Source organism: Homo sapiens, chromosome 6 (assembly GCF_000001405.40).
Source record: "Homo sapiens chromosome 6, GRCh38.p14 Primary Assembly".
Lineage (NCBI taxonomy): Eukaryota > Metazoa > Chordata > Mammalia > Primates > Hominidae > Homo > Homo sapiens.
This window is the reverse complement of record NC_000006.12, coordinates 149,195,791-149,445,465: the sequence shown is the minus strand read 5'-3', so window position 1 is coordinate 149,445,465 and position 249,675 is coordinate 149,195,791. Positions and strand designations below refer to the sequence as shown.

General features: G+C 40.1%; 2 protein-coding genes, 1 long non-coding RNA gene and 2 pseudogenes across 15 annotated transcripts, besides 19 other annotated features; 2 read left to right on the top strand and 3 right to left on the bottom strand.

The window, feature by feature from the left end:
• Positions 3,912 to 4,826: an enhancer, noted in NCBI's record as "H3K4me1 hESC enhancer chr6:149761776-149762690 (GRCh37/hg19 assembly coordinates)". NCBI's record gives its function as "activates a minimal SCP1, AML or CMV promoter by ChIP-STARR-seq in naive H9 embryonic stem cells {active_cell/tissue: H9 hESC(naive)}" and the evidence as "EXISTENCE:reporter gene assay evidence [ECO:0000049][PMID:30033119]".
• Positions 13,205 to 13,491: a silencer, noted in NCBI's record as "fragment chr6:149753111-149753397 (GRCh37/hg19 assembly coordinates)". NCBI's record gives its function as "represses an EF-1alpha promoter that drives an FKBP-Casp9 reporter gene in an ReSE screen in phorbol 12-myristate 13-acetate-treated (for megakaryocytic differentiation) K562 erythroleukemia cells {active_cell/tissue: K562(+PMA)}" and the evidence as "EXISTENCE:reporter gene assay evidence [ECO:0000049][PMID:32094911]".
• Positions 19,678 to 20,177: an enhancer, noted in NCBI's record as "H3K4me1 hESC enhancer chr6:149746425-149746924 (GRCh37/hg19 assembly coordinates)". NCBI's record gives its function as "activates a minimal SCP1, AML or CMV promoter by ChIP-STARR-seq in primed H9 embryonic stem cells {active_cell/tissue: H9 hESC(primed)}" and the evidence as "EXISTENCE:reporter gene assay evidence [ECO:0000049][PMID:30033119]".
• On the bottom strand, positions 33,859 to 227,540 carry TAB2 (TGF-beta activated kinase 1 (MAP3K7) binding protein 2). Of its 13 annotated transcripts, none has more exons than NM_015093.6 (9): positions 127,077 to 127,166; positions 109,815 to 109,907; positions 102,633 to 102,781; positions 75,367 to 75,557; positions 65,948 to 67,448; positions 47,702 to 47,862; positions 47,404 to 47,497; positions 46,282 to 46,362; positions 33,859 to 35,889 (listed from the first exon to the last, which is right to left on the bottom strand). In NM_015093.6, exons 4-9 carry the CDS (start codon positions 75,466 to 75,468, stop codon positions 35,747 to 35,749), a joined length of 2,082 nt encoding a protein of 693 aa, NP_055908.1. In that variant the 5' UTR covers positions 75,469 to 75,557; positions 102,633 to 102,781; positions 109,815 to 109,907; positions 127,077 to 127,166; the 3' UTR covers positions 33,859 to 35,746. The 13 variants fall into 13 exon arrangements, 12 of the variants coding, with proteins under 12 accessions (NP_055908.1, XP_011533935.1, NP_001356435.1 ...); XM_011535633.3 differs by lacking the exons at positions 109,815 to 109,907; positions 127,077 to 127,166 and adding exons at positions 124,076 to 124,991; positions 126,684 to 126,779; NM_001369506.1 differs by lacking the exons at positions 109,815 to 109,907; positions 127,077 to 127,166 and adding an exon at positions 127,451 to 127,754.
• Positions 44,188 to 45,204, bottom strand: SUMO4 (small ubiquitin like modifier 4). Its single transcript, NM_001002255.2, has one exon. The coding sequence runs from the start codon at positions 45,072 to 45,074 to the stop codon at positions 44,787 to 44,789; it is 288 nt and encodes a 95-aa protein (NP_001002255.1). The 5' UTR covers positions 45,075 to 45,204; the 3' UTR covers positions 44,188 to 44,786.
• Positions 65,696 to 66,895: an enhancer, noted in NCBI's record as "BRD4-independent group 4 enhancer chr6:149699707-149700906 (GRCh37/hg19 assembly coordinates)". NCBI's record gives its function as "activates an origin of replication core promoter dependent on BRD2, P300/CBP, MED14 and CDK7 cofactors, and independent of BRD4, by STARR-seq in HCT116 cells {active_cell/tissue: HCT116}" and the evidence as "EXISTENCE:reporter gene assay evidence [ECO:0000049][PMID:35650434]".
• Positions 108,604 to 108,753: an enhancer, noted in NCBI's record as "active region_25254". NCBI's record gives its function as "activates an Ori minimal core promoter by ATAC-STARR-seq in GM12878 lymphoblastoid cells {active_cell/tissue: GM12878}" and the evidence as "EXISTENCE:reporter gene assay evidence [ECO:0000049][PMID:35858748]".
• Positions 121,207 to 121,407: a silencer, noted in NCBI's record as "peak6211 fragment used in MPRA reporter construct". NCBI's record gives its function as "represses an SCP1 promoter by STARR-seq MPRAs in K562 erythroleukemia cells {active_cell/tissue: K562}" and the evidence as "EXISTENCE:reporter gene assay evidence [ECO:0000049][PMID:32103011]".
• Positions 126,422 to 126,531: an enhancer, noted in NCBI's record as "active region_25253". NCBI's record gives its function as "activates an Ori minimal core promoter by ATAC-STARR-seq in GM12878 lymphoblastoid cells {active_cell/tissue: GM12878}" and the evidence as "EXISTENCE:reporter gene assay evidence [ECO:0000049][PMID:35858748]".
• Positions 126,692 to 126,871: an enhancer, noted in NCBI's record as "active region_25252". NCBI's record gives its function as "activates an Ori minimal core promoter by ATAC-STARR-seq in GM12878 lymphoblastoid cells {active_cell/tissue: GM12878}" and the evidence as "EXISTENCE:reporter gene assay evidence [ECO:0000049][PMID:35858748]".
• Positions 126,962 to 127,861: a silencer, noted in NCBI's record as "silent region_17660". NCBI's record gives its function as "represses an Ori minimal core promoter by ATAC-STARR-seq in GM12878 lymphoblastoid cells {active_cell/tissue: GM12878}" and the evidence as "EXISTENCE:reporter gene assay evidence [ECO:0000049][PMID:35858748]".
• Positions 127,952 to 128,491: a silencer, noted in NCBI's record as "silent region_17659". NCBI's record gives its function as "represses an Ori minimal core promoter by ATAC-STARR-seq in GM12878 lymphoblastoid cells {active_cell/tissue: GM12878}" and the evidence as "EXISTENCE:reporter gene assay evidence [ECO:0000049][PMID:35858748]".
• Positions 128,542 to 128,611: a silencer, noted in NCBI's record as "silent region_17658". NCBI's record gives its function as "represses an Ori minimal core promoter by ATAC-STARR-seq in GM12878 lymphoblastoid cells {active_cell/tissue: GM12878}" and the evidence as "EXISTENCE:reporter gene assay evidence [ECO:0000049][PMID:35858748]".
• FABP12P1 (fatty acid binding protein 12 pseudogene 1) lies at positions 141,038 to 141,359 on the top strand (annotated as a pseudogene).
• Positions 153,771 to 154,114, bottom strand: RN7SL234P (RNA, 7SL, cytoplasmic 234, pseudogene; annotated as a pseudogene).
• Positions 173,438 to 173,487: a silencer, noted in NCBI's record as "silent region_17657". NCBI's record gives its function as "represses an Ori minimal core promoter by ATAC-STARR-seq in GM12878 lymphoblastoid cells {active_cell/tissue: GM12878}" and the evidence as "EXISTENCE:reporter gene assay evidence [ECO:0000049][PMID:35858748]".
• Positions 174,018 to 174,117: an enhancer, noted in NCBI's record as "active region_25251". NCBI's record gives its function as "activates an Ori minimal core promoter by ATAC-STARR-seq in GM12878 lymphoblastoid cells {active_cell/tissue: GM12878}" and the evidence as "EXISTENCE:reporter gene assay evidence [ECO:0000049][PMID:35858748]".
• Positions 178,647 to 178,847: a silencer, noted in NCBI's record as "peak6210 fragment used in MPRA reporter construct". NCBI's record gives its function as "represses an SCP1 promoter by STARR-seq MPRAs in K562 erythroleukemia cells {active_cell/tissue: K562}" and the evidence as "EXISTENCE:reporter gene assay evidence [ECO:0000049][PMID:32103011]".
• TAB2-AS1 (TAB2 antisense RNA 1) lies at positions 187,915 to 202,183 on the top strand. The gene is made up of 3 exons (NR_149096.1): positions 187,915 to 188,082; positions 201,465 to 201,840; positions 201,982 to 202,183. It is a non-coding gene; the product is annotated as a TAB2 antisense RNA 1 (long non-coding RNA).
• Positions 190,767 to 190,967: a silencer, noted in NCBI's record as "peak6209 fragment used in MPRA reporter construct". NCBI's record gives its function as "represses an SCP1 promoter by STARR-seq MPRAs in K562 erythroleukemia cells {active_cell/tissue: K562}" and the evidence as "EXISTENCE:reporter gene assay evidence [ECO:0000049][PMID:32103011]".
• Positions 195,407 to 195,607: a silencer, noted in NCBI's record as "peak6208 fragment used in MPRA reporter construct". NCBI's record gives its function as "represses an SCP1 promoter by STARR-seq MPRAs in K562 erythroleukemia cells {active_cell/tissue: K562}" and the evidence as "EXISTENCE:reporter gene assay evidence [ECO:0000049][PMID:32103011]".
• Positions 198,380 to 198,429: an enhancer, noted in NCBI's record as "active region_25250". NCBI's record gives its function as "activates an Ori minimal core promoter by ATAC-STARR-seq in GM12878 lymphoblastoid cells {active_cell/tissue: GM12878}" and the evidence as "EXISTENCE:reporter gene assay evidence [ECO:0000049][PMID:35858748]".
• Positions 227,600 to 227,689: an enhancer, noted in NCBI's record as "active region_25249". NCBI's record gives its function as "activates an Ori minimal core promoter by ATAC-STARR-seq in GM12878 lymphoblastoid cells {active_cell/tissue: GM12878}" and the evidence as "EXISTENCE:reporter gene assay evidence [ECO:0000049][PMID:35858748]".
• Positions 232,255 to 232,374: an enhancer, noted in NCBI's record as "active region_25248". NCBI's record gives its function as "activates an Ori minimal core promoter by ATAC-STARR-seq in GM12878 lymphoblastoid cells {active_cell/tissue: GM12878}" and the evidence as "EXISTENCE:reporter gene assay evidence [ECO:0000049][PMID:35858748]".

Here is a 249,675-nt window from a genome sequence, read left to right as displayed (position 1 = left end):
TTTGAGAAAGCGGCAGCTGTGTTAGGAAAACGCTTGTGTCTGCCCATCCATAGACAACACGGTCTCCTGTGGGAGGAAGGTGGAAGGGCCGCTGCCACAGAGCCAGAGGTATCATCAGGTTAGTCTCGCCAATGCTGGGACTGTGGCCAGAGGAGCCCTGCTGTGGCATACCACCAAAAACCCCTGTCGGGGAGGAAGAGGCTCTGCAGAGTCAGAAGGTGACCTTGTTCCTTTGACTCACTTCTGAACAGATGCCCTCTAAGCTCAAGAAGCTCCTGGAATCACAGCAGCTCAGCCTAGCAGCTGGTGGCTGGGCTGAAAATGGGGGCTGGGGCCTGACCCAGCTGGGTAATTAATTTGTCCTGAGTTCCTGGGGACAGCTCTCTGTCCTCACGGAGGGATGACACACCTATCCCAATGCCCAGAAACAGGAAAGGTGCTGGGTAAATAAACAGAAAGGCAAACAGGCCCAGCGCTCAGAAGCCAGCTGAACACTGTGCTTATTAACTGGCTGGCTGACATGGACTGACTGACAGTGATGGGCTGGCTGGCTGACATTGATTCATTGACACTGTCTGACCAACTGACTGACAGTGACTGGCTGACTGACACTGATTGACAGACTGACACTGACAGACTAATGGATGAACACTGATTGACCAACTAGCTGACAGACACAATGATTGGCCAACTCACATTGGCTGACGGACACTGGCTGATGGACACTGGCTGACTGAAACACTGGGTGGCTGACACTGGGTGACACACTGGCTGACTGACACTGCCTGACTGACACTGGCTGAGACTGGCTGACTGACACACTGGCTGACACATGGGCTGGCTGACACTGGCTGGCTGACACACTGGCTGACATTGGCTGACAGTGGCTGACACACTGGCTGACTGACACTGGCTGACTGACACACTGGCTGACTAACACTGGCTGACACTGGCTGGCTGACACACTGGCTGACATTGGCTGACAGTGGCTGACACACTGGCTGACTGACACTGGGTGACTGACACTGGCTGACACTGGCTGACTGACACACTGGCTGACTAACACTGGCTGACACTGGCTGGCTGACACACTGGCTGACATTGGCTGACAGTGGCTGACACACTGGCTGACTGACACTGGGTGACTGACACTGGCTGACACTGGCTGACTGACACACTGGCTGACTAACACTGGCTGACACTGGCTGGCTGACACACTGGCTGACATTGGCTGACAGTGGCTGACACACTGGCTGACTGACACTGGGTGGCTGACACTGGCTGACTGACACACTGGCTGACTAACACTGGCTGACTGACACACTGGCTGACTGACACACTGGCTGAGTGGCACTAGCTGATGAGGCTGAAGTGTGGCCAGGACCTGTGGCTGGCTGTTGAGAGTGATTACTCAAATAGAATTAGCAAATCACAATGGTTTTGACTGTATCTGCAGTCAGTCTTACTCCTGAATATAACATATAACATATGTGTGATGACGCCAAGCCAGATTAAGCCTCCAAAGTTAGGTTCACAGAGGGCATTCCTGAATGAGGCAGTTACAGAAACATTTCCCCCAGAAAGAAGCCTGGGAAGCACAGGAAGCGGTAGAGGTTCCTCCCCTGACAGGGGTGATTTCCCTGTCTGGCTCCTTGCTGTCTCTCGGAGGCTGTCTCCAGCTCTCAGTTCTTCAGAGCTCCGACTTCACAGCAATCACCCCCCTGCAGTCCTCTGGGCTCTGTGTTTTGCTCCATCACGACCCCTTTCCTCTCCCACTCTTCTCCATCTGTTACCTCCATGCCCCTCAAATCTCCCCATCCTTCAGAGCCCTCCCCTTGAACCTTCCTCCAGGGCATCTGCCCAGGCCATTCCAGTGCCAGGAGCCCTCGTTATTCTCAGATTGCTTCAAAGCTGTCCTTTCAGGGCAGAACTGGTCCACTCTGCTCCACGGCACCCTGCCAACAGTTTTGCTTTGAACGGTTACTTGTTGTGCATTATTGAACTCTTCCCTTACATGTAGGCTGGACTTCCCAGCTGGGCCACACACACTTGGAGGGTTGGGATTCTGTCTCAACCTTGTTCCTGCATCAGCCCTGAGGCCAGTCAGTCAGGACAAGCTCAGAAACAACGCAGGGCTGAATCCCGGTGGGCAAGCCATTGAGTTGGTTATTGGTTTGTGATGGATGCCCATTGTAGGTTGGCTGGGGCTTACATGCAGAGACCTGGGTGGACGCAGTTTCTGTCTCCAGCCTCACAGTGAGTTACCTCCAGGAAAGAGAATGTTCAGAAATGTGCACTGGACCCTGAAGCTTCTGCCCAGATATCATTGCTGCTTCCGGTTCATTGGCCCAAACAAGTCACATGGCAACACCTAGGGACAAGAAAGCATGATCCCACTGTCTGCACATGGTCGACATATTTGGAGAATAGCACTCATGACAATTTGCCTGTGGAGGCCTAGAGAGAAATACTTGCTGATTGAAAATCCTGAAGGAAAGAATGAGTTAAATGAAGCATGGGACATCCACTTAATGGAATACCATAGGGCATTAAAATGATACTGCAGAACGATGCTCATGAGCTAGAAAGTGTTGAGCATGTATAGTGAAGCAAAGAAGTAGGTTATAAAAAAGAATGTCCCGGCCGGGCACAGTGGCTCATGCCTGTAATCCCAGCACTTTGGGAGGCCGAGGCGGGCAGATCATCTGAGGTTGGGAGTTTGAGACCAGCCTGACCAACATGGAGAAACCCTGTCTCTACTAAAAATACAAACATTAGCTGGGCGTGGTGGCTCATGCCTGTAATCCCAGCTACTCAGAAGGCTGAGGCAGGAGAATCGCTTGAACCTGGGAGGCAGAGTTTGCAGTGAGCCGAGATCGTACCACTGCACTCCAGCCTGGGCAACAAGAGGGAAACTCCATTTCAAAAAGAAAAGAAAAGAAAAGAAAAGAAAAGAAAAGAAAAGAAAAGAAAAGAAAAGAAAAGAATGTGCTATATAATCTTTTTTTTATTAAAAATGCTTATTATAGGAAAATACCCAGGGAATTCACTAAAAGATCATCAGAATATATCTCGATAGTGGGATTATGGTTACAGGTGATCCTCTCCCCATTTTGGTTTCTATTTTTCTAAATCTCTGTATTTAATAACTTTGGGTAACATGAAAAAAAAAATTTGCCAAACAATGCTGTATTTAAAAGTATAACATACACATTCATTATTCAGAAAATTCAGTCATCTTTATAAAAAATTATTGTACAGAATGTAGCCATTGTAAAATTCAGGGATCTTGCAGTGACATCTGATAATACCAATGGGGGTCCCTTCAGGCCGTTTTCCACACATACATGCATGTGTGCATTTTTCATGGAAAGAAAATCCTCGTGGGCCAGATCCCTGGCTAGCCCCGGGGCTGTCAGACCTGAACCCATGTGCATAGTCCAGGTGAGCAGCTCACCTGGATGCGCTGCTAGAAAATCCCGTGCGGGCCCTGGCTCCTGGGCCGGGGAGTGAAGGATCTTGGGAGGCTCCTCTGGGAAGCTGCCCACCTGCAGGCTGCAGTGGCTGTTGGGGGAAGACCTGTCAGTCTGCAGCACCCAAGGCCACGAACACTGTCCTGGGTCTGGCATTAGGGACTGTGCTCTCGCCAGTGCAAGGAGGCAGCCCTCACTGTGGGTGCTTAGCTCTGGGGGCCTCATGGTCTGGTCTCTTGGGAGAGAAGGAGGAAGATTTTCCTGTTCTCTGTTTGAGCTCTTTGAGTTGATTCGGCTCCAGGGAATTTTTTTGGCCCAGTCGTTTTCAAAATAGCTCTTCATGATCTGTTTGTGGCAAAGGCAGTAGATTTATGGCGTTGCTGACCTTTGATTTGTTGTCAAAGCTCTGCCTGGGGTCGTGGGGAGGTTTTCCTTTGCTTATTTACCCAGAGTGATTTAGGAACCTCAGTGGCAAGAGGTTTCCCATTTCTTCCACTGTAAGACCTGACCGCATGGCCTCTGCCATCAGGGTTCATACCCTGGGAGAGGCTCAGCCTCATACTTCATACAGAATGGCAGCTATCCTTTGGATGCCCTGGGCCATGTCATTCGTATTCCTTGGCCCACAATCCTTGTTGAGAATCCCCCGAGAGAGTCCCCAGAGCTGCGTGTCTCACTCTGCCCTGCCACCCGCTGCCTGGCCTCTTCCCACCTCCTTTTGGGCTCCTGGCCCTTCACAGCTGAGGGGCTGAGGAAGAGCGGATGAATTATTATAATTCTGATGAGTCAGCCTCCTTCCAGAGTCTGTGAGTGCAGCTGGGGCCTGCAGCACCTGTGGGCAGCTGGGCTGGTGTGCAAGGAAGGAGGGCTCGTGGGGTAGGTTAGCGACACTGAGCAATCCTGGGCCTTGTTCTTTGGGCCTGTAGGTGAGGGCTGTGTACTTTTGTGTGTGGCTTTGTCTGTTCACGGCGGGATAGAGTCTGGAGGAAACTCAGAGGTCCTGAGTGGACGCCTGTCCCGGAGGCTGAGTCACTTGCTGAAGGCACAGGGGGAGCTGGTGGCCCTGGGGCCTTTGTGTCAGTTTAGGGATTTCTACAAAAATATCCTGGTTCATTCATTCATTTATCCAGCACGATATGTGAGGCCCCTGCTATGTGCCCTCTGTTCTAGGACCTGGGGAAAGTCCTGCTGTCACAGAGCTCACCTTCTGGTTCAAAACAAAGCTCGGGTTCATTGTGCACATTCCTTCTACCCTGTTTCTGAATCACCCCGGGATGCTCACAACAGCCTTTGGGATGTGCGCCATTAATTCCATCTCATAGAAGAGAAAACTGAGGTGCTGGAAGCAACTTGCCAAAGGTCGGTTTTGTATTATCTTTATGGTTACTTAGGCTAAAAAGAATTCGGTGTAAAGAGTAGTATGAATGCATTTATAAATAACTCTAGGGGCTGGGTGTGGTGGCTCACGTCGGTAATCTCAACACTTTGGGAGGTAGAGGCGGACAGATCACCTGAGGTCAGGAGTTCGAGACCAGCCTGACCAACATGGAGAAACCCTGTCTCTACTAAAAATGCAAAATTAGCCGGGTGTGGTGGCACATGCCTGTAATCCCAGCTACTTGGGAGGCTGAGGCAGGAGAATCTGTTGAATCTGGGAGGCGGAGGTTGCAGTGAGCCAAGATTGTGCCGTTGCACTTCCCCCTGGGCAACAGGAGCAAAACTCCGTCTCAAAAAAAAAAAAAAAAAAATCTCTAATCTGCATGAAAGATTGGTTGGTTAGCATTTGAAGGCCCCTAATAGGGGTTTCTCTCTCCAGAGGAGGGACCTTAGGAGCCTAATAATTGTTACAGAAATAGATGCTAGAATCTTGTTAATGAGCAGAAACGACATGAGAAATAATTTTTCATTGTTGAAAAGGGGGATGTTCAAAATATGTGCTTAGCTGGCGCAGGCCTCAGACCTACACACAAACCTGTGAAGGTCTGCCAGTAGTGCTTTGGTCTCTTTCTTTTGCTGGCAGAATGAACTGAGGCTGGGCTAGATGGGGGAAAAGCAAGGGGTTGGTGGACTGGGATTCCAGGCTGCTTTTCAGCTTCTGAGCTGCCTCTTCCCACTGACCTCAGCAAAACAAGATATAATTAACCCCAAATCCCACCCCCACCCAGCTTGAATCAGGAAGAGATAGAAATCTTGAACAGACCAGTAAAAAGCAGTGACATTGAATGAGTAATAAAAAATCTCCCAACATTAAAAAGCCCAGGACCCAGTGAAATCACAGCCGAATCCTACTAGACATTCCAAGAAGAATTGCTACCAATCCTACAGAAACAATTCCAAAAGATCAAGGAGGAAACCCTCCCTAACTCATTCGATGAAGCCAATATCACCCTGATAACAAAGCCAGGAAAGAACATAACAAACAAACAAACAAAACTACAGACACTATCTTTGATGAACACAGATACAAGAATCCTCAACAAAGTTCTAGAAAAGTGAATCCAACAGCACATCAAAAAGATAATTTACCATGATCAAGTGGGTTCCATCCCAGGGCCCTGGGATAGTTCAACATATGCAAGTCAATAAGTGTGATTCACCACATAAACAGAATGAAAAACAAAACCATATGATGATTATCTCAACAGATGCAGAAAAAGTATTCCATAAAATTCAGCATCACTTTATGATAAAAACCCTCAACAAACTGGGCACAGAAGGAACATAGCTCAAAATAATAAATGCCACATACAACAAACCCACAGCCAACATCATTCTGAATGGGGAAAAGTTGAAAACATTCCCCCAAAGAACTGGAACAAGACCTGGATGCCCACGTTCACTACTTCTATTCAACACAGTACTGAAAGTCCTAGCCAGAGAAATCTGGCAAGAGAAAGAAATAAAGGGCCTCCAGATTGTAAAAGAGGAAGTCAAACTATCTCTGTTTGCCATGATATGACCTTATACCTAGAAAACCCCAAAGACTCATCCAAAAGACACCTAGATTTGATAAACGAATTCAGTAGAGTCTCAGGTTATAAAACCAATGCACACAAATGAGTGGCACTGCTATACACCAGCAATGAACAAGTTGAGAGTCAAATCAAGAACTCCACTCGTTTTATAATAGCTACCAAAAAGGCCGGGCACGGTGGCTCATGCTTGTAATCCCAGCACTTTGGGAGGCTGAGGCAGGTGGATCACCTGAGGTCAGGAGTTCGAGACCAGCATGAACAACATGGAGAAACCACATTCTACTAAAAACACAAAATTAGCTGGGCATGGTGGCACATACCTGTAATCCCAGCTACTGCAGAGGCTGAGGCAGGAGAATCCCTTGAACCAGGGAGGCAGAGGTTGCAGTGAGCCAAGGTTGTGCCATTGCACTCCAGCCTGGGGCAAGAAGAGCAAAACTATGTCTCAAAAAAACAAAACAAAAACAAAAACAAAAACAAAAACAAAACAAAACAAAACCTAGGAATATACTTAACCAAGGAGATGAAAGTTCTCTACAAAGAGACCTATGAAAGAAAGTAGATGAAAGAAATCATAGATGACATAACCAAATGGAAAAACGTCCCATGCTCATGGGTTAGAAGAATCAATATTGTGAAAATGATCATACTGCCCAAAGCAATCTCTAGATTCAGTGCAATTCCTATCAAAATACCAAGGTCATTTTCCACAGAATTAGAAAAGCCCTCAACCTAAAATTCACACGGAACCAAAAAGAGCCCATATAGCCAAAGCAATCCTAAGCAAAAAGAACAAATCTGGAACAAAAGAGCAATCCTAAGCAAAAAGAACAAATCACTACCCAAGTTCAAATTATATATTACAAGACTATAGTTGCTAAAACAGCATGGTACTGATACAGAAATAGACACATAGACCAATGCAACAGAATAGAGAACCCAGAAATAAAGCCAAATACTTACATCCAACTAATCTTCAAAAAGCACACAAAAACACAAACTGGGGAAAGGATATTCTATTCAGTAAATGCTGCTGGGAAAATTGGATTGCTGCCTTTAGAAGAATGAAACTGGATCCCCATCTCTCACTGTATACAGAAATCAACTCAAGATAGATACAATACTTAAATCTAAGACCTGCAACCATAAAAATTCTAGAAGAAAACCTAGGAAAAAGTCTTCTGGACAGGCCTAGGCAAAGAATTTATGACTAAGACCCCAAAAGCAAATGCAGCAACAACAACAACAAAAATAAATGGGACCTAATTAAACTAAAAAGCTGCACAACAAAAGAAATTATCAACAGAGTAAACAGACAACCTACAGAATGGGAGAAAATATTTGCAAACTATGCCTCTGATAAAGCACTAATATCCAGAATCTACAAGGAACTAAAATAAATCCGCAAGAAAACAACCCAAATAATCACATTACAAAAGTAGGCAAATGGCATGAACAGACATTTCTCAAAAAAGATCTGCAAATGACCAACAAATGTATGAAAAAATGTTCAATGTCACTAATCATCAGGGAAATGCAAATTAAAACCACAATGTAATACCACTTTACCCCAGCCAGAATAGCCATTACCAAAAAGTCAAAAAACGATAGATGTTGGCACTAATGTGGTAGAAAAAGAATGCCCACATCCTGCTGGTGGGAATGTAAATTAACACAACCTCTAAGGAAAGCAGTATAGAGATTTCTCAAATAACTAAAAGAAGATCTACCATTCAATCCAGCAATTCCACTCCTGCGTATCTACCGAAAGGAAATTCAGTCATTAAATACTAATAAAAAGAAGACATCTGCACGCGTATGTTTATTGCAGCACAATTTACAATTGCAGACATATGGAGTCAACCTGAGTGCCCATCAACTGATGAGTGGATAAAAAAATGTGGTGTCTGGCCGGAAGTGGTAGCTCAGCGGTGGCTCACACCTGTAATCCCAGCACTTTGGGAGGCCGAGGTGGGTGGATCACTTGTAGAGGCCTTGTAGAGGCCAGGAGTTCAAGACCAGCCTGGGCAACATGGTGAAACCCCGTCTCTACTAAAAATGCAAAAAATAGCTGGGCATGGTAGTGCTGGGCATGATGTGATAACAGCACTGTCCTCGGCTACGGGAGCTCCGTGACCCCGGGCCCCGGCACCTCAGGGCTGTCGTTAAGCTCCTCGCAGAGTAAGTCGAGGGGGCACGGTTGTCCCACCTACAGAGGGCACTTTGCTGGCACTAATCTCAGTGTGGCTGTGAGTCCAGGCAGGCTTGTGGCTGTTTTCAGCCCATGCTGGGGGTTGTGGCCCACGACAGTGCTGTTATCACCTCAAAGGCTGTGACAGTGGCTGCCAAACACCCATCGCTCTTGCCCCATGGAGAAAATATCAGGGATCCAAAGTTGCAGCTGACCCAGCCACAAAGCCACTGGGCCATGAGGCCACTGAGCACTTTTGTGGGTACAGGACGGACACGGTCTCCAAATGGAGGGAGACAAAGAGCCTGGAGCCACTTGGAATCCTGGGGATCCTTGGTGACCCATCACCTCAGCTTGCCCAGGACCGTCCCAATGTTAGTACTGAAAGTCCTGCATCCTGGGGGACCCCTCAGTCCCAGGCAAACTGGATGAGGGTCACCCTGATTCCTCACAAGCCCATGACCCCTGAAGGCAAATGGCCGGGCAGCTCTGAGCACTGGCTCTCACCCTTCTCTGCTCCAGTGTCTGCAGAGACAGGAACATCTGGAGGAACGGGGAGGATGGTCTTGCTGTGAGCCTCGGAATAGAAATCACAAGAAGCCAGATGGCAGAGCTTTGGGCCTGGGATGGGGCAGCTGGCTGCACCAAGGTCCTGGGAAGAGTCCACAGCACAGGCCAGCCCCGGGCCCAGCCGCCACCGGCCTCCCCCAGCCCCTACTGTCACCCTCTGGAGGGTTGACTGTCACTGCTGCATCTATGGTCTCCCTGCTCTGGTCACGTCACGACCTTCAGAATCAGGTAAGTTGTCAAGGGCTAAGTCACCACCAGCCCAGGGTAAGAGACTGATGTGGGACAATCACTTAGGGCCCTTGGTTGACCCCATTCTCTCTCCACCGTCCTCCTTCACGTCCTCGTCAAAGCCTACTCTCCACAAAGACAGCATAGGAGGCATGATCTGGGGGAAGAAGACCTTTCCTGGGCCCACGCCCAGGAGTGAGGAGGCAGCTCTGTCTTCTCTGTCTCCATTTCCTGGGGCTAAAGTCAGAGTGCCTTGTGGCTTTCCCACCCTGCAGCACGGGACCTTCTCCCACGTCCAGAGAACCCTCAGCAGCCCCAGTCATAATGACAACAAGAGGCTGGGCGCGATGGCTCACGCTTGTAATCCCTGCACTTTGGGAGGCCGAGGCGGGTGGATCACCTGAGGTCAGGAGTTCGAGACCAGCCTGGCCAACATAGTGAAACCCCGTCTCTACCAAAAATACAACAACAACAACAAAAAATTAGCCAGGCATGGTGGCAGCTGTAGTCTCAGCTACTCAGGAGGCTGAGGCAGGAGAATCACTTGAACCTGGGAGGTGGAGGTTGCAGTGAGCCGAGATTGCACCACTGCCCTCCAGCCTTGGCAACAGAGTGAGACTCCATCTCAAAACAAACAAAAAACAAAAAAACAAAAATCACACAAGAATACATGTCTTGCTTTTATTTTACACTATATCAGTTACAAAAATTATATCTATTATTTCATCTGCCAGATATTTCATCTGTCAGTTTCATCACACCTCACTTTCCACACTCACATCCTCTTAGTGGACCAATATCATCATTTTATTCATTAATGGATCTACTTAATTATTTTTTCTTAGAAGTTTACCAAAAAAGACTATTGAATGTTAATGGGAAAAATATGAAATAAACACCCAAATCTTTTCCATTAATTCCCCCATCTTAATCTAGCTCCACATCATGGCACCCATTCAAAATGGCTCATAAAATTGAGAGTCAGTACACATCTTTTTCTTTTTTTAACATTATATTTGGTAAAAATGAGTTAAGAATGACATTTTTTTTTTTGAGAGAGAGTTTCACTCTTGTTGCCCAGGCTGGAGTGCAATGGTGCAATCTTGGCTCGCTACAACCTCTGCCTCCCGGATTCAAGTGATTCTCCTGCCTCAGCCTCCCAAGTAGCTGGGATTACAGGCATGTGCCACCACGCCCGGCTAATTTTGTATTTTTAGTAGAGGTGGGGTTTCTCCATGTTGGTCAGGCTGGTCTCGAACTCCTGACCTCAGGCGATCCGCCCGCCTCAGCCTCCCAAAGTGCTAGGATTACAGGCATGAGCTGCATTTTTTATTTTTATTTTTTGTAGGAACAGGGTTTCACTATGTTGCCCAGGCTGGTCTCAAACTCCTGGCCTGAAGCCATCCTCCTACCTCGGCTTCCCAAAGTGCTGGGATTACAGGCCTGAGCTACCGCGCCCGGTCTGTTGTTTACATCTTTACGTCTATGTATACCTATGGTTTCACTCCCACTTGTAAGTGGTTTTCTGTTTCTGTGATAATTAACTTAGGATAATGGTCTGCAGCTGCATCCATGTTGCTGCAAAGGGAAGCCCCATTTTCTTTATCCAGTCCTCCACTGATGGGCACCTAGGTGGAGTCCATGGCTTTGCTGTTGTGGACAGTGCTGCAATAAACATGCGAGTGCAGGTGTCTTTTTGGTAGAACAATGTATTTTCCTTTGGGTACATACCCAGGAATGGGATTGCTGGGGTGAATGGTAGTTGTATTTTTAGTTCTTTGAGAAATCTCCAAACTGCTTTCCACAGGGGCTGAATAATTTACATTCCCACCAACATTGTTATGAGTGTTCTCTTTTCTCTGCAACATTGCCAGCATCTTTTATTTTTTGACTTTTAAATAGTAGCCAAGAATGACTGACTTGCTAGATGATCACACAGTGTGCACACAAACATTTCATAAGATCGTAAATAAGGAACATTTCAGAAGCTTTGCTGAGTAAGGATAGTCATTGCAAAAAACAAGCTTCCAAAAATGGTTAACTAAAACTAGGAGGGAAATATATTGTAATACAGACAACTTACATTTGTGTGGCATGTTGGCATTCATCAAGCAAATTTCCATGTACTGTATTATGTACTTTTCATATTAATTCATGGTGCTGTGAGGTAGATTATAAGTCCTATTTTATGGATAAACTGAGGCTCACAGGGTGACTTGTCTGAGATCCTTCAGCTGATAAGTATTGGGTTCCAACTATGAAGGACAGGGACCAATCCAGGGATCTCTCCATTACACCTGTGAGCAGTGATGGGACAGAGCTTCTTTGCTACCTGCTGCTTTGTGGCTAAGCCCGCCTTGGCCTCAGGCAGCCTAGCTGCTGATCTCAGCTCTACCTCCTACCACCTGCTGTGTGTCCTTAGGAAAGCATCTTAGCTTCTCTGAACCTCAATTTTTTCATCAGTAAAAAGGGTGCAAAGAATATCTGGCATATTGGATCATCAAGAAGACTAAACGAGCTACTGTAAATACAGCCCCAAGTGCAGTGCTTGACAGAATTACTGCACAAAATGCTGGCAATTATCATGACATTGTTATCCAAGTACATCATAAAACTAATTGAAGGAAGTGACTAGGGGATGCTCTGCAGCCTCTGCGACACAACTGTTGCTCCATGAAGATACAGATTTTCAGTAATTTATTCTAATGTTTATTATTTTATTATTTATCTTGTTTTATTTTATTTTGAGACAGAGTCTCACTCTGTCGCCCAGGCTGGAGTGCAGTGGCGTCATCTTGGCTCACTGCAACCTCTGTCTTCCAGGTTCAAGTGATTCTCCTGCCTCAGCCTCCCGAGTATCTGGGATTACAAGCATGTGCCACCACGCCTGGCTAATCTTTGTATTTTTAGTAGAGAAGAGGTTTCGCCATGTTGCCCAGGCTGGTCTCGAACTCCTGACCTCAGGTGATCCTCCCACCTCGGCCTCCCAAAGTGCTGGGATAACAGGTTGGAGCCACTGTGCCTGGCCTGCTTTTCAGTAATTTTGAAGCACAAAGTACTCAGGCTGTTGATGATTTCCCTGTCAATACAAGTAAGCAGTCAGCTTCGTTAGTGGTCTGTTGTTGTGCAGATGTGGAGAACTGATAAGCGACGTGGAAGGAGAAAGGTACGCCTCATCGCATGGTGTGGGAACACGTGTGTGTAATGCTAGAAATACTAGTATTTAGTATTTTAGTATATTTAGTAAAATTTAGTAATTTTAGTATATAGTATTATTGGGTCAATTTTGTTCTTAGTTTCACACGTACATTCTTGGACATTTCGACATTCAAATGCCTTGTGGGGAATTAGTAACATATCTCTAAGGTCTTGTCCAGCCCTAACATTCCGTGATTTCTAAAAACCACCCCAACACATTTATATAGCATCACTGACCAACTCGCTTTGAAATGGATAAAGTATGTTCCCATTCCATGCGGTTTTTTCCTATCCGACTACAGAAATAGTTCTCCCCCTCAAATCTCACTTCAAATGTGGGTTTGAGGCATGATTTTTAAAGAGCTTCCAACATTGCGATAGTGTTGGCAAGGATGCCAGGAGGGAGCCCTCCAGAACATAGGACTCCACTCCCTTAACTTCTGGAAGGCAGAGGGGAAAAGCACAGTCGAAATTCTCTGGAGGGGAAGGCGCTGGTCTGCTTCAGCTGAGAAAGGAGCTGATCAACGGTAATCCGCACCAGTCCTGAATCCTTTATTCTCTTTACACAGAGTGGCTAGAAACAGGCTGCCCAACACAGCTGCTGGTGTCCCTTCAGACCCAGGGACGCATGTCAGAACCAGCACCAACCATTAGGTGGCGCCGTTGTAGCACAACAAGCATTGACCTGGGTTGGCGACAAATCTGACCCCGCTCCCGGTGGAACTGCCACTGGCTCTCTCCCCTGTCATGGGGTTCCCACAAGCCTAGCAGCTCGGAGCCCCAGGCCAGTAACCAGTGAACAGCTGAGGATGAGGATGATAAAACACAGGAAAAAACACGTGCACTTGCACCCTGGCAGTTACAGCTCTTTGTGATGGAAGATGTAACAGCTAAGGCAAATTAAATATGTTTTCATTTAAAATTCATAATAAACTATTTTGAACATACATAAAATTATGTGTATATATGACTATTGTAACAAATGCCTGATTTTTTTTTTTTTTGTTTTTGAGATGGAGTCTTACTTTGTTGCCCAGGCTGGAGTGCTGTGGCATGATCTTGGCTCACTGCAGCCTCTGTTTTCCAGGTTCAAGTGATTCTCCTGCTCAGCCTTCTGAGTAGCTGGGACCACAGGTGCGCACCGCCACACCTGGCTAATTTTTTTGTATTTTTGGCCATGTTGCCCAGGCCTGTCTCAAACTCCTGAGCTCAAGTGATCCTCCTGCCTTCGCCTCCCAAGGTGGCTGCCTGACTTGAATTTTAACACCCTGCCATGTTTGCATTAATGTTTTATTTCTTTTAATAATGATTTGTAATTTTCTTTACAAATGTATGGGTGCATATTTTATTAAAATTATTTCTGAGTACCATGTAGATTTCTACCACTATTGTTATTATGAATGGGTTCTTTTTTCTTCACAGTCTGTTATTGTTGTATTTTTTTGTGTGTGAATAATCTTTGAATTCCCTGAATGCTTTATCTACATCTATTGAGATCATTACATTTTTCTCTTTCATCTTTGCATATGGGATAAACCAGTTAATTTTCTCCTTTAGCACTGACCAAAAAAATTCTGTTTTTAAAAATAATATTATGGCCGGGCGTGGTGGCTCACCCCTGTAATCCAGCACTTTGGGAGGCCGAGGCGGGTGGATCACTTGAGGTCAGGAGTTCGAGACCAGCCTGGGCAACATGGCAAAACCCCTCTCTACTAAAAATACAAAAATTAGACAGGCATGGTGGTGGGGGCCTATAATCCCAGGTACTTGGGAGGCTGAGGCAGGAGAATCACTTGAACCTGGTGGGGGGCGGAGGTTGCAGTGAGCCTAGATCGTGCCACTTCACTCCAGCCTGGGCAAAAGAGTGAAACTCTGTCTCTTTATAATAACATGAGCATTTCCTCGTCTTATTATAAACTCTGTAAGGATGATCTGTGGGAACTACATTTTCCCCAGTGGAGAGACTAAACTTATTGCACATTATGTCTCTTTTTTTTTGCTATTATAAATAAAAATACCTTTGGCATAAATTGACCCAGTTAGATGCAAGCAAATTATGTGATATTTTAAGGCCTCTGATGCCTGTTCCCAAGCTGCTTTCTTGAAAGCCGTGCAATTGTATACCATCACCATCACCAGCAATGCAAGTCATCACTTCTTCACCAGCAAGACCATTAAAACAATCCCCCAAACCACTGTCATCAGCACCACACCAGCAACATGACAGGTGAAAAGCTTCAAGTCCATTTGTTTAACTTTTTTTCCCCGTAGGATTGTTAACACGTTTAATTCCTCTTTGGTGAATCATCTATTCAAGTATTTTACCTACTTGGTGATCAGAATCTTGGTGTTTTTAATTTATTCACGGTAAGAACACTATACCTATTCAGAACAGCAGTCTTTTGTCTGTTTTATCTGTTGTGAACGTTTTCCTCTGTTTGCTTTTTCAAAATTCGGCTGTTTTGATGTAGCGATGCTTCCAATTCTCCCTTTTCCAGCGCTTTCTCCAGCTCTGCCTGGCTGTGAGTGCCGGCGCGGCTCTTCTTGTCTCGCCCTCTCCCATTGGCCATTTTACTCTGTGCTTGAACCATCATTGACAGGTGGCTGCCTCTCCCTGGGAACACACCTCAGGGGCCCGCTGCCCCCAACGGCTCTACTGGATGTCCCCCTGGCATCGCGCTGCTCCCATGTACCCACTGCTCTCTGTGTTCTCTAAATCCACGAATGCCACAGCCATCCACGTGGCCACCCTCACCAGTCGCGGGCAACACCCCCGATGCCCCCCCGTCCACTTTCTCACCAAACCTCCTGGTCGTTCTGCTCTCACCTGCCCGTGGCTTTGTCCCCACCGTGAGTTCTCCTGTGAAATTCCCTCTGGATTATGTAAATTCTTTTTGCCCCCCAAACTTTCTTTAAAAAAGTTTTTAAACATATAAAAGTGCAGAAAATGTCATAACATATACCTATGCGTCTACTACTCAGATTTTATAAATGCTACCATTAGCCATTACATGCTTTGAATTTTTAAAAGAATGAGACTCCTATAGATGTCACTGAAGCCCTATTTACAGCTTTCTGGATCCTGACAAGAAGAGTGAGGATGATGGAAAATCCGGAAGAGGGTTTCTTAGCAAACGTGTGATAATGGTAATGAGCAGTGAGGCCGAGGCTTGTTTGCATTAGGGAGGATGGGGAGGGAGGACCCCAGAGCCAACTCCCTCCCTGCTGCTGTTTGAGTGCTCCCCCATCACAGTCACTGTGCTGGTGACTTCCATATATTACCATTTCATCCTTGCAGCCAATCAGAAAGTGGGGTTTAAGATGAGAACACGAAGGCGGGCAGGGGTAAATGGCTTGCCCAAAACTCTCTTCTTCTCAGACATCACGGCTGCTCTTACAGCTTGCTCTGGATCCAGAACACTCCTAGGAATAGCCATCCAGCCAATGCTATCCTGTGCCCTTATGAAGCCCTTTCTTCCTACTGCCAGGCAGAATACAGTTTAGGCCATGATCAGGCTATGGAGATATCTGAAAGACGTGGGGGGCTCAGCGGCTGCAGGGAGAGTGGAGTTGCTGTGACTGCTGAGCTGTATTGAGCCCCTGGGAGGGATAATAGAGCAACTGAGCAGTTTGGAGGCTGGGTGTGAGAGCCATGGGGCCTCTCTGTAGCTTCCGAGGAGGCTTTTGTCTCCTGTAGTGGAAGAGCTGACATAGCTGACCAGTGGGTTGAGGATCTGATAGTCACAGGACTTTGGGGATGTTTAAATACTCAGTCAAGGCAGCTCTGTTGTGCTGAGGTCATTCATCTGGCTGGGAAAACACAGCCTACAAGCATGGGATGGGAGCGTATACATGGATGCCTCCAAGGACGTGGGCTCTGCAGACCCCCAGAGCGCTTGGAGCTTGCAGAGTTGGCCCACCCTTCCCTAGTGAGAGGTGCCCTGTGCTGGGAGAGACTGCAGAGGCCTCTGCCCAGCCACAAGTGCCTCTTCAGGAGCTGCAGTCACCTCCTCTCCTGGCTGCCAAGCTGCAGACAGTCTTCAATCCCAGCACACACCCGCACCTGCCCAGGGAGGACAGCAATTGTCCTCTAAAGGATCTGAAGGGTTGGTCAGCATGTGCCTGCAGGAGCCAGGAGAGCACCTCTGAGATTGCATTTTGAGGGGGCTTGATCAAGGAGGCCAGAATATAGATTGGATAAGCAAGAATCCATCAATTTGGGGGTGTATTTGGGGGACACAGGATTTAACACCCTGGCAAGGACTCCAGAGGATGGGGAAAACTCCTGCTATGTGCTGTTGGAAGCCTGGAAGTGTGACAGCCAACACAGAGCGAAGTGACAATGCCCACGTGGCTCTAACAGATGGACAGGAAGGAATAAAGAGCCTGAGGGGGCTCACACCTGTAATCCCAGCACTTAGGGAGGCTGAGGAGGGAGGATTGCTTGAGCCTGGGAATTTGAGGCTGCAGTGAGCTATGACTGCGCCACGGCACTATAGCCTGGGCGATAGAGTGAGGCAGAATTAAAAAAAAAGAGCCTTAGGGTAGTGGTCATGCTGGAAGCCATCTTACTGAGGCCAGAAGACCCTTAGTTGTGTTCCAGAGAGGGCCCTGGGGCACACGGAGGGCGTCAGGAATGCCCTGATGAGAGGGACACTGACTTCACTGGGGTGATCTGTGGTGGCTTCCTCTGCAGCCCAGGGTTGGTGGTGGAAGGGATGGTTGCAGAGCTGTGCTCATTCACGGTCCTGCCCCACCCCACGGTGTAAAGGAGCTGTGGTGACCCAACACCAGGCTGCAGTGACCCTGGCAAGCAGCAAGACGGGAGTGGTGGAGGTGGTTATCAGAGCATGGTGACCCTAGAGGCAACATGGACGGGTGGCCAGTGGGACGCTACTTAACACCTACAACCAGAAAAAGGCAAGAGTGGAAGAGCAGAAAGCTCAGGGCAGCTGCAGCTGCCCATATAAAGTCATGAGCCTTTCCTCAGTCATGGACCAGTGTCTATTTTCAGATCTGGGACCAGTTAACTGAGGAGGTGGCCACATTCCTAGGAAGGAGGATCTCATAACACTGTGTCACATGTATCCCATACTGACCCCCCCAGTCCTCCACCAAAGGGACCCCTGGCCATTGACTCAGGTGGCTGGACGCTGGGAAGGGGCAATGCCCAGACATTTTGAGGACTGGTGGACACAGGGTCTGCACTGACACTGACACGCATGGCCCCGAGTATTTCTGCGACCCTATTGTTGGAGAGATGACTTACTGGGGTTGGGATAGTAGATGGAATCCCGGCTACAGTTTGGCTCTCAGTAGTCCACTGAGTCCGCGGTCCCACCTGTGACCATTTCTGCAGGTCCTGTCCCACACTGTGCAGGGCAGTGTGGGACAGGACCTGTGACACTTCTGTGAATGTGCAATTGGAATTGATGTATTTGGCAGCTGGTGTCGCCACTACCTGGGGTCCTCGGCCTGTGGGACTCTCTATCCCCACTCTCCCCAACCCCCATCCCCTGCCAAAAACATACATCAGAAACACCATTGCACCTCAGGAGAAATGGTGGAGATTAGTAACCCCAGGAAAGACGTAAAGGGTGAAGAGGTGGTGGTCCCATCCTATCTCCCTCCATTTCACTGACCGGCCTGGCCCCTGTGGAAACTGGACAGATCCCGGAGAGACAGCATGGACTACTGCAGGCTCAACCCAATAAAAGCTCTGATGTCAACGGCAGCGTCAGGTACTGGATTGTTAAAGCAAAATAAGAAGGCCTGAGGGACATGGTATGTAGCCTTTGAGTTGGCAAATGTATCCTTTCCTATTCTAACTGGAAGAGAGGATCAGAAAGTTTGCATTCACGTGGATGGACAACAACATTCATTTACAGTTTACCTCAGGGCTATGTTAATTCTCCTGCCCTCCCTCATAATCTAAGCCAGCGCGGTCTGAACTGCCTGGCCTTCCCACAGAACAGCGTAGGGCCCAGTGCACTGATGACTTCATGCGTGCCCATCAGGTAGGAAGAGCTAAAGGTGGCAGGTGAGCAAAGCCCAGGTAAGACGCAGGCCCACAAGCAGGTGGGAGGCAAATCCCGTGGAGATTCAAGGACTTGCCACTTCAGCGAGCTGTTCGGAGGTCCAGCGGTCAGGGGCATGCCCACATATCTGCTCCCCAAATTTAAAGACAAATTGCTGTATCTTGCACCAACGATCACACAGAAGAAAACAAAGTGCCTGGTAGGCCTCTTTGGGTTCTGGAGGCAACACATTCCACACCTAGGAACACTTCTGCAGCGCACGTACCAGGTGACATGAAAAGCTGTCTGCTTCATGTGGGCTTAGGAGCAGAAGGCGGCTCCCTCGCAGGTCCAGGCTCCCACTAAGCAGCCCTGCTGCTTGGACTGTAAGGCCCAGCCAACCTCATGGTGCTGAAGGTGCAGGTGGTAGAAAGAGATGCTGGGTAGAGCTTACAGCAAGCTCAGTGGGAGAATCCCAGCACAGATCTCGGAACTTTGGAGAAGGCAGTGCTATCCACAGCCAAGAATTAGCCTGCTTTTGAAAAGTAGCTCCTGGCATGTTACGGGACGCTGATCACAGGGTACCAAGTGGCCAGGCATCCAGAAGTGTCTACTATGAGCTGGGTTCTGCCAGATTCACAAGTCGTAAAGTTGCATGGCCCCACCATCAGTCCATTTCAGGGTGGGCATGGTACAGGCAGGATCAGGCTCAGCAGAATCAGATGGCATAAGGCTGCATGAGCGGGGGCCCCGACCCCCTGTCACTCCCAGCATCCCTTCCTCAGCTCACACTTATGGCCGTCAGGAGGGTCCTATACAACCAGTTAAGGAGGGGGACAGAGCCCAAACTTGGTTTAAGGGTGGGTCAGCTCAGCATGGGGGTGCAAGCTGAAAATGCATGGTGACTACATTCCAGTGACATGGGGTGGCCGTGAGTATCAGTGGAGGGAAAACCTTCTCTCTGGGTGGATCAATGAGCAGTGTCCCTGGCCATCCACTTTGAGTGGAAAGAGAAGTGGCTCAAGGCGAGACTATATATGGATCCCTGGGCAGATGGCCTGGCTGTCTGGTCAGGGGTCGGAAATAAATGGCCTGGCAGATGGAAGACGAGGAGGTGTTGGGTAGGGGCATGTCATGGGCACATGGGAGTGGGCACGAATATGCCTATCAGAAAGCGTCCAGCATGGAAAGCACAGAACAGCCAAGCTGGCAAAATGCCTTGGCCACTTGACACTTGTCACACTATGCTACTGACCCCCTGGAACTGGCATGAAGGATGGTGTGGCCCTGGGGGCAACGATGGAGGTGACATCTATGCCCAGCATGAACCCTCACTCACCAAGGCCAACTGAGCTGCTCCTGCCTCTGACTTCCCAGCCCGCCAGCACCAATGCCAAGCCTCTTGGTGGGATGGCTCTGCGAGGACAGCCACCCACGACTCCATTCAGTCCAGTCTACTTATGCACCACCCCCTGCGACTGCTAAGCTGGGCAAACTGCGCCCATAGAAGCCCCTTCTGTACTCAATCTCTGCTGCTGGACAGTGAGGGTGTCCGTGCCTGTGGGTAGGGCACACAGCGCCATGTCTGTGCCCAGAATTCCTGCAGGCTGCTTCCAGCCACGAACCAGCACAGTGGGTGCTGATGCAGGTCACCCACGAAGATGCTGGCCTCCTCTGACAGACAGCTGTGGCTAGAGGGCTCCCACAGCCCTTTCTCAGCCTGGCACAGCAGCCCAGGGATCTGTCTGTCTGGTCTTTCCTTCTCCCACTCCCCATGTACCCGTTCTCTCTGTGCCTCTAAAAAGGCCTCGGTGGCTGCTGCAACTGAGCTGTTTTTCAGATGTAAAAGATCCATTGCCGGCCCATTTCTCAAGGGGTGTGGGTCTGTAACAAAATTTGAAAATGTTCAAATAAAAGGCAGCCTTAAAAAGCAATTTAGCTGGCCGGGCGCGGTGGCTCATGCCTGCAATCCCAGTACTTTGGGAGGCTGAGGTGGGAGGATTACCTGAGATCAGGAGTTCGAGACCAGCCTGGCCAACATGGCAAAACCCTGTCTCTACTAAAAAAAAAAAATTAGCTTGGTGTGGTGGCACATACCTGTAATCCCAGCTACTCAGGAGGCTGAGGCAGGAGAATCGCTTGAACCCGGGAGGCAGAGGTTGCAGTGAGCTGAGATTGTGCCACTGCACTCCAGCCTGGGTGACAAAAGTGAAACTCCACCTCGAAAAAGAAAAGAAAAGAAAAGAAAACCAATTTAGCTTTGTGAGAATTCAGTATATTGTTTTTTTTTGTTTTGCTACAAATCACTGAAAAAAAATCAGTTCTGGATTGGGGATGATTTGAAGTCTGGCCTCTGAGAACCGCAGGTATAAAATGCCCTGGGCACTCCTGGTTTCCCCAGCACAGGTGGAAGTTTGCACTTACATGGTGGTAGTTGATGTGTATTTTTTCCATGTCTGCTTTGTAGATGGGCACACGTAAGTGTAAATGCCCTAACGCAGCAAATGGAGGTGGTGGGGAAGTGCCTGTTGTAGGCAGAACTTCATTCTCATGCAGCAAAGGTGATGGCTTCACTCTGGTTTTCAAACAGCCTCTTCTGAGACAGAGTTGGGAGAGGACAGCAGGAGGGCTTGGACCCCGACTGCTTCCTGCAGCCCAGAAGCCCCCGCAGTGAAGCTGTTTCTTCCTCTGCTTGGCGCTCATGTCCTATGATCAATAATCAGGCGCTTTGAAGTTGGCTGGACCTCGCTTGTGCTGTCTTTTGGAATTAATTGAAACCTTAATCCTCTGCTCTAATAGTTTCTTCTGAACTATGGAAGTAGCAGCCCTGTAAGAAAATATTTCTGAAGGGAATGCTGAAAATAGCTTAAACTTTTCTCTGTAAAGTTTTTCCCGGTGAGCAATGTTTTCAACTGAAAATGTTCCCTTGTAATTATGCCTCTGTCTGTATTTGTGCTTTTCTTTTGCTTGACTTCCATTCTGTTTATTCAGCAGTTAAGGGCCATGCCACAGTGATCAGCTGACCGAAGGACAGCCTCGTGATGTGCTTAGAAAGCAAGAAAGTGGAGCCCAAATAAAGAAACCAGATGCACGGCTTCCCTCCCAACACAGCAGTTAACGTGGAGAGGAATGATCTTTTTGAGATGCCCTCCACTCTCCCTTCCCTGTTAAAGATGGGAGAGAGAGAGAGAGAGAGAGAGAGAGAGAGAGAGAGAGAGAGAGAGAGAGATCAGATGATCAGATTTAGGAATCTATCCAACCTAAAAAAAAGAAAAAAGAAATCATCAGATGCGGCTGAGGTACCAAAATTGCGAGACGCTGCTAGTGCAGTATCTGGAGCAGAAGCCACTGGCCTTCGGGGAGTCGTGGCCCAAAGCTGTTACTTCCCATTTCCCTTTCCACCCCACCTCAACAACAGCGGCAACATCACAGACAAAATCAGTACCGAGGGCCTGAAAAGCTGATTTTTTTTTTTTTAGCATTTAGCAACATCCCTTGACTAATGAGTGTCTTTATCATATCACAAAAAGCAGAAGCCAGGAAAGCATTACGGTTTTAGGTGTATAGTTTTTAAGTAACGTTCCCTTGCATTTATTTTTTGTTTGTTATTGAGACAGGGTCTCAGTCTATCACTCAGGCTGGAGTGCAGTGGCATGATCATGGCTCACTGCAGCCTCAAACTCCCAGGCTCAAGGGATCGTCCCACGTTCAGCCTCCTGAGCAGCTGGGATGACAGGTGCGTCACCACACCTGGCTGATTAAATTTTTTTTTTTTTTTGGTACAGATGGGGTGCTGCCCACGCTGGTCTCAAACTCCTGGCCTCAAGCGATCCTCCCTCCTTGGCCTCTCAGTGTTGCGGTTATAGGCATAAGCCAACACACCTGCCTCCCTCTCATTTCAGAATTTTATTTATTCTTCTGGATTTGAGCACATGCTACTAAAGAGGGAATCTACAACGAAAATAAAGCAAGACCACTCTCAAAGCACATGGTAGCACATGGAGCAGGGTCTTCAGTGCACAGAGGGCCTCACAGCTAGTCCAGGCCCAGGGGAGCCAGGACGGTAGGTGAACACAGGGGTCTTTGTGTCTTGTTCACTGCGGTATCCCCAGAACCCAGGCCATGCTTGGCACATGGGACAGCACTCTGAGTGAAGCAAATAAAAATAAGATTTCTAAATCAAGGCTTAACTGTGGAAAGCAGAGGTGTCTGATAGTTGTCTGGGATTTGTTAGGCAGCATAAGATGCTACATAGTGAATGTGACCAGAGTTAGTTTTATATAAAAGAGAATCACTGGACATACAGTCAGTCAGCCCTCTGGATCTGCGGATTCTGCATATGTGGATCAAACATATTAGGAAGACAAACATATTAGGAAAAAAATACAATAACAGAAAAAAAGCCAGGTGTGGTGACTCATGCCTGTAATTCCAGCACTTTGCGGGAGGCTGAGGTGGGAGGATTGCTTGAGGCCAGGAGTTCGAGACCAGCCAGGGCAGCACAGGGAGACTGCACCACTGCAAAAAATGAAAAAAATTAGCCGGCGTGGTAGCATGCACCTGTGGTCCCAGCTACTTGGGAGGCTGAGGTGGGAGGATCACTTGAGCTGGGGAAATCGAAGCTGCAGGGAGCCATGATCATGCTACTGCACTGCAGCCCGGGTGACAGAGCAAGACCCCATCTCACAAAACAAAACAAAACAAAACAAATAAAGGCCAATACAGCATAACAACTATTTACAGAGCATTTCCATTGTATTGGGTATTCTAGGTAGTCTAGAGCTGATTTAAAGTGCAGGGGAGGATGGGCATAGGTTATATGCAAATACACCACCATTTTATATCAGGAACTTGAGCATCCGAGGGTTTGGTATCCATGGAGGTCCTGGAATAAAACCTCTGTGGATTCCGAGGGATGAGTGAATATTTTAATGGAAAAGATACTTGAAAATAGAACTAGAGGTGGGCAGCTCCCTGGAGAACATCTCTTTAATCCAAGCTGTGAGGAGGCCAGAGGCCATGCCTGCAGGACTTCCATCCCTGACGCTGGTGTCCCTTTATCGACCATCAAATGGTGGTTGCATGGGAGTGTGGGCACCATTAGGACAAGGCAGCTCTTTCCTACCTCAAAACAGTGATCCTCAGCAAGGACCGGAAGACCAAAGTACCAGGATGGCACGGATCTTGGTGTACATACGGCAACATTCACTTGGACACTGTCAGTGGGTCACACTGAGCCCCCTGAAAGAAAATGATGACAACACAATGCTCCTAACACAGGGTGACCACAAGCAGTTATCTTTCTCAGCATTAATTCAGTAGTGTTATGGTTGGAGAAGAAAACCATGCAGCTATGTGGTGATATATTATAGAGGAATTGGCATATATATTACTAGTATAAAGTGAGTTTTAAATAAAACCGAAGTTAGCAACAGTATGGGTAATGGAAACTATCACACAGGAGGGCATCTCGTAGCTTTGGCTTTAGATATGACGAGGTTCTGTTTCACATCTGATCATTACTAAGGGAGTACCTCGTGGGTAGCTTGTTTTGTGTTCTGCTTTTCCTCTCGTTTGTCTTTCTCATGGATGTAAACACAGTAAATGTTTCTTCTCCTAAATATTTTTAAAAACATTATTTTTATTAATTTTTTTGAGACAGGGTCTCACTCTGTCACCCAGGCTGGAGTGCAAAGGTGCAATCTCAGCTCACTGCAGCCTTGACCTCCCTGTTCTTAAGCAATCCTCGTGCCTAAACCTCCTGAATAGCTGGGACTACAGGTGTACAGGTACACTATGCCTGGCTAATTTTTTTTTCTTTCTTTTTTTTTTTTTGTAGAGATGAGGTCCCACTATATGGCCCAGGCTGGTATTTGTTCCTTTTTACTGCTGAGTAGCATTCCAGTCTGTAGACACACAAGCACCTGTTTCTCCATCCACTATTGATGAACATTTGGGTGGTTTCCAGGTTTTGGCCACTATGAATAAAGCTTCTCTCAACATTTAAGTCTTTATATGGACTTATTTCTTCATTCCTCTTGGGGAGATTATCCCCAAACTTTTCATGGCTAATTTTTGCCCATTTCTTTAAGTACACTCTTACTTGTCCTCCACAGAATGTATGTTTTCCATCTTATCTTCTCCAGCTTTTAGCCAAACAAGGTTACCTGCAGATCCCTATATCACCCCTAGAGTTTCTAAACTCCACCATGGCTCACACTGTTTCCTGTGTCTGGAATGTTTCCCCCTCTGTCAGAGTCTCACCCACCATTTCAGTCTCATCTCAAAAGCCTCCTTTTCATTAATTGTCCCTGACTCAACCACAAGAAATTGTCTCTCTTCACTGAACTTTGTAGCTTTTTGTACAGCACCTGTCCACAGTTAATCTCATTATTAATAAGTGGTAGTTACGTTCTATAAAGTCTCCACAAACACTGATTTAGCAAAGAGTGAACAGCGACTTGCTCCTAGAGGAAACGCAGGGTTAGGTTCCCACGAGCTTCTGCCCACGATATTTTCACCAGCCCATCAATACATGGCCTAGTTTTACGTGTTTCTGTTTCAAGACACTTTATTCATGAACACTGAACTCATAACCAACAGGGCTACAGCTCGCGCATGAACAAAGCTCTCTGACACATGTATTTTCTCGCTAAGGCCCATCCTGGCATTCTTGGGCTTAGAACACTCGACAGCATTTCCGCACAATGTTGAGGGCATTTTAAATGGCAAAATCACCAATACAAATGCAAAAAACATATCCCTAAATAGACTGCAGAAAGGACACTTGGTTCACAGTACAGGAGCTGACACAAGAGGCAGACCATTGTGTAGCTTGACCTGAGATGGGAATATGACCATTGGGTGACTCAAGTTTGTCACTGTTCTACCCATATCTGCAAAGGACTATGAAAGTGCCATGACCATTTTTAGTGAATAGGGAAATTCACAAACGAATCCACAGATAATGATTGACTGTACTTGCATGCTTATTTCTCCTTTATAAGCTCTAAGGTGGTGACTGTCTCTCGTGTCATCAAACACACTGCCTGACCTATGGCAGGAATGTGATACTGAAAAGCATTTGGGGAAAATCATAGAAAAATTAAGCTAGACCCTGTCATCAAATTCATAACGTAACAAAATTTGTTGCCCACCTACTATGTGCCAGACCTAAGCTGGAAGCAGGGTATAAAGCAGTGAAGAAAATGAGAGAATGTGGCTAAGATTAGGAAGACTAGCAAAAGGAGGAAGTAGCAAATTCAAAATGTGAAATTTTTGAAATATAAAGATGATTGTGCAGATTGAGAACTGAGAAATTACTATTGCTACCTTAGCACAAACTGGAATCAAAAGGACAAAATGACAGTTGGCCTAAGGTTTTCAGTGAGTACTACTTATTCTTTACTCGTTTCCAAATTTGGGAGCCCCTTGTTTCTTGTAATGTGAAGCCAGTAGTTACCTGTTAACTGTTAGCATATTAATAATAAACAGAGGCCAGGCGCAGTGGCTCATGCCTGTAATCCCAGCACTTTGGGAGGCCGAGGTGGGCGGATCACTTAAGGTCACGTGTTCAAGATCAGTCTGGCCAACATGGTGAAACCCCGTCTCTACTAAAATACAAAAATTAGCTGGGCATGATGGCAGGTGCCTGTAATCCTAGCTACTCAAGAGGCTGAGACAGGAGAATCGCTTGAACCCAGAAGACAGTGGTTGCAGTGGGCCGAGATCGCGCCACTGCACTCCAGTCTGGGTGGCTGAGCTAGACTCTGTCTCAAAACAAAAACAAAACAAAACATAATAAACAGTAGAAAAGAAAGAGATTATGGTTAATAAAGAGAGCAATACAGGTGGAAGTTTAAAAATCTTTGCTGTGTGTTTTTGTCATTCGATATTGAATATAATCATGCTTTGAGATACTTCATAACAAAAATCACCTATTATCATTCACTGGAATGGAAACTGCATATATTGCTTCTCATTCATTACCTTAGCAGAGCTTGGTTGTCTGGGTTAGCAAATTGGTGTTCTAAGATGTGTATGCTGTTTTATTACAAAAAGAATTTGGCAGTTCAGCAAAAGGGCACGTGAAAGACTTGTGTTAAAAACCAAAAGGTAGTAGTTAAGACTTCAATTCAGATTAATAAAATGTGGGCTTGTTTCATGTCACTCACTCTCAGGCAATGTGTTGGCTATCAGACCCAGTGGAGTTTAACCAGTGAGAGTCCCTGCTCTCTGCTGCTCATCGTTTAGTCAGAAGCCTGTCTCTTCACCTTTCTTGGGAAAGAATAAGACAGGATTTTTACATACTTTGCATTTAATTTTCTTCTTTCTTTCCTCTTCTCTTGACCAGTGTTCTCCAGAAAAATATTCTCCCATGTCCCTCTGCTTCAATTTTGAAGAAAAACAAAAAAGGACATTCATTATGTCTAAGAAGAAGCCACTCAAACACTTTGGTCCATGAAAAAGCAAACTTTAAAATTTGAAGTAAAGTTAGATGTAACAGAGGCCTCAGGTTGAAATGCCAATTTCTGAATTTTCCAGAATATCCACAAAGATCTCTACTTCTTCATCCCCCTCTGGCACCACACAGAAGATACCAGAAACATTATTTTTGGGTTTCATTGTTACATTTATCTATCCCAATAGTATGATTGTGCCTTATTTCAGTTTTCCAAATGCAAAGCGTTCCAGCTAATTAGTGGGCTGGCCTGGGAACCTACTGCTTCTAATACTAGTTCTAGGGGAAAATACATACTACATTCAAAATGGCTGTACCCACTGGTTAACTTGAATAAATGTTAGAAATTAACTTGGCCTTCATGTTAAGAGTCGTTATCATCAAGTCTGGGTGCGGTGGGGCACGTTTGTAGTCCCAGCTACTTGGGAGGCTGAGGTGGGAGAATAGCTTGAGCCTAGAAGTCCAGGATGGGCAAAACAGTGATACCCTATCTTAAATAAAAAAAGAATCATCATCAACTACTGACCTTTTGCCATGTATGAAGTTATTTGCTATGGGGACACAAAGACACACCTGTCCTGACAGTCATACCTTGGAGATATTGCAGGTTTGGTTCCAGACCACCATAATAAGGTGGGTATCACAATACAGTCAGTCACATGAATTTTTTGGTTTCCCAGTGCACATAAAATTGTTTACACTATTCTGCAGCCTATTAAGTGTGCAATAGCATTATGTCTAAAAACAAAATGTACATTCCTTAATTAAAAATACTTTATTGCTAAGAAATGTTAACAATCATCTGAGCCTTCAGCAAGTCATAATCTTCTTGCTGGTGGAGGGTCTTGATGGCCGCTGATTGATCAGGGTGATGGCTGCTGACCGATCAGGGTGGTGGCTGCTGAAGGATGGGGTGACTGGGGCAATTTCTTAAAATAAGACAACAATGAAGCTGGCTGCATCGACTGACTCTTTCTTTCATGAAAGATTTCTCTGTAGAATGTGATGCTGTTTGGTAGCATTTTACCCACAGTAACGTGGAGTCAATCCTCTCAAACCCTGTGGCTGCTTATCAACTAAGTTTATGTAATATCCTAAATCCTTTGTTGTCATTTCAATAGCGTTCACAGCATCTTCGTCAGGAGGAGATTCCATCTCAAGATACCACTTTTTCTCGTCCATAAACAGCAACTCTTTATTTGTTCAACTTTGATCATGAGAGTGCAATTCAGTCCCATCTTCATGCTCCACTGTTAATTCTAGTTCTCTTGCTATTTCCACACCTGCGGTGACTTCCTCCACTGAAGTCTTGAACCCCTCAAAGTCATCCACGAGGGTTGAAATCAACTGCTTTCAAACTCCTATTAGTGTTGATATTTTGACCTCCTCCCATGAATCATGAATGTTCTTAATGTCATCTAAAATGGTGAATTCTTCCCAGGTTTTCAGTTTACTCTACCCAGATCCATTAGAGGAATCACTATCAATGGCAGCTATAGCCTTATGAAATGTATTTCTTAAGTGATAAAGACTTCAAAGTCTAAATTATTCCTTCATCCACAGGCTGCAAAATGGATATATTAGCAGGCATGAAAACAGAAATCTCCTTATACAACTCCCTCAGAGCTCTTGGGTGACCAAGTGCATTGTCAATGAACAGTAATATTTTGAAAGAAATCTTTTTTTTTTTTTTTTTTTTTTCTGAGCAGTAAGTCTCAACAGTCAGCTTAAAATATTCAGTAAACCAAGCTATAAACAGATGTGCTGCCATCCAGGCTCTGTTGTTCCATTTCTAGAGCACAGACAGCGTATATTTAGCATAACTCTTAAGAGCCCTAGGATTTTTGGAATGGTCAATGTGCATTGGCTTCAACTTCAAGTCACCAGCTGCATTAGCCCCTAACAAGAGTCAGCCTGTCCTTTGAAGCCAGGCACTGATCTCTCTTCTCTATCTATGAAAGTCCTGGAGGGCATCTCGACACCTTCTTCCACTCGAAGGCTGTTTCATCTACATGGAAAATCTGTTTCATGTAGCCACATTATCTTAGTTTGATCTTCTGGATAACTTGATGCAGCTTCTATATTGGCACTTACTGCTTCACCTGCCACTTTTATGTTATGAAGATGGCTTCTTTCTGTAAATCTCATGAACCAACTTCTGTTATTGTCAAACTTTTCTTCTGCAGCTTCCTCACTTGTCTCATAGAATTGAAGAGTGTTAGAGCCTTCCTCTGGATTAAGCCTTGGCCTACGGGAATGTTGTGGCTGGTTTGACTTTCTATCCAGGTGATTAAAACTCTTCATATCAGCAATAGGCTGCTTCACTTTCTTATCACTTGTGTTCACTGAAGTAGCACTATTAATTTCCTTTGAGAACTTTTCCTTTGTATTCACAACATGGCTGTTCGGTGTAAGAGGCCTAGTTGTCAGGCTATCTTGGCTTTCAACATGCCTTCCTCACTAAGCTTAACCATTTCTGGTTTTTGATTTAATATGAGCGATGTGTGACTTTTTCTTTCACTTAAGGTTAGAAGCCACTGTAGGGTTATCAATTGGCCTAATTTCAATATTGTTGTGTCTCAGGGAATAGGAGGCCCAAGAAAAGGGAGAAAGACAGGGGAATGACTGGTTGGTGAACAGTCAGAACACACACACTGGCCGGGCGTGGTGGCTCGCACCTGTAATCCCAGCACTTTGGGAGGCCGAGGCGGGCGGATCACGAGGTCAGGAGATGGAGACCATCCTGGCTAACACGGTGAAACCCTGTCTCTACTAAAAATCCAAAAACTTAGCCGGGCGTGGTGGTGCACGCTTGTAATCCCAGCTACTTGGGAGGCCAAGGCAGGAGAGTCACTTGAACCCAGGAGGTGGAGGCTGCAGTGCTCCGAGATTGCACCACTGCACTCCAGCCTGGCAACAGAGTGAGACTCCATCTCAAAAACAAACAAAATCTCACACACACACACCAAAAAAACCACATATTATCAAGTATCGGTTAAGTCTCACACAGACATGGTTCAAACGTCACTTAAGCCTTAGATGGATATGCTTCATGGTGCCCCAAAACAATTACAACATCAAAGATCACAGATCACAAATCATAATGAATGTAACAGTAATGAGAGTTTGAAATATTGTGAGACTCATCAAAACGTAATACAAAAGACACAGAGGTACATGCTGTTGAAAAAAATGGTACCAATACATTTGCTCAATGCAGGGTTACCACAAACCTTTAATCTGTAAAAAACACATCTGTGAGGTGCAATAAAGTGACACACAATAAAACAATATATGTCTGTATCTAAGTGGAGAGGTCAAAGTAGCAATGAATGCCAAGTAGGCAGAAAATATAGCAAGTGCTATGAGAAAAGGTGCGGTTTGGAAAGGTCTCATGATGGTGACCCTTGATCGGATCACTGGAAAGTTAAATTTAAGTACAGAGACAAAGCAAATGGCATGGACGAAAGTACACTGGTGGGGATGTGCAAAGCCTATTAAGGGAAGTGATTAGACCAATTTAGTTGTAAGAGGACTCTGTTGGAAAGTAATGATCCTGAAGAGACAGGTAAGGAACAAACAAGTCTTACAAGTAAGCTCAATGAACAATGGGGAAATAATAAAGATTTCTGAACAGGATTGTGTGGGCATAGTGTTATTTCTGTAATATACTGTAATCTAGCTGCAGTGTGCAAGGAAAGAGTAAGAACTTGGAATCAATTAGGTCACAGTGTGAAAGGGACGAAACCTATCAACAATCCATGGATGAGTTCAAAGGTGAAAATTAAAAAAAAAATATATATATATACATATATATATCTGGAGCCAGGTGCAGTGGCATGCATCTGTAGTCCCAGCTACTTGGAAGGCCAAGGTGGGAGGATAACTTGAACTCAGGAAGAGGCCAGCCCAGGTAACACAGCAAGACCTTGTCTCTAAAGAACAAAACCAAAAACCACTGGAAAGGATTTCCATGGTGAAGATACCGCAGTCTTTGTTCACGGCTATGAGGATCAATAAACACTTCTAGAATAAGATCAGTAAGCTGTATTGGTTCTACATCACGTCAGGGGAAGGCTGCCCTCAGAAGAGGAAGAACGGAGTAAAGAAGGGAATCTGTAAAGAGGGAGGCACTAGAGAGAAGTGTGCTTTGGGTCCATTTTAGGCTTAAAACAAATATGCAGACATGCAAACACTAGAGTAAGTTCTTCAAGTGTTTTTCCTGGAGAAATAATTTGTTATACTCCATCATAAAATGTACACTCTTTAGACAGCTGAACATATAATACAAATATAAACATACCTGATCTTCAGGTCAGCCTTCCAAAGTTTTATAATCTTTGCAAAGCTACCAACCTTTGACATTAAGAGGAAAAATTCAATCTCAGTGAATGAAACATCAAATTCTGATCCATTGAGATGTCCCTAGACCAATTCAGATAAATAGCTAACTTACCTGTTAATACTGTTGAGAGAACAATACTTCACAACCCATTTATGTAAAAACAAGGCCCACTTTTAGGACAATGCAGTTCCTAGTCAGAGAGAAGGGGTTGGCTCAGATAATAGTTTCACATTAATCCTTACAACACCCCTGTGAGGTGAGTTTAGCATTAATCTAATCACCTTCGTTCGACAAGGAGAGGCAATATAAACAAGGAACTGTCCCAGGATTACAGAGTAAATCTAATGAAGACATCTGAAATCACAGCATTTTGGGAGGCTGTGAGCCGATCACTTGAGGTTGGGAGTTCAATGCCAGCCTGGCCAACGTGGCGAAACCGTCTCTACTAAAAATACAAAAAAAATTAGCCAGGCGTGATGGCGTGTGCCTGTAAACTCAGCTACTGGGGAGGCTGAGGCAGGAGAATCACTTGAACCTGGGAGGCGGAGGTTGCAGTGAGCCGAGATTGCTCCACTGGACTACAGCCTGGGTGATAGAGTGAGACTCTGTGTCACACACACACACACCACAAAAAATAAATAAATAAATAAATAAATAATAAAGTTGAGAGGTCATAACAAATACAAAAACTCACTACAAAATTGTTTTCTTAGGCCTTTTCTCTCAGTTGTCTAATTGTATTTTCAGATGGAAGCAATACAAATTAAAATGCAGCTGAGCCATTTCAAGTAAAATGGATATAAAATTGTAGCACCAAAAAAGCTGAAGCCAAAAATATATTCATTTGCCATACAGGAATAGAAGTACTTTGTGATGTTATATGGGAAGCTATGCCGATATCCAGCATATAGATATTAAATCTGGAGTAGTCTCTAGTGTCACTACATTATTTTCTACGGCAATATGGCCTACTTCCATTACTCATGGGCTGAATATTTTATTTTATTTTATTTTATTTTTTTGAGACAGAGTCGTGCTCTGTTGCCCAGGCTGGAGTGCAGTGGTGCGATCTTGGCTCACTGCAACCTATACCTCCTGAATTCAAGTGATTCTCATGGCTCAGCCTCCAGAGGATCTGGGACTACAGGCATGTGCTGCCACGCCCGGCTAATTTTTGTATTTTTAGTAGATGGGGTTTCCCCATGTTGGCCAGGCTGGTCTCAAACTCCTGGCCTCAAGTGATCCACCCACCTTGGCCTCCCAAAGTGCTGGGATTACAGGTGTGAGCCACTGTGCCCAGTCTGAATATTTTATCTTATACTGTTTACCTCTTAAATCTATCCCTGCTCACTAGAATTGCCTGTCAACATTACATTGGGATAGAGAAAACTGGTGACACGTCAGCTAGTTTTGCTATTTATAGCTGCTTTGATTAAGTAGGTTTAAAGCTAACAATTAGTTTTGGACTACCCATGGAGCTGATTTTCTGCATAATTTCCCCAATATAAAGTTAATTAATATTAGATCAAAGATGACACAGGTTAAACAAGATTTTAAAAGAAAAATAAAATTTCAACTTTTTTCCCTCAAACGCCTGCAATATAACACACATCTTTGTCTAACGTATTAGTTGTCACAGGAGACATTTGGCTGACAATTTGTTAATATAAAAATTTTCCTGAGAAGTCTAGTTTACATGAACTGCCAATTCCTCTACCCCCAAACCCCTTTAAACATACAGATGAAGGATAATTTGTGTCAAAAAAATACTTCGAAGTCCATCTTTCGATTGGAGGTTCTTACACTTGTAATTCTGTTTTAGGGCAATGAAGTTCCCAAAAGTGGTCTCCAGATGCCCAACATGTCCAGTCCTCATATTCACTGGCATTGAGTATTTCCTTTCTACTAAGTTTAAAAGACCACTCAAGGCAGACCTTTCTACAACTGCATCATGGGGAGATCAGCAAATACTACTTTGTTCTTTTCAGGCTGAGAAAAACACCTGAGTTTTTGTAATTTTTTGAAAACTGTAAATATAAAAGTTCTCTTCAAGAGAAGCACCACCATCCTCATGACCTGCATTACACATCAAGGGACAGAACAAATATTAACTAAATGTTTACTTCAGGTTAAATGGTCCAATAAATCACATTTGTCTTTAACAATGCGGTAAATTTTGAAAAATCCAAAGGAAATAAAAGGGAAAACTATCATAAACTATGAAAAAAGAAGTCTAGGGAAATTGATAAAAACAGTCCAAGAAATGCAGCTGAGTATCACAATGTCACAAGGAGACTCTAGAGAAGAAGTTTTCCCTGATTTCCATTAATGCTTAAATGATCTGCTGATGTATAAATTATCTCCTGTCCCACAAACTGAAAACAAGTCACAAAATCCACATTAGAATATAAGTTTTTTAATTTTTATAAATAACTTATCTGTTACAAAGATAGTTTACCCAGCTAAATCACAAAACCATCAACTCAAGATATCCAAATTACGTTTTATTAATAAAACAAGTAAAAACTGATTTATCAATCTTCACATAGAACTGCAGATGAAGCTGAAAAACAAGGCCTATTTTAAAAATAAATTGCATCAAACGTAAGGGCTTTGGGTCTATGGTTTAATTACCTAGGATTGTCATATTTCTTCCCATATACAAAATGCAAAGCCTGAAAGTTAGGGCTCTGACATTCATAGAGATCAACTGTAATAATCCCATTTAAAACACAGCCACTTGCAAACATTTACAGTGGGTGGTAGTCTATATTATCTTCCATCCTTTGCTCTATTTCAGCACTTCCCTTAGCCCCATTCTAAGCACTCATATAATTTCATAATTCTGTCTTTTTAAATGCATACTGTTCTTTTTCTTGATTTCAGTTATATACATTCCTGATCATCTGAATATTTTCCTTACAAAAATATATCATCAAAATAAAGAGATGCTTGAGGTTGCTTCAGTGTTCAAGTTTGCTTGTTTTTTTTTCCAGCTTTTCTTCAGTTGTCCTAAATATGGCTAGCCTTGTTTTATAAATACACATGATACTGTCACCAAGTCAGGATTAGAAATGGACTGCCCCAACAGTAAAGCATTTAAACTTCTCTCCAAAAAAAGGGCTGTAGGTACTGCTGCTGTTGCTGGTTTTGAGACTGTACTTTCCCAATAACAACTGCTTGTGCAAGTTCTGTGGGACACCAAGCAGATGAAGCTTAACCTTGTTGTTCTGTCAGTGGGTTAAAAATATCTTTTGTTTTAAGCTTCCCTGTGGAAGACAAACACTGTGTTGTGTCACCCACTGCTCAAGTCAGTATTTAATGTGACCTACAGACATCACTTCTGTAATATCATCTGCAATTCACTGTGCAGCATCTGCCTGTCTTCACACAACATTGGAACTCATGAGGGCAAAGTACAGAATAAGTAGAGGAAAGTTATTCTGTGCATACTTTCATCTCATTAATGCTTTTTTATTTTAAGGCATTGTTCCTCTCAGGTAAGGCTTAAAAAGGGACATGATCGTGCTTAATTACTAAAAGGAAAAAAGAAAATTAGTTAACAAAAGGCTATTACACTATACATATAGAAATATAAGAAAATAATCAAGAAGAAAAGAAATCACTTAAAGCAGACTCGAGAGATCTGTACAGTAGGAAAAGCTTTGGGGTATTTCGCTGCACATTTGTACAGACAATGCATGCTGCTTTCCTTTGCATCTTTAGCCCCTAGATGCTGGCTTCACAGAGTGGAGACACGTTCAGGGAAGACAAAGACAAGGCCAAGAGTACCACAGATTTCTGAAGTTCTTCCCTATCCAATGGCACTATGCGGCAGCAAATGGTTCTTAAATAGTTAAACCTTGTTCCTTTTCTTCGTGTATGTAGTGTTTCACTGAAAGCTTTACAAATAAAACAAGCTATCATTCTATTCCTTCCTCCTGTCAAAATTCAGTAGTGACATGAGGGGAAAAAGGTATTGGGAACACCTAGGTGTTAACATATTGAGAATTATCCATAATGGGACACTGGTAACACTGTACACAGTTAGGCAGTGGGCAACCAAGTCTTTCAGCAGATTACTTTTCATGTGATGAATTTCAACTGCTCATGACATTATACTGAGGTATTATTAGCTCTGTGGGCTGACATTTAACATTAGCAGAACACCATCTTGTCACACCTTCAATTTGACAAAATCCTATGTAGCAGTGAAACTTTTTCCCGATGACAGACTAGTTTCTTGAACTTTAGATGTGGTTTTAGAGAAGATACAGGGCCATTTGGCTCAGAAATGCCTTGGCATCTCACACTGTTCACAGCGAATTAAGGCTGGATGGTTCAAAAAAGTACAGGCGGTACAATTCCACTGAGCTCCCTCATCATCTTCTGTGTCTTGAGTCTTTGGTGTTTTGATGATGGACCTTTGATCTGTAAGAAAGAAAAAAATTATTTTATAAGTAAAAAATCACAAAGTCTAAAAAATTACAGGCAACTTTAAACACCATTTGTAGTGCACAGCCTGATGCAGCTTGCTCCCCAAATGGGGCATCTAGCTGACACTGACACACATGCTCGATCACTACCAACCTCTATCTAGTTGGCACTTCTCCCTCTGGGAAATACAACATGAACATGATGTAATCACCTCCAATCTCCTTAAAGGAGAAAACAGCATCATTACCTACAATTTATAGTAGAATAAAGGGTATCTAATAGCAAAGATTCCCATAATACCACTCAAGATTGTAAAAAGCTGTCCTACTGCAAAACAATACTGTCAGTGTACATAAGTCTCATTAGAGTTTCGTTTCCCACTGCAGTAGTATTTATATTCGTTTTCTACCAGAAAGGGCAGTTTTTTTTGTCAATTCATGTTCTCCATCTGCCAAAAATGTAAGCCTTGGATGACACAAATAAAATATAAACTAGTATCTAACGTCTTATCCACAGACTCTGGAGAAGTAAATCTATGTAAAAATTTTACCATACTTTATTTTTAAAAACCACATTTGGTATGGTAAAGTAGAAAGAACACTAGAATTGAGAGTTGTGAGAATGGAGTTCTGTTCCAGGCTCTGCTACTAATTCCTGAATACTTTGCTCTGTGATCTCAGATAAATCATATACATTCTAGGTCTCTTTGTTTCTTACTTATAAAATAAAGGTCACTGGAACTCTAAGAGACCAATGTTCTAGAATGTTTATATGGATAGTGGTATCTTAAATACAGAGAATAATTATATTCCTCAAAGGTTATCTCTAACAAGCGATTACATTTATAAAACTACTTAAAAAAATTTGGGTCCCATAATGAAATTAGAACAGTATTCCTACAAATTAATTTTGGGAGGTTTAAAGTAAAAGGAGCATGCATTGTTGAATTTTTCCTGTCAAGGTTATTAATTTGAAGAATCAAACCTATGTTAAAACAATGTATATTAATATGCAAATTCCACCTACCCTACTGATAACTTTTCTATTTTAAAAGAGAGACTATTGTAACAAGTAAATAAAAATACAGAAGTCAAATTTTATGACAAATTTTAAATAATTAAGTGATATTTGGTACTTTGTACCCCTTTAGCAGCACCTTTCTTACTCATTGTACAGAAATTTTCTTGCTAAGTCCTCAACTTTAGGTGTTGGCTTTCCATTGTCACAATTTTTGCCACATGCACAACCAACTTGAATGGTGTTTATACAGTATTTTCCCCAAACTGAATAATTTTAAAACAAACATCGAATTAAGTCTTATCCTAAGTAAAAATATCTAAAAAAATCAAGGGTCTGACAATACCAGTTACTATGCCCTGAAACAACTGAAAAGAAATACAGTTTAAAAAACTTTTGACTTTTTACCACGTAAAATCATCTCACATTCCACATCTGGGAAACATTTTATAGAATAATTGTTTTAATCTGGGGATCCATCCTACTTACTAAAATTTTGGTCTCAGGCATTAGAAAACATTTTCACCTGACACGTTTTTAGTAAAACCTTGTTGATTCTGTTTAACTGCAAAGGTTAAAATTTTAGGAAGAGTGACCATAAGGAAGTCCCTTTTTACACTTCAATGTATTATTAAATGCCAGCAAATTTTTGATTATTTAAGTAATATCTAAGGCAATCAATAAGGGATCTATAAAATTTTTCTTAAATGAAAAATCTCCAGTGGTTTTCTTATAATCTCACTTGGTAAACTTAGAATTATGATTTTTTTTTTTTTTAATTAGAGGTGTTCGGAAACTAAATAACCAAAATTGGAAAAAAGAGGAAATTAGATCACAAACAATGGTCTAAACACATTTAATTTTAGCTGTTAAAAAAATCTCTACATTATGAAGCAGAACTGACTTCAAGGACTAAATTTCTATTCATGAAGTTAATGTGTATTTTAGCTTTATTGCAAAAAATTATTGATTCCTTATTTCTCCCAAAACAGCCAGCATACAAACTTCTATCTTTCATGTAAAAACTTTTAAGTAATGGATGTTTTTATTGGACCTTTCTTATTACAGAAAATTTCAAACATATATAAAAGTAGAGAGGACAGCAAAATGAACCTTCATATACTCATCCCACTTCAACAACTGTCAAGACCAATTTTATTTCACTTATGTGAAATAACAGATTATTATTATTCTGAAGTAACAGATTATGTTGAAGCAAAAGAGGAAACTTTTCATAAGAAAAAATTCTTATTTTTCAAAAAGGGTAGGAAGATTATACTAAGGAAAATCATTCAGTGTCTGAAAAACACATCTTGCATATTTTAGAGTTAGTGCTTATACCGCTGTCATCTCTACTGCTTTATTCAATTAACATCCAAATAGCATCTAGTCTCTGAACATTTGCTTACTGTGTCAAATGCCCTAATCTCACTCTCATCCTCTGTAATAACTTTTCATTGTATTCCAGCTATATTTAAAAACATTTAAATAAAATATGAGGACAGAGCTACACCTAATTATACATAAAAATGAAGGAGGCTGGGCGCTGTGGCTCACGCCTGTAATCCCAGCACTTTGGGAGGCCGAGACGGGTGGATCACTTTAGGTCAGGAGTTCAAGACCAGCTTGACCAACGTGGAGAAACCCCGTCTGTACTAAAAATACAAAATTAGCTGGGCGTGGTGGCGCATGCCTGTAATCCATCTACTTGGGAAGCTGAGGCAGGAGAATGGCTTGAACCTGGGAGGCAGAGGTTGTGGTGAGCCGAGATTGCGCCATTGCACTCCAGCCTGGGCAACAACAGCGAAACTCTGTCTCAAAAAAATAAAAAATAAACAAACAAACAAACAAACAAAAATGAAGTAGAGTACAAAAATTAGAATGTGAAAGGAGAATGTGAAAATTCTTGTAACAAACTAAAGACCAGTAATATACTAGTTCTTCCTTGTTCCCATTTCTTTTTCTTTTCCTGCAATAAAACTTTATTGACAAAAACAGACGGCAGGCTGGATTTGGTCCATGGGTCACTGTTTGCCAGCCACTTGTCTAAAACCCAGTTTAACATGGTATTCCTACCAGTATGTAGACATGTGAACAACTGCCTGATTCATAAAATGTCCTAATTTTGTTTTTCTCAACCTCTCCTTTTCCTCCCCTACGTAAGGCACTGAATTTCTCAATGACAGTAACCATACATTTTTTTAGGGTGTCCTGTTCAGCTTCACAGGAAAAATGTACATTTTCCTATCCATAATTCATACTTTCCTAGTCCTACAAACCTTAATGTTTCTTATGAAGGAAGAAGTAACACAAATAATTTTTATCTCTGAAGACATTTGAAAATACAAACATATGGGGAACAAATTGTAAGTCTGGAGTATTTATTGCAGCATACTAGTGAGGATGATGTAACACTATGAGTGCTGACCTGATTCACCACGTGTTTGCTGACTTCCAGAATTTGTGTGAATGAAAACTTGTTTTGCTGTCTTTGTTTTGTTTCCCCCACAACTTTATGGATGTATAGCTGACAGTTAAAAATTATAAGCTGTACAACTTGATGATTTATGTATATACTGTGAAAAACTTATTACAATCAAGTTAATTAACATATTCAACACCTCACATAGCTTATCTCCCCACCCCCCACCGTGGTGAGAACACTTAAGATCTCCTTTAGCAAATTTCAGTTATATAATAAACTACTGTTAACTACAGTCACACTGTTGTACACTAGATCTCCAGAGTTTATTTATCTTATATAGTTGAAACTCTGTACCCCTTCGACCACAATCTTCCCATACCCTCTTCTCCCAGCCCCTGGTAACCACCGTTCTGCTCTCTGTTTCCAGGAGTTTGATATTTTTGAATTCTACATATAGGTGAGATAATGCAGTATTTGTCTTTCTCCGGCTTATGTCACTTAGCAAGACATCCTCCAGGTTCACCCATGTTATCACAAATGACAGGATTTCCTTCTTTCTTAAGGCTGAGTAATATTCCACTGTGTGTGTGTATCTCTCACGTTTTCTTTATCCATATACAGAAATTTATGTTGTTTTCATATTTTGGCTATTGTGAATAATACTGAAAGGAAAATGAGTGCAGATATCTCTTTGAGATACTTACTGCATTTCCTTTGGATATATGCTCAGTAGTGCGATTGCGAGATCATACAATTTTAAAGTTTTTGAACCTGCATGCTGTTTTTCATAATAGCTGCACCAGCTTACATTCCCATGAAAGTGTACAAGCGTTCTCTTTTCTCTTTGTCCTCATCAATGCATATAATCTTTCACCTTTCTCACAGTAACCATTCCAATAAGTTTGTAAGGTGGTATCTCACTGGGTTTTAATTTGCATTTTCCTGATGATTAGTGAGGGTGAGTACCTTTCAATATACCTGTTGGCTATCTGTATACTTTCTTTTGAGAAATGTCTATTCTGGTTCTTTGCCCATTTTAAAATCTGGTTATTGGTTTCTATTACTATTGATTTGCATGAGTTCCTTATACATTTTGAATATAAACCCTTTAGGAGTTAAATAGTTTGTGAATATTTTCTCCCTTTCTGAAGGATGCCTTTTCACTGCTGATGATTTCCTTTGCCGTGTAGATGCATTTTAGTTTAATGTAATCCCACTTGCCCATTTTTGCTTTTGTTACCTGTGCTTTTGGTGTCATATCCAAACTATCATTGCCCAGACCAGGTCAAGAAGCTTTTCACCTATGTTTTCTTCTAGGAGTTTTATGGTTTCAGGTCTTATGTTTACATTTTTAATCCATTTTGAGTTTATTTTTGTATACAGTGTGAAGTAATGGTTCAATTTCATTCATCTGCATGTGAATATCCATTTACTGAAGAGACTACCCTTTCCCCATTGTGTTCTTGGCACGCTTGTCAAAGATAAGTTGACCACAGACACATGGATTTATTTCTGGGCTCTCTATTCTGTTCCATTGGTCAATATGTCTGTTTTTATGTCAGTACCATACTGTTTTACTATAACTTTGTAATATTTTTAAAAATCAGGGAATGTGATGTCTCCAGCTCTGTTTTGCTTACTCAAGATTGCTTTGGCTATTCAGGGTCTTTTCTGGTTCCATATAATTTTAGATTTTTTTCTGTTTCTGTAAAGGATGTCACTGGTATTTTGACAGGGATTACATTGAATCTGTAGACTAATTTGGGTAGTAAGGATGTTTTAATAATATTAATTCTTCCAATCCATAAACACAGGCTACGTTTCTATTTATCTGTGTCTTCTTTAATTTCCTTCATCAATGTTTTATAATTTTCAGCGTATTCCTAAGCACTCTTCTTCTTGCTATTGTGAATGGGATTGTTTTCTTGATCTCCTTTTTTGATAGTTCCTTGTGTACAGAAACACAATTGACTTCTGTACATTGTTTTTGTGTCTTGCAATTTTACTAAATTCATTTATTACTTTTAACAGTTTTTGGTGGAGTCTTCAGGGTTTTCAACATATATGATCATGTCGCCTGCAAACAGATAATTTTACTTCCTCCTTTCTGATTTGGATACCTTTATTTTTCTTGTCTAATTGCTCTGGCTAGGTGATATAGTTTGGATGTTTGTCCTCCCCAAACCTTATATTGAAATGTAATCCCCAGTGTTAGAAGTGGGGCTTGGTGGGAGGTGTCTGGGTCCTGGGGATGGATCCTTCATGAATACCTTGGTGCAGGTTTCTCAATAATGAGTGAGATATTGCTCTGAGTTCATGAAAGATCTGGCTGTTTAAAAGGTGTGGCACCTCCCACTGTCTCGCTCACCATATGACATGCCTCTGCTTGCTTCCTTCACTTTCTGCCATGAATAAAAGTTCCCTGAAGCCTCTCCAGAAACTAAGCAGATGTCAGTGACACGCTTCCTATACAGAAAGCATGTGGGTATCGGTGACATGCTTTCTGCAGAACTGTGAGCCAATTAAACCTTTTTTCTTTATAAATTACCAAGCCTCAGGTATTCCTTTACAGCAACACAAAAATGGATACTACATTAGAACTTCCTGTACTACGTTGAAAATAAGTGGCAAGAATGGCACCCTTGCTTGTGCCAGATCTTAGTGGGAAAGCTTTCGGTTTTCTCCATTGATTATATTACCTATGGGGTTTTTATATATGGCCTTTATTAAGTTCCTTCTATATGTGTATGTGTATGTGTGTGTGTGTGTGTGTGTGTGTGTGTGTGTGTATATATATGTATATATATGTGTGTGTATATATATATATATATATGTGTGTGTGTGTATATATATATATATATATATATATATATATATATATTTTTTTTTTTTTTAGACAAGAGTTTCGCTCCCGTTGCCCAGGCTGGAGTGCAATGGCGTGATCTTGGCTTACCGCAACCTCTGCCTCCCAGATTCAAGCGATTCTCCTGCCTCAGCCTCCTGAGTACCTGGGATTACAGGCATGGGCCGCCAAGCCAGGCTAATTTTGTATTTTTAGTACAGACAGGGTTTCTCCATGTTGGTCAGGCTGGTCTCAAACTCCCGACCTTAGGTGACCCACCCGCCTCGGTCTCCCAAAGTGCTAGGATTACAGGTGTGAGCCAGTGTGCCCGGCCTGAGAGTTTTAATTATGAATAAATGCTGAACTTTTTCAAATGCTTTTTAGCATCTATTAAGATGACTACATGGTTATTCCTTTCATTTTACTTCAATGTGTGTGCTGTATCACATTAACTGATTTGTGTATGTTGAACCATCCTTAAGTCCCAGAGATAAACCCCACTTGGTCATGGCGTATGGTCCTTTTAATGTGCTCAGTTTGGTTTGCCAGTATTTTACTGAGGACTTTTTGCGTCTATGTTCATCAGTAATATTGGTCTGTAGTTTTCTTTAGTTGTAGTGTCTTTGTCTGGTTTTGGTACCAGGGTGAGGCTGGCCTCAGAATGAGTTTGGAAGTGTTCCCCCTTCTCATTTTTGGAAGAGCTTAAGATGGGTTGGTATTAATTCTTGTTTGAGTGTTTGACAGAATTCACTCATGAAGCCATCCAGTTCTGGACTTTTCTTTGTTGGGAATTTTTTTTTAAATTTCTAAATCCATGCTGGATATTTGTTGGGAGATTTTTGATTACTGATTCAATCTCCTTATTTGTTATTGGTCTACTCAGTCTTTCTAATTCTTCTTGATTCAGCTTTAATAGGTGATATCAATTTTTTTTGGATATTTTTTGGATAGGAATGTATCAATTTTTTTCTAGGTTATCTAGTCTGTTGGCATAAAATTGTTCCTAATATTCCCTTATGATCCTTTTATTTCTGAGGCATCTGTTGTCTTCATTTTCATTTCTGATTTTGTCTCCTTTTTTTCTCAATTTATCTAGCTAAGGGTTTGTCAATCTTGTTGATTTTTTAAAAAACCTCTTAGTTTTACTATTTCTTTTTCTGTTGTTTCTAAATTCTCTATTTTTGCTCTAATTCTTATTATTTTCTTCATTATGCTAACATTAGGCTTAGCTTGTTGTTCTTCTACTGGTTCCCTGAGGTATAATTGAGATCTTTCTTTTTTTTTTTTTAATGTAGTATTGTTTATCTCTAGAAACTTCTCTCTTAGTACTGCCTTTGCTTCATCCCATAGGTTCTAGTATGCTATGTTTTCCTTTTTGTCTGAAGATACTGTTAAGATTCCCTTTTGATTTCCTTCTTGACTCAATGATTATTCAAGACTGTGTTTAAATTTCCACAAATTTTATGGTTTTCTTGCTGTTACTGATTTCTAGTTTTATTCCACTGTGGTTAGAAAAAATACGTGGAATGATTTCTATCTTCTTAGGTTTGTTTAAACTCGTTTTGTGAACTAACATATGATCTATCCTACAGAATGTTCCGTGTGTGCTTGTTCAAATCAGCTGTTTCTTTATTCATTTTCTGCCTGGATATTCTATTATTGTAAGGGGGGTATTGAAGTCTCCTACTATTGCTGTCAATTTCTGTCGTCAGAACTGTCATTATTTGCTTTACATATTAATGTAGTCTGATGTGGGGTGTGTATATATTTATAATTTTTATATTTTTCTGTGGAATTGATCCTTTTACCATTACATAATAATCTTTGTCTCAAGTTTTAGACTTAAAAATCTATTGTTTCTGATATAATTATAGCCACTTTTGATTTCTTTTAGCTACCATTTATATAAAATCTTTTTCCATCCCTTCACTTTCTGCCTATGTGTGTCTTTAAATATAAAATGAGTCTCTTGTAGATAGTATATTATTGGATCCTGTTTTTATTTTTATTTCATTTTAAACAAAAAGTTTATTTAAATAAGAAGCCTGACTTGAAGGAAAAACTTTCTAGGATTCTTTCTTTTTTTTTTAGAGTAATTTATCCCTACTTAAAGACAGATTGCCCTACATGTAACAGCTATGTACACAAAAGTTATAAAATTGTCCTTGGTTTTACAATGATAAATGAAAAACATGAAAATCCTCCAATTGAACAAGGTATGTGAGAATTTTTTTTTGTTGTTGTTAAAACAGTGAGAGCAAAATAACTTACTAGAATATAAAGATAAGACCTGAATGAACATGCCACTAATGGATAAAGGGGGTATTTTCACAGAATCAGTATTTTTTCCCATCCTGTCTCCACTTGATGTCAATCAAAACATACCATTGGCTGTTTGGTTTGAAGAAAAAAGCAATATGCTTGTGTACACATACCAGTTACTTCATGTATAATAAAAGAATGTGGAAGGGGGAAACAAAAGAATAGAGAAAACTATACTGTAGTAGTCAGAATGTGGTGGAACCAAATTGCAGTTTTCTAATTGAGAATGCAGTAATCTTGGTCTTTAAAGAACAGCGTTCTGGAGTAAAGAAGCAGGTTCCCTTTTCAGTAGACACCTCCCGTAGGCTGTTGAAACACATCAATTGTATCTTCATCTTCCATTTCCAACTGTGCAGGTTTGTCTGTTCCACTGATTGGTTGCCCACCAAATCGGAATCTGATCTGCTTCACTGACAATCCCCGTGGTTCACAATAGGCTTTCATTAGTTTACTAAGTGGTGTCTGCCTCTTAATCTTAAACTGCACCACAGAACCATCCTGTCCCGCCACCTTCAAATTAATATGATTGTTGTTCTCAGTCTTGACTTCTTCTGTGGGCTTTTCGTTGGCCATGGTGAACACCGGAGTCTCCTCAGCTGCTGCTTCACAAAAGAGGTGGCGGGTCCGCACCTAACGAGTACACGAGCAGCAGGAAGAGCAGCAGGAGGTGACAGCGGTGGATGAGGGAGAGGGTGCGTGCACATCCTGGGCTCCCTCCCCTCCCGCTGTGTGCGCCAGCACGAGCTGTTGGGGCCTCCCATTGGCTGCTGCCAGATCCTGTTTTTAAAATCCATTCATACAACTCCTTGTGAGTGGTGAGTTTAATCCATTTCCAGTTAAGGTAATTACTAATAAGTGAGGACTTACTATTGGCAGTTTGTTGCTTCCTGTCTATTTGACAACTGTTTTGCTCCTCTTTTCCTCTTATTGTCTTGTTATTCGACAACGTTTAATCGTGATTTACTTTGATTATATTTGGTTATACTCTTCTATTTTAAGTTGATAACAACTTAACTTCAAATGCATACAAAAATACTACTGCATCTTTACAACCTCCACCCTCCCACACTTTTGTGTTCTTGCAGTTTTCTTCTTTTAATATTATGTATCCATTAACACATTTTTACCTTTTAACTTTCTTATTAGAGTTGAAAGTAAATTATATACCACGGTTAAGTGTTAATCTGTAAATATGTCTATATTTTTACCTTCAGCAGTGATATTTATGTACCTGTTTCCATTTCTACACACATTTTAATGCCTGGATCAAAACACACAGACATACTTTGAAATGTCTTAGTTTGGTGTGCATATATTCTGAGAATATCAATGATGTAAAATGATAGAAGGTAGAAAACTATTCACCTGGAATTTAGGGTATTTTGATTACTTAAAGTTATATATAAATTAAACTAAATACTCATGGGGGGGGGGAACTTCCCTAAGGTATCTTCCTTATCATTTGTCTAAAGTTTTAAATGATACAAATTTTTGTACTTAGTAATTGTTTTTTAACCAAGACTTGCTATTATTGGTTGGGAGTACATAGTGTTTCCTAAGCTCGTGCATATTACTTTTAAAAAGCTAAGAATATTACATCTTTGCATCCTTCCCAACCCCAAGCATGTAAATGAAAATAAGCAAACATCTTCTTAATGAATTCATTTAAGAATGCCAAAGTTTGAAGCAATTCTAGAGAGGAAGGTTGCTGAACAGGAAAAATTTTCTAAAATTTTGCTTTTCAAAAGTAACAGTTTTCACATTTAATGGATACACTAACCTTTGGGTTTTGGTGGCACAGGACCTACAAATCCAATATTGTCATAAAAGTTATGAATAGCGCTGGGGTTAAAATGTGGTCCTGAAATATATAAAAAGTAAATATATCAATGCTTATAGCTCAAAAACAACTTTACTTTTTAAAACAAGTATTTCTTTCTAAAAATAAACACGCTATAAGAAATGCTTTTCATTTATTTTGCCCCTCTAACCTCGAATTATATGTAAGATTTCAAAACATATTTCAAATATATTATCTTAGGTATAATGTAGTACTCATAAACACGGGTAAGTGGTAAACTGTGAAAGAAGTCAAATTAATGCTGGTAAGACATTAATAGAAGTAGAAGTAGATCCCTGTTCTATGTGGCAAGTTAAAATAACTTAAAATTTCACAATTTAAAATGTAATTTTAAACGATCAAACATGGACTTAAGTAACTAAACAGCTTTACCTCAAGTAAATATAAAAACCTTGCACTATGTAATAGAATGGTTAAAATTTTACACAAAAAGAGTAAGTTCAAGGATTGTAGTTTCTAGAACAGCACCAACTTTTTAGAGTTAAATTATGGTATTTTTCTATGAATGTTTAAAGATAAATAGCTTAATCAACATTTAAAAAGAATAAAAATAAAAATAATCATCTTCCAGTTGAACAGATTCTAGAACACAGTCCCAAGTGTGATTAAAGACTTCTCTTTTGGTTAGATTCCTTCCCCTTCCTGTCTTTTCCATTTTATATCTTTTTATTATTTATCCAACTTCAGAATTAGGTTTAAGTGATAACATTTCCTTTTAGTTCTCTATGGAACTGAATTAAATTGTAAACATTATTTACTATAAGAAAACATTGCTTGTCATTAATAGCTCAAGTATAAGAAACTATCATTGTCTAAAGAATGTATAAACCTTATTTTTACTATCTTCTATATTTTATCAGTTAAGATAGTGCCATTGAGATGGGGGTGACTTTTTAAATATATTCTTAAAAGTCTGTCTGGCTCCAAAGCCACATGTTCTGAGACAGTAAGATTATGATTGATAAGTCTGTTTTTAGCCACAGAAAAACTGCTGGTGAATTAAATACGATGAATTTCAGCTACAAATACACTGAACTTTACCTCGGGCTTGAAAAAGATCAATTTCTTTGGTTAAGCAGTCAATGTCAATCTGGAGTTGTCTATTACAACTTCTCAGCTGCTGCATTTCTTCAAGCTGAAAAATAATTCTATGTAAGTAAGATTTGCACTGAATTCTTAGTCATTAGTTAATAAAGAATGGAGTTTGGCACAAGAAAGTAAGGACAGAAAAACAAGAGTTAAGAACATCTGAAGAAAACTAGATAGAGATATTACACTTATGTTAGATGGCCTACTCTCATGTTCAAGCAGAGATCACAACAGTTACATAAAGACTTACGGAAGGTATCTGGGATATAGAATTTGATCTTTTCAGGCGCCTTCGAGTTAGATTATTTTCCATTTCATTAACCTCAGATTTTAATTTATCCAGCTTTTTCTTTTGAATCTCAAGTTCTCTTTGAAGTCGTTCCATTCTGGCCTTCTGGTGTACCAAAAGAGCTGCAACACACATTAGTAAACATGAGGACCCACCCACTTTAATCAATTAACCTTTAAGCAGACTTGGAAAAGCAAACAAGAATTTGTCAGAAATCCCAAAGCTACATTAAAACAAAATATTGTAAGTTTAGGCATTTAAAATTTCAATTTTTTTTTTTTTTTGACACAGAGTTTTACTCTTGTTGCTCAGGCTGGAGTGCAATGGTGCGATCTCGGCTCAGTGCAACCTCTGCCTCCTGGGTTCAAGTGATTCTCCTGCCTCAGCCTCCCAAGTAGCTGGGATTATGGGCAACTGCCACCACACCCCACTAATTTTGTATTTTTAGTAGAGATGAGGTTTCACCATGTTGGTCAGGCTGGTCTCGAACTCTGGACCCCAGGTGATCCGCCTGCCTTGGCCTACCAAAGTGCTGGGATTAGAGGCTTGTGCCACTGTGCCTGGCCAAATTCCAAACATTTTAACTGAAAAATTGTTTTAGTCATTTAAACAAATGCCACTTTTTAAATGTTTTCTAGGATTTGGAGAAATTCACTTTATGAATGAAGACAGCATTTTTAGGCTACAGCTTCTCTAAAGGTTTTCGTCTTTTCAGTTAACCTACTTACTACTGTATCTAATTCACATCTACCCTCGGAAAGGACAAGCTCTCTTACTTCAGAGTTTGTCATGTTTGGTCTATGAATGAAGCATTCTAATATGAAAATGTTATAGATATTTTAGAAGGGAATGTAGAATCCATTTTGATGTATGCAACAAATAAAACAGGCAGATTGATTTCACTCCACATAAATGTTAACATTAAATTATCCCAATTGCCACTTATATTTTTGTATATTCAGATTATATTTTGTGAAAATATCTTCCAAGATCTTTAAAGAAACAAAATAAGCAATCAATCCTGCAGCATGAACTACTTGGGAAACCATAATAAACTACAAATACTGGTATATGTTTTTGTGATCTGTCCCTGGACATGAATCTCATCCTTTAGGATACTGGACTGGAAGTGAAGATACTTGAATCTACTTTTTATAAAGAAACAACATGGGATGATTCTATCTTGAGAAAAATAAAGCAGATTTGGAAAAGAACTTTAAACAACCTCTAGAAATAAAAGTCACTGAAATGAAAAAGCCAAACAGATTACAGTAGATTACATACAAAGACAGTTGGTGACCTGTCAGATAGATGTAAGAATGTTACCCAGAATGCACAGATAATGTGACAGAAAAAATGAAAGAAGAGTTCTGAAAGGTCTCACAGACATCTAAGAAAAAAATTCCAGGCTGGGCATGGTGGCTCACACCTGTAACTCCAGCACTTTGGGGAGGCCGAGAAGGGTGGATCATCTGAGGTCAGGAGTTCGAGACCAGACTGGCCAACATGGTGAAACCTCGTTTCTACTAAAAATACAAAAAGTTGCCGGGCGTGGTGGTGGATGCCTGTAATCCCAGCTACTTGGGAGGCTGAGGCAGGAGAATTGCTTGAACCCGGGAGGCAGAGGTTGCAGTAAGCCGAGATCACACCACTGCACTCCAGCCTGGATGACAGAGTGAGACTCCAACTCGGGGGCGGGTAGGGGGAGACAGAGAGAGAAAAGAATTCCAGAAGGAGACAACAGAGAGAATAGACAAGAGGCAAGATGTGAAGAGATATTGGCTGAAAATGTTTCAAAATTGAAGGGAAAAAAGGAAGTAACAAATTTTAGAAGATAAAATAATTTGTTCACCTAATTAAATTATACAAGAATACAAATGAATAAAGGTATTTCCAACAAAGTCTGGGGAAATTCAACAATCACAGATAGCTGCTGAAATAACTACTCAATATATGTTCTGATAAGAAGGAAATTAAACACAAAAGAATGGAATAAGATGAGTAAATCTAAAAAAAAAAAGCTCTGACAATAAAACAAAGGAAAAGACTATGGCAGGGCAGGGGAGCAGCAGACATTGTCTAAAACAAAGTGAAAATAAAACATTGGAAAAGAATAACAATACACTGGAAGTGCAAAAATCAGAGGTGAAGTATTCTAAGGTCTTGAAGGTATTTAAGAAGAATACAGTTAAATGTTGCTAAGCCAAATATACATGTTCAGTATTTAGGGATCTGTGCTAAAGGAAGTTAAAACAGAATGTGCAGTTTCTAAATTCAAAGACAGAACCTAAGGAGAAATGAGGGAAATTTAATTAAACCTAGATAGCAGGAAAGGAGGGGATAAAGGAAAGAAATACAAAACAAAAACCAGACAGGGATAATTCCAAATATACTAGAAATCACAATGAATGCAACCTAATTAAACATATCTGTTGAGATGAGATCAGTAGACTGAATTGTAAAACCTCAGCTATATGCTGCTTATAAAAAACACTCAAAACATAATTAACTTATCTATTATTTTAATAAGTTGAGGGTCTATGTGTCAGATGTTGTTGTAGGCATTTTGGAAGTCCATGAACAAAATAGGAAAAAATCCTTGCCCTTGCGGAGCTCACGTTACCACGGTAGCAGAGATTGGGGCCAGGGAGTAGGGCAAGAGAAAGACTCTAAACAAAGGGTAAACAGGTAGGCAAACTATGGCCCATGGGCCAAATCTAGCCCACTGCCTGTTTCGTCATTAAAGTTTTATTGGATACAGCCTTGCTCATTTGTTTACTTGTTGTCTATGGCTGTTTCCATTTTACAACAGCAGAATTAAATAGTTGTGACAGAGATTATGTGGCCTACAAAATCCTAAATGATTACTATCTGGCCCTCTACCAGATCACGTAGAGCCTTGCTGACCATATTAAGGACTCTGAATAAAATGGGGATCTATCATAGCACAGACAGGTTCAAAATAAAAGGACTCAAAATAAATATCTTGCACTTCAGGCACTACTCTAAGAAGCATAAAGTAATAGCAGTCAATTGCTGGAAGTATCTGAAGACTGTGGTGCACTGAAGGCAACAACAAAACCCAAACCCAGCTCCACTCCTGACTAAATTGATGCAATGCCTCATAATAATAACCTGAAAGAAAAAGAGATGTCCTCATTTCTGGGTGCAAATACCATTTACTTTAGTCTCCTCTGTTCCTTTACACATAGTGTGTGGCATTCAATAAAAAATTATGAGACATACAAGCAGGAGAAAAATGTAATTCATCATCAAGAGATAAAGTGATCAACAGAACTATACTCAAAGATGATGCAGCTGGAATTACCTGACAGAAAACTTAAAGATGTAACTATGATTAATATGTTAAAGGATCTAGTTTAAAAGGTGGACAGCATGCAAAAAAAAGATTCACAATTTGAGGAGAGAGGTGGAAATCATGAAAGGGTCAAATGCTAGAAATAAAAAATATGGCTAGAAATAAAAAATTCTTATCAGAGATAAAGAATTCCTTGGACAGACTTAACACACTGGACACAGAAGAATCAGTGAACTTGACAACAGAAATTACCCAAACTGAACACACCAAGAAACAAGTGAAAAAAAGAACAAAAAAAACTTAAGAGTTGCAGAACAGTATCAGTCTATGTGTAACTGGCAAAAGAGGAGAGAAAAAGGCAGGAGAAATATCTGAGGTGATAAAGACCAAAAATTTTCCAACATTAATGAAATACAACAAATCACAGATCTAAGAAGCCCATAGATCACCAAATAATGCTAAAACAAAACACCTAGACACATCACAGTCAAAGTGCTGAAAACCAAAGAAAGAAAATCTTGAGGGCAGCTAGAAAAATTTCATATAATTATTTCAGAAAAAAATCTGACTTTAGGGCAAAACATATGAGATAAAGATGTTCTTTACTTAATGATAAAAGGAAAAAATGCTAGTATGCAACTCTGCATGGAAAATCATAAAAATAATCTAATTTATTTTCCAACAAATACATCATAAAGTATACATTCCAGGATAAGGTTGAGCATTCTCCCAGTCACAGCTCCACCAGCAATCCCCAATCCCATATTCCTAATGTTTCTATCAAAACAAGCAAGTAAATCATAGAGTTTGAGAGATACACAGAAGGCCAATATTAGTAGGAGACAGACTTTAACAGCAGGCAGAAATCTGATTCAATGATGATTTAGGAGACTTGAAAGAGCCACAGTTGCTACACATATGGTTGTGAGGTGTTTTGAGGTTAAAGAGTAAATTCTTCAGAATATTTCTGAATAAGTATTGCATCCTTAGAAATTCACAAAGGGGTTTTGCAATGGCTGAAGATGTGGCTTACCTCTGAGAATAAAGGCAAAGTATCTCTTATGATTAGTCTGAAGCTCTAAAGTAAAATATTGCAAATCCATTTACAATTACTTACAACTTATTTATGAGGCATTTCTTTCCACTTTAAACAAAATTTTAGAGTTATAATGACTATATTACTTAGAAATGACATACCTAGTTGGTTGACTTGTCTAGGTATGGCTGTTATAAACAAACTAAAAATGCTATGAATATACTAGGAAAGTGGTTCTCTATTTCTTAGCAATTTTTTCTTCTAAGTGGCTGAATTTTTATGTGTTTAGTTCACTTTTCATTTGTGGTTTGAGATTTTTAGATAGGAATCTGAGAAAGATGAACTACAGGGAAAAAAGGGGTCAAAGTGAATTTCTAAAAATCGCTGTAAAAATTCAGCTAAAGTCGAAACTCTTCTCTAGCTGTGAGTTTTGTCTGCAAGTTTAACCTTGAGTTTACAAAATAACACCCAATATTTGTCCATTATGAAACAATGTGATTAGACTCATTATGAAACAATGTTAGTAGATCATTAAACAGCAGAGACACTTTTGCTCTAATTAGCCTCCACTAAATGAAAAAATCTTCTGTCTCCTGAAACCCCATAAAAATGAGGTATGAATGAAAAAGGTACAATCCACCAACAATTAAGAAAAAGAAGGCAATTAACTCACAACAGAAGTCAACAAGTTTCTGGAAGGCTAGAAGCAGATGAAATGACAGCTGAATGAAGGAGTGGAGAAAGCTGAAGTCTCATGGACAAGGAGGGTGCTGTAGACAAAATGGCAACTCATCTGCCCTGCAGAAACCTTGACTTTGGAAAATGCAGGTAACAACAGAAGGCAGGAGTTAGGAAAGGGCCAGAACACAGAGGCTTAAGTAGCTATCTGTATATCGAACAGTCAACTTCTCTCCATCCTAAAGGGAAGGTAGCTGTAGGTTTAAGGATCACCTCATAGTTGAAGAAAATCTGATATGAAGGCAGGTGGATCATTTGAGGTCAGGAGTTCAAGACCAGCCTGGCCCACATGGTGAAACTCTATCTCTACTAAAAATACAAAAATCAGCCAGGTGGTAGTGGCGCGTGCCTGTAATCTCAGCTACTCAGAAGGCTGAGGCAGGAGAACTGTTTGAACCTGGGAGGTGGATGTAGCAGTGAACTGATATTGTGTCACTGCACTCCAGTCTGGGCGACAAAGTGAGACTCTGTCCACCCCCGCCCCCCCGCCCCCTGCCAAAAAAAAATAAAATCTGATATGAATGTGAAAGGTCTGCATAAACAAAGAAAAAAACTAAATCCAGATTAAGTGAAGACAACATAGCAGAGAGACGAGAACTTAAATTCTGATTAATATCATTAAGAGATTTTAAGACACTATTGTACCCATAAAACAACAACCTTCCTCGAAAAGGAATCAGAGAACTAGCTCTTGGAAATTAAAAACATCACTGCCAAAATGAAAATTTCATATGTGAGTCGGAAAAAAATTTAAGGAAATCTCCTAAAATGTAGAATGGAAAGACAAGGAGGGGCCGGGTATGATGGCTCATGCCTGTAATCCCAGCACTTTCGGAGGCCTAGGAGGGAGAGTCATTTGAGCCCAGGAGTTTCACCAGCCTGGGCAACAAACGGAGATGCTGTTTCTACAAAAAAATTAAAAAATTAGCCAGGCATGGTGGCGCGCGCCTGTAGTCTCAGCTACTCCAGATGCTGAGGTGGGAGGATCATTTGAGCCTGGGAGGTCGAGGCTACAGTCAGCTGAGATAGCACCACTGTACTCTACAGCCTGGGCAACCGTGACACCCTGCCCCTGCCCCTGTCCCTGATACCCCCAAGAAAGACAAAGACGTGAAATATACTGAAGATGTAACGAGAAATAGATAGAAAGCTCGTTCAGGATATTAAATAGCTAAACAAGAGGAGGTCTAGAAGGAGACAATGGAGAAACCATAGTGGGGATCAGAAAAGAATTTCCCAGGGCTGAAGGGAGACACTAGCCTCTAAAATGGAGGAGTCCACTAAATGTGGGACAGGATGATTAAAAAAAACCCCTACACCATTGTAAAATTTCAGACTACTAAAGACAAAGAAAGATCTTAAAAATTTCCAGAAAGAAAAAAAAGTAGATTACATACAAAGGTACAATAATCATATTGACACCAGATTTCCTCAGTGATAAGGAAATCACTACATTTTTCTGTGGAGAAATGATATTCAACCAAGAATTCTATGTCCAGCTAAAAATATGAGGGGATTTCCAGATATTTAAGGACTTAAGAGAATTTACCTCCCAAGTCTCATTAGGAAAATACTTAAAGACATGTTCTAGCAAATTGAAGGCATAAACCAAGAAGGAAGATAATATAAGATCCAAGAATGGCGACTGTAATTTATAACAGGGAAGAGAAGACTCCAGGAAAAATGAACAGATGGTATCTTGGAGATGCTGAAAGGATATGATAAAGGCAGAGAACAACAACAACAAAAATTAAAAATTCCAAGGAAAACAGATAAATGACTGGGCTTTGCAGTGAACAGATGATGAAGGAATTACAGGTAAAGAAAAAAATATTCAGTATCTTTTAAATCCTCTTTCAAAGTTAAATTTTAATGGATAAAGGTAATTTAAGCATGCAACTCTCTCTTAGTTGTTGTTAAAAATAAGTGAGTACTAAGTGAATTCAAGCACCAGGGCTCTTAAACCACTGCTATAAGCATTCTAAATGGTTTATACAGAAAGCTCAGTACTTACCCAACTTTTGTTAGCTCACGAACAATGGAGAAAATTTCTTCGTTACTCAATTTTATTTGAAATTTAAAAAACACTCTTGAAGTTCCAGATGGTGTTAGTTTTATTAATTTTAGTTATTTTTTTACTGTAAATAATGTCAAATTTCTCCAGAAGTTTAAAAACAAAAACACGAGAATTTGCTTACTGAGAAAAGACATATGTCATTGGAAAATATACTAGGGACTTGTAGATACAAAGATTTTAGGCTTCTTTAAATGAAAAAGGAAAAATTTTGCTATTGAAAAACCTAATAGGTACTTACTTCTGGTATCTTTTTGTTTTTTGTCTGTAATGACAATTTTACATGTCTAAATCAGGAACAAGCCTAAGTCATACTTAAGTCATTGTACCTAGGAAAGTACAATGTCAGCTTCTAAAATAAATCAAGATTTTTCTAGGCTGTAACTTTGTTGACAACAGGAATCACATCTGTTTTATATATCACTGTATTACCATAGTCACTTATTTGGTGACTGAGTCATAAAAGATTCAAAGATGGCAATTATAACTTTAAAGCAAACTTTTAAACTATTTTGTCATTTTTAAAGGCAATTTGAAATCAGATCTTGTAACAGTGCTGCAATTGGGCCCATAATTTGGGCAATAGATGTAAAATAAAAGTATGAGGAATGATGCTTAATCTCTGTAATTATTTTTAAGAACCTACTAAGAGATGAATTTTAGTCATTTTAGCATAACTGGTGAGACCTCTTGCTAGATAATAATTTGCTGGCCTTTATTTTACATAATTAAGATTCTGCATGTAATCTTACAGCATTAAGATATAATCTAAAACTTTTATTTTAGACAGAATGAAAACAGGCCTAGATGCACCAAAAGAGCCTCAAAACAATATAACTTGGATGAGTCATTATGCGACGTGGGAGTGATTATGGCTTAGAAAGGTTTATACCTTTTTTTTTTTTTTTTTTTTGACACAGAGTTTTACTCTTGTTGCCCAGGCTGGAGTGCAATGGCGTGATCTTGGCTCACCACAACCTCCACCTCCCAGGTTCAAGTGATTCTCCTGCCTCAGCCTCCCCAGTAGCTGGAATTACAGGTATGTGCCACCACACCCAGCTAATTTTGTATTTTTAGTAAAGACGGGGTTTCTCCATGTTGGTCAGGCTGGTCTCGAACTCCCAACCTCAGGTGATCTACCCGCCTCGGGCTCCCAAAGTGCTGGGATTACAGGCATGAGCCACCATGCCTGGCCAGATTTACAATTTAAAAGAGGATATGTTCAAGTTTTGAAGGGATGCCATGAGACCAGTTCAATATGGTTTCAAGGTAATACTAAAGAGAAAATAACGGTAAGATTTCTGGGGCTGGGTGCAGTGGCTCACAGCTGTAATCCCAGCACTTTGGGAGGCCGATGCGGGTGGATTATGAGGTCAAGAGATTGAGACCATCCTGGCCAACGTGATGAAACCCCATCTCTACTAAAAATACAAAAATTAGCCAGGCGTGGTGGTGCATGCCTGTAGTCCCAGCTACTGGGGAGGCTGAGGCAGGGGAATTGCTTGAACCTGGGAGGCAGAGGTTGCAGTGAGCCGAGACTGCACCACTGCACTCCAGCCTGGGTGACAGAGCAAGACTCGATCTCAAAAAAAAAAAAAAAAAAAGATTTCTGTTATTCTTTTTTCAAAATCTTGGAATATGGAAAGGCTTTCTAAATAAGACACAAAACCCAGAAGCCATAAGAGGAAATTCTGAGAAGTCTGAATATGTAAAAGTAAAAAATTTATAAGGCAGAAAAATTTTATTGACTAACTAAAAGGTAGTAACAAAGTAGAAAGAATAGGCATTTTACAGAAATAGGCAAGTTCATAAGGTGAGAAATACAAATGGCTGGAAAAAGAACACATGAAAAGATGTTCAACCTCAATCGTATTTAAATATGCAAATTAAGCTCCCAAGAAAAAGATGAAAATTTAAATAACCTAAAGCAACAATATATTTTTACCTATTAAACTGACTAGATAATACTTTTTTCAACCACCTACAAAATATGATGAGTGGGGAAAGGAAGGAGGAAAGAATATTCTTATAAATGTTACCAAAAATGTTACCCATTTGTAAGTATGGGAGCATAAACTGGTAAAATCTCTTTAGAGAGAGCCTCAAAATTGAAATTGGCAACATTTATTGGCAGTCATTAGTGTCCTTCCCCACATTCTTCTGGCTCTCTGTCTCCCAGGTATGTGGTAGAACTGTGCCTCCCTGTTCCTGCTGAATTAGGTGTGGCTGTGTGCTTTGTTTTAGCTACAGAGTAACATGCGTTGAGGCAGAGGCTTAAGGAGCCACTGCTCACCCACTATGTTTCCTTGGTCATGGAAGCACAGAGATGGAGCTTCCCTTAACCTGGGTCCCTTGGTGAGGGTGATGGAGAACAGAGGCCACCAGCTAATCTATATGGGACAGGAAATGTGAGCTAGAAATAAATCTTAGTTGTTTTTAAGACATGGTTTGTTACTGCAACATAACCAAGCCTAAATGATACATCTATCAAAATTAAAAACACATATATCCTTGGACACAGCAGTTTCACTCCTAGTAATCTCACAGTCTGCCAAGATACTTGGACATGGGTACAATTATGTGTACACAAGGATTTTTATTGCAGCACTGTTCATAAAAACAAGATTAGCAACTACTTAAGGTCTATCAAGAATGGACTGGTTAGATATTATGGTACACAATACTATGCAGCCATTTCTTAAAAAGCAGATCCTGCTGACATGGAATTCTCTCAAAGAGATAAAGACAAAAAAAAGAGACATAATCCTAGAAGAATACAAAATGAACTGTTTGAGAAACTAGTTATCTCTAGTGAGGGGAATTTTTCATTATATACCCTTTAGTTCTGTTTTCAGTTTTTTAAAAAAGCAAGTATGTAGGAAAATATTTTAATGCAATTCCTATCAGAATTCCAGTTGACTTCTATGTAGAAATTGACAAACTGATTCTAAAATTTACTTAGAATTTCAAGAGACTCTAAATAGCCAAGCCTATCTTGAAAAAGAACCAAGCAGGAGAACTCACATGTCCCAATTTAATAATAAAATAATTACAGTAATTAAGACCATATGGTATTGGCATAAAGAACATATAGAACAATGGAAAAGAATTGAGAGTCCAGAAATGAACCCACGCATTTATGGTCAACTGGTTTTTTACAGGGGTGCCAAAATCACTCAATGAGGAGAAAAAGTCTTTTCAACAAATGGTGCTGGGATACTTGGATAGCCACATGCAAAAGAATGAAGTTGGATTCTTACTTCATGCCATGATATAGAAATTGCATCAGAATGGATGAAAGATCAAAGACTAGAATATAAGAACTAATATTATATAACTCTTAGGAGGAAAAAATAGGGGTAAATCTTTATGACCTCACCTCAGAGTTAGAAACTGTTTCTTAGGACACCAAACGCAAGAGCAATAAAAGAAAAAATACATAGAGTTTGGACTTCAGCCAAATAAAAAACTTGTGCTTAAAGGACACCATCAAGAAAGTGAAAGACAATACACAGAATGGGAGAAAATTGCAAATCATGGAAGGGACTTATTTCTAGAATATACAGAGAACTCATACAACTTAACAATAAAGATGAATAACCTAATTTAAAAGTAGGCAAAGGATATGAATAGGCATTTCTCCAAAGAAAATATGCAAATGGCCAGTAAGCACATGAAATGATGCTTGACATCATTAGCCAATAGGGAAATGCAAATCAAAATCACAATTAAATACTTTGCAGCCACTAGGATGGCAAGTAACACAAAGTCAGATAAAAGCGTTGTTGAAAATGGGGAGAAATGAAAACCCTCACACACAGCTGGTGAGAATACAAATCACTTTGGAAAACAGTATGGCAACAATTCCACTGCTGAAAAGGTGGAAAAAAACAAAATGTCTATTAACTGATGAATGAATAAATGAAATGCAGTGTATTTATATAATGGCATATTTGGCCATAAAAAGGAAAGAACATGTTGCTGCTATACCATAGATGAGTCATGAAAGATCAGATTCCATTTTATATCACGTGTCCAGAATATGTAAATTTATCGAGAAAGAAAGTAGATTAGTGGTTGCCTAGTGCTGAGTGAGGGTGGGGGGTAATGGGATAGGGAGGTGATAGCTTACAGGATATGAGGTTTCCTGTAGAGGAGATGAAAGTGTTCTACTGGCTGGGTGATGGCTGCACATATCAGTGAATAAACTAAAAACTGATGTATACTATAAGTCAACTGCATGTATATTAACTATATCTCAATAAAGCTGTTAAAATAATGACTAAACATTAAAAAATTTTAAAGAATAATAGATTTACGTAACTTAATATATTTAAGAAAGTGTACTGTTCTCATTTAGTGAATGTCAGACATATTGTAGAGTATGTGCATATTATATAATCCCGTGTGTTCACAGACCCATGTGTATAGTGTGTTCCTGCTTTAAGAACAGTGTGTGTATACACATATATACACACACGTATGTGTATGTGAATATAAAGGGAATGAATATAATGGGAAGGGGAATATAATGGGAAGGGGATTGAGTGAATCTAATGGGAAGGGGATAAGTAACTGCTAATAGAGAATACCTCTCACAGTTAAATAAGGGAAAAGCTGGAGGAAGTGACAAGTCAAAGGTTGAAAAGAAACACATTTTTATTGCATTTGTTTTTTAAAATTTCTTTTACTGAGTGTGTTATTTTCATAATACTTTTTAAAGGTATTAATTTAATGTAAGAAATAACCAGCTAGTAGGTAGAGCTCTCCAAAACCAGAATATGCTACCTTAGGAGGCAGTTTGTGTCTCATAAGAATTTAAAGTACAGAAAGGATTTACACTTGATAGGCTGGATGGGTACGTGGACTGGATAACCTTTGGAGTAGAATTCTTCATGCCCTTTAAAGTCTCTTCCAATTCTGACATTTACCCCAAATTAAAAAGGTATTTAGTCTTAAGACTGGGAGGAACCTACAAGTAGTAGGGCTAATTTGAAAAAAATATTCTGTAAGTGGTCCAATGTCAACTAATCTTAATTGCTGAGTTTATTATTGTTATTTTAGAGACAAAGTCTTGCTACATTGCCCTGGCTGGTCTTGAACTCCTGCACTCAAGCAGTCTTCCTGCCTCAGACTCCCGAGTAGCTCGAACTACAGGCATGTGCTACTGCAGTAGGCTTTTATTTAATAAAGTGATTTCAATGTCAACAAAGAATAACAAAAAGGTATTTCCAATGAAAAGATACATAAAGTTAAACAAAGTACAAGTTTTAGAATCTGAACTAAATAAAATTATATTTCCTTTTGAAGAGTATCTTGCTCATTGAATTTGTGCCACAATAAACATTTTTTATTAAATCTCATTAAAAAGAAACGTGTTGTGATTTGGATAGATGTACTAGTGAAAAATGGTAAGGAATGAGAAACACAAAGTCCAAGAAGCTAATTTTCAACTCATAATTTTTCTTACTTGTATTTCTATTTTAGGTTCAAAGTCAAGGCTACTGCTTAACACTATGGTAGGACTTTAAACATAACTGAGGAAAAACCATATTAAAGTATCATTAAAAATATTTATCATTTTATATATGTAATTTTTTTTCTTTAAATAATAAAAAGTTTACCAGCTAAGTCAATACCACAGATGGAGTTGTGTGGAAATTGTATTTGGCAGCAATGTTAGTTTTTTTTAAGAGTTTCTGGCTTCTGTAACAAAATAAGAAAGTAGGCCTTTTTCTCTCCACCATGAAAATTTGTTGGAATGCTTTGTCCTCCATACCTATAAAAGTTGCCAGTGTTACAACAGGTATACCACTATGAAGACACTAGAATGTCTCAGAATATGCTGAATGATAGTTTTCAACATTTTTTGGAAGCTAGAGTTGGGTGGTATGACTTAAGGGGAAAATGTAGCTATATCTGACCACTGACTACCAGTAAGAAAATTTCACTTCTGTATTTGTTCTTAATGGGTAAAATAAGAATTTTCTTCATATCTATAAACTTTAAACTGAAAATTTCTCTCCAACCTTAATTTGTTCTTTCCACTTTTGTCTCTGATTCCTGTAGTACCTTAAGGAATCAAGTTTAATTTATTTCCTTTAGGAAGGATGGTGGTGCTGACAGACTTAGTGCTGAGATGAGTGGGGTCTTGATGTTTCATTAATTTACTTCTTTTGCTTCTGATCACTCTATAGTAGAGGATGTATTAAACAATATACCTTTCATAAACAAATTTTCACTTTTGACAGTTTTTATCACAGTATTTTAGATTTCAAATGGTAGATTAAAAGAAAAAAGAAAAAATGCATTTTGGTTACCAAATTTATGTATGTACGTATGTTCCCTTCTCAATTTGGAAAAAGTATTTTCCTATGATTCTAGTGCCTGGCTCCACTTATTTTTCTACTCTAAAACAGTATTTCCAGGAGCATTAGAAAAATCAATTTCACTGCAGAAGACCGAGATATTTCTTTTCTTTTTCTTACCCATACCACTCAGAGTTTAGAAAAGATCCTTGCTTAAAGATCAGGATTACTCAGGCCACCCCGTTTAGTAACTGCAGAGAGTGTCTGTGAACTATGTAGGGTAAAAGCAGAAAAGATGCATTTTCCAGCAAAGGCCTCCTTTGTCTTGAATTAAGTGAATGAAACACTAGATCAAGATTGTGTCACTGAGCTAGGTGCGGTGGCTCACGTCTGTAACCCCAGCACTTTGGGAGTCTGAGGCAGGCGGATTGCCTGAGGTCAGGAGTTCGAGACCAGCCTGGCCAACAAGGTGAAACCACATCTCTCTTAAAAATACAAAAACTAGCTGGGCGTGGTGGCATGTGCCTGTAATCACAGCTACCCGGGAGGCTGAGGCAGGAGAACTGCTTGAATCCGGGAGGTGAAGGTTGCAGTGAGCTGAGATCGTGCTACTGCACTCCAGCCTGGATGACAGTGAGACTCTATCTCAGAAAAAAAAGACTGTGTTACTGGGTGATAGGTCAATCTGGATCAATACCAGTTCCATAGTAAACAGAAACAAGGAGAAGAAAAGTTGGAGAACAGTACCAATCCCAAAACAGTGTGCACACACAGATAATGCAAAACTATGTAGTCAAACAAATGTTATAAAATTCTGTATGTATGTAGGTATGTTTAAAGGTTGTTAGAGCTTTAACCTCCATCAAGGTTGTTAGAGCTGTCCGAAGGCTGTTAAGCAATTTGAGGGGCAGATTCTGGAGAAACCTGCTTTCTTGGTAGGCTTTAATTTAAGCTCTCAAACCACAGACTTCTCTCATCAGAAAGTTTTTTTATTTTTACTTTCAGGTGTCCTCTGAAAGTGCTCTCTACTTCTATCCAGGGTGTTACTTTATTGTTTAGAGTTCTTTCTTTCCTTTTTTTTTCTTCTTTATTTTTTTGAGACGGAATCTCACTCTGTTGCCAGGCTGAAGTGCAGTGGTACAAACTCGGCTCACTGCAACCACTGCCTCCCAGGTTCAAGCAATTCTCCTGCCTCAGCCTCCTGAGTAGCTAGGACTACAGGTGCACGCCACCACACCCAGCTAATTTTTGTATTTTTAGTAGATACCATGTTGTTTCACCATGTTGGCCAGCATGGTCTTGATCTTTTGACCTTGTGATCCACCCGCCTCGGTCTTCCAAAGTGCTGGGATTTCAGGCATGAGCCACCATGCCCAGCCTTAAGTTATTTCTACTTGTTGTTATCTATTTACTGTGTTATCTTTCCCTATGGTTGCCTTTTTTTAATTAATGGTTTTTTAGCTACATCCCTCTCAAATTGAGGCACATGTGGCCCCCACAGTGTTGTACCATGGGCTATAAGTGAAGCTACAAGATACACTTAAAATATCTTTCCAGAGGGTTTATTATGAAAATCTGGAAAGAAAGACATTATATGATAGTGGTTAACATTGTGGGCTTCTCTAACTTCCTAGTTAGAATTTTTTTTTTTTTCCTTTAGACAAAGTCTTGCTGTCACCCAGGCTGGAGTGCAATGGCATGATCTCGGCTCACTGCAACCTCTGCCTCCCGGGCTCAAGCGATTCTCCTGCCTCAGCCTCTCGAGCAGCTGGGATTACAGGCGTCTGCCACCACGCCCCGCTAATTTTTGTCTTTTTAGTAGAGATGGGGTTTCACCCTGTTGGCCAGGCTGGTCTTGAACTCCTGACCTTGTGATCCACCCACCTCGGCCTCCCAAAGTGCTGGGACTACAGGCGTGAGCCACCGTGCCCAGCCTCTAGTTAGAATTTTGACTCTGCCACTTGTCCTTTGACAAGTTACTTAATCTATCTGTTCTTCAATGTTTTAGTCTAAAAAATAATACTAGTGCAAATAAAAGGGCCCTAAAGTTTGCCTTCTATGTTTAAGGAAGAGAGTAAGAAGGCCAGGAGGGCTGGAACACAGTGAGCAGGTGGTAAGCAAAAGGAAAAGAGCTGGGGGGAGAAGCTGCTCATCCTGTAGGGCTTCATAGCTTTTATTCTGAGTGCAATAGATAGTGATCATGTGCAGAGAAGTGATATGATCTGATGCATATTTTTAACAGTATCTCCCTGGATGCTGAGTTGAAAGAAGACTGCAAGGAGGCAAGGACGAGAATGGGTAGGTCACTGCAATAATCCATTTGAAAGGTGATGATTGCTGAGACCACAGTAGTGATGATGGGGGAAGTAAGAAGTCACAGGCCAGGTGTGGAGGTCACGCCTGTAATCCTAGCACTTTGGGAGACTGAGACAGGCAGATCTCTTGAGCCCAGGGGTTCAAGACCAGCCTGGGCAACATAGGGAGACCCTGTCTGCAAAAAAATACAAAAAGTTAGCTGGATGTGGTGGTGTGTACCTGTAGTCCAGCTACTAGGGAGGCTAAAGTGGGAGGATCACTTGAGCCCAGGAGGTTGAGGCTGAAGTGAGCTGTGAACATGCCACTGCACTCCAATTTGGACGAAAGAGCGAGACCCTGTCCCAAAAAAAAAAAAAAAAAAAAAAGAATAGGAGGGGAATTGAAGATAGCAAGTTTAAGAAACACTTTATTTTCACATTCTAGTTAAACATGAATATCTTTTTAATATCACTAAATATGAATGCCTACTTTACTTGAAAATTTCCCTTATCAAATTATCTTCATAAAAAATTTGCTACTTAAGAATCAGCAACTATCCAACCATAGGAAACCTGATGTTTTGATGGAAGGACAGGAAGAGAAGGTGACTTTGGGAGAAGAGGAGAATTAAGTTGTAAGTGGAAAAAATAATAGCATATAACATTTATAAACTGCTGAAACTAAACAAAAATGGTTGTAGTTAATCACAGATATATGGAAAATAAAAGTTTTAACACAATTTCTAGGGCAATTGAAATCACTCATGTACCCCTAAAATGCACACACACAAATACATGCACACGCATACCTAGGATTCACTTTACTTAAGTTTGGGCAGAGCCCTGCGTACTTTATTTTTGAGATAGGGATCTCGATATGTTGCCCACGCTGGAGTGCAGTGGTGCCCTGCAACCTCAAACTTCTGGGCTCAAGCAGTCCTCCCACTTTAGCTTCTGAGAAGCTGGGACTACAGGCGGGTGCCACTGTGCCCAGCTGATTTTTTAAAGCTCCATGAATGATACTGGAATTCGAAAGGACCACAACCCAGCTTGGACTAAGAATCACTAGTGTAGCTGTTTAAAACATAAAATAAGGCAAAGCAATTAGGACCCCCTAAGAGACTCAGCAGTAAAATCACTGTATCAGAAATGTAAAAAAGGATGAGGATATTAGTGACAGTAGGGGCTGCATGCTGCCTGAGGGTGATGTTATAGTATTTTCCAACCTACAGCTGATACATGAAATGATTCACTGCAGATACATATATGACTAAGATATGCCCTTACTCTAAAAGGCTCAGTTCATCTACAAACTGGCATAAATATTCAAGAAAATGAATAACCTCCACCTTCTTATCTAAATGTATTTATTTAACAGTCCTACTGAAAATTATGTAACTTAAGAGGTTAGATAAAACATATGACAGAAATTTCTCTATTTGAATTAATATAGACATAATGTAGTATGCCAATATCAAATAGTCTATTTCAGAAAAGGATAATCAATTGAAAGATTTGAAAATAATGTCCTTATAATTCCATGTAAAAAGAAATATATTAACCAACATTTAAGGGAGAATAAAAGGGACAAATATCAGGAACAAGATTCAAACTTCTCTTTGAGGTAAATTATTCTAATACTTACGCAGTAATAGACTTAATATAAAATAAGACTAAAATGTTGTATTAGAAAAATGAAGAATTTCCCCCCACCCCAGAGAAGGGTCTCACTCTGCTGCCCAGGCTGGGGCAGAGTGGTATGGTCACAGTTCACTCTAACCTTTGAACTCCTGGGCTCAAGCAATCCTCCTACCTCAGTCTACTGAGTAACTGGGACTACAGGTGTGTGCCACCATGCCTGCATAATTTCAAAACCTTCTGTAGAGACGGAGTCTCCATATGTTGCCCCAGCTGGTCTCAAACTCCTGGGCTCAAATGATCCTCCCATCTTGGCCTCCCAAAGCACTGGAATTACAGGCGTGAGCCACCATGCCCAGCCAAGAATTACTTATTCTTCAAATATCTGGTCAAAGAAGGCAAATTTACCATATTAGTCAAGAGAGTCAACTAGTTGCTTATTAAAACGTTATTTCTAGGAATTTTTATTTACAGAAAATTTAAAGAGAAAGTCAGCATCACCACAGGTATAAGATTAACTGAAAAGAAAGTGTTATAAACATTAACAAACCAACTAACCAGATTTGGTTACTCTGAAGAGCTGATAACCCAATTACTCAAACTTCCAGTTTTATAATAATAAAATAAAATTAAAATTAAAATGTATATACATATAATACTCTCAAATGTTACAATAACATCATTTGGGGCAATATTTAAACAATGAAATAACAATGCTAACATCCATTTCTGTTGTGAAATCAAATGCACACCAACAAGCCCAGCATGGAAAACCATCCCACCTTTAGTATTCATATTACCTTGTGTGTAGGCAGCATCATCAGATCCCATACTCAGTTTCCGTGTTTCACTTATTCTATCCACATGTGCTAATGTAGGGTCCGTGAGGTGCTGAATATTCTCGGTTTCTACATAATGATCAGGATGATTAAGAAGATTTGTAAGTTCAAAGGTAGGGGACACCACCCCTGGTGAAACTGCAGGGGGCTTATTGGGAGAGACTGTAATTTTGAAAGTGTATTTCGTATTGGGCTGAGTGACTACCACTCGAGGAGAGGTTGCAGAGTTATTGCCTATTGCTCGACTTTTGGGAGGATGGTGATGAATAAAGGCAGGACCCATGCTCACTTGCCCAGACATGTTCCTGGAGGCAGCAGATGCTCCAGAGTTTGTGGATATGAAGAGTGTGGGCTGATTCCGCATGACCTGTTCATCTCCTGTGGCAGCATTCGCTGAAATATAGACCTTAGGTTGACTACGGGACATCAGCTCATCCGTATTTGGGGGGCTGGCAGCTATGTAAACAGTGGGCTGATTTCTGTTTAAGGTCTGGCTATTGACTGAAGAGGAAGTGCTGGAGGTTCGAGGTCCAGAAGAACGCAGTTTTGAAGAATTATTTCTTTGTGGGGGTTCAAGTTTGATTTCAATCTGGTTTTTTCGAGGTCCTGTTGAAATATTCTGAATGTTATATTGGCTATGGGCAGAAGACTGTGAGCTACCAGATGAATGAATGGTTGGTGGTTGTGAAGTAGTAGGTGAACTGATTGGCATGTAGACATGAGAGGTCTGGTGGCCTTGCTGATTTGGCTGTTGAGATGAGGTATGTGACAGAGGATTAGATGCAGGACAAGTAGTCCAGGGACCAGGCTGTGAAGGCTGATAAACTTGCTGAGGGTTCATGGGATTAAACTGAGATACCCAGCCAGAATGCTGTTGTGTCTGTCGAGTTGTACCACCAGGAGTTGTAATGTAAGGCCTAATATAGATAGAATTTCCCTGTGGACTGTTAAGTACAGGTGGAGGTACACCATGTATGTGCAAAGATGTAGGAGTATTACGACCAGTCTGGATATTTGGGGCTAAAGTTACCATAATGGGATTAAATCTGGGAGTTTGTTGAGAAAGGCTAGATGTTCCTTTGCTGCCTAAGTGAAATCCAAGATGTGGTGCTGAATTTGAAGCACCAGAGGAACTGGACATTCCAAAAACATTAAAGCCTTGAGGAACTTGAGCTGGTGCTGTCTGTGGCTCCTGCTGAAATAGTTCACTATTGGACTGGCCACCTTGAAGTTGTCCATCACTAATGCTGTGCGTTAGAGTCCTACTTCCATTCATCCTACTTCCTTCTCTTCCATGGTGGTAAATGTTCTGTGATTGCAAGTCCAAGTTGAGAGAAGTCATGTGATTGCGTAGACCAGAAATTCCAGAATCATCTGAAAAATTCAAGTCTCCTTCACCATAAAGATATCTTGTACTCTCCTGAGAGAGAACAGCACAGCAGGCATCCAGGTTATTATTATTCTATGAAAACAAAATAAATTGATTGATGTTAACAATCAGAAGCGAATGCTTATATTTGCATCTCTACAAATACATGATTACCAAGTGACTGGCTAATACAATTATAACATATATTTGGATATTTAAATTTGAGAAGTTTTTTTATGCAAATGATTGAATTAAAAATCCTCACTACTAATGTAATGGAAAAGCTCTCTCTGACTAACAAAGTGAATCAAATCATTGTTCCACTTTAGCAGCTACAATGGATACGAGGAGTAAAATGGATTCAGACAGATATAGTAAAATTATAACCTAATTAAAAAGGCAATTTTAATGTTGAACAAAATATAATCATTCAACTTAAGTATATAATACTGTATAATCAAACATTTTTTAAAAAGCTAAATGGAAAAATATTCTATCAATGTTTGATATATAGCACAATGTATCAAGTGCTATACACATTTGTTTAAACTAATAAATGTTTAAAAAGTTACATTTGTAGCATTTAAAGTTCTGAAATTCATACCAGTCATCTCAATCCTTCACACGCTTCCTCTTAACTTGTGTAATCCCTCTCTCTCTGGAGGCTCAAGGTAGCCTCCAGAAGAACTAGCTCCTATCTCTGCCTTTAGATAACATCATAAAAATCTACTCCAGAGTGGCGGGGGGGAAAAAAACCTCAGATTGTTTTTACGCTTGTAATCCCAGCACTTTGGGAGGCCGAGGCGGGTGGATCACGAGGTCAGGAGATCGAGACCACGGTGAAATCCCGTCTCTACTAAAAATAAAAAAAAATTAGCCGGGCGTGGTGGCGGGCGCCTGTAGTCCCAGCTACTCGGAGAGGCTGAGGCAGGAGAATGGCGTGAACCTGGGAGGCGGAGCTTGCAGTGAGCCGAGACTGCGCCACTGCACTCCAGCCTGGGTGACAGAGCGAGACTCTGTCTCAAAAAAAAAAAAAAAAATAAGTTACATTTGTAGCATTTAAAGTTCTGAAATTCATACCAGTCATCTCAATCCTTCACACGCTTCCTCTTAACTTGTGTAATCCCTCTCTCTCTGGAGGCTCAAGGTAGCCTCCAGAAGAACTAGCTCCTATCTCTGCCTTTAGATAACATCATAAAAATCTACTCCAGAGTGGGGGGGGGGAACCTCAGATTGTTTTTAAAGAATTCTCAAAAGATACTAACTAACCAGTAGTCATAAATCATCCACGAAAATGTTTGCCAAACACATACTATATGCATAGCACTGTGAGCCTGTGGAAGAATCAAAGACATATAAAACCAAACTTTTCCCCTAGAAAGGGAGACAAACCACAGATTTCTGAAAAGGTAACATGAGTACATGCCAAATATTAAGTGGTAATGAAGTTCAATAGAGAATTAATATTGTAGGCTACCGAAGAAAGGACTGAGTTAATGAGGAAGGTATGGCCTGATGGTTTTCATAGAATATGTAGAACTTGAACAACAACAACGACAACAACAACAATTCTTGGTGAAGAGAATGGCACGAGTAAAGAAGAATATAAAGGTGAGAGTTAAGTAAAAGCATGTTCCAAACAAGATGGCTGGAACAGATCTGGCTGGAGCTAAATATTTGTATTGAAAATGTTGTTGAACAAATTGTTGCAAAAGCAGATTGGAATTAAATAACAAAGGAGTTTTGAAAAATAAGTCACGCTAGAGTTTGACTGTATTATAAGCAATGAGGAGAGCTACTGAAAGTGGATGAACAGAGAAGTAAAGACACAAAGGGTATTCAGGGAAGAGAAGTCTATTGATACTTAAGATGAATAAAAAGATGAAAAACCTTTGGCAAGATGAGCAGTTAGAAGACACAAAGTAACGAGAGTTTGATAATGGAAATAAATTTTAAAATAATATAAATTGTCAACACAATTTGGCCACAAGAGAGAAACAATTCAAATAAGCCTGGAAGATTAAGAACCTGACAGAAAGGAGAGTTTTAGACTTAAGAAAGATGAATAACCAAGTTAAAATGTCCACAGGCAGTTTGATATGAGATAAAAATCATATTAAGAAAGAAGTGGACTAAAAAGGCATCTTGATGCCTTGTTAAGGAAATGACAGTTCACATTGTTTCAACAGGTAATATAAAAGGATAGTGAGCAAGGTTTGACTTCCCCCTTCCTAAAACCAACAACTTAAACCTCTCATGGTAGAAAAATCCTTTTATCCTACTAATAACTCTTAATTGATACATACTAATTTTTCAAATAAAGTTGAAAAACTGATCACAATCTTTATCAACGATTCCTATTATAATTAGATCTTATCTTTTGCCAAACCTGATTGGCCCTTTTTGCTTTAAGTTAAATTTATTGCCATTCCAAGTAAATTCTTCTTCCTTCTAAGCCAAAGCTCAGAGAGTTTATCTTCCTCTCACCTCCTCTCTGTCATCATTCTCAATTTAAAATTTACATTCCCTACCAAATCCAATTCCACATTTCCTTTGTAAAAGCTTGATACTCATATTTAGCCTTCCTCTTTAATTCTCTTGAGCGCTCAAAAATTCCTTTAATCCTTTGTAATCTCTGTAATTATTCAATATGTTCATATCAAAAAGCAATATTCTAGCTCAGTTATGCCATAATTTATGTGCACTCAAATTATTTACACTCTACAGACATTACTTTCTTAATAGCAAAACATAAAAGAACTTACAGGGGTTTTATAAGGTTACATTAGGACAAAAGGAAATGTACTTTTTATTAAAATTTTTATTTTAGAAAATTTTAAACATATATAAAAGAGAGAGGAAATATGATAAACTCCCACATACTTATCACCCATCTTTGTTCGTTTGATGTATATGCCTCAGCTACTCCCCCTACCAAACTAGATGAAGTCTCAGACATTATCTCGTTTTGATTTGTAAATACTTCAATATGTACTGTAAGAGACAGGACTTAAAAACATAACCACAATGCCATGATCATACCTTAAAATAATCAATTCTTAGCATCACCTAATATTCAAATAGCACTAAATTAAAGCATAAAAATGTCTTTGTACAGTTAGTTTAAATCAGGATCTAAATAAGGCCTACATATTTCATTTGGCTGATAAGCCTTTTAGGTTTCTTCTAATAACCAGCCCCTCCCCTCTTTTAAAATTTTTTCTAGCCATTTGTTTGTTGAGAAAACTTGGTATTTGTGTAGTAGAATTTCCCCTATTCTGGACTGCACCCCGTGGTCAATCAATTTCCCCTGCATTTCATTGTAAACTAGTAGTTATATCTAGGGATGTGATGAAGTCCATGTTTGAATTTTTGGTGACCATCACAGACATCCACTGTCAAATCATACAAGGAGACACAGCAATGTTTGCCTGTCTTTTTGTGATTTTAAAACCAACTGGTAGATTCAGATGTTGTCAGCTTGATCCAACTGATGATTTTTAGCAGCTATTGATGATCACTGCTTAGAAACACTATTTCATTAGGGGTGCTAAACAGTAATACTGGAATGTCCCAATTATAAGATTTTGGCCAGGCGCAGTGGCTCACCCCTGTAATCCCAGCGTTTTGGGAGGCCAAGGCGGGATGATCGCTGGGCCCAGGAGTTTGACACCAGACTGGGCAACATAGTGAGACCCTGTCTCTAAAAAAAAATCTTGTTTTTAATTAGCCAGGTAGAGTAGGACACCTGCAGCCCCAGCTACTCAGAAGGCTGAAGTAGCAGGAGCACTTGAACCCAGGAGGTTGAGGCTGCAGTAAGCCATGATCATCCCACTGCTGCATTCCAGCCTGGGTGAGAGCGAGACCCAGTCTCCAAAAAACATAAAATGGATTTCATCTTCATTCTTAGCAGCAATTCTTCCTTGAATGCTTGCTCTCTTCAACTATTTGGTTACATTCTGCACAGAAGAGGCAGGATAAAAAAATTCTTTTCACTAGTTTTCAGAGTAACAAATTTGGTCCCTAGCAACCTCCAAAGGTGACTATGATTTATTTTTAGTATCATTATAAACTCATGTGTCTTTAATATTTTGATGTGTTTCAATCAGTTTTGGTCATTATGTCCCCTCTTCAAGTTACTGGGAACAGCTTCAAGTTGGCTCCTCGGTATACGACATGAATCCAGTAGTTTTTCAAAGCTTCTCTGCTTTCTGATATGACAAGATGTTCTAGCTTATCATGTACATCTACTCCAGACTTGCAATCAGCCATTTCTCAAAGCAGCCCTGGTTACTTTTAGTGAGAAAGGGTAGAAGACTCTCTTGAAGTGTATCAAAAGGGGTGGGATATGAGTTTTTAGAAGGTGGAAAATCACTGCTTTTTGGTATACAGCCACAAATCTGCATTCTCCTCAAAGCTATAAAAAGGTCTGAATCATTAATTCCAGTTCCTCTTTCATTTTTCCCCAAACTCCTGCACAGACACAGAAATTACAGATAGTATCAAAGCATATATACCCTATGGCATTCATTCACTCCTTTAACCAACATTTACTGAGCATTCATTAGCAAGGAGAAAGGAATATGATCGCTGATCGCAAGAATCTCAGTCTAGTGGAGGAGAATAATGTGAACACAAATGAAATGCAGTATGGTAGGTGTTATCATAGAAATATGGATAAGGACAATGGGTGAAGGTCATCTGAGAAGGTTCCACTAAGTACATGGCACTTAAATATTAAGTGTTGCATATACTGAATGAAAAATACTTAATGCAGTACTTTGAAAAGAAATACCAATTTTAAACTTACAGATTCAATCGTCATGTTAAGAGAATTTAAAAACGGTAAAAAATTAAGTTAAAAAACCAAAGTGAAAACTATGCAATATTTTCACATTCTTCTAAGTTTTCAGATTTAATTACCAAATATAAAAATCAACTTTAAAGATATAAATTACACCTGCTGGTTATAAGTTATCTTACAGAATTCACAGCAGAAGGAAAAGATATGAGTAGTTCCAAAAAGAGGGAACTGTGCAACAGATAAACTTAAGAGAAAAGAGGATAGACACTTTTGTTCTCTCCCTGACAAGCAAGATGTTTAAAAAGAACAGGTACACAGAATTGGTAGCATGGCATGATCCTTTACTAATTTTAAAAAGTTCTGAACCAGTATACTGCAGGAAGGATCTGTCAAAAGAACAGAAACCCACCCAACTGAGAAAGGAAGAGCAGCCCCAAAAGAGACGCTGTCATTTAGAGGTAGCTTAATTTGCCCGTTTAAAAATATTGCTCTAAATTTGGGAAAACTTGCACCCCAGCTGAAACCACAGAGGAAGGAGCTCTTCCTATTCCTTTCTTGTCAGATTTCTTGTTATATCAGCTAAAAAGTACATTACCTGGATACCCTAAATTATTATCAACTCACTTTTAAAAAGTGTGGTCTGTTTCAGGCAAGCAAAGTATTTCATTTTCATTAACACCAGGTGTTGGGAAGCATGCTAAGTAGAGGAGTTTGCTTTTGTAAAGCCAGATTAACATAGGGAAGGTGATATTACTAGATGCCCAAAGGAAACGGAAAACCATTCATTTTTTATTTTTGGGTTAAAGCTTAATTATTTTATTTTTAAATAGATAATTTATTAACACAGATTAAAACAATAAAAAAAAGATACCTGTTGAGAAGTCTGAGTCCTAACTCTGTCCCATCAGGCCTGTTCCCTCTGGCCTACCATGGATAAACATCTTTTATTAATTTTGTTTTTAATTCTTCCAGTATTTCTTTATGCAAACAGAGACAAATACATGGATGTGTAAATATTTATTTGTCTTGCTCTGTCTATATACTCTGCTCTGCATCTTGTTTTTCTTAACACATACCAGAGATTATACTGTAAGAGTACATTAGAGTGCTCTATTTTTTTTTTGAAAATATTTTAAAGTAATTCTACAAAAGGCTCTATGTTTTACTCCCAGTTACGGTATTTCAAAATCTCTATACCTGTACTATATGTAGGGAAATGCTCTGGACAGTTCTTTCAATACGAAGTCTACAGAAATTTATCAAAGAACTTACAGTATCTTTCTGTTAGTTTTTTAATAACCTACTGAACAGCATAGCTTTATTTTACCACAAAATTCTCTTTTACTTGAAAAGTTAGGGAGAAGTTACTTGGGTTCTAGGGGGGAGACTATTTTTCCCCACTATCTCCGCTCCTTTCCCACACTTTCTTTTAACTTCTGACTCCATCTTTATTACATGTTTTTATTCTCTCATTTTTTTTTCACATTTTATATTAACAAATGTAAACCACTGATTCATTTACCAAATATACCTTATGGGCTTTCTGCTGTTGTTATTCCTTTTAGTATTGGCTGCTAACATTTATTGAATACTCACTATGAATCAGTTACCCTACTGGTTGTTTTATCTACATTGTCAAATTTAACTCTCTGTGTAGTTTTTTTTATTCCCACTGTACAGTGGAGGAAATGAAAGTCAGAAAATGAGGGTCAGAGAAGTTAATTAAGTTACTGCTAGCAACTGTCAAAACTTGAACTCAGTTTGGTTTATCACCAAAAGATATGCTCTTAACCATTATACTATAAGAAAAGGCATTGCTGGTGGGAGAATTCCATGCAGCTCAGGATGACCAGAACATAGGGTATGAACAGGAAGGACTGGACAAAGATCAGGGTGTAGAAACAGCCAGGATTCCAGATCACAGACCTTGTATGCCCTAGTCAAGCTATATGAGCTTCATTCAGAAGGGCACAGGGAACAATCAACAGGTTTTAAGTGTGTGAACAGCTCTGCACTCTGGCAGAAGAGGATAGATTGGAGAGACCAAAACTGGGTTAGGTAAAGGCAGGTAGACCAATTAAAAGGTGATAATGGTGATAAGGGTGTGAACAAAATGTAGTCATTATTATAAATTACAGATTTGATAAAAATTTCATATAATTTCAAACTTTAAAAATCACTTCAAGAGTAAATATGCTTGACTGAGCCCCGGACACTTTTTTTTTTTTTTTTTTTTTTTTTGAGATAGGGTCTCTCTCTGTTTCCCAGGCTGGAGTGTAGTGGCGCGATCCCAGCTCACTGCAACCTCTGCCTCCTGGGTTCAAGCAATTCTCATGCTTCAGTCTTCTGAGTAGCTGGGACCACAGGTGTGGGCTGCCACACCTGGCTAATTTTGGTATTTTCAGTAGAGACAGGGTTTTGCCATGTTGGCCAGGCTGCTCTTGAACTCCTGGCCTTAAGCAATCCACCCGCCTCAACCTCCCAAAGTGCTGGGATTACAGGAGTGAGTCACAGCACATGGCCCCAAATACATTTCTGATACAAAGATTTCCAGTTTAATAAAATAGAAAGGCACAACTATCACTCAATATTTGGAATTGTAAATTTCCAAAACTGTGTATACTAAGAACAATGTACAAATTAGAGGGTGATACTAATTGGAAAACTTACAAATTAAATTTAAAAATATAAAAACAGACTTTTTTCCCCCATTTGGAATTGGGACCTTAGGCATTGTCTAGTCAAACTCTTTTATTTTACAGATTAAAAAAACCTAAAGCACAGAGGGCATATTCTTTATCAGATATGCTTGGGGTGCCCATTTAGGATTATAACCCAAGTTTCCTGACTCTTTAATCATTTTTCTCACTTTCATACTAAGATCTGAAATTAGCTCTCCTGGCAGAACAGGTGGGAGAAAAGTTAAGAAAGCTCATGTCTAGTAAGTACAGATATTATCAATGCTTTACATTCAGATCTCATTTAACTCTCACATCTACTCTACAAGTCAAGTATTATCCATACTACAGATGGGTACAGAAAGCTCCATCTTGCCAAAGGCCACATGACTATCAGACACCAAAGCTTATCTCTTTTCATCATAATACACTAACACCAACAAGAAGATAACCTAAAAGAGTTTTTCTTCCAATGTTTAAAAAAATACCAGGTTTGTATTAACAAATTCAGAAATCATTGAACACTGACCTGTAACATGCACCTGGATACAACAACTTCAGGTACTTCAGGGAATTTTTGTCGCAGGTCATGTAAAACCTGAAAATCAATTTGGTGGCTTCCTTGGGCCATTCGTATATTGCCTGATCAGGACTATTTGTACAGTAGGCAATTCTAGGCCTTAGTGGAAATAGTACTCATCTCTTCTGTCCAAGCATTTTCTGTGAAAGAAAGAAAAAAAATTTTAATGAGAACTGATTATAGAAGGAATATTGTTGTGGATTTAAAATTTCAGTACAAAAGAATATGTGCTTTAGCACTTAACATTATAAACTATAAAAATATTTAGACCTAAAATGCTTTCCATATAGTTATACTATCTTTTTAGTATAAACTCTGATGGTAAACTTTCATACTGTCTAACTCTTATGTATTTATATGCTCTATAATGGCTGAGCCAAAAAGCATTCAAGTAAGAAATTACTTTCAAGGTTGTCTTCCCAGATTCTTTTAAAAAGGGAGAAGAAATAGTATCACTGATTTTTTTCTTAATGATTATCCCAAGGTGAGTAATCTAAATTCTTAAAGTTTGGATACTGAAAAAATTTGGTACTACAAATGACTCCGTTTTGTCTAAAACTTAATGATTCAAAACCCAATGCATTCAATATTTTGCTTTATCTTTCAAATATACTTAATCCTTAAATGCACAATCAATTCATTCTTAGGAGCTTAGTAGCATTTTATTCCCTCTGCTTCTATTAAATCAGTATTTTTAAAATACTAATATTTCCCAAGGGGTTTGATTTAATTGGCTGAGGAGTGAGCAGCCTGGGCATATGGAGTTTTAAAAGATCCCAAGGTGATTCTAATGTGTGGTCGAAGTTGAAAACTACCCACCTTATTTTTATTCCTATTGTTTCTAAGGTAAACCATGTTTAATGTTGAAAAATCTTTTGGGGATATAAATAGGAGATAAGTACATTAACCTAAATAAAATATTAAGACATTTAAAATCATGCTATTTGAAAATACCTTTCATTAGGACAAATTTCATAAGAAGACAATCTCTTTAAAACTAATTTCTTATTTGTGGTATTTCTCTTTTTAACCTCGTTAACATAAGCCTAAAAATACAGGTCTATATATTCATGAATGTAGAAATTGGGTCTCTTTTATTATTGTATATCTAGCATTTTATAAACAGTCTTCAGCATAAGAGTAGATATTTAAAATAGTTTTGAGTAGATTTATAGAACTCCTCAGTGCTCAATAAAATAAGCGCTCACTTATATAGTAATAAGCCTTTTAGTTTTTTATCATCACTTGATTAAATTGTACTTAATTATTTTATCTATGTGGCTTTAGCTTAGTTACATCTCATGGATAAAATCACTGCCAACATCAAGTTATTTGCATTGTAGATTTTCCAAAAGTATTTCTGTGTAAACACACACACACACACACACACACACACACACACAAATTTTCGCATTCAAAAGTAGTGTTTCTATAAATGGGTTGCAGGAGAGAAAGTACTAGAAATGAGTAAAGGACATTTAAAATAATTTAAGTGGCGACAATCATGCTATAGAACTGCTCATTTTAAGGAAGCCTTCCTTGACTCCTCTCTATCAGCTCATTTCTCCCTCTTCCCCCAATTTTGGGCTAAAACTCCTGGAAAGGGTTGTTTATACGTAAGTGTCTTCACTTTCTCCCTCCCTTCTAATCTCTTTTAACCTACCCCACTCAGGCTTTCATAGTTTTTCTCCACTGAAACTACACTTATCAAAGCCACTATACACTTTTAGTTTATGAAACCCAATGGTGAGTTCTCAGTCCTCAACTTACTAGATCTCTCTGTAGCTCAGGACCCATTCAACCACTACTCCCTCATTCTTTAAACAATTTCTTCATGTGGCTTCTGAGGTTTATACTCTTCTGGCTTTCCTTCTACTTACTGGCAGATTCTTCTCAGTTTACTTTGCTGGATCCTTTTCCTTTTCTGGACATCTGAATGTTGGTGGCTGGTAGAGTTCAGATCTATGGTTTCCTTTCAACTATATCTACATTCATCTTCAAGGTAATTTCATTCAAATATATTGCTTTAAATAATATCTATATACTGGTGCTTGGCAAATTATTATCTCCAACTCCAATCTCTTCCTTGAGACTAACATATCCAACTGGCTAACTGACATCTCCTTTTGTGTATCAACTTATTTCAAGCTCAGTATGTCCAAAATCAAACTCTTAATTCCTCCCCCATCCAAATCAATCCTTTCCCAGTCTTTTCCATGTCAGTAAATGGTACCACCATTCATCCAGTTGGTCTCTCATCCCACATCTAATCTACCATCAAGACTTCTTGGCTTATATACAAAAAGTATTCTTAATCTAACCAATTTTTCCCACTTGTTACTGCTCTTGTCCAAGCCACCATCATAATTCATCTAGACTACTACTGCAAAGGCCTCAATAGGTCTCCCCACCTTCCTTCTTTTTGCCAACATACCACTTCTTCCCGTCCCCAGTATTTTCTTTACTGAGCGGCGTGATCTTTGTGAAAAGTAAATCAGAGTCATCACTTTCCCTGTTCAAAATGCAATGTAACAAAGCCCCTGGCTATCTACCACCCCTCTAACTTCATCTTCTACCCTCTCCTTGTTCCCTCAATTCAAAATGGCAGTCTGGTGATTTCTCAAAGAAGTCACTCTTGTTCTTCCCTTAGGGCTATCGGATTTGCTGCTCCTTTACTACTGGAACAGTTTTCCCTTAGATCCACCTGCAACTCCCTTCTCTTATGTCATTAAGAATGTTGATCAAATGTCACTTCTTCAGAGACAGTTTCCCTGACCAATCCCTCTATCTAAATAATGCCATAACTCTTCCCCATCTCCCACCATTGCACCCTCATACTGCTTTTATTTCATAACATGTATCAATACCTGAGATATATTTTATTATCTCTCCATCCCCAAAACATTAGCCCCATGGGATCAAGGACTCTGAAGTTCACTGTTCTATCTCCAGGATCTGGATCATTCCTGGCTCACAGAAGATGCAACATATTTGTTGAATAAAATGAATATTTTATTATAAGGTTTCTTTATAGTTTCCTTCTATAAGGCTTCCAAAACATATTTCAAATGATCTAGATTTGAAAAAAAAAAATTTATACACAATTTGAGGGAGAGGCAAATAGTCTGATTGAGACATTTTTATTATTTAAAGGAGGATGAACCATGAAAACAAATTTCAACGTATTTCATTATTAAAACATACACTGAAATCTCTCACCATACTTGCCTGCTTTTCTAATAAAGACTATCACCTACACAAATGATAACATTCTTCAATTGTACAATTTTATTTTATGGGTTCTACTTCCTGTGATGGCTGAGTAACGCCTACCAGACCAAATCTTTCATGAATAACAACTATAAACAGTAGAAATGCATAAAAAACTACCTGAAGGAGGAAGAAACAAATTGGTGGAGGGAAGAAAAAGGGGTCAGCACTTGGAAGAAGGAAACAGCAAGGGTAACTTTCCATTTTTTAATGGCTTTTACTCAGAGAGCAGGTCCCAGTTAGTTTGGGTAGCTAACACTCAGATAAAAAACCTGCAGTCTTACTTGCTTGATGAACCAAAGGACAGACAATGGCATGATCATAACAGCTGAAAGCTTAGTGAGTAAATCACAGGAAGGAGAGAACCACAGAGAGGAGGCCCTAAATTCTGTGTATAAACTCTGTATTTATCTTTGATCTCCAAACTATACATATGTGCGACAGATTCCATTCAAGCAGCAAGGCTAAGGTTAAAATAACTGAACTGCGATTTCAGAGCTTATACTTTAAGTGTAGTCAAGTTATCTGGCTTGAAACAGATAACAAACCAAACATCAATACTCACTGGAGGAATACAGAATCCAGAGTCTCTACATGGCATTCATAATGTTCTAAATAAAATCCAAAATTGTTACACATAAACAGAAAAAAACTGACCCATACTCAAGAGAAAAGGCAACCAATGGACACAAAGCCCAAGATGAGCCAGCTGCTAGAATTAGCACATAAGTATTTTAAAGCATCTATTTTAACTATGCTGAAGGATTTAAGTGCAAATATGCCTGGAACTCTCAGCAAAGAAATGGAAATTATACATATATAAAGCAAATAAAAATTTAAGAACTAAAAAATAAAATAACTGAAAAAAATTCACTGGGTAGACTTAACCATGGATGGGAAATGACAGTCAGTGAACTTGAAGACAAAGCAATAGAAATTATCCAATCTGAAGGATGAATAAAAAAGTGACTGTGGGCGAGGGGGAGGAGAGAAACAGAACCTTAGGGACCTGTGGCAAGGTATCATAACATACTTGTAATTGGAGATTCAGAAGGAAAGGGGAGAAAGAATGAGGTAGAAAAAAAATTTGAAGAAATTATGGCTAAAAATTTTGTTAGTAAAATATATAAATTTACAGATTTAAAATATCAGCAAATCCCGAATAGAAAAAAACAAAGACTACACATAGGCACAAGATAGTCAAACTCCTGAAAACCAAAAAGAAAATCTTGAAAACAGCCAAAGAAACAGAATGACAATAATTTAAATGATGACTTCTCATCAGAAACAATGGAGGCATCAGAAGACAGTGAAATGACATAATATAAGTGCTGAAAGAGGAAAAAACCAAACTGTCAATCAACCCACATACTACAAACAGCAAAAGTAAACTTTAAGAGTGAAAGCAATATAACTATTTGAAAATGTAGCCTTTGTGGAGCAGTAAGTCATTTGTAAGGACAACCCAAACACATTACTGAAACAATTGGTATTTACTTAATTTCAAAACAAAAACCAAGAAATATCTTATAAATTTACTCTGTAAAATTATTTCTCATAATAAACAGAGACACATTTCCTATGTTAAGATGCAAAATAAACCCTCTCCTGAGAAAAAGAATAAAGAAATCATACTTTATGAAATGTTTGCAGCAATAGGTATAAAGTTCTGGCATCTAAACTTCCACCAGCTAAAATGATCTAGGAGGGTTAATTCCTTCTAAATAGTAGCAGAGTATATACAGCACTACAAAACATAAGTAGACATATTGGAACGGTTTATAAAATGTGCCATATTCTTTCCTTTCTTAAAGATTATGTAAACAATTTTTGATTTCTTAGTAACTATTACAGTGAAGAGTACTAGGCACTGGTTAATGGCTCACTCAGACTGCAAGTTATGCTTCATATTCAGTGCAGTTTATCATAGTGGATGTTTCTAGGACTATAAGAGTATACAAAAGCTAACTGTTTAACACGAGACCACGTCTCCAGATTAAAAAAACAAACAGAAACAAAGAATGCAACTGGATATATAGGTCTTATGAAAATCTGGGCATTTATGAGGCAACTAGATAAGAGTATTTAAAACTGGGACTATCATCATCTATTTATCTACCAACCACACATTGAATGAGTGCCTAGTATGCAGGAGATACCATGCTGGAGATAGTACAAGTATTAGAGTCAATGTCCTTGCCCTGCAGATCACAGAAATTGCTAGGTTAAAGGCACATAAATACACGTTTATAATTTAGATAACTATTTTAACTTGCTCATTATTTTATCTTCTGTCTGCGTCTTCTGCACTCGGTCTGCTGCCTGCCATCTCGCTTGTGGCTATCACAGCCACTGTTTTTCTCTTTCACATCATTCCAAAGCAGAGCATGGGAGCATGGTACATTGGGAAAAACTGTAGAGAGCAAAGATCAAGCAAAATAGGTAGGGCCCAAATCATGAAGTGCCTTATAGGCCATTAACATTTGGGGATTTTATCTTAAGAACAATGGGAAGCCGATGAAGGATTTAAAGCTCAGAGGTAGGAAAGGTGACATGATCAAGAAATCATGTGTGTATAAAAAACGGCTATTGTATGGAAAAAGGGTAAAAGAATATATGAGAAGACCAGTCAGAAAACCACTGCTGTAGTTCAGCCAGGAAATGGTAATAGCCTGTACTGTGGATAGCAATGGAGACTAGGTAGAGAGAAGTGGAAGACCTTAAGGGATATTTAGGAAGTAAAAATGTATAGAAATTTGGTGATGAATTAGAAATTGGGGCAAAAGCGAAGGAGGTGTCAAAGTTGATTTCTGATTTGCTCAACTGGATAGTGGTCTCGTCTCTGAATTAGGAAACAATGGGAAAAATCAAAGAGCACAAACAAAGAGAAGGATTACAGGTTTGTTTCTGAACCTGTGGAATCTAGGGTACCTGTAAAACATCCAAATAGAGATATCATACAGGGAGTTGTGATATATGGGTCTAGCGCTCAAAGGACAGATCTGACCTGCAGAGAAAAATGTGAGGTGCATCTGTGGTACTGGCGTTAATTAAAACCTGAGTGTGAATGAGAAAATCCTACCATATAATTTAAATATATCATTAGTTATATTATGGATAAAACATTATATAGTAATTATTAATTTTTTCACAATGGTCAACATTCTATCCTCAAAAAAACTGAAGAGCATGTTTAAAGATGGATTTTCAAACATCTTAATGAATTTTTTGTTCAGAAAATATTTTACTGTGGCATTATCCTGTAATGAAACTTTAAAAAATGTTTAAGAAAGAAAACATGTAAACAGTTTAAAAAGCCAGCAAGTGCTATGAAGCTCATTAGGGAAACTTTCCCTGCCTCATGCCTCTACACCTTTGATTCCTACTCTGTAGAGGTAACCATGGTCAAGACTGAGCTGTTTCTCCACATTCCTACCTATTGTTGGAGGTGAGGCCTGGTGGTGAATGAATCATAGGGGCGAATTTCTCATAAATGGTTTAGTGCCATTTATGAGAAAATAAAGATTTAGCTTTAGAACTCAGTGCCTACCCCATATATATATATACACCATACTTCTCCACTGCTATACTCCTCTGCCCAGTTACTTTACAATTTTTGTGTAATCAATATTCAATGTTTATATTACATTTTCCCCCTATAAATACTGTTAGCCTAGATACTTAGTCAATAATGAGGGATGGACTAAATCTCCAAGGTCCCTTCCTGTAGTGGTATTCAGGGAAGAAAAGTATAATTTTAATTTAAAAAACTGTAGAATATTAATCATTTGTGACCAAAGCTGGTATTCAACCAAGTCTGATAAAATAACAAAGCTCTTGCAATTCTAACACTAGGGAAAATGGGGAGAAATGGGAGGGAGGGGACAAGGGAGAAACATTACTATTGTACTTAAGTTATAGATTTAGATTAGATGAATTATTTTCTAGAAAACAAGCTGCCTTGATATTAAAAACAAAACAACACCTCAAAACAATGACTATAAAAATATGGCAAAGTCTGTCAAAGATTGAAGTTAACTGCTCTTGACTAGTTTCCCCTCCCCAGTACACCAAGCCAGATGGGATAGTTTTCTAAAACTTTCCAAAAAAAGGTTAATTTTTGTGTAATTTAAATTGTTCCAAAGTCCAGACAAATTTCAGTTTTCAATTTACTTTAAAAGGTTATAATATAGTTAGGGCATTATCTCCTCTAAATCTCATTCTGAACTGTGATCCCCAGTGTTGGAGGTGGGGCCTGATGGTGAATGAATCATGGAGACGGATTTCTCATAAGTGGTTTAGTGCCATCCCCTTAGCGCTGTCCTCAGGATAGTGAGTTCTTGTGAGATATGGCTGTTCAAAAGTGTGTGGCACCTCCTGTCTCTTGCACCCGCTCTATGTGATATCCAGGTTCCCCCTTTGCCTTCTGCCATAGCTGTAAGCTTCCTGAGGTCCCGCCAGAAGCGAAGCAGATGCCCAGCACCATGCTTCCTGTACAGCCTGCAGAACCATGAGCCGATTAAACCTCTTTTCATTCTGAATTACCTAATCTTGGGTATGTCTTTACAGCAATGCAAGAATGGTCTAACATAGAAAACTGATACTGGGAATGGGGCACTACTATAAAGATACTTGAAAATGTGGAAGCAACTTGGGAACTGGGTAACAGGCAGAGGTTAGAAGAGTTTGCAGGACTCAGGAAGACAGGAAGATGAGGGAATATCTGAAAATTCTTAGAGACTGGTTAAATGGTTATAATCAAAATCTTGATAGTGATATGGACAGGGAAGGCCAAGGTGATAAAAACTAAGATGGAAATCAAGAACTTATAGGAACCAGAGCAAAGTCAGCCTTGTTATGCCTTAGCAAAGAGCTTGGCTGTATTGTGTTCATGCCCTGGGGATCTGTGGAAGTTTCAACTTAAGAGTGATGATTTAGGGCATCTGACAGAAGAAATTTCTGATGTGGACTGGATGTTTCTAACAACCTATACTCAGATGTTGGAGCAAAGAAATGACTTAATGTTGGAAGTTATATTTAAAGGGGAAGTAGAACTATAAAAGTTTGGAAAACATGCAGTCTGGCCATGTGGCAGAGAAAGAAAAGGCTTTTTCGGGAGAGGAATTCAAGCAAGTGGACTCACCACTTGCTAGAGATTGGCCCAACTAAAAAGGAGCCAAGTGCGAACAGCCAAGACAATGGGAAAAAGGCCTCGAAGACATTTCAGAGATCTTTGCAGCAGCCCCTCCCATCACAGGCTCAGAAACCAGGAGGAAATAATGGTTCAGGTGGCCAGGCCCAGCCCTGCACAGCTCAGGACACTGCTCCCTGAATCCAGGCCGCTCCAGCTATGGCTCAAAGGGCCCCAAGAACAACTCGGGCTGCTGCTGCTTTGGAGAATGTATGCCACCTTAAACCTTGGCAGTGTCTATGGTGTTAAGCCTACAGGTGTGCACAGTGCAAGAGTGAAGGAGGCTTGGCAGCCTCCACCTAGATTTCAGAGGATGTATGAGAAAGTCTGGGTGGCCAGGCAGAAGCCTGCTGCAGGGGCAGAGCCCTCACAAAAAAACCTCTACTAGGGCTGTAGGGAGGGAAAATGTGGAGTTGGAGGCCCCACAGAGTCTCCATGGGGGCACTGCCTAGTGGGGCTGGGGAAAGGGACCCCCGTCCTCCAGACCCTAGAATGTTAGGTCCACCAGCAGCTTACACCTTGTGCTAGAAAAAGCTGCAGACACTCAACTCCAACCCACGAGAACACCTGCCGTGGCTGAACCCTGCAGACACAGGCAGGGCTGCTCAAAGGCCTGGATGCGGGACATGGAGTCAAAGGAGATTATTTTGGAGCTTTAAGATTTAATGACTGCCCTACTGGGTTTTAAACCTGTATGAAGCCTGTAGCCCCTTTCTTTTGGCCAATTTCTCCCTTTTGGAATGGGAATGTTTACCCCATGCCTGTACCCCCATTGTATCTTGAAAGTGAATAACTTGTTTTGATTTTACAGACTCATAGGTAAAGGGGACTTGGCTTAACTCAGATGATACTTTGGACTTTTGAGTGACGCTGAAATGAGCTGAAACTTTTGGAGGACTATTAGGAAGGAATGATTATATTTTGAAATGTGAGAAGAACATGAGATTTTGAGAGGCAGGGGCGGAATAATATAGTTTGGATGCTGTCTTCTCTAAATCTCATGTTGAATTATGATCCCCAGTGTTGGAGATGGGACCTGGTGGGAGGCGACTGGACCATGAGGGTGGATTTCTTATGAATGGTTTAGTGCCCCCTGCCTTGGCACTGTTCTCATGATTGAGTTGTCATGAGATCAGGCTGTTTAAAACTTCCTCCTCCCTTGCTTCCGCTCTTGCCATGTGACACACTGGCTTCCCCTGTGCCTTCGGCCATGATTGTAAGCTTCCTGAAGCCCCACCAAAAGGTGAGCCGATGCTTGGCAACATACTTCCTGTACAGCCTGCAGAACTAGGAGCCAATTAAACCCTTATTCTTTCTAAATTACCCAGTCTTGGGTACTTCTTTATAGCAATGCAAGAACAAACTAACACAGGCTAACATAAAAAAAAATTCAGAAAAAAAAGGCTATCATTTTCTGATGTAAAAATCTAACATGCAAATAAAGCAAACAAAATACCTATATACCAAGAGCATTTACTTTAAAAAAACTGGCACAAAAATTTTGAATAAAAGATTAGGAAACGGAGTATACAAACTATAGAGCTGGATTTATTACTGGTATCTCACTTTAAACTAAACTTATTAATGTACTTCCATTATATTAATAGTTAATGGAGACTACTTATACTATTATCTCAATAGATACCAAAAGCACATTTAGGAAAATTTAAGTCTTACTTTTGGGAGAAAAAAACTTGGCTTCAGTTCCAGAATGATAGTGTACTGAGCTAGTTCAGAACCTCTTCTGTTATGAAAAACCAGAAATAATGAAAAAATGATTGACTTTGTTTTGTAACAGCAGAGCTTGCAAGAAAAAAATTCCCTGGTGCCAGAAACAAAGACAGAATTAAAAGCCACTATAATAAGTGTTTAAGTTAAAATACTGTGGTGATATGTGGGGGAGAAGAGTTTGGAAGGAGAGAGATATAGTTATCAGAACTAGACATACTGGAGCTGGGGTTTTAATACTATGTGGAAAGAAGACACATTATAGGACCACATCAGAAAGACATTTTATTTAAATGAAATAGTTGCATAAAGCAGAGATTCTGGAAGGTCCTTCCTTACTAGAAAAAAGCAGCTAAATCTCTATCCATTGCCACATAGAAGCCACAAGAACTGAAATTCACTAGAGCCATGAGTGGGAAGGAAACATCTCCCTTACAAAATTAAAGACACGAGCCCGCACCATGCACAGGTGTGGAATCCAAATTTACACTACAGGTGTAGAAAAGAAACTTAAAATAGAAATTAACAAAAAAATTGGTCTGAGGCTGGTGATACCATAGGATTCCTGGCAGAAACAAAAGTAAAACTGCTATGGAATCTTATTTCTTTAACCCAGGAAGCAAAGGATTTCTAGAGTTAAAAAATGAAAAACAAATAACATCATGTTGAAAATGAGCTCATGTTAAATAAAATTCAAAAGCACAAAGAAATAATCCACCATGAGTAAAGATCAGGAACATTAATTAGATGATTAATATCTAAGAATGTAAGAGAACAGAACCTGAAAGAAGCTATAAAATAAAAATATTTAAAATGACTGTGGAGATAAAAGGAAATCATAACAATAAGATATAAAGTGAAAAGGCAAAATTTGAAAAAGAATCAATTAAGACTTCTAGAAAATATATCATCATAAAATGTAACAATCAATGAATAGGTTAAACAGCAGAAGGTACTTGAGACTACAGAGAAAGGTGAACTGGAAGATGGATAAGAGAATAGCAACCAGAAAGCAGCAGAGCTTATAAAGCAATGGAATATATGGAAGAGAAAATGAGAAACAGAATGAAAATACTACTGCATCTAATAGAGGACTTGTAGAAAGATATGAAAGAATAAGGGAAAGGCAAAATTCAAAGAGATAATGGTTGAGAAACTGACAATGTTTCTTTATAATATACTGAAAACACACACACACACACACACACACACACACACAGAGTTCTGAAGAGAAAAATAAAAAGAAATCTGCACCTAGATGTATTGTAGTGAAACTGCAGAGTACCAAAGACAAATATTTTATCTTTAAAACAATCAGAGAGAAAAGAGCCATAATCTACAAAGGAATAACTAGATTGATGAACTTCTAATTAGTCGCAGTAGATGCCGGAAGACAGAATAATACAAGTTGAGCATCCCTAATCTGAAGATATGAAATACTCGAAAACTGGAAACTTTTTGAGTTCAACAGGATGCGAGCATGAGTGGAAAATTTCACATAAGTACTTAAGACAAACTTGCTTCATGTGCAGAATAATGTAAAATACTGTATAAAATTACCTTCAGGCTATGCGTATTAAGGTGGATATGAAATATAAATCAATATCGTGTTTAGATGTGGGTCTCATCCTGAAGATATTATACATATACACAAATATCCCCAAATCTGAAAAAATCCAAAATCCGAAACATTTTTGGTCCCAAGCATTTCTAATAAGGGATACTCAACTTATATACACACATTTCTGAGAGAACATAACTGCAGATCTAATTTAATTTGCAGACCCTATGACTCAGCAATTTCACTTCTAGGAACTTACTTGAGAAAACAGACAATCATGTAAAGATATACATGAAAAGGCCGGGCGTGATGGCTCACGCCTGTAATCCTGGCACTTTGGGAGGCCAAGGCAGGTGGATCACTTGAGGTCAGGAGTTCGAAACCAGCCTGGCCAACATGGTGAAATCTCGTCTCTACTAAAAATACAAAAAATCAGCCGGGCGTAGGGGTGGATGCCTGTAATCCTAGCTACTTGGGAGGCTGAGACAGGAGAATCGCTTGAACCTGGGAGATGGAGGTTGCAGTGAGCCAAGATCGCACCATTGCACTCCAGCCTGGGTGACAGAGCGAGACTCTGTCTCAAAAAAAAAGAAAAAAAAAGATACATAAGAAAAGATGTTTATTACAGTATAATTTATAACATGACAAATTCAGAAACAAGTTAAATGTTGTAAAGTATTAAGTTCATCTAAATGTACTGACATGGACAGATGTTCATTAACACCGTTCAAGGGGGCAGAAGCATAGACTAAATTAAACAATGTATAATGTAATCCATTTACATATTGATAAAGAGTCTTTACTATTACTTTATATCCATCAAGGCTAAAATGTGTGTGTGTGTGTGTGTGTGTGTGTGTGTGTGTGTTTTTTTTTTCTCCTTGAGACGGAGTCTCCCTCTATTGCCCAGGCTGGAGTGTAGTGGCACAATCTTGGCTCACTGCAACCTCCGCCTCCTGGGTTCAAGTGATTCTCCTGCCTCAGCCTCCTGAGCAGTTGGGACTACAGGTGCACACCACCACGCCCGATTAGTTTTTGTATTTTTAGTAGAGATGGGACTTCACCATATTGGCCAGGCTGCTCTCGAACTCCTGACCTCGTGATCTGCCTGCCTCAGCCTCCCAAAGTGCTGGGATTACAGGAGTGAGCCACTGCACCCGGCTAAAATGTTTCATGCTGAAAACACACTACTTTTAAAAAGTAAAAATAAATTAAAAGTAAATAATAAAGACGTGGTTATTTCAGTTTTCAGCCACTAGACTGTTATAAATGTCATAATGCTGGTGAATGAAATAATTGAATAGTCAAGGTATCTGTAAAAAATACGATATGCTCTTTTGAAATGACAGGTGCATTTTTATAAATTACTGTAAAAAAATTCTATGGATAGGTGAAAGTCTGTTTGTAGCAAATTAATCATATAAGAGATTTTAATGCTGGAATTCATTTCAAACCAAACAAAAACAAAATCCTAAATTCCACACTACAAGAGTGAATACTCAACATCTGATGTCAAGATCTACAGATGAAGGCTGGAAAGATTTTTATGCTTTAGATCCATCCTCACCTGCTATGGTGTGAATGGTCAGGTCCCCTCAAAATTCGTATGTGACATCCTATCCCCCAAGATGACAGTATTGGGAGGTGATCAGGTTTGAGTGTGGAACCTACATGAATGGGATTAGTGGCCTTATAAAAGAGGCCCGAGGGAGCTGAGCTGCCCCTTCCACCATGCGAGGACATAGCTAAAAGGTGCCACCTACGAACCACAGAGTGGGAATTCACCAGACATTCAGTCTGCTGGTGCCTTGATCTTGGACTTCATAGCCTCCAGAACTACAAGAAATAAACTTCTGCTGTTTATAAGCTACCTAGTTTATGGTATTTTGTTACAGCAGCCTGAATAAACTAAGATTATCATCTTATTTCTGTAACCTTGTTTAATGGTTGCTCATTTTGACAATCCACATCTACGTGTATAAAATGAAGTTGAGTCTCACTTTCAGTTAACCCCCAATTTTAGTCACAGAATCACTGTGAAATCTTGCCTTTAATAAGGCCATACTAAGTTTTCTACAAATACCTGTTGAATGGCAGTCTCCTACATTTCTATGTGCTAAAGTAGAACTACCATTACCTTTAGTTAGAAGGAAATAAGCATTTGGAATTCTCTAGGACATTAGGAAATACGATTAAATTAGGAGGTATCAGAACAGATTCAATAATTCAAATTTTAAGAAATCTACTTGAAAGCCCAATATATCACTTTGTCATTTATCACTTCTCAAAGAGCCTTTCAATAGCATTAGTTAAGTGTTACATGGAAAAATAAGTTTTTTTTTTGTGGCAATACATTTGAAAAATGCTGTTACTTAAAGTTAAGGAGGTTTCTTTATTTCTGGACTTTAATATGCACTGTTAATCTTTGGGTAGCAGCAGCAGATGCAATATTTCTCAAATTTAGTTGGGCATGATCCTATTTATCCATAAGCATCTTGAGGTAGGAAGCACACAGGTAAACAGTGTCATGTAAGTAAGGTAATCAAAAGACAGCAGTACCTTTCTCTCTTAGGAATTTATGCTAAGGAAGTAATTCAACGTAAGTTTAACATAGTTTTTTTTTTTTTTTTTGAGATGGAGTTTTGCTCTTGTCACACAGGATGGAGTGCAATGGTGTGACCTCGACTCATTGCAACCTCCACCTCCTGGGTTCAAGCGATTCTCCTGTCTGAGCCTCCTGTGAAGCTGGGATTACATGTCCCTGCCACCACGCCCGGCTAATTTTTGCATTTTTAGTAGAGACGGGGGTTTCTCCACGTTGGCCAGGCTGGTCTCGAACTCCTGACCTCAGGTGATCCACCCACCTCGGCCTCCCAAAGTGCTGGGATTACAGGTATTAGCCACCACACCTGCCCTAAGTTTAAAATAGTTTTCTAACAGTAAAAACCAAAAAAGAACCAAACAGCTTAACTTTTGGAAAGCAGCTTTTCAAACTGTAATTTATTAATACTTGACTATTATGCAGACATTAAAACTTATTAAAACCTCAGAAAATGCAAGGAAGTAGTCATGTAATATTTGGCAAAAACAGAAAGACATTATCATGTAAATAATTTTCACTGGGGAAAATTTTAAATTGGAGACCAAACAAAAAAGTATAGGGGCGGCGCATCATGGGAGATTTAATTTATTAAAAAATAATGATCTTTAATTAACATCCAAATGTCTGTTAACACATCACTTGGTGAGGGGAATCCTCACCTCAGAGTGCAGTCTCTATAGATGTCAATTTGGCAATCTGTATCAAAATTAAAACTGCATTTATTTTTTGACTTCACAATTCTATTTTTATGAATCTGTTTGCAGATACAGTCACACAGAAAACTATATATATTTGCCAAAGCATGTTTCTAATGATAAACAACCAAAAACTACTTACGTATCTGTTAATAGTGATGTGTAAACTATGGTCATTCACAAAAGTATAATGTACTATACAGCCATTAAAAAGAATGAGATGCTAATATGGAATAATCCCCAAGAAACAATACTCAGTTAAAAAACTACCACCACTAAGTGCAGAACAGTGTTCTGTATTCTCTTACATACAAGAACACACACGCTTTTACGTGCACAGAATATCTTTGGAAGGATACACAAGAACTGGTAACACTGGCTGCCTCTAGGGAACGCAATTAAGGGAGATTTACTCTTCATTATACACCTTCTTGATCTAATAAAAAACACACAAATAAATTTTAAAAACCTATTTTATTTAATATATTGTTTCTGTAATAAAAAATATTCAATAAAAAGTGAAAATAATGTGTTTTATATTTCATCTTACAATTTAGACTTAGGGAAATGAAGATGCTTCAAAGTGTTATGTAGTCCAAGACTACCTGAAGTTCTAAAATTGAGATTACATTTTATGACATGATTTTGTGACACGATCTACCTAACATATTAAGTATATTTAATCAAAAGTTTTGAGATTTGCACAATCCAAAATGAGGCTCTGTAGAGTGCTTGTTTACCTACTTCTCTTTCGATTTCAGGATCAAATAAACTGATGTGGTAACATAAGAAGGCATACAGATGTACTAATTAAGGTAAGCAGGTGTTTGTGTTCAAAGGGCATGATTACACTTTGGATAGCAGAAGCTGGGACCAATTAGATGCACATAATTGAGGTTTTGATGAATGTTATAAAGAAACCAATATCCAGTAAAGGACATTGTAGAGAAATTTAGTTAAATTTTATCTAGACATCTGTCAACACTGAGAAGCATGCAAATAGAGAAGCAGGATTTAACTTTTATGCATAAATATAACTTGGACTCCAAAGTTTTAGTGGGTTAAAAAACATATACGTGTATGTATGTCTCTTTACATATGTATACACACACAAATACACAAATATATATATTTAATCTCTCACTCTCTATATATAGAGAAATAAAATATACACCTGAAGAAAAGTTAGAAAATAAGCATTGTTTTAAATGACTGCATAACAGTCCATCAGGTCAATATATTACTATTTAGCCAGTCTTGTAAACAAATAACTAAGTTGTTTCTAATTTTTCTCTAGAAAGCTACGCAAAAAGTTTTTTGTACGTGGACCATTTCCATATTTAAATTATTTCCTCAGAATACGACTTTATATTCACAATGTCAAGGCAACAATATGAAGGTTAGCCTTTAGATTTTATCTTTATTTTACAAAGACTTAAAGGGGTCGTTCCCCGCTTGATTTTTTCCTAATGCCTATGTAATATCCTGCTTGCTAGCACTAAGTTAGTGTTTCTCCATTCTGGATGCACATCTAAATCACTTGGGGAAGAAACTGGTAACAATGATTATCTGAGGAAGAAGAGGGAATCTGGGAGAATAAGGGCTGGAGAGGAAGACTTAAGAAACTTTCTCTTCACTGTACACCTTTTCGTGCTTGTTGAATTCTGTATTATATTCCTGCGTTACCTAGTAAAAGAGAGAAGTAAGGGGAAGGAGTAAGGTGGAGAAAGCAGCAGCAGCAGCAAAAGCAATCCAGCAGCAGCAGCAGCAGCACCCAGAGCTTTGAAATGCAGAGTCCAAAGTTGGGGAGGTAACTCAAACCTGATAATGAGTTTTAGAATTTCTGGATGTAGGGCCTACACATGCATCTCTGTTACTCAAAGTAAAAACAAGATACTCCACCAGTAACTGTGATGGGAAGTCAAGGTAGAGAACCATGGAATCAGTAATTCCATTTTACAAGGCTGATGATGTTCAAAACAGGTAAATCTTAGAGCAAACAAAGTTGAGTGTGTAAGCAGGAGGGAAAAAAGGTGCCAAAACCTTAAAAGCTCCTTAAGATTTAAGATATTGGACAAAAACGCAACTTTCCTCATCAGGAAAAGGGTGTGTTTCCTAAATCAGCATTTTTTAGTTTGGTCTGTGGACCACCTGAAACAAAATCACTGGGCTTCATCCTGGACCTACTGAATCAAAGTCCCTAAGTATAAAGCCCAAGTATGTTCACTGATTCATCTTTGAATCCACTGTGATGAGCCCTCTCAAGACAACTGCTTATCTGAATGTTTCTTCAAGTAAAGTTTACTCCAGTTCCTACAAGACCGCTAGTTGATAACACAGTAAATGAAAGGCAGGGAAGGGACTAATCAAAAACCAAGATGACTATGGTCAAAGGATCACATATAAGAGGTGCTTATAGTAAAGTATTGATTTAAGGAAGGAAAATAGAGATGGAAAGGGGTGTGGAATTTCATGAGTTTAAAAAACTGGGTGAAAGGCAATGAAATAAAAAGATTATTAAAATGAAGTCAATCACCAACAAGCCTGTAACAGGAATGGTTAGAAACTTGTATGTAACTTGATTCAATGGGAAAGAAATAACTAGGGGAAGAAAAAATTACCTCTATTAAGTATACACAAACAGATTCTGCAGCTACTATATATTTAAGAGTGTAGGAAAATGTAGATGTACAATAAACACATATGGATCACCATAGGTCAGCTAAAAATGAAGCTTATTATAAAATAAAAGCTGTTTTTGGGCAGGTAAATTTCTGAAAAATCTTTTACTATCAAGAAGGTGCCATACAAAGTAAATGGTGGAGCAAAGCTAAATTCCCAGAGATCTAACTTTTAAAAATAAAAGGAATAACTAGTAATGTATCTCACATAAACTACTCAATTTACATAATTTAAACTTGACAAAGTATTGGCCTTTACTATTAAAATCTTAAGAAAGAAAAGGAACCAATGAATAAATAAAATGTTACTCTGAGACAGGCATAAACTTTCCTGAAGAGAAGAAAAGAGTAGAACTAAAAGAACCAGTATTCTACCTTAGCCATGCACGCTTCTAAAATTTTCTGGTGAAAGAACATGTTAATAGTTTAAAACAGAGATAACCTAATGTTGCTAAATATTTCAACCTCAGTTCCATAAGTGCACACTGTCTTATCTAACTAGATGAGACAATTATGATATAAGGTATATAAAACAGTATTTGATACACAGTGATAGCTGGCTAAGTATAAATTCTAGGATTCCATGGGTTCGTTTATGAAGTTTAATATGCTATTTACTTGCAGTAACTTCTTGGGCAAATCATTTAATTTTTCTGTGCCTCAGTTTCCTCATCTATAAAATGGTGATGATAGAGTAGCTACTTCATAGGAGTGTTAGGAGAATTAAATGAGTAATCCAAGTAAGATAATAAAAAGAGCACATAGTAAGTACACATGTAAATAAAATATCAATACTATCATTTCATTCTTCGTAAAATGGAGAAAACAACTCAAAGAGCTTCAAGGATTAGTGACAACATAATTAAAGCCAATTGCATTATATCTGTCCTGCCTACAGCAAAAAGTACAAACTGGTAGTAGTAGTAATTATTTATTTTAAATATCATGAACTTCCACGAAGTGCAAAGGAACAAAACCTTACAGGGCTGCATATTACCCTGGTTGCAGAATATTGTAGGAGTGGATTGAGCCTTTAAGGCCTTCTTTTTCAATGCATACGGGACAAAAAACTTGCAGTTGGGGAAATCTGACAAAGCTACATGACAAACTCAACAGTACTAGGTTGTGCAAAGTGCTAGAAAAGTGGCATAAACTGTGTTATAATAGGTGTTTAAAGGGATCTCTCTGGGCTGAGGAGGAAGTGGGAAAGTATTGAAGCATAGGAACTTAAAGTATAAAAGAAGTAAGGCAGATTCTGGGGATCGTGTCACCTGTCTTGCAGGAGGAAGAAAGGAGGGACAAAGAGGAAAGAAGGGGATTATGAAGAAGGTACTCAGGATGGGGGTAGTTACAGGAGAAGCTGAGAAGATGAATGAAGGTTTCAAGGTATAGTGGTCTTTATCTGAGAAGACCTTGAGATACGCTAATGCTAATAAGGTTTTAATATATGTCAAACTATATATATACATCATTTTATCTTTGCACCGTTCTTACATAATTATGAGTTTTGCTGGAACAAATTTAATTATGTTAACAAAGTAAGCTGGGCATGGTGGCACATGCCTGTAGTCCCAGCTACTCAGGAGGCTAAAGAAGGAGGATCCATTGAGCCCAGGAGTTCAAGGATGTAGTGAGCTATGATTGTGCCACTGCACTCCAGCCTGGGTGACTGAGCTCTTAAAAAAAAAAAAAAAAAAAAAAAAGACATAAAATATGGTTCATGCCGAATATCAAACAGTAGTAGGAAGAAATACATAACGTTCACTTCTCAACCGCCCTAGGATTCTTCCTTAGCTTGTGTACAAGAATGTAAGAGAAGATTTTTCCATTTCAACATACGCTAAAAGCAAATTCCAGTTTCCAAAGTAGCCATTAGCGGTAATAATTTTTTCTGTAAATCATAAAATCCTGAATTGGACAGAATTCTAGGAAGTTATCTCATAAAAGTATAATTTAAGAGATCTGAAAAATGCCTTGTTGCCCAGTCGTCTCCTTGTTAGACTTCCTCTTCTCCCAGTCAATCCTATTTACCTCTTAAAAACAAGCCCTGGTCACAAAGAAAATTCTTCACGTGAGAAATATTAATTCCAGCCGGGCGCAGTGGCTTACGTCTGTAATCCTAGCACTTTGGGAGGCTGAGGTGGGTGGGTCACCTGAGGTCACGGGTTTGAGACCAGCCTAGCCAACATGGTGAAACCCTGTCTCTACTAAAAATACAAAAATTAGCCAGGCGTGGTGGCAGGCGCCTGTAATCCCAGCTACTCGGGAGGCTGAGGCAAAAGAATCGCTTGAACCCAGGAGGCAGAGGTTGCAGTGAGCTGAGATTGCGCCACTGCACTCTTGCCTCGGCGACAGAGTGAGACTCCATCTCTGAATGAATGAATGAATGAATGCATGCATGTATGTTAGTTCCCAAGCAGAGAGACTATTTTTCACTGGTGTATCCTAACTACTTAGTGTATGTCAAGTGGATGCTCAGTAAATATTTGTTGCCATAACTCTCTAAATAAACATCAGAATACATACAGCTTTTAAAGACTACTCTAAAAAGTGGTTATCTATCTCCCCAAACTCAAGCGTTTCCCTTAACCTCAGATATGTCAGTGCTGCTATATCTGTTTTGAAAATGTAAATATGTTCCATCACAATTGATATGAGAGAACAATTTGAACATTAAGTCAATTTTGCTGTAATTTCATTTGTAAGAAACACTAGGTGAACACAGAAAGCTGTATTGAGCTAAAACAAGCAGCATATGAATATACAAAAAGTAAACAGGAACACACCTGAAACACTTACCAGCTATCTCAGCTTAACAGATCTGCATGTCATTAATCACACCCAGTCACATTACTGATTTCAAAAAACTCTTTCTTGACTACCTTTTTTTTTTTTTTTTTTGAGACGGAGTGTCACTCTGTTGCCCAGGCTGGAGTGCAGTGGAGTGATCTCGGCTCATTGCAACCTCCGCCTCCTGGGTTCAAGCAATTCTCCTGCCTCAGCCTCCCAAGTAGCTAGGATTACAGGCGCGTGCCACCGTGCCTGGCTAAGTTTTTGTATTTTTAGTAGAGACGGGGTTTCACTGTGTTAGCCAGGATCATCTCAATCTCCTGGCCTTGTGATCAACCCGCCTCAGTCTCCCAAAGCACTGGGGTTACAGGCGTGAGACATGGCGCCCAGCCTTGACTACTTTACAATAACTCACAAGCTGCAATTCTTCCTGTGCTCCCTTCCATAAGCAAACTTTAGGTCTCATTGAGGAAAAAGTACAATATTCATTGTAGTATTTACATATTTCTTAATTTATTTAACATGAATAAAATTATCTTTAAGATTTTTTTTTTAAATTTTTTGAGATGGAGTTTTGCTCTTGTTGCCCAGGCTGGAGTTCAACGGTGCGATCTCGGCTCACTGCAACCTCCGCCTCCCGGATTGAAGCAATTCTCCTGCCTTAGCCTCCTGACTAAGCTGGGATTACAGGTGCCTGCCACCACCCCCGGCTAATTTTTTTGTATTTTTAGTAGAGACGGGGTTTCATCATGTTGGCTAGGCTGGTCTCGAACTCCTGACCTCAGGTGATCTACCTGCCTCGTCCTTCCAAAGTGCTGGTATTACAAGCATGAGCCACTGCGCCCGGCCTTATCTTTTTTTTTAATGTTCACAGGTGATGTTTCCAAGTGTTACAGCCATAATTCCTTTTTTTTTTCCCATAAGCCCTGTGTGTTTTTTTGTGTGACTTTGCATAGCATGGTGATATTTAGGAACATGCCTCTGGCTCAACCACTGACTATTAACATTAACCTCTCCAGGATGCCAAATAGGACGGCAGAACGTTTCGACCTATCTATTTAGTTGTCAATATGATGCTAACAGTTTTTTTTTTTCTTTCTTTCTTTCCTTCTTTCTCCTACTCTTTCCTTCTCTCTCTTTCTGAGACAGGGTCTTGTTCTGTCACCCAGGTTGGAGTGCAATGGCACAATCATGGCTCATTGCAGCCTCAATCTCCTGGGCTCAAAGGATCTTCCCTCCCCAGCTTCCTTAGTAGCAGGGACTACCGGTGCGCAACCCCACAACTGGCTAATTATTGTATTTTTTTGGTAGGCTCTCCCTATATTGCCAAGGTTGGTCTTGAACTCCTGGACTCAAGTGATCCTCCCACCTTGGCCTCCCAAAGTGCTGGGATAACAGGTGTGAGCCACTGTGCCTGGCCCACATTCTTATTACTAATTACAATTTCTCTCTTCTGTGAATTGGCTGGCATTATCACACTGCCATGAATTACTCTTAAACAGTACCTTTACCACAGAAAGAAGTGTTGATAATGCAGTCAGAATAGCTGGATGATGCTATAATTTTTTAAATTAAAGCAAATTTTAAAACCTTTTGACCTCAATGAACATTTCAAAATTAAACATAAAATAAGAATCATATTACCTAAGTACATACACTATTTAAATACCTTTTACATTATTGACATATTATACAAGTATCATATCATATACCAGTTAGCTAATACTTGGTGCACTTCAGATTTAATTAACTTTAAAAGAATTTATAAATGTTAATTTAACATAAAGTTTTAAAATTTACTTTTTATAGTAAATTATTGGAATTATATTTCTTGGAGCATGATGTTACAATTCTATCAAGGCAAAGCAAACTTTACTTAAACTCCATTTAAGATAAAAATGAGGTAACTATAATCAATCTTTACCATAAACTTTATCACAAAACATTTATAATACTAAATCATTTCACACAGATAATCAGTTATCTGCAAAAATAATGTAATCCAAATGCTACTTATTTTAAGTTAGCTATTATGTTCAGATTTAGAGTGATTTAAAATTTAAAGGGAGCAAATGATTATGTTACTAAAAACTAGATTTCTTAATTTTATAAGCCTACAATAATTTACTTTCTAAAGAATAACAATAAACATTAATAAAGTAGCATAATAATCCACACTACTTCCTCTTAAAGAGAAAATTTCCCATTTTGTCATTTAATGCACTGCCTCAAGGCCATGAATGCTGACAATTTCTGATGGTTAACAGGCTTACCAGTTATAAGTTCTTCTAAAAGGAATGTGCAAGTCGGCCACACTTGGCAATTTATGTACTGTGGTTTTGTGGTAGGTACTACATTTTCTAAGGATCAAGAAAAGTGCAATAAATCTAAGACGGAATGGTTATACTTCATCAAAACATATTATATAACTACCTTTTGTGCATTTTATAATTCATACCTCATTATTATTTTGCAATACATTATTGTTCACTGCCCTCTTTCACTCTAATTTTTGGATAATCTATCCTGTGCATAAATATCATCTATAAAAGAAAACAGGAGCTAAGTATGATAATAAGTTCCTATTTATGGGTAAAAGGGAAAGAGGAGAAAAGAGAATAAAAGCACTTGAAGGAACCAATTTTCATCTTACACCAACCATAAACATTTATAACAAACCAATTCACTGAATGATGTGTAGAAATTTTAATAAGTTGGTTAAATATTAATTTAAAATGGCACCTTAATATTCAGAGAAAGTTATAAGAAGTATCACCAGCTGGGCACGGTGGCTTATGCCTGTAATCCCAGCACTTTGGGAGGTCGAGGTGGGCGAATCACCTGAGGTCAGGAGTTCAAGACCAGCCTGACCAATATGGTGAAGCCCCATCTCTACTAAAAATACAAAAATTAGCTGGGCGTGGTGGCAGGCACCTGTAATCCCAGCTATTTGGGAGGGTGAGGCAGGAGAATTGCTTGAACTCGGGAGGCGGAGGTTGCAGTAAGCCGAGATCACACCATTGCACTCCAGCCTGGGCAACAAGAGCGAAACTCTGTCTCAAAAAAAAAAAAAAAAAAAAAAGTTTCACCAACTGATCTGATCCCCATGCAGTTTCAATGCCTTACTTGGTCCCATGATTCTTCCTGTTCATCTCATATAACTCTGCTCATTTTCTTTCTAATGTCATAGCCCTCAGCTGACTTTTTCCCATAGTGGACTCCTGGCCAGCTGCTAAGGGAGAGGGGTGTGTGTGTGTGCATGCGTGCATGCGTGGGCGTGTGCACAATAGCACTAGGAGTATGATAAGTTCACAAGTTAGACAAAGTGTACATGGATATTTGCTACTACTAATAAAGTATCAGAGTTCTAGCTTTCTATCCATCTATCCATCCACCCATCCACCCCTTCCTCCCTCTCTTCATCTATCCAGCTATATGAATTAAAGCATCTAATCTAGAAAAAACACACGTGTTTAAAGTGGTGTAAACAAGAATGGTCATCCCAGTGTGTGCTTCTAAAAACAACCTCAATGGCCATCTAGGAGGAATAAATAAATACATTATTGCATAGCCACACTAAGGAACACCATGCAGCTTTTTGTTGTTGTTGTTTAGTGGAATATGATGTCCAAATAATTATATGGACAAATATATCCAAATAATTATATGGACCTATAAGACCTTATTGACTGAAAAAAAATCAAGATGCAGATTCCATGTATAACACCTTTTGTGTAAAAATAAAGACACACAAAAGATGCATTATATTAAAAAGCTTTTAAAAAATGTTTTGTCCTTTCCTATGATGCTGAAAATAGATGTATTTTAAACAGATATTTTTATATGATTGTATAGGAAAGATTCTGAAAGTATACACACACTAATTATTCTGGAGAGGGGGCTGAGTAGAAGGACACATGGATGGAAGGTATTCCAAGGAGGTTTAGTCATCTGTCCCAATTTTTATAATAACACATATTCATGCATTACTATAAAGTTATTCCTTATATATTTCTCTATAATATTACTTGTATTCTGATATGTAGATAGAGTAAGAATAGAACAGAATGAGTTATTTGAAGGTACCTGTATTAGCCAACCACAGGTACCTTCAAATAACTCAAAGCCTGTGTTGTCTATGCTGAAACTGTTATGGATGTGCAGTTTACAGCTGCAGCACTGACCAATTATCAGGATGCTTGATAGATGAGATTTACAGTTACTTTCTAACTTAAATGTTACTTATGAATTTATATATGTAGGTCCATCCATGATTAACCATGTCTAAGCTTAGTGTCATAATTTGTAATCCTTGGTTAAAACAAAGAAGCCAGGTGACTTTTTTTTTTACCTAAAGGCTAACTCAAGGTGAACTATTTATTATGCAAGCACTCAAACTGACTAAGTATTACACATCTACCAATGAGATGGTTTAATTAATTAAAGGAAAGAGGTAAGGGGTGGTAGAAAAAGAAGTAGGCTTATTGTTACTATTAAATATAAGAGTCTCCCAATAAACACAATACCTTTATGGAAAGTTATTGTACTATCATATACAAAGGTGGACAAGACACGCTGTTTTCTCTGAGCCTAGAGTATAATCACTTTGGTTCTACACTTACTATGAGCCAAGTCCTGTGCTAAATGCCTTAAACATGTATTATTTCAGTTACTTTTTACAATATTCCAGTAGTGAGGATTAAGTGAGAAACTGCAGGTAAAACTCTTTGCACAATGCCTGACAGAGTAAATGTCCCTTATTAGGCATTACTACTGCCTAACCTCTAACTTCATCAATTCAACCCTCACTCTACGGTAGTCAGCTTTTCAAAAGATTCACTGACTTAACACATACCAGTTCTGAGAAATCTTCAACGGATTCCCATTGCCTATTAAAGTCCAAACTCCTTCATCTGACATTCAAAAAAACATGACATAGCTCCATCTCCCATCACACCCCTCCCTATCCAACTATTCTCTATGCACACTGGACTGCTCACAATTTCTATAATATATTAAATACTTTCATCTCCATAACTTAGAAATACTCTTGCTGCTTTCTCTAAAGAATTCTATTTATCCTTCATGGTTCAGCAGAAACATTACCTTCTCCACAAAGCTGATTCTCTCCAGTACTCTTAAGTATGTTGTATGCATCTCTATTACGATACTTTCATATTACTTGTCTGTAAGCTCACTAAAACAAGGTTTATTGATTTCTACATCCCAGCTGTGTCTATTTACATTGAATAATGGAGAAAAATTTCACCATTAATAGCACCACTGAAAATAACTAAGACTTGATATTCATATGTAATTCCTTCTTCAATTTCTACTTCAATTCACCTAACAGTGGTAATGACCCTAACTAGTAGCTCCCTTTCCAGCTCTAATTCAACACTCAGTGACACATAATTCTTTAAACACCAAACAAATAATGTGGCACATAATCAGTGACCTAATGCTGACTAAATTGCCAGACATTAAATTCATTATGCATTAATACTGCAGGAAGGGATGTAAGGAAGGAGTTAAGCACATGCTAGAATATTAGGATTGCCTTTTAAATTCACAATTGGGATACAAAATTCCTCTTCAGTTTTCGGTAATCTCTAACCTAGATAAACTGAACTAAAATCAAAAGACATGTATGATTATCTACCCATTTAGTAAATAAACTCATCTTTCAGGGATTAATTCTGTTTCTACATCTATATATATTGGTAAAAGGAATAAATATCCTTAAAAGCTAATTGATCTTGGCCCTCTAACCATTCATGAGTAGCTTTCTCTTGGTTAAAATCTAAGGCATTAGGAAACCTCAGTTTTTGGTTTTGTTGTTACACTCCAGGATGACTCTGACTATTTGTAACTTCCTTGGCTGGTTTCTTTTGGGTAATCAAGTAAAATATTAGCAAATATTAGTTATACACTTAGTTTAAAAATATAACTAAATTCTTCAGGTAAAGTACTATATAATACATTGCTCGGTTCTATCCAGAAATAATATGTCTAATTTCCAATTACTGAAGAATATATTAACCTTTTTTTTTTTTTTTGAGACGGAGTCTCACTCTGTTGCTCAGGCTGGAGTGCAGTGGTGCAATCTCAGTTCACTGCAACCTCCGACTCCCTCAGTTCAAGTGATTCTCGTGCTTCAGGCTCCCAAGCAGCTGGGACTACAGGTGCACGCCACCAAGCCTGCCTAATTTTTTTGCATTTTTAGTGGAGGCGGGGTTTCGCCATGTATGAATATATCAACTTTTTAGGTAAAGGCATTAGTAGGGTAGAATAGTTGAGGATCTCAGGAAGAGGGAAGTAGTTTCATTAACTGAATTCCCTATACTGCTTGTACTCAATGTAAACCTTTTAAAGAAAGGCAGTTTTGTTGTTGTTGATGTTTGTTTTTCAATTTTTTTTGGTATGTTTATACGGCTTCACTCAATAGCATTTCACATTTATTTTTCTTATGTTTTTGCATTAGTTTGCTACTACTAGCAAACAAGTTAAATTAGAAATATTCAGGCAAAAGGTATGTTAAACTCAATACTAGCTGCATGTTACCTAGATGTTAGTGTTACTATACTTTAAAGCAAGATGACTATAAGTTTTGAAAGTCAAGTTTTAGTTACTATAGATTTAATAATAAGGCAGTTACACAGGCTAAGCTTGACTGGTGCCATGGACTTTAGCATACCTGGAAATAGAAAAATTCAAATTGTAGCTGTTCTTGGTTGGCCCATTGCCATTTTTGCAGCTTACAAATTGTTAATTAAGTAACTGCAGTGAGCTCATCTCTACGGGATACTTCTTTTCCAGGGCAGGTCCAGGAACTGGGTCTGGAGCCTTGAAAGCAGAAGAGAAACTAGAGTAAACTAGAGGTAGGCAGAACAAGAAATGTGACCAGATAACATTATGAGATGTAATAGCAGTAAGGTAGTCCCCAAAGTCTCTCACATAAAATATTCTGAAGGGAAAATGGGTCTCTTAAATTGCAAGTAACCAAAGGATGCTGTTTACTTTGGTTAAGCCATTCTTTTAACCTACCCAACACTATTCTGGAATCTCAGTTCCAGCAACTCAAAACAGTAGTTTTTATGAAATCTCTAATGGCTTTTAGCAACAGACTGTCCAACAGGAGACCACAGAGTAACTCTAACAGAAAGAGAAAAACAACAACAAAATCCAAAATTGGAAATGTAAAGTCCTCATTTTCAGGTCATTTTTCTCTTCCCTTTCACTATCGTATTTCCAATCATCTTCTAAACGCTCCCCTAATTTCCTATGATCCATTCCCAGGGGTTTCTTAAGAAATGCTTTAGATATATCCAAGCAATGAATTGAATGTTAAGTTCCAATTTTTAAAAATACTTGGTAATTCTTAAAGAGGGAGGCAAAGAACAGCTCATAAGATGTGGTTCTTAACCACACTGGAAAATCTTTTTTTCCATTACCAAAATAGATTCAATGATTTTTTTTTTTTTAATTTTTGTTAGGGCCATATAAAACAAAAACCAAAAACAAACTTGCAACTACGAAGGTTACAGAAATAATAGGATATTATGAATAGTAGAATGTTGTACTATTTTGATTATTAAAACCTGGAAATGATGTCCTTATGCTTGGTAGGCTGGTACCCTTAGGCATTTCCCTAAGAAACTAATCCCACAGGAGTCAAAATAAATAGAATTTTCTGCTGCTCTCAAATTATCATAGATGTTGTGAAAACTGTAATAGGACAAAAAAAAGTAGTGAAGACGAAGATCCAAAAACTGAATTCCCTGCATTTCCAGTAACTAGCAATATAAACAGCAAAACAGAGTAAAAGTAGTTTTTGTGAAAAATGTAAATTTTCCATCTATTGTGATGGCACATTGCAGGACAAGGAATTCTGTGAGAGAGAAGTCTAAGTTCAGATCTGATTTCAGTATGGCTTTGAAATTAAACTGCAGAAATCTCTTTTATTAAATGGAATATCACTACCCACCCTGCTGTACTGTCCATGAGATTTAGCTAAAGTGTATGTAAAGCACTTAACAGTGTGGCACATATAGGCATTCAATATATTTTTCTGCATTATTAAAGAATGTAACACATTTTCTTGTTCTAAACATGTGGGTATACTTAAGTTTTCATTTTCACAAATGCTAAAGCAACAACTAGGTAGCAGGCTTTCGGTTTAAATAATTCAACTATAATCACATTCTAAGACATGTAACTGATTATCTTCCAGAATAGCCACAAATTGAGTATATGAGAGAGGTCAATTTTGAGAGCTGATGATAAATAAAAATATAACAATTTATATTTAGGATATAAAAAGAATTAGTAGTAAACAAGAAGACATGTAATTCTCTTTCCAAGTAAAGTATAAAATACTTCTGTCAACACATCTCTTGTTAAAAAGTTATATATAGATCCGGTATAATCCTTTTTAAAAAAACATAAAAGCAATCAATGCATGATATAATTTGGTCCTTAAGTTAGGAAATGTTTTAAGGGCAAAGAAAAGCCTTATATATGGGCAATAATTTTCCTCTTACTGATAGAACAGTGGGTTCCACACAAAATTATTATTTACCAAATATGGCTCAAAGATCAGATTACACCCTCTCTAAAATTACCAAGTAATAGAGCAAGTATCACAAGCCACAAGGAATTTTAAAAAATGATTTCCTTATAGTTGTTTTAAGTGTATTCTCTGCCACAACTTCATTTTAAAAGTTTTAAAAAGTTAACATGGAAGTGTCTTATTCAAAATATACTAAAACTTAGATGATAAGACTGAATTACTGCATTCCTCAGAAAGAAGGGGAAAGGGTATTTAAGTTTGAGGATTTCCATTCAGTAACTCATATGAATAGGCTTTCAGTTTAAAGACCATCAAATAAAAAAACCACTTCAGATAAACCACTTTTTTAAATTTTTTAACTAGTCATCATACTGAAATCTCATTACTTATAGTAATATTTCAGTTGATTCTCTTGGCTTTTCCAGGTATACAACGTTATTTACAAATTATAATGAACTTGCTTTTACTCTTTTAAAAAAACATATTAAGTAATATTTACTCATCGAAACTCCAATAAGCAGCAGAGTTAAAACCAGAAATGTATCTGTAGCTGTCTAACCTCATGTCCAAGGTTCCTTCTTTATTGTACTAGCTTGACGTTACTAATAATTTTCTTTCTGAAAACTTCTTTTCCGGTCAACACTCTGCATTCTAGTTTCTTAGAATTCTTATTTCTATGCCTCTTATTAATGTTAGCCAAAAGGATGTAGGTGTAAAGTTATAACATTCATTCTCTCACTTGTTCCTCTGGCATCTTATTTACACTCACAGCATAATCTAAGGAGAATCTCCTTTAAATTGTAGTTTAAGCTTTTTATTCTACTTGATGAAACTTAAAAGATTCCGAATCATAGATTTGATGTTGAAAGGAGCCTTATAGATTATCTAGTCCAACACCCTTATTTAATAGAAGAAAAACATAAAGTTCAAATAATATGTCAGTAGAATCTGAATAAAAGTTTAACACAAAAAATTAGCATTATTACTTATGAATCGTAAAGTAAATGCCTACATTTATATACAGTAAATATGAACAGAGCAATTAAACAAATTTCAAGAGTAATTATTGAGGCCGGGCATGGTGGCTCAGCACTTTGGGAGGCTGAGGCGGGTGGATCACCTGAGTGAGGTCAGGAGTTTGAGACCAGCTTGGCCAACATGGTAAAACCCCGTCTCTACTAAAAGTACAAAAATTAGCTGGGTGTGGTGGTGCACACCTGTAGTCCCAGCTACTAGGGAGGCTGAGGTAGGAGAATCGCTTGAACCTGGGAGGTGGAGGTTGCAGTGGGCTGCAATCGCACCACTGCACTCTGGCCTGGGCAACAGAGACTCCGTCTCAAAAAAAAAAAAAAATAAATAAATAAATAAATAAAAAAGATTAATTATTGGGCCGTGCTTCTTTCCTGTTAAAAAACACTTATCCCTATTTCTAAGAGAGTTTACTTATATGACAGTGTCAATGTATGAGTCCATTTATTAAAGTGGATTTAAAAATTACAGAATGGCAGACAAAAAAGTTAAAACCTACTTAATCCTACATATTTATGCATTAATTATATCTTAGATTTTTTTTCTTTTTTTCATTTTTTTTGAAACGGAGTCTCACTCTGTCACTCAGCTGGAGTGCAGTGGTGTGATCTTGGCTCACTGCAACCTCCGCTTCTGCAACCCCACTTCAAGCGATTCTCCTGCCTCAGCCTCCCAAGTAGCTGGGACTACAGGCGCGTGCCACCACACCCAGCTAAGTTTTGTATTTTTAGTAGAGCCAAGTTTCACCATGTTGGCCAGGATGGTCTTGATCTCCTTATCTCATGATCCGCCCGTCTCGGCCTCCCAAAGGGCTGGGATTACAGGCGTGAGCCACTGTGCCCGGTCATATCCTAGATTTTCTAACAAAATTACGCTATCTGTGCTTCCCACGTGAGTTGATGTCCTGACCCAGTCCAAAAGACAGAAACAGCACGGACTGCTTGCTACAGCACTTAGAACAGTGCCTGGCACATGGCAGCTCCCATTGCTGCTGAACAATTACTACTCTAAATATATTCACGTTATAATAAATATAGCCATAGGAATGATTCAACCATACAGAAAAGAATCCTGCTACAAGGTGAATTATCTCACTCTACCCCTTTTATTCTGTTTTCCAGGTTTGGTTCCATGAGTAGGATCACAACCTTCACTTATTTAGGCACACCTTTCCAATCGATAATTTCTGTTATCAATTCAGAAACACTAAGATCTCAATCAACATCAGTCTGTTAGGCTCCTTGTAGGTTGCTGTTAAGCTCCTTCTAGGTTTCATTTTAAAAGGAAATTTTACACTCCAACAACTTCCAAGCTTTCATGTGAAGCAAAAATATGTTGTTTCATCTTAATTGTACTTATGTTTAAACTTAAACTCTTCCAATACTAGTTTCCCTCCTCAACTTTCCATTTTTGTCAGAAATAGCAATTTCTTTTCAGCCTGCAAAGTGAAGTTACCTTAACTCTTCTCTCTTCTCTTTCTTTACCTTTACCCAACTCCTTGAAATCGCATCCATTTTGTAATTAACATTCCTTAAAATACAACTTCTAAGACTCTCCTCAATGGTTATTACAGTCAATACAGTCCACAATTACTTCCATAGTTCTGAAATAAAATGTCAGGACAAGATTTTTCCACGAAGCTTCATATGGAAACTCATTTGGTGGTGGCAAAAATCTGAGTTGAACCGATGTAAGGTTATTTACAGGCTTGATTTAGCCCACTTACTGTGAATATTTTCACCTTCACTGCAGAGATACTAGTGTCTAGTTACAGGATGATACCTCAGACCTTGCTGGGAGAGTTATGTAATATACAATATACACGTTACCTTTCCCAAATCCAAAAATGTTTGAATCCCAAAACACAGCTGGCCTCAGGGTTTCAGATAAAGCATTGTGGACCTGTATAATATTATTCTAGGAATCCTAATTTAGGCACCCTATACTTAACTTTCTTCCTGATACTCTCTCTTACCTGACTCCATGCATCTCAGCTCCCATACCACCAAGTTCTATTATTTTTTCTTTCCAATATCTCCTGCAATTTTACTCTATCTCTAACTGCTTACCACCCTATCCCTATCATCAAACATATAAATGACCAGACCCACTGCTTAGCTCCCTGCCAGTCTTCCCACCCTCTGTGTAAGTATAGTATAAGAGATTAAGAAAGTTTCCTATATAACCACTTTAAATATTTCACTCAATTGCAGAGGAATTTAATAAACTGAAACAGATAAATAATAAAAGAGGAAGGATAGTGACTGTGGTGTTACAAGATGAGTTTCTGTTATTTTTTTAAACAGTTTATCTACAATTGTGAGCTAAGAAGAGTTTGACCCTTTTTTCTAAACTGGTTGAAACTTTGAAATTTTCTATGTTAACACATCTATTCTGTAACTGAAACAAAACAAACAAATGAACAAAATTGGCAAGGCTCCTTTCCTGCTTATCACTTCAGCTAAAACCCCTCAGTGTGGTTTTTCAATGCCTTCTCCAGTTTGGTTCCACTAGATCGGGGGTCATGAATCCCTCTGGCAGTCTGGAGAAAGCTACAGAGTCCCCCTCAGAGTGGTTTTAAATGCATAAAATACAATATCTAGGATTATAAAGAAAGCCAGTTTTACTAAAATATAGTTGTTTTTGAAAATATGGTTTTAAATGCATAAAATATACATTACTAAGAAAACCAATTATACCGAAACAGTTATCAAGTGTTTTTAAAAACCTTGTATGTGATATATTCATACATATGCTTCTTTAGTAATAATACAATAAAATCTAGTGGGAGTCTAATAAAAACCATAATTCTGAAGTAGTAATATGCATAAATTATAGAGATATCAACAGCTGTAATCTGAAAATATCTGTGCTTTTTCTATTAGTAATAAAAGATATACGTACTGCTAATATTACTGTAGTCTGCCGCTTAAAATCTTATTAAAAGTAAATGCTAAATTTCAGTTCAAAGTTCATAAAAATATAAAGATGTCACTTTTTTTTTTTTATCTAAATGCATGCAGCCCTCTAAATTGTATCCCTGGATCCCTTCAGGGTCTTGCAGATTAAAACTACTCTATTAAATTCACCTGCTTCTATTTCCCAGCAGTCCCCACACCCTTAGGAATCTGGGCAGGCCTGTCTGAACATGTTCAACCCACACTTTCCTTTCTTTGCTTACTACACTACTGCCCTTGCTTAGAATGTTATGTCTTCACCTTGAGGCTTATCAAAATCTTAACTACCTCTTCAAAACCAATTCCAATTTCACCTTCTACTTGAATTCTTTTTATCCTGCTTCAGCCCACATGGATCTTTTCCTACAACTACTAATGTAGCTGTAGGTCAATGCTTTATGAATCAACATTTAATTATTCTCTTACAGTCTACTTCTGTGTCTCTTCATCTAAGTTATAAGATCCCCGGAGACATGTGCTATGTGCTTACACATAGAACACTGCATATACATAATATAGGCACATATAAAGTACTCAGCAAGTGCCCCCAATAAATCAAGCACAGAAGATCATCTGTTTGGCAACTTCGAGTACCAGAAAATACATCAAGATAAGCCAAAAGTTCCACTAAGGAGTTAAAACAGACATAAATTAGGCTTATAGTTCACCTCTATCAGAACCTAGATACTCCTATTTAATTAAGAACCCAGAAGCTTATTTACTAGGCAGCAATGAATTCCAAGTAATAAATCAAGGAAGGAGCACTAAAGTCAGCACAAGACAATGATTCATTCCAAACATATTGGTTAAGCACTACTACGTGCCAGGCACTGTTCTAGAATCTATGATTCAGTTCTCATATAGCAACTTAGTGCCAGGCCCTGGACTAGAACCCGGGGTTCCTGACTCATTCTGAAGCTCTGAAACAAAATGTTTATTTCTATCTTCCAGAAAAGGTTTAGTATGCAGGGTAAAAGTGGGGGAGGGGAGGAGGTGTTACTATTTCAGAAAGCAGCAAAGTATGTGAAACATTATAAAGAAATAGATTTGGAGGTATGAATATCTATATTTATCTACACACAATATACATAATATATTGTAAAATCTCTATAAAATCTCTAAAATAGATTCAGGAGTAAGTTTCAATCATTTTATGTACTTACTACCTAAGAATACTAGATGAATGAGGTGTTACTCTGCTTATTAATATTTTAATCACAAACACTTCATAAAATTGTATTTTTCTTCAAAGAGCCCTGCCAAGTTGCTTCATTTATTTGATGTAAAAATAAAAAACTAGGTCAGGTATAGTGGCTCATACCTGTAATCGCAGCACTTTGGGAGACCAAAGCAAGAGGATCACTTGAGCCAAGGAGTTTGAGACTAGCCTGTGCAATACAGCAAAACCCTGCCTCTACAAAAAGTTAGAAAAAAAGTATTAGCCAGGCATGGTGGCTGGTGTCTGTAGTCCCAGGTACTTGGGAGGCTAAGGTGGGAGGTTAAGGCTGAGCCCAGGAAGTTAAGGCTGCAGTGAGCTATGATTGTACCACTGCCCTCCAGCCTGGGTGACAGAGTAATACCCTGTCTCAAATATATGTATGTAAATATTATATATATGTTATATATACACACATATATTTTTTATATATATAATACATACATACATACATATCTATATATAAACTTTTCTACCAATTTCCTGGAGGTGAGGTGGGGTGGGGTGGTAGTAATGATGGTAGTAGATATTATTCTAAATAATCTTCACCTTTTTCCCTGGGGAAACGGACCAAAAGAGGATAATGAGAATGTGGGTAGGAAATGGGGAATTGGTCTCCACAAATTTCAAGCTCTACTGCTGACTGTGACTAAAAAAAATTACTTTTCCTAAAGGGAAGTTCTTAGACTAATAGCAATGGAATTCAGTGAGCGAGTGAGGGAAGGAGGGAGGCGGAAGGGAGGGGTGGGACTGGAACAAGTAAACTAATAGCCTGACAATACCATGCTGGCAACCTAAAGTCACCTTGTCCAAAACTCAACTCACTGCCTCCTACTCACTAATGTATTTCTCTGTTAATTATAAATGACATGCTTCTGAAGCTAGAAACCTCAGAGTTCTCAATTCTTTTCCTCTCCACATATAATCAATGGCAAAGTTTCACTGATTACTTTCACAAAAATTTCTCTTTTCCACCACAATGTCCTTGTTCAAGTATGTGTTATCTGGGCAATCACCTAACACCATGACCTCTTGTTTGACTGCTTGTTCTACTCTTAAGGTTTTCTTTTTTTTTTTTTTAAGAGACAAGGTCTTGCTCTATTTTCCAGGCTGGAGTGCTGTCATGTAATCATAGATATGCAGCCTCGAACTCCTGGGCTCAAGTGATCCTCTCAACTCAGCCTCTTGAGTAGGCAGGACTACAGGTGCACTTTACCTGCCGAGTTAGTTTTTTATTTTTATTAGAGATGGGGTCTTGCTATGTTGCCCAGGCTGGTCTCAAACTCCTGGCTTCAGCAATCCTCTTGCCTCAACCTCTCAAGACTCTAGTATTACAGGCCTTATGCCTGGCTAAGCCTTTCTAAACTGTATTTCACAGTGGTAACAAACTTGGCTAGCTTCCTAAAAACTGGCTGAATCGTGTCACTTTCCTCCCTAAGAAAGGCAAGAGATTTTGTAGAGATACGCTGTAGTGAGTTTCAGCAGAAGGTGCTGACACTGACACAGGGAATAATGAAAAAAAGGTAAGAGAGAGGAGACCTGAGGATGAAGAATTTAGAATAAGTCAGAAAAATCAGGCAGAGAAAATGTTGGGAAGAATGGTATCAAGAAAGCCAAGTGAAGAGTTATAACAAAAATGATTATAAAGTTTAAAGTTTATTATTTTTATAATTTTATAGCAATAAATTTTCTATTAATAGCTTACATTTACTAAGTGCTAGGCACTAGGTCAAATGACTTATAATGCATAAACTCATCTAATGCTCCCAATAATCATGTGAGGCAGGCACCTCTATACGAGACTCAGTTAACTACACAGTTTGTCCTACTAGACAAAGAATTATTTTATACAGCTCCCTTTCCTTATTCCCTGAGATGCTTAATGCAAAGCACTTAAACATTCTTACTATGTTGGTGTCAACAATACCAGAGAAAGACATTCTTTTTACAAACTTTACTAATTTGCCATGGACTAACACAATATATGTATCTGTACACACAGACACATAGACACACACACACACACACACACACACACACACACACACTATGGATCTGGAAATAAAAGAATATATGGTTTTAAAAATACCCAATCTCCTAATATTTAAATCTGCATTGGAATAGTAAGGGCTAAGGGTATTTTTGTCTTGTAAAGCTCAAAAGTGGAAAGGTATATAAAAATACTGAAGAGAAACTTGGCCTATACATCTACCATCTACCTGAAAATGGGCAGAAGGACTGCGTAGAAGACAGACAGATTAACATTCCTTTCTTTTAAAATGTGCACAAGAAATTTCCTAGGAGACATGCTATTATGGACTCAACTCTAAACCTAGCCTACTATTTGCAATGTGTACTCCATTCAACACAAGAAATCTGGGCCAAAGTTTAGACGAATTTGCAGAAATCCATTACCACTAGGGAAAAGAGAAAAAAGAGGCAAAATGTACGCCTCACTAATCTTGGGTTGGTGACGCTGCTATGTATGGGTGCAATCTCTAGGGCTAGAATGCTTGTTTGGAAGCATCAGAAAGACATTCAACCACAACCTGTACTCCAGAATCCCAAAAGCTCATTTACTTTCGAAAACAATCAAGTTTACTAGCTCTAAACTCTAGTAGTCTGTGTCCATTCATTCACAAATATTTACTGAGCGCTCAAGCGCCAAGGTATTGTACTCATGCTATAAAAACTGACATTTAGTGGGAGAAACTGAAAAGTAAACAGATAATTATAATACACATGGCAATCTTGCAATGGGGGTAAATAAAACGAAGTGCTAGAAAGATATAAATTATCAATAAGGAAATATTATTGGAGCTAATAATCAGTTACAACAGAAAAAACTTGTGGCATTTAAAAAATTTTCCAAATTACATGAATTTAAAGTACACATGATCACAGTGGGACTCAGGAGACATGTCTTTCTACAAATTCTCTGTGACTAAGACTGACCTGCTCCCTTTACTGATGTATTTCTGGCTCTAAGCCTCTCCTTGCCAGCTATTTTACATTCCTGTTTTTCATCTTTATTTTTCATTTATCTCTCTGGCTGTTTTTATCTGTAAGATAAATGTTGCCACAGAAAGTCATTCGGGCACTTAATAAGTGTCAAACCCTTTCCACAACATGTAGTTACTTCATTTTATAAAGATTTAGGGCAAAGCTCTAAAAATTAGTAAGACACTATTAGATGACCACTGTTAACAGCCATTTACCTATCAAATAAGTATGACTAAGTACATATTAAATATCCATCCCCAAATCACCTCCCAATTACAAAATTTCTGTTGCATTTCATGTCACATACACAGCAGAACTAATCCAAATTTTCACAAAGCTCTTTCACATGTTAGAAGAGTCTGGCTTTTTGCTAATAAATCTGAAATTACAGTAACTAGAAAGCAGTCACAGGTATAGTTTTAAACAAATACCACTATAACTTCTTTCACATCAACTCCACTGATACTCCCAAATTCATATTTCTAGTCTGAATCTCTTGCTTGAATTCCATTATACCGAATGAATTGCCCAGTTGATATCACTGGTTATATGTCTAAAAGGCATTTCAAAGTTAACACATCCAAAAAAAAGGCTCCTGATTGCTCAGTCTAAACTTGCTACTTTACCATGCTCCCAAACTGAGTCAATGGCAACTCCATACTTCCAATTGCTTGCGCCAAAAATCTCTTGTCATCCTTGAATTCTCTTTTATGCCTCAGATCCAATTCATCAGCAATTCCTTCCCACACAGAGTTTGAAACATATCCAAAATCTGATCTGTTCTCACCCTTTCCTATTACTGTCCTGGTCCCAGCCACCATCATCTAAGTATGACAATAATTTCTAATATATTTTCCCTGTTTAAATCTTTGCTCTATCTCCAAAGTCTACTCCACACACAGCAGAGTGAATATTTAAAAAGGTAAGTAACCACTAGCTACCAGCTTAAAGAATAAAAGCCATATGACCATATCAATTGATGTAGAAAAAAGCATTTGACAAAATTGAAGACCTACTCATGATAAAAACACTTAACAAACTACAAATAAAAAGGGAACTTCCTCAACTTGATAAACAGCATCTACAAAAAACCTACAGCTAACATATACTTACTGGTGAAAGACTGAATGCTTTTCCACTAAGATCAGAAACAAGCTTGTCAGCTCCCACCACTATTATGAAACAGCATTGCAAGTAGCAGAGGAAGAAAAGGAAATAAAAAGCATACAGATTGGGAAGAAAAAAATGTAAATAACTGTCTCTATGCACAGGCACATCAGAAAACCCAATGAATCTACAAAATAAACCTCCTAAAACTGATAATTTAGCAAAGTCTCAAAATATAAGATCCACTCACAGAAATCAACCAACCATACTGCCACATATTAGACATGAACAATTGGAAATCAGAATTAAAAACACAGTATCACTTACAATTGTTCTAAAAAATATATATCTAGGTATAAATCTAACAAAACATGCACGGGATTTTTATGCTAGAAACTAAAAAATGCTGACAAAAGAAATAAAAGAATTAAATAAAAGACATACCATATACCAGGTTCATGGATTGAAGACTCAACAAAATAAAAATGTCAATTTCCCCGAAACTGACATTTTACAGATTCTAAATTTTACATGGAAAGGAACTAGAATAGCTAAAGCAATTCTGAAAAAGGAGAATGAAGTTGGAGGAATTTCACTATCTAATTTTAAGACTTACTATATAGCAATAGTAATCAAACAGTGTGGTAGTGGTGGAGGGACAGGCACAAAGATCAATGGAACAGAACAGAGAATCCAGAAATAGATCCTCACAATTACGGCTATCTGATTTTTGACAAAGGTACAAAAGCAATTCAATAAAGGAAGGATAGTCTTTTTTGTTTGGGACCTAAGGTTAGCCAGTGTTCTCAGACTTGACAAGAAAGGCACAATCCATAAAAGAAAAAAATGCACAAAATGAACTTCATCAAAGCTAATTTTTTGCTCTGCAAAAGACCCTGTTAAGAGACTATAAAGACATGCCACATACTAGGAGAAAGTATTTGTAAATCACGTATTCAACAAAGGACTTGGATATAGAATTTGTAAAGAACTCTCTAAACTCAACAAGAAAACAAAACAATTCAATTAGAATATGAGCAAAAGACTTGAACACATTTCACCACAAAGGATATGTAGACAGCAAAGAAGTACATGAAAATATGTTCAACATCATTAGCCATTAAGGATATGCAAATTAATGGTCACTACATACTATTAGACTGGGTGAAATAAGAAATACTGACAATACTAATGCTGGAGAGGATGCAGAGAAACTGTAGGTTTCTCACATATTGCTGCTGGGAATGTAAAATTGTACAGCTACTCTGGAAAAGTCTGGCAGTTTCTTATTTAAACATACATTTATCACGCAACCCAACAACTGCACTCTTGGGAATTTATCCTACAGAGATGAAAACGTATTTTCACATAAAATCCTGTAAAACCTGTTCACAGCAGTTTTATTTTTACAACCCAAAGTTGGAAATTCCAAAGTCAAATTGTGGTATATCCATACAATGGTAAACTCTTTAGCATTAAAAAGGAATAAATATTGATAAATGCAACAATTTGGAAGGACCTCAAGGGGATTATACTGGGTGAAAAAAAAAAGAGCCCATCTCCAAAGGTAACATCACGTACGATTTATGTAACATTCTTGAAGTGACAATTATAGTGATAGAGAACAGAAGCAGGTAAGTGGTTGCCAGGAAGGAAAGGTGAAACTTAAGGGGTAAAACAAGGGAGTCTCTTTATGATGATGAAACAGTTTTTATAACCTAATTGTGAAGGTCACATGAATTTATACATATACATAATAATGTTACAGAACCACACACATACAAATGTCAATAAATAAACAATGTTCTAAGAAGTGAGGGGGAAAATACAAATTAGATTTTATCTTAAAGCCCTTTGGTGACTTCCTACCCCATCCTGAGTAAAATCTAAAGTCCTTATCACAGTCTAAACACCCTACATGAACAGCATACACAGTTGGATACCATCTACCCTACTTCCACCCCCCAACCCCGCCCCCCCCAGCTCCAATTATATTGGCCTTCCTGCTCTTAGAAGATGGCAAGGACATCCCACTTAAAGGCCACTGCATTTGCTACTGCCTCTATTTTCATTCATGTACCTGCTCAAATGTTATCTAATCAAGACAAGCATTCTCTATCTCCTCCATATCAAGTGAAGTCTTCCTCTTTCTCCCTCCATAGAACCTTAAAATCAACAAACAGAACTCAAATGTCTTCCTCACCTGTTGCAACCCTGGTCTGTTCTGTAATGGTGAACATCACCATCACAACTATGCACCCAGGGCATGTGTGATCTTCACTGCTTTATGTCACATTCAATTATTTCCTTCTCAAACACATTACCTATTCTTCTTAATTACCCCATTATCAGTGCCTTAATTTGGGTCCTAATCAACTCTCAAATAGATACTTATATGCCTGCCTCTTCCTCCCAAGTCTGGCTCTTTTCTAAGGTATTTTGTGCACTACAACAAGAGAATCTTTCTAGAATGTTAATTTAAGAACTTGTCTTCCATCCATTTGAAGGATGAAGTTAAATCTCCTTTATGGAGTATACAGGTATCTCGATGCTCTGTCTTTTTTCTAATTTTCCACCTCACTTCCAGCTAACCCACCACTGGTACCTAATGCACTGTAGAACTACACACAGTTACTGTGTACATGTGGACTTTCCTACCTCCATCTTTCATGCATGGTGTTTCTCTCTATCTAAAAAGACCTATCTGCAGCCTGTAACTCTCTTCCTTGCCTATCTGATATACACTCAGATTAAGTGTCACCTTTCCTAGGAAGATTTCCCTGTCATATCCTTTCATCCCTTACTGAATAGGAGATACTGCCTAATCCTTATCCATAGGAGACACTACCTCCTATGGATTCCTAAAGTATTTTATGTTTAACCCCGTCACAGCATTTGTCACAGTATATCACATGTGTTTGTATATATGTCTCTTAAGGACAAGAACTGTATCTTACATATCTGTCCACCCCTTTGACCTAGCAAAGTACAGGCACACAGCAGGAACTCAAAACTATTGGATAAGTAAGGTAGTTTGAATAATAAAGAATGTAGAGGCCGGGTGCGGTGGCTCGTGCCTGTAATCCCAGCACTTTGGTAGGTCAAGGCGGGCCAATCACAAGGTCAGGAGATTGAGACCATCCTGGCTAACACGGTGAAACCCTGTCTCTACTAAACACACAAAAAATTAGCCAGGCGTGGTGGCACGCACCAACAGTCCCAGCTACTTGGGAGGCTGAGGCAGGAGAATTGCTTGAACCTGGGAGGTGGAGGTTGCACTGAGCTGAGACTGCACCACTGCACTCCAGCCTGAGGGACAGAGCAGACTCCCTCTCAAACAAAACAAACAGAATGTAGAGATGAGACACAATAGAAGAATGAGTAAGGCAAGATTTCTTGGGTTAGCCAGCTATTCTGCACAAGCATGTCATAGAAGACATATGAAATACGCTCTATGGAGTTTCTGTTCTTTCGATCATGTGATATTCTATAAAAGTTGATATACTGATAGATAGCTTGGTTTGGTTAAGATGACCACTTCAATCTTCTACCTAATTACTTCAACTAGGTAATGAACTAACTTCAATTAGGTAATGAACTAATTACCTTCAACAAGAGCACTTACTTCTTGTTCCACTTGCAAAATTACAGCAATGGCTCTGTCATCCTTTAAATGTATGGCAATGTTCATGAGGGGAAAAATCTCATGAAGAGAATGAGTATGTCTCATGCAGGCCAAACAATTACCTTAGCTAGACAATCTCAAAGGGCATTCAACACGTGTCAATGCACTTTTATATGCAAAAAAGCAGAATCGCCATATGTGGAAGTGGGAATTTTCTTCTGAAATCCCCATTTCCATGTGCTTATTTTTCCATTTCCTATAAAATCATCCTAAGAGTTGGCAAGCAGTACTTTAGTCAAGTACAATTCAGGTACATGCTAATCATGGGGTAAACAGTAAGTCACTCTCAATGCAAATTATAAAATATCTGTATTTCTAGCAACTTTTATTTGACACGGATCCCTTGGATGGTTCCTTGAGCACATTTTCTCACAATTCTAGTAACTACTTAACTGTGACACCTACATACATCTGCAACATACAGCTGCTTAACTTCTGAACAGCAGACGCTCATGTTTATCAGGTCACTAATTGCCTTTTAAAAATTAACCAAGTTGCCAGGCTCAGTGGCATGCCATACGTAGTCCTAGCTACTTGGGAAGCTGAGGCAAGAGGATGGCTTGGGCCTAGAAATCGAGACCAGCCTAGGCAACATAACGAAACCCCCATTTCTAAACAAATAAATAATAAATCAATAAAATTAACCAGGCAACTATGACATAATTTGTGCTCAGTAATTAAATGGAACATTTAATCTGTCTTAAATTTTTAAAAAACGACCATCTTGCCTATATTTTATAATGATGACAACCCTAATAGAAACCTACAATCAGGAAATGCTAGTATAAAAGAAAAGTGTAAAAGACAAAATAGTCCATAGGATATCAAGAATGTGGAAGCAAATATCTGTATAATAGGCTTTGTACCACAGATCTGAATATTAATATTTAAAGGCCAGTTTCTCCCACTTAAATTTTTATGCAATTATTAGCTTTGCTGAACATAAGATAAACTCTTGCAAACTACAAAAAAGCAAAATTAATTTGCTGACCTAATTATTACTGATATTAAGTGACCTATCCAAAAGGATGTGAAAATGTTAGGTTTTCTAAATAATGGCATTTGATCAAAACAAAAATCAAATTTCTGTGCATAATACTTCACTCTACATGTTGACTTTTCCAACAGCAAAAGCTAAAAACCGCTTAAAAAAGCAAGGCTGAGGATGGGTGGATCACCTGAGGTCAGGAGTTCGAGACCAGCCTGGCCAACATGGTGAAACCCTGTCTTTACTAAAAATACAAAAATTAGCCAGGCAGGGTGGTGGGCGCCTGTAATCCCAGCTACTCAGGACGCTGAGGCAGGAGAATTGCTTGAACCCAGGAGGCAAAGGTTGCAGTGAGCTGAGATTGCAACATTGCACTCTAGCCTGGACAAAAGAGCAAGACCCCGTCTCAAAAAAAAAAAAATAATAACAAAAACACAAGGCTGAAAAGACCAACATGTACCTTATAATTCTTTCTGCCATGATAACATGTCATTTATCCAATGATTAATGGTTCAATCTCCTATTTGTGCTTCTGGTTTTATTTTACAGATTGCATAAAAACTGCACACGTGTAAGATTAAAGCATATTTATTACCTCTAGGCTAAGAGATTTCATGTATATACACTACAGAATGTGCTAAGCCTATGAACTTAATAAAATGCAATGACTTTTTTAAACTGTCTTTTTTTTTTTTTTTTTTTGAGATGGGGTCTTGCTTTGTCACCCAGGCTAAAAATTTTTGTCTTAATCTACTGAGTAAACCAGTGTAACTGTTGTAGACTATTTTGCTGTAATAATTAGTATTGAATGCTATTTGTATAACCAATATTTTAACATAATAATACAATTTGTTTACTCTTCTTGGTACTATAGCAATACAGATAACTTATTAACAAAATATAAAACCATTGCTATAGCTGCTGTTAAAACAGGCTGGGTGTGGTAGCTCACACCTATAATCCCAACACTTAGGTGGGAGGCCAAGGCAAGATGATTCCTTGAACCTAGCTGCTCAAGACCAGCCTAAGCAAAATAGGAAGAACCCTTCTCTACAAAAAATAAAAAGTAAGCTGAGCGTTGTGGTACGCATCTGTAATCCCAGCTACTTGGAAGGCTGAGGTGGGAGGATCACTTGAGCCTGGGAGGTCAAGACTTCAGTGAGCTGTGGTTGTGCCACTGCATTCCAGCCTGGGCAACATAGCGAGACACTGTCTTAAAACATAAACATAACAGAAAAGTATAAAGATCATTTTACACAGATAAAGTGGCACAAGTTTTGTAGTATTATATTAAACCTCATATTTGAGGTGTTTTCAAAATCTTATCCATGCCAATTTTCTAATGCTTTTCCTAAAGAAGAACTATATTATAGATTTGTGGACTAATTTCAAATTGAAAATGCAGCTTTTCCCACAGGAACAGGCAAGAAAAATACAAAGAATTAACAATCCGTATGTTTATTTTGTAGTTAAAAAAATAATGATGATGTTTTGTTTGTTTCATCTTGGTCTAAGGAGTTACAGTAAATTAAAAAGTACAGAAATTCTTTTTTCATTCTATTTGTTGAGGAAAAATGAAGTGGACAGATACCTTGAAGAAAAAACCTAACGAAGCAAAATTCCAAATGTAAAATTACTTCCAATTACTTAAGCTACATATCCTAATGTAACTAGAACAAGAATTCACCTGTTCTATGTAAGGTAGGTATTACTATATCCATTTTTCTGAAGAAAACTCCTTGGCTCAGAGTGTGTGAATGATGTCTAAAATCACATAGCTATAGTCAGCAACAGAACTCAGGTTTGAACTTGGGCTCATCTGGTTTTAAAGCCCAGAACTTTTATTATACTTCATTGACTCCCAACACGGTAAAATTAAGATATTTAGTTAAAGAGGTGGGGGCTGAGAAGCTGAAAAATTAACAAAGAGATCAACTAAAAACCAAAAGCAGTATTTTCCTAGCCTGGGCAACAAAGGGAGATCCTGTCTCTATAAAAAATTTTTAGAAATCAGCTGGATGTAGTTGCGCACACTTGTAGTCCCAGCTATTCAGGAGGCTGAGGTGGGAGAAAGGCTTGTGCCCAGGAGTTTGAGATTGCAGCGAGCTATGATTGTGTCACTGCACTCCAAAAAAAAAAAAAAAAAAGTAATATTTTCCACAGTTTAAAACCAGGTAAAGTCTCTTCTACCCCTATGGCCCCAGTTCATATCAGAATTACTGCTTTTGTTGATTTCTCTGACTAAACAAAAGTTGCTTGGCCTGAGGACAATGTTCTGCAAGGTCAAGTTGCTGAGTTCAAGTTTTCATCTGCATTAGCAAGTATTTTTCTCTCATTGATGAGGAATGGAAAGTCACTCCCCTGAACTGCCCTGCCACTGGCTCTATACTGATGAGCCAAGCAATATCTCTGGCCTGCTTCACTGGCAAACTGACAGGAAGCAAACTTGTGATGTGCTCAATTTTGCTAACATTAAAAAAGGTAAACATTAAGATATTAAAGGTCAAAAATAATTTTCCTTAATATCAATGTGAGAGTAAAACTTTAAGCTAAAATTCAAAATAATATTAATAATATTATTTAATGATTCAGATGATGGTTAATAAACTGGTGAATAAAAATTTATAGATCAAAAATTACTCTTTCCTACACATTTTAATGGATTATTTTAAACAAGTCTATTATTAACAATCGGCATTCACACATTTCTACCAAAATCTCTGCTAAAATCCCCATTCCTATACTCTTGCTGCTTCTCTCTCTCTCTCTCTGCAGGACCTTTCCAACCTCTACTTTATTATCTGGCTTCTGTGACTTGTACTAGGAGCACTGGTACTAGGCCGGTTTTTGTTTTTCTTCTTAAGTGAAACAAGAATTCCATTTTCTTTTAACAAGGCAATTAAAATACTACAAATTCTTATACTGCTCTTGTCTCTTGTACTTGTTTGTAGGTAAATCAGACTTCCTTTCTGAAGCCACTCAAACTGACACCTTGTAGGAATTATTTCTGTCCTGTAGTAGACAGTTATTGTTCAAAAAAAGCAAAGAAAAAAAATTACAAGAGTATAAAATATTCAGTTGTATGTATTCCTATCTCATTTCTAAAGTAGTACTGTGGCACATCAAATACTAAAATGAAATACTTTTCATCCTATTTGTTCATATTTGAATATAAAGCACACGATACATGCTTTGTGGAGAACTTTTTAAAAATCCAAGAAATATTTTGGGTAAATGACTGAAAGCCTCATAACCTGACAGAAGTCTTAAGTTTGGGGAAAGCTAAAATTATTATTCTTTAGGTAGAGGATAACTTACAGCAGAACAGGAAAGAGTTGACTGGTACTAAGATTTAGGCATCTGAAGAATGCTTAAAATACTGTGAAGATGGGAGGTGGGATGCTGGTGGGACGTTTTCACTTTTCAGTGAAAACACCAGTATTTCCTGTATCACAGAAATGTAAGTAAACGACCAAGCTATTTAATCCATAAAACCAGGACAAATCTACACTTTCATTGAAATTATCTTAAAAAGATAAGGTAAACTTGTTCTTTAACAGTTAAGAGCAAATAATTATTCATAAATTTTCTTCTACTCTTTTAAAAACTGCTATATTACTTTTTCACTTTGATGCCAATAACATCATAGAAATAGGTTAATGAAGACTAATCTAGCTACAAATAATTGATTTCTTCCTCTCAATTTCTAGAATATTTTTTGAACTTTTGGCTAGATTCACAAAATAGCATTTAAGAGACTTTGCATAATGATATCTTATTCAGTGCTTAAAATTAAAAGTAGAGATTCCAGTGCAGTCACCTTTCAGACTCAGGAGTTTACTACAAAAAGAGCTGTAATTTACAGAAAAATGATCATTAAGAACTATTCAACATTTAACACACAGTATTTCTTGAGCTCTTAACTACAGGCCAACCACTGAAAATAATGTGAAGTAAAGACTGAAAGGAAGACATGTTCTGCACTTGAGGTGCTGTTTCGTGATCTTCCAGTCTAAAAATGAAAATAAGTATTGCAACTTGCATGGTTATTCCACTCTTCCCTCAAAAATCCCATTCACAATTTGAGTTATTTTATCTTTGCAAAAACTTTCCTTAATAATTTGTATAAAAGATTCTTTGAATTAACAAGCAAAATGATGACAAAAAGCAAACATTTACTCTATAGTTACTATGTGCCAGGTACTGTACTAAATATTTTAAAAGTATTTACATGAATTGGAATTTTATACACTGTTATTTCCTTGTTAAAATGCTGAGATCCAGCTCATCAACCTATTCAACAACATACGACACAATGTTCCTTCACCAGAAAAAGAAAGATATCGTATCCATTTTACACAGAAGAAAACAAGCTCAGAGAAGCTAACGAATTTTAACTGATCCCAAATCTAGTGGCAAAGCTACTAAGTGGCAAAACCAGGATTAAAAACTCCGATTTTCTATCCAGCCATAAAACAGCTTTCTGAAATACTAACAATAGGAAATCGCTGTTGAAACTCTGTAACTTTGAAGTATAAATACAATTGTGTTCTGAAATTTGAAGTGTATTCTTAAAGGAAAAATTTTATGTATGGGATAGGTTTTGCTTTTTGAAATCAAGGATAATACCCATTACACAGTTTTTAAAAAAGCTCAATAAGCAATGTTCATTCCCTAACTCCCTTTTCCGTTTTATTTTTCTGCACAGTACTGTTTTGTCCCAGGCATATTACACTGTACTCATTTATTAAGTCTTTTACCACTAAATGTAAACTATATGAAAACAGCTATTTTTGTCTGTTCTTCAATACGGCACCTCCAGCATCTGGAAGAGTCCCTAGCACATAATAAGTGCTCAATAAATATTTCTGAAATGAAGAAAAGCTTGGCACACAGTAGGCATTCAATAAATATTAGTTCCTTTCTCTTTATTATGCAGGATATCACTCCCTGGGTACCATATTCTGAACTGGAATACATGATTAGAAATGAAATAAAATTTCTTATTAAAGTTTTACATTACACATGAGTAAGGCAAATCAAAAAGTCACATTCAGCAAAGCCTCATTTATGAAGCATAAAGGTAAGGGGGTGTATGTAAATTAAATTTTGAACAAATGTACTTTTAAGTGCCAAAACTTTAATCAATTTTCATAGACATCTTTTATTCATATAACATACACAATTTTACTTTGTGATAATTCTGACTTGGATGTCCTGAAACATCACTTGTCAGCTGACACTTCTCACTCTGCTCACTCCTTTTCTAAGGAATAGGAAATAAAGTAAACATATTCTGTAAAATGAGTCAATAAAAATCCAAGTGAAAATCCAAGTGAAACGCATAACCTCAACGTAGGAGCTGTGGGATCATTATTCTGGCATCTTTTTCTTTTCCTAGGAGGCTGAATGAATGTAGGTTAAGTACCACTTACTAGTAAATAGGCTGTTTTGAGAGATGGAATACTTAGAAAAAGATAGTACCCTCTTAGCAATCTCTAATTCCTTAGTTTTATCAAGATCAGTCAAGTTTAGTGATTAACTAAAGAAAACATAAAAAGTATAACTCCTAAGAGTACTTACTCAGGTTTTTTAGCTTTCTGAGTAAGCAGCGTCCTTGATTTTTTAGGACCAGAATCATAAGAAACAAAATGTTAAAATACTGTTAAGTATTCTGGAAATATGAGCCAGAGGCAAAAACATATGAACATGCATACATTTAAATTCTATATAATTTCAATGTCTCCAAATCCTTATCATTTTAATACAGAGGGTTTTAAATAAGATGACATATATAGAGTGTCAGAACCTATGAAAAGGTTCAGAGACAATCTCCTTTGTACAGTTCAGCATGATCATTTTCCTGTGCTTGGCAGCCACCACTACCCACATCTCCACATTCCTAGCTGCCTAAAACTTTTCATCTAATTCTCTGCTAGCATCTTATCCTCTGTCTCTCCTCCTCCTTATTACTGTTTTGCCCAATCTTCACATGTGCCTCTGTTATTACCTCATAATCCTTCCATTCTAGAGAGACCCAATGTTAGATCAAATAAAGATGACATAAGTGAAACAAAGGAAAAGTGCTACTAGTGTTCTCTGGGTCATGGGAACCTGGCCAGAGAGAGATATAATGGAATTATAATTTGGATTTTTCAATTACAGTTTAATTTATGAACTTTATATATTATAAAGATTATCAGGAACTTTCCCCCAAAATATCTATAACAAGGCAAAAATTCTGAAGTATGATAAAAAATAAACTTTTAGTCTTGATCTGTTTATATAACTCAAAAAAAAATGCTGTTTTAGAAAATACACATTCCTCAAGGACTTTTTTTGCAAGTAACTCATAGAGTAAAACAGCCTACATTATACTTATTTTTCAAAATGCAGTAGGTTCACAGATACACATATGTACATTTCACTCTAAACAGTATTTTGGGAAAAGAAATTTTCCTTACTGGGAAAATTACGGATGTAGAATAAACTTCTATTTCTGCCAAGACACAAATGTAATAAGACATTTAACCAAGTGTAAGTTGTTAATACTAAAGAAGCAATTCTCAATACTGACCTAAGTGGGGATCTGCCTACATAACTGCGGAGTTTAAAAACCTCATTTCATTAGGCATTTGGGAGGCTGAGGCGGGTGGATCACCTAAGGTCAGGAGTTCGAGACCAGCCAGGCCATCATGGTGAAACTCCATCTCTACTAAAAGTACAAAAATTAGCCGGGCGTGGTGGCAAGCGCCTGTAATCCCAGCTACTGGGAAGGCTGAGGCGGGAGAATCCCTTGAACCCGGGAGGCAGAGGTTGCAATGAGTCAAGATCGCACTACTGCACTCCAGCCTGGGTGACAGAGCGAGACTGTCTCAAAACAAAAAACAAAGAAAACAAAAACAAAATTAAAAAAAAATTGTTTCCCAGTCTTAGCAATACCCTTAGCTGAAGGCAAGCGCTTTTTTCCACTAGAGGACCAAGCATAGGTGTGATTTCAATCAAACGGGATTAAGTTAAAATTTATTTTTCAAAAAACATGTATTTGATGAGGTTCTGACCATTTTATCCACTTCTTAATGAGTCACTAAAGCACACGTTCTACTATGAAATAGTTAACTAAAGGGGGTTCAATAGTAGCATTTCATCAGTGTCCTTAAGAGAATACTTTTAAACTCAGGAAAAGTAACTCGATGCACACAAAAGAAAAAAGAAATAATGGAGTATATTCAGGGGATAACTTATTCATCTATAATTGACGTATTCAACTTTCAGTTTGATTCTTGAAAGATTTAAAACTTAAGCACCCTCTATTAGAAACTGATTAGACCTATGGGGGAAAAACCCAAACAGAAGTTCTGAATCACTGGAATTTTTGTTCTATTTCCTGTTAACACATTGATAGTACATCATATTCGTTCCATACATGTTTTTTTAAAGCAGCAGAATCCTTAAACTAACTGTACCCTAATTTAGCCTATAGCTCATGTATCTAACAATTCTTCCCATTGTTTCTAATTAAAATGCTCAGCCAAAGCCTACAACAAAAGAAAAGCAAGTCTTCCTTTATTACAAACTGCCATGGTTTCAAAATTTACAGTTTCAAACCGTCAAAAGTTTAAAATCGTGATTTCATTGTTACAAAGAATGTAAAGATATTTTTTAAAAGGTGTCAATACTCTGCTACTGTATGAACAGTGTAGTAAGCAGAAGTGAAAAAACTGAAAGCAAATATTCTATTCCATGCCCACTAAAATTCCCGGCCAAATCTGGAATTGCATAATGATCATCATAACCTTTAGAGTATGCTAAAGCGGAAACGAAATTCCTTTTCTAAAATGTGAATCAATCTGACCCCAAAATTAGACACTTTACAAACTTACCTAAAACAGACAAAATGGATGCAAAATTATATTGCCGTACAGTTGCTCTGAATACGATCTTAGCGTTCAAGAACTTTCCAATGAATAAGGGTACTCAACAGCCTGCACTGGGGGCCTAAATTTCGTGAACTACGGAGAAACCCCTGTGAGGCTGCAAATTCCCTCCGCTCTCCTGGAAAACCCTCTTATCAGAAACATTTGAAGAATTTATCCACAACAATTAAGCTGACTTGAAGAATGGAAACCTAACATCTCAAATATACTATATATGGAATGAAACATGGCCAAACACATAAATACAAACTCACACGGTCTCTGACACTTTGGTGTACGACTGTGCCTGAACATCTCACAGCATCAGCAACAGAAAGATCCACCTGTCACCTGTTCAGCACCGCCAAGAGACCCTTGCAGCCTCCCTGACTCAACCACAATCGTAGGGTTTGAGGTTGATGGGACCGAAAACCAGAAACATCCAGTGAAATTTAAGGGGCCACATATTCATAGTAGGGCTTGCCCCCCACTTCAAAGACGGCTGCAGAAAACCAAGATCCGCAAAGGAACGATGTTCTCCCTCCCGCCCGACCCCCACATAACTGCCCCGTGTCTGTCCCCAAAACCCCCGCCCCTGAGTCATCTTTAACTAGACCTCGGCTCCCCAAAAGGAGATTTTTCCTCCCCCGCCCCCACCTCACACATGCCTGGGGGCGGGTCAGGGGCGCCGACGCAGGGAGGGGCCCTCCCGAGCCCCTTGCGCCCTCCCCCACCCGGGGCTCTCCTAGGCGCTCGATTCCAATGAAGCTCCCCCTCCCCCCCCGCACGGACGCCCCGGAGCCCAGGCCCGGCCCGATGCTCCCCACCCCCACCGGACTGGGGGACTCGGGGGGCCTCCCTCTCCGCCACGCCACTGGGGGAAGGAAAGAGGCGGAGGGAGGAAGAGTGCAAGTTAGAAGCGAACGCCCCGCACGGGCCTCGCGAGGCGGCAGAGCCCCTTCCAGACGGAGGGGGGTGCGGGGCGATGAGGGGAGAGCCAGGTTGGGGATCCCGCCGAGGCCCGGCAGCGCTGTCCGCTTACCCTTTGCCGCCGCCGCTTCCCCCTCCTCCTCCTCGGCCGCCGCCGCCGCCGCCTCTCCCACTAGGGCAGCCGTCTCCACCGTCGCCTCCGCCACCACGGCCGCCGCCAGCGCCGCCGCCGCCTCCGGTTCCACCCGGCAGGGGGGACACCTCAGCCCTCCCTCCCTCCCCGCTCAGCCCCCTCCGCTCGCCCGCCGCCGCCAACTCCCTCCGGCCGCCGCCGCCGCCACCGCTCCTGGCTGAGGGGGAGGGGAGGGGGTCGGGCTGGGTCGCCCCGCCGGCGGCTGCAGCAGATCAAAAACGACGGCTGGGCGGCGTCGCCGCTCCCCAATCCTCAGCTCCGGCTCGCTCGGCCTCCCCACCTCCCTCTGCCCCCACCCCCCTCGCGCTCGCCTGCCCTCCCCCCACCCCCCCAGCTCTCGCTCGCTCTCGCCGCGGCTCCGCCAGCCCAGTCCAAATCAAAATACTGTCACACAATATGGCGGCGCGGCGGCCGGCAAACACCGCGAGATCTGCAGCCGCGGCTGAGGCGGCGGCTGTGACGAGGCCTCCCCTAGCCGAACGGCGGGGGAGCAGCAGGCGGCGGCGGCGGCGGCGGCTGCGGCTGCGGCCCGGGGATGCTCTTCCTCCGACCTGTACCCCTCCCCCGACACTCGCAGTCTCTACGCCTGTCTTGCTAGGGCTGGAGGGAGGACGCGGGCCGCCGCTGGGGCCGTGCGAGGGGGGTGCCGGTGCGGGCAGCCCGGGGAGGGCTGGGACCCCCTTTCTCCGCCTGGGCCCCCCATCCTTGGGGGTAGGTTGCGGGTTCCACCTCCCGCCACGGGGGCCGCTAGCAGTTTGGGCTGAGGGAAGAAAGGAACTGAGCTCGCGTCCCAGCTGCACCTAGCGGAGGGGCTGGCCGGGTCCGGAAGTGGGTGGCGGGACTTGCCGGGCGGCCGGCGGCGCCGCGCGGGTGGGGTCCGGGGGCCCGGCCGGACCCCGGGGCGCTGCGGCGGCCGAGAGGAGCAGGTGGGCCCGCGGCGGAGGCTGGCGCCGGGTCGCTGCGGTCCGGGACACACCCCCTTGGAGCCGGATCGCACCGCCGGCTAACGGGAGGGACCCGTGCAGAATCGTCCCTAGGGTGTGCGGGAGACGTCTTGGGAGCCTCACAACTGGCAACTTCGAGACTTGGAAAAAGTGTCGGCTTCTGACTTTTCTTGAGCAGTTGAGGGGGAAAAAAGAAATCTAAATGCTGCGAGGGTTTCGTTGTTTCGATTTTATTTTAATTGCACGTTCCTAGAAGTCCTAGAAGCAGAGCCAAAGACTAGCTTTGCGGGAAGAGGGGGGGCCTTCAAGTTTCTACCTCCTTAAATAAATATTTGTTTAGTGTCCCCCTAGGGAAAAAAAAAGCGTGTTTAATACTCAGACGTTTCTCACAATGTGAAATATTTATTTAAAAATTCTAGCGCTTCCATGGTGTCCAAAACACTAGGGCATTTTTCTGCCCCTGTCCAAAATGTCCATATCCCTGGCAGTTTCTTCCTTGAAACAATTCTTACTCCAGAGAAAAATCCTAAAGGACCATTTTTATACTTTTATTTCCAGTGTGAGCACTGTAGCTACAGTGAGAATTTTTTTTAAACCATCTTTTAAATAGTAGAGCCTTCCTCACAGTTAAAAGTTCTTTCTCCCCACTTCCTTTTTCCTCATTCATCCTTTGAAAATACCTGAAGTCTGGGCTATAGCACCAATTCAAATACTTTGCCACTTCAAAAGCTGAAAGTACTTATGATTTACAATATCGGAATTTAATTATTCTCCATTGGTGATACCATTAAGAGAAGCAAAAGTAAAATTAGGATTTACAAAATTGGGAAGATTCTAGTTTTACTGGCGAGAAGAAATCATTAACTTTAACGCTTTACAGCAGTTCTCTGAGGAATTATTTCCATACTCAATGATAAAATAATTGATTAAATAATTTTAGATAAACTGAATCCATTAAGTAAATTTCACTTGTCTTTGAAACCATTATAAAGTACAGAGGCAACAATTGCTTTTGAAATGGTAGGATGATGTATTTTATGCAAATTTTTAAAAAAATTTATGGAATGTACATGTACGTATTTTAATAGAAATATAATGCTTTATAGATTATAGGTTTGAGCAGGTCAAGTCTAAAAACCAGTGGGGGGCAAAGAAGGTACATATAACAAATACATCCTTGCACCAGCAGTGCACTTAGAGCTATGTAGTCATGAGGAAGCATCAGACAAACCCAAGTAGAGGAAAATAAAATATAAAATAACTAGCCTGTATTTTTAAATCATGACCAATGTCATAAAAGACAAAGACTGCAGACTAGAAAAAACTAAAGACATGGTAACGAAATGCAATATGTGACCCTGAACTGGATCCTTTACTGGAGGAGAAAAATGTCATATAGGACATTATTGGGATAATTGGCGAAATTGGAATATGGGCTGTAGATTAAAGAATTGTATCAATGTTAAATTTCCTGAATATGTTTGCATGAGAATATCCTTGTTTATAAGCAAACACACTGAAATATTAAGGGGTAAAAGAACATGATATATGTGATTTTCTCCCAAACGGTTCAGAAAAAAATAAAATACATACATATACACACATACACACATCTGTTACACACATATACAGAAAGAAGAGATTGATACAATTTAAACCTTGGTGGTGAATCTGGGTTATTTTTAAAATAAAACAATTAAAAATTGGTGAATCCGGATGTTTTTGTACCGTTCTTGCAATTTTTGGTAAGCGTGAAATTATTGCTAAGTAAATAGTTTTTAAAACCCAAGAGCTTTAAACTTCAGAGAGTTCCTTTATCTCACTAAGAGGAGGACTGTTATGAGATAGAGAGATGATAGATCCTTTTACAATGGAACTGTCCCTCTGTTCTGAGTAACCAGAATTTTGGTCATTCAGCCTTTTCTTCTTCCTTATTTAATCTATTTGGATTTGGGACAAAAATAGTTAGGAGTCTTTGTGTATTTGGTAAATGTGATTTCTGTATTTATTGATTCAGTAAATATTCAGTGTCTTTTATCCTCAAGACTGGAGAAAATAAAAAGGAAAAAACAAGACTGGCTTTCAGGTGCTCTGTGTAGTCACTACAGGAAAAAAAAAAAAAAAAGATATAGTTCCTGGACTACATTCAAGAGCTTTTTAGTCTAGTAAGGTCCTGATACAGTAGCCACTTGCTACCTGGGGCTGTTTGAATTTAAATTAGTTAAACAAAATTAAAATTCAGACTTCCAGTTGCACTAGCCACATTTCAAGTGCTCCATAAACCATGTGTTCCATCTGTTCTATGGAACAGGGCTTGTAGTAGAACAGACTGCACTATATAAATAGCATTGATACAAGGTAGCTGGCAATAAATACCATTGAAACTTAGGGGAAGAGGGATTACTTTGCACAGGGTGGAAGTGGAAGAGATATCAGGGAAAGTTATAAGAAGATTGCATATAAACAGGTGAAAGTGAAGCAAAAAGCAAGAGTATTCCAGGCAGAGAAAACATGCACATAGCAGAAAAGGGACCGATATCTGTGAGAGCACTTCATTCTGTGTATCTGTTAACAGAAGGTAGGTAGAGGAGGGAGGGTAGGGATTTATGAAACCACAAATGCTGAGCTGCTGAGCCTGGACTGTTCTCTAGGCATTAGGAAGTTTATAAAGGTCTTTGGACAAGACAACATGAACAAATGATTCTTTAGGAAGGATAATCTAGCAGGTACATGAAATAGATTAGGTTCGAAGGCACAAAGACCAGATAGCACTGTAATAGCCCAAATGAGAGATAATGAAGAGTTAATATAGTGTGGTCTATTGCATGTGTTTAACTTTAAACTTAAATCCCAATCTGTAATGGCTTAAGTAATGAAGAATTTGATATCTCACAAATTTGGAAATTTGGAAATTCCAAAGTAGCATAGACTTCAAGTCTGAAAGATTGAGAAACTCAATGATATCATCCAGGACCAGGTCCTTTCCATTTCTGCTTTGCTATCTTGGGTGCAGGCATCACTGTCTGGTTAATAGTAAGATGGAAGATGGTAGTGGTCATTCCAAGCATCCAAGCCATAATGTCCAGAAGAAGAGAGATCATCTTAAGAGAGGGAAAATGTTTCCCAGAACTGCTCCCCACACCTCCTGACTGAATTCCTTTCCCTTCCTCTCCCATCTCCTAGGCCATAGTTGGATTGCATGCTCATTCCTGAATCAGTCCCTGGTCTACATGGTGGAACAAGTGTCAGGGAGTCAAAGATGGAGAAGTAAGAGTTAAAGATGACTCTGAGGGTTTGAGCCAAATGACTAGGGAACAAGAGAAGAGAAGAAGTTATGGGAGGAAAGATGATTTTTGTAATAGTCCTCAGTTTGAGATGCTAAAGAGACGTCCAGCTGGATATGACCAGCAGGTGAAAACATGGGACTGGAGCTCAGAATGAAGATCAAAGTTGAGGATGTACATTGGAAGTCATCTGCAGAAAGAGAATAAATAAAGCCATGAGATTGCCAAAGGAGAGGAAGGGTGACGAGGGCCCACAAAGCAACCCTGGACGGAGAGGTGCAAACAGGGAAGGCACGGTCAGCAAGCTAGGCAAACCTGGGCCATGTATTGTACAGAAATCAGGGGCAACAGATGGAGTTTCGGGAAGGCCAACAGTGTTAGGAGCTGTGGAGAGAGAGAGCTGAGGTGGGAGGATCTCATGAGGCTGAGGTGGGAGGATCTCCTGAGCGTGGGAGTTTAAGGCTGCAGTGAGCCATGATTGCACCACTGCATTCCAGCCTGGGTGACAGAGTGAGACCCTGTCTCAAAAAAATAAATAAAATAAAAATAATAATTAAAATATATCTGCATATATTTTAAAATATTAGGTGGCAAAGATTGAGGATGGTAATCTGATGGAACTGTAAGGTTAAAAAACGTCTGTTTAGGCAGGAAATAAGAAGCCACGGCCATATTTTTAGGCTGAGAGTAAAATTCAAAGGTGAAAAATTGAGAGTACAAAAGGATGAGATAACGGATACAAAATTACAGTTAAATAAGAGGAATAAGTTCAAGAGATTTATTATGCAACATGGTGACTACAATATTGTACTCTTGAAAATCAGAGAGTAGATTTTAAGTGTTCTCACCATAAAAAATAACTGTGTAAGATGATATGTTAATTATCACAATTCAGCCATTCCACAAGCTTGTGTTGTACAAGACATCGTGTTGTACATGATCAATATATAGAATTTTTCACCCAGCGGTAGAGAGGTTGTGGTGGCCTCCATCCTCTCAAATATGTGAAAAGCAAAGAATTTTAGCGGTTTCAAAACACATGGAGGCAGGGCACAGTGGCTCATGCCTGTAATTCCAGCATTTTGGGAGGCTGAGGCAGGTGGATCACTTAAGGTCAGAAGTTAGAGGCCAGCCTGGCCAACATGGCGAAACGCCATCTCTACTAAAAGTACAAAAATTAGTCGGGCGTGGTGGCACACACCTGTAATCCCAGCTACTCAGGAGGCTGAGGCATGAGAATGGCTTGAACCCGGGAGGCTGAGGTTGCAGTGAGCTGAGATTGTGCCACTGTACTCCAGCCTGCGTGACAAGTGAGACTCCATCTCAATAAATAAATAAATACAAAAAAATTAAAAAAAAGCACATGGAAAGGAGATATCAACTGATGTGATGTGAAGGAAGAGCATCATTCATTCATTTTTATCTTATTTCTCTAACATAAATGAGGTAATTTATGTGCGCATGCTCTTATGTGCACAAAATGTGGTATGTATGTGTTGTGTGATGCCACTGTGGGGAGAAGCACCCGAAGTTGTTATGAACAATTAAAAAATTTATTTCAGAGAATACTAACAGTGGGGTCCATGAGAAATCAGCAGTCCTGTTCACCTACTCAGTTACCCTTTGCGCCAGGACTAGACTTGAAAACAGAAGGAATTAGAATGAGCTAATCTTCTCATCTCTCCCTTCCTTTCATGACATATTGTAGTCTCTTTCATAAAAATCAGAATGGTATTGGTCAGCATAATTGGCAATTATTTACAATCTGTCATAACATCACCTATCTTTAAGCTGAGCTTGGGTGGTCAATACATTTAAGGTTCTTCTTCACCTTTGGATAGCTATCAAACTGTTATTTAAAAATTCTGTTATCTTCCCAACTGGCCAACAATGATGGTTTCCATTTTTGAGACTAGATTCCAATATAAGATCTTAGAAAATATTGCTAAATGTAGAACATGGCATATTGATAACATGGGTGTAAAGCACAAATGTGATAGGAATTTGGGGCATACAAAATTTACTAATTATAAACCAGTTACTAACACTAGCATTGACAGTGGTACCATTACTACTACTACTACCAATTCACAACTAAAGATAGGGAGGTTTAAGAGGTTAAATGACTTACATAATCTAAAACAACTAGTAAATGAACAGTGGGGCTTTGAATAGATCTTCTGACCCCATACACTGGGTCCCTTCACCATACCATTGCGCAAGACATATTCTCTGTGCTTTAACAATTTTCAAACAACTATTAATGGCAATAATAAAACGGGTAGACAGTTTAAGAGAAACTAAGTTACTCTGGGAGTTTCGAGAGGAGAAGATCACAGGAGAGGGTTATTGGAGGTGATATTCCAGATGAACCTTGAACAAGAGTTGAAATTTCAATTGACAGAAAAACGGGAGGGCATTTCAGGTGTCTGTGATAGCTGGAGAAAAGACCAGAGAGTCAGAAAAGATAGAGCATATTTAGGGAACATGAAGTAGCTGATTTTGCAGAACTGTAGGAAAAATGTAGGATAGTGGTGGGAGACAAGACGAAGCAGGTAGCAATGTGAACTAAATTTGGAAGGTGGAGGTATACCATTCAAGTTTAGTGAACGATGGAACGTAATTAGATCATAATTAGATCTATGCTTGATCTACCCTCAATTCAGGTGGAGAAGGAAGAGAGAGAAAGTAGGGAGACCATGGAGTCAGTCATCACTCGGCAAAGGTATGGGGAACGCAAACACACTTGTGGCAATAAAAGGGAGTGAGAAGCAAGATCAATTTCCATGGTAGATTTTTCCTTTTTATCACTTTAGACAAATGAAGGAAAATAGGGGGTGAGGGAGAAAGGTATCAAAGAAGACTATGTGATTTTGAGACTGAATAATGGAGAATTGTTATTCTATTAACAAAAACGGTGAAGTAACGTAGAGATATTGCTTTTGATGGGAATAATGAGTTAGATTTTTTCATGTATTGAATAATAATTTTAGTTCTCCTGGGGGCCTTCTTGAGCCTTCTCTGTCATTCAGATGTAAAAGGATGAGAGGCCAAACTTACAGAGAATGCAAATGATCAATCAACATACAAAAGACTTCAGTCTCATTGGTAATCATGTAAATGCAATTTTAAAAAAAATATATATATTATTTTCCAGCCTATTACATAAGGTTGAGAAAACAAATTAGACAAACTACTCAGAAATAAATTTAAGAAAAATATAGGATTTGTAAGAAGAAATCTAAAAAGTCTATTGAAAGACAAAGAAAGCTGGAGATAAACAGAAATAACATATACTTGAATAGAAAGTTTTAATATTTTAAAAATGAAAATTGCCCCCACATTTACGTTTTTTGTTTTTGTTTTTGTTTTGAGATGGGGTCTCACTCTCACCCAAGCTGGAGTGCAGTGGCATGATCTCCCTTCACTGCAACCTCTGCCTCCCAGGCTCAAGCGATCCTCCCACCTTAGCCTCCTGAGTAGCTGGGACCACAGGTGGCATGCTATCAGGCCTGGCTAATTTTTTTGTATTTGTGGTAGAGATGGGGTTTCACCATATTGCCCAGACTGTTCCTCAAACTCCTGGGCTCAAGCAGTCGGCCCATCTCCCGCCTCCTAAATTGCCGGGATTTCAGGCATGAGGCACTGCGCCCCACTCCATGATTATAAACTTAACTCAGTCACAATCAAAAGTTGACAAAATGAGTTTAAAAGCACCTGGATATTTTATTAACTGAAATAAAATAACCAGGTTGCAGAACAATGTGTATAGCATGCTATGATTGCTGTAAAGAAAGGAAAAATCACACACACACACACACACCCACACCCACACACACACACAGTGTGTCCTGGGAAGGGAAATGGGAAACTAAAGGAGAGAGGGACATCTCATTTCATCCCCTTTCCTATTTCTGAGTTTGAAAATGTAAACACATTATATATCAAAATTAATGAAATCAATGAAGAAGAATAGCTAGACCATTTTTTTTTTAAAGAGGAATAATTGAGGGCAGGCGTGGTGGCTCACGCCTGTAATCCCAGCACTTTGGGAGGCCAAGGTGGGTGGATCACGAGGTCAGGAGATCCAGACCATCCTGGCTAACACGGTGAAACCCCGTCTCTACTAAAAATACAAAAAAATTAGCCGGGCGTGGTGGCGGGCGCCTGTAGTCCCAGCTACTCGGGAGGCTGAGGCAGGAGAAAGGTGTGAACCTGGGAGGTGGAGCTTGCGGTGAGCGGAGATTGTGCCACTGCACTCCAGCCTGGGTGACAGAGCCTCTGTCTCAAAAAAAAAAAAAAAGAGGAATTATTGGTGTTGGGGTGGGGAGGCATTGGTATGACATACTTGACCACACAAAAGACTTGTTACAAGGATTAAATGAATGAACATATGTAAAGGGTTTGCAAAAGTATATGTAAAGCATATGTAAAACAGCATATATAAAGGCTTTGCACATGAAGTATCACATAAATAGTTGTTGCTATGATTGTCATAATCTTGATATGTGAAGTATATGACTTAAATATCATCTATCACGAAGGAATATATCGATTTTTACTACATGAAGTTTAAAAACTTTTGGAAGGGAAAAAATAAAAAAATAAGATGAAACACAGAAAACGGGGAAAATAAACTTAGAACATATATGATGAGCAAGGTCAGTCATTCCATATATTTTTTTTTATTATCTATCCTGGGTCAGGCATTACACTAGAGGCTGGCTATGTATACGGTGATTAAGAAGATGGTCTGGCCCTCATGGAACTTATAGTCTACAGAAACTAAGAGTTAATATTCTTAATATGCAAAAGGTTATTAAAAATCCTAAGGGAGAAAAACCCCACAAGGCACAGAGAATTTTTTAAAAAGAAAATATCGGCCGGACGTGGTGGCTCACCCCTGTAATCCTAGCACTTTGGGAGGCTGAGGTGGACGAATCATGATGTCAGGAGTTCAAGACCATCCTGGTCAACGTGGTGAAACCCTCTCTCTACTAAAAATACAAAATTAGTCAGGCGTGGTGGCACATGCCTGTAATCCCAGCTACTCGGGAGGCTGAGGCAGGAGAATCACTTGAACCTGGGAGGCGGAGGTTACGGTGAGCCTGAGATTGTGCCACTGCACTCCAGCCTGGGTGACAGAGTGAGACTCCATCTCAAAAATAAATAAATAAATAAATAAGTAAATAAATAAATAAATAAATAGAAAATATCACTAATGGTTAAAAAATAGGAAAATAAATTCAATCTCTATAGTCAATTTCACTCTAACAAAACTAATAAGATACATTTCTTTCTTCGTTTGTTTATTAATGGCAAAGATTTTTTAAAAAAGCCAAACTCCAGTGTTGGCATGGTGGAGACAGAGGCATTCTTGTATCCTGGGAGTGGGAGTATAATCAGTGTACGCTTCCTGCAAGGCTGTTTGACAACATGTATTGGAATTTTAAATATGCAAACTGTTTGACCTCTTCCACTCCTAGGAATAAATAACTAGATGTACATTTGAAGATGTGTGTCAAAGGATGCTTACCTCAACCTTCCTTATAATAGTAAAAAAATAGAAAACAACCGTAATACATCTTACTAAGTAATGAGTTAAATTATGGTGCATTGGTACAATAAAATAAGATGTAGTGGTTAAAAAGAATGTAGATCTATATACATTGACATGAAAAGATGTCATAATATAATATTACAGGAAGGAGGTAGATTTCTTGACATTGTCAAAAATACTATGATCCCATTTTAAAAATGTGGGTGTTTGTCTGAATGTGGGTATGTATAGAAAAAAGTCTGGAAAGATAGATTCTAAAACATAACAGAGTGCTTTGGGGTGGTAAAATTAGGAGAGATCTTTGTTTTATTCTTTGTACCTTTTTGGTGGTATTTTCTGAATTTTTAGCAATGACTAGATTACTAATATGTCAAAATAAAATTATTCAAAATTGTTCCTTAAATATTTCTGAAAAACTCTTTGGGAATAACTTTGGTTTAACCAAAGCCATGATAACTGAAATTTTTATTATTCGGACTCAGGTTTTCACATTCATATTTTTTCCTGTCCTAAGTCAGTAGGGAAACCTTTGTAAATAATAAAATATTTCAAGAATTTGGAACAAAATGACAATCACAGAGTACTGACCTCATTTCCACAACGGTTAAAAGTATTGAAGAAAAAGAAATCTTGAGAGGGCAGCAGACAAAAAAATCTGAGCAGCATTGACCTCTGTGAAATCGGCTCCTTGGCAGGGGTGGGGGTGTGGTGGAACGGAAGATAAATGAGGATTTCACGTCTTCCTTGGTTTGTTATTGGCCTTATTGTTCCCCAAACTTCATAAATTTCCCCAAATAGTAGGCTTTAGGGTGCAAGAGAACTACTCCCCTTGTCCATGTCACTCTTCTCCCATCTTGGTTGAATTTCATCTTATTTGCCTTGTTATCTGGACATAGAGTTCTTGGCTTTGCAACTTGTGCTAAGGTGGCAGAAAAATTTCCCAATTCAACCCAGTCTTTTGTGAGACTCGGGGGCCTAATGCTGACCATATTTGCAACGGAATTGTTCTATGACTCACAACACTACCCATCCATGAACAGACAACAAGGATGTCTCAGCCCCAGATCTTGGGGCTGGAGGAGGGGCAGCCTTTGGGGACTGTGGGGTGATTGTAAGGAATCTGTGATTTCATATAGGTCCCAAGTTTAGAAAACAAAATCGACAAAAAGACAATTACTGTTATGTGGGGGCCAACATTTTGAAACACAGGTTAAAAAGGAGTTCTTATTTTCAAAAGTTTACAAACTACAAATTAAGAAAATAAACTGTATGGTCTTTCCTGTATTTGTATCTCTGTACATGCAGTTTCCCTCTCCCCATCCCCACCCACAACTTTCCTGCCCTGCTGAACCCAGCAGGGGCAGGATGCCCAGCACACAGCAAGTTTTCTTTTTTGAGACGAAGTCTTATTCTGTCGCCCAGGCTGGAGTTCAGTGGTGTGATTTCTGCTCACTGCAACCTCTGCCTCCCGGGTTCAAGCGATTCTCCTGCCTCAGCTTTCCAAGTAGCTGGGACTACAGGGCTGCGCCACTACACCCGGCTAATTTGTGTGTGTGTTTTTTTTTGTTTTTTGTTTTTTTTTTTTTTTTGAGACGGAGTCTTGCTCTGTCGCCTGGGCTGGAGTGCAGTGGCGCGATCTTGGCTCACTGCAAGCTCCGCCTCCTGGTTCACTAGAATGAGGCCATTCTTCTGCCTCAGCCTCCCGAGTAGCTGGGACTACAGGTGCCCGCCACCACACCCTGCTAATTTTTTATATTTTTTATATTTTTTAGTGGAGACGGGGTTTCACCGTGTTAGCCAGGATGGTCTCGATCTCCTGACCTTGTGATCAGCCCACCTCAGCCTCCCAAAGTGCTGGGATTACAGGCGTGAGCCACCGCACCCGGCCAATTTTTGTATTTTTAGTAGAGATGGGGTTTTGCCGTGTTGGCCAGGCTGGTCTCGAACTCTTGACCTCAAGTGACTCTCCTGCCTTGGCCTCCCAAAGTGCTGGGATTACAGGCATGAGCTACCATGCCTGGCCACATAGCAAGTTTTCAACAAGACTGTTTAGTCCAAATTGTATAGCCCTGTATAACAGCCCACCCACTTCTTTCCCTTCATCTTATTTCTCTTAGAACAAAATTCACACATGAATTACAGAAAAAGGGAACCAAACTGATTGTGGTGGTACTTAAAGGTGGGTGAAGGAGAGGCGTTGGTCATCTTCATGTTCCTAGGCCTCATTATTGCTTTACTGACTAGAAGAATTCACAAAATTTTCTAAACATTTCTTTTCCAAAACAAATGTGGAAATGCTTGCTATTGTAAAATGGAAAACCTTATGCATTCTGAAGAACTTTATAATCATAAGTCTGTGTATCTGAATTGGAGGAAAAAATGACATGTGAAGGAAACATTTGTAGACTCCAGTTTCAGCTACTATAGCATTTCTTTAAATAAAAGTGAAAAGAATATTACCTCAGATTTATGAATAACTGCTTTGTCTATGTTACTCTCAAAATCAGCATTTCACCAAAGAACTTTGTGTTCTATTGTTTTTTTTTTTCTTTGAACTACTTTTCTTTCCATGTGATAATGTCAGGATTTTTAGTTTCTAACAACTCGTCTATTAACAGCAAAGAACAGGCAGGACATTTGAGATAAGGAAGTAATTAGGAGGTGCTTTTATGTGTTTAATGGTTCCTGAGTCTGAACAGTCTTGTGAGATTTGGACAGGGCCCTTTGAAAAAGGAAACGTATTCAAAGTGACAAACTAATGCAGGATTTCGATTTTAAGCTTGTGGTGAGCCCAGTAACATAGGTTCATGTAGCAGAATTTGACATTAGATTATGTTAATAAGGCACACTCCTACCCCAACTCTATCCCATTTATACTAATAATCAATATATCAGGCAGGCATACGAACAGGAAGAAAGACATTCTATCCATGACAAAACAATTTAAAACATTTTCTGAGTGATGTTTCCAAACTTGGAAAGACCGCAGTACAGTCGGCTCTCTGTATCTGTGGGTTCCACATCCACAGATCCAACCAATTGTAGATGGAAAATATATAATAACAATAACAATAACAAAACAATAAAAAGTAACAATATAATAATAAAAACTAATACAAGTAAAAATACAGTAGGTAGCATTTACGTTGTATTTGGTATCATAAATCATAGATTATAAATAATCTAGAGATGATTAAAGTATATGAGAAGTATAAATAATCTAGAGATGATTAAAGTATATGAGAAGATGTGTGTGATATGAAGATACTATGTCATTTTATATAAGGGACTTGAGCATTTGAGGATTTTGGTATGCATGGGGACTGGAGGTGGAGGTATTCTTGGAACCAATCCTCCCAGGATACTGTGGGAGGACTGTACTAAGCCACTTTTAAACAAGTGATTCTAGTCCTTTAGATAAAATGAGAGGCAATCCTGATAATGGTGTACCTATGCTGTTTTCCATAGAGAAATCAGATGTGTGTTGCGTATTTGTAAAGCCAACTGCTTTGTGAAGTGAAGGCAGAGTGTCGGGACCTAGGCTTTTGCTGTTGTGTCTGCCATTTCTTCTGTTTTTACCCATCAGTATAGGACCTGCTCCATAACATGTCTTCGTCTGGTGAGCCCGGACATGTCCCACTTCTGAAACTCCAGAAACAGAGCTGATCCAATTAAAGCAGGCACTTTCAGATGGAGTTCACAGACTTTTGTTACTGAAGGAATAGGGAGAGCCAGCAGGAAACTGGCTGCCTGGCAAAACCCATGGTGACCATCAGTAGAAATGGAGATGTGATCACTATAAAAATGAAAAGCATCTTTAAAAATAATGAGATTGCTTTTAAACCTAGAAAAGTGTGAGGAAACCACACCAGGTGGCCATAAAATCAAGAGTACCATAACCTTAGATAATGACTCCCTGATTCAGGTTCAGGACTGGGATCACAAGGAGACCTCATTGGGAGAAAGTTGGTGGGTGAGAAGATGGGGGTGGAAAGTGCCGTGAGCAATATTACCTGTGCTCAGATATAGGGGAGAGAATGAACAAATTCAGTCTCAAACTCCTAAGGACTCCTAAGCTGTGATCCAAACTGCAGAGGTTGTTTAAACAAAATTTGAAATTAGAAAGAAAGTTTCCAGTTCCTTCATTGTCTAGCTGAAATGCCACCTCTGCACTCCCTCTTCTCAGTCCTCCAGACACATGCTCTCTTTTCATCTTTTGAACCTTCAGCACTGGCTTTGCGCCTCCCTCAAGGCACTCACCACTCATTGCCATTTAGATCCCCACTTTCCTGACTTCACTGATTCACCTTTACCTTTCCATCTGCCATTGCTCCTTGCACAGGACCTCGTCCATAGTAGGCATAGCAAATATTTCAGTGAAGAAGTAAATGAATATATTGATTCTTTAAACAGTCCAGTAAAATGCAAAGTTAGGTACAAATAAATCTGTTGTGGATTGAACAAAATCAATACATGTAAAAGTTTACTTTTTTATTGCACAATAGTACATATTTATTGTAGAACTTTAAGAAAATACAGGCAAGTAAAAAATTACCTATAATTATTCTATCAAGAGAAAGCCACTCTTCTGTATTTTCTTCTATTTGTAAACATACATAGATTTATGTATGTTTATATTTATATATATAAATACATAATGTGAACACACACACATACATTTTTCCAACCAAAATATAATAATGGGGTATCCTGCTTTGCAGCCTGTGTTATTTCAGCTTCTCTGACTAGCAGACATCAAGACATGATTAGATGCAACGGTCCTCAACATTTTTAGCACTAGGGACCGGTTTTGTGGAAGACAGTTTTTCCACAGACTATGGGACAGTGGAAAGGATGGTTTTGGGATGATTCAAAAGCATTGCATTTATTGTGCCAAGGCCACAAGAGCATTACATTTATTTCTATTATTATTGCATTGTAATATATAATGAAATAATTATACATCTCACCATAATGTAGAATCAATGGGAGCCCTTAGCTTGTTTTTCTGTAAGTAGACAGTCTCTCATCAACCCTAGATAATCCTGTCTGGGGTTGATGGGAGATAGTGACAGATCATAAGGCATTAGATTCTCATAAGGAGCACACAACCTAGATCCCCTGCATGCGCAGTTCACAATAGGGTTCGTGCTCCTATAAGAATTTAATGCTACCACTGACCTGACAGGAGGCAGAGCTCAGGAGGTAATAGGAGCAATGGAGAATGGCTGTAAATACAGATGAAGCTTCACTGGCTCACCTGCTGCTCACTTCCTGCTGTGTGGCCCAGTTCCTAACAGCCTCCAGACCAGTACTGGCCCGTGGCCTGGGAGTTGGGGACCCTGCTGATAAGATATGAATCTGTGAAAGAAAGTGGGGAGAGGCTGGGAGATAGATAGATAGATATGACCCCAAGTGAAGCAAAGAAAGATGGGAAGGTGAGTGGTAATATCCTAGACTGCCATGTAGTGCAGAGAAAGTTCAGCAAGACCTTGAGGAGTACTTTAGTAGAAGAGCTGGGAGACGTGGACTCCTCCATCATCAGAAGAGTCTACAATTCCCATGAAGGAGACTGCAATAGTAACTCTATCAGGTTCAATCACTGTGGCCTTGGCATGAATGCAGAGACAGATTTTCGGAGAACAGCAGCAGAGGCCTTTGGGCAATTATACTCCCTGTAGTTGGAAGTGCACTACCAATTAACTACCTTTTATTAGGGCCATCTTTCCAAGCCATAAAATATTCATATATAGGGTTTCAATAAATATTTATGCTTCAAAAATATACATAGATATTTTAGAAAACCTGGAAAATGAACTGAAAGAAGATAAAATTTATAAGTAAGTCTAAGTCTAGAATTACCCACTGTTAACATTTCGATATATGCCTTTTCAGGTTAAAGTGCATATATGTAATGTTATATGCTTATATATTTGTATAAATACAAAATATAAATACATATATATGTTCATAATTTTCTAGCATTTGGGAAAATGACAGTGTCTGCTCTTTAGTCTATCTTGGACATATTTTTGAATACCTATATGAAACAGAACAGGCTGTAAGTTTGTAGAAGCTGATTGAGAGATTTTTAACATATACAATGATAAGACATTGTATCTGCCGAAGTGATTTTCTGCTTGGATTTTTGGAGATAGGCTTAATTTTATAATAACTCTTCACCGAAGTTATTTTACAAATTGTATATATAGTTTTGTATTAAATGATATAAGAATTTAATGAGCAAACGTGCCATAATCTTTCAAAGTTTACTTCTATTTTCCAAAGTAGTAGCTTAGTGACTAACTCAAGAGCTTTATAAAAGTGATTTATTTTGAAATTATAAAAATAAGATTTTAAAGGTTGTAACATGTTCAGTAAATAGTGTTTGTTGAAAAGTAGTGGTTAAATACATGGAGCTCTTAGTCACAATGCACACGACTAAAGAAGAAATGTTATGTGGAAACATTCAAATGAAGATACAGTTCTTGTAGTATGAAACAACTTTTACATAAATGAAACAAACAAAAAGATTTGAAAATGTGAACTGGTATTCATTGAGTTAGCACCTACAAGGATGGGTTCATATTTCTCCCCACTATGCTTTCTTGATGAATGTATATGTGTAATGTACAGAAATGACCATTTCATTCTCTTATTAACTTCCTGCTGGCCTTCACTTTAAGAAATTTTTATAGTTGAAAATGTAATCTATATATGAAGGCTTCAACAACCTCAATACATAGGTAAGATGATAATTCCCTTAATACTCCAGTTTATAATGGCCCCAAGCACCCACTGCTTAACTGGCAGGCTTTCCAACTTTCTTCTAGCATTGTTGTAGTTCCCCTGTTACTGTCTGCTGGTGGACAGAGAATTCAAATGTCCCTTGAGGCTAAATTTGGTAACTGCTGGCTTCTCATTGTGCCTTCTGGTTTTGGTTGTCCTAAGTGCAAGGGATTTGTCCCTGGTAATGTTCAGTGGTTGCTGACCACCCTGCCAAGAGCTTCTACTCTCTTACAGAGATGTGGCTCCAGCCATCCCAATGTGGACCTCTGCCTGTTAGCCTAGTTCATGATAATTCCAAGTGTGAGAAGGAAGATGGCCTCTTGTCATCATCCAAATTCTACCAGGTTTCTCCCACAGCAAGACTCCCCAAGCTCTGAATGGCATAGCACCTGATATAGCAATTTCAATTTGCATATAGGTTCATTTTTGCCAAGTTGAATCCAATACGCTTGAGTAGCTGAGTCAGGATTCTCTCTTTCCAGGAAGCAGGATGCAGAGACTAGGATACTTTAATTCCATGATTTAGGTCTTGAAGCTAAGAACTAATGGTATGGACTCCTTTCACCCCCCCAGTGCTCTCCTGGCCTTCTGCCAACTCTTCCCTGCCATTGCCTCCTTAGGATGAATTTCCTCAGTCTGACATTGGGTCTTTCTTTTAACCACAGTGGAAGGTGTGTGTTGGGGAAGAGGGTGAAGGTGGGGTAAAAGATGGTTCCTAACCAATGACTGACAAAAGTTTATGCTGCATAACACTAAGCTATGCTCAAGGATTAACACTGAATCAGGAAAAGGCTGAAGGAAAGAGAATGATCCAGAAGAGTAATTTTCAGTCCAATATTGAATTTTAAAATACCTCACAGAATCGTGTAATTTTACAACTGGAAGGGATTTTAAAGACTTTTTCATCCAACTCCCTTATTTTATCTGTGCAGAAACTGATGTGACTTGCTCAAGGTCAGAGTTATTGACAGAACCAGCTCTATAACCAAAATTATCTGACCCTGTCAACCTCGCACCCACAATTCAGCAAACACATCTTATTGATCAAAACCACTCTGTTGTATTCTTACTTTTATTAGAATCAAACATACAAACAAGAGCTTTAAAATTTTTTAAAATCAGAATAACTGTTAACAATGTATAGATATTTTAGGATGGATCCCTTACCTGGATTCACCAGGATTACAGGGGTCTATTTTTAGTTTTCCATCTTCCTAGTCCTATACAAGATACTGTTCCTATATCGTTAATACATAGAGACAAAAATTCTTCAAAAATAGGAAGAAAAAAGGTATATTTCTACCTTTAGCCAGAAGCTTTTATCTAGCAACATTTAAAAAAAAATTTCTTTTTTAGAGACAGGTTCTAGTTCTGTTGCCCAGAGTGCAGTGGCACAATCATAGCTCGTTGTAACCTCAAATTCCTGGGCTCAAGTGATCCTCCTGCTTCAACCTCCAGAGTAGCTGGGGCTACAGGTACGAACCGCCATGCCGGCTAAGTTAAAAAAAAAAAAAAATTGTAGAACTGTGCTATGTTGCCCAGGCCAGTCTCGAACTCCTAGTCTCAAGTGATTCTCCTGCCCCCGCCTCCCAGTGTTGGGATTACAGGTGTGAGCCCTGCCCCTGGTGTAGTAAAAACTTTATCTAGTTTATCTAGCTTTATTTAGCTTCATTTTAATCTAATAAATACTTGAGTACAGGATAGAATAGGTTTGCCCTAATTTATACCACATTATCAGGTGTATTCACTTTCTTTCTGATGTGAATTATTATTGTTATTATTTTTTGACACAGAGTCTTTCTCTGTCACTCAGGCTGGAGTGCAGTAGAGCGATCTCAGCTCACTGCAGCCTCCCCCTCCTGGGTTCAAGTGATTCTCTTGCCTCAGCGTCCTGAGTAGCTGGGACTACAGGCCTGCACCACCACGCCTGGCTAATTTTTGTGTTTTTAGTAGAGACTGAGTTTCACCATGTTGGCCAGGCTGGTTTTGATCTCCCAGCCTCAAGTGATCTGCCTGCCTCAGCCTCCCAAAGTGCTGGGATTACGGGCGTGAGCCATTGCACCCGGCCTCTGATGTGAATTATAACGGCTGCTGATAAGACCAGTGGCCAATAGACACTAATGTAATTACTATAGTCTCATGACCAGAATTAAACATTTCAAGCCAATGCTATACCATGAAAATTTTCTACTAAAATCAGGCAGATTCTTAACACAGTTTTTCTCTTCCACTCTAATACTTTCATTTTCTGCTATATATGAAATATATAAAACGGTTAATAGTTGTGCAGTCAAGGAAGAAAAATAACTCCCATATTCATTTAGCATGAAAAGTTTCTTTAAGCAAATCCCCAGTCAGAAGTTAGGATTGATAGTAATAATAGAGATAAGCATGTTTTTAATTCAAAATTAACATAAGCAGAAGGAATGTACTTTGCCAGTTATGGAATTAATCCCTCTAGCTGAGATTATCTTCAAAATTTTCAAACAGGTTCTGTCAAGTGGGAGAATATAATATCATTTTATAGAATTAATGTCTGAAATAAGAAAAATTAACGTTTCTTTGTGCGTGTGCATGTGTGTGTGTCTTAGATTTTGTAAAATATCTTCCACATTCTAATTCTTTGTTAGAATAAAGAGTAAATACTATAATCTCCAATTTATAAATGAGAAAAACCTGAAGCTCAAAAGGTTAAATGACTGTTTTAGGTTACAGGTGTAGTAAATAGTGGAGTCTTTTTTTGTTGTTGTTGAGACAGGGTCTCTCTCTGTCATTGTGGTGTGATTACCGCAGCCTTGACCTCCCGGGATCAAGCAAGTCTCCCACCTCAGCCTCCGGGGTAGCTAGGGCTGCAGGTGTGCACTACCACGCCTGGTTAAGTTTTTGTATTTTTTGTAGAAATGGGGTCTCCCTATATTGGCCAGGCTGGTCTCAAACTCCAGGCTCAAGCCATTGCCCACCTTGGCTTCCCCAAGTGCTGGAATTACACGTGGCTGAGCCATGGGCTGGGCCAATAGTGGAGTCTTGATTTGAAATAATGTTTTCTGATTTTATTTTTATTTTTTCTTTCTCTTTTTCTTCTAATGATTTAAAAACTATATGTCTTTTCCCAAAGATGCCATTCTGAGGAATAGCATGCATATTTTCATATACCTAGACTAGTGCCACTTTACTACAAAATGCTATTGTAGCTTTGAATATAATCTCCTGAAATCCTTTAAGACTGCTTAATTTTTTTTCAATTAAATTGTGATTTAGTACTAATGGGTTCTTTGAGTATTTTAAGTTGGTGACTCTACTTTTTAGGCAAAACAGACTAAATTTATAATGACATTGTGAAATATAAAGTAATTGTTTTCAGAATTTTCATAATCCAATGTATTGTCCCAGAAAATCAAATATTTTTTAGCAAATAGGGAACCTGCAGTATAATCAGCAAAAATACTAAGCAGAAATATCAATATTTCATGAACATCATAAATTATTTTAAAAAGTGATCCTTCATTAAAACATATATTGGTTTAAGGCCAGGCATAGTAGCTCACACTTGTAATCCCAGCGCTTTGGGAGGCTGAGGTGGGAGGACCACTTGAGGCCAGGAGTTCGAGATCAGCCTGGGCAACATAGTGAGACCCTGTCTCTACAAAAAAATAAAAACAAAAAAAATTATCCAAGTGTAGTGGCATACCCCTATAGTCCTAGCTACTCAGCAGACTGAACCGGGAGGATCATTTGAGGCTAGGAGTTCAAGGATGCAGTGAGCTATGATCATGCCACTGCACTTAGGTTGGTCAATAGAGCAAAACCCAATCTCAAAAAGAGAAAGAAAAGTGTGCATATATATGTATTTAAAAATTACATGAATTGAATATGCTAATTGAAAAAAATTAAAACAATGCAGTAGGGTATGAACTAAAAAGTTTGAGTTCCTCTTCTTACCCAAATCATTATTTGTGTGTATGTATCTTGTCAAATCTGTCTAATCATTCATTTTTAAAATGAGAAGTCATGGATATGACTAAGAAATGAAATGCGTGATCCTTGATTGGATCCTGAATTTAAAATTGATTCTATATTGATAATGGCATTATATCAATATTTACTTTCTTCAGAGTGATAATTGTATTGTGGGTGTAGAAGAACGGCCTTGTTTTTAGAAGATATGTGATAAAGTATTGGGTTGAACTGTCAAGGTGTCCGTGTCTAACCATCAAATGGAGGAGGAAGGGATGGAAAAAGGAAAAGAAGAAGAGAGGGAAGGAAGGAGGGAGGAGGAGAAGAAAGAGAGAGAGAGAGATAGAGAGGATGAATGAGAAAAAGTAACTGTGGAAATTTTACCAATTAGTGAATCTAAGTAAAGAATATCTAGATTTTATTGTGTTATTCTTGAAGCTTCTCTGATGGTCTAAAATTTTTCGAAATAAAAAGAACAAGAGGGAAAAAATAGAAGATATTATAACAATGTGCTATAATGAAAATAGCTATTTGGTGCTAGAAATATCTGTGTTCAATGCCAGGCTACCAATTACTTAATAGTCAGGTGACCTTGGCCTAGCTAGTTAACCTCTGAAGATTTCAGCTTTACCTCCTTAAAATAAAAGTACTATCTACCTTGAAGCATTCTTTTTAAGAATTTAATGAAAGAAGTCCTGACCTACAATATTCTCAATACATATTGGTTCTCCTTTCCTCTGAACTAACACCCATTTTCTTTAATAATAACTTATGTGAGAACTTTCTGTTTACAATAATGTTAATCTAAATTATTCAAATCAATTTCCCCTCTCCTTCCCCCAGCTGAAGACAACTAAAAAGGCTGGATATAACATTTTAAAACATTTCTTGAAATATTGAAGAGATGACAAGACAGTAAGACATTTTTAGGCCAAACATGGAAGGAAAATGAGAACCCACAGAGAAAAGCAAGAAAGAAGTCACTTTTGCATTGACGTCATTTTATAATTCTTTAATATTAGAACCCTCATTTGACAGGCTTGAGGACCTGAAAGACAAAATTCAAAGTCCAGAGCTTGCTCAGAGTGGGGTTTGAACCAGTGATGCCTCTCACAGTAAGCTGAGACTTCAAAGGGCTACAACCTGGGGGTCAACCACAAGCAAGACAACCAGCTCCGTTCAAATCCCCTAGTCAGTTTGAACTGCCTCTGACCCTCACGGGCAGGAGCAAGCACAGATCCTTTCTTGAGCAAAGTTCCTTCACTATAAGCCTCAAATTATTCCTATAAATCCTTTTAAAAATGCATGTGTAATGCATCAAAGATAACCAGGCATGGCCTGGTGCAATGGCTTATGCCTGTAATCCAGCACTTTGGGAGGCCGAGGTGGGCAGATCACGAGGTCAGGAGTTCAAGACAAGCCTGGTCAACATGGTGAAACCCCATTTCTACTAAAAGTACAAAAATTAGCCGGGTGTAGTAGTATGCGCCTGTAGTCCCAGCTGCTCGGGAGGCTGAAGCAGGAGAATTGGTTGAACCGGGAGGCAGAGGTTGCAGTGAGCCGAGATCATGCCACTGCACCCCAGCCTAAGCAACAGAGCAAGACTCTGTCTCAAAAAAGAAGAAGAAAAAAAGATAACCAGGCACAAAGATAAGTATAACAGAGAAGAGTAAATATGACACATTTCAAATAATCAAATGTAACTACCAAAAGCAAATTAAAAGCATAACTGAAAGTTTTGAACTTAGCAGATAGTTTTAACATTAGAGGCAACTAAAGATGAAATCAGTGAACTATAAAGTATATCAGAAGAAATTATCCTGAAAACAACATATAGAAACAATATGAAAGAGGATTATAAACATAAAGGATACTGTGTGAAGATCTAACATAGGTTTAACTGGAGTTCCAGAAGGAGGGGACAGAGACATGGGAAAAGGTAGTATTTGAAGAGATAATGGCTGAGAATTTTCCAGCCATGAAAGATAACAATTCACAGATTACAGATGACCAGTAAATCTCAAACCGGGTAAATTAAACAAAACAAAACAAAACGAAAAACCAAAAAGAAATCCTTACTTAGAACCCACTGTAGTGAAACAGTAGAAAACCAATGACAAAAGAAGTCTTAGTACAGAAAAAAAGACAGATTATCTTCAAAGGAGAGATAATGGGGCCAAGTAAAGGCCTAGATAGCTTCACCGGCAGCTCTACTAAACATTTATGAAAGAAATCAGGTCTCTCACAAATTCTTCCAGAGAATCTTGACCCTGTTTTAGGTGTCCACCATAACCTCCACTCAAGATGAAAACTCTATTCAACTGCGTATGGGAGGTTTTGGCAGTACAGTAAGGTGAGAAGGAGACATAAAAGTAAAATGACTGGAAAGAAGAAATAAAACTGTAATTTACGTGATATGACTGTGTCTTTTTCTTTACCTGTGTGTTATATTTCACACTAAAAGTGTTTTAACAGCCTTATATTTTCATAACATTTTATGGTTTTTCAAGGCACTCTTACAATAATGATCTTATTTGATTGTCACAATTCTGTGAGGAAAACTAAACTTCAGAGAAGTTGAGTCACAAAGCTGGCCAGTGGGAGAATTTGCACCAGAACCCAGGTCTACTGTGCCTTTCCAGTTTGTAGGTATCTTTTTATGGCATTCAATTTAATGATAGTTGTTCATAAAGTAATCCATTTGTTTGGGAACATAATTTACATTATATGATGTGCTATTGGTTATAAAGTGATACAAAACTATACATGACCGTGGAATTAGATAGGAGGAAGAAGCTATAATTTAACCAAAGCAGATGTTTTACTTTGCTTATGAAAAGAGCAGATGCTCAAAGCATATTAGAAGCCATTTATAGCACTGGTGTTATAGGCTAAATTGTGTTCCTCCAAAATTCATAGGTTGAAGTCCTAACCCTCAGTATCTCAGAATGTGACTGTATTTAAAGATACGGTCTTTTCAAAGAAGTAAAGTTAAAATGAGGCCATTAGAATAGACCTTAACCCAATATAATTGGTGTCCTGAGAAGAAAAAATTTGAACACAAATGGGCACAGAGGGAAGACCATGTGAAGATACGGGGAGAAGACGCCATCTACAAGCCAAGGAAGGAGGTCTGGAACACATCCTTTCCTCAAAGCCTTCAGTAGGAACCAATCCTACCAAGACCTTGATCTCAGACTTCCAGCCTCCAGGATTGTGAGAAAATACATTTCTGTTGTTTAAGTGACCCCAGTCTGTGGTACTGTTATGGCATCCCTAGCAAACTAACATAGCTACTGACTAAAACAAAATAAAGGCCATTACTCTCTAGCAAAGTCAGATATAATCAGATACTGGATTTATACAGCAATTCTTAGGGTTTTTTTTAGCTCTTCACTTATAACTTTAAAAATCTTCTATTAATTTTTTTTCAGGGAAAATAACTTTGCTACTGAGTGTTTGATACTCTCTAGTCTCTATCTGCCTTTTCACCATTGAAACAAATTTTTTATAACATTATATATTGGATCAATTGAGGTTTCATAGTAATTAAATTATTATGTTATAGCAGAATAGCTGCTTCTATGATGGTTCTTTTCATATTATCAGATGATGTAAATGAGGTTGTATTATCTGTGAAGTGATCCAACAACATTTTGGAAGATATCATAAATTTCACTTTAACAGAACATGTTAAACTTACATTTAGGGGGACATTTTTTGAAGAGTTAACATGAATGCTAATTTATTAACTATCTGAAAAGGCACTGGGACCCTGTCATTTATGCCCTTTTCTACCCAGGCTGAATGTACCTGGAACACCTGGTCTTTCATTCATTAAATTCAACATTCCAGCGGAAAATGCTATTGGAATGTGCAAAGATTCAAACAACAAGCCAGGACAGCTGCATCTCAGACCAGTTCTATTTTGAAACCAGAAAACCCATGCAAATAAACAATAGCAACACACATAAGAAGTGAATTAATGACAGCTTACTGGAGATGACTCAAAAAGAGAAAAATTTCAATTGCACTTTCCAGCCTTCTCTCAAGGATAAAAAGAGGTAGATTACTAATCATCCTGAATCAGATGGTAGATTTATATAAAACAAATTTATACTATATTACAGAGAATAAAAAATTTCAGAACATTTTATACTCAATGATTTTTTTCTAAATGAAATAATTCCATTTACACTTCCCCCCACATTTCTCTCTCAACAATTCTAAAAAGAGGAAGAAATCAGAAGTTTTCTAATGTATTGCCATTATTGGGCCCCTCTAACCAAAGGCCTGAAAGTCACGAAGCCTGGCCTGAGAAGGCCATTTCTGGAGTTCTCTCATGGTTGTTTTCACGGGAAGCAAAGCTCAACGGGAAACTCCCAACTTGCCAACATTTCAATCAGGAAAACTAGTGAAGATACGTACCTGGAAAAATTAATTTATTCATCTGGCCAAAGAATTTTAATTCAGTCCTCATATATGGAGTAACAATGAAAAAATTTTATAATTAGATTAGGTTATATGGTACTTTTATTAATGAAAAACAAAGGAATTTAATTAAGATTAAGAACATTAAAGAAATTGGTCATACGGTTAGCTATGAAAAAACTCCCGAGAAAGCTCATTGTTGCTTAACTAAGGTAGAGTATATTAATTTTAGAAACTTCAGGGGTGCTTTTGTTCCAAATCAAAAATATGCTGGATTTCTTTATGTCATTTTTTGACATATGTCATCTTTATGACATTCTATATGTCATTTTTATGCTCCTTAATTTACCTATTTGAATCCTGTCAACAGCATAGTTCAGTGTTTTTTCAAAAATAAAATTTAACGACTGGTTCTTCTTCCATTTAAAACAATTTCTTTCATTCCCTTTTTCAAAGTTTATTTTATTCTCTTTTTCAAAGTAAGGAGAAATTCTAGAAATGCTTGCTGGTGTAGTCTCATTGTTTAAACTTGTTACTTTACAGCCAATCTGTTGCTTACTAATAATTTTAATTGCATCAATCACTCATTCTAAAGCTGTGCTTTTTATCTTGACTTGTTTAGTTCACATGCACTCCTGATTATGAAAGAGTTTTTTTCTGATGCTCCAAGTCACTGGAAAATGAGGGGAGTCAGTTTTTGTTGTAAAATATGTACTAAACCATTTACTCTTTACAGAGCATTGTACTAATCAGAGGCATTATGCCTCTGTCTAGTGAATCAATCTGCTTAACATTCTTATACTTACATTCTGCAAAACCCAGTCCCTGATCACATCTCTGGAAGGCTTCTAAGATTACTCCTTTATGAAGTTTCTCATTTAGGTCTTAATTTGCAAAAATTTTAATGAATGTTCATTGGTATGTTGCTTTATAACTTTTCTAATTATTTAGTTCTTATGATCTGTCTTCATAGCTAGACTATAAACTTTCAAGGGTTGGCACCATGTCTTCTACTATTTATATGACCAGCAACATCACTGTGATTAGTACTCATTCTCCTAGAAATCTAAAATAATGTATATAGTTTCTTTTGTTTGTTTTTTGTTTTTTTAGAGACAGGGTCACACTCTGTCACCCAGGCTGGAGTGCAGTGGTATGATCTTGGCTCACTACAACCTCCACCTCCCCAGTTCAAGTGATTCTCCTGCCTCAGCCACCTGAGTAGCTGGGATTACAGGCACCCACCACCACCCCTGGCTAATTTTTGTATTTTTAGTAGAGACGGGGTTTTGCCATGTTGGCCAGGCTGATCTCGAACTTCCGACCTCAAGTGATCTCCCCGCCTCAGCCTCCCAAAGTGCTGGGATTACAGGCGTGAGCCACTGCACCCAGGCCGGTGTGACAGTTTTGACCTGCTTCATTTCCAGCCTGGGTAGGTTCACCCCTCCTTAGGCAACCTGGTGGTTCTCTGCTCCAGGGAGGTCACCATATGGATGCCAAACTTAGTGCAGACACCTGATCGGTTTAGAGCACTATGGCCCAGATCTCTTGTGCTCAAGCGATCCTCTCACCTTAGCCTCTGGAGTAGCTGGGACTACAGGCAGGCACCACTGTGCCCGGCTTAAAATAATATTTCTACTGATGACATCCAGTCACAGTAAAATTCTGAAGTGTTTTCTGAATAATCAAAGAAAATGTGAACTCTTTCATGTTGTAGTCCAATTTTTTGAAATTCAGCAATCTTGGATTATAAATGTATGTCCTCTTTTTCAGATCCCAGATTATGTTCTCCCCAATCATTCCAAATAAACAAGAGTTCACTATGTGGTGTTCTGCCTAAAGCAGGAACTCAGGGCTTGTGTTTGATTTTAACAAATTGGAACAAAACCCCAAATAGAAGAAAAACTTTTCAATTTACATCCCATTATTTTGTAGTTTGTGATAAACTGTCAAACAGGGAGTAGGCTGAAGTATAACTTTGTTTTAGCTATGAAAATAGGGTTTACCCTGTAAATTTTTAATGTAAAGAAGGTGAAGAAACTGAAATAATTCATTCGTTCAACAGCCAGTTATTTAGCCTCTACTAAATACTATATACTCTTCTTCTTCTTTTTTATTTTTGTTTTTGAGACAGGGTTTCACTCCTGTTGCCCAGGCTGGAGTGCAGTGGCACGATCTTAGCTCACTGCAACCTCTGCCTCCCAGGCTCAAGCCATCCTCCCACCTGAGCCTCCTGAGTAGCTAGGACCACAGGTGTGCCCTACCCCACCTGGCTATTTTTTTGTCTTTTTAGTAGAGACGGGATCTTGCCATGTTGTCCAGGCTGGTCTCAAATTCCTGAGCTCAAGCAATCCACCCACCTTGGCCTCCCAGAGTGCTGGTATTACAGGCGTGAGCCACCATGCCCAGCCTAAATACCACACACTCTTCTAGTCTGTTGGGATATATAGGAAAGCAGAAGGGACAAGGATTTCTGCCTTTGTGGAGTTTACATTCTAGTGAAGTAGAGTGGGGCAGGAAATATAATTAAAAATTAGTAAATCTATAGGATGGTGATAATTGTTATTGAGAAAAACAGGGAAAATAGAGAATGTGCGGGGTGAAGGGTGCAGAGGGTGGTTAGGTATGCATCCTCTGAAAAGATGACATTTGAGCAAAGACCTGCAAGAGCGAGGGATGAGCCATGGGTTCCTGCAAAAGCAGTGTTAAGCCTCTCCACCATCTGAATGGACTTCTCCTCTCAGACAAGGGAATTCCAAAGTTAACCTGAAAAACTAGTTCAGGCCATGGTGGGAAGTGGAAGTTGGACATGCCTCATAGCTGACCAGCATTAACATCAACACAGAGAACTTAAGACTGACAGAACAGGCTCTTTTTAAGTCTAATAAGAAACATGTACAATCTTTTCTCTCTGAAACCTGCTACCTGGAGGCTTCATCTCCATGATAAAATCTTGGTCTCCACAACCCCTTATCATGACCAGACATTCCTTTCTCTTGATTCCAGGTCTTTAGATAATAACCAACTGCCAACCACCTATGACCTGGAACTCCCTGCTGCCACTGTGCCCCCCACGCCCACACCCCACATGTTTCCAGTTGTTCCTTCTTTCCGGACAGAACCAATGTCCATCTTACATGCATTGATTGATGTCTTATGTCTTCCTAAAATGTATAAAACCAAGTTGTAGCCCGACCAACTTAGGCGCATGTTCTCAGGCCCTCCTGAGAGTTGTGTCACAGGCCATTGGTTACTCATATTTGGCTCAGAATAAATCTTTTCAAATATTTTACAGAGTTTGACTTTTTTCATCAACAGCAGTGAGGTGTGTAGTTTCCGGGCATAGGCCCAGCAAGGGGCCCAGTGGCTGGAGTGGACTGGGTGAAGAGAGAGTTGGAAAATGAGGTCAGGTCAGGCAGGACTGTGATTCTCCACGTGGCTGCATGTGGGAAACACCTGTTGAGCTTTTAGAGGCCTCTAGCCCAGGCCCTGACTCACAGTCTCTGGCTTTAAAGGTCTCCCCAGTGATCTATGAGGGACTTTAGGCCATGGTAAGGACTTTGGCCTTTTTTTTTTTTAGAGACAGGGTCTTGCTATGTCACTCAGGCTAGAGTGCAGTGGCATGAACATAGCTCACTATGACCTTGTTCCCCTTGGGCTCAAGCAATCCTCCTGCCCTTGCCTCCCAAAATGCTGGGATTACAGGCATGAGCCACTGCACTCTGCCTGATTTTGCCTTTTATTTTGAGCTAGATGGAGGCCATTGGATGGTTTTGAGCAGATACATGATCTATCTTTTAAAAAGAATCACGTTGACCTGGCATGGTGGCTCACACCTGTAATCTCAGGACTTTGGGAGGCTGAGGCGGGTGGATCACTTGAGGCCAGGAGTTTGAGAGCAGTCTTTCCAACATGGCAAAACCCCATCTCTACTAAAAATACAAAAAATTAGCTGGGCATGGTAGCGTATACCTGTAATCCTAGCTATTCTGGAGGTGGAGGCATGAGAATTGCTTGAACCCAGGCGATGGAGGTTGCAGTGAGCCGAGATTGCACCACTGTACTCCAGCCTGGGAGACAGAGCGAGACTCTGTCTCAAAAAAAAAAAAAAAAAAAAATTAAAAATTAAAAAAAATCACTCTGGTCCTCGTGTTGAGGGGCAAGAGCAGAAGCAGGGAACCCATTGCCTTAAAATAAAGCTATTTGTGTGCAGTCTTACAAAGAACTAATGTTAGTTCAAGTGACTCAGCAGAATATGATTATAAGACATCCTGTAAGTCCTGCTATCAAGTATTGCTTAGTACTTATAAAGTGTATTTCAAGTTCCTTCATGCATAGTACAATTGCAGTATTTGAGAAGTGTTCTGGAGTTAAGCTTTTCACTAATTGGACTTACTTTTTCTGCAGTAGTTGGGGTTGGTGAGGTTTTGGGGAACAAAGAGGAAAAGACCCTTTTCCTGATGTTGTGGCAGTGCCACATCCCTCTCCCTTATCATTCACATCTCAGGGGGCTGGGAGATGGGCAGGACCAGAGAAAAAGGACCTGGTGACAGACAACGGGGCCACAGAGGAGCAATGTCTGCTTGCTGCCGTCTCCTGGAGGGGTGCAGAGTCTACAATGGGGCAGGAGGCCCATAGTCTCTGTGCACTTGTAACTCTGTTCTCTGCTAATTTGCATTGAGATGAATGGACAGGCAGAGGGAACCATGATAACATCTACTCTACTAAGCAGATCCTGGTGTGGGGACTGAGTGACACAAGGACCATTTTACTGGGATATTTGCACCTCAGGTTCGTCATCTGGAGATGATAGTACCATTTTGTAAAGTGTCTTGAGCATTTAGAAGATAGTCCACATATGGTAGTTTGCATAGTACTAGGCCCATAGTAAAGGTTTAACAATATTTACTGTTATCATGCTATTTCTTTATTGCTTATGTGTTTAAAAATTTAACAAATCATAAGCGTAATTTAATTCTTTGCTTAACATAATTTTATGATCGAATTTAAACATTTCACGTTTTTAGGAGTGCATCAAAGCTCCAAATACTATATAGTGAGAAACGATTTAGTGAAGCTTTGCCATATTGAGATTAATGCTTAAGACCTCCTTATAAATAACATGCCCCATGCATAGGTGCTTAGGGCTTTTATTTATGAATCCACTTGAGCAAATGTTCAGCACTAACCTGCCTTTTCCTGAATTTCTCTCCACAGGGAATAGTGATATGTGGCAGTTTAAGAATGCACAATGTCTTTATTTTTAACACATACAAAAAATAAAACTAGGCACAGTACCACATTGAAAACAAGTTCAGTAACAAACTGACTGAGAGCGGCCCTGTGTTTTGTCTGCTGGCTAGGAAGTTAATATATACATCAGCAGTTTGGATTCAAAGAAATGCCTTTACAACAACTTTTAAAAAGCAGAATTCATTGACCATTTGAAAAAGTCACAATTTTCTAATACTTTCTTTTTAAAAAAAAAAACAGAAAACAAAGTTTGCTTGTTATATTCCCTTGTAACTTTATGTGTAGGGGAAGCTTATTATTTCTACCGATTTAATATTTCTGGGAGCATTTCTAGTTCGGGCATAAATGTACACAGTTCAGGGCTTTCTCCAGCTTTATCTATTTGTTTTTCAAACAGTGCTTATTGTTTCTCTATTATAAAAGTAATACATGCTCAATGTAGAAAAACATAAACAAGCAAACAAAACTCACCTATAATCCTTTCACCTGTTGACTCATGTCAATATATTGTTTTGCTTTCAGTCTTTTTTCAGTATACACTTTTTGTGGCTACAGAGTTGAAGGTAAACAATATCTAAATTTTTTTGTTTTTGTTTCGTTTTTGAGATGGAGTCTTGCTCTGTCACTCAGGCTGGAGTGCAGTGGCTCCGTCTCGGCTCACTGCAAACTCTTCCTCCGGAGTTCAAGTGATTCTCCTGTCTGAGCCTCCCGAGTAGCTGAGATTACAGATGCTTACCACCATTCTTGGCTAATTTTTTTATTTTTTAGTAGAAACGGGGTTTTGCCATGTTGGCCAGGCTGGGCTTGAACTCCTGACCTCAGGTGATCCACCCACCTCAGCCTCCCAAAGTGCTGGGATTACAGGTGTGAGCTACCGCGCCCAGCCAATATCTAAATTTTTTAAGTCTCCTTTTTTCCCCTTAATATTATAAGTATTTTCTCGTGCTGCTAATAATTCTTCATTTTTAAGAGCTGCTAAATATGCCAACGTATATTGAAATCATAGCTTGATACTCAGTGAATCCCCTATTGTGATAACTGAGTCTACAGGTTTTGTTATTATAGATAATGCAGTGATGAACGTTTTTGTGCTTAAACCTTCTGTCAGATTATTCCCTCCAGACTGGTTTCTGGAAGATGAATTAATGAGTCAAAGCATCTGAAAGCTTTTAGGGGTTGTGATACATATTGGTAAAGTTCTCTCCAAAAAGTTTGAACCAGTTCGCACCTGTGGAAGTGCTTCAAAAGATGATGGGCTCTCTGGCTTTAATTTTAAAGGGATTTATAAAATGCTTTCCTCATCCTGTTTGAAGAAGCAAAGTAGAATAATATCAAGTATTACCAGTAACCTAGAAAAATTAAATTACCATAAAAAGAAAATAGTTGTCTTAGATCTACAGAAACAACTTGTATAGAGATGTGCACCATATCAATAATATTTGAAAATAGTTTTTCATATTCTGTGCATATATTGCATATGGAAGTCCATTGATACCAACTGGAATTTCTTCTAACTCGCAAATCTTAAGACCATGACGTTAATAACAATTAAATAGCAGTGTGTAATTAAGTTTGAAAAACTTGATTGGAACTACTTACTTGATAAAAAGATACTTTTTTGGTAGTGTATACCTCATTTTTAAAAAAGAATAAATTATTTTAAAGAAACACTAAAATAATTTATAAAATATATTTGTGGTCCTTTTCTTTCCCTGGAAATAAAAGTAAAATTTAGTTGTTTTGAACTTCATAGTGTATTCTTTAGAGCAGTGGTTCTCAACGTGCGTTCTCAGAGCGGCAGTAGATGCATCACCTGGGAACTTGCTAGAAATGCAAATTCTCAGGCCCCATGACCTCATGAATCAGAAACTCCAGGGAGGTGCCAGCAATCCATGTTTTAACAAGTCCTCCAGGTGCTTCTGATGCATGCCTGAGTTTGAAAACCATTGATTTAAGATTTACAAGCACGTCAGTTTGTCCACCTACCCCAGCCACTTTCACCTGAAGCCACTGGCAACCAGGTTGAGGTATAGAAGGGGTTTTTCTCTCTTACGCGCCTTCCTTATCCACATGTTTGGAGAAGTCACTCAGTGTACTAGTACATGGCCATATGTGACAAAGAGGGTATGTAAGTATCACACAAGTTTCAGAACCATCTCCCTCTTTCACACCTTATGTGGTGGAAGGATTCCTTGTTGCTTCCAGATTTTGCAGTCAGTAGGGGCAACAAGTGGAAATGTATAAAAACCTGAGGAGGAGGTAGATCACTTTGTAGAGGATGGCCTTAGTCCTACCTCTGGATGATATGGGAGACCACTCCCCTCTAAGGAAAGGCTGAGTTGAATGTACAAGACTCCAGCCTCCAGGCACAATTGTCAAGTATTTGAGGGTTGTCTTTGGTGCCTTCTAGCTTTCTCTCTTTACCCCCAGGGGTCCCCTGCTTTTGGTCTGCCCATTAGGGTACTGTTGGCAATAACTAATATTTCCTGGGAGACTACCCCATACCCTGTTGAAGAGCACAATGGAGATGACATCATTTAATCCTCCAACAAACCAGGAGAATGTAGCCTCTTAAAAACATGACTTAGAGAGGTAAAATAACCTGCCCAGTGTCACAGAGATATGAGTCAGTGGCTGAACAGAAACCAGATCGTGGGATCCCAAAGCATGTGTATGTAGCAGGCACATCTTTCATTTCTATGTGACAGTGCCCCAGATTCCAAAACAGCGCTCTCCTGCTCCTTGCAGCACCTCTGAGGTTGTCATCCTCGAGGCTGCTGGCTCTGTGGGCATTAGGAAGGTGTGGGGATGATGGACTTGGCAAAATCACACCAAAGGGAGAGTGACAATAATTCAACTTAACCAATCTCAGGGCTACTTGTATTTAAAAAAATAAAGGCTTAAAGAGGCAGTTCTTTAGATGTTAATTTAGGGTAGTTTTTCTAGCAGTGTAGCAGCTAGATGGATAAATAAGGTATGCCCTTCAGGCAACTGCCCATGAGTTGGGATAGATTGTTTATATTCTTGTGTGTGTGTGTGTGTGTGTGTGTGTGTGTGTGTGTGTGTGTGTGTGTAAAGAGATCATTCTGTGGTAGATATGAATTTACTCAGAGTGAAAATTAGATCTAATTTTTTATTAGATGCGACCTCCTCTTAGTCCTGAAAGCATCCTCAAAACTAACTAAAAAAGCTCTTGTTGAGCACGTAATATGTGCTCGTGATAGGCACTGTGGATACAAAGATTGACTTCAAGAAACTCACCATTTAGTAGGGGTTCTAGAGACAGAACACTCTATAACATTGTTGGGACCTTGATGGAAATATTCACAGGGAAATATAAGAAAGACAGGAGAAGCACCTTGCCTACCTTGGGGAAAGTCTGGGATGGTTTCCTGGTGGTGGAAGTCACCCATTGGTTTAGTCTTGAAGAATGGTTACAGGTCAGCGGGTAGAGGTTGGCAAGAGGCACTCAGGCTGGGTATGTGGGGGACAAAGCATTTTGGTGTTGCTGCAGCACAAAGCCCGTGGTGATGCAGAGAGTGGTGAGAAACTTCACTGGAGAGGTATGATACTTTTAAACCCTGTGTCTAAGAGCTTTGGTTTGCTGCTTTGGGCCATAGGAGTCTACTAAATGCTCTAAAAAGAGAAGATATATAGGTCAATTTGCATTTTATGTATATGCTCTGGCAAAGGAGTGTAAGTTCAAGGAAACCAAATGGGAGGGAAGGATGTTGCAGTTAATCATTGGTGGTTAGAGCCTACTGTTAACACACTTACAAAATTGTCATAACTTGTGTCCTGAAATCTTGAACTATTCACCTCATTGATTTTAGTGATTTTTATTATACTTTAAAAATGTTTTTAAAAAAATTAAAGTAATACACACATGTAATTATAAACCAGAGTCCCCTACCCAGCCCTATTCAACTCTATATTGTTCCCAAAAGTCACCACTTCTCCTTGTTTCTTCTTGTAGTATGTTTTCTGTTTGTTTGTTTGTTTTGTTTTTTAGACAGAATTTCTCTCTTGTCGCCTGGGCTGGAGTACAATGGAGTGATCTCGGCTCACTGCAATCTCTGCCTCTCGGGTTCAAGTGATTCTCCTGCCTCAGCCTCCCGAATAGCTGAGATTACAGGCGTGCACCACCTTGCCTGGCTAATTTTTGTATTTTTAGTAGAGACGGGGTTTCACCATGTTGGCCAGGCTGGTCTCCAACTCCTGACCTCAGGTGATCCACCTACCTCAGCCTCCCAAAGTGCTGGGATTAGAGGCATGAGTCACCATGCCTGGCCCTTCTTGTAGTTTCTTCTATACCATCAAATGACATTCTCTGTCCTTACTTTGTGATTTATTAGTTATAGGTATTATCAATTGACTTCCTGTCATATCATATGAAGATATAACTTACTGCCTCCCATCCTCCCATATTTTCAATGTATTTGTGTTCCTTTTCTGGCTCCTCTATCCATTTGCATGGATCATAACCTGAAATCCATGGCTTCTACTTTCTACACTCACTCAGCATTAAGCAAGAAGTGCAGGCCAACCCTAGCGGGAGAGCAGAGGGGAGCTGGTGAACGGTGTCACCCGGGGAGCCTCCCGCACTAAACCCCTCAAACGTACTAACTGGAGGAACATTTAGTTTATTGAATAAATATTAAATCACTCTTTCTAGTTAGCCACTTGTGAATCTTTTTTAAAATTAAGGAAATAAAATCTTCGTGAAAGGTTTAAAGAATTAAAAAAAAATTGATCCCCTAAGCTGTCCCAGCCAGTTGTATATTTTGACCCAGCAGTTAAGAATGCTGTTTTGTGATGTATTATGCCCCTAAGTGGGTGGGAAGATTTTGGTTTTTGTCTGAAGATAATAAGAGCTGCTTCCCCCAAGAGTAATGACAGCCAATGCTCCTTCAGTGTGTGACGAATTCATGTGACTCAATCATAGCTTTAGGATTTGTTGCGGAAAGACAGTAAATTGCTGTTGAATTCATATTTGTTCTGACTGTTGCCCTAAAATACGATCTGAGAATCAGTGAATAATGCTCTTAATCACACATCTCTTCCTTTAATTATTTCTCACCTCATTCTTTTAATTTCTGATTTAATTTCCTTATGGTCAGAGAATATACTTGTATGATTCGAATTCTTTAAAATTTTTTGAGATTTGCCTTATGGCTCAGATTATAATCTAACTTGGTAAGTGTTCCATATGTACTTCAAAAGAACGTCTATTTTGTTGTTGTTTGGGGAGAATGTTCTATAAATAGTAATTAGCTCATATTCCCAATATATTTATATATTATAAATATATGTGATAGTTTTGTTGGAGTCTTCTATATTCTTACTGACTTTCTATTTATTTGTTCTGTTAATTATTGAGAGGGATTGTTAAATTCTTCAATTATAATGATAGATTTGTATATTTCTCCCTACAGTTCTATCAGGTTTTGCTTCATGTGTTTTGAAGCTTTGTTATAGACGCATAGACATTTAGGATTGTTATGTTTTTCTGATGAATTGACAACTTTATCATATAAAATGACATTTTTTTTTTTTGACAGAGTCTTGCTCAGCCGCCCAGGCTGGAGTGCAGTGGTGCAATCTTGGCTCACTGCAACCACCATCTCCCAGGTTTAAGCAATTCTTCCGTCTCAGCCTCCCGAGTAGCTGGGATTATAGGCACCTGCCATCATGCCTGCGATCCAGCTGGTTTTATAAGAAATGCAAGTTTCCTTTAAAGTTAGAAAATGCATAAATGTAATTGATCATATTTTTTTCCAGCTTTCTTTTGATTAGTGTTAGCATAGTATATTTTCCCCATCATTTTACTTTTAATCTTTTTATGTCTTTATATATAAAGTGTATTTTTTTTGTAGGAAACATATTGTTGGGTTGTGCTGTTTTATTCAATTTGACAATCTTTGCCTTTTTCTTTTTCTCTTCTTTTTTATTAATCACCAATATTCCTCCTGGGAATCTTTGTCTTTTAATTGGGTTGTTTAGGTCCCATTTACATTTATATGATTACCGATAAGGTTAGGTTTAAATTGATCACCTTGCAGTTTGTTTTCTATTTGTGCCATGTGTTCTTTGTTCCCCTCCTTTTTTCTTTCTATATCTCCCTTTGAATTAATCAAGTTTTTTTTTTTTTTTTTTTTTTTTTTGAGATGGCATCTTGCTGTGTTGTTCAGGCTGGTCTTGAACTCCTGGATTCAAGTGATCCTCCTGCCTCAGCCTCTTCAGCTGGGATTACAGGCATGCACAACTGCACCCAGCAATGGAATTAATCAAGTATTTTTTACGATTTCCTTTTGTCTCCTTTGCTGGATTATTGGTTATAACTCTTTGTTATTATAGTGGTTGCTTTAGAGTTTATTGTTTATAGCTTTAACTCTGCTCAGTCTACTTTCAAGGGATATCGTACCAGTTCGCATGGAGTATAAGAACCTTACAATAATGTACTTCCATTTCTACTTCTCCCTGTCTTTCTGCCATTATTGTTATATATTTTTCACATGACTCTTCAAATATTTTTATAATATTGTTATTATTTGTATTTAAACAGTCAATTTTCTTTTAAGGACATTTAAATAATATTTAATAAGAATAGGAAAAAATCCTATATATTTACCCGTGTATTCATTCCCAATGCTCTGCACTCCTTTGTGGAGTTCTGTATTTCCATTTGGTATTATTTTCCTCTGTCTTAAGGACTTACTTTAGCATTTCTTGCAGTGTGGGTCTTCTGGTCATGAATTCTTTCAACTTCTTTTTTTTTTTTTTTTTTTGAGACGAGGTCTCATTCTGTCACCTATGCTGGAGTGTAGTAGCACAATCATGGCTCACTGCAGCCTTGGTCTCCTGAGCTCAAGCAATCCTCCTGCCTCAGCTTCTCAAGTAGCTGGGACTGCAGGTGCATGCCACCAGGCCTGACTAATTTTTTGTAGAGATGAGGTCTCACTTTATTATTCAGGTGGTCTCAAACTCCTGGGCTCAAGTGATTCTCCTGCCTTGGCCTCCCAAAGTGCTGGGATTACAGGTATGAGCCACTGTGCCTTATGTCTGAGTCTTGATTTTACTTTCATTTCTGAAAGGTATTTTAGCTGAGTATGGAATTCTAGGTTGACAATTTTATAGATTTTATCAAATTTGGAAAACTTTTTGGCCTGTTTTCTCATCCCTGATATGTGGACAAGATGACTTTTAATGTATCCTCTAGCTCAGCGTTATTCTATTTGAGAAGATGAATAGTAAGGGTGAAGAGGGGTTAAGCACCATGCGGAGGAAATAAAATGGGCTTTGAAATAAATGGGCTCCTAATCAGGTGTGACTGCCTTAGAAAGATCACTCTGACAGTTTTAGTATGGATTGAAGATGTGACATAATAGTAATGACTGTATTTATAAGCATTCCCTCACACTGCATGAGCATCCCATATATTAAATCATTTAATCTTCACAACCAACTCATGAAGTTAGTACTGATAACATTCAAGAAGAAAAACTGAAATTTAGAGAGTATAAGCAACATGCCTAAGAAAGAAACAAGAAAGTTGTGGAATCCAAAGTGGGAATTCCAACTCAGATTGTCTGATTCCAGAGCCTGCACTCTGATTACTACAGGTACTGGAAGCAGATATTAACTTAGGAAGTATATATAGCAATAAATTAGGTAAGATGTACAATAATAAATAAGAGGGAGGAATTGATTCGAAAGCTTTTTAATGGAAAGAACTGCTGACTGGATGTGTGGCAGTAAGCAAAGAAAGGCAGGCATGAGGTCAAACTGATTTCCAGATCTCTGGCTGGAAACAACTTGGATGACTGGTGGTATCATTGAGATGAGGAGCACAGAAGGGGGAAATAGGTTTTGATAAGAAAAACAAGTTCAGTTTTAGACATTTAGAGGTTAGAATGTTTGGGGGACATACAGGTGGAGCTGTTTGAAGGGCAATAGGATATGTAATAACAATGCACATCTAGCTTTGATGGAAACTAAATAAAGGAACTTGAGATTCGTTAGCAAGTAGCAGAAATTTCTCAATCTTGGGAAAATTGGCATTTCAGGCCAGATATTCTTTGTGGTGAGATATTTCGGGCCAGATATTCCTGTGCGTTGTAGTATGTTTGGCAGCTTCCGTGGTCTCCACCCTCTAGATGCCGGGAGCACCTCCTCCAAATCCCATTGTGACAAGCAAAACAATGTCAGACATTGCCACGTGTCCCCTTGAAGGGTAGAAATCACCCCCAGTCACTTGAGAACCACTGGCATACAGGTAGCATTTAAAGTCACGGGAGAGGAAAAAATTACCCAGGGTAAGCGTATGGAGGAAGAAGAGAGAGCAAGAACACAGCTCTGGATAATACCAACATTTAAGGATTGGGAAGGAAGAAGTTGAGCCAGAGAAATGGAGATGCTGGAGAGGTAGGAGTGGAGAAAGACTGGTGGAGCTGAAACCACATGGAGCAAGTTTGAAGGAGGATGTGGTACACAGTCAAATGACACAGAATGGTCAGGCACGGTGAACACTGAAAACTCTCCAGTAAGGTTTGGCAATGAGGTTGTAGGGGACCTTATGAAGAGAAGTTTAAGTGGAGTGATGTGGGCAGGAGCCAGATTTCAGTAGTTTGAAGAGTGAGCAAAAAATGAGAAACTGGAATCAAGGAATGGACTTTGTCTTGGTTTGAATTTAGCTTGAAATGGAATGAATGAGGTTCACAATAGCTAGAAAGGAAGGTAGGGTCCACGGAAACTTTATTTCTTCTTTTATCATTTGTTCCTTCTTTCATTCTTTATTTTTATATTGTGGGATGGGGTTTCATCGTGTTGCCCAGACAGGTCTCGGACTCCTGGGCTCAAGTGATCCTCCCGCCTCAGCCTCCCAAAGTGTTGGAATTGCAGGCATGAGCCACTGGTCCAGCCCCCTTCTTTCATTCTTTCATTTATTTATTCCTTTCCTCTTTCCTTTCACCCTTCCTTCCTCTACTTCTCCTTTTTTCTTCTTTCTGTTAAGATAAGAGAGTTTTATAAGCTGGAGGGAATGATATGCGTTGTTATTTCCCAAACGCATCATCTTTTGGTTTACGGATTCCTTTGACCTTAAGTAACTCCCCTCTTGTTTGGCTTATCGGAATCTTAGCCATTCTTCAAGACTATCTCAAATGATACCTTCTTCATCAAAGTTCTCTCTGATCCCTCTCAACTGGATGAGATCTTCTCCTCCTTCATATACCTGTATCAATTTGTCCCACTTTTATTAATACATTACTCTTCATATTATGTATTGTGTTAGAGTTACATATACAGTTGTTTTATTCTCTAACTAGTCATATGTTTTGGAGTACAGGGGCAGTATATATTTGTTTTATATTTACAGCCTAAAACTCATAGCTTATGGTAATGACTCAAAAATTTCTTTACAAATTTGAATTATGTCCCTTTGCACTCCAATATTTGGAAAACCTTCATGGAAGAAGAGTTCATATTTTTTCTCTTATGCATTGTGTATATTTATTACAACAGGTACAAATAATATGTTGCTTGGAATGATAATTATAGTAACCTAGCTGTAGAATTGTAAATATGAGATTTTATACATTGGTAAGAGAAAATACAATGATTAAACAAAGAGACTCAGAGTTAGGACTCAAAATTTTCTTCTTGGCATGTCCCTGCAGGAGACAAATTAGCTTCGCTAGGGAGAAATAATGGCTTTCAAGCTTCAAGTTCTGTTATTGAATTAATTTATATCATTAATATGTTTTTGAAAAGTGCTGTATGTAACTAGGACTAAATGTGTCACAAATCATGTCTCTAAAACTACCTCCAGACTATTTGCAAGTTAAAACTATATCAAAATACTAAAATGAATATGATGCCTTTAATTCTGATGTTTCTGTTTTGACTCAGTTAAAGGAAATAGAAAATGTAATGACTAATAGATACTATATGGTAGTACATTTATGCTTTTTATCTGAATAAGAATTCTGCAGCACAGTTAATGGCCTTCCACTTCTCACAAGGTAGAGTTTAAAAATGTATTTGATTTTTTGAATAGGTATTATAGTACCTATTTATGTAGTTCTAATATCAAAAGGTATAAAAAAGTATTCAGTGAAAGTAGACTCTTGTCTTTCATTTGCCCAGTTCCTACCCCTCACCCCATCTCTCATCCCCAATTGGTAATCACTGGTGTTAATATTTGGTTTGTCTTTCCAAGCACTTTAACATATATTTATGAACCAATTTCTATCTCCCTTTTATATTAATGATATGTCTACTACTCTGCATCTTGCTTTTTATCTTAACAGTATATTTTAAAGATTTTCTGTATCAATCTATAAAGAGCTTATTTGTTCTTTTTTTAAAAAAAATAGCCACATGGTATTTCATTGTAGGAATGCATCTTATTTTATTTAATCAGACTTTTCATTTATAGACATTTTCAATCTTTTGCTATTACACACAAAACTGCAATGAATAAACTTATACTAATGTTATTTGCATGTGTATTAGTCTGTTTTCATGCTGCTGATAAAGACATACCCAAGATTGGGTAATTTATAAAGTAAAGAGGTTTAATTTACTCACAGTCCCACATGGCTGGGGAGGCCTGACAATCACGGTAGAAGGCAAGGAGGATCAAAGTCACATCTTACATGGATGGTGACAATCAAGAGAGAATGAGAGCCAAGTGAAAGGGGCAACCCTTTATAAAATAATCAGATCTTGTGAGACATATTCACTATGAAGAGAACAGTATGGGGGAAACCACCCCCATGATTCAATTATCTCCAACTGGGTCCCTCCCACAACACGTGGGAATTATGGGAGCTACAAATCAAGATGATATTTGGGTGGGGACACAGCCAAACCATATCAGCATATATGTGAGTATCTCTGTAGGATAAATTCCTAGAAATGGAATTGTTGAATAAAAGATATAATCATTTATAATTTTGATTTTGCCAGATCGCCTCCATTGGGGTTTTACCAATTTATGTTCTCACAACAATGTATGAAGGTGCCTATTTTTCCACAGCTATGCCAATATCACTTTTGGGTTTTTATGAATGTGATAAAAATACTATTCCACTTTATATAATTCCTCTTATGAGTGAGGTTGGACAGCTTTTCAAGTGTTTAAAAGCTGAAGGTAGGATTTTTAAAAATATATAATTGATTTATTGACCCCTAAGAAATTTGGAGTTTATAGGGAAGTTACAGAAGGAAATTTTCAAATCATTTAAACATTTTTAGCCATCAAATTCTTGTTAAAGTAAATAGATGTTTCTTAGAATCACTGAGTACAATGTCTCATCGCTAGCACATTAATATCTCCTGGATAACATTTTGGGCTTCCAATAGAATACAAACCAATATATAGAGGTATAAACCAATTAACATATTAATACTCTTTCCAGACATTATTACCACTAAGCTATATCTGCCTTTGTGATAAATTGTCCAATTTTTAGTCCATTATATTCATTTCTTTGAGGCTTAAAATAAACCCAAGAGCCTTCTATATTTTAAATAAAGTTTATTTTTTGAATAGTTTCAAATTTACAGAAAAGTTGTGAAGATAGTAGAGTTCTCATATACCCACACCCAGTTTTCCCTATTATTAACCTCTTACGCTGGTGTGGCGTATTTGTTACTATATGAACAAATATTAATACATTATTATTAACTAAAGTCCATACTTTATTCATTTCTTCAGTTATGCCTAATGTCCTCTTTCTGTTTCAGGATCCTACCCAGGATACCACATTACATTTAGTCATCATATCTTCATAATCTCCTCTAGGCTAGCAGTTTCTCAGATAACCTTGACAGTTTTGAGGAGTACCGATCAGGTTATTTTGGAAACGTCCCACTGTTGGAATTTGTTTGATGCTTTTCTCCTGATTAGGCTGGAGTTATGGGTTTTGGGAAAAAGACCACATAGTCAACGTGAGAGTCTCATCACATCACATCAAGAGCACATACCATCAACATGACTTATCACTGTTGATGCTGAGTTTGAACACCCAGATGAGGTAGTGTTTGCAGGTTTCTCTACTGAAAAGTTACTTTTTCTCCTCCCTTCTGTAGTATAGTGTTGAAAAAACTCCCTCTGCACAGCTCACAGTTAGTGAGTGAGAAGTTATGCTCTACCTTCTTGGGGAAGAATCTACATAAATTATTTGGAATTATTCTGCATGATAAATTTGTCTCTTCTTCTCCATAAATTTATTTATTCAATAAGGTATATACATCAGTATGGTCTCAAGGATATTGAGTTATCATTCAACTACTTTATTTATTTTGTTGCTCAAGTTGTTCCTGCCTTGACCATTGGAGCTTCTTTCGTTGGCGAGTGCCTGTGTCCCTTTGAAATACCCCATCCCTCATAATTGTGCTCTTTTCTTTTTTCTCTTTCTTTCTTTCTTTCTTTCTTTCTTTCTTTCTTTCTTTCTTTCTTTCTTTCTTTCTTTCTTTCTCTCTCTCTCCCCCCTCCCCCGCCCAAGGGAGTTCAAGGCTCAGTGAGCACCACTGCACTCTAGTCTGGGCAATAGAGCAAGACTCCAACTCAAAAAAAAAAAAAAAAAACAGAAGAAGAGAAAAAAAATTAGGGAAATGAATGGGATATTGTTACAATATCAGTCCACACCTCCAGTTCTTTGTTTTCTTCATCTAACTCTAAGCCCTTGTCCTGCAGTGGGGTGGAGAGAGAAGCCAGACATTCTGTTTCTAACATACTTGGAGCCCTATGCTCAGGGCTACACCAGGGTCCAGGGGTCTTGTGGAGCCCCAAGGCACTGGAGCTGGTTCTCTCTCTGGCCTGGTTACTGCAGAGATGCCTATAGTCGTAGCCCATGTGGTCTTCTTCGGTTCTAATGCTCTATGACCTTGTGCCACACTTGGGGTGAGAAGAGGGTCCAGCTCTGGGTATAAGTGCAGCCCCCACTCTGGCATCAGGCACTACCTAGGGCCTTCCAGAAGCATTGCCTTGGTCCTCACTTTGTCTGGAACTCTGATCTTCCTTTTTTCAATGAAGGCCCAAATCATTACTCTTTTTTTACCCTTTCTCAAAGGACCTTTTCCTCCAGGACAATGAGTATAGCCTCTTTAAAGAACTTAGCCTTTTTCAAAAGAAAGGGAATTATCTTGCAGGAAGCTTCTGCTTTTGGCTCTGTAACTTCTTAGGCATCCCATTATCACAGGGCATAAAATTGTCTGGCTACTTGCTTGAAAGGGTAGAAAGGGAAAAATACAGGGAGGACAAAGCCATGATAATATTTCAGTATGGCTCCTCCCATAAACAAATATATGGGTATGGAAAGCTAAGGTAATAAGCTGCTTTCAATTAGAGTTATGGAACAAGAGAAACATTTTCTATGTGGTTGTAGAGTCTGTGACTCCGTTACTGAGAGCAAGTGCTCAGGTCACATGACATACTTTAGCAACAGGATCCCTTAACCGGGTCAGTTGCTCCTGTGAGGCCTTTGGGTGACTGAGGGCAAGACCACCCAGCCATAGCAATTCTAATGCGATATTATTTATGTCACATGGAAAATTGATGGTTCTGGGCCCTGGGGCAAGATTCCACCACACTTTTGAGTTATGGATTGAGGTCATTTTATGATCCCACCAATGATATTGGTCAATAGAAATATTATACTTTGAAGACAACTTGGTGAGGTAGAAGAATAAAATTATTTTTTCGCTAATCACTGCTTTCCATTACCATCTGTCCAGTCTTCTTGCTATACTAAGTAGCAGCAGATTTTTAAGACCTCTTGGGCTGATCCTTTCTAGTCACTTCCAATTTATTGAAATTAGTTCAGTTTAAACTCAAATCTCACATCTCATGTAAAACTTTCTCTGTGTCCCATTACAGGTCAGACTTCTGGCAGAAAGGACATTGAACACGGAAGGTGTGTGTTCTGCCCTTCTGTTTTCTTTCATCATTTCATTCTGAGGGACCAGAGACAAAGTAGGGGCACAATCCCAATCTCCTCATGTTGGTTGTTACAGCTTCTTTTGCTGCAATGACCTGATGGGCTGTGGATGCTGTCTTTGCGGCAGGCATCCAGAGGCTGATTTGCCCACAGACTTTTCAAATAAGTTTTAGGAGGCTATGTGACACTTCCTCCACTGCACAGTTCCCTTTTTGGAAAGTCTTGCTCTGGCCCACTCTGGTCCAGCCTCCACAGCACCTGGCCCTGGCAGTTTGCCCTTGCTGCCAGAGTTCACTCACTTGGTGGACAGATCCTCAGAGCATGGCACTGACAGGGCAGCTTCCTCCCAGCCCGTTTTCACGAGAGCCACTCAACCCACAGGAAACTGAAATGTTTGTTCCATGCCAAGAATAGAAACGCATGCCTCTCACTGCTGCCCTTGTCTAAGACCTGCCATTTCCCTCCATCTTCTTTTTCCCACCTCAGCTCGGCAGAGAGGAGCTCATCAATTTCACCATCTAAGGATGCCATTCTTGACTTTTCTATGTACCTCTAATATTGAGTTTAGCCTTGGCATTTTGGGCTGAATAATGCTTTGCTGCGAGGGGCTGTCCAGTATCTTGTAGGATGTTTAACAGCATCCCTGGCCTCTACCCACTCGATCAGTGGTCCTCGATGCTTTTGTCGCCAGGGACCAGTTTCATGAAAGGCAATTTTTCCATGGACATGGGGCGAAGGGTGCGGGGAGGTAAGGGGGTGGGGGTGATGGTTTCTGGATGAAACTCTTTCACCTCAAATGATAAGGCATTAGATTCTCATGAAGAGTGCACAGTCTAGATCCCTCACGTGCAGTTCACAATAGGACTCATGCTCCAGTGGCCCCAGGGTTGGGGACCCCTGCACTAGATGACAATTGTGACAATCTAAAATGTTTTCAGATATTGCCAAAGATTTTGTGGCAATAGCGTGACCAACTTTCCTGATGTCAAGTCTAAAAATCCCATGAACTGGTAAGGGATGCAGAATAATGTCTCCCTAAAGCTGACCACAGGCAAATCCCCCAAGTCTGTGAATATGCTACCTTATATGACAGAATGGACTTTGTGGGTGTGATTAAGTTAGGCATCTTGAGATGAGAAGATTATCCTGGATGATTTGGGTGGGCACATGGTAATCACAAGGATCCTTGTAAGAAGGAGGCAGCAGTGTCAGAGTCAGAGAAGGAAACGTGACAACAGGAGCAGAGGTTGGAGCGATGTAATTGCTGCCTTTGAAGATGGAAGGGGCCATGAGCCAAGGAATACAGGCAGCCTCTAGAAGTTGGAAAAGGCAAGAAGTGGATTCTCTTCTAGAGCCTCCAAAAGGAACATGACCCTGTCACCACCTTGATTTTAATCTAGTGAGACTTCTGACCTCCAGAACTGTGAGATAATATGTCTGCGTTGTTTAAGTCCCTACGTTTGTGCTAATTTGTTAGAACCAAAGTAGGAAATGAAATCATCTGGGAAACTCTTCAGTCCCAACCTAGACTGGAATTGTTGGTCATCCCATCTGGGGAGCCAAATTGCTCCTGCATGAGAAACACTCCTCTAATTTTTTAAAGTGGTTTTCTTGAGCCTTGTTCATTTATCTTTGAGAAGGGATATAACCTGTTTTTTTCCCTTTCTCCTAGGGTGGGGAAGGAATGACCTCTTACAACAGAAAATTACATTCCTCAGAAGGGCAATTACTCAATGACTTCCTCTTACTTCACTAACTCAGTCTTTGGGGGGTTGGGGGTGGGGCTAGGGACTGTGTGGTGTGGGTTTTGTGTGGGCGTCTGACACTGTTGATGCTCAGCGTCCTTCAGAGTGTGAGGCCACTTAACTCCTTTCTGTCTTCAGCTTGAAGTGAGCAAAGGAACATCTTATTCAACTTTCCGTTAACCTCAAAAGTAACTTTGAGTTTGCAAAAGGCAGCTTCTGCTTTCTGGTTGTCCGTGAGTATGAGTAAGAAGATCTGATTTTAGTTACCACACCTCCATTTCCTCTCTATGCTGGACTGCTATGTGATCCCCTACGTAGACTCTTCCATAGAGTAGGGTTTTAAGCAGAGCACATGATTGTCCAGCTAAATAGTTCATTTTCAAGTTTTCTGAGCAGCTAGCTGTAGATAGGTAACTAATATGTGGCCAAAAGGATGTTAGTAACTTCTGGGTCATGTCCTGTAACTTCTGGGTCATGTCCTAAAAAGGAAGTAGCTTGTGCTCTGCCTTCTCTTTTCACTCAGGTAGAAATGCAGATAAAGTGAGAGTGAATTAACTTTAACTAACAGATGAGAACAATAGGCCCGAGGGTAATAGAGCCACAGGCTAGAAAGAACCTGGGTCTCTGGATGACCTCATGGAGCAGAGCTTTTTTCTTACCCTTAGGTAAGATTAAGTTATGTACTAGCACACCAATGAAATTATTTACATCCCTAGAACAGGAACCCTGTCCATTATTTTTATGTGTGTTTTACAGAGCAGGAGTTTCCAAACACAGTCAGGTCAATAATATTCTTTTTTAAAAAATATATATATTTTTTAGAGATAAGGTCTCACTCTGTCACTCAGGCTGGAGTACAGTGGGGCAATCATAGCTCACTGCAGCCTCTAACTCCTGGGCTCAAGCAATCCTCTTACCTAAGCCTCCCAAGTAGCTAACAGTAATATTTTTGACAGTATTTTCAACTAAGTCAAAATGAAAAAAAAAAGAATAAGGTGCAGAGAGATAGAGCGACATGGCAGCAGATTCATTCCAACTTCAGGGCTTTCATTATTATACCACCCCGTAACCCTCTGACTACCCAGTTTTTTGCAACAGCAGTGGATCAGTAATACTTCTCACTCTTCAAGACCAGAATCCTTCAAGACAGTACCTCCTCTATGTCATCTTCACCACTCTTTTATGTGATACACTTCCTCTAGATCCAAAAAAGAGAAGAAACTGAAAGACAAAGCTGGGCGAGTTGACCATGTGTACGTCGGAGAGGCTTGCCCCAAGCTCTGGATAATACATCACTGGTGCCATGTGCATCTGTGATGAAAATGTGCAAGGTCTGGATTCTAAATGTTGTTTTAAAAATGTGTTAATTTTTACTTTTTAAATTGACAAGTAAAAATTATATATATTTATGGTGTAAAACATGATGTTTTGATAGATGTATAGATTGTAGAATGTTAAATCTAGCTAATTAACATGTTCATGACCTCATATACTTATCATTATTTTTGTGGTGAGAATACTTAAAATCTACTCTCTTAGCGGTTTTGAAGTATTCAATATACTGTTATTAACTATAGTCATCGTGCTATACAATAGATCTCTTGAACTAAAGAAAAAAAGGAATAATGCAGTGGTAAAGAAAATGAAAAGCCACAGACTGGTAAGAAGTACTTGCAAAACATATATCTGATAAAGAACTAGTGTAAAGAACTCTCAAAACTCAATAATAGGAAAACCATAGAGCCCAGTTAAAAAATGAGCAGAAGAATTCAACCAACATTTGATCAAAGAAGCTACATGGATGGCAAATAAGCACATAAAAAGATGTTTTACATCGCTAATAATTAGGGAAATGCAAATCAAGACCACAAATACCATTAAACACTGAATTGGAATAGCTAAAATAAACAAAAATCAACATTATCAAACATTAGCAAGAATTTGGAGCAATTGGAACTCTCATCTATTGCTGATGTGGCTGCAAAATGGCACAGCCCTTTGGAAAACAGTTTGGCAGCTTTTTGTAAAGTTAAATGTATGCTTGCTGTAGGACCCAGCAATTTCTTTCCTAGGTATTTACCCACGTGAAATGAAAACCTATGTCCACACAAAAATCTGTATGTGAATCTTTATATTGACTTCGTTTGTAATCACCAAAAACTGGAAACAACCAAATGTCACTCAGTTGGGCAATGGATAAACAAAATGTGATACATTCATGTAGTTGAATACTACTTAGCAATAAAAGAAACGAATTACAGATATATGCAACAACATGGCTATATCTCATATATACCAAGTGAAAGAAGGCAAAGACCTTATCCTGTATGATTTCACCTTATGAAACGAATGATACATGATAATCTTGCAAAGGTAAAACTACAAGGACAGATAACCAATCAATGGTTGCCAGGGGCTGGGGTAGGGAGAGGAGTGGATTGCAAAGGGGTGAAAAGGAATTTTTTAGGGTGATGTAACTGTTTTACTTAACTATTGCATCCTGGTGGTGGTTACACAACTCTATACACTTTTCAAAACTTGAAGAACTGCACAATAAAAAGGGTAAAAATCTACTTTAATCTTCTGTAAATTGAACCTTAATATAAAAAAGGAAAAAAGAATAATATAGTGAATTTTTAATAAAAGTATTCAATTTAAAAATGGTATCTATCACATACACATAATTCATAGCACTAGGTTGTTGATAACCTAGCGTAACTTCTTTTACCACGTCAAATAGGAGAAAATAGGTCCTAGGCTGTGAGGCTTTGGCTTGTTGAAACTCTGCTATTTACAATTTACTCAAAGGATGTATCATTTTATTCGCAGCACAAAGGCTAATGAAACAGCTTTTATTTAGGTATTATGCCTCAGACTCAATTTTCAACAACCTTAAATAAAAACAATGTTATGTCTTTGTAGTCCCAGAGAATGCTAATCAATTCAACTCAATATCCCTGAGTATACTTATGTATTGCACAAGGAACCTAAGATTCAGAGGGGATAAAGGAATAGCAAAGGTTCCACAGCAGGAGCCCCTTGTACTTTGATAAAGATTTGGAGGGTTTCCAGCTCCCAGACTCATGCTTAGTCCACTAGGTCACTTTGAAAAGTAATTTGATATGAAAAAGATCGACTCATTCTGTAGCTAAGAGAATTGGAAACAACTACTGTACTGTGTGTATGTTTTATAAACAAGTTTTTATTACACAAGCAGTATATGTTCACATGTTTAGTGTGGAGAAATTAGAAAAGATAGTCATATACAAGAAATTGCAGACACAATGAATGCATACTCCACCACAGCAAGTGTCGAGAAATTCTCTTCTTTGTTACATATACGAAAGGAAGAAAATAAATATGATTTGCTAGGCAGTGGTTCTCCATGTATGCAAAGACACCTCGTGTTATTATTTTAAGGTGTTACACTGATGTTACACTAAGTCCAATTGCTCCGAGAATTTATCCAATGCAAGGATCTCACAGTCATCATAAATGTCAACATTTTCCTTCCACATGCAGCTGTTCTTTGAGTCTCTGTCTTGCTCTCTCTCTATAAATGTGGTTCATGAAAATGATGAGAATTAGAACATTCATTCTCACCTCTTCTGTAGTCTACCTAGGACATGAGTTTTAGGTGGGCTCATGGCCACTCAGAATGTTATTTTTCTCCCAGCTGGATGTGGACCACGTGACTAACTTCTGGATGTGCTTTTTCTCTTTTTTGTTGCTGGAATGCTAATGGGATGGCTGGGGTGGAGCAGCCACAGTGGACCGTGATGCGGAGCTAAGACTAGCAGAACAACCGAGAAGGAGCCTGGGCCCTTAGCACTATGGATGGAGGGCCACATCAGCCCTTGAACTGATGACGTCTGGGTTTCTTTTTGGTGAGCAAGTGCCTTCATGGTTAAGCCACTACCATTTTGACTTTTCTGGTACTGAAAGCCAAACCTAACTCTAACTAGTACATTGGCTAAGAGGTATTAATATTTTGGAGAGTATATTTTGCTATAGCTTTTGATTTTCATATTTTGTTTTGGGTGATGATACTAATTCATTAATTTGACATTTACCTATAGTGGTGCCACATAATGACGTTTTGGTCAACAATAGACTGCGTATACGACAGTGGTCCCGTAAGGTTATAATACCATATTTTCACTGTACGTTTTCTATGTTTATATATGCTTAGGTAGACAAATATTTACCATTATGTTACAGTTGCCTACAGTATTCAGTACAGTAATATGCTGTACGGGCTTGTCACCTAGGAGCAATAGGCTATACGATATAGCCTGGGTGTGTAGTAGGCTATATCATCTAGGTTTGGGTAAGCACATTTTATGATGTCCGCACAACGATGAAATCACCTAACGACGCATTTCTCGGAGCATAACCCTGTTGTTAGTGACACCTGACTGCAATGAGTTCTTGCTGTTTGTTAGAGACTGTTTTGATGTAGGTGATATTGCAATGAACAAAACAAAAATCCCTACCCTCTTAGAGCTAACTCTCAAGTGGAAGAAGAGGCAATGAACAACAAATATCTAAATATTTCAATATCATGCCAGTTATCAAGCTATTGTCAAGCTATTTCCTCAGCTCCAAATCACCCTCTTCCTCTGGTTCGTGACACTGGTGCAAGGACCCTGCAAAACACTTTTGTGCTTTGGTCCCTGGATCCTTGTTGTGTTCTGACAATAGGAGACACGGGAGGTTTCCTGGACAGCAGGAAGAGGAAGAAGGAATCTGGATGCTGTTTCCTGTTTGCCTTGCAGACCAGCCCCAGCTCATCACATTCCTTCAGAAACACCAGCATCAGCTACAGGTGCCTCCTTCTTAGTTGTCTGAGACTAACCTCCCAGTCTCCCTCAAATCTCCTCTCTCCTCTCCATTCTCACAGGCACGCATTTCATTCAGGCATTCACTGGTCCTTCTGCCTTCATTCATTTTTATTCCCCTCCAATATATCCTCTACTTCCCGCATTGCAGGAAGCCTCATCTCCCTACTTTAATCTTCTAAAATTCAATAATTTCCAACCTCTTTCTTTTGCTCCCCCAGCCCTAGGGGTGAGAGCTACTTTCTGCTGTTGTTACATTCATGAAACTGGGGTGTTCCCCTTTTGCATTTTCGGTTCTACAATCCTTTATGTTCGTTTCTCCCTGTAAGATGGCTGGTGTGGGTTTTCACTCAACCAGACCCTGACTGGTACAAGGTGAGATTGTGTCACAATGATAGAGACAGGAGATGATGTCTCCAGAGGTTCATTATGGCCTCCCAGACAGGGCTTTCAGCAGGCGTTACTTCCAAGAGCCACCACATTCGTGCTCTAGCTCTTGGCTTGCTAGGTTCACGAACCAATTTGGTCAGGGTGCCTGGAGTTGGCCAGGTTCTTAGCGATAGGTCTGGGCAAAACAAACTTACAGGGGATCAAGCTGTGGGTTATAAGCCGATCACTGTTTTGTTAGATGATGTGAATTTGGGCAATCCAGTCTCTCCGTTAGCCTTCCTCTCTTTTTATGTAAGCCTACACAGGGACCCAAATGTGGTCAAGGGCCCCTCAGTGAGCACGAAATCCCAGCAAAGGGAAGGAGTGGGGTGTTCTCAGCAGTGAGGTGACCAGGTTATGACACTTGAGCATATTCATGTCTACTAAGGGACAGTCTGCCAAGTGGACCAGAATGCTTCTGTTCACTGGCGAGGACAACTTCTCTCCCGGACAAAGACACAGACACACGTACAAAGACACAGACACACGGACAACCTGTGACTGCTTGGGATCCCTTGGGCTCCTTTTTGCGAGATTTCACACAGGTCAGTCCTTGTACGGTTCACACATCCTTTCTGCACATGCATTTGATTCCTGCTTTCTTTTACATCCAATGAATACCAGATGATAGTTTCTGTTCCTTTAATTGTTTTGACTTATCTTCTAAGGTGACTTATACTGAAAGCTAATATCACTTAATTTGAGGGCATAACATTATTTCCAATTCTGAGGGTGGTAACATTTGCTAACACCCAGGAACGGGCTTCAGGTCCTCAGGACCTCTGAGGGGAAAGGCATGGGCAGACATTGTAGTTAAGTGGAACGCTGACAAAAGCCGAGAGCAGGGATGAACATTCCTCGCTCAGGGGCAACCTCCCAGTTGGCTGGAGAAGAGAATTTATGTGGGACCTGCGGTGGGTGACTGATGCGGGTCAGTGTCAGATTGTGGAAAACTTTGAATTCCAGGCTAAAGAGTTTGTACCTTATATAGGCAATGGGAACCAAGGCAGGCTCGCGCGTGGGGCTTGGGGCGTTGGCGTTGAACCCCAGTCTTACAACTCCAAGTTCAGTGCTCTGCAGAAAGCCTCTAGGCATAAGCCCCTGTTATAGTCCCTTTATTCTACTTTTCATAAAACTTTACTTTCAGTACAGATGCTGGGTGGAGCAGTGCTTGAAGGGGTGAGTGGTTGCAGGGGAGGTGGGGGCCAAGGAAGCTTAAGGAAGCAGGGGCAAAAACACAAACAGAAACCACAGAAGAGGAAAGCGAGCTATTGGTTATGATTTCCATTCCTGTGGATATGAAATGTTATCCCAATTGTGGGAAGCTGAGAAAGGCCGCAGCAAAATAAAAGAGAAGCAGTCTCATTAACAGTGATGTTCAGATGTTGGAAAACAGCTAAGGTGTAGACTTACGTTATGGAAATATCCTTAACCTCAAACAAATTCCAAGAACATTCTAAAACAGAATGCTGGCAAAGCTGGATTTGCTTTGTAGGGTCTTCGCCATTAGAGACCCGCAAAATTGTAAACCTTGGAAACTGCTGTGCTTTAAAAAAAAAAAAAAAAGGGTTCTGAACTCTTGTCATTTAAAACGCATTTTTTTCCAGCATTATTTCAAATGAGTCAAAACTCTCCCTCCCTCTTTCCCTCTTTTTTTTTTCATTTTCATAGACTAAATTTGTCTAAATCAGATTTAGAAATGATACAATTCTAAAGATGAGTATATCCTAAATTCCCAAGCCACTGCAGTTTCCAAAGGTGCAAAAGGTTTGGGTAAAAACAGCAGAATAGGACCAAATGGTTTATGCTTCTTCTACCAGCCCATCCCTGGAAACGTGGCCACACGGTGTCTTTCCTGCAGTGGCTCACACGTTCTCATTAGCCACTACAGTTCTTCTCTGAAGCCAGTGCTGCCGGTACTTCATCTGCTCCCTTTGATCTTTGCTGTTTTCCGCTGTGGCTTGCCTTGCTGCATAATGGGGCAGGTGGCTGCCATGCAAACATTGTTCCTGTCACCATCCCTGCAGGGTCACTGATGTTGATGTCATTCCTTAGTCTCCTACTCTGCTTCCTGGTTTCCTTCAGCCATTCCTGCACTGGGATGGAATAAAAACTCCTGCCCCAGAAATACATTGAATGTTTGATAGCAGAGTAGGGTGTCTGTTTTAAAACGCACTGTACTCGGGTGGTGGACACCCTAAATACCCTGACTCGATCACTACACAGTCTTATACATGAAGCAACATTTTACAGGTGCCCCAGCAATTTTTACCAAAAAAAGTAAAAAAAATTAAAAACCAAACAAAACAAAACAAGAACTCCTTCCCCAACCAGTGATACAGTTCTTTATTAGGCCTCCGAGGGAGGAGGTCTTGCTACTGGTCCCAAGTATTAGTCACTAATTATTAGCCATTAATGTCAGAACTCTCATTTGACTTGGTCTTGGAGCTTCTTATTAAATCCCTCTGTCAGGGACCCTGGCACACATTCCTTAGGGAATGGGAAGACATTGCCCCTTTACAGTGGAGTCTCTGCTCCAAGCAAGGGTGCCATGAGGCCAGGGAATTTCCAGGTCCCTAGTACTTGCCAAGGAGGCTAAAACGTGACTCCTCCTTGTTCAGGAGACTCAGACCAGCGCTACCTGCCCATTCTGCTGGGTCCTCGGGCCAACACAACCTACAGCGGCCTGCCTGTGCGTCTCTGAATTCCCATGATGGGCATGCAGAATAGGCATTGCCTTCAGCATAAACTGAGACGCATTCACTTGATCCTCCCTGGGAGCTGGCAGGAGGCAGTCTGGGAAGATGCCATGGAAAGAAGAAAATGACCCTGCCAGACTCTCCAGTTTCCAAAGTCAAGAAGAGATCTGGTGCCCCAGAACTGCCTGCCTACTAGGCAGCCTACAGAGATGGCAGCCTGTGAGAGGCATGTCTGCTACGGAATGCTTGGGAGACCTCCTGGGCGCCAATGCCACTGGCCTGTCCCATAATATTCTTTAGCAATTCCTTTTAGGGAAATTGTGTGCCTGGCTCGTAGAAGTAAAGGAGCCTATTAAGTTACTCTGTATTTTCAGGGCAGAGGAGGGACTATTTTTCACCATTTGGGGGAAACTTTGTTCATGCCGTTCATTTGGAATATTCTGTTCATCTCCATATGTTGACATCTTACCAACCTTGTATGGTTTGCTTAACATGGCACTTCTTCCTTGAAGCCTTTGCCAGTTCCTGCCCAATTCACCTCCTATGCACATTTTTCATATCATAAATTACTGCAGGGTGGTGACTGGTAAATCTTGGCTTTCAAACAGCATCAACATAATGTTTTGTGCAGAGCAGGCTGCCAAATGAAATTGAGGTTTCTGTGTCTGCATAGTAATAAGAATTTGTTAAATTTAGGTAAAAAAAATTGTTTCGATATAGATAACTACCAATTTATTTCTAATTTAAAAGATCTGTTTTTCTGTAACAACTATAAAATTGTTTTTTTCCCTAATAAGTAACAATATTTTAACAGCTCTGAAAATTAAACATGATTATCAAAACCTCTCAGCATTTTTGCTTTGCCTAAATCCTGGAGAAAAAATACACTATGAAATTTGATCAGTTGAATGCTCTTTCCCCAAAGAATATTTAACTCTTAGAAAGAGTGAAGAGAGGCCAGGTGTGGTGGCTCATGCTTGTAATCCCAGCACTTTGAAAGGCCAAGGCAGGAGGATCGCTTGAGGCCAGGAGTTCGAGACTGGCCTGGGTAACAGAGTGAAAACCCACCTCTATAAAAAATAAAAAAAATTAGCTGGGCACAATGGTGTGTGCCCATAGTCTCAGCTATTTGAGAGGCTGAGGTGGGAGGATTGCTTGAACCCAGGAGTTTGAGGTCACAGTAAGCTACAATCGTGCCACAGCACTCCAGTCTGGGTGACAGAGTGAGACCCTAAAAATAAAAAAATAAAAAAAAGAAAAAGGAAAAAAAGGAGTTAAGAGAATATCAGCTCCTAAATATTAAGTTTCTCTTGGATTTAATTTTTACATATGGGACAAGCTCATGGTGGGAGTTGAAGATGATGGATGTGATGTGGATTTGCTGCTTCTTGAAGTCCTGCTGTTTTCACTAAATGGCAAGGATTTGCATTCAGCCAAGGAACAAAATCCTCTCAAGGTCCTGGCTATTAGCTCCAAATTTATTTTGCCAGGTGACAACTCTAGCATATGAGATTTTTTTTTTTTTTTTAGACCGAGTTTCACTCTGTTGCCCAGGCTGGAGTGCAGTGGCACCATCTTGGCTCACTGCAACCTCCGCCTCCTGGGTTCAAGTGGTTCTCTTGCCTCAGCCTCCCAAGTAGCTGGGATTACAGGCACCCACCACCACGCCCAGCTACTTTTTGTATTTTTAGTAGAGACGGGGTTTCACCATGTTGGCCAGGCTGGTCTCAAACTCCTGATCTCAAGTGATCCTCCCGCCAGGGCCTCCCAAAGTGTTGGGATTACAGGCATGAGCCATCATGCCCGGCAGCATTTGAGATTTGTATGTAGAAAAGCAGATCTTGAAATTACTGACTTTGATGCTTGGTATAGGAGTGTGGCTATCATTGAGAGCCTCATCATCTTCTTTGCTTTACACTATGTAAAACTTCTCTGCTAAAAGTTCAGGCACCCTAAACATCCACACATTTCCACTAGATCTATTTCCCTTAACTCACAATTCCCTGGTAAACATGTCATTTCTTCAAGAAGTAGGGATTTTGCTGAGCTTGAACTGCTATTCAAGATCACATTTAAATGACCTCTGACAATCAAAGTCCCAGCTGCTTAGAGACAAGAGTCCTGACCTGAACTGGGGTCTTTAGAATTTGGATTCAGAGCTACTGCTGGGTGCTAAATTTATTCCCCAAGGGAGTAAATTAGCCTGAGTTGCACATGCAAGGCAAGGCCAAGCCTGATTCATGTAGTTGATTATAAGTTATTTTACCCTGGAAACTACTGTGTCTCAGCTGGATCAGCTTAACTTAGTTGTTCTCTAGAGGAGACATGATCCCTCGTTTCTCTTTTTCCTTTTTTCGTCAACAGTCAGACATCCATGGGGTGTTGTAGCCTTAGACATCAGTTAGCTATCATTAAATATAATTTGGAGCTTTAACAATGCTGTCAGTACACCGTGGGATTTTGTCATCACTTTACTATTGGTTAAAATCTCTTTCACTTATGGAGACTTTGCTCCCTTTCATCTTTGTGGTTGCCAGACTTGTAGTTTGTTTTTCTGTTTAATAGAAACCTTAGAATCATTGGTATAAAGTGAAGTACGCTATGAAAAACACATGCTTTTTAAAATAGTTCTTTTTGTCTTTAAAGATGAAAATACTGTGCTTTCATCTGTTCCAATACCAGTAAATGCATATTTTATAGCATCTCCTTTAAACTCTTCAACATGATAATTAAAAAAATTTTTGTATACCACAGTCAACTTTCTGAAACTGCTTTTACATGCCTCTTCATTTTCCTTTATATAGAAGAGATGTTGGATGTGAAATTTCTGTAGCAGCTAAGAGAACTCTGAAAAATTTCAAATGCTAGCAAAAAATCTTAAATTTCTATAGATAGAAATGTGGAAGAATCAAAGTGTGTTAGCTCTTTTGAAATGTATATTTCTTGCCTTGCTTTTCCTTGAACTCTGAAAGGCCCATTTGGAGAAAGTGGATGAAAAAGGGCCTCTCCATTGATCTTTCTAATTAGAAAGAAAATTCAAATTCAGAGCTGCAAACATGACTTAAATGCATGTTTAATCCAGAGGAAATATAGCTTCAAATTTTTTAATTTTAAGTATTTCAGGGCCCTAAACATAAAAATGCATTGTCATTTACAGAATGATTTGGAAATTGTACATTTCATGTGGGAAACGAAGGTTTTGTTTTAAAGGCCGAATAGCATACATAAAGTTCATAACTCAACTACAGGTCAGTACGTGTCTTTCATACATATACACCTGTGTCATTGCCACTCAGATTGAGACAGAGCACACTTTCAGCACCCAGCAGGCTCCCTTCTCAGCGCTTCTCAGTGAATACCACGCCACCCTCCAGCCCCCGTCCCATAGATTTCGTTTTGCCTATTTTTGACCTTCACAGATGTGGAAACATGCCCACCGTGCTCTTTAGTGGCTTCTTTCAGTCCACACGATGTTCATAGGATGATTTGTCCATGATGTGTGTAGCAACAGTTTATCCTTTTTTTCCTCCATGGGGCTTCCTAAAGATGGGCTTCTGCAACAGCTCTCCTCCGGAGACATGAAGGGAGCAATACGTATAAGGAGTGATAGCAGACAGAAGCCAGCTTCGCTTTATTTTTAGCTGAGCAAATGCCCGGTAAGGCCTTGTACCGCACTCCCCACTCCAAAGCCGAACCCTGAGAAGGCTGCGCTGGAGCACGCGGTGGGTCAGGCTTTCAGCTCAACCTCTCTCCTCCCGTTCCAAACCCACTTCTTGGATGTTACGGTCACCTGGCCAGCTACCTGCACCATGACTGGAATTGTCAGGCAAAGGAGAGTGATGCCAGGGGCTGTCCTGATGAGGTGGTGCCTGAGCCGGTTTACCTCTCCCTTTACATGGAAATGAAAGATAATGAACAGTGGCCATGTGTGATATTTTAAAATCCAACTATCCCTTCCCAGAACAAGCGTGGCCTGGCCAATGCTCACATTTGAAAGCCATCTTGGTACTTCCTCTTGGGGATGATTGAGAAAGAGGGCAGATAATGAGGCAAAAGTCAGGGGAAAGGGGGCTGGTAGTCTTATATTACTCACATGTATTTTTTTAAATGGTCAGCATCTATTTGACTCTTGACTATAGAATGAAGTCTTACTTCTTCTTTCACAGAATCCCTGTCATGGGCTACAGTGGAGGAACCAAGGGGAGGGGCCAGGCTATGTCCCGGCTCTGACACTGATGAGTGGAAGGGGTGGCTTTGGGCCACTTGTATCATGTCTCTTATTCCTCATCTGTAAAATGTGGCAGTTTGACTGATGGACCTCTCAGCACCATGGAGAAGTTTTAAAGGTGGCAAATAACACATTTTACACCTTCAGGCTCTCCCCACTCTTTTATGAATAAGCATCTATAAGACAGGATGTCTAATTCTTCTGGAGATTCCTGAATATCCTGCCTTTGTCCAGGTTGGGCAATGCTAAATGCCAGTTCTGACCAATGGTGCAGGTATTAATTTCACAGTGAGGATCTTGTTTCAATGTATTTAAATTAGGTGATGTGGAGATGGAACATTCTGACAGAAGAGTTGGGACAAAGTGACAGATATAAGCCCCCTAACATCTATATGTTTCTCAGTGAGACTCAAACTGCTTCCCTAGGCTTTGCAGAGCCCTCTCCCAGATTGTGTGTATGTGTGTGTGTGTGTGTGTGTGTGTGTGTGTGTGTGTGTAGAGGGAGCGTGCTATAGGCAGCCTTTCTATGTCTGCACTGTGAACAGATGTGGTCAGCATTTCTAGGGCCATTTATGGCTTTCTAGTTATATATTTTTCTTGCTTTGTTTTGCCACTTCCCTGAAAAACATCCTCCATTAGTTTCCTATTGTTACTGTCGAAAATGACCACAAACTTAGTGTCTTAGAACAACACCAGTTTATTATCCCACAGTTCTGGAAGTCAGAAGTCTAAAGTGGCTCTCACTGAGCTAAAATCAAGGGGTTGACAGCATTGTGTTCCTTTCTGGAGGCCCTGGGAGAGAGTGTTTTCTTGCCCTTTCTAGCGTCTAGAGGTGACCCTCATTCTTTGGTTTGTGGCCCTTTCCTCCATTTTCAAAGCCAGCAGTGGGTTGTAGAACCTTATTCACATCCCATAACTCTGACACCAACCCTGCTGAACCTCTGTGCTAACACTGGTCCAGAATCATCCAGAATAATCTCCCTACTTTAAAGTCAGCTGATCAGTAGCTTGCTTCCACCTTCAACCTTAATTTCCCTTTGCCATGTCACATGATGTATTCACACGTTCTGGTGATTAGGATGTGAATGTCTTTTGGGAAGGGAGAGAAACTAATCTGCTGATATACTATATAGGCATATGGTAATTTCTTTATCAGACTGAAAAGAGATAGGTTAACAGTGATTAACATTTTCTCAATGCAAAACTTTTTACTTAACTCAGGGAAAAATTATCTTTTGTATAAAAATGGATGCTTCTGAGCAAATGCATGATCAGCAAAGAATAGTTGTATGTTCAGTTACTGGACAGGAGGAACAGTCTTCTTCCCTTAGGTATAGGACAGAATCATACAAAAGTAAAAGTGTATTTATGTGAGAAGTGTGTGTGTGTGTGTGTGTGTGTGTGTGTGTGTGTGTAGGCAGTCATGCACTGGAGGGGGCTCACTCTGGCATGTGAGAGCCATTGTGTGTCTATATTTTCCTAAGTTCATGTTCAGTGACATCACTGAATGACTTGAAATTAGCCATGGTGGGAGTATTTACACCATAGAAAGCGGCAAATGCTGTAAGTCAGGGTTTTATTTTCCCCTGGAGAGCCCATTGTTAAACACTAATGGGCTCACCACTAGAGTAGAGACTCACTGCCTTCGGTTCATGTGCACAACACCGCTGTGTGGCCTTACTGCTCCTGTGGGATCCCCAGACTCTCTAGCTGGAGAAGGGGCAAATCCCAGGCCGCATCCAGACCAGCGGGCCTAGCCACAAACACAGCTGCTGCAGTTCTCCCTCTGCTATCTCAACTTCCCTAGTTGCTATAGTAGCGTGGACTGGATGGGGAGCTACACTTTCTCTCATGTGGGCAAAAGCTTGCTTCTTCGTCACTCCCCACTGTTTGAACTTCTCTCTGTCTAGCATTTTTTTCCTGACCAGTCTGTGTACCCGTCGTTGATCTGTCCGCTTGGATGGAGCCAGTGCTCTTTCTTAGAGTTGCATTCACTTGCCCTCGCTTGTGCTTGTCTTGCTCCCCCAGGAGCTATGAGATCAGTGCTGCCCAGATTTTAGGGGAGTTATCAGGGGAGCTTGTTAAAATGCAGACTCCAAGACTCTGCCCCCAGAGATTCTGATTGGGAAGGTCTGAGATGAGCCCCAAGGATCTGCATTATTGACAAGCACTATTATTATTAGCATTACTGACATTATTATTGGCATAATTCTAATTATTGACATCACTGACAAGATTCTGAGGCCAGGGGTTCATGGGCCACCCTGACTTGCCCAGTCTGGAAGCTCCCTGAAAGCCTGGCAGGCCACCCTACTTCAGCTGCATTCGGTCCATACACTGAGGGTCTCAGTGGGGAAAAAGCAGAGTCATTTTAAAGAAACATGGATCTTAGTTTCTAGAAGGTTTTTCCCCATCTGGCAGACAAATTTATGCCTATTCCACACACAGGTGGGTGCAGAATACCATGTTCCCAGGTTCCCAGAGAAGAGGAAACTTTTCCCCAAGAACTTTATCAGGTAGAAATGTGAAAAATTCACACAGCTGCCAAGACAGTGGATCCTCCTGAGTGCATGTATTTTGAGTATTTGAAACCATCTGAATGATTTATTGAACTTTTTACTTTCCGTGGACGTGCTTACTGGGTGTTGTAAGATGTGAACCTCACAGCCAGAGACAATGTCTGTTGAAAGGAAGATTCAATCTTCACTAAGCGCAACCCAGCTTGTTTTTCAGCAGCTAACCAACCACTCTGACTGTGGCAATTTTCTTAGCAGGAAAAATTTTAGATGGTTGTGTGGTTTCTAGCTTTATTCTTTTTCATTTTACACGTGAAATGTTTGGGATCAGATTGGTTTTCTTTAGAACTATGGTCCAAATTAATTTAAACTGACTTAATTATAAAGAAAGAGATAAATTGCTACCTTTAGGAGCTTTTGACCTCAAGTCCTCTGATATTTGAGACAAAGTTTTTTATCCCCTGGGATGAAATCCTTCAGTAGCATGTAGGCGAGTTTTGAGCAAAGCAAAGAGTAATGAAAACTCTAATATAAAGGCTGTAATTTTCTAAAGAAGTCTGTTCCTTATTAAGATCAAGTACATGTCAGTCATCTTATATTTTGGGAACATCCACCAAATGCAGGAACTGTACTGGGTGCTTTTCCATGTGTGGAAAATTTTATCCAGCGTAATCAATTTTTCTAGTGCAATAAACATATTAAAAAGAAGGCAAATGAGATATTTCTGTATCTCATCAGCATGAATAATATATTCGAGTTTTCCCCTGACCACATAAGACTTGGGCTTGAATACTACCCTGCCTCCATGGGTCTCTTCTTCATATAAAGAAAGGGGAGAACATTTGTGTTAAGTACCACATAAAGGAGGTTGTGAGAATCTAATGCAATGATGTGTATGAAAGAGTTTTATCAAAGAGGAAGCAAAATTAATATAGTTTATAATTCTGAATTTATATAGTTTATAAATATTAAATTCTATATGCAAGTATACATTCCACCCATACAATTCTAATATATTTCCTTTACTCCAATGCCCTCTAGTAGTACAACAGAATTACTGTGTTATTGTTTTGAGATGAAGTTATTATATAATATTTTAAGATGAATTATTGTATTGTCATTTTGCAATGAAAACTGTAAAATGTTTCCTCTTCCTTTTCACTTCCTTTTTTTAAAATTAACTTTCCTTCTTTTTAATAGTAACCAGTTCTTTTCTGGAAGTGTCTCAGTATGTGGGTTTTCACATACTGGTTGATCAGAGGCTTGAAGGTACAATCAACTCTTCCCTGCTAGCAGGGTGGAAGGAGTTAGTTTAACTCATTCTTGAGCCCCCAGAGAACTGGGTCTCATGACATGCTCTCTCTTTTTCTCCTTTTTCCTGCCCTCTTGGAAGTATACTGAGAGGTTTTTGAGGAGGACTCAGTTGTATATATGGTCTGCAACGACTGCCTGGTTCTTCTTTCTCTTTCCAAATTTTACATCTGGCATGAAAAGAGAGGCAATTCTAAATGTAAATATGACTTCTTGATTACTTAAAAATACTCCTCTCTAGCTCATATACATAGCAATTTTGTGTAAATATATGTTAAACATCAAGGCCCATTGAAAGAAGAAAGAAATCACATAATTATAATAGCTAATCAATCTAGAATACAAACACTTCCAGATTTATTAGATTTATCAAAGACACTAGCATAATTTCTTTTGTTGCATATTTTTCCTATTTACAGAAGTAACATGTTAATTATAGAAGATATGATAAATCTGGAAAAATACAAAGAAGCAGCAAATTGCACATTCTGCCAAAATTCAGAGATAACTCTTATGAATATTTTTAGAATAGTTTTTTAGTCTTATTTTCTTTGTAGGTATACACACGCAGAAACACACATACACACTCCTTTTTCATATATTTGATTGTATTGTAATTATGTTTTATTTGTTTCCTTAATCAACAAACATTTATTTCTCACAGTTCTGGAGGCTGGGAGGTTCAAGATCAAGATGCAGGCAGATTCATCTCCTGGTGAGGGCCTCTTCCTGGCTTGCAGACTTCTTGCTATGTCCTCTCCTGATGGAGAGAATGAGCTCTGGTGTCTCTCCCTCTTCTAACGGGACCAGTCCCATCACAGGGTCCTGCCCTCATGACCTCATCTAAACGTAATTACCTTCCAAAGGCTCCACCTCCAAATACCATTACATTGGGGGTTAGGGCTTCAACATGGATTTTAAGGGATATCAACAATTAGTCCATAACGTTTTGCCCCAGGTCCCCCAAAATTCATGTCCTTCTTCCATGCAAAATACATTTATTCCATCCCAACAACCTCAAAAGTCTTGACTTATTCCAGCAACAACTTTAAGGTCTAAAGTCCAAAGTCTCATCTAAGTATCATCTAAATTAGATACGGTAGTTACATTTTATAGCTAAAATTTTGTGTAGCCTACATTTAACATTTTCCATATCATCAGGCATTTTTCTATAGTACAGTCCCTGGAACACAGTAAGTGCCGAGTAGACCTTTGCTGAATTAATATATAAATTATTTTTAATGGATTTATGATGTTCCATCATATGAAAATACCTCAACTGATTTCATTATTCTCTTTCTCGTCCAGTTTAAAGTAGAGATATCATGGGGAAAAGTGAGAAGTGACATGTATAATTATGGTCACATTGAGGGAGGAAGAGACACCATCTGGAATGCAGGCAGAAAGCCATGTGAAGCTCCCTGTGAGGGAAGGACTGTGGAACTGTCAATCATGACCATGAGCCTTATGCCTGAACACTCTTTCAGATCACAAGTAGTTGCCTGTTAAAGTTGGAATAATGTGGAGAGAGAGTACTGAAGTGAGTTCAGAAACAGTCGTCATATGACCTGAATCAGCTAGAGAGTGCTTTCGGTGGCAAGAAACAGAAGGCTAACTCAAACTGGCTTAAACCATAAAGACATGCACCAAATCACATGCATGAAAACCCAGTGGCTGGTCAGGCTTCACATGGTTCTACCAAGCCTTCTGCCTTACTCTCCTGTGATTGCCACAGCTCTGTACTCCTCCATAGATGACTTTGTTCTCAGGCTCATTCCCCTGGAGGTCTTTGGGGGAGCGTATTTGGTCATCAGAACTGCATGCTTTGTTTTTCTTTTTCCTTTCCTTTCCTTTTCTTTCCTTTCCTTTCCTTTCCCTTCCCTTCCCTGTCCTTCCTTCCTTCCTTCCTTCCTTCCTTCCTTCCTTCCTTCCTTCCTTCCTTCCTCCCTCTCTCCCTCTTTCTTTCTCTCTTTCTTTCTTTTCTTTCTTTCTTTCTTTCTTTCTTTCTTTCTTTCTTTCTTTCTTTCTTTCTTTCTTTCTTTCTTTTTCTTTCTTTCTTTCTCTTTCTTTCTTTCTTTCTTTCGAGATGGAGTCTCTCTCTGTCACCCAGGCTGGAAGGCAGTGGTGCAATCTTGGCTCACTGCAACCTCTGCCTCCTAGGTTCAAGCAATTCTCCTGCCTCAGCCTCCTGAGTGGCTAGGATTACAGGCGTGCTCCACCAAGCCCAGCTAATTTTTGTATTTTTAGCAGAGACGGGGTTTCACCATGTTAGCCAGGATGGGCTCGATCTCTTGACTTTGCGATCCGCCCCTCTCAGCCTCCCAAAGTGCTAGGATTACAAGCGTGAGCCATCATGCCTGGCTTTCTTTTTTTTTTTTTTTTTTTTTGAGACAGTCTTGCTCTGTCACCCAGGCTGGAGTGCAGTGGTGCGATCTTGGCTCACTGCAACCTCCACCTCCCAGGTTCAAGTGATTCTTCTACGAGTAGCTGGGATTACAGGCTTGTGCCACCACGCCCGGCTAATTTTTGATGGTTGTGTGGTTTCTAGCAGAGATGGGGTTTCACTGTGTTGGCCAGGCTGGTCTCAAACTCCTGACCTCAAGTGATCCGCCCGTCTTGGTCTCCCAAAGTGCTGGGATTACAGGCGTGAGCCACAGCGCCTGGCCAAAACTACATTCTTTCTTATTCACAAAGAAGAAAGAAAGGGAATTAGAGAGTATATCTTGGCATATCACATAAAAGAAAGAAATAATTTATCCTGAAGACTCCAGCAAATCTCTTTTATGTTTCATTGGCCCCAATGGGCCTAGACATCTCCCTTCCTCAGCCAAGTACTGACAAGGGGAAAGGGAACAGGATTACCAGGATTAACTTACACGAACCAGCCAGGCTGAAATAATTGTTGTTGGTTTGTTGGTATGTTGGTGTGTGTAATCCATTTCTGTGAAACAAACAATGAGAAAATCCCAACAGTAAGTACTGATTTAGCTCAGGTCTCTGTGTCTTGGCTGGTCTAGGCTGGGTGCACCTGATAGAGCTTGGCTGGGCTGCCTCTGCTCCCTGTAAATCTCCTTCTCTGCTCCATATAGCTTCTCCTCGTGGGACCAAAGGCAAGTTCTTCTCATGGTAAGAGTGGAAGAGAAATAGGGCAAGTGGAAGTGACACACCATCCTTTCTCATTTTATTGGCCAACACCAGTCACATGACTAACCTCAAAGTCAAAAGGAGGAGAAATATATTCTGTCTGGTGAGTGGAGGAACTCCAACATCACATGGCAAAGGGTGTGAGCAGTACTAAGACTAGGGTGAGACGAGCAAATACTTGTCTTCAGTGAAAAGTTTAAGGGGCGTCAAGATATTTAATCAAGATAAATAATTAATATAAAATATTTTTAAAAACCAAAGTTAATGCAGAACATTTGGGATGAGCAAAATACCAAAGTTTTTAAATAAAGACAGGATCGGTATAGGGATGGATAAGCATTAATGCTAATGACTCAATCTACCATAGGCCACCAACCACAACGTCCCCTTTCAAGGACTCCCATGCTCAGCCTTAGAAGATGCACACAGAACTCTGCCCTCTTTTTTTTTTTTTTTTTTTGAGGCAGAGTTTTGCTCTTGTTGCCCAGGTTGCAGTGCAATGGCGTGATCTCAGCTCATGGCAGCCTCCCGGGTTCAAGAGATTCTCCTGCCCTCAGCCTCCCGAGTAGCTGGGATTACAGGCATGTGCCACTATGCCTGGCTAATTTTGTATTTTTAGTAGAGATGGGTTTCTCCATGTTGGTCAGGCTGGTCTCAAACTCCTGACCTTAGGTGATCCACCCGCCTCGGCCTCCCAAAGTGCTGGGATTACAGGCATGAGCCACTGCACCCGGCCTGCCCTCTTAAGGTTCATTGCTTTTCTCATTCCAGGTCTGTAGCTCAAGTATCTGCTTATCCTGGAAGTCTCTAAGAAATTGAATGGAAATAATCTCAAGAAAATATCCTTAAGGATAAATTATTCCTTATATATTTTTTTGTTTATAAAAAAGAAAACAAAACAAGAAAAGAAAATCATGTTCCTTTCAATGGTTCTTGTACATTAATTCCTTCTTTGCTTGCTAGTTTAAGAATTAGTGCAATTCCCATAAAAATTAGAATTAGTAAGGTAGTACAATGATTTTCTAGAGACTGAGTTTCATAATACTTTTAGATTTTAAATATGGTACATGTTTTAACAAAGTACAGCTAAAGTCTTTTTGGATCGGACACAAGTTATGCCACGAGTGCTTAACTTTTTATAAATGAGATGAGTATAGGAATTCAAGAGCAGAGGTTCCTGTGGGGAGACCATTCTCCTGTCTTATTTGATGAGTGATGTGCTAATCCCAGCACTGAAGCTGTTGGCAGAAAGGAAAGACTTCCGAAATTGACAGGACTCGTGTGTGGAACTGCCATGGGTCCGTGGGCTGCCACAGAATTATGCAGGAAATAATTTTCAAGGAAACAAGAAGGAAAACATGATTGGGTCCAAAATTCTATCATTGTTTTATTGAAAAAGCAAATCTCTTCTCTAGCTTGAAATGCTAGAGCTACAATTTATTTCTTCTTAAGTTTGTCCCAGTGGGAGTCACAGGCCGGGTCATATGGGGTGATGACCACCTTTCCACCTCCTCTAATGCTCGCCCCTGGAGTCCAGCTTCCCCCAGAGACTTATGAAAAGGAAGGGTAGGGTGGAGGCTGGCACCAAACCAAGAAGAAATAAGAATCTTGTCATGTGGTGAGAACTGTTAGCTCAACATATTTCTGGTGATGGCCTGACCTGGAGTCTGAGGTGTCCACGTTTACAGTCATCTCTACGGTTGATTATGGTACTGCATCTCCAGGAGGCACCCGGCAAAAGGAAAGCGTTAACTTGGCAAACAACTGACTCACAGCGACAGAGCTGTGCATTGAGTGGGATTTAAAATGAAAATGGAGAAAGAGGGAGTATTAATCCTTGAAGAGCTGATGAAAGCTGGCTGCTATGGGGACAGCAAATATCCTTTGGAAATAAGCGTGAGTGAGCGAGGTTTCGGAGAAAACAATGAAGAGAGGCAGAACTAAAACGAATGGTGTCAGAGGCCTGTATGTCCATGTATTAAACAGGTGAATATGTTAAACAAGTGAAGTGATTTTCATAATGCAAGGTAGTTATATGAGTTCCCAAGAATAACCAAGATTTGAAGCAAAGCAAAGGAAAGGAAAGGAAAGGATAGCCTCATCAATTCAACGTACCTGGTAAAAAATAGCCGGTGTGCTGCCATCTGCCCCCTAAACTTCCCCTTTGGAATCTATTTTATATACAGTCTTGAGTAATCTCTTTTCTGAAACCCAGATGTAATAATGCCATTTCCCTAATTTAAAAAAGTTTGGTTGGCTGGGCATGGTGGCTCATGCCTGCAGTTTCAGCACTTTGGGAGGCCGAGGTGGGCAGATCGCCTGAGGTCAGGAGTTTGAGATCAGCATGGGGAACATGGTGAAACCCTGTCTCTACTAAAAATACAAAAATTAGCTGGGCGTAGTGGTACATGCCCGTAATCCCAGGTACTCGGGAGGTTGAGGCAGGAGAATTGTGTGAACCTGGGAGGCAGAGGTTGCAGTGAGCCGAGATTGCGCCATTGCATTATAGCCTGGGTGACAAGAGCTAGACTCCTTCTCAAAAGAAAAAAAAAAAAGTTTGGTGAATTCTCACTGTCTACACACTAAGGTTTAGACTTTAGACTTTCCTGTATGGCATAAAAATCTGGCTTTATCCTTCTTCTTTCAATATCCAAAATAAATATTTGCTGAGGGCCTATTCTGTGCTGTTTCAAGATCTGTATACTCTGGTAAACAAAAGCCACCCCCTGCCCCTACCTCCCATACTGTAGCCACACAGTCCTTTATTATTTTCATGTCACGCCCTTCTCATTGAGTTTTGCTATGTTGCCTCCTCTCCCTGGAATGCCCTTCCTGTCCTTTGCCAGGAAACTCCTACACATCCTTCAAGACCCAACTCATATGTTAGCTCTTCACCACAGCCTTCCCTCACAGTCCAAGCAGAAATGATTGCTTTCTGCTCTGTTTTCAAATAGCTAACAGTTTGTATTTTAGGTACAGGACTTAGAATTTTATTATTAGTAGTAGTAGTTGTCTATCCATCTCTTGAACTGGTTTGTAAGACCAGTGATGGAGTGCGGGCCTGCAGCCAAGTAGGCAGTTACTGACTGTCAGTAAATGAGGGAAGAAATGAGGGCAGGAGACGCATCTGCACAGGAAAGCGGGAGCCTGAGAGTGAGGGCGCCGTGAAAGATAGAGACAGGGAGAGAAAGAGAGAGAGACAGACAGACACACACACACAGATGGAGAGACACACACAGACAGAGACATACAGAGAGACAGAAAGAGAGAGGGAGACAGAGACAGAGAGACAGAAAGAGAGGGAGACAGAGACAGAGACAGAAAGAGAGAGGGAGACAGAGAGAAAGAGACAGAGATAGAGAGAAAGAGACAGAGAGAGACAGAGAGAAAGACAGAGATAGAGAGACAGAGAGAGACAGAGATGGAGAGACAGAGAGAGAGTTACAGAGAGAGCACACCTTTGCTTAGAGATGTCCCTAAGAGCAGGTCCTAGATTTGTAGGTCCTGATGGGATGTTTTTGAGGGTCCAATGCTGAAGAGGGGATTATTCTAGGAGGTGAAGTTGAACTGTTGGGAGCAGAGTTCTGTCTGCCTGGGGCCACACCCATGCCCTGGGCACTGCTGTAAGCTCTGGGGAGGTGTGGCCAAGAATTGCTTCTAGTAGGGTAGGTGTCTGTGTGTGTGTGTGTGCGTGTGTGTGTGTGTGTATGTGTGTGTGTGTGTGTATGTGTGTGTGTCTGTGTGCAGAGTTGCAGGGGGAAGGGAAGAGAGACTGTAGTATAGTAAACTTTGAAACTAGATGAGCCAAGAGAAAAATAAAATATAGGAAGGAATCTTGCAAGCATGGCTGTGTCCACCATCACTCCTCTGCTGTGTAATTTGGCCTCTGTGTGTATGTGTATGGGGGATGGTGAGGCGTGGGAGAGGGTGGACACATATCCTTTAAGAGGCAGAACTGTGGCAGGAGATGAATAGCAGTGACTGTGGCCGGGGGTGGGGACATGACTGCTCCTGTGACAAGACAGAGAAAATGGCAGGTGCCTCAGACACAGCTCACAAAACAGGCCCAGGGCAGGGACAGCAGCACTGGGGGGCTGGTCAAGGTGAGCCTCACGGGGCTTCACTCCCTTTATAGCAGACCTCCAGAAAATTCCTGACTTCTCTTGCTGACGTTATTTTCCAGAGGGCACAGGAAGAACTAGGGAAACTACTCCTGTCAATACTTGTAAATGACCAAGTGCATACAGTGCTACTTATGACCACCTTGGGAGAAAGAGTGTGCTGGCCAGTGGGGAGACTCAGATGTGAACAATTTTCACTGAACTCTAAATGTGTAGAATGCTTTTCTTTCTTTCTCTCTTTCTCTCTCTCTCTCTCTTTCTTTCTTTCTTTCCTTCCTTCCTTCTTTTCTTCCTTCCTTCCTTCCTTCCTTTCTTTCTTTTTCTTTCCCTCTCTGTCTCTCTCTTTTTTTGACATAGTCTCGCTCTGTCGCTCAAGCGGGAGTACAGTGGCACAATCTCAGCTCACTGCAACCTCTGCTTCCCAGGTTCGAGCAATTCTCCTGCCTCAGCCTCCCAAGTAGTTGGGATTACAGGCGCCTGCCACCACGCCCGGCTAATTTTTGTATTTTTAGTAGAGACGGGGTTTCGCCATGTTGGTTAGGTTGGTTTTGAACTCCTGACCTCAGGTGACCCACTCACCTCGGCCTCCCAAAGTGCTGGGATTACAGGCATGTGCCACCATGCCTGACCTTAGAATGTTTATTTCTTTCTGTCTTTTATTTTATTTTACTTTAAGTTCTAGGATGCATGTGCAGAACATGCAGGTTTGTTACACAGGTATACATGTGCCATAGTGGTTTGCTGCACCTATCAACCCACCATCTAGCTTTTAAGTCCTGCATGCATTAGGTATTTGTCCTAATGTTCTCCCACCCGCTGCCCCTACCCCTCAACAGGCCCTCGTGTGTGATGTTCTCCTCCCTGTATCCCAGCGGATTAAGATGCTCATTTCTTAAAATTCAGGGGAAAGATGGACACTACCGGTTCCGTGGCCCAGGGTTTTGGAAGAGGCGGCCTCCGGATGACTGGATGCACTTCTCCCTGGGACTCACCCTGTGTCGTTACAGCTCGAGCTTACTGAAAATAACAGACAGACACCTCCACTTGTCCCCTCCAACAGAGTGGCTGCACTGGCAGCTCTCTAATGAGTTCTAACCCCATAGGGGCAGTTATGAAACTGATGCAAAAAGGATACAATCAAGATAGAAGTCAATAAGGAGCACAGAAGGCATGAGTAAGACTTGCATCAGAGAGGCCAAAACCCAAAATGCGCTGGGGGTTGTGGGAGCGGCTGAAGAGCCTGGAGAAGCCGCTTATAGTCATTTTAAGTCAGATTAAAGGAGTGTGTTTGGCTGACGAGAGGACCCCATGCTTGCATGTATGGAGCCTTATCTCAGCTTCCATACCTACAAAGGGGACATGATTGGTGTCTACCCCAGAGAGTGGTTTTAAGAATTAAACAAAATGACGTGTGTGAAACTCTTGGAACAGTGTCTGGTTCATGGCAGGAGGTGTCCGTGACGTGCCTGAGGCCATTTGTGTGCTTACCTGTGTGTTTCTGTAAAGCAGACCCAGTGCAGGGCACCAGGGATGTGGTGGGAGCCACACGGGATGATGACGTTCCTACCCTCAGGGAGCTCACACTTACGAGGGGGCAGTAGAGGTTGGGAGTGGATAGCCTTGGAGGAGAGGGGTGGGGGTTGTCGGGAAGAGGGAGGGCTTACCTGAGCAGGAGCTGTTGAAACTGCAAGGGAGGCGGCTGGGTGGTGAGGGCAGAGCAGCAGCAAAAGGTTGGGGATAAGGAACTGAGAGTGGGCCCTGACTGCTGAACAGGGACTGCTGTGGCAAGAGGCTTGGAGGAAGCAGAACTCAGGCACTTTCTGTTTGGTTTTAGTCTTCCTTGACAAACAGAATCAATTTCAGATGAAAACGGCTTCAATATTGCAGAGAGGAAATCAAAAGAGCAACTTAGCCGAGTGTGGTGGTGCATCTGTAGTCCCAGCCACTCAGGAGGCTGAGCTGGGAGGAGGGCTTGAGCTCAGGAGTCCGAGGCTGCAGTGAGCCGTGATTGTGCCACTGTGCTCCAGCCCGGCAAGAGAGCAAGACCCAGGCTCATACAAAAAAGAGCGCCCAGCTCTTCTGAATCTGACCTGGCCCCTCCGCCTGAGCCCTAGGTTCCCGCCTTCCTTGGCCCTCTCATGTTGACTGTCACGACTTAACAGCCCAGTCCAGGAACACCTGCGGTGAACTTGGGATTTCTTTGACATTTCAACTGTTATTTTAAAAGGCTATGGTCGAATAGAAAACAACATAAGACCTTCTGATTAGCGGTTTTAGAAAAAGCTTTGTTTCGATGGTGCAAATTAGGTAGGTGGAGGAAATTATCCATGAAGACTGGAGTTTACATTTTCTGGAAATTGTTTCATGCAGTCTTCTAGGGAAAACAGAGTCCTGTAAAAAGTAGCCTATTGAACACAATTTGAAATTTTAGGCCTGAACAGACCATTTGCTTTTAGGAGCAAATGCTAGGGAGCCATTTCCCTTGAAGGTAGAAGTGGGCCTTTGGTAAAAAGTCCAATAACCGGCCGGGCGTGGTGGCTCATGCCTGTAATCCCAGCACTTTGGGAGGCCAAGGCGGGTGGATCATGAGGTCAAGAGATCGAGACCATCCTGGCCAACATGGTGAAACCCTGTCTCCACTAAAAATATAAAAATTAGCTGGGCGTGGTGGTGGGCGCCTGTAGTCTCAGCTACTTAAGAGGCTGAGGCAGGAGAATTGCTTGAACCTCGGAGCGGAGCTTGTAGTGAGCAGAGATCGTGCCACTGCACTCCAGCCTGGGTGACAGCAAGACTCTGTCAAAAAAAAAAAGTCCAGTAACGACTGTATAATTTTTAAAGTGTAAACGCAGAGGAGGGAGAAATGTATAGACAGAAGTATTTGTTTCAGCTTTGCTTGAAGAGGCAGAATCTGGAAACCATCCATCTGTAGGGGAATGGTACAAAAGTGATGGTATGGATTACTGTACGATTCTCAGTAAGATGATGCTAGGGGGTTGTCCATGAGGTATTATTAAGTGAGCAAAGCAAGCCATGGAATAAAGAGTGCATTGTTTCCATATCTGTATAAACAAACAGCAAAACACCCTAATTTTGCCCACATGCATCAATATCTAGTTGTATAAGCGTGGACAGAGGGACTATCTCGGTGAAAAAGAATGAAGGAATTTCAGGAAGAGAAATAATTTATATAACCATGAGTTGTTTTATTTAGTATAAATAAATACATTAAAGAAACAATTTAAATCATATATCAAAAGGAAGAAGAAACAAGGAAAAATGTCATGGTAATTTTACATCCTATTCTATAATATAAAACTACATTTTAAAGTTATCTGATATGAGAAAAAAGTATCAAACCTCTCCCCTCCTGAGTCTTTGGGAGAAATAAACAGCACACCATAGTGATTTGATGGCTGCAAGTCCTCTGGTCACCACTACATGTGCCCAGGTTGCTCTTAGCCCACCTCTAGAAGCTACGGCTAAGGTTCAGATCTCCTCTACTTTCCAAAACTTGGGTCTTTAAGCCCTACTGAATCTGAATGTCATGCTCTGTCACTTCACAAAACCTATGGCCCTGACCCTCTTCCAAAAATGTTGCTTCTCACCTGTCTGGCAAACTCTTAGCATCGTGGTTATGAGTGTGGATGCTGTCACTGAGTGCCTGGGTTTAAACTCCAGCTCAGCCCCAAGGTAGCTGCTTGACTTGGGCAAGTTACTTGATCTCTCTGTGCATCATGAAATGGGGATAGCACTGATATCTAAACTTGAGGTCTTGAGAGAATTAAATGAGTTAATACATCTAAAACTGTGTACAGATGGCAGCAGCATCTGCCATATCTTGTTGTTTTTTTTTTTTTGAGATGAAGTCTCCTGCAGTCCCCAGGCTGGAATGCAGTGGCGCTATCTTTGCTCACTACAACCTCCACCTCCCTGGTTCAAGCGATTCTCCTGCCTCAGCCTCCTGAGTAGCTATGATTACAGGCATGCACCCCCACGCCTGGCTAGTTTTTGTATTTTTAGTAGAGATGGGGTTTCACCATGTTGGCCAGGCTGGTCTCGAATTCCTGGCCTCAAGTGTTCCACCAGCACCCCTGACTCCTTACCTCAAGTGACCCACGTGCCTCGGCCTCCCAAAGTGCTTGGGATTACAGGCGTGAGCCACTGCGCCCAGCCTGTATCTTCCTGTATGCTTGCTCTTATTATTACTCATATTTCCAGACTCTGCCTAGGCATCACCTCTATCCGGGATACATCCTTTCCTGAACTCCCAGAGTCCTTGTCTCCTTCCTCCTTCATGCTCCGTCAGCAGCCTACACCCTATGTTCTGGTAAACTTCACTGCACGTTTCTTTGTCTTCCCTCAACAACTTCCCTATCCACCCACCCTCCACCGCCACCGTGGACTATAAGTCACTTGAGGGCAGGAACCAAGCCTATTCATTTCCGAGTTGCCGGCCTTTGGCACAGTGCCCAGCATGTAGTAGAGGCTCAGTTGAAGGGGTGGAAGGAAGGATAGAAGGATAAATCCATTCCTGAGATCCCTTTTATTGAGGCTGTTTCCCCAAACACTGGAAAGCCTCAGCCTTTGTGTTTGTTTTCTGGTACAATAGCACCTGTTGGTGCTTACCTTTGATTGGTGTACATTGTCTAATTGATCTTTCTATCAGTCATGTTCCAAACTGAAGTTATGTGCTTCTTTGATCATGGGCTGTATCTGCTTTCTTTGGTGTCCTTTTCAGTTGCCCACTGGAAGAGTCTTTCCATTTGCCACACTGGATGCCACACTGGATGGGATAATCTAGGAGGGAGGAACTGTGGAGATGGTGCGCCTTGGGATGTCCAGAAGACAGTGACCAGAATTTCAAGAGATGTTTTCAGATTTCACAGTATAATAAGAGAAAAGGAGCCAATCCCTTAAATGAAGAACCTTCAATCACTTCTCCCCAGGTGCACGTTTCAATTTCATTTCTTTTCATCAACTCCTTCCCTTTGATGATGGGTTGCATTGAAAACTATTAAGAAAAGTAGGATATTTAAAATGAACTGTGTTAAGAAGAGGATCATTTCAAAGAATCTATTCTGAGGAAGTGCCTTCAGCCAATCAAAAAGCTAAAGGTAAGTCAATAAGGTGAAAGTACTGCCTATCCTCATCCTGTTGGAAATATTACATTATATAGTTAAAGTTGTCTCCTGTGTTTTAGGTTATGGAGGTGGGGGAAGATTTGTACAAACTTATTTCCATTTCTTTGCACACAGAAACTGGATATAATGTGAATCTAGTGTAAATTACCATGATGTCTCCTTCAACATTCATCAAGACTTCTGACTAGTCTACTTGATCTGTGAAAATGAGATTACTTGAAGACCTGTCACAGATTTTAAAGCAGAACACGATATATTGATTATACAAATATTTTTATGTCACCCTGTATCTTAATAAAATAACATTTACGTCTGGAGAGTGTGTCAGTCTGAAGAGCCTGCCCAAAGCCAGATCTATATATTTAAATCGAGAAAGGCAGAGGCCGTGCTGGCAGTCTTTCAGCTTGTCCTGCTTCCATGATTGGACATAGATAATAATAATTTTGGGTGCATACGAGCAGATTTCGGAGAGAAGGGAATGAACCCCTGTGTTTACACTATGAGTCAGCAGGCAGCTATTTCAGAGGCTGAGACCAAGAGCAGGCATAGCCGATTCCTTCTCTCATTTTAGAATTCAAACCTATGTGGAGATTCTGATGGAATTACAGATGCAGATCCTAATTTCTGGGAATTTCAGTTTATAGCAAGGTGATGAAAGGGTGCTTCCAGAGTGAGCATGGGAGAAGCACCTTCTGGGAGAGAACTGTTGTCATTTCCCAGCAGGGAAGAGACCTGTGAGGCCTGCCATCTTTGCGTGGTGTGACCAGGGGCTGGGCATCATGGGGATTTGATGCCTTTCTTTGGGGATGAGTCTAACTGCCCCATAGAGAAGAGACGGGCGGCCATCCTTATGTCACATTCTCTTCTCCATGGCAAAACAATCCCGAACCAGAGGCTATCTTGGGATTCATAGACTTTGGGGCTGCCAACAAGGAAGAGCTACAGGTTCTTCCAGAAAAGTGTGTGTCTCACATCGAAATTCTCTTAAACCATACATTCTGGGGCATTTCCATTTTTGGAAGCTCAACCTCAGAGGAAATGCCTCTTTTGGGGTATTGTGGGACAGTCATGAAGTCTTCAATATTCTTTCATTGGGAGAAATTTATTTCCTGTTCTACTCACAGGCAACTTTAGGAACTCTATAATAACACCTACTAACAATTCACAGGAAAAAAATAGGTTTATTTAGATTTCAAAGTGCTAATAGGCTTTAGTTTATACTTAAAGGTTACTTTCTATTGGCACTAGTATTACTGTAACCCTGGGTGATTATTTGAGTTATTTCAAACCTTAAGGGAGTATTATGATATTATATTCCTGTGGAAAAAGAATTAATCAAACTTGATAAAGATGAGTGTTGGGTCCATGAAACCAATACAGCTAGAGACCAAAGACTGGAATAGGTATCATCAAAATGATCCCTTAGTTTAGGCATGTTCTTTACAAGAGCATTGTTTCAATACACATATGTGGGATAGGCAGGAAGGAGGGCCATCCCGAGCAGTGACATCCATATCCTGCAGAGATTCAGTTTCCTAATGGGAAGCTGGAGCCCAATGGCACCAGGCAGATAAGGTTTGATGGGGAGAATGAGGGAGGAAAGTCCAGAGCCTGGGGAAGGCAGTGGGGAACGCAGTAGCCAAGGATGACCTCGGGGCCCCCAGGAGCAGCCTTACGGGGCAGCAGAGAGAGGAGGCACGGGCTGGAAGGCTGAGAGTGGGCTTCAGGTCCAGTTCACTTCTTCCCCAATTCTTTCTACTTTCTACTCGTATGTGTTCAGAGAAGCCATCCTTAAGTCTGATTCGGTGGCTAGGTATATATTCAATCAGACTCTAATGCTTTGGCTTGAGCTATAATAAAAATCACAATTTCATCTGTAAATCATTCCAGATAGCGTAATATGGAATTAATTTCTGGTTATATTTGCTTGGGAGTCTTTTATGCAGTTTTGAAAATTTGCAGGGAGTTCAGCCTTGCTTTTGATTTAATCTCATTTTCGTCATATTTCTACCCACAGCATTGAAATGGTGGCTGGCAAATGGAATCAATTTGCAAGCAGACTTTAAAGAAGTCCATATTTAAGCTAAAATATCTTTGCAAATATTCAACCTTTTCAAGCATTTATTGGATCAGTGTCTGATAGAAAGAAACAAATACAACAATTTATAATGCCACTTTAAAAACATTAAAAATCATTTACAGTACGCAGGATCAACATCCTATTGATTAAAAGAGTATAGGCAAAAAGCCACTATTAGAAAACAACAAAAAAATGGAGAAGTGGTTTGCCTACATATATCATCAAGTGTAACTATTAAACTGAGCCCAAAATCTATTGTTTTAGTCTGCTCAGGCTGCCCTAACAAAATACCATAGACTGGGTGTCTTAAACAATAGTCATTTATTCCTCCCAGTTCTCGGGGCTGGGAAGCTCAAGATCAAGGTGCTGGCATGGTAGATTTCATTCTGAGGCCTCTTCTTGTGGTGTGTAGGTGGAAACCTTCTTGCTGTGTCCTTACACAACCTCTTTTTTGACCTCTTTTTTTGTGCTTGTGTGAAGAGTGAGAGAGCTCTTGGTGTCTCTTCCTCTTTATATGAGGGCATTATCACTATTGGATTAGGGCCCCACCCTTACGACTTAATTTTACCTTAATTACCTCCATAAAGGCCTTATCTCCAAATATTGTCACATTTGGGGTTAGGGCTTCAACATATGCATTTAGGGGAGGGGCATGACCATTTAATCCATAACACGTGTCATAATTAAATTTGTAGCTCTACATATTTATATTAGTTAAAATATAGCCATTTGATTTTATTGTACTTTAAAATATATTTGACTTTATGTTAGCCCAAAAATAATAAACAAAATTGGACAGACATTACACTTAAAACATGTTCATTATATGCAAATTATACTACCATAAAGACAGAATAAAAATATAGTAGAAAGAGTAGAAAAATAAAGTAATTGTTCTTGAATCTCTCTAGGCAGCAAGCCTAAGATGTTATCACTATCCTTTTATAATGATGATGATGATGATGCTATTATTCTACAGTTTTATAACACTTTACAGAACATTCTGATCCACCTGACCTTATTTACACTGGAGTTCCAGAAACTCTCCCGAAGGCATCTGTCTGTTGAATTGTGAAGGGTTTGCAGCAGAGAGGGGCTAACTGGGCAGTTTTCTGCATTCTGTGGGTGCAGAAATGTCCCCCTTGTTTCATAGACTGGAGGAACCTGCCACCACGGCAGGAGGTGGCCAACTAGATGACTTCTCTGGCAGAGGGACATTCAGACTGAAGGCTCAGATTCCCCTTCCCCTCCTCTTGAGCCAAGCAGGAAGATGCCTGCCAAACAGGTAAAGAGGAGCCCTGCCATGCTCAGATTACATGGGTAAGGCCCTGAGCCGAGGGCCCAGTCCTTAGGGAATCTTCTATAAGATGTAGTTTTTAGAATTAATTATAATAATCAAGATAGCACAACGGGGCAGTTTGGCGCTACCTTCAGCAGGGGCAGCCTGGGCATTCTGGAACTGAAACTCCTGCTGCTGCTTTCTGCTACTTTCAATCCCAGGGCTGTCCATAGCTCTGCCATCTGCTGTGGTCACAGGTGCCCTTTTTTCATTTTGGAGTATGCTTCTAGTCCTGTGACTGAGAATTTGAATAGACTGGCCTTGGTCCTGTGCAGAAAAGCTTGACTAATAGGTCAAGTTTACCTGTTGGACACACTGTCTACTAGGCTATCATCTCTGCGAAGACAGAATATCCCTCGGCTGTGTTCAGTGTTGTGTCTCTAGGATGGGCTCAGTGTCTGGCACATATAGGTGCTCAAGAAGTATTTGTTGAGTGAGAACTCACACTTCACAGTTCTGAGCCTTGGGGAAGTAACCAAGTGCCAAGTTCAGGAGATAATTCACCCCTTGTTAACACTATTGAAAAATAACAAGAGAACAAAATAAAGTGTGTAGAAGCAGCTCGAATAAAATACAGTTGGGTTTTTCTTGCCAGTACCTAAGCTCACTAAACTGAAGTGAAATATCCCAACACCATGTCAAAACATTTACATATGCTTTTCTTGTGGAAAGCCTGGGATTATGGCAAAGCCTCAGCCACAGTGCTTAGAGCACCTTTGATCACCGTGAATTCTAGACTTGTCCATGACCTCGTTTTGACAGTGATGTTGTGGCTGGAGTAGAGGTCTGCCCATCAAATGGCTTAGCCTCTGCTTCCTGGCTCTGTTCCTGACTCAGGTGACCTCACCACATAATCTCAGTAAGCTCTGGTCATGGCAACTCCAGGCCAGGTTTAAAGTCACGGTGACCAAGAGGCTAGGCCCAGTGTTAGCTTGGGCTTGTCTATCAAGCGATCATATGACAATTGTGTTGATAACAGCCAGACATGCCAGCCTCATTGGAAGCACAAATGCTCTGCCTGTGTGGTATCTGCAGTGATCCCTTTCTAAGAGTCACTTGAGTTTTAGATGGAGAATACATTCATAGCTGGATATCAGTTGGTGAGGCACTGGCATTCCACAGTCAGTTGAGTTAATCCCTTGTAGAGGTCCCAGAGATATTTCCACTGCCGCTGTCTTCTCTTCTAAACTGGTCATCAGAATATGATAAATGTGAGTTTTACTGCTAAGATTAGACATTCCCTCAGCCCTAGATCTGTCAAGTGGGATGGTTTTGAACATGAACATTGGCGAAGGCTCTGTCGTCTAAGATGTGACAGTCTCCATGAGTAAGTCAAGAAGCTTCCTTTGAATGGGACATCCGGCTGTGCTCACATAGCCTACAGAAGGTAGCAAAGGCAAGTCTGTGTTTTAAAAGAGAAAGAGAATATGCCCCGAGCAGCCTCAGACAGCTTCCGGGATGTGCAGGCTTTGCTCTTCAGGTCTCACAGTGATTCACAGTGAGAATCACTTTGATCAGACATGGTTGGTGTGGCAACTGTTAAGTATCGTGGTGGACATGGTCATCCTTGGAGGAGCCGGGGAGCCATGATCTTGTGCCATTCTGGGAGGCCAGGGCCCAGGGCAATGGGTGTTTGTCTGGCCAATGTCCTTGTTCAGCACTGAGCCACTGGGCCAGAACATGTAGGGTGAGTCTTAATTGCAGGAAGTTTGAATATAGTAGGTTTGCTGTGCCTTGTGGAGATGTACCCCGATTTGGAACCCCAGAGAAGCTCAAGCCAGGAAGCAAGCCCACCCTGTGTCTCCTCTCCCAGGTAAAGAAAAGGGAGAAAAGGGGTACAGAAAGGTAGAGAAGAAGAGGAGCCAGATGCCCTCTAGAGCAAGAGAAAAGAAACCCAGACTTTTGAAGATGCCAGGGGGTCTTGGAAATGCCAGTGATTCCATGTGGAGTTTCCTGGTTCTTAGTTACATTTTTGTTATTTCACTGGACACGCAGACTGGGCCAGGCACCGTGCTGGGTGTTGGGAACTCCAAAGTGATGGGAGACAGGTCCCTACCCATGGTGAAAAGATCTCTCCCCAGGAAAAGCTCACGAATTAGTGAAGGTGGGAGCCAGGCAAACATAAGTAGGTGCTAGTAGAAGGTAGGCTAAATACCACGGAGAGGAAGAGGAAAAAGGAACAAAGTGCTATGGGAACGCTGAGTGTGGGGTGCACACACTGTGGGGCTGGGGAGCAGGTAGAAAGCTTCACGGAGAAACAAATCTTAGAGCCAAGTTTTGAAGAAAAAGTGGATGTTTTTCAAACAAATTGATTTGGAGTGGGGTGGCGTGGTGCTTGGGGCAGAAGGACCAGCAGAAGCCTGCTGGGAACAGGCATCATTGCTCATCCCTGAGCCCACTATGCTCGGCAGATGGCCAGCACCCACAGTGGGAGGGGACTGGCTGTCAAAAGTGATGCCGTTAGGTGTGGGGCACCCTGGGGTGTTCCAGGAGAGGTGAGTTCTAGGAAGTAGTAGCTGCCAGCCACTGAGGTGAGGCCGCCTAGAGGACGGATGAGGGGTTTGTTGTTAAAGCATGGGTCTTAGGAAGCCATTGAAGGTTTTATAAACAGGAGAAAGGCAGGACTGACTGCCTCTCCACTTACGCATGGAAAGAGGCCTGGATTTGGCACCTTGGTAGCTCCATTGTATCATCATGGGGGTGCATAGTAGATGGTGCACCTGTGTGCAATGCCTCTCAGGGTGAGGAGGCCAGAGCTGGAGAAGAGGAAACCAGCATCAGGGACCACATTGCATCTTCAGGGACTTGCTCCTTAACAGATGTGAAAGTCCTTCAGGAGCCTCCAGAAACACAATGCAAGAAGACTTTGCAAGAGGTGGGATTGTACATTAGCAAGTAGGGATGAGTAAAATAGAGGAAGAAAAAAATGAACTTCTGTATAGATTTAGTTTCAAAGAAACAAAAGGAAGCTCATGTATTATCCATGGTTTTTGTCTCATTCTGCTCACTTAGCATTATTTCAAGAGCACCTTTGTACACCCTTATACATATTATTTCTTGCCAAATTCCAAGGAATTCTTTATGCTCAGATATAACACTTCACAGTGCCTAACACGATCCACGGAGGGGATCGCCATGCAAATAAATTAAACAATTTTACTTAGGCCAATTTAAAAAATAAAGAGAGTTGGGAAGATAAATGATTTGGCTCTGCTGTGGCATGTTGGACCAAATATAATGCAGCAAAATATCAGTCTTACAACAAAAGTCAAAGGAAAAGATTATGCTGAAAATTGCTTCTGGCTGACTGGTCTCCTGGTTATTAATTCAAATGTCCCTCCTATTGATGCTGTTAATGGCTTCAAACAGCTCTTGTCTCCTTTTATGCAAGGGGAAAATTGGACCCCTTCCAAACAAAATAACAGTAGCCTAGGGAAGCCAACATATGCAGCATTGCCAGATAACTCCAACTATTAATTTTCTTCAGCCAAGTTCCTTTCCATTTTTTAACAGATATGTCTTATGCTGCCTAACTCTACAAGGTAGACATTCCTATTACTCAAAAAATTTTTATATAAAAAAGAACTTCCCCACTTGATTAGCCTCCTATCTCTTTTTCTGGGCCATTTCACCAACAGAAAGCACTGAGTGAGTAGAAACCTCAGATGTGGTGTTGTATTGGGTTCTCATTTGGCAATGGGGAATAAGGAATGGTAAAAGGGCATTAGAATCTTTGTGAACAGGAAAGAAATCGAGGCAGAAATAATTTGAAAAAGCTCCTCCCATGATTCTGACATGTTCCCAAGTTGAAAACTACTTATTTAGAGATATAGAAGCTTCAGCCAACAATACCTCCTATTGTTTGATCCTGTGACTTACGCTTGAATACCTCAAATGAGGGTGACCTCATTGGTCATTATATTCCTGGACCATTTTATTTTATTTTTATATATTTAGGGGGCACAAGTGCAGATTTCTTGCATGCGTATATTGTGTAGTGGTGAAGCCTGGTATTTTAGTGCGCCCATCTCCCAAATAGTGAGCACTGTCCCCAATAGGTAATTTTTCAACCCTCACCTCCCTCTCACCCTCCCACCCTTTGTAGTCTCCAATGTCCTGGACCACTTTAATCTTTAGAAAGTATTTCTGCATTTTGAGCTCTGTGTCATGGTCATTTTTCACTTTTTGGGTGCCTTAAATCCATTCTCCCTTCCCAAGAGGACCATAGTTTTCTTTTGGGGAATAAACTGCTTTCCACTAGAGCCAGCCTGGGTTTGACAAATAAATCTAGGTGTCCTCCCCCTGTGGAAGTCAAAGGGACCTCTTGAAGGTCCTTCTGCCAGACTCTTCTTCTCATTTCCCTGGGACAGTCAAGGGACTGATGTGTGACCTATGCATGTCTAATGAAATTCACGCTCCTAGGACATGAATCTTGAGCAGGGTGACACAAGCACCAAGGCAATGGCTGGAATTCTTTTAATTGTAGAGGCAGTGCTAAGCAAGATGGTCAAGAAGTTCCTGATATCAAGGCTTTCTGGAGCCCTCTGTTTCTTGTGGACCCCCAGTCTGGTTCCTCGGCCTAGCTAGGAAATGGTGAACTCCTTCATGTTCTTCCAACCAATGTATCTTTTTGCTCAAGCTAGTCAGATGATTTTTTGGTGCTCAAGACCAAACAAGGCTGCTACCTCAAACTTCACCCTCCTGATCCTAGTTCCTCTTTCTGCTGTTACACCAAACACATAGGATCCCCTTTTAATAGGATGTTTCAAATTTTTAAAGACATCTATCACGTTCCTCCCAAGATTGCTCTTCCTCAACAGAATATCCCCATTTCCTTTAACACTTCTTCACTATTGTGGCTTATGGAGCCTTCAAAATTCTGTTTTCCTTGGCACAGGGCCCAGTTTCTCAAGGTCCCTCTTACAGTGTGTCATCCGGGATTGAAACCGTAAACCCACTTGGTGTTTCAGCCAGTTCAGATTATGGTCAGATGTTTCCTTGCCTTGAATGTTGTATTTATATGAATGCAAACAGAACTTGCCTTAGCTTTTATTTTTATGCTCCACTCTGAACTCAGATTGAGTGGCACAGAGCGCACACTTAAAAAGCTGGAGTTATTATTAATTATAAACCTCCTGGCTTTCTAATAAAAAGTGCTGAAGTCAGATGTCCTCATCTTGTATTTTTGCAATTGTTTTTGAAAATCTAAAAGTGGCACTTAGTGTTTATTCTTGTTACATGGTATGCCTTTGTTTTTGGTCTATTCTTAGGCCAATGCCATTTTTTAAAAAGAGTGTGTTTTTTTTTTTTTTTTTCACACTCTCTAATCTTAGTCGTCTCATCTTTTTATCTTCTACTTATCTGGCACACATGCCTTTGATGTTTCCTTCAAATCACTGAAAAAATCTCACACAGTTCTATGACACAACCCAGGGAACTCCCTCCAGGTTGAAATCAATTCATTAATCATCTCAGCACAGTGTATTGTCTGCTAAGAACCCAACCTAACTGCACTCTATTTTCCCATCTTGTCCACAAGAAAATGAATAAGCAGCTCCCTGGGATGTCTGGCTGACAGCGTCATTTGCAAGGTACATGCGGCAGGAGGTGGGCAACTGTGAAATGGGGAGGTTGATTTTCCATTTTCTTTTTTGTGGGCACCAGTTTCTCCCAAACAAAACCTTACGCAAAACCCTAATACATACAAGATGGCAGTGAGTAGCTCGGGGTGAAGCTGGGGTGTGGGTGGGCAGTGGTTGACTTCCTGCTGGCCCCAGTGCCCTTCAGCCAACCCCTCTTCAGCCTCTTACTTTCCTCCTGGCACCTCTCAAGAAAGGGGTGACCTCTAGGGGGTTATGGTTTCAACATTCTGATTTAAAACATCCGAGTAGCAAGAGTTCCCTTTATTACTTCTTCTGTCTTCAAGTCTGCACATGTCAGCAGGGGAAGCCAAGATTTTATCAGATAGTCTGCTTTTAGTAGGTTTCTCTTTTATCTTAAAAATGTTATTGAAAACCTCCCATGTGAAAACTTCATACTAGGAGCGGTTTGTGAGTCATAGGTGTCTTGTTCAATATAGTTCTTAAAGACTTGGTTGAAAATACAAATGACAAAAATGTGACTGATTATTATTATTAAAAGGTTAAAAAAATCATAAACTGAAGTGAAGTACTGTTGGAACTTCATAGGAATAAATGTAAAAATGCCACATTTACATTTCATAAGCGAATTACACAAGGATAGGATTGAGAGGTCCAACCTAACAGCATTTGGGGAGGGTTGGAGGGCTTCATGGTGGTAAAAAAATTATATTATTGTTTATGGAGAGCCCGTTATGGATCAAGCATTGGATATATTAGGTTGGTGCAGAAGTAATTGCAGTTCTTGCCATTAAAAGTAGTTGCAAAAACAACAATCACTTTTGCACCAATTGAATAGATTAAGGTGAGTTTCTGGCCTTGAGAAATTTACAATCTAATAAACAAGTATATTGTGAAGTGTAAAGGAAAGCAGGACTAATCTATTGGAGAAAACCTTCCTAGGGGGTTTTCATTTGAAGAATGTCAGATCCATGAGTCATTTGGTAAACAATTACTTAGTGCTTTGTTAGGGGGCAGTTACATGTTGGTGATTCAGGGATAAAAAACCACTTCTGGCCTTTAAGAGGCTCATAATATAATGGAGGAGACAAACCAATGGCTCAACCATGACACTTACGTGTGACAAATCAGATGAAGAGATAAGAACTGGTTGCTGGGCCCTGGGTGGCTCTGGGCCCAGGCAGGAAGGAGGTTTAGTTTGCTGCTTTCTGCGGTGAGCTTTCAGGATCAACTTTCTTGGCCTACAGTAGAGGCGTCTCAGTGGAGAAGCCAAGGAGGCACACTGAGCGGAGGGAGGTTTGTCTCGGACCCTGGATGACAGATTCTTGGTCACTGTGCTAAGTGCCCAAGTTGTGACTTGTGCTGGAAAGCCCTTGTTTCTCACCCCCCGCCAGGTAGTTACCATGGCATTCATGACTTCCTTGGTTATTTCCTGTCATCATTTGTCCCCACCCATGAGTGCCTGGCTACCTCCATCTTCCGGCTGGTGGGTCTGCATGCAGGATATATCACTCCTGGTGTGAGGGGTGGACACTAGGCAGGTGAAACAGGGCTATTATGTACTATGCCCTGGCATGGGAGTGGGTACTCCTGGCCAGGATGTCAGCTGTGCCTGCCTTTTGGGCTTCGACTTCCACACAGGTCGCTGTGAGGGAAGTACAGCAGCATCCCTCAGGATGGGCCAGGGGTACGACAGCATTCCAAGGCTTGTTCTGCTCTGGGGCACTTTCTCTGGAGGCAGTTTAGTGTAGAGGATGAAAGCCTGCTTGGAGCCTACTTCTCCAAGCCTCAGTTTCCTCATCTGAAAAATGGAACTCTACTTTGTTGGATTAAAGGAAATAACTAATAGAAGGCAATAAACACAATGCTTGCTATATAGGGACAGCTAACTACACCTAGTGTTATTATCCAGTTCAGTGATACCCTCCCCCCACTTCTATGGTTTGAACAAGGCATAGCCTCCCTTAGTGGTATTCCTGTCATCGGCCTTGTTCCTGCCTCAGTGACACTGTGAGATCATAGTTCTGTCTTGTGTTAATATATCAAGCTCCTGGGCTGAGGGTGGTGGCTCACGCTTGTAATCTCAACACTTGGAGAGGCCGAGGCAGGCGGAACACTTGAGGTCAGGAATCCTAGACCAGCCTGGCAAAATGGTGAAACCCCGTCTCTACTAAAAATACAAAAATTAGCTGGGCGTGGTGTTGTGTGCCTGTAATCCCAGCTACTTGGGGGGCTGAGGTAGGAGAATCACTTGAACTGGGGAGGCGGAGGTTGCAGTGAGCTGAGATGGTGCCACTGCACTCCAGCTTGGGCGACAGAGCGAGAGTCCGTCTAAAAAAAAAAATCAAACTCCCTTTGTTTCTGTGTCTGTGGGTTGGCTGGTGGTCCCCGAGGCCTGGCCTCGTGCTCTTCCCTCTTCCTTATTTCTGCTGAACACTAAGGAACACCTCCCCAATCATTCTTCTCTTTCTAGCGCACGTCTTGTTCCCTGTCCTGTAAGTTCACAGAGTTTTCCCCCTCCACCCTCAAATTTCTGTTTCTGATCCTCACAATCAGGTCAGTGAGCTTCCTGTTAAGCATGTTTTCCCAAGCGTTTGTAGATCCTCTCGCTGTCCTTTGCCAGTAACCCGTTGCTCTGGGTAGGGAGCCCTGGTCCAGAAACCCTGCTCTCCGATACTCTGTAAAAGCCAGCTGTTCACTCCTCTCTTTTTTGCTTCCAAAGTTGTGAAACTTCAACTGGAAGAAGAAATGTAAACACCTCCTCTGCTCCCCTGATGTTTGAGCTTCCTCTTACTTGAGGACCAGAGATACGGTCTAAATGTCTTCCCCACTGTCAACTTTCCAAAGGAGATTTTCACACTCATTTCGAAAATACTTTGCTTAATTTTAGGTGTTTTAATATAGGAGCTCTAGCTTAGCTTATTTAAATTTCTTCTTTCAAGAGAAATTAGACTCATCTACATATGTACATATGCAGTGATTAAGTGCTTTTCCCAAGACAGTCAATATTATATAGAAAAGACATTTAAAGCGTGTTCAACTTACTTTAGGTATCACCCCCAAATCAAGTTTAAAATTTAATTTGTAGGAAAATTAGAAGAAAACACCACAAAGAGTTGTTAAACAAATGATTGCTTCCTACATACATACATGCAATTTACAGAATGCAATTAAGTATCTGATTGCATAAGTATATAACCACAGATGCATGCTGTTTTCTTGCTACTTTTTCCACCATTTTCTATGGAACAGAAAATAAAGTCTCTGACATTAAAGTGGTGACTGTTCAAGCTCACAAGGCATGCGGTAGTTATTAATCATCAGCTCCACTGCCCTTTTCATATGTAATAAAATGGAATCATTGTCCACATTTCGTCTCCCCTTCCTAATGTTCCCCAAATACTGGTGTAAAAGTTCAGAAGCACAAGAACTGAATTGTAATGAGGTGAGGCTGCAAGTTTAGTGTGGCAGCCTCTGATTAGAATGTAGGTATCCTGAAGGCAGAGAGACCTGCTTTCTATCTCACAGGGTTCCTTCTGAGAGCGCCCATTGGGAAGTGGGCTGACCAGCTCAGTAAGTGAGCTTGTCCAATTCCTACCCCATAGCACATCTCTCTCATGCAGCAAAACCCAGGACTGTGAATGCACAAAACATGCAGGAAGCCAAGGGGCCTGTTTTCAGTTCCCCTAAAATGCCAGAATAGCAGCCTGACCATAGAAAAATACTTACTGTAATTTCCTAACCTTTGCTGTGAATGTCAGTGTGTCAAAAGCGGGGTCCAATAGCTAGAATGAAAATAGACCTTCTAGTTCATGACAGCTCATCCTTACGGCCTTGTAGGGCAAGGAGGCTTCCACTGAAGCCATCCAATTTACAGATTTCCCTGTCCTGTGTGGATTATGACTGCCTAGAACTGTCAATGAGCTTATTATCAAGGACCTGGAGTCAAGCATCACATGGACCACTGAGCTTGCTCTGGTGGCTGTCTAGAAAACTTGATACATTTATTTTTACACTCTATATTCCTTGCCTCATGTACTTGACCTAGGAGATATCTATTATTGATCTAAGTTGGACCAAATCAGTTTATTGGCCTTTTAAGGTTGAAGAACTCAAGCCCCACTGATGAATGCAGGAGTAGAAAACTAACAAGCGTGGACTTACTGGGCATAAAAGCTGTGATTCTCAGACTTGTGGAGCTTAGGGGTGTCCACAGGCCAATACTTCTAAGATGAGTGCAGAGGGAAGTTCATCACTTCTGATGAAGGGACTATCACTGTCTGTGTCCTGACTAGCATATAGATGGGGCTCAACATGTTGAATATGTGATTAGATGAATTGATAAATGATTGCAAACATTATTGCAGGATGAAACTGAAGAAGTACTCATAATTGCAATAAATGCATCAGACCACAAGCCTCTCTCTTTGTTTAATTTTATCAGTTTCATCCAGTAGGTATTTGGCCTGGAAGAAGAGAGAGGGAGCTGAGATTTCACGACACAAAGTCCATTCAGCCAAACTTGGGCTTTTTGACATTCAACTGAACTTGGAGCCAAGCCTTTCCATTATTCTAACTTCTTACCCACTTCTGGGAGAGGTGTTCAAATATATTTCCAGATTTTGAAATGAGCCAAGGTCCTCAGAAACTGCAATTAGAATTAGGGAAATTTAAAACTTGGATCCAAATAATAACATGACCATTCAAAGAACAAATAAACCAACTCGACAGCACTCTGCTCAATGGCTTGCAAACTTAACCTACAAGGGCACCATTGGAGTCAAGGATGACATTTTAGGCCCCCTGTGGTGCAAATAAGAAACTTAAGATGAGGACTTGCAAGGGTTCAGTCTCACTGACCCAGAGAGAGTACAGGAGAGAGTCTGAGTGTCCACAGTGCCCACCAGGTCCCCAGATCCCGGCCCTGCTGGATCACCACCTATTGCCAGGCCTCCTTTACGTGCCCTGCTGACTCTGTGCAGGATCCGGTGACCCTCATGGAAAGAAGCCATGCTTCTTTCTGGCCTGCTCATTCTGCACAGTGTAGGTCTGCAGATATCAGGAGAAAAACATTTTGCCATGATCAATTGTGCAGACTCCCCACTGTTGTCAGCAGCCCCTCACCCCTTAAAATAAAAGAAAAAAATTACACACACACAAACACACACACACACACACACACACACGTCTTTAAAGGTTTGCTGGGTGCCATCTGCATGGAGCACACGTTTTCTTTGTTAGTAGAAGCACGGTGCCAGTTCAGGGTTTTACGTTGCACTGTTGACAGTTTCAGCCTTATTCTTGTGTTTAGTTACTGACACTGCATGTTTTTTCTTCCCCCTTGGTTTTGGCATCTCTGGTGTTTTCTTCTTTTTATCTGTCTCTCCCTGCTCCCTGCCCTATCCTTAGGTTTTAGACGGCTGGCTTGCTTTGTTTCTGCGTGGATTACATTACAAATGCTTGTTTGAGCTTTATTCTTCTAATGGATCTGTATGTGCTAACTTTGCTCTCCCTTCTATTTTATTGTGAGTGTCACTCTTTGCTGCCATCTTTCCAATGGTTATTTCCCCCTTTTTTCCATTTCTCAAACAAGAAGAGTTGTTTGAGGGGTCACTGTGCCCTCTCTCCAGAGAATGCTTTCAGCATCTGTGTGGATTCTCTGAGCATGTATGTGAGTGTGCACATGCGTGCATGCACTCACACACACACATGCATGCACGCACACACATCCATCTTGCTTGACTAATTGGCCATGGCTATCCTGGCATTCCTGTGGTTCTTACAGGCCCATGTGATTGAATTGGTACATTGGGACTCTTAAACCGAACACATTTAAAGGGTTGATTTAGAGAGAGCTTTGACAAAGGCTCTTTTAATTATTTTTCCTCTGCTTTGCCAGCGCACATTGCTGTAGCCGGTCAGAGGCTGGTGCCTGAATCGTTAGGGGGCTAAGCCATTAGGTGTTCCTGCTTATTCTGCAAATATAACAGGCTTATCACGTAGAACCCTGTCTCCAGCTGGTTTAAAATGTAGGTGGTGCCAGTGGGTAGCAGCTGTCACAGGCTGGGGAGCCAGGAGATGGTGGGGACGGTTCACAGTGTGAGGAAGTCAGAGTTGAGAGCTCCGTACAGTATAATGCACTCTTCCATTCTTACACCCTGGTGGCCGAGGGTTCTGACGGGCAATCTGCCTCCCCAGAGTCCCCAGATGCCACCCTCACCTTGTCAGCCAGATTCCAGGCAAGCTTAGCACTGGCTTTCAACACGTGGGGCCAGAACACTTAGCCGCATTGCAAATAATGAATAATTTATACATTTGTAATTCAAATGGTCATGGTGATGCTTAATTTAAGAGAAAAGTTGTTGTAAATGCGGGAGAAATGGATTCATTTCAGATTTTTTTTAAATTTTAAATTATTATTTTCCTTAGGTTTCAAGTTTGGGGCAGGTTCTGTTTTTGCAGCTGCTTTATCTGACTTGGCGCTGGGCTTAATGGCTTTGAGGCAGTGTTGATCAGATAGGGTGGTGCTATGGTGGGACGTTTCACTCAATAATAGGTACTGATTTGCTTTTTTCATCCTGAGAAATGAGGTGACTATAGACATTTTATTTGTTCTCTCTCTGTGGCTACGCTGGCTTCTTGCCCCAACTATGTTAGCAGATTTTTTAAAAAACATTTTATTATGAAGAGTTTCAAACACACACAGAAAGTAAGGAGACCAAGTATAAACAACCTTCACGAACCCATCACCCAGTAATAACAATGATCAAGGCGACCACTCCCATCTCACAGATTATTTTAAAGTAAATTCCACATTTTACAAATCATTTCATTTGTAAATACTTCAGCATGTTAGCAGCTCTTCTTGATTTTCAGGAAGGATGACTTATATCTTGCCCAAGGTCCAGAAAAGATTCCTCACTGGGGATGTTCTGGGGGCAATCGCAGTTTTATGGAAAGGGTGGGCAAGTGGCAAGCCGGCCTCACCCCCGAGTGACATCACATAGGAAACCAGTGTCTTGAAGGCATGCCCTGAAGTGCCTCTGCTCCCTCCACCCCTTAGCCAGTGGCCTGGCATCGTGGGCATTTGCCTTGTCTGCTTGTTGGTGGTAACATGACGCTCTTTCTCTTGCAGCCCGTATCAAGTGTTTTGAGTATCTGAATAGCCTATGTCTGGGACATCAAGGGGTCAGATTTTTCACAAGCAATCTTGACTCATTTTTTAATATTTTCAACCAAAAGTAGACTCTGAAGGTTGTAGTTAGGATAATTAAATTTTACTGGAGCAAAGAGAAGATTGTAATTAAAAAATGACCTTGACATAGTACCTAGTCATTTATAGGAAAAGGCTTAATTTAATAATTTGTTGACCATTTCTACTTTCTGTAATTCATATAACCAGGAAAGAAGAAAAATCTCTCGTTTTAATATTAAAGGTTTCTTAGAAGAAGTGAATCTTTCTTTTAGTAATATGTATGCTCCTGCAAAAACTATACCTACACTGTTTCACCAGGTTTTTTTTCTTTGAAGGGCAGTTATAAATAATTTCTGTTGGATCTGGAGTTTTCCACAGGGATTTTGAAATAAATCTGTTAGAGAACCAAATAACCCTTTTGAAAAGTGAATAACCACCCTCTTAATTCATTTGTTCATAGACTGATTCATTTATCCAACACTTTTGAGCTCTAAACACTTCGTTGATTTGTACATTTTATAAATTTGGGTTTAGGTGCACCCAGCATTGTCTGTTTGGAATGTTGCTTTTCTAAGCAATGGCCTCATGGAACTCAATAACTGAAATGATTACACTGGGATAAAAGTACATTGATATTAGGAAAATGCAAGTGTCTTACATTTGTTTTTGCACCTAGTATCTTACAAAAACGAAACAAAAACACAGCATTAAGTGAACAGACACTGCTTTGTGGTGGGATTTGAAGGGTCCAAGAGCTGCCCATCTTCCTATCTTTCTGCTTTCTGACTTGTTCCCGAGGAGGCTCAGTTAAGATAAAACAGTTTTTACCAGGGAAAGGAAGAAAATATTATTGTAGATTTCTAAGAATAAATCATCAGAAGTAAGCACATCAGGGTGTGTGAGCATCACACAGCAGTATCTGCGGAGGTGGGGACTGACCACGGAATAGGGATTGGAGAGGATTATGGATGCCAGTTAATGGTTTTTATGCATGGACAGACAGACTCACACCCGAGGACTAATAGGACCACGTTCTTTGGAGTCACTGAAGAGCGGAAGCACGCGGGTCCTCGCACTTCTCCTACCCGTTAAGTTTTGATTCACTCTCAGCCTACAGCCATGCCTTCACTGGAGCTATTTTCTGTGTCCTATAATGGGCAGGCCTTCCTCCAAATCCAGGTGCCCGAGCTATACCAAACAACAGTCTCCACCCTGGATGGCTAGGGAGCGGGATCCTCTCATTCATTCTCACTGATCTAAGCCCAGTTTAATGAGAGCCCCTCTATGTTCCTGGTGGTGGCTGTTGTGTACTTTTATGAATCGCTTTTGTCCTGGGGCAGTTTAATCCCTTGTTTCGCTTCAGAGCTTCTGAGAGCACAGGCCTCAGTGGGACTCAAGCCCCTTTCACTTCAGCGACCCTCCTGGGCCTCATGTCTGCTTGTGTTCCCTTGCTTATTCTGCTTGAACTTTTAGTGCTTTGATCTCGGATTCTTAGCTGTTAGTATTCCGCTTCTCAAATTCTGCTTGTTTTTGGAATACTTGAAATGTTTTAGTCTGTTATTTCCCAATTTTTAAGCAATGGGAGTACCTAACACCAAAACATACATTTTCATTCACAGCCTCCAGCAGGAAGAATGGCTGCTTTTCACCGACTGCCTCGTGATTTTTATAGCGGGTGGAGTTTACTTGGAATCTGTCCAGTTTAAAAATTGTGTCCCCTATCATTGGCTATGGGACAAATAAAATTCCCATTTGTATTCTAACACCATGATTGATCCACAAGAGGGAGGGAAGCCCAAAGGGAGTTCCCCAACTGTCCTTTGCCCTGCTCTGTCTGACTCTGCCTGCCAGCTGCAAGAAGATGTTGGCTTTATTTCTTTTTCTGCCTGGTATTCCATGGGTCATGTCAAAAAACCTTGGACTACCTCTGGAATCTGACAAACTCTAAAAAATTTCCCTTAGACATAGAATTTCACTTCTTTTCATTAATAGATCCATATTCTTTTTCTTTCCAATATTCTTTTTTTTTTCTTTCCCCCGCTAGTCAAGTACCTTCCAATTATCTGATGTACAAATTGGATCTAGTTATGGTAAAACTGTCAAACACAGATGGATTTTGATGGCCTACAAGCAACTTCTCAAGTTGATATTACTGATATTTCAAAAAGTTTGTGTTCCTGTTGCCTGCTTTTCGAATAATTACAAGTTTTCCATTTCCGGTGTTTGGCGTATAAGCTCCTGAAAGCAGAGTCAGTGTCTTCATCTTGTTGTTCAATTTGGCTGTAATGTCTGTAGCAAATTGCAGTCCCAAATATGTTTTAGCTAAAAATGCCAGCTTCACAAAACAGTATTAATAGAAAAGTATTATAAGAAATTTTAAGCACTTGACCAAAACACAAATTCCAGAAAGAGACCAATTAATTCCAACATCCTTTATATACATAGAACTGAAAAATGGCTAAAAAGCAGCATATGCTATCAATTACACTGGCACTTTCTAAAAAATGTGTATGTAGAAGAAAATACCTTAATTCCTTTGTCAGTTCTCCGTTTATTTTTCAAGGGCCTGCTTAACTCCAACATAAAGGTATGTAGGATGGCATTAACCTACGTATCAAACTACGAGTTGAAAAGGGAAAGCAAAGTATATTCTTACATGCCATTTTAGGACTGGTTTCTTCCTGTTGCTCTTTTGTTCTTTGAGACATTTGTGCTCTCCCTTACCTCTTGTGGCACTGTGGGCTGGCACTCTTCCCTGGACAGGCACCAGACTTTAGCAGGATGAATATTTCCTTCATGTCATCTGAGTGAGAACCGCCGTAAGTGGTGCCACAAGTTATACTAAACCAAGGATTACCAGGAGCCAAAGCATAACAGGATCCATCATTTCAGAGTTCAGCCCAGGAGCCTGTGATATACATGTCAGCATTTGACAGTACAGATAGGAAGAGTTACGGGAAAAATCCGTGCCATTTGACTTGATCCAGGAAAAAGTTTTTGGAGTTTCAGAGGTTAAAATTAATGAATTTTTGCTAAAAAGTTCCTCCTCTTCTAAAAAGGGAGGCTTTGGCTATCTTCCAAAATGATTGGGTCACTGTATTGTAAGATAATACTTAAATGCAATTAGCTCCTTGTACTATTCAAAGTGTGTGCCAGGAATACATGATTACATTTCGTTCATTATCACCCTTCCCGACTCATGGGCTGCTATAAACATCATTTTCTTCCAAGGTCAGCTGTAGTTACTGCACTGAGAACTGTCCAGGCATATTGAACTTTGGAACTGGGTCCAACATGCCCCTTTAAAAGGTGATCACATTGTTTTTCCCTGCTTTCCATTTCTGAAAAGATGAAGTTTTGGCCAGTGGGTACTCTACATATCTGGCTGCAAAGAGGTTACTAGGAGCCAAGCAATGTGGTGCCTAATTTCAGCATTCACTTAAGTAAAGTTATTTATGACAGTCTCTACAGTTTTTTTTTTTCTTTTCCTAAAGGGGGAGGTGTGTAGTCTCAGCCAGATTAAAGGAATATTTACATTCAGCCTCAGCTGCTGATGCTTTTAAAATATGGCTTTGAAGGTTTAAACTAGGGATGGTATATAAAAAATGGAATTACATGTCCAGAAAATGCAAGCAGTCATTGAAAGCATCACTAAATCAAGTACTCAAATGGTAATACAGCTTAACATTTTTTTACATAAGCAGCTGAAACAACATGAGAACTCTCTAAAACGGTAGGGGCAATCAGTCTGTATCAGGCATTTAACCCCCAAAGCCACAGAAAACCTGCATAATGGGGACTGGAGTTGAGAGAATTGTCATTTTTATCCATCCAGCTTTTCAAATTGAAAGTATTTTCCAACAGATTAGGACAGGCCGGGAATCTGGATCATACTCTACAAAATAGCAAGACAATGGACAGCAAGAACACAGGCTATAATTTGGAAAATCACAGGGGTTCTTAGAATCATTTCATGTCAGAGCTGGACGAGTCTTAGAAATCAGTTGTTTTAATTTCTGTTTAGCTGCACAGATTCTGCAAACTAAAACAAACAAAAGAGGTACTGGAAAAGACTGACTGAGATGTCCTCATCGACAGGTCACAAAGCTCTGAGAACCAAATTCCACCACAGAAACATAAAACAGACTCAGGTATCTGTAATAAAATAGAGCTGGTGAATCCTCATTGTCTTACCCAAAAAGCTTTTTGTGAAGAAACATTCCTTTTGAATTTAATAAGATAGTCTTTTGAGTTTGTTTTTTGTAAACTCAATATATTTCAATATTTCATGTGGCATGCTTGTTGCTACTTAACAAAAAAGAATTTTTTTATTAGACTTGATCTTAGTTTACAAAATGAGTTTGGTACAGGAAATAATGAATAGAAGGGGGCAGTTATCACAATCTAATAGAAAGATGGATTTATAATACTCTCTTTTTTTGGTTAACTTTGCTTATTAATTAGTAATTCCTAACAGATGTGATATGGATTACTTAGGAAAAAGTGATTCTAGAAAAGTAGCTTTTCTAACTGCATAGAAACCTGAGATGTGAAAGAGAGAGATTGAGAGAGAGACACAGTCTTGCGCTGCTGCCTATGGCCAGGCATCAGCAAGAAAAGTGTAGGTCACACTTTGAATCATCTGTGAGTTCCTGATTTTCAAAGGGAGTAATTGTTATATAGTGTATTAGCCAGGGATCTCCAGAGAAACAGAACCAATGGCACATATAGAGATATGAAAAAAAAGTTTCTTTTTTTTTTTTTTTTGAGACAGAGTCTCGCTCTGTTGCCCAAGCTGGAGTGCAGTGGGATGATCTCAGTTCAGTGCAACCTCCGCCTCTCAGGTTCAAACAATTCTCCTGCCTCAGCCTCTTCAGTGGCTGTGACCACAGGTGCCCACCACCATGCCTCGCTAATTTTTATATTTTTAGTAGGGACAGGGTTTCACCATGTTGGCCAGGCTGGTCTCCAACTCCTGTCCTCAAGTAATCTGGCTGCCTTGGCCTCCCAAAGTGTTGGGATTACAGGCATGAGCCACCACGCCTGGCCAGGAAAGGTTTATTATGAGGGATTGGCTCGTGTGATTATGGAGGCTGAAGAGTCCCACAATCACCTGTTTGCAAGCTGAAGGCCCAGGAAAGCTGGTGGTGTAATTCCAGTCCAAACTGGAAGGCCTGAGATCCAGAGAGGCCGATGGTGTAAGTCACAGTCATAATCTGGAGGCCAGAGAATCAGAAGTGCTGATGTCCAAGGGAAGGAGAAAATGGCTGAATGGCTGTTCCGGGTTAGAGAGAGTGAATTCTCCCTTTCTCTACCTTTTTGTTCCATTCGGGCCGTCTACAGATTGGATAAGGATCACTCACATTGGTGAGGGCAATTTTTACTCAGTCTACTGACTCAAATCTTAGTCTCTTCCAGAAATATCCAGGCATCCTTTAGTCCAGTCAAGTCGACACATAAAATTAGCCATCACACATACATTTATGTGGTCAAGAACGGGTGAGTAACTTTGCCTAAGTCTGGTAGTGGGAATGGAAATCAGGGGTTGGAATGCTGGCATTTCCCAACATCAGACCTGGGCTCAGACAATCAGAAACTCACTTCTCCCCTCCTTCATTCCAGGACTGATTATCTAGCAGAGCATATTCTACTTAGGCTTCATAAACAAAGTCCTCCCTTTGCCCTTGCCCTTCTTCCTAGACTACACAGAAGGACTTTTACCTGGCGAGTTAAGAGCCACAATCAGAGAGTGCGTTAAGTGTTTCACTGTGAGAAGGACAGGGACAGAAAAAGCCTGGCTTTTGAGAGTTCTCTCTCAGTTGGCTGTAGCAGTGGCTCTCTGTGATGCCCCAAGCCCTTTAAGGGGAGCCATGAGGTCAAAACTATTTTTATGATAACACGGAGATGCTATTTGCCTTTTTTACTGGGTTGACTTTGCACTGATGATGCAGTAGCCATGGAGGCGGATGAAAATGGCTGTGTTTTAGGACAAGTCAAGGCAATGGCTGGCAGCAAGCTGTGGTAGCAGTCATTGTGCTCATTGTTACACTCTGGCTTGTAAAATATGCTAGTGTCACTTAAGAATGCCCTTAGGAAGCAGTAGAAATTAATTGTAGTAATCTTGACCCTTGGTTACAGGTCTTTTGAGTATTTTCACACAATACTCATACATAAAGCACCTCTGCTGCTTATATTAATATAAGTGCCATGGTGGGTGGGAGGAAGACTGCTGTGTGGTTGTTGAGTTGTGAGCTAAACGTGCTGCTTTGTTTGAGGAGCACCATTTTACTTGACAGAATGACTGACAGGCAAACTGTGGTCATTCACAGTTGGCTACATGGCAGCAGTTTTCTTGAAAATAACTAAGTGAAGTTGTCATCTCAAGGAAAATAACTGACATTATTTGTTGCCAATGATACAATTCAAGGTTTCAAGTGGAAATCAGATGTTTTAAAAACTTGAATCTTCAGCCAGGCATGGTGGTTCACGCTTGTAATCCCAGTGCTTTAAGAGGCCAAGGCGAGTGGATTGCTTGAACCCAGGAGTTTGAGACTGGCCTGGGCAACATAGCAAGACCCTGTCTCTACAAAAAATGCAAAAATTAGCCGGGCATGGTGGTGTGTGCTTATAGTCACAGCTACGCGGGAGGCCGAGGTGGGAGGATTGCTGGAGCCCGGGGATCAGAGTTATAGTGAACCAAGATTGCGCCACTGCACTCCAGCCTAGGCGACAGAGCAAGACTCTGTCACAAAAAGCAAATGAACAATCAAAAACCCAACTTGAATTTTCCACTGTGGGCCTGACAGCTTCCCAAAACTTCAGAACTTTTCTGATGCTATTTGTAGTGATATTAATAGATGTAATCTTTGGGGATATTATATAATACAATATGCCAACATTTGGAAGATCTGAATAGCTCAGTGAGCTTCCAAATGACCAACGCATGGTGTCCCGTAATCGTGTGTGTATTCATAGTGAAATATAGTCCAATGGAGTTTAAAGTAACAGAGCAGGAAAAGTTCATTGATAATGAATTTGATTCCATTTGCAATTAATCTTTTTAAAAAAACTACCACTTGTTGAGTTTTGAGTTTTTGAATGGCATTAAAGAAGGATATCCACAAGTATCTGAAAGGTTTATAAAAATATTCCTCCTTTTTCCAACTACATATCTGTATAGAGCTGAATTTTCTTTACATATTTCAACCAAGACAGCGTAACAGATTGAATACAAAAGAAGGTATGAGAACCCATACGCTGTCTTCTATTAAGTCAACCATTAGAGATTTATAAAAACATACACATCTTACTCATTTTTTTAAACATGGCTTAAGCTTCATGAAAATGTTATTTATGCAAACGTGATAAGGTTATTATTTTTAAAAAATAAATTAATCAATTGTTTAAAAATTTCCCAGTTTTAAATTCCAGAATGGTATATGTCAATGGATCTGACCCACATAAACAAAAGTTCTTTGGGGTTTTCGATAATTTTTAAGAGCGTAAAGAGGTCCTGACATTGAAAAAAATTGAGAATTGCTTGTCTACAGAGTACGGTAAGGGTCTCTTGGGACTTTCAGGTCTATCAGAAACACACTGGGAACTATCAAAAGTAATGAAAGAATCTGGCCAGTCAGGATATGGAGAATAATTTCTTTGAAACAAGAGTAAACTGTTTCTAGGATACCACATCAATGCATAAGGTGCAGCGGGTGAATCAGAGCCACTGATTAAAAATAAAGGCAACATAAAGTACTGGGTAACTTTGAAAACAAAACAGCACAGACTTCTCTGACTTTAGTTGGTCATAAGAAATTTTCTCCAGCTCTTCATTTTTAAAAAAGAGAAATAATTTAAAGAGCAGGTTTGAATGAACAATAACTCAGTTGGTATCTCAATAAGGCCACTTTACTAGCGGGCAATCTGGGCAAACTAGTCTCTTAAGTTTGACCTTAGTTTCCTTATCTGTAAAATGGGGTAATAACACATACAGTTGTTAGTTATAAAGTGTGACACTGTTTACTTATATACTTGTCCCAGTACACACACACACACACACACACACACACACACACACAAATGTTAAAATATGAAACACTTGGTAAGCAAAAGTTAACCCTGGAAGCGGATTTGGCACAACTATGGGAAATGGTGGCCTTGCCTCATTGAGAACAGAGATTTTCTAACTGTGAAGCTTCTGGGCTCTGCAGTGGTTTGAATTTTGGGAAGTGTTCTGTATGTCCTTTAACTATCTGGTTGTCACTGAACGCTCCCAGCCCAATCATCCCCAGAGACTATTGTAATTAGTAACTGAGTAAGTGACAATGAAAGAGGGTTTATAAAGAAAATATATGCCATCCAAACAGAAAGTTCACAAGTTTCCTGGACACAGCTCTTTCTTTTCTAAATCTGTTTTTTGCTGGCAGGATGCAAGCAGTCTCTTTCCTTTACAGTCACAGATTTCAATGGCATTTTAAAAAGTACTAGGTCTCCTTTCTTTACTCACAGTGTGCATTTCCCAGGCATTTCTACAGAAGTTCAAACAGACTTCAGACACAAGATCACAGAAGATCCTTTCTCCAGAAACAATGACTGTTTCCTGCCTTACCTGCATTCTCAGTTGGTTTGCTTTGGAGGAATAAACTTAGTCTCAAATCCTTCTTCATCCAGGCAGTCATATTGAAACTGGATCAGATGGTGTTTAGATCTTTACAGCCTGTGGCCCTGAAGGAGTTCACCTCACTGAGCATTAGTCTTCTCATCTGTAAGAATATAAGAGTGTCTTTCAACCCCTACCCTGACCCTGTCCCACTGGAGGGCTTGCTTCTAAGAGGACAGCTCCTTTTGGAAGCATGAGCCAGAGACCCAACTTGAACCAGTGTCAGTCCAAGACTTGGATTCTCTTTTCAGGCTTAATGCCACTCTTCTTTTGCTTGTTCTTTCATCTTCTTTTAAATCTTAATTCCAAATGAGTCTCTTTTTTGTCCCTGATTAAGCCTTTTAATAAATCTTTTTTTCCTTGAATGAGTATTAATCCTTTTCCCTGAATAAACATAAAACATGTGCAGTGTTCTTTTGGCCTTCTGCAAGAATACATTGTTCTGTGTGGCCAAGAACCAACCTATCCGAGTACAAAATTTACTGCAAAGAATTTTTAGGTAGTGTCAAACAAGAGCCATTGAGGGCTAACTAACAATAAGCTTTCTACTCTTCTTTAAAGATTTGTCTAGTATATTTTTTAAGACTAACAAATCATCACTGAGTGCAGAAAGCCCAAAATTGCTCAAATAAGATGCATACCAGGTTAGTATGCAGTTCTGCAGCTCAGGGACCTAGGCTCCTCTTGTCTCGTAGTTCTGCTATGAATGGCCTCCATTCTCATGGTTGTTGTCATATTCTGAGACTGTTGCTCCAGCTTCAGCTTTTGCCTCCATACTTAACATTTCAGACTCCAGAAAGGAGGAAAAGGAAGTCCTATAAGAATTTTATTTTCCCCCAAGAAAAAATGCATAAAGTAGTTAAAATTACATCCCATTGGCCAGGACTCAGTCACATGGCTGTATCTAGTAGCAAGGGAGTCTGGGAAATGCAGTCTTTATTCCAGGCATCATGTGCAGGCTAAAAAGGGGAGAGGATTCTATTACTATACAGGAAGAGAAAACTGGGTATTGGGAGGCAACTAACAGCCTCTGTCACCAGTGGTTTTTATGCTGGTCTCACCATCTGGCCAGGAAGGAGAGATACAACAGGCTAAACCCAGAGTTGCCAAACTTTTTCTGTAAAGGGCCAGCTAGTTAATATTTTAGGCTTTGTGGCCATGCTGTCTCTGTTTCAATCACTCAACTCTGCTATTGTAGTGAAAACATGCATTGACAATATGTAAATGAATGTGTGTGGTAGGATTTGACACTTGGGCCTTAATTTGCTTACTCCTGAGCTAAACAGTAATACTAATACTAAAATTAAGACATATTCTTTACTTACTGTGAATGTGCGAGGCACTGTGCTGAGCTGAGCACCTCACAGACATTTTCTTAATTTCCTACAAAAACTCTGTGATGTAGGTAACATCATCATGATCATCACCAGTTTTATCTATGAGGAAACGGAGGCATGGAGAAATGAAATGATTTGCCGAAGGTCAATAGTTTGTAAGTGGCAGATGGGTTTTAAGTGGAGACATCAACTCTGGGACCCATTCCTACCTTTCTCTCTGAGAAAGTCTGGGCAAGGGGGCAACCAGAGGTTCATGACCAGGGATTTGCTCCAAGGCAGTGAATTTAGGAGGCACAAAAGACTTAAATAATGACTTTAAAAGTTTAGTACCTAGTTAGCAAAAATAGTTGGTTGAAGCTGTTAGACAGAGCGTTGGTAAGAAACCTCGCTGTGGGCCGCATCAAGAACTACTTTGTTGATTTAAGGGCTTAAGTGATCTTCTGAGAACCTTAATGTCTCCAAATCAAGGTAACTGGCTGTGTGTCGGTATTGGTGGGGCTTTTAGGGTGAGGGCCCCACTGCAGGTAGCTGTGACTAGGTCGGGGCTGCTGTGTACTAGCATGTGACTATGAAGAGAGCAGGAAGTGACATGTGTAGCTCCATAGGGCTGCTCAGGTCACGGTCTGAATTTCCATATGAGGTGGTCTAGTGGCCGGAGAAGGCAGAAGGAGACAGAATTCCAGGAACTGGGGAAAGCCTGGATGAATGAGAGAGGTGAGAGCCCCAGGGAGCTTTCTTTTCTTTTGTTTTTTAAGACAGGCTGGAATGCAGTGGCACGAACTCAGCTCACTGCAGCCTCAACCTCCCAAGCTCAAGCCATCCTCCCTTGTAGCAGGGACTACAGGCAAGTGCCACCACACCTGGCTGAGTGTTTTTCCTTTCTTTTTTTTTTTTTTTTTTTTTTTTTTTTGCAGAGATGGGGCTCTGCCTTGTTACCCAGGCTGGTCTCAAACTCCTGAGCTTAAGTGATTCACCTACCTCAGCCTCCCAAAGTGCTGGGAGAGCTTTATTTTCAAATAAAGGGCAAGACATTTGATTCGGAGGAGAGATAAAAGAGAAGGTGCCCCCAGATCTTGCTGCTAGAGTAATGCTTGAACCCAGCAGAAAACCCTCCTTCTCTGTAGGAAACTGGCAAGTCTATATTTTTAGCACCTAGCAACCTTGTATGACATACTAAGATTGCCCTCCAATGATGCTATCTCCAGGGAGGGCCGTTTAGCTAAGCAGAGCATGGGCCTCCTTGGCTGGAGCACTGACTTTGCCACCACAAGGCCTAAAGTTCCTTTCCAGCTCTTCATAATTTCTGGAAAGCCACCTGATTTCTCAAATCAGGGATAATTTATTATCAATAATCTGAACATTACATATGGTTTGCAGAGCAGCTGCATGTGTATTATTTCATTTGATTTTCATAACAACTCTGAAGAGAAGTGGTGAGCAAAATGAAATTAACACATATGGCTCTCAAATGCTAGGTGTGGCTGGTTTGATACTTTGCTGTGTACCATCTCATACAGTCCTTCAGCCATCCCGGGAGGTAGGCCATTATTATGTGCCTATTTTAAAGATGGAAAAGTAGACTCAGAGAACTTAAATAATCTGTCCAAGACCTGACGACTCACAGCTGGCATGTGATATTGCTTGACCTTGAACCCCATCTTCTGAAATCAGTTTCAGAGCCCCTCTCACTATTGTTCAGCCGTGGGTGCCCACAGAATGCACAAAAAGGAAGTAAACACTGGTGGATGTCAAGGACTTGGGCGGAAATCATCCTACCCAAATTCCAGAGCTACTGGTTCAAATAAAATTTAAAAACAACAACAGTCCCTGAAGAGAAGTAACCTGTGCAGGAAAACCGAGGGGCCTCTCAGTGGGTGCAGATCAGGCCTGGACATGTAGGGGCTCAGTACACCCTTCTTTAGTAATGGAGACCTGTGGCTGGGGACGGTGGCTCACACCTGTAATCCCAGCACTTTGGGAGGCTAAGGCGGGTGGATTGCTTGAGCTCAGGAGTTCGAGACCAGCCTGGGCAACATGGTGAAACCCCATCTCGGCCAAAAATACAAAAATTAGCCAGATGTGGTGGCATGTGCCTGTGGTCCCAGCTACCTGTGAGGCTAATGAGGAAGGAACGCTGGAGCCTGGGAAGTTGAGGCTGCAGTGAGCTGTGATCATGTAACTGCACTCCACCTGGGTGACAGAGCCAGACCCAGTCTCAAAAATAAATATATAAATAAATATATTTTTTAAGAAAAACAGTGAAGGCCTGTGTTCCTGATGGAACAGTGAACCTAACCAAGAAACAGTTGTTAATTTATTCATTCACCCATTCAACTGACATGTATTGAGAGTCACACTGTTCAGATGCAGGACACAAGAAGGCTGATGTCCAGTGACTACTTTGCAGTCAGGCCAGCTGAGGGTTTACAGATGGGCATCCCTTCTGATGGGTTGGAGTCTATGCCAGACCTGTTGTTAAATAATTTGGATACCACCACTAGATATAGTAATAAACAAGTTCCTGCCCTTGGGGCCTTATACTTTCATGAGGGGAGAGAGCTGATTTAAAGTCAGGCAGTGGTAAGAGCCATAATACCAATAGGACAGGGTGATGTGATGAAGGTGCATTAGGCATGGTAATCCTGAAAGGCTTTTCTGAAGAGGTGATATTTAAGCTGGCATCTAACATCAGGAGGGAGCCGGCCTCTGCAAGAAGGGCATCTCATGGAGAGGGAACAGCCACTGCGAGGGTCTGAGGTGGGAATAAGGCTGGTGTGTTTGAGACAGAAGGAAGTTCAGTGTGACTGGAGCACAGAGGGTGCGGGAAAGACAGGGGTACACAGGAGGAGTGGGGAGGGTGTGGCTGATTCACACAGGGCTCTGAAAGTGTTTGAAATTTCCTCTAAGTTTCAAGGAAACCATCGGAGGGTCTTAAACAAGGAGTGACATGATAGGATTTATGTTCCTAGATGATCACGTGGGTTGCAGTGTGGAGAATGGATTCTAAGGGGGCAAGACTGGATGCAGGGAGACTTGCTGGGAAGTTTTATAGTCATCTGGAGACTGTGACATGGACTGTGGAGACAGCCATGGTGATGGAGTGAAGTGGATTGCTTTGGGCTATATATTGGGTATGGAGTTGACAGCTGATTTGGACATATTGGAAAGGGAGAGGAATTGTGTTTGCCTCCGAGTTTTCGGGCCTGAGCAGTGAAGATGGAGAAGAGCAGGAAAGAGCAGGTTTTTCTGTGTCAGATAAGTTAAGTTTGAGATGCCTGTTAGATGAGTAAGTCAATGTGCTTTTATGTGCAAGACTTGTGGTATAAAAAGTAAACTACATAGATAACATGAAGAATCTCAGTCACATGATTGTAAAGGATTTCTTAAGGCTATTGCTGTGTAAGTGTGATAACATGTCAACACTCAGGGAAACTCTAAGGTGGTTATTAATTTTGGAGGCTATGATGTGCGCAGGAGAGTAGTAGAAGAGATACAGGAGAAGCTGGTGAGAGCCAGCTCATGAGAAGCCTCGTAAGGAGATGATGGGGGAACTACTGAAAAGATTTGAATGAAGAATGATGTGACCACATTGAGTGTTTTAAAAATCATTGTGAATGCAATATGCAGGAAAGATTGGAGGGACGTGAGGCTGGAGTCAGAGTGAACAAGGAAGATTTATTGCCATTGGTCCAGGTGATGGATGACAAAAGCTGGAACTCAGCTGATGACCACACAGAGGAAGCAGAGTGAGCAGATGCAAAAGATTTTCAAAAGACAGATGTGACTGTATTCGGGGATCTTTTGGCTGTGAGTGTGACAGTTTTCAGCGTGGGCGCCTGGGTAGATGCTGGGGCAATCAAATGAGATCCAGAGCATAGGTCCATGAGGACAGGGGTGGATCTTATTCTATTCTGTTTTTCTGGTGCCAACCCTTGTGCCCGTTTTCACTCTGAGGAGCTGATTGGCTTTAGCCTTTCCACTAAGTTCTTCCTCATTCAAGAAAGCCTTGTTCAATGAATTAGCCGAGAGCTAAATGGGATACCTGGGGCAACAGCAACATTTAAGAAGGCATTAAAGAGACTTGGTAGGTGTTAGGGGAACCAGAAACCTGGAGAACCAGGAACCAGCAGAATGGAAAGTGAAGAAATGGTCAACAGCCGTACTGAATGCCAAGGGAAGGTCAAATGAGACAGGGATTTACAAGTGTTCTTCAGGTTAAGGCAGCAGCAGTGTTAACCAGAGCAGCTTCAGTGGTGCAGCGAAGGTGGAAGCCAGGCAGTGGTGGGTGGAGGAATGAACAGGACAGGAAGTGGAAAATACTTGGCTGAAAAACTTGTGGGCAGTGTGGACAGAGTTGGGAGTTTTCTCACTCGTTTCTCAGTTTTCTCTGTGAATTAGGAGGAAGCAGATAGTCTACTGAAGCTGAAGGAAGCCATGTGGAAGATTTAAAGTCAGCAGTCAGTTGAAAAAAAGAGTTTTAGAAAACTCAACTTTGAGAAGTAGAAAACTTTGATAGAGACTTGAGTTTGACCTTGAGTTAGCCAAAGTGCAGAGACATGAAGTCTTCTACTTGAGGTCATAGAATATGTCTCTGTCTGAACTCAGAATTAATCCTGGGGGGAAGAGGGTACACTTGAATGCCTCTGCTCTTGATTTTGAGCTTGGTACCTTTGGACTTCGGTTTCATTTAGTATTCCAGGTCAGGTCAGTTTGTTGTTTTCCGTTTATAGGGTTGATTCACTTTAGCACTTCCAGTAAACACAGAATAGCTTGCATTTGGACTTCTATCCACTGCTGACACCAGTAGAGGCTGGGAGGCTGTTAGGCATTCTAAGTGCGGCCCTTCAGAAAGAGACGTTACACTCTTGTTTCTTCTGATAGATGTTGGTAGCTGTCCAGAGAAAAGTTAAAGTTCCCATTGCTTTTTCCAGAAAGAGTAATGGGGAGCCCTTGTGTTCCAGCCAACAATCCCTCTTCTCAATAAAACAAATAGGTTCTAATGCTGGCAGCGTTCGAAGCTGTTGCTGAGAACATAAAGGCTGCTCTGTCTCACTCCGTGGTAAATATACAGCAAACATTTAACTCATTACTAGATAAATCACACTGAGATGACTCAGAAGAAGATGTGTCTGGTACCGGCTTTTAATTTTTTTTTAACCTTGATGAATATATTTCTCCTTTCTTGACTAATTCATTCGCCAATACTTAACTAAATGTATTTAACAACAGCAATTTAAACAAGGCAACTAATGAGAGAGATGAATTGTTTAAGGAAAATATGTGGCAGAGATTCTTCATGCTCACCCAGTGGTCAGGTGTCCCTCTCCCTTTCCAAGCCTTCATGGGCCAGGTGGGTCTTGGACAATTCTGGCCAATGGGAAAATGGACAGGAGTGAGATGAACATTTCTAGGTAGGCCTGGCACTGAAAATCTTCCTGTGGATCCTCTAGCTCTCTTTTCCCTTCTATGATGATCATGGAGACCATGTGCTGTAGTTGGAATATATTTAAGATGGAGGAGGGCCGCCCAATTTGTATCAGGCACTATGTGATCAAGAAGTAAGTCTTTATTGCATTAAGCCATTGAGATTTCTTTTTTTTAGAAAACTGTTACTGACAAAGCCTATCCCAACCCAATTAATACATAAATCAAATGATATCACCTTATCAGGGAAGACAAGGTCCTTTATAAGTCCCCAGAGATAGCAGACGCCAGAAGGAAATAGAAGAGTTATCTATCTCAGAGCTGTCTAGACAAAGGTCTGCTTTGACTTAACAGCAGAGTCTATACATCTGTAGAAATTTCCAGAGGTCTTTGCATTTAGTTGTTATTGTGGACTATAGTATATTTCTTTGAGGCTTTCAACCATCAGCTAGCAGTCAAAAGAATGACCATTTATGGTCATTTACTCATGTGCTGGCATTTCCCAAGGCCACATTCGCCTATGAGTAAACAGTGGTTGTGATCACAATAGCCTCCCACGGTTCCCTATCTCTTTTTGCTGCCCAGTGGTACAGGTCCTGTTATGGGGCATCTCTATAGGATGCCTCCCATGCAATACTGAACAAGTCTGATCATCTACAGCTCTCAAATGTCATGCTCATTTGTTCTCTTCTTTTGTGGCAGGCCCCTCCATGGGGTACTAGGTTTCTGCCAGGTATTCCTTCCTGCTCACCCTGTACATGCCTATTGCTGAGTCTGTCTGAGGCCATCAGGGACCACCTGTAGTTCGGCGTTACTTCCGTTTTTGCTGGGCACAACCGGTAGATAAACTTAGTGAGAACACAGTGCTGTACTCAGACTTACTTCCTCCTACAATGACTAAGTCAAGTCATCTGTCTCTCATTTTCTTCACTTTTAGAATACATTTTATCCAAGAGACTTTTGTCAGGTCCACCTCACCAGTTTTCCAGATACATGCCAGACACGTTGAATCTAGCCCTATTTATGAGGCAAACAGTGAGCCCTGTGACACCTGTAATTATCATTCTCTTAAACATTTTGTTAATGTTGATGTTAGAAGTTTACTAAGCTTCCTAGGAGATTCTTAACCATTTTTCTTCACTCTTTGACTCTCTTTGGCCTAGGCCCTTCCCATTTTGTCTGCATGACTCCAGGAGGGACAGTGCAATTTGGAGATTAGGAAACAGATGACTAGGGACTCTGGGTCCCCTCACTGGGCCACAGTCTGGATAACACCTTCCTGCTATCTACCCACTACAAATAGAGCCCCAGACTTAGTGTCACACTCTGAATCTGGGGTTATGTCTCGAGGACTCCAGTCCTTTTCTGCCCATTTCTACAACATATGACTCATCTAAATCTGCTCCCTGCAACCACAGCTAGCAACAAGCTGGTCTGAGAAGGCTGGCTTTGCATGGGATTGTCTCTGTTGTTTGTCAGTCTATTTAAAACACTCAGTACAATTGTCAGGAAATATGCTTTGACTGCCTGGAAGAAAAGCAGGAGTAGTAAGCAAGTCAGTGCTTTGAAAAACCTACAAATATCTAAGAAGCCCTCTCAATCACCTTTTGTTTATATCCAGATATGCAGAGCCTTATTTGACCTATTTCCTCATCAGCAATGGATGTGTTTTATTGAGGTCCTCCTACGTGCAAGACATTCTATAAAATTCCTTGCATGTATTTTCTCATTTTTCATGAAAACTGTGTTGACTAAATGTTATCTCTGTTTGGCAGAAATGGAGATTGAAGTTCAGAGAATTTAAGTACAAGTAGTAGATGGCAATGCTGAGACTGAAACCCAGGTTTATCTTTTTCTTAAGCCTATGTATTTTTTTAAAAACTATGCTGTGCTGTTGTAGATGAAAGTTTCTAATCACTCCAGCACTACTTATCTACCCTGTGCAGCTATGCCTGGGCTTACTATAAATGTTCAGAGCAGTCTTGAGCCCTTTCAGCTCTGTCTCTTCCATGCCCTCTGCCAATGTGGAGGGGTAGATGAGCCTCCTCCTTCTTACTGGTCTTGGACAGCAGGAGTAGGAGTGAGGATTAAAAATAATAGATCAAATGCACTCACACATCTCCCAAGAACGAACAGTAGGATATGGTTTGGATATTTGTCCTGCCCAAATCTCATGTTGAAATGTAGTCCCCAGTGTTGGAGGTGGGGCCTGGTGTTTGAGCCATGGGGGCTGATGCCTCATGACTTGGTGCTGTCCTCACAATAGTGAGTGAGTTCTTATGAGTTCTGGTTGTTTAAAAGTGTGTGGCACCTCCCCAACCCCTGACTCTTTCTTTTACTCCCACTGTCACCATGTGAGATGCTTGCTCCCCCTTTGCCTTCTGCCATGATTGTAAGCTTCCTGAGGTCTCCCCGGACATCATGCAGATGCTAGCACCATGCTTCCTGTACGGCCTGCAGAACAGTGAGCCAATTAAATCTCTTTTCTTTATAAACTACCCAGCCTCAGGTTTTCGTTTTTTTTTTTTTTATATATAGCAATGCAAGAATGGCCTAACACACAGTAATTCTCAAAAATATCACATTTGGAAAGAGTGGCATATTTCCTAACATGAAACACCCTCTGCATGGATTTCCCCCATCCACAGTGTAACATGTAAAGCAATTACTTAGTCAATGGGTAGTGCCATTACCTTCTTTATTCACATGCCTGCTTCAAAATTCTCCACTCTTTCATCTCTACCTTCCCCCTTCTATGTCCAGGAAATAAGACTTGATATAAAATCACTTGTTCCTTAGCTAGACAAAGACCCAGTCAAATCTTTGAAATTAGTGCTTAAAACATTAAAGAAGTAATAGAGGCGGCCGGGCGCAGTGGCTCACGCCTGTAATCCCAGCACTTTGGGAGGCCGAGGTGGGTGGATCACGAGGTCAGGAGATCGAGACCACGGTGAAACCCCGTCTCTACTAAAAGATACAAAAAATTAGCTGGGCGCCGTGGCGGGCACCTGTAGTCCCAGCTACTCGGTAGGCTGAGGCAGGAGAATGGCGTGAACCCAGGAGGCGGAGCTTGCAGTGAGCCGAGATCTCGCCACTGCACTCCAGCCTGGGTGACAGAGCGAGACTCCGTCTCAACAACAACAACCAAAAGTAATAGAGGCAAAAGTTTTACAACATTCAAATAGCACAGAAGGAGAGAAAATAAACCAAAATAAGCCCATTCCTGCCTACCCTAAGTCTAAGTCCTGAGAGATAATTTTTATTTATTGATGTTTTAAATAATTTTGGTGTCTACTGTAACATCATTACACTAGAAATATGCTTATAGTTCCTTTTGAAAACAACATTGGATGGTATCTACTGGCTGCTCACTAAGAAACGTGAAGGATTTTGCACACAGCTATTATTTCCCACACACGTCTCCTGACAGTTGTGCTGCGTTTGCAGGGGGAGGGAAGGGGGGCACTGGGGTCTGCTCTCTTATCCCATTGGTGGTCCTTTCAATACTTGCCTTGATGTCTGCCCCCTGGCACACTCCTGTTCTCTACTAGTTGACTCAGAGCTTGGCATTGCCTGAAGCTTGATCAGTCAGGGGTCTGTCAGGAAAACAGAACTTATGCCAGGTAGTTCAATAGAGAGAATTTAATTAGGGGAATTAATTATAAAAGTCTTGGAAGAGCTGACAGAGCAAACTGAAGAATGAAGCAACTCAGATTTTAGAAGCAGAGGCGAGTTGGAGGATGGCATTCACAGAGTTTAGCAGCTCTGGCCCCCTTGCTGCATACTGGGAGAGCCTCCCAGCTACAGCAAGCCTTCCAGAAGGAACTAGAATCATGGAGTAGATGTAGCTGCTACTGGAAACACTGCCCAAGGCAGAGATAGAGGGGAGAATCACCCTGGCTTCTTCGGTTCTCCCTCCTGCCAGTCCCTTGCTAGTGCCTCCCGTTGGTTGACATCAGCCAGAAGCCAGTTTGGCAAGGGAGTCTGGAAAATATAGATTATAGGAGTTAATACTTTGAGACACAGAAAGAGCAGAGAGAGAGAGAGACAGAGAGAGAGAGAGAGAGTAGGAAATTAATCTGAACGCAAACAGGTGAATGATGGTGCTACAGGTTAAATTGTGCCCCCCTAAAAGATAAAAGATATGTTGAAGTTCTAGTCCCTGCTACCTCAGAGTGTGACCTTATTTGGGCATAGGGTCATTGAAGATGTAATTAAGATAAGATCATATTGGAGTAGGATGGACCCTGAATCTAGTATCGCTGGTGTCCTTATAAGAGGAGAAGGCTAGGCTCAGTGGCTCATGCCTGTAATCCCAACAGTTTGGGAGGCTGAGGTGGGCGGATCATCTGAGGTCAGGAGTTTGAGACCAGCCTGGCCAACATGGTGAAATCCTGTCTCTGCTAAAAATACAAAAAAATTAGCCGGACATGGTGTTGGGCACCTGTAATCCCAGCTACTTGGGAGGCTGAGGCAGAAGAATCGCTTGAACTGTAGAGGCGGAGGTTGCAGTGAGCTGAGATCACGCCGCTGCACTCCAGCCTAGGCAACAGAGTGAGATACCATCTCAAAAAAAAAAAAAGAGGAGGAGAGGAGGAGAAGAGATGAAGACACACAGAAACACACAGGGAGAACCCATATAACCACAGAGGTAGAGACTGGAGCGATGTGTCTACAATGCAAGGAGCGCCGAGGACTGCTGGGAACCCCAGAGGCTGGGAGAAAGGCACAGAACATATTTTCCCCCAGAGCTCTCCGAAGGAACTAACCTTGCTCGTACCTTTATTTCGAACTTTTATCCTCCAGGACTGTAAGAAGATACATCTGTGTTATAAACCTCCCTGTTTGTGGCACCAGTGCTTGGTTATGGCAGCCTTGGGAATCTAATGCAGATGGGCACAGGGCTCTTTGGGGAAAAGAGTTGTCATTCCTTGCTATGATTTTGTATCAATATGATCCCATGTATTTGGTTTTCAGGAATATGTCAAAAACAGCACTCAGTACTGTTAAGAATTTATTCTACTTGTTCAAGTGTTATTTAAGTGGGATTCCATGGAAAGCAAGTAAATACATGCACTTAATCTGCCCTCTTAAAGCAGAGCCTACTGTTCTATGTGAACCTGGTTAAATGTTTAGGGCATCTGCACTTCCTCCTGTCCAGCAATGGCGTCTTCCAATCACACATACAGAGAACACTGGGCGTATCATATATAAAACAAAATTTTGGATTAAGAAAACCACTACATTCCCTTTATTGAAGATGTAACTTTTGCATCTTTTATGTATTTATTGCTATAACTTGTCAAGTTAATTGAAATGCTTAGGGCATAACTATAAAGATAACTATCTCATCTCTAAAGAGACCTGGTATGTCTTTAAGATTTATATTATTAAGTTGTCATATTTCATTGTTAATGTTATTGAGAACAATAGTATTTAATATCCCTTATACATAACCAATGTTGGATAATCTCTCTGCTCCTTCTGACAGCTAATCTGATTCTCGGTGTTCCTAGAACTTCTAAAAGTTCTTGAAAGAACATCAGTAATCACCACCACCACCACAACAACCCATGTGGTACAAACTGCCTGAGACACGACCATTGGCACTAAGAAAAATTACTGGTTGTGTACCTGCGGACCCCCCAGGTTTAAAGGGGCCATGGAGCCACACAACATCTAAAGTTCTTGTATGTTCTTATCATGGGCCCTGAATCAGCTAATTAGTAATTGCTTTGGATAATCTTGTCTGATGGGAAGAAAATAAAAGCAGTCTTATGATACATGATATTCCCTCAAAATGACAAATACCAAAGATTTAGAGAATGTAAAATCATTATTTTAAATGGCATTCTTACATGGGCTCGTGGTATTGAAGTGAATGGTTTTTAAGATCTAAAAGAAAAGAAAAGTTATCCAGATCCACTCTTTTATCTGTTTTAAATTATTTTTCTCCACCTCCATGAGAGCAAAATGATTTCCGATGGAAATACTCCTTGCAAAGGTATATTTTGCTTTTTTCTACATGAGAGAAGGAGAAAGCAGGGACTTACTTAAAAAATCCTTTCAACAAGACCTTCTATACTGTGATCTGATAGGGCTCTTGCACATATTTGTTTATTTTCCTGCATTCATGGGGAATGGACTTGGTTTGTTGAGATAATCCCATTTGTGAATGAGGTTTAAGTTGGCAACATTTGCTTGCATTTTATTTGGAAGTTGTAATCTGTACAATACTTGTATATTTCATAGGAATGGGAATTATTGTCTGGCTTCTGCAGTGTCTGTACCTCAAGGCCTGTAACACTGTACTTAGTAGAGGACTGATCGTTGCTTGTGTGTGAGGCTGGGGAAAGAACCAGCCTAAAGACTTTGAGGGAATGGTGCCTGGTGCTCACACAGGCCACCAGCCAGACTGGAAACCCTCCTAATGCATGGGCACTGGGTAGAGAACTCAAAGGGCTTGCTTCAGCAGTAGCACAAAATTAGCTCTCGATTAATGCTGCTCCAGACCCATCTAACAATATTAAAAACAACACCCCAAAGAGTCAAACTGTTTCCAAGTAATGTAACTGCATCCCAGAACAAAGCTCAAGAATATTTATAGGAATACAAGAATATCCAGCACCCAACATGGGAAAATCCACAATGTCTTGTCCATAGTGCCACAGTTCAGTGTTTTGTCTCAAGTCTGGATGACTCAAAAAATCTTGTCTTTCCACCATAAATGGAGAGTTATTATCCTGGATTGGAATACAAATAACTTTTTGTTTCACTGATCGGTTGAAAATTCACTAGAGAAGAGATATTTTGTGTCTCCTGAGGTGATCAATAGTAAGTACAAGCTCCTTCCATGAAGTTCTGCTGAAAAATTGAACCGGAATCTGATCAAGTCTCTAGATCCAACCATGCTCACAGGAAATACAGGGGATGGGGAGTATGTTAAATGACACCACAATGATGCAATTAGCCAAATTCAGAGCATGGGAAATTCAATAAGACAAATGACTTGGTTTTTTCAACAAATAGCATGAATAGTGATATGGTTTGGATCTGGATCGCCACCCACATCTCATGTTCAATTGTAATCCCCAATGTTAGAGGTGGGGCCTGGTGGGAGGTGATTGGATCATGGGGGCAGATTCCCCCTTTGGTGCTGTTCTCATGATAGAGTTCTCATGAGATCTGGTTGTTTAAAAATGGGTAGCACCTCCTCCCACCTTTCTCTCCATCCTACACCGGTCATGTAAGAAGGGCCTGCTTCGCCTTTGCCTTCTGCCATGATTGTAAGTTTCCTGAGGCCTCCCCAGAAGCCTAGCAGGTGCCAGAATCATGCTTCCTATACAGCCTGTAGAACTGTGAGCCAATTAAACCTCTTTTCTTTATAAATTACCTAGCCTCAGGTATTTATAGCAATGTGAGAACAGACTAATACAAATGGGGTGGGAAGGAGGGAGGAATGATATAGATTAAAAGAGACTTACATAACATATCGACCAAATTTCTTATTTGGACCAGATCCAATCAAGTCAACTGTAAAAAGATGCTTTTGAGACAATCAGGGTATTTAAACATTGAGTGGACATTGAGAATACATAGGAACTATATAAGGAATTATTTTTAAATTTTATTAGCTATATTAGTAGTAATTTGATTATATAAAATAAGAAGAATTCACTATTGGAAATATGCACTAAAATATGATGTTGAGAATTTGCTTTAAAACATTCCAGTGAAGAGGATGGTGAGAACTGCAGGGTGATGTACAGACAAAACAAGATTGGCAAAATGTAATTGTTAAGACGGGGTGACAGATACAAGGGGTTTCATTACACTATTCTCTCTACTTATGCATATGTCTAGATTTTTTCATAGAAAAATAATAGAACTTAAATGTAAACATTTAGTTTACTGTTTTATCACTTTACATTCTACTAAATTTCTTATTTTCCTCTCACTCATTGTGGCACTATAACTTCATTCTGTCTAAAAACATGTTAGCTCAGAAAAAATAAAACTATGTTTTAAAATGTCCCTATATTTTACACTGAAAGAAATAGAATTGCCTTATAAAATATTAAAAGACATACAAAATATTGTGATTTCTTAAATGATAATGTTAGCATCAGATAAATCACAAAATCAAAGCATGGAAGATTAAAAAAATCACACACGTTTTGAACGATATATTTTTCTAGTCTCCAAACCATTGTCTCTCAAACAGAGTGAGAGTCAGGAAGTGAAAATGAACCTTTAAAAAATAACCCTGCACTAAGCATGGTGTTAGATGCTCATCTATTCCTCTTACTGACCTTGTGAGATAGGAGATTTTTACAGACAAGGCATCTGGGCTCCAGCGTTAACCTGCTTGCTTGAGGTCCTGACAAGCTAGATGGGGGAGGCAGGCTTTAAATTCAGGCCCATCTGACTCCAAACCCATTTATTTCCACACGGCACCAGTAATTCAGCAGAGCCTTTTGATTGTTTGCTTTGTACCAGTTTCAAATCACATTAATTATTTCTAATTCCATATACAGGATAATTCTTTTGTGGTGGACAGGGAGTAAGGTTTTTCAGTTCTTCCGATATCACAAATGAGGGCTTGCTTTTTTTTTTTTCTTCCCCTGTTTTTCTCCTGGGGTTCCAGACCAGGTTTACTAAGAAGACAGCTACGCTTAGCAAAAGGAAGGGAGATGCCACAGAACCGTTAACTTAGGAGTAGGGAAAGCTGTGATTATCCCACCTTCCCAGCCCTGAAAACAGACTGCTGAGAAGGCTGCTTTTCCTTTATCTTCTCTTCCAGCACTCAGGATTCAATGCCCCAGCACCTGGCAGTGGGTGTTAATCTGAAGAAGGAGACGAGCACTTAAAGACAAAGAGAACTCCAGGTGCAGAAGAGGTGGGGCCCTGGGTCTGAGAAGGGTTAAAGAGAAATTATTCTGACATTTGTTAAAAATGGCAAGGAAGGCTTTCTTCAACACTACTGTAATAGGGGAGAGAAGTTGAACTCAACTCTAGATACAACAGAAACAAGAGGAGGTGTATAGCCAACAGGCAGCTGAGGAGGTGAAATGGAAAGTTACCAAGAGGAACTTGGTTAGATATCAAGGGTGGGATTTTGGATAAGCTGCCTTAGCAGGACTTCTTTTTTTTTTTTTTTTTTTCTAAAACTGGGCTCAGCAGGCCAAGGCCAGGACTAAGGATGAGGCCTAGCTGTGGGCTCAGAGGAGCCTGACTAAAGTTCATCCAAGACAGGAGTCCTTGCCAGGAGGAGAAGAGATTCCAAGGTCTGGAGGATCGAAGGAAACGGAGGATGGGTGGAAGGTCAGAGTCAGAGAGGTCAACTGGCTACAAGGGAGTGACCACATGGTCACTCAGAGAATCAATTACCAGGCCTGCACCCTGGGAAACTGGGAAAGGCACCTGGAATACAATGGGACAACACCTGGAGTAGGACCCATAATAGAATGCATGGTTCAAATTCAAAATAAAGATCTGTTTTACGTATTTTTCCTATACTCTGTGTATGCTCGGCTGGCTAACAGTAGGCCATGTAGGGGATATTGACTGCCCCCTCTTTTCCACACGCCAGGTGTAGTGCATGGGTAGTATTTTGAAAGGTTATCTTATTTTTAACATTAATTGCACTTGCTGACTTCTCTGCAGACACCTGTCCTTAATGATGAGTCAGCTGTTTAGAACTATACCTAGACCGTTTTAAACAGCATTCTCAAGTCAGAGGAGAGAGCTACACACAAAGCAAGGAACTGCAGTTTCCAATCCTCACAGTCATTGGCCATTGGTCCCAGGAGTCTCCAGTCCATGACAGCTGCTGACCAATATCTAAAGATGGGTGAGGATAGACGGGTAGATTGTGCCTGTGTTGACTCCTCTCTTGCTAACTCTCTGTTACTTTAAGTTATTTAATTATGAGCAACATTCTTCTGGAAAACTGCTGATGGATTAAAAATATGATGCTTTGTTGAGCCTATGTTGAGTGCTGTTGTCCTCCTAGGGTAAGCCATAGTAAAGCCTGAGAAGTCCGCCTCCCTACCTACTAACAAAAGAAACAAGCTACTGAGCATCAAACAGCAGCTTAGGACCTTCATTTTCTTCCATCAAGTCATTTAAAATTTGTCAATGAAGTAGATTACAGGGTTACATCAGAAATCCCACAGGTTATGAATTCATTGAAATGGATTTCTATTCATTAGCAATGCCTAACTTCAGGGAGTTAATTATGCATTTTTATTGATGAGAAACAAACCAGACGAAAATGAATGTGGCGTTTGAATTAAGTGGGGAGTTTTCTTGTTGTTGTTGATGTTTTGTTTTTTATAAAACCTTATTCCAAGCAATGAAGATAAGGACCTGGTTCAAATGATTCCTCCCAAAATGCACTTGGTTACTATTGTTTCCAGAGCTAAGCAGAGAAGCTCCAGGGAAATGAAATCTTCCTCCTTCCCACTGTTCTGTTGTCTTTGAAAACAGCAGAACTGCCAAGATCAGCAGTTTGAAAGCTTCCTTTGAAGTGTTCCTCATGCCTTTTTCATTGGCTTGAGCAAAACAAGTACCTAGACTGTGTGCCCAGTCCCCAGGGGGGACACCTGGGGGGTCAGGCAACCAGCGCAGCTTAACGAGCAATGGCACAGTGAAGACAGGGAGCTGCGGGTGCCAGGGTCGGATCTGGGAACTCAGGCTTACCGGGGAAGTCACTACCAATACTTTTCAAAAAATGACGTGGATCTGGGGTAGAACAGGGAGGTGGTCAGGGGCCCTGTGTGCACATCGCTGGCCTAGAACTATCACTCTGGGACCTGGAACCTCTGGGCTATCTTTAAAGTACACATTTGATGGGTGGATAAGTGCAGCAAACCACTGTGGCAGACATATAACTATGTAACAAACCTACACGTTCTGCACTTGTATCCCAGAACTTAAAGTAAAATAAAAAAAATTTTTTTTAAGTTCACATTTGTCAAAAGGATGGAATATGCCCTTTAATTTATAATTGTGGAAAAAAGCAATATCTGCCTCATAAATATGAAAGAAAATGTTTCAAGATGCAATTAGGGAAAAAAATCTTTTCAATCTTCTAGGGAATAGATGAAAAGACACTGGAAATGAACAAAAACCAACTAAATGAGAAATGCAGAGGCTATTTATTCAGAGATTGCAATTGCGAAGGAGTCAGCCAGTGTCACTGCATTTGGCAGAGAATCAAAGGCAGGCAGAGGACTGGGAAGGCATTTAGTGGAAAACAGAGAAGCTTCCCATGTGCCCCAATTGAAGGCTGTTGGTAGGGGGAGCTGCAGGTGGGCTATCTAGGAGCCAATCACTCATGTGATTGGCTAGGGCATTCCCTGGTTGGTCCTAAATTGGAAGTGGGGACAAAAATTAGGGAAGTTATCTATTATTAATCAAGTCCTGGGCACTTGGGGCTGATTGTTACAGAAGTTATTATTTACCTTTTTGGATTGTTTAAAGAGATAGCAATCTGGCTTCCCAAGTCAGACTTACAGCAGGCTGGCTTCCTGGGTTGTTTATTGGAGATAAGGGGTTTGATTTCCTGAGCAGGTTGTGGGTTAGAGACCTGTTTTTATATACAGTCTGGCTGTTGTCTGATGATACATTCAGTCTCTCAACAGTAACCCCAAACAAGGAGAATGGCAGGTGGGAAGAGGAGCTTATGAGTTAAGCCATGTCATTTCTTTAGGAAGACACTGTAACTGCGAGTTCATGATATGGATAAAAATTGAAATTGATATTTCTTTGTGCTTTATAACTCTCATGAGTATTTGATTTACTCAGCCACGTGGCTTCTAGATCTACATTCTCCCATGCTTCTCTCAGGAGGGACCTAGCACCCTGCCGAATGGGAAGAAAGGGTGCTCCTCCACCCTGCCTCAGCTTGTGGGCTCCAGAGATCCCTTCCTTGGAGACAAGGGCAACCTTGGTTTGGAAAGAATGGAGAAACAGAAATCTTATCTTTTAAAATAACTTTAATTTGGATTAAAATATCCTAGTATCTAACATAGAATGAGAGTTTGACTCTGGATGTCAGTACTTGATCAGATGCTGTCTCAGTGTGCTGAGGCTACCTTCACAAAATACCCAGACTGGGTGGCTGAAACAATAGACATTTATTTTCTCATAGTTCTGGGGGCTGAAAGTCCAAGATTAAGGTGCCAGTAAATTTGGTTTCATTCTGAGGCCTCTTCTCTTGGCTTATAGGTGGCCACCACATAGCTGTGTGCTGACATGGTGTTTCCTCCATGCATGCTCTGAGAGAGAGCAAAAGGGAAAAAAGAGAGAGAGAGAGAGCTGTGTGGTGTCTCTATTTATAAGGACACTAATCCTATCGAATTAGGGCCCCACCCTTATGACCTCATTTAAGCTTAAATATTTTTCTTAAAGGCTCGATTTCCAAATATAGTCACACTGGGAGTTAGGGCTTGAACAAATGAATTTTGCGGGGACACAATATTCAGTCCATAACAGATGCAGAGGGCAGACACATTCTGCTGGAAGGTGACATTCTATCTGCCTGTAGGTATGTAGTGAAAGCCAATGAGATGACCACTCAGTTGTTCTTAGCTGATTAATAATTTCTACTGCCCTACAAATAAGAACATAGAAAAATCAAATTATAGAGTTTTAAGATTTAATATGTTTTTGATTATGGAACAAGAATCTTCACCTAAGATAAGATGTAGATTGATGAAATAATCATTATCTGATCAAATCACAAGAAGTTTTAAAGTGTAACGGTGTTTAAGAAGTGCTTTTTTTTCTGAGATAGGATTTTCAGATAAAAAGATACATAAGTCAATATAAATATGGCCTTTTAAGGATACCATAGATCCTTAAAGAGAGATGGATTTTTATTAAATACTTCCTATCTCATATTACTCCTTGGCTAGTAAACCTTCCATTGTTTTCCAACCTTGACAGATCGAAGTTCAAACTGTCTAACCCCAGCCTATCTTCCTAAAATTCTCTCCTAGTTTTTCTTTTCATGTTTTTTGAAATGGAACTTCACTCTCGTTGCCCAGGCTGGAGTGCAATGTTGTGATCTCTGCTCACTGCAATCTCTGCCTCCTGGTTTCAAGTGATTTTCCTGCCTCAGCCTCTCAAGTAGCTGGGATCACAGCTGTGTGCCGCCATGCCCGGCTGATTTTTTGTGTTGTTAGTTGAGATAGGGTTTCACCATGTTGGCCAGGCTGGTCTCAAACTCCTGGCCTCAGGTGATCTGCCCTGCTTTGGCCTCCCAAAGTGCTGGGATTACAGGCATATGCCACCACGCCCGGCCTCTCCTAGTTTTTCTATGCTAGTAATAGTAGTAATAAAAGTCATTACTTACTGAACACTCACTGTGTGCTAAGCCCTATGCTAAATGCTTTACATGCATTGTTGTTAGTTATCATAAGCATATGAAGTAGCTACTAATATCTCCCTTTTGACAGAGGAGGTTAAGTAACTTGCCTAAAGGCCGCAGAGTTATTCACCCAGGATTCTCACTCAGGAAGTGGAACTCTTCTCCAGGACCATCTGACTCTACAGCTCTTAACCACTGTATAACTAAACTGTTCCCCACCTGCAGGCATGGTTTTTTGAAAATATTCCTTTCCTGCTCTTGCTGTCTTTAAGGTTGTTATGTCTAGTACTGTAGGCCCCCCAAAAGAATATGCCCTTAAAATGATGAGCCAAGTTCATAAAATAAAATGTCTTGAAATGAAGTAGACTTTTTAAGCAAGACAGCAAACCCAGAAGTCATAAAGGAAAGGAGAGACATATTTGATTATATACATTGTTAAAAAATTGTTTGTCTTTTGTCATTCAAAAGACAAATAGTAGACCGAAAAAAAAAAATTGGTATATATACTCAAAAGGGATCACCTCAGATTTTTGGAGTTTTCTTTCTGTGCTGCTCTCTCCTTTCCCGTATTCTGCCCTGTGAACTCTAGCTGCCTTGATCTCCCCAGAATATCAACTTCATCTCCTTAACTTAAGGAATCTGCTGGGCTCTACCTAGATTACCACTCCCTCTGTCATGGTCTGGAAATACAAGGTTATATGCTGGAGCAATCATAGGACTCACCTTACTCACTTATTTTTTTCCTTTTTTCTTAGGAATTATTTTTCTTCATTGCCTGATATCCATTTTCTTGAAAACTGTTGTTTTATATATTTTGTCTAGTTTTTTAGTTGTTTCAGGTGGGAAGGAAAATTATGTTTCCCTATCTTGACCAAAAGAGGGAGACTCTAAATGGACTTCTTAATTATATTTAGTCTACCAATCCATGAACATGGTATAAGTCTTCATTTATGTACAGCTTGTTTAATTTTTCTTAGCAAATATTCTTTAGTTTTCAGTGTAGAGGACTTCTAGCTATTGTTTTAGATTTATTCCTAGGTATTTGATTTTTTAAAATGTCTTTCTGGTACCCTTTATTGTTTCTAGCAGATCTATGCTTCCATCTGGTATCAATTCCATTGGACCTGAAAAACTTTTTAACATTTCTTGTTGTGCTGGCTTGCTGGACATGAATTAAGTCAACTTTTATTGATCTGCAAATGTTTGTCTTTTAAAAAACTATGATTTTGTAGCTTATCCTGCTTGTTCTCCTTGTTAGGGTCTCTATAACGTTTAAAAATATTTTAAAGCAACTTATTCTAAAACAAAATCTCACGTGGAATCACATAAAACAGACAAAACCTGAATACGCTGGTTAAGACATATTTGAGTAGGGGCTGCCAGATGGGGAGGACAATGTTCTACAGGTGCTCTCATTACTCTTTGCAATGTCTACTTGGAGAAATTTTTGAGTTGTTTGAAAATTTCTGGTTTGATTATCAAGTGTAAATCTCTTGTTTGGGGGCCCTTGTCTTCACTGAATGGTTTGACTTTCTCAATATTTTCAATGTCCAATAGTCTCTTTTCTTTTTACATGCCTCAGCTTTTGTTGTTCCTTCTACATGAGATGCTTGCCTGTGTCTCAATTTAAATCGCTTACTCTGGAGGGTCCAGCTCACCCTTAAGAATTTCTGCATCCTCAAAATGGTTATGGCCATTACTATTTGGGCAATAGAGTTTAGACATAATCTGCTGTGGTACATCTTCTCCTGGTTTGGTTAGGGTTACTTTTACCTTGCTAGCTGGACACGCTTCCTTCCAGATAAGGACTATGTTAGAACTTTTCTTATGTCTTATTTGAGGCTGGGAGAGTTAGGTGAGCTATGAATATTTGCTGCTATCACCACTCTGGAAGCATAAAAACTGTCTTTTGGTTGATGACTCTATGTGAGCCAAGGTTGTTCGTGTTCATGGATTAGCATCTTTGTCTTGAAGCCCGCATGACTTACACTTAAAATGAGCCGATTTGGGATCCCTGTCAGCTCTTCTGAGCCAGGTGCCTGTCTGTGTTTCCACAGCTATCCCACGGGCTACTGGCTCCATGTGTCTTTTTAGTTAATAGTGATGCCTGAATACTCACCATACAGACATTTCAACTGTCCTGCTTCTTCCGTCCTTCATCCCCTGAGCTGGTCAGGTGCAGCCATGCTAGCCTGTGCTCCATCAAGCCTTGCCTCAGTGGGGTAGACTGGCTGTGTTCCAGAACCACACTTCAGTAGGATTAATGTGACTGTAAGAGGCGCCAACTGAGAGTGTGTCTTTTCCCTGATATGGACCGAGCTGTCAGCAACACAACTGGCCAATTGCAAGGTGGCACCCAGAATATCTAGGCAGGCTCTCAACATGTAATTGTGAGGATTTGGAATTAGTATGTTACTCTTGATTCAGCCTGATTGCTTTTCCCAGAAACAGCTATTTCCAGGCAGACCAGACTCAAAGAGATTTCTAGGAGATGTTTTGTCTTCATCCCCAGGGAAACTGGGGCAGTTTTACCTTTCCCTTCTTTGGGGTAACTCAGCCAGCCTTTTCCTCAAGTATTTTCTTTTTGAATCTTGGGGATGGTTATGGTGATAACAGTACCTACCTTGTAGCATTGTTAAGAAGATTTAAGAAGGTACAAGCTTCTCTAAATTTTATGGACATTCTTCAGTATGCATGTTTTCAAGGCCTTTTCTGCACATTATGCATATTATTTGTGCATGTTTTATAAACTTTCTTCAAGCCCTTTTATGAGGAGCTTGAGGCCAAAGCAACAAA

Bases quoted from the DNA above. Each gene is read 5' to 3' on its own strand.
- TAB2 (NM_001369506.1), bottom strand. From the start codon at position 75,468: ATGGCCCAAGGAAGCCACCAAATTGATTTTCAGGTTTTACATGACCTG. The intron at 47,863-65,947 runs GTAATATGAATA...TGTGTGTTGCAG, and splicing joins TGATGCTGCCTACACACAAG to CTCTTTTGGTACACCAGAAG. The intron at 35,890-46,281 runs GTTAGTGTATCC...TCTTTCTTACAG, and splicing joins TGTGCCACCAAAACCCAAAG to ATCAAAGGTCCATCATCAAA.
- SUMO4 (NM_001002255.2), bottom strand. From the start codon at position 45,074: ATGGCCAACGAAAAGCCCACAGAAGAAGTCAAGACTGAGAACAACAAT.